The sequence below is a fragment of the Streptopelia decaocto genome (genome assembly GCF_964273445.1).
Source record: "Streptopelia decaocto genome assembly, chromosome: 2".
NCBI lineage: Eukaryota > Metazoa > Chordata > Aves > Columbiformes > Columbidae > Streptopelia > Streptopelia decaocto.
The window spans coordinates 134986165-135274522 of record NC_138655.1 but is presented as its reverse complement, the minus strand read 5'-3'; the positions used below and the strand labels follow the sequence as shown (position 1 = coordinate 135274522).

General features: G+C 36.2%; 2 protein-coding genes and 1 long non-coding RNA gene across 3 annotated transcripts; 2 read left to right on the top strand and 1 right to left on the bottom strand.

Moving 5' to 3' along the window:
* Positions 1-81793: 81793 nt before the first annotated feature.
* On the bottom strand, positions 81794-85234 carry NDUFA4 (NDUFA4 mitochondrial complex associated). Its single transcript, XM_082045252.1, has 4 exons — positions 85046-85234; positions 84314-84402; positions 83919-83979; positions 81794-82018 (listed from the first exon to the last, which is right to left on the bottom strand). Exons 1-4 carry the CDS (start codon positions 85085-85087, stop codon positions 81962-81964), a joined length of 249 nt encoding a protein of 82 aa, XP_081901378.1. The 5' UTR covers positions 85088-85234; the 3' UTR covers positions 81794-81961.
* Positions 85235-107937: 22703 nt separating this feature from the next.
* On the top strand, positions 107938-274345 carry PHF14 (PHD finger protein 14). Its single transcript, XM_082043954.1, is given in 18 exon segments — positions 107938-107976; positions 107979-108102; positions 118350-118999; positions 123364-123508; positions 135535-135694; positions 142909-143020; positions 145252-145389; positions 147258-147404; positions 150932-151202; positions 151767-151873; positions 153374-153469; positions 155070-155173; positions 156602-156733; positions 164615-164783; positions 179327-179377; positions 179533-179654; positions 221730-221847; positions 273502-274345. Coding segments are annotated over 18 exon segments (2745 nt in total). The 5' UTR covers positions 107938-107952; the 3' UTR covers positions 273577-274345.
* LOC309435571 lies at positions 108477-112617 on the top strand. Its single transcript, XR_014183185.1, has 3 exons — positions 108477-108796; positions 110437-110533; positions 111766-112617. It is a non-coding gene; the product is annotated as an uncharacterized lncRNA (long non-coding RNA).
* Positions 274346-288358: the final 14013 nt, after the last annotated feature.

Genomic DNA, 288358 nt, shown 5'->3' with positions numbered 1-288358 from the left:
AGAAGGAAGGAAAGAAGGAAAGAAGGAAAGAAAGAAGGAAAGAAAGAAGGAAAGAAGGAAAGAAGGAAAGAAGGAAAGAAGGAAAGAAGGAAGGAAAGAAAGAAGGAAAGAAGGAAAGAAGGAAAGAAGGAAAGAAGGAAAGAAGGAAAGAAGGAAAGAAGGAAGGAAAGAAGGAAAGAAGGAAGGAAAGAAGGAAGGAAAGAAGGAAGGAAAGAAGGAAGGAAAGAAGGAAGGAAAGAAGGAAAGAAGGAAAGAAGGAAAGAAGGAAAGAAGGAAAGAAGGAAAGAAAGAAGGAAAGAAAGAAGGAAAGAAAGAAGGAAAGAAAGAAGGAAAGAAAGAAAGAAAGAAGGAAAGAAAGAAGGAAAGAAAGAAGGAAAGAAGGAAAGAAGGAAAGAAAGAAGGAAAGAAAGAAAGAAAGAAGGAAAGAAAGAAGGAAAGAAAGAAGGAAAGAAAGAAGGAAAGAAAGAAGGAAAGAAAGAAGGAAAGAAGGAAAGAAGGAAAGAAGGAAAGAAGGAAAGAAAGAAAGAAAGAAAGAAAGAAAGAAAGAAAGAAAGAAAGAAAGAAAGAAAGAAAGAAAGAAAGAAAGAAAGAAAGAAAGAAAGAAAGAAAGAAAGAAAGAAAGAAAGAAAGAAAGAAAGAAAGAAAGAAAGAAAGAAAGAAAGAAAGAAAGAAAGAAAGAAAGAAAGAAAGAAAGAAAGAAAGAAAGAAAGAAAGAAAGAAAGAAAGAAAGAAAGAAAGAAAGAAAGAAAGAAAGAAAGAAAGAAAGAAAGAAAGAAAGAAAGAAAAAATACCCACAACACTACTTTTGATTAGAACAGTTTAATCCTAATCCCTTTTCTCTGATCTTGGCAGAGGATTTTTAGCAAGTAACTATATTTGAATAACTACCCAGAATTAATCCTTTTGGTTGCTCAAGGCTTGAAGAGAAAGTAGTCAGAAACAAAGAATTCAGAAACGTGTTACAGCTGTTTCATAGAATTCACTATTTATAATTGAAAAGACTCCTTTTTTCTTTTCTCTTTTTTTGTGTGGTGTGAGGGTAACCTTCAGCTGCCTTACTCGTCCTTTCTTTTTCACAATAGCAAACATAAAGAGAGAGAGAGTAGATATAAAACATTGTCAGCATGAAGTTAAGTGTTTCTGACAGTTTACAGTGTGCAGCATAATGCTGCATGTAGAAGATTCTTGATTCTTTCCTCTACATAACTTGGGCTGATTTAATAACATTGGAAAAAAAGCTTTTCCGATTTTTTGTCTCAGCAGTAATTGGTTGAAAGTGTCAAGCTCATTCCTAGTTTGCTAAAATAGGAATTGCATGTACTGAGCAGGAATTTTATGTGTAGCCTTAGTCCCCCTGATTCTACATTCCCCTCCTAACACTTGGTGCTTTCCAGATTCAAAAATTACCATGACCAATTTAATCTGAAGAACCCCATCCAAGATGTAAGTAAATCTTTAAGACTCATGTAACCAAAAACTACAGAATGCAGGTAAATGTTACTCTGAAATTCTGTTATCTTAAGTAACTCATCTTGAGCGCATGAGTGTCTATGCCTTTCTCAAAGACTGGATCCTTATAGTAGGTTTTGAACACCCAGCTAGGGAGATAGTATCTGTTCTCAACAACTCTCAATCTGCAGAATACATTTCCAAACATACAAAAATACAATTCAAAACATCCAAAGCAGAATGAGGACTGCTGGGAGGATGACTTCTGCTAATGGTAGTCTACGTAAGGACTTGTAGGCAGAAGACACAAGGCTTGTTTGTTTTTTTTTTAATATAGAGATTACTTTTCCAAGACTGTAAAACCAAAGCTGATCAAAGAGTGGAAAGAAAAAGAACACTGCATAAATTAGCTTTCAAATTTTATAAATACATAAATAGCATTTATCCACCCACAGAGTGAGCTCTATTGGCATGTGTATCCCATGATTACAGCATTTCAACAAATCACCCACCATATCACTAAGATAAGTATGTGCTTCTGTACACATTAGGAAGCAAAAGCTTAAAACCAGAAAAAAAGCAAATTGTTCAATATCACATAAGGAATTGGGAGTAAAGCTAGACTTTTTCTGGCTTAGATATGAAACCGTGCTTCTCGAACGAATATAATAGAAATTATTACCTAAGTTAAGAATTAATGAAATAGGAATGCTATTAAAAATATTATAAAAATTCAGTTTCCTTGTCTAAAAGGAATGCAAGTTTCAATAGCAACTTCCTATGTCATGGTCATTTATCAGACTTCACTTCAGTCATCCATTTCTACTGTGTTATCTTAATTTTCCTCAATGCTATGGATCAGATCCCTTTTCCTATTTATTGATGGCCTAGTCTAGATGCAATTTCTCACTTTCCTTTCCTTGCACACCTATGTTAATGTTTAAGGCAACAACACAAACCCTTTTATAAAAGATTCCATTATAATTATTTCATAATAACATTTTCATAGTCCTTGGGACATATTTCTTACATTTGAATTGTAAATTCATATCTATCTAAATGACAGGTTTTCCATTTTGTACGATTTGTCCTAATTTTATTAGCAGGACTCCAGATCCAATTGTAAAGCGTTTCTTTAATTCAGAAATAGGTAACGTTCTCAGATTTCCAAAGCAGTCTCTGTAAAAGCTTGGACAGAGAGTAAGACTGGAATTCTTTAATTATTCTGTGTTTTGGAGTAGGATCTTTGGCACACATGAGAGTAGGGTAATATCAGCTGGGAAAACAGTCACTCTGTTACTCCAGGGGCTAACAGTTTAGATGGAGCAGTTCATTCGAAGTAATAACAAAGAAACAGAAAAGAAAAAAATTATTGTGTGATATGCACAAAAGGCAAAGATTTCAAACACTTTCAGTGTTATCAGCATTTCTCCACTCTTCTGCTTACTATTTAGGTGAAGAAGCTAAAAGCTCCTCCATCCCTGATCATAAACTTTATTCACATGTCTTTTATGTCATTGATAAGACTTCTGGCAGGTGACTAAAAGAAGTCAAAGAAATATGGTCAACAAGTCCATGAAGAGGATGCACTAATCCAGGGTAAAAAAAACCTGCTCTTCCCAAGCCAAGCAATTACCAAGATCTTGCACTGGTAAATGTAAACATTCTGCCTGATCAGTTGCCACTACAGGGAAATAATATGATTTCTTTCACATATAATCTAATCTGTGGGTCCCAGAAACAGAGCAGAGGGACCAATGTTACTGGTAACAGATGAGTAAACTCATACCTAATGGAGGGGCTATGAAAAAATATTTTTAAAATTAATAATTGTGAATACAAAGCTGCTAGCTGCTTTGTGTGTCTGCATTATTCAAGTACATACCATGAGTTTCAATTATAATTAAAATAAAACATTGTCTCTCTGCAGTTAAAAACGATGCTCAGAAATATTCCTCCTCTTTTTTCTCCTTCTTCAACCATGCGACATTGTTAATGCAGGAGAAAAATAAATTCCAGAAACCAAAGTCAAGCTCTTTAGTCTATTAAAGCCCAGCTGTCGGACAGAGTTAAGGAAATGATTGTTCTGTTTGCACCATTTCTAATTAATAATAACTAAGGATTAATAAAGCAATTTGGAAAAAGAATGTACCAGGTAAGGATTTATAGACAGATGAAAGTCATTTTATTGTAAATAATCATGGATAAAATTAAATGGGAGCTAAGACATTTTATGGTGTAGGAAAAAAATTTTAACACATTTTTCAAGCTCTGCTTCTCTTGGAGCCATGTTAATGGAAGTGGAGGTACTGAAAAGTTGCACTTTCATCCCTGACAAATAGATCGTTAGCTCAGAGACACTGCAATGTTTAGCAGTTCTCCGCATTATTTCAAAAGCCTGAAAACTGATCTTATAGCAGGACATTTTTCTGTCTATTGGATATTAACATTTCACAGCACAATGGATGGTTTCTAACTACACTGCTGAGAAAGAAGTGGTTTGGGCCTTTCAGGAATCACCCTCAGGACCTACCCTCAGGAGCGCTTCTTGGCCTACTGCAGCATGTTTATTAGGTCTTGTAATAAAAAAAAAAAATGGTCCAGTTACACCGGTCATTAATTCTTCTACCCATAAATGAGGGAAAGAGCAATTCCTCATTCACCTCCTAAGGCAGCTAAACACACATATGGGGATGAAAACATTCAGGTCTCAGGTAGTCTGCCACAGTTGCCCTGACCAGAGCCCATCCTACTCCACAGATCTTCTGCAGGCTGCTGGTTTTTACATCCATACTCTAGGCATAGGTCCAAATCCACTGTTTAGTCCTGGCCTGCCTGTCCATGTGGCTGCCATGCGGCATCGGCTCAGCTTGGGTGCCTAGATTAAACTCACCTCACATACATCACCAGCAGAGACCCAGCAGCTTCTCTCTGGAGCGACCCACAGCTGGGCCTCCATAATCCAGTTCTGAACCCCCCAACGCAGGCTGGTGTCCCACACCATTGGGCATACTCATCAGGCTGTGGTAGCAGGGGGCTGTAGGGTTCCTCATGTAGGAGGAAGGTCATGAACTGCCCCGCTGGTTCTGACACCAGTGTTGGCAACACATTGCCTGCCAAAACCTCTGGTAGTTGAGGAGCACCTGGTGCCATTGCACACAGGTGGGAAATAGAGTCCGAGGGGACCCACAAGGGTCCACAAGGAAGGGTCCCACAAAGATGGCAACTGGGAAGAGACAGGCCGGTGCTTGCTCTGAGCCCCTGCCCCGGAGCAGCAGCAAGAAGCTGGAGGAGCTGCCTTGGCTTCATTGCAGCTGGACACAGCTGCCCAAGATGCTGGGGGAGCAGCCACTGGGCTGGGAGTGACCACCTTGGCAGGGGAAGCTGACCCCTTGGGTGCAGAAACGGAGGGCTTCAGGGTTATGCCACATAAATTAGGGGCCTATACTGATGATGTGTATCATACTTTGAGCCCAGCCATGGGCACAGTCTACACTACAAACAGAGAGTACATGGATAACATCTTAAGATTCAGCTGGACAAGGTGCTGGGCCATCTTGTCTAGACCATGATTTTGCTGGGAAAGTTTGAACTAGAGGATCCTTGTGGTCCCTTCTAACCTGGTATTCTGTGATTCTATGATCTTCAGACCACTTTCTTAACCTCTTTTCAATCTCAAACCACAGATAGAGTCCAAATCTGTGGTCATTAACTTCAGTGTTGGAGCCCAGTTTCTTCTGTCCCTCTTATGGATGGTCTCTTGCCCTCTGTAACAGCTATGGAACAGTTAAGGAGCCAGGACCTTCTTTGTAGTCACTCAAAAACCTGCAAATTTTCTTTGCAGCAATGTGCAGTGGTCAGGGCCAGTAAGGCCCAGGGGTACCCTCAGGACCCTGACAGCTATTTTGGAGACAGGAGTTCAGACTGGGTAAATCCCCCTGTTAGAACTCTTACACTAAGTATTTCATTAGATATTGTCTTCTTTCATGGCAAACACAGGTTTAATCATCTATTGCCCTACTGGAAAAATATCAGGTCTGTATTTGATGAGAAAAATGCAAAACCAGTACAGTTTATATAAGAGAGCACATGACATTACAGAGCTGTGTCTGCTCAAAATCTTGTTAGTCTGTCTGCATCAGGCCTATAATTTCCTTCTGGATGTCTAGGTCTATACCTTTCAGAGCATCGCTGGTACATAGAGCTTTTGCAGCAATGCCTGAGTGCCCAAAAACAGGCATTTCTCTGCCATATCTTGGAAATGGGATCATATTCTCCAGTCTGTGAAATTGTTTGTTTTTAAACATCTCATTTCTTTTTAAAAAATAATATTTTTTAAAAAGTATACAGAATCTGGTCTATCGACTGCCAAGTATTTTTGGAACATTTAGTCCTTGGAACAGTCAGTCACAGTTTCTTCTATGGTTTACTCGCGTTTTTATATACATAGACAAACATATACATATGCACAGAATAATAGAGTCTTGTAGCTAGAAGACTGCACAGTTCCAGTTTTAATAATGAAAACATGATGCTTCAGGGAGGATTAGCAGAAGAGTTCAGAATGGTTTATTGCTATCTGTTCCTATGCCCACTATGTAGAAGTCGGACACAGGTATTCGGGAATTACTTTCACCGGGAAAAGAAGTTTTTGTATAATTTAAAGATGAATTTTTATGTGTGATAAATCTTGACCACACACTGATAACAAAGAGCACTGATAAATCTGCCAGGCTGTAAATCTTTTTTTTTTTTTAACCTTGAAACCAATATTTAGGTTGCTCTATTTTGCAGGGGCAATGGTAATGGCGCTATGGTGATTTTTGCATTTTTCTTTTTCCTTGATTTCCATATTCACAAGGTAAATGCTTAGACTGTCAGTTGCTCAAGTTAATTCTTTGCAGGGCAATAGGATGAGAACCAAAGCAAACAATTTCTTTGATTAGCCATATACCAAACACAGCTGTAGTTCTACCTTCTGATTATGTCCCTGATTCAATTTCATTTGGAGGATAACTTGTGTTAATAACTGAATAAATCGCTTTGTCTACATGCTGCACAATATGGATTCATTTTTGTCTTTTAGAAATAGCTACTAATTCTTAGTATAAAACTACCCAAATTTCAAACATAGGATTGTAGGATAGGTTGGAAGGTAATAGTGTGGTCAGTTTAAATAAGACCAGTATTTGTCTTAGCAAATTTATTATCCTGTATACCATCTTATTTTAAAATGTAGGTCAAGAAAACAGTTTATTTATGTATCAGTTCACAGAATTTCAGAATTGCAGAACCACAGAATCGTTGAGGTTGGAAGGGACCTCTGGAGGTCATTTTATTTAACCTCACCGCTTAAGCAGTGGCACCTAGAGCATGTCTAGATTTTTTTTAATACCTCCAAGAATGGACATATTCAGTGCCTCAGGACAACCTGTTCTAGTGCTCACTGACCCTGACAGCACTTGGAGGAAGTTAACTTTGAATATTAACCACATTTCTTGGGCCTCTCTTCACTCCATCTACTCTTTTAACCTTACCCATAAGCTTTCAGATGGTTCATCATCAAACCTGAGGCAGAGCTCTGTGCATTCCAGCCATTCTCTCACATAAAGACCAGCTTCTGCTCATCTTCCTGGACTGTCCCTCCTGAAAAGCCTGGATCCCTCTGTTGGAAAGCTCCAGTTGTGTCAGCCATCTCACTAAGCCTCCATGATTCCAACAGGATTGTAGCCCTAAAACTAAGCACAGATCTCCTCATGTTTATTCCCCATCCTATGTGCATTAATGTACAGGCACTTCAGAGAGGCAGTCCAGCATGCTGATTTCCCAGAGAGGGTCTGATGGGTGCGGGGTACCCCCAAAAAGGTACTTCCTTGATTACCTGGAAATGCTGGAGGTCACCTGGCTTAAGCTCCATCCTCATTTGAGGTCCTTTGCTTCTCAGTCCAGTCCCTCATCCTGTCACAGGGCTGCTGTCAGCTCACTCTTGGTTATTGCACCCTGCCTATTTAGAGAAACAAATATGTAATAGTGCATACACAGATAGGTTAGAACTACCTGGAATTTTTGTGTTTGCTCATTTTGTTATTTGTTTGAAATTTAACTCATTCCAATGCAAAGTGTATCTGTACAGAGTAACTTTTTAAAGCAGTTACTATCATTATTTCAGTCTAACCTTGTTTCAAAAATCACCAAGAAAAATGGTAATAAAAGGAATAAAAGGACCATCATTAGCCAGTCACTTCTCTTACAAAACAAAATCATGGACCAGATGTTCAGTTGAGAACATTTATTTTATCTGAATAATTGTATTCATGGACAGCAGAACCATTCCATAAATTTACGCCAGACAAAGAATGGTCTGGTTTTCCTACCCCTTTCACCCTAAGACTCTCATTATTTTTCTCTCAGGGCATAGGCTATTCAGGCAAATTTTGTCCAGCTTTTTAAGAGTGAACAAAGTCAGCTGCTGATAACATAACGACTGGTTCAGGAAAATAAAGAGGGATGTATGCAGTTTGCTGTATTAGGAAAACTCACAGGCCAAGTTCCAGCTTTGGGATGATTCTCCATGTAGTAGCAGCAACAGGTAAGGTAGAAAGGGTCTCCCATTCAGTAGGAGCTCAGAATCACTTGAACTCAGGATACAGGCTAACAGAAAACAGAATTTAAAACAGAAAATACATAGGGGAGTTATCATTTTGCCATTCCTCTGTTGCTGTGAATGTAAATACATTAGCAATTACCAGTAGATTAATTCCACATACATTTATTGCTGACTTTTGTGATGAGAAAACATCACACTTGGAATAACAAAGCAAACTGAGAACATTATAAAAACCAGGATATTTGTTTTTCATACCTATTTCATTATTAAGTTGTCAGATCACTATCAATAATGTTTTAAATAGATATACTAGGCACTATAGAATTATAGCATTTCTGCAACAATGTCACCTGAATTGCAAATGATACCACAACTAGCTAATTGTTTTAGCAGAAAAGACTTTTTGATGAGTAAAGGAGGAAGCCCCATACAAAACACACTTTTATGTAAGGGAACTCGTTCGTACTAATACATAGGTAAATAAGGAGCACATAATAAACTCTCTTCATGTGGGATTTTTAAAGTGTCATTACAGTTGTTAATTGCTATGAACATGCACTTCAGTGTGCAGAAGGTAAAACACTGTTTGCTACAAGACATAGGGGAACTAGGAACAGAAATTAGGAATTTGAACCTTAACAGTCTGTGCTTGAAGAAAAATATAAAATAAAAATTAGGTCTTTATGATCTTTCCAATCTTGCCTACATTCAAAGTATCTGACTCATTTGAGTAACAACTCTGGGATTTGTTGAAATGTTTACTTGTAGAAGAAGATCATAGAATAGTATGGGCTGGAAGGGACTTTAAATATCATCTAGCTCCAACCCCCCTGCCACGGGCAGGCACACCTTCCACTAGACCAGGTTGCTCAAAGCTCCATCTAACCTGACCTTGAACAGGGGTCCCCAGCTTCTCTGGACAGCCTGTTCCAGTGTTTCACCACCTTCATGGTGAAGAATTTCTTTCTCATATTTAATCTAAGTCTACCCTTTTTCAGTTTAAAGCCATTGCCCCTTGTCCTGTCACTGTATGCCCTTGTAAAAAGTCCCTCTTCAGCTTTGCTATAGATTGGAAGGCTGCTATAAGGTCTCCCTGTGGTCTTCTTCAAGCTGAACAACCCCAATTCTCTCAGCCTCTTTTCATAGGAGAGATGCTCCAGACCTCTGACCACCTTCATGGCCCTCCTCTGGACTCACTGCTACACATGACCAAAGGAAGCAAAATCATCTTCATAATTTGCCAAACACATGAGGCCTTGGATAATTTTCTTTATAACTAAATATAATGTAACTTCATGAAGAGTATCATTTAAATCGTTAAACATGAATTATTTTAGAATCTAAATAAATTTCCCCAGAGCATCCTTTAACATCGTGCTGCTATACTAGAATTTTGTTACCAAAAAAATGAATCCTTACAGGTTTTGAGTGGCTTGTCTGTGGCACGCAGTATTCTTTGAATGTAAGCATTTTTCAGTCATAGCATTAGCACCAAACGTTACGCTAAATTTATGCTGTTAGCCTGATTTCCACAAAGGTTTATTTTACAAAAAATGGCACTCAGGTGCTGCTGTTCTACCATACTTTTATAACATTAATGTGGGTCACTGACATGATAACAGAAAACTACGATTTCATGTCAGCAGGGTTAAAATTTCAGGCTTGAATAAAATGTTCCAGTCAGAAGGGACAATACAGTCAAGGAACAAAAAGTCATTTCCATTTATCTTATCTGACGGTAGAAAATATAGAGTATAAGAAAGTACTAAAGGAGCACTTGTTAGCACCATTACAACCAAAGAGGACTCTAACACCAGGGAATGTTTTAAGTATTTTACTTCTAACATGGACTCATTTCCCTCGCAATTACCTTTAAGGTGTTCTGTCATTTTGGCTGCTTCCTATAGCTACTTCTAGAAATGTATGCCATCTATTCTCTTAGTCCACCTTGCAATTACATTAAAATGCATGTTTTGGTGGCATCAGAGACTCTACTTGATGTAGTTCGGGTACTTCCCTTTGTTCTATAAAAATGAGCATATAAATAAAAAATACTTGAACCAGTTTTCCATTCAGAAATATTAATACAAATAGTTAATAACATAACATATCTTTGCTGAAGATCCAAAATAGAAACAAATGAGATTTATAGGTATGAGATCTATATCTGGTAAAATGTGTCGAATTTTTAAACTTTACTTAGTGATATTACTCTCAACTCAATCTTTGTATATTCACCCTTAGAACCAAAGTGGACAATATTTTTTACTGGCTTATCGCTGTTCCAGACTGGTGGAGATTTTTGTAGATGACTTCATTGCTTCCAATTAAGAGCTGATATAAAGGTCAACTTTATATTATACTTTACTCCTCATTATTTGGACTCTCAGATTCACAATCACATGACAAAAAAAAAAAAAAAAAAACCACAGGGGAGAATGAGGTAGAAAAAAAATGCTGGTAAAAATTAAGAACACAATAAATTTAAATTTAAATACGAATGGAAAAGTTTCCCAGTGTCTATGTGTAGCATCCATATCTTTGTGTCCCTTCATACAGGTATTGTTGGCTGCTAATCGGCCCCCAAAAAATTTGCTTAGGTGCACTTTTACCCCTCATTTAGGGTACCATGGGCTGCTGAAAATATTAATACCATTGCTAACCCAAACCTTCACAAATCACTTAAGATTTGGCTTAAAATCGCTAGGTTTAAAAAGTATAATGTGTGGACTGATTTTTTTTTCATACATTATTGGGTTTTGATAATTAGTACAACTTTCCCTAAATCATTTATATGCTGTCAGTTTGTCTTTGCTGTGCTTACCATGCCCTCTCCCAGCAGAGAAAATGTTATTGGCTTGTATACAGCCCCTGAATCCACAAAAGGAGAGGCACAGCCTACTAAGGCTATCCAGGAGAGAGATTCTGTAATCCCAGGTTTTGTTGGACAGCTTGATCCAATTTTGCATTACTGATTTAGGAACAAACTTAGATTTGAACCTGACATTGAGAAAAACTACATTGATGATAACATTAATGTCAATATAAGTGATGGTGATAACAGAAGGCAGAAATTACTTTGCCTCTTTTTTGCAGAGAGACAACAGTGACAGGTATGTAAGTTATCTTGGCCAAATTGAAATCTGACATATGCAACCTTCCTGTGGCATTAATTATTGGTAGTAATCCACCACCAATGAAAGCAAAAGTTCTCAGATGTGGGAAAAGAAAAGCTATGAAAATATGCAAAAGACAAGTTTTCAGCAGGACAGAGTTTCTACTGGTAAATTCTTGATCCTGCCTTCATCTACATTCGGACAAATTTCTGTGGAGCTAACAGAGTATGATTGAAAGAGATTCACAATTCAGTACAATTTCATCATTTTTTATACATGGAGTAGGTTACAGGAAATGCTGGGAATGTCTTATTAACAGATCTGTCTGATAGTTGCCAGTGACACCATTAGATCTCTTGTGCAAATGAAAAAGTGCAGACTTAGTTGAAGCAAGCTCAGGTATGAATGGCAGTGAAACTATTCAAGCTTGGCTTTAAGCCATTGGCAATTTAGCAGTCAGCTGCAGGGTAAGTACAAGCAGCTTCTTGTGTCAAGTCTCTTGAAATTTCACTGGTGAAAGAAAAAAAGCTGTCAAGCAATGTCAAAACAACTCAAGAAAAATTAGAACATTTGCTTGTGAAAAGCTCTCAATTCAACTGTTCTTAACTTTGTATTAAATAAAATGCTATGCAACTGAAAAGAATTAAGTTCAAGACAAAGTTGTGGTTGACTTCAGATGACCAGGTCTTTTCCAAAGGTTTCTAAACCAAAACATAGTATTAACCAGTTAACAATTTGTAAAAAAATTCCACTTCTAAGGTGGAATTAGAGAATCACTTTAAGAAATACACTACCGTATTGGAGGAACACTTTAAGAAATTCACATTTTATCAAAAAACTCTTTAGCACATCCCATGGAGCAGGTAAGAGACATGCTCCAGTTGTTCTGACAAGGTTATGTATTCATGAATTGTTGAGTCACATTCAAAGATAAACCCCAATTCCCTGAAATCTGTAATTGAAGCACTAACATGAGATCTGTGGCAACCAAGAAAAGACAAGGCTGAACAACAAAGAGATAGACTGTAAACCTAATGCCATTATATGCAGCATAAATACTCAGATATTTTGAGACAGGTAAACCATCTCTTGTATATATTATAAAATATATACCTGAAGAAGCTCAAAGGAAACAGTGTGATTGTCAGTGCTAAACAACAATATAAATTGTGGAGAGCCTGCACCAGATAAACCATGGTTGTCCCATCTGTAACATCTTTATTTTCTTTATTTACTTCACATAACATCATCACATTTTAGATTAATTTTATATGACATTTTACTAACCATTTATATGTCTGATCATGCTGAATAGTTATAGTCAAGTTATCTGCCAAAGGCAAATAAACTGAAGACATTTGCCCATCTGCTCTGAAAGAAAACTGAAGGAAATAGTCATGGTAATTCCCTATTTGTTCTCGTAGAAATGCTACTAGTGAAAAATAAGAGAGTATTAAATACTGTACTCACCAACAGAAGAAAACAATTTACATTTTTCAAATTGTAGATTTTTCAGCAGAAACACAATGCAGATTGCAAACTTTCAGCCATTTCTATGACTTAACAACAAAAAAAATCAAGATTCTGGAAAAGGAGTACTTTTCAACTGCTTTATTCTCAGCATGGAAATGTCCTATGCCTTGGATTTCCAGTGACAGTTATAAGGTCTTGGGGCCCTGGCCACAGAATGTGCTTTCCAGTTACTTTGAACACACTCTGCATAGCACCACAGCCTCTGTCACCCTGTAGCTGCTTGTGCAAGACCCAGCTGTTCTGTTTGCCTTTAGCAGATGGAGGAAGTGAGGTGGAAACCGTGGGTGTGCAAGGTAGGAGTCTTGTCTGACTATTCTCACTGTATAAGACTTCTACATAGCTTGGGCAAGGCTGATTTTCTCACATAAACCTGCTTTCATATGGGGCCACTGACCACTGACAATGCAACTGTAGTTTACGTTTCATGAATATGAACAATTAAAGGATGGACAAATTAGAGACTACTCACTTATAACATGACCAATAAGGGGTTCAAAGCTAGCTGGTAGCACTAAATTGATTTTTGAAGGGCTAATATTGCATTTTTCAGAAGAGCAAACAAGCAGAGAAAGAACTCAAGAGCATATAATTACAAGTGTCATAAAGACAAAATACAAGAATAAACAAAAATTGAGATCAGATAGGTTTGCAATAAGTGTTGAACTAATCACAGCACAAAATAAAGGTACAAGAGGTTCAGAGTTGTTTATTCAATAGAATTTCTTCTCATGTACTCAAAACCACAAACACACAGATTAGTAGTAATGTGCTCCAGTGCACTTGTGGAGAACCACTTTTGTTTTGTCACAGCCACAGTACATATCACCAAGCCGCGTTGAACCCCAAAATTCTAATGAGCTTGTGAGGTTGCAGAATGACCCACCAGCACTGTTTGAAACTTTCTTCTCCCATGATCGTGCAAATTTGCACTGCTCAAGTCCTCCACTTGTGTTTCTCCCTTATATCTCTCCCCTCAGAACTATATTCCTATGTGGTTTATTCTTCACTTTTTCACATCTGTTCTGCTCCACTTTATTTTCTTCCAGCATACTCAGGTACTGCAGCCACTTGTCATTTTAAAGAACCAGACCTCCTCTCTTACCTTGCCTCTTAAATCTTCCAAATGATCCCAATAAAGGTGGTTTCCCTAAAGGTTGTGTCCAATAGCCTCCAATCTAATTAGTCCAACAGAAACCTTGTCTTTGGGATTTTGATTGGTCTGTTCTTTCAGATGTTAAGCTTTTCCTCAGCAACAGTCTTGCATTAGTCGTAGCATTAGTCTTCTAACAATTTCCTACAGAAATTGCTGAGGAGCTGTGCCGTCTCGTGGCTGCAGAAGGACTAGTCCAGACCTCGGTCTGACAGAACGGCACTAGTGTTTTCTTTCAACACTTCAATATGTAAGGACCAACTATTCTGAGATTTGAAGTGGCACAGCATATTTATTCCATGTACTTCTGTGTACAATGTAAAGAATTTGTATATTTAATCCTCCAGCCTTATAAAAATACTTTTATTCCTCCTTTAACTCTCAAGTGTTTCCATATTTCTACTTACTTCTATTTTGATATGACAATAAGAGACAATATATTGTAAGTTTCAACTCTCAGCAGGGCTAACCTTAAGTGCAGCTTAGTGGCTAAATCCTCACTTCTGAGAGGCAGAAGCATAAGCGCTGGTAACATACAGATGTTACTTCACTTTACACAGGTACAACTCAATGGCTTCTGCCAAGTGAAGGAAAAAATTTGGTCCATTTCATTTATTTTATACTTGCTGATTGAATCCAATTGTTAAACCTATATATGGTGGTAGATTTTCCAGTTTCGGGAGAAGTACATGCAGTACATGTGCTCTTCCTTTAGTAAAATAGATCATTAACAATTGATGCAAAGTGACATAATAGATATTACTATTGTTCTTTTGCATCTAGTGCTGAGTTCAACTAGGGATTAAATTGCCTCATGCTGCACACATTAATAATTACTAAGGCTGACATTTATGATGGTAGTATGAGTGATATTTCAGGCTTTCAGATGAATGTCATTTCAGAGATTATGTATTAGAAGTTTACATGCTTATATGGCTGCTAATAATTAAAATGAACTTCAATTATTTGATGTACAGATATCAAACCTTTCTGGACAAATATTAATAAGGTATATATAATACATATGTCGTATATGTGAGATGCATATAATATCAGTTTGTAGGTTTTCAGCAATAAACAAGACATTTCCATGCTCTCAAGTGCAAATTCATGTTAGGCAAAAATATTATCTTCTACTTAGTTTAATATTTTGAAAAAAAAGCAATCAATCCCAGTTTCTTCATGCAGAGAGGATACAGTTTTTCTGCTTTCATAATGAAATGGAAAGTAATGACGCATTCCAACAAAAGCATAGTTCTTTCTTTTGGTGTTTATTATCAACTTCCATAAATACAGCAAAGCACTAAGCTCAGAGTATAGTACATGAATCCTGTAGTAGCAGAGATGGAAGTGATTATGCCTGAAGAGATATCAGCAAGCAAAAATGAATTGCCTGTAAAACTATTTCTTCATGGTGTAAGGCTGTGTGTTACAATGATCAACTTGTGCAAATTTTCTGCTGACAGCCATAATGCTATATACCTATATTGCAGACTTTGGGTGAAGAATTGCCCTTTCTAACACTACCTCAGTGGATCAGAGTTTAAAGTTCAGTGTTAGTTTCATTTTCCTCTTTCTCTGCCCATCTAGCATTAGTCTGCTCCTTGTATTCATCAAGCAACTCCATGGCCTTGGTGCATTCACTTTTCCTTCCGGCATCTCTGGTTTAGTGACTCAGCAAAAGTAGTTTTTATTCCAGAATGGGTCAGCGTAAATCATTTAGCTCTAATTGCCTATGGATATGCTGGGATTGACACTGGACCTCCTGACTACTCAGTGTCCCAGTTCTGCATTGCAAAACTTGCAGTGAAGCTGAGCTGCCATGGATTAGTTTTCTATGCTTAAACATGCTAGATTAGAGCTGCCTCTGGTCTAACACTTCTGCTGATATTTCTTACAGACTGCCCACCTACTTGGTGGCAGCTAGGCAAAAAGCTGCCCTCATTAAATAGGAATTCCCTAGCTCATTGTAAATGATATCGTATTTTTTTCATTACTATTTGTTCTTCTTTTTCCTTCTGAGATTGTCTAACTCTGAAATTGTAATACAGCATTGAAACTGTCTAAGGACATTTCATATGAAGAGTTGCACTACATTACTGCAGTCATTTGATCTGGAAACAAACCTTGTCATTTCAATATATTAATATAAAGCAAAACCAGGAAAAAAAAATCAAATGCAGTCAGCAAGTTTTATGTGTATAGTGAGAAAAATACCAATCATGTCTCATGAAAGAAAGGAGGACACATGAGACTTTAAGAGTCTGTTTATAAAATACAACACGGCTAAACCGGTAGTTTCTTAAAAAAACTGACCAGATGTTTAAAAAATGGCAAGCAGAAACTGAAAAATGCCAGAGAGAAATAAGTTTCAAATTCCATGCTTACTACACCTAAAGTATACTCTCACTCTCTAACTTAATAGGTAACACCAAAATTCCTATCTATAGGGGAAGGAAACCTCACATAGACCTACTTTTGAACTTTTTTTTTAAAGTCTTGAAAAACTAACAGTGCCATCTTGAAATTGTTTTACTGTTAGAGGCAGCCAACTTAGAGAGGCTGCCAGGGATCATGGTATCAGAGCTGCTCAGACAAATAAATGAACACATTTCTGCATTTCACAAAGCTGCAGGGGACAGGGGACACAAAGGCTGCATAAGCTATTAGAGAACTACAGTAAACATGCCTTTTGATCACAAGGGCACATATTTCTACTGTAAGGTTAAGCACAACAGAAATAAAATCAAGGTTAGTTTTTTAAAACTGTCCAGTTGGGAAAAAATACTGGGTTTTCTACTAGAACTAATACATTGTTTTCCATGAAAGGAGTTTGTTTCTAAACAATACTGAGGGTTTTGGCGGTTTGGGGTTTTTTTCTCCCCCGAAAGAATGAATTGCTTTTTTTGCTAAGTCAGCCAAAAGGAAGAAATTACAAACATACTCAGGGCTTTCTCAATGACTCCAAGACTAAACTCGGTGGCTCCATGGCCACATCCAGTTTGGCATGGTGTACTTGCACTAACACATTTTCCCTGTGGCAGTTGTTCTCACAGGTGCCAAGGTTGGCATTGACCAGACTGTGTGTGGCACATTATGAACAGATAACGCTGTCATCAACTGTGAAGATTTCATTATGAGTGTAGTGGGTTTTATAGCCCTAATATATGAAGTTGTGTGAAAGTTCTAGATTTTATTTTCTTTGAGAAACAAATAATCTAAAATGACTTTTCCACTCGTGTCGATGAGGGAGAACTTCACAAGGTAAAGATTCAAAAAACACACCACAAATACTAACAAAAAAGTGTGGATTTTTATAATGATTTTTACCTATTCCTGTGGGGTTTTTTTAAAGCTTGGGATTTGCCTATGGTGTTAACATGTCAACACAGCAAAACCTGTGATTACTATCCAAAAAGTACAAATAGGAAACAGAAGTCCAGACAGTTCAATGGTCTTGTTCAGGTTTCTACAGAAAGACATAATATGACCCTAAAACTGAATCTCCTAAACCACAAAACAATCACTTATTCATGAGATTATCTTTACAATTTTGATAATGTTTACTTAAAAAGAAAACTACTAAGAATAATTGACTATTGAAACCAAAGCTTCTGGGGATATGTATTTTACATTAAAAATACTTACAGATACCTATGCAGTGAAATAGATTCAATAATAACGTGTTGATCTCCAAGCTTAACAAGGGAAATGAAGAAAAACTTATAGAAGAAGGCTCTGTAACATTTCCCAATATTTAATTTAATCTTAAAATCTGAACTATCTGTTCTCACTCATCCCAAAACTAAAACAAACTCTTTTTAATTTTGTGAAGTTCCTCTGTTACAGAAGGCAGAGAGAAAAGAAAAGCATCACATTAACAGAGAGTTTGAAATATTTTTAGATTAAAAATTTCAGTGAGCTTTGCACTGCCAACATCTACATTTGAAACATGTGAGGGCAATTCGGGGAAAATCGGTGTACAGATCATGACACTCAGATTTATTTTGTAATGCTACCTATGGAAACCAAAGTGAAGTGTAGCAGAAGGTGGAAAATCTTGCAGAGATTATGTAAAGGTGTTCAAAGACTCTATGTTAATGAATGTTTGCTAAGCCCTCTTTTATTGTTTTCTGTCTAAATATCTTCACAAGGAATTGTCTTTACCAATTACTACTACTACAGCTACTACTGTGGGTAAATTGTTGAAAGGTATATTACATACAGCACATATTGGAAGAGCTGAATTCAGGAATAAAAGTAGTTTTACATAGCACATACTTCAGGATTTATAGTACTATAGTCTGTTCAAGAAAGGATCACTATGCAATACAGTAGTTGTTTCATTTATCTTGTGCTGAGTTACAACAGAGAGTGGACTCAAAGTTGATTAAAAAATTAAAATGCGCTTTATTCAACATAATAGTAAAACAATGTTACATAAATTGAACTGACTTCGATTTCTCTCATCACAATCTGCTCTCTGGTTTCTTTTCACATGCTGATATTCTTAAACGCTGGACATTTTCTGAGAATTTTAATGTTAAGGATTTGAAGATCTAATTGCTCCCATGGCTAATGGCCACGATTACATGGAGCATGACTGGGACATTCTTCTGCTTCATTTGGTTCTCTGATATTCCCTTCTTGTAAAGTCAGGAGGTCATCTATTCTACTCATATGGTATAGAAATACAATGAAAGCATTTCTTCCTCCACGAATTTTGTAGAAATATAGGATAGAAATATATCTGTATTGCATAGAAATTTATCTATATTGCATAGAAATGTGTTGGATCTCAGCACATGAAAATTTCCAGACTTGGTCTTCACACAAATTCATCCTTCATGCTAGCAATAATTTTATTTACTACTAAAGAAGCCCCCATTTTTTTGTCCTCAGGTTAATTCTTAACATTTCAGAGTGTGTTCAAAGTTACACAAGGTACAGCAATTCAGAGATGAATAAGAATTACAATTAAGACACCTTCTCATGTAACCAGTGTGATTTCACAGATGTAAATTTCTCAAAAGTCTAGCTGTTTTTTTGCAGTCCTACCCTTACATGCAGGTTCTTTGCTAGTCATTTTCATTGTAGGTAAGCATTAGTTGGCGTTTTCACTCACAGCACATGTAAAGATCTAACTCCAGAGGCATCTTGTTCTACTACAAACTTCTCTTCTGGAAATTTCATTGCATTATCTTGAAATCTAGTGAGAAGTTTAATGTGCCTTTGAGTTTGGATCATGTGTGGTATCTACTTCTCTCCTTCAGAATTCTCTTACTAGACATAATTAACATTAAACCATTTCGAGTTTTCTACTTCACATTTTTACTATTTTTTTGTATATTCTATGGAAAATAAAGCTTTTACTTGATATTAATTTATCATTATTATATATTCCTATATGAAAAGATACTCTTAGGTGCTTTTATTGCTTTCCCATGAGGCTCCTTGTCCCTAGAAATCATGTCATGAAACACAGCAATGTCCAGACAGCAAAGGAACTACTTAAAGTAGATTACTTTAAAATACGCTAAGGTGCCAGGATATTCATGGTTAGCCCTCTTTCTGCTTCCTCTTTCCCAAGGCCTTGGATTTCAAGTCAGCTGTGCAACAGTTTTTAAGGTCAAAAAACTTGTTAGCTTATTAAATTAAACCAGTTTCAAAGTGGAAAGGCCTGATAATCACCCTTCTTCAGCATAGCCTCTGTTTAAAAAAAAAATGCCTTCTGAAGCCATAATAGAGAGGAGAAGAGAAAGAATTACATGTGATCCCAGTATCCTCACTTAACACACATGATAACACAGTTCTGAAAATCAGCAGCAACAACAAGTAGAGGTAAGCATAAATATCATAAATATAATAAAATAATAAAATTAAGCTTGAAACTAATTAGAGTCAGTGGGAAAATGTTACTGACAAAATAGCAGGTGAAAAAAAATAACACTGAACCCAACAGTATGGCTCCTTAAAGATGCCAGAATCTCTCACATCAACATTATTTTGTGGGATATATAGCTATATTATATAGCTACAAATTCAGTTTTGAAGCCTCTTTACTTTTCATGCTCTTTGCACTGAAGCTCATTTTCCATACATTGTTCTTACTTCCCCATGCAGCTTCCCATTGTATGTACAATGAATTAGGTTTTGGATCAAACTACCTTTGCCTTTCCTCTGGGATTCTCTTGGGTGGGTTTATTCTGCACTGTGCTTAGGCTTCTCAATCAATTTCACCTGTTCCTTTTACAGCTTAGTAGTCCATGCCATTTGGAAGTATTCCTCTCATTTATTTGGAGGTATTTGCATGGGAATAAGGTAGGGCATAGATAATGATTTATTATTAATTTTTGGTATATTTTCAAAATTTTGTCTGTGGGCCTTGTTTCTATTTATCTGCCAAATGCTTCATATAAGGAAGTATTTCAGTTTTATTGTCTTGTTTTGTATCACAGTATTCATGAAGTCTTTGGCACTTTTTATGGTGACTGTGCAGAACTTCTGCTGTTTGTTTCTTAGACATGCCACTGTTTTCCTCCTTCTGAACACTGAAGCCTTGGTTTCTTTTCCTACATCCCTTTTCCTCTCCCACCCTAATTTGTTCTGTATAACATTTGAGTTCTTAATTTCACCTTTTAAAACCAAACTGAATACCCAAATTTCTTAGTGTTCATGCTCTGTGACTGCTCTTGACTTAATTCCGAAGAGTGAGGAATGTATTTTGAAGTCATCAGATTCCTCATTAATGCTGCTGTATTACATGACATTTTCAAGGCCACACAGTCACTGAGCATCTGCCCCCATCAAATTCTGTTATTGTTGGGTAAGAGCTGCCTCACTGTATGTTCTGTCTCACAGAGGACTGTGGATTCAGACCTCTGTGGGTACAATGGCATGCAGACATTAGATAATACATAGCAACTCTGGCAATGGGAGGAGTGGTGATATACAAATACAGGCAGTGTTTACGTCAGGGAGCTGCCATTGGGAACAAATGCAGAGATCTGCCCAACAGGAGACCAGGGAACAGTAAAGAAAGAGACAGAGCAAGAAGGCAAAAATAAGGAGCAAAAATAAGATATGAGAAAAAGAAGGAAAAAAATATTGAAAAGAGTGAGGAGACCTATATGAGGCAAACTATCTTGTGTTTAATTCTCCAGAACAGGAGAATGGGTTTCCCTGAAATAGACTTCAGGTTGGAGCTTGTCAGTTCTGTTTATCTAATACTGATGGTTAACTAGTCTAGAACTATAATAAAGAAACTAAAATTAAAATAATATATTTTTAAGCTTTGCAAAACCACATTAGCTTCCCAAATTAATAAGCATATGTTCTCATTTGAAAGCTTCCAAAATATTTCTCAGCCTAGGATAATTTAAACTACAGCACTATAAAATGGAATTTGCAAAAAGATCTGTGAACAGAAATAACAGTGGAAGGCAGTGTATACTGCATAGAGTGCTGCCATCTTTTGGTTATTACAAATTAGGATTGTTAAAACAGAGCTTTGAATATGTTTAAGCAAGATTAATATAGTCTGAAAGCAGAATATGTAAGCTAAGTATCATTAAATACAATTACCATTATTACTAAAATGACTGACTTTTATATTAAAGACTCACTCTGAAATGTAAGATTGCTGCTTAAAATAACATCATTTCATTTAGCTTCTCATTTTCTTTATTTTTTAAACTTTTTCTCTTTTAAAGATCTGGAAAAGTAGAGCAATGAAGGATTTCTTCTCATCTTGTTGCAGAGAAAGTTAAAACAGCATTTAAAGCACATGGGAAATTACATTAGTTAATAATTTCTGCAAGTCCCTCTATTGAAACCAGCAGATTGAGAGACAATGTTGTAGTTTCCATATCATAAGTAGGACTCATTGTACTTACATAATGATTAGCAATTGTTTTCAAGATTCTAAGAACAAGAATTTCTCCTTAAAGATAACATGTGTTTTGTTGTTATGTTTTAGAGTTACTATACATTTCCATAGTCCCATAGCAGAACAGAATGCATCAATTTCCACCTGTTTTTATGGCAACCAATAGTGATTGTATTCGATAAAAATAATTAATAAAGAAAAAAAATCATTTTCAAGGAGATTTCCAGTCATTTGTTTTCACAATTTTCTTTCCATATAAGGATGCAAAATATTTTGCTTTCTGTTCATAGTTCATTAGAAATAATGGTATACCCAAGTTCCATCCTCACCAGAGACATGTCTGTGCAAATGACTATCATGTAGTTACTTTTATTTTATATAATTTCCAGAGATGAAAAAATGTATGCATAGAGCATATATTTAGCTTTAGTAGAGCTTAGAAGTGGAGGGGGTTGTTTTGTTTTGAAGGAAGTCAGCCATTGGCCTTTGAGCATTCTTATTATGATCTTTCTTTGAAATCTTTAATGTTTCTGTACAGTTAAGTTTATTTAAGTTTCTGGATTTACAGCTAATAGTAAAAACTTGAAAATTTGACGTGAAAGGCACATAAGCCAAAGAAGAGTTCAAGACAACTTTTTTTCTCTGGAGACTTTCGAATATTTAGGGGTGTAAATTTAAGGTTTTATTCAATCTGGAAATGTATATATTTGCCCTCAGATTTCTTTCCTTTTTCACTGTAGACTGGCAGCTATAACGGGGCTGGAAACAACTGCCTACTGTAGTGGCTTTTTGTGTTGTTTTCTGTGCAAAGCAGGTGTTTACTTTGCCTAATACAGATATCTCTCACTTATTCAAGGTGGTTTATTTACCTGTTAAGAAAACCAGTGCAACATCTTCTTGCCTCAGACTGTTTCTTTGATGTACTTTACAAGCTTCCAACTGATTTAGATTTCTTTTTCTTATATGAGTGTGTTTTCTTGGCACAAAGACATCGGCATTCACTCTTCCACATTGTGTATCTTTTGTCATTTTCTAGTTCTGCTGATGCAGTGATATGTTTTCTGTCAAAGGCGGTTTACAGGCATATTACCCTGCTTGACAGAAACAGCGAGCTACAAGAATTTCCTGAGGAGAAACTTCCAGAGGCAGTGTGTGAGATTCCTCATCTTCTAACTACATTAATTACATCATCTCCCCGAAACAACATTCTAAATGAAATCATTCACTGAAAGTCTTACTCACAATCCAGCTTCCTGGACTTCTCTAATGGTTCTGTCATCTATAAATAATTCACAGAAAGCCAACTGGGAGACTGCATACCCATTTTCTGTTCTCTTAATATCTGCCAGTCATGGGTGAGAAGAGATTTTCAACCTGGCAGCTGTGAGGAGATAGAAGTTTACCAATCTCAAGTCTTAAAAAAAATCTCAGTTCTGGTTTTAATAAAAAATAAGCTTGACTTTAAAAAAACATGTATTTTAAAATAGATTTTTAAAATCTTTTAGATCTTTTATGTATTTTGATGTTGACTCAGATCATGTATTCACAAGTTTCTTATAACCAAGAGGACAATAATTTTACTTTGAAAGTGAAAAAGATGCGATTTTTACATAGTCACACATCTCTGGAAGCTAGAGCTTTCAGGAAAAATAAAATGGAAAAAAAAAAAAAAATATATAAGGAAATTAACATGAGCTGGAATAAAATAATGAGAATTGGCAATAATGATAAAGAAAGATTCTTAACCTAAAAAGACAGAACAGTGTATTAGGACAGTGTATTAGAATAAAGCAATTCTTTCTGTAGGCAAAAGGATCATATATCTAGCTGCCCCCAATAGTTAAATAATATGGATGAAATTTGATTTATACAAAACCTGAAGCTATACCTAAAAGAACTGGTTATTTTATTTTATACATGTTTTCATTGCACATTAATGCTATGGGGAAAAAATAATTATGTCACTAATAATATAACTCCAGTCAAATACAAGGAGGTTAAAGTCAGACATGGTGTAACTGAATTTGTACTTACACCAGTTACAGATTTGGCTCATTATTTGCGTTTTCATTTTGTGTCAAGTGGCAAAAATACTTTTTGACCTTGTGATCAAAGGGAAAAACACTCGCAATTTCCCTTTGAAAGACATAAGGGACCTGCTGCTCTCTGAGTTATCATTTTTATAGTTACATCCTACAAACTTTTATTATAATAATGGAAATTTTGACTGAAGATTATAGTATTGCACCAGTCACAGACCTAATTTATTTCCGAATTGATACAACTTCATTGAAAACAATTGACTGCATCTATTTACACCAGAACAGATTTTGGATCAGTTCCTTTGAGAGACTATATTTCCCTTCAGCTACCAGAATCTTGTCTCCCAAAGGTAGAGACATTATCATATGATTTGCACAAAGGAACAACATCAAATGCTGCATACATAAAGATGGAAAATTAAGTTTTAAAAGAGCTGCATGCTTCTTTCTATAAGGACTTTGAGGAAGAAAGCATACAAGTGTGACCTTATATTCCAGTATCTATGGAATGCTCAGTGGAATGCAGTGTAACAGATTCCAGTTTGCACATTTTCACCCTGCTTATTGTGGTCAGCTAACATGTCTCCAGGAATTCTTATTTAAAACAGTTGAAAAGCAAAAGCTGGTAACACCTGCAATTACAGTAATACTTCAAAATGTTCTTAAAATTGCTGAAGAAAAAAATACGTCTTTGTGACTCTTTGAAAAAACACCATATTTGCTGTTACCATCATGTCATGGTAGGCATTATTCTGCATCTTGAGATTGTATTGTGATTTTTCTGTCTTCTTCATTGTCTTGTTGCAGGTATTGTTTTGCAGTTTCCTCTGGAGCTGAACTGAATAAAATGCACAAAAGAGTGATGGTTAATGGCAGTTAGAGTGAGAATGCGGCAATAACAGAAGTAATAAAAGGTGAATTTCAGTTCAGAGAAAACCTAAGTATCTCTTTGTAATATTCCTGAGGATGGAACTGAAGAAACAAGACTCATATTGAGGCTTGACAGGATTTACTCACTAACAAATAATGCCTTTTAATGCCTCAATACTTCTACAAGATAGTCTCAGAACCAGAACTTTTGGTGCTTGAATTGGTGATCAGTTTCTGCACATACAGCAGTATTATTATTCCTTCAGATTCTCACACGGGAAAGTCTCACAAACCATTTAAAGTTAAGATTCTAATTTCTTGAATTATCCTGAAACTTGCTTTTAGACACAAAATATGACCCCCAAATACTCTTTGATGGAGCTTTATACTCTGAGGTGCATCCCCTTTAGAATATAAGGTCAGATTTCTATATTTTCTCTCTCCAGAAAGCACAAGTTTCTACTTCAGAAGTAACATGCATGTTCATCAGATATTTGAAGAATGAAGGCCTGAGATTCTCTGTCAAATATTTTTAAAGGACATTTTCAAGTGTTTTATTAGGGTTTAAGAAGGGATGGGTTTTTTAGCAGAGGGGGAAAAGGAAGCTTATTAGTATAACTTTGTATAGATTTAATGTCCTACTTGAATTATAGTTGCATTTCATAGCAACTACATATATAGTTCTGTACAAAGAACATCTTGAGTAAAGACTATTTAAGTATTCTTTTGAACAATTCTTCCCTTACCCTTTTTAAAATGTGACTACACGGAAAAGTAATTTTTCTTAAGATAGAGGTCTCAAGATCTGTATACTGGGCTGGTCTTTCACATAGGGAAAATGATCTGCTCTTAAAAAAAAAAAAAAACAACTTTTTTTTTTCATCTCTTGAACACTTGGTTTTTAGAATATATCTACATTCACCATAGGCAGAGTTAAACACACCAAATGTAAGCTTTTCTACTTAAAAGCATCCTAAAATATGTATCTAAAAAAAGCCCAGAAGAATCACTTGTGATCATTCATCCACAAATAATTCCAAAATTTGCACTGTTTGGGTTGGAAGGGGCATTCAAAGCTCATCAAGTCCAAGCCCCCTGCAATGAGCAGGGACATGTTCAACTAGGTTAGGTTGCTCAGAGCCCCATCCAGCCTGGCCTTGAATGTCTCCAGCGATGGGGCATCTGCCACCCCTCTGGGCAACCTGGGCCATCCTCATTGTAAAAGTTTCTTCCTCATGTCTAGCCTGAATCTCGCGTCTTTTAGAGGGATAAGACAGATAATAATGGTACCACAAAATTTTATCTGTTTAGGTACCATAGGTATATTTCCATTATTTAAAGCAGTTGCAGAGATTTTGGCTTAAAAATAAGTTATATTTCCATCAATTATTCTGAATGACTCTGAATGGTTTCAGTCAAAAATCCACTTAAAGAATACCTATTCAAAACCACAAGATTATAAGCAATATCATGCCACTGCGCTAACAGATTCACTCAAACATGACTCTTGTCATAAAATCTCTTAAACAACAAGTTTTCAGAATGGACTGTTGAGCAGTTGCCAGAATGTCACAGGTTCTACATATAGGGTTGCCTCTAAGAATGTGTTTGGCTTGGAGAGGAATTATAGATTTCTCTACTAGGACTAAGAAATTAAAGCTAGCTTTTATGTTATATGATATGAATTGTGACATAATTTCATTTTCTGTCAATGTTTATGGATGTTTTCTTTCTTCTGTTGTCTCTGTTTTGGTTAAAATTCTCAAGATTATAATCAGTTTCTGAGAGGAGCTTTTTCCATTATTTTTCATATGTGTTGTGTATTTGGGCCAACTAGAACGAGATGCAAAGTGATCTCATGCAGAAAGAAAAAACAATAATAAAGATTTCAACAGAAACTATACCAAACAAATTTAGTATGGTTGTTATACATAAAACCCTACCTCATAGTTCTTCATTCTTCATTTCATCTTCTTGCTTAAATATCTGAAGTTGGACAACCAAGCGATGAGGTCCAAAGTATTAGAGAAGCTGCATGAAATTTTGGTAACTGATGAAATGACTGATCTGAAAAGAAGACTTTTACACTGAAAATAGTCATAAGGTGCACTTCTTGCACCATGTCCCAAAATTATGTTTCTAAAAGCTTTGTTAAACATGTTTCCAACTCAAAAAGTCCCCAAAACTCACTAAGTGACTCGTTAGGTTAAAAAGCTCTCTGGAGAGTGTGATTCTGCTTTTACACTTGCCTAAAATTGTTCTAGAGTGGACATGCTGATCCTTTCAAAAAGCCAAAGCTGGAAGCTGCACAGAATGACAGCAAAGTACTTACAGGTTTCAAGCCCGTGGAAATATTCAGGGGACACCTATCATAGAGTGGGTAAGACTGATGCCAAAATATAATAGTAGTTAAGCTTTTGGTTAAAATACACACACACAAGAAAAAAAAAAAAAAAGAGAGCAAGAATAAATGTACAGGTTTTATATTAGCAGGCATTATCAATGGAGTTAGGAAGGGCCCTGTGCTGTTCAGCAGTTTCATAAATTACTCAGAAAATGGTGAAGAAAACAAGGCTTTGATGAGGACATATAATAAACAAAAAAGCAAACAAATCCCTTCTAGCGAGGGCAGTGGCTGACAGCAGTGGTTGTCTCATACCCTTTTGCTTTCTGTGTATGATTTTTCCCTATGAAATCTGAAATATAAATTTATTTCAGGTTAACCCTCATGAATTGCATCAGGCTCAGTTTTTTCCTTCAAGACTTGGAAGTCTTAAAGAAACTAAATACTATTGTCTCCACTATTGCAGTATTCAACTCTTTATTTAATATTACATAATGTGAAGTAAAAACCTACCGTGTTATATTTCTCTTTTGAAATGTAAAATAAATAAAATAATTTATTTACGTCCTTAACTAAACAGAGATTAACAAATATTAGAGATAGTAGTGATAGTCTTAGAAATAGTTTAATAGTTTTTCTCTTTAGATTGTAAAATATTTTGTGTCTACTGAATCTCTTCCTCTCTGTGTTACTTGCTTCTCCCTTTATCCAAAAAATTTATACATGTATATCTGTATTTTTCTCCATTCTTCATCCCTGACCTATTGTATAGATCCTATTATATAGATCAGCGCCTTTTCTTCCCATGCTTCTTTTCTTTTGTTTCTGACTTTGGATGTTGTGAATGGCAATGTAATTTCCTTTGCTATATTAAAACTAGGCTTTTTTTTCCTAGTACAGCCAAACAAAGGACAGTACAAGGACATAGAAACCATCATGAAATGTCTTTTATTTCACAGCTCTTTTCATCTGCTCAACAAATAACAGAAACCATGGTTAATCATTGCGTACTTCTGGTTCCCTGGGCACTCATGGAGCTCTCCATATGGTCTGTTCAAAATGGAGGCACTTGCATATATCAGATCTAAATTATGCAAAGAAGTAAGATCATATAGTGGAACAGAGTAATAACAGAAAAGATACCTGCTCGACAAAACCAGAAACCTAGCTAATAATCACTTTACATTTCCAACTCCCAGGGTAGGATAACATTGTACTAAATACATAAATCTCCATTCTGACATTAATTTCATAATCTTTAAAACGTATTCGCTCTTTAGCTTTAAATATTGTTCCTTCATGCAAGAAACCCAAGAGCACAATGAATAGTTATTTTGTTTTCTTCATTCCTCTCTTGGTTTTGTATTTCACCTTGCTCTTGATACAACCAAGCTCCATGTCCTTTTGTTTTTCTTTACCATTTCTTTTGCTTCTCATTCCTCTTTTTATTTTCTGCTTCCTTTATTATTTTACCGTTTGTTGTAATGAACATCCCCCAAGATAAGCAACATTTCTAAGTGAATACAGTACATGATTATTTTTTACAGATAAAAGTTTGAAACAGTTTTGTTTGTATACTATAAGTATCATGTTGAACCACCTTTGGAGGAGGTTACAGGTACATGTCAGCAGTGAGCAAAAGTGGTTTTGATTAAACATTTTTGCTTCAGCAGGTTTTTGAGACACTACACTAGTATTATGAACCAGGGGTACTATTAAGCATGGAAGGCTGGACAGAGTAAATAAATTCCATTCCTAGTTGGCAGTTGTAGGCCAGGCTCTCAGCTGGTGTAAACTAGCATCAATACAATATCAGATCACTCACTATGCAAATACACACCAGGATACCAGGTGTTGTTGTCAAGGACAACTAACAGGTGCAATAGCTGCCACAGATTGGTCCATTCGGGTGAAAGGAAATTATTCAAGACATGTTAAATCTCTCCCTCTCAAAAAAAAAAAAAAAAAAAAAAAAAAAAAAAGCCAAATTAATTTTCCCTGGTAATTCAGCCTGCATGTGTTGTGGGCCTAAGCCTTAGCATGACTAGTGTCAGTGTCTACCTCAGCTGGTAGGCACTTAACAGGCTGAAAAGATATGCAGGAAAATTATATGTGCCTTAATTTGAAAAGTGGCATAGATGGTATTTTATATCTGACAGTAAATAAGGAAATTAATGATAAGCTTTCTTTCTCTTGATTGGGATCAGGTTTTGATTGTTGCATCTTGTAGCTGTCACATTAGTGACATTAGCACATTTAACAAAGTTCAGCAGATCAGACAAAAATTACTGGAAAGAAAGCTTAGTAGGGTGAGCTAATTAAAAACTTTGGGGAGCTATGGGAGTGATGTAAAAGGGAGGTGATGAAAAAATCTACACACAAAACATACTTTTTTTCTTGAAAAGCTTTTAAAGTGAAACTGTTCTTGATATTGTCAGATAAAATATTATCTAATTGTATGCATAAGTGTTTATCTGTGTGCTGATGGGGACTGATGATCTCCACAGAGCTGGAACCGGTTCTGAGACTTATGCTCACAGTATCCCCCCATCCACTAGGAAGTAGAAGCCAGACCTGTCCTTGTTCTACTTTGAAACATCCTGCAGTTCAGCCTCTTGCTGGAAAGCTGTAGAGCCTTGCAATGCAGATTCATACTTTCGTCAGCTGCATCCATATAATGTGTCCCTGATTTCAGGTATCCAAATAATTTTTGACGTGTTTACTTTTAAGCTTAATTGTGACTGACACTAAGAAGAGGTAAGACAATTTGGGCTAAGACTTTTACATAGCAACTCTAAATATGCAAGGGACTTAAACAGTCTTTTCATTTGGATTTGTTTCTCTGGCATTCAAATGAAGATTTGAATTCTGTTTCCTGTGCTTGGTCCTGTGCATCCTTTCCCCCCAGGGAAGTTGAGACTACCTCAATTAGACAAAAACTGTATTTTTATCTACATCAAAGCCACACTGTCACATTGTTCCAGTCTTAAGAGTGAAATATAAAGAAAAAACCTACCTACTAGTACTGCTGATTCTACCAGCTATGCTATTAGTAGTGTCTGCAGAAGGTAATTGTTTCTCTAGAACAAGGAAATTTTTGCCTTAAAAATATGTAATTCAACTGTATCCAGTGCTTTGTAAGGTTTTCTTCCCTTCCATTTCCCTTATGTACAACTATCACAGTCTGATCAGTGACCAGAGGGACAGTGTTCCCATGAGCATGTGCATGCGTGCACACACATACACAGACACATACACGCACAGACACGCGCCCTTCATAATACCAGCAGGAATGTAAGGAGACCGTGGTACTCCACAGTGCTTCTCACCTCCTTTTGCTGGCTGGAGCTGAAGCTCTCCTACAACACTATCTTTCCTCTTGTCTTCCTTCTTTCCTAGTTACAAATCTCTGTTTGAGAGGTTGGCTGTTTCTCAGCCATTTTAGGAAATTATTCTTTTTTTCTCTTTCTCTTTTTCAAAAACTTCCTACATGGAGTTAGTTTTTTATTCATTTTTAAAATGTTTCTCAGTCCCATCATGGTTAACAAGTGTGCATTGTGTTTTTTACCTGCTTTTAAGCCTGTGACTGTTTTAGGGCACCAGATGTTAACTCTGTGTGAAAACAGTCTCAGGAGGTCGCTGATTTCCTAGCTACTCTGTGCATTTTGTTTCAAAGTTCTGAACTGGACATGGCAATGCTTGAGAATCAGCATGGAACAGAATTTGTTAGAAATATGCTGATGTATACCGACTTAGACCGCCAATTGTTGCAAAATGACCAAGCATGTATTTTAAACGCAAATTGATTTAGAAGGTGGTCTGATGCAGACCATTAAAAAAAAAAAAAAAAAATTTATATATATATATTTAATAACACAAGGAAGAGAAGTCTAAGGTTCTCAGACATGAGTTTTAAGAAGGACTATGGCTAGGTGGGGAGAAAACACAAAGAACTAATTCAAGGTGAAAAAAACTCAGCCATATGGAGCCACCAGGAGGATGGCCTTGATAAGAACAAGAGAAAAATTCTAAGCAATTAGTTGTGAAGCTCTGGGAGAACAGCATGGATAAGAATTTATGAATGTCACTTGTCTCAATCTAGATTTGAATTCAATTTATCCCTTATCCCCTTCTCTTCTTACTTGCTTTAGTAGTGCAGAATAATAAAAAGAAATAAATCTTCCAACCCTTTTTCTATTTTGAATAGGAATTAATCAAATCGACGGGTTGTTCTGCATAATACATTTTGTTGTGACTATTTTAGCAAACACATGCAGATTTGATGCACTGTGTGATTACTGTTTCTGCAAATCTCAGACACATAATCATTTATTTTCTTAAATATAGTGAGAACAGATAAAATTCAACTAGACTTGCAAGAAAAGTATATGAACTTGCACACATTTGTTGTAATGCTTCAATATTATATAATACATACACGTTCATATACATATAGTGAGTTTCTTCACTGGAAAAGTAGTCTGAAAATTTTTGTACTGTTAAATTGACATCAGTGAAGGTTTTGGTTGAGCTGAATTTGAGACAGATGTCGAAACTTGCCTATGGTTTATCAAAATATTGTAGTTAAATGACTGCACATACTAAGTAGATTGCAACTTTTTATACAGGCTTAACAAACCCAATATTGATTATAAATAAGAAAATCTATACAGATTTCCATTAAAACAAAGAAATCAGTTTAAATTCACTATCTTGGAAATTTCAATCAAGCTTTAATTCCAACCATGAAAAAAAACAGGATGAAGGAAGTGGAATACTGACAAAAAGGGTTCAAGTTCATTTTCCGGCTATGTTTGAAATTGACTGTGAGGTCTCAAAAATATGCAGAACTATATGGTACTTCCTCAGTCAGTCCCCCGCTAACACAGTCAGCTGTGTCATTTAGTGCCTCTCACAGACGAGGTGATCATTTCTGCTTGTAATATTATCTGCCTAATAACCTGAATAACTACTTCTGCAACCATGTTAACAGATTTCAGTAATATTTGAAAATGTTTCAAGATCCACAGGTTACAGATACCAAGGAAGTCTAAAACATTTAGAAGTTGTAATAGTGTTGTATTTATCAGTGTTTTTCCCTTGTACTTTGATCTTCACAGTCACTTTCCATTTCAAAGTAATAAAATACTGAACAATTCCCTCAGATGTGATTTCTGCATAAGAATTCTCAGTTCTTTATGAGACACTCTGCACAACAGTACTGGGATAACAAATGGGCACATGGCTGAATTACAAAGAATCAGAATTGTGTTGATACAATTAAAAGTATGATATCTAAATTCTCCATTTTCTTTAGATAAAGTCACAGTTAATCAAACAGTTTGCATTTTGGTTACCCAAACTGTGATTTGACCAGAGTTGTAAAGATAAAGATATGCTTGATTGCTTGGCTAGTCAAGACTTTATGTACATATCACCATAAAAGACAGTAAAATTGTATGACAACATGTCTACATTTCCCTTTGTATTTATTAGCCATCATACAAGCTTACAGTTTATCGAAGACCCCACTGTTTTTGATTCCCAGACATTACTTTGAATGGACCCCCTTCCACGTGTAAAGTGAGAAGAATTTGGTCCATAAACTGCATACCCTCCATACTGTAACTCACTGACTTTCCAGGAGTGGCTCCTCAAACCCACAGAAAAAGGAGAGCTGTATTCAGATCTAATATTCACATAGTATGTAATATATTTGTATATGCTCATTTATAACTGCATAGATAGCAAAAATGAAGATGCATGTTGTCATAACACAGACAGTATTGGAACGCTTCTCCAGCCGTCTCCAATGCCTGTATTAAGATGCAGAGTAGAAATGTCATAAGTATACTTCTTGAAATAGAATAGCCCATCAGTAACTGTTTAAAGAGACTCTGTTCCAGAAATGAAATGTTCATTTCATTTGCACTGAACCTGAGGTTTGTTTGGTTTTTTTTGCAGGGGGAAGGAGGAGAGAAGAGGGAATGTTGCCAAATGAGCAAAGATGGGGACAGTTGCAAAGAAACATTTAGTCAGTAAAACACCATGCTTTCTCATAATGTCATGCATCTCCCTCACAATAATTCTTTCTTATTAACTGCTTGGGAACAATTTATTTTCCTCTCAGGCTATGAAGGCAAGTGCAAGTGTAGCAGACTCTGGTTGGAGCTGATAAGCCATCCAATAGAAGCAACACTGCTGGCATGATGAGATTTGTTAAAAGGACAATATCCCATTGGCTCAGACAAACCATGCTGTATATCAAACCTATCAACAATAATATCTGCAAAATAATGCCTTTATGTATCTGCCAATTGCCACAGAAAGCTCTGTGGTGTTCCTTTGGAAACATGGTTCGATTTTATTTTTTCTTACTTCTGGGGTTTTTTGTTTCGTTTTTCTGTGGGGGGTGGGGTGGTTACCATATACAGCAGTTGAAGGCTCACCTCATCTCACTTATTTTGCAGTATTTTTAAACCCGGCTTCTAAAAACACTAAGCAGAGTCACTGCTGTAAAAGAAAAATCAGCCTTTACTTTTCAACATAAACAAAATAAAAAGAACAATTAACACATTTGTATTGTTAAGTTATTGCTATATCACTGTTTAGAATGTTTTAGCTGAACTGTATGATCTTAAAAGAGCATAAATAAATTAAAAAACTTCTAATCTCATTATTAAATCTGTATCTCCATTTTTATCATTTTTGAAATACCATCTTTTTTCTTTTTATGTGATTCTGTTTACTATTTATAAAACTGTTTCAGATGTCATACAATCAAACCCCGTGGAACAAATCTTGCTTAGATTTTTTTGTATTTTAAAAAATACTCAACTGTTTATAATGAAAATGCGTGTTGCTCAAGGTCATCAGGATTTTATTTATTTGGTGAAAACTGTTATCAAAGACAATATAAGTTTGATCATAGGAAGTAAATTTGCATCTCAAAGAGTTAGAAAGACAAAAAATAAATGTGAAAGTTATTTAAAACTACAGGCTGAAGCTTACTTTTATGTACTTGATATTCACATGCTGTCAGGAAGAATGAAGATCTCATAAAATTTCCTGGAGAGTATTTCCTGTCAAATCTGTTGGTAAGTCTCAAGTTGAACAGTTCAATAATAGTTTGAGTGGCACTATCATGAACATTTCAGACAGAAAATTCTATTTCTCTCTCCACTCATTTCATTACAAATATTTCTGGGAAATCAGTACTTATTTGAATGGACTGCTCAGCTTAGATCATAAATGCTGGACTCCCTGCAGAGCTTAATTTGTTCAAAAATAAATTTCTTGCTGAAAATGTTGCAAGTATCTCACTTTTCACTGTAGAGCACAGCTTTCATATCTATAAAATGGGAACACAAGTATTTCTGCACTGGGGCGTAGGGAGGGTGGATGTAGGAAATCATGTATTGAATACAGGAAGCATTCCTCTTACCATTCACCAGAGCAAATACAAGAGCCATGTGTAGACAGATGGACAAGCAGACAGACACTTCCTATTGCAATGAAAAATAGTATTTCATTCTTCTTCAGAGACAGTTTTCCTGGGGTGGGCTGAAGGTGTCTGTCCTGCTCAGTAGCTCCTCTCTGTCTCTCCTGCTGTAATCTTGACTAAATCCTTATGACAGTGCTGCAGCTCTTCTCCAATCCTCAGAACCCGCCTGCGAAATCTAATCAGAGTGAAGCTGCAACCAGTTGGATCCTGTAGTCAGGAGATGGGGAGGTTGAGATTAACGAAGTAGGACTACTCAATTACTACACTGGTGCCCCCGGCCCCACCCCTCCGGGGTTTCAACATCGAACACAGCTCTGGCAGTCTCAGTGCCGCTCTGCGGGACTCGAACCCTGGGCTCAAGCGATCCGACAGACTCTGCCTCCCTGCACAGCTGGGACAACAGGCGCACCCCACAGCGCCCGGCGGAGTCTATTGGTGCGGAGTCTAGTTGGAGGCCAGTATCTAGTGGAGTGCCTCAGGGGTCAGTACTGGGGCCAATATTATTCAATATATTCATTAACAATTTAGACGAGGGAATAGAGTGTACTATCAGCAAGTTTGCTGATGACACTAAGCTGGGAGGAGTGACTGACACGCCAGAAGGCTGTGCTGCCATCCAGCGAGACCTGGACAAGCTGGAGAGTTGGGCGGGGAATAACCTAATGAAATTTAACAAGGGAAAGTGTAGAGTCCTGCATCTGGGCAGGAACAACCCCAGGTTCCAGTATAGGTTGGGAAATTACATATTAGAGAGCAGTGTAGGGGAAAGGGACCTGGGGATCCTGGTGGACAACAGGATGACCGTGAGCCAGCACTGTGCCCTTGTGGCCAGGAAGGCCAATGGCATCCTGGGGTGTATTAGAAGGGGGGTGGTTAGTAGATCGAGAGAGGTCCTCCTTCCCCTCTACTCCGCCCTGGTGAGACCACATCTGGAATATTGTGTCCAGTTCTGGGCCCCTCAGTTCAAGAAGGACAGGGAACTGCTGGAGAGGGTCCAGCATAGGGCAACAAAGATGATGAAGGGAGTGGAGCACCTCCCTTATGAAGAAAGGCTGAGGGAGCTGGGTCTCTTTAGTTTGGAGGAGACTGAGGGATGACCTTATTAATGTTTATAAATATATAAAGGGTGAGTGCCACGAGGATGTAGCCAGACTCTTCTCAGTGGCAAACAATGATAGGACAAGGGGTAATGGGATCAAGCTGGAACACAAGAGGTTCCACTTAAATTTGAGAAAAAACTTCTCAGTAAGGGTGACAGAACACTGGAACAGGCTGCCCAGGGAGGATGTGGAGTCTCCTTCTCTGGAGACATTCAAAACCCGCCTGGACATGTTCCTGTGCGACCTCACCTAGGTGTTCCTGCTCCAGCAGGGGGATTGGACTAGACAATCTTTTGAGGTCCCTTCCAATCCCAAACATACTGTGAAACATACTGTGACTATACCCACTCCCCAGCTGAAATCTCATGTTGCTGGCACAACTATATCATGTCACCATTTACATATGGAGCTGTCTCTGCTCCTGGACTTCATGACTGCACGTAGAAGTTGTCCATGCTGACAGTGGCTCAACTATACATGGGCTCACAGACTGTATATGAAAGCTGCTCCTGCACCCTGTATGGAGGATGCACACATGCACAGGGTTGAAAGGTGGATCAGCTCCAGCAGACTGATGTTGTCACTGCAGCAATTTTCCTAAAAGAGAAATCCTTTTTTAATTATTTTTTTCTTTCTTTTCTTCTTTTTTTCTTTTCTTTTCTTTTCTTTTCTTTTCTTTTCTTTTCTTTTCTTTTCTTTTCTTTTCTTTTCTTTTCTTTTCTAAATGGTGGGCACCTCCATGGTTACAGTTCACTGTCAGTCTTCTACCTTCAGCCTTTTGATGCAAACCCATTCAAACACCAGAAGCACCTCTGGTTCTTTCTCCTTACTTTACCTCCAACTCCACATAAGCAGTGCTAGTTCATGCATGGAAGAGCAGTGGACACATACAGTATTGTCCCAGCCTTGAAGAACACAACAATGCCTGCTTCCATAGATCTCACATGCCCATAGACTCAAGAGAAATAAAGTCTGTTCTTTTCAATTGTCCCAGAGAACAGGTTTTGGCTGTGGACTCAAATAGACATGATCCATTTAATCATGATCAACAAGCTATGAGGCTCTCAGCTACAGCTCTAGTGTGAAATACTACAGAAGAAACAATGTTCCATGAAGTTCAATGATTATGCCACTGGTTGAAAGCGTGATTTACCATGCTTCTTCACAGATATCCAACATGCAACACATCATGGAGCATTACATAGCTCCACCTCCTCCCAGTGAGATCTACCAGTTGGAAACATTTAATAAGGAGCTCTTAGCTCCCCTCAATATTTGGGCTGTGATCTGTCATCCTCTTTACAATGGGCCACACAGAGGGAAGAGGTTTTCTTATTTAACGTAATATATGAATGCAATCTTTTCCAAAATGAAGCTTATTTACTAATTAGCGCTTTTTGATTAATGCAAGCAAATTATGAAGATTACACTCACAGTGCTCAGTTCAACAAAGCTCTTAAGCTCATGCCAAACTTTAAATTCACCTTTAGTAAAACATGCCAAGAACACAATTTCCTTATACCAAGAAGCAAAAGAAAACTCTCTCTGTTAGACATTTCACACTACTGAAACACTATCCATAGCAAGCCAGTAGTTCATGAGTGTGTTGAAATTTATGTATATAAAGAGATAAAGAAAAAGCTGACTAGCAAAATATTTTTTTTTAATTGCAGCTTGATGCCACTCATTGCACTGCAGCTTAAGTTCCCAGCTGCACAAAATGTCTTTGATATCTGGTCTAGAATATTTGTAGATGGAACCATGTCCTAAATTCCTTTCACAGAAGTATATCCACTGCATTCATCTTCTGAAGAAAATATTCTGTATAATTCTGGACCTCAAAGCTTGTGTTTTACATTGCTTGCTGTCTAAAAGAATCTTTCACACTGTCCACATAATGCAAACTGTCCTTCTGACAGCCACTCCTCCCAAAGTCTTTCTTAGTTTTCCCTCCTTGTCTATCACGTTTTTTGCATTTATGTCAGTAAGTAAAAAAATCACAAGAAGAGGCAGGCGTTGTCATCTTCATACCATCATCCAAGCAGTGACTCCTGCAGAAGAGATTATATTGAGTGTTATATTCAAGCTGCCCACCTAAGCCTATTTCCAGTTTATCCCAAGACCTGAAAAACTGGCATATAGCACTGTTAACCGGCATATTGCCATACTGACAGATGGGCATGAATTCAAGCAGCCAAGAAACAGAATATGATATCTAATGTGCATTTCGGTTGTTGCATTCCCAGCCAGGAATGTCACATCTGCAGCTCGTTCTCAGTGCTTACGCCTATGGCTAGGGGAATACAGCATCACTAGTTCAGCTCTGAGGTATATTAATTTAGAAAACTGATGTCTGTTTTCCCTGGCATGAGACATGGCTTCAGAGATTTAGGATTAGCTGTCTGCAGAGGTGTCCCTTTGTCTTTGACTCTCTACCAATAGTTTCCATTGAACTGGCTGGTAAAACCCACAGTATGTCAACTGAAATGGTAAGGAATGTGTCTGCAAATATTAACAGGATAAAATTAAGTTTTGAAGTAACTGTTATTACTTATCCATAGCACAGAAGGAATGGTGCAATGTAAAATTCTTAATATGCCATCAAATTACAGAGAATCACACAGAACCATTTAGGTTGGAAGGGACCTCTTGAGATCACCTAGTCCAACAGCCCTGCTTAAGCAGAGTCAGCTAAAGAAAGTAGCCCAGGACTGTGTCCAGACAGCTTCTGACTATCTGCGTAGATGGATTATCCACAACCTCTCTGGGAAAGCTGTTCCAGTGTTTGATCACTCTCACAGTAAAAAGTTTTTCTTGTGTTTAGCTGGCATTTCATATTTCTTCATTTGTGTCCATTGCTTCTTGTCCTGTCACTGAGCACTACTGAGAAGAGTCTGGCTCCCTCTTCTTCATTATCTCACAGAAGTTATTTTGCACAATGATAAGATCCCTCTTGAGCCTTCTCTTCTCTAGGCTGAACAGTCCCAGATGTCTCAGCCTTTCCTCACAGAATAGATGCTCCAGTCCTTTCATTATCTTTGTGGTCCTTTGCTGTATTCGCTCCAGCATGTCCATGTCTCTCTTCTGGGGAGGCCAGAAGAGAAACCAGCACTCCAGGTCTGTCCTCACCAGTGCTAAGCAGAGGGGAGGGTTCACTTCCTTTGACCTACTGGCAACACTCCTGCTAATACAGCCTGGGATGCTGTTGATCTTCTTTGCTATGAGGGTGCACTGCTGGCTCATGGGTAGCTTGTTGTCGGCCACAATCCCAAGGTCCTTCTCTGCTGAGCTGCTTTCCAGCTGGGTGGCCCCAGCACACAGTGGAACACATTCCTCTCCAGATGCAGAAATTTGCATTTCTCTTTGTTGAACATGAAGAGGTTCCTGCTAGCCCAGTTCTCCAGCCTGCTTGGATCCCTCTGGATGGCAGCACAACCCTCTCCTGTATCAGTCACTCCACTCCATTTTGTATCATTTGCTACCTTGCTGAGGGTGCACTCTGTCCCATCCTACAGATCATTAATGAAGATGTGAAACAACACTGGTCCCAGTAACAATCCTTGTGGTGCACCACTAGTGACTGGCCACCCTGGGCCTGACCAAGTTTCTTGTCTGAAACTTGTGTATTTCCAATGAAGTTCTTCAGAAGCAGGTTTCTATACAATATCTGGAAATTTTTTTTTTTTTTTTCTGGCTGCAGTGTATGCGTCCCTAGCAGTTAAGCTTTACTACTGAGTCCAAGCAATGCAGAACAACATGATGGTGCCAAGATGCATCCTTCTAGAAATAATTCATTTCATTTTTAGTTGGTAGTTATGCTAATTCTGATCTTTCTGTTCATATACAATTGTGCCAAAGTAGGTGGTAACTGTGTGTGATTTAACATTTTATCCACACATGAGAGTAAACCAGAGCAACCAAACTCATCACATTTAATTTGGATTCAGCTGCCAAACACAAGCAGAAAATTGTGAAATGTGATTTGCTAAAATAATTTCAGCAGAAAAAGATTAATAATATGTAAAATGAAAGGTCTGATGGCTCCAACTAATTAAATCTCAGCCAAAGTGTTACTGTAGCTCTCATTAACTTGTCATCTTTCTCTTTCAAAGTTAAACTGAAGTAGATAATTTGTGTGAATTTTAATAAAATAATATTTTTTTACCAGGTAAATCATGGTTTAATTATAAGGATAATATGCTCTCAGTTATATTGCCATTCATATCACTAATTTTTAAGTGACCCATCAAAAGATAAAATTTAATGTTGCTATTCTATCCTTTGCCTCTGAGTATTTTTTTTTTCCTGAAGCTGAATTCATGAATGTTCTCTTAAACTGCACTGTTTGTTTTGGACTCTCTGTAACTCTGCATCACTGGTTTAATACTCTGCTCTGCTTTAAAAGGAATCCACACCAAAGTGGTAAGCTTCCTTCTGCTACACAAGACAACAGAGTTGCTAAAGGATAACAATGTCCCATGGGAAGGAAATAAAAACACATTCCTAAACTCTCATCAGTCAGACCAAATTTATAACAGGCAGAATAATGTCAAGAAAAACTATCAGAAAGAGATTTGTCAGATACCAAAGACAAAGTGCAAGTTATCAGGATCAGAAAAAGTTTTATTTCTATTTGTTACAATTTCAAAGTAAATAGCTCCACAGGGTTGAAAAAAAGCAGTGACTTTTAAGTGGGAGAAGAAGCCTATTTATCTGGCAAGTAAGTGGATTTCTTTTTTATAAATTATACTCTGTAATCCATTTGTATACACAGAGACATAAACATACCTATTTGTTCAATTGTATGTATTGAAGCAGTCAAAATAGTCCTCCACATAGGTTTATAAAATGATAGCACATCATAGAGTTATAATGTTTATTGAATATAGCAAAAGTGACTTTTGAGTGTTTTTTTTCTCTGCTATACTTTTTACAGAATTATCAGCTTTTAATATTAAGAGGAAAGCCTTGCAGAAGACAAAGCTGCAAGAGGAGTCATAGATTCCAATAACCCTTTGTCCATCTCTGAGCTTTCAACCCTGTACTTCTTTTATTACTCAGATAAAATGAAATGCATCAAACCCGTTCAGTTTCTGCCTTTTAAAGCACCAAAATAGGGAAGCTGTGGATAATGTGGTAAGCAAAAGAAAGAAAGAAAAGAAAAGAGACCTCTGTGAGAAGGGAATCTTTGTTCTGTATCAGCCATTGTCAGAAAAGTGGCTGTTCAGGAAAGAGAAATGAGACCCTGTGTTTTCTTTTTAAAATATAAGGGATAATAAGTTTTACAAAATATATGTGTGATATGTAGATCTTCACTGAAAAAGTATTGTAACAGACGTAGGGGATAAGGGTGATGATGGTTATGGTTATAGAACAAAGGCGGAAATATTGCACAAAGGCCCATGGGAGTGTCAGCTGATTAGGCAGTACCAAAAATACTTCCAAACAACATCTGAGGACAAAAAATTATGAGTATTCCACGAAGCAGCTAGGAAAATTTAAGTCAATGGCTTGATTTTTGTCTCTTCTGTGTTTGGATGATACATTTACATTTATTTACTGTCTCAAAAAATTATCCTTACCAGAGATGACTTCCCACATGCGTCAGGGTGTTTGGTGCAGCCCCCTCATCTGTCTGATCTTCAATTCCTGGTGTTGGAGGCACGCAGAGAGAATATTTACAGTTCCTGAGGCGTGCCAAAATTCACATCTCACTGGGGACCTGGATCTTTAGGCTGTCCATGACCTCTCTTACAGACTGCCCCTATCTTCTTCTGGAATATACTGGGACATTTTTCTTGTTGGTGGTCATTATTATTTGCTGATTTTAGATATTGCCCTACCCTCCATCCTTCTCTTCAATGGACACAGAATCAAATATCACCATAAGAATCTTCCTGAAGGCACTTATCTCTCTTCATTATTCCAGAACAGAACAGAGCTGAGTTCTGTTTTTTCAGCTATGTGTAGATTTGCAGAGACTGACTATCACTCCTTACTAGAACTTTGCCTCCCCATATTGCTTTAGTGGACACAAAAAAAAACAAGTTAATTTCTTTCCATGCACTTGTCTGTACCTTTCTTCCTTAGCAAAGTTACCAAGTTTGTGTTCATCTGAAACACCTGGCCTGGTACAACTGAAATAGAGGCTTTCTTGGTAGACAAATAGAGCCATAATGGATGGAGAGGAGAGGAGAGGAGAGGAGAGGAGAGGAGAGGAGAGGAGAGGAGAGGAGAGGAGAGGAGAGGAGAGGAGAGGAGAGGAGAGGAGAGGAGAGGAGAGGAGAGGAGAGGAGAGGAGAGGAGAGGAGAGGAGAGGAGAGGAGAGGAGAGGAGAGGAGAGGAGAGGAGAGGAGAGGATTTGATTTCTTTGTCTATGCCTAAACTTCAACTCTCACCAATTTTTATTAGTAATTAATGGTCCTAGACAGCAAATGATCTCATAACTGAAATTGATGTTATGTCTATTTAGGCTTGTCCACAATCTGACAAACAGCTGTCAAATGAAACAGAAATGCTATTCCTTGCTTTTGCAGCTTTTTGAGCCAAAAATACACAACCAAGGCAGTGTAATCACTTTATTAAGAGTTTCTAAATTATTTCACAAGTCTGTTTCTGAAAATGATATAAAAATGTGTATATTCTCGTTATATTTCTTATACTGCTCATAGTAGCTAAATTTGAATATCTTCTGTTGGAATTCACATTGATTCTACAATTATCTGACTTAACATTGCCTTTCAGGATGAGTCAGTCAATGAAAAAGGACCTCAGAAATAGGCTGTTATTGAGCATAAACAAGAACAGAATAACTTTACACTTTTTCCATTTTATCTTCCTTTTTCAAAACTGGGTATGTAGCTGCCCCTTTTTGAAAAGTCCGCTGGTTTATTTTCAAACCTTTAAAAAATTGAAATGAACACATAGAGAGTTTTTTTAACTTCTCCCTTTGTGTGTTTAATACTCTGGTGAAATTCAGCGTATTGCTACCAGAAGCTTTGTTGACTGAATATTCCTGATGCCTCTTGAAACTTGTCAAAATTTGGTTACTCAGCAATGAGCTCAACCAATGGCTGGTCACCTTTACTGAGCTCTTCATTAAAGCACTCATCAAAATATCTCACCATCTATCTATAATTGCATTATGTGTAAAGGTGTATTTGAGTCATATGAAATTTCCATTTTTGTGCTTTATCAAGCCTTGTTGTTGTTAATATTCTTGCCTCCATACAGTGACATCCTCATAGAATGACCTCACCTTATTAGTATTTCTGTTCTGTTCCATCTGCTTTACTAAGCTAGGCAAGTATTGTCATTTGCATTGTTTTATCAGTCTCTTGGCATTTGTTTCATTTTGATCATATTCCTCTGCAGGAGTCCGACTCCCGTTCTGAACACATGCTGTTCTTACACTGCTGGCAGACAGTGTAAATAATTAACCTTTTTACCATTCAGTTTCGCCAACAAAAACAACTTCAAGAGGCATTTACCTTCCTTTACACTTGCCCAGAGCACAGAAATCAGAGCCCAAGTCTCTCTGTTGACCTTATGGCACGGTGGTACCAACCACAATGGAATTAACCAGAGTTTCATCCATCAGCTCGATCACAATGTAGAAGTTACATGGGCTTAATGATGTGACCCAGAGTCCAGGGAATACTGAGTGTGAGTTTTATCCCTCGATTTCCACATTTTAAGCAGAGAATCAGCTGGCTTATTTTTGGCCAACTGTACCTTTCACAGGTACCCCTCTGTTTAACTGCAGTGCACTCTAGAGTACTAATTGCAGGCAATAAGCCCTTCATCTGCTCAGATAGAGACCTATTAAGTAACACATTTTCTGTTCTTCCCCAGCACTTCTAGGTAATTAGACTCTGGAATCAAAGATGCAATGTGGCTTTGTCTAAATGGAGTATGATCTTCACCTGAGATATCAAAGCAGCACAGCTCTGCTGACATCACTTTCTTTCAGCTGAGGATCTGGCCCATTGATTCTTTACTGAGACATGAATATAATCAGTACCATTAATATCTTGCCAGAAGGCACTAATCCTACTTTTACAGCTTATTGTTTTTTGTAATTTTTTCAATTGTCTTTGCTGCTGATTGAAAGAGGATGCTTGCATTACTGATTTCAATGAGGCTTAGAGGAATAAGAATGTAAAAAAAAAAAAACAGGCTTGCATGTGGAGGCACTTCTGAATTTATTGTTTATTTGTTGGTTCATCTGGACTACATTTGGGAGGGTGAATTGGTGCATAATTTGTGGCAATTCTATGAGCCTTTTGTGTCATACATAATTTTACCAGCAGATAAAATTGTTCTGTATTGAAGTAGAAAGCCTCACACTCTCCTCTACTCGTCTGATTTAACAAGCAAAACAGACAAACAGTGGAAAAAATGCAAGTTAGTTAATGTTTTTTGAAAAAACAGGGTATTATTCAATAAACAAGATAACAGATGAACATTGTCCAAGCATAAATATTGTATGGCAATAGAAAGATGCTGCTGAATAAGAAATAATTGTTTTACAGAGTGAGTTTGTTATCTGTGTTATTCTACACTTCCCTGTTCTTAATTTCCCCGCCTTTTTCCTCTGTACCTCTAATCTAACTTTCCCTCTGCATGGGGTGCATAAGCCCCTCATTGCCATTTCCTTTCTCTTCCCTTTTTTCCTTACTTTTCCCTTCGTCCAACTACAATTGGATTTATCTTTATTGCATGATCAGTTTTCAACTGTAAGCACATTTTCAAAAGCCTACTTTGTTTTCAGTATAGAGGCTGTTTCAGTCTCAAAGGAATGTGGTTCCAGTTGCACTACATGGCCATAGCGTGAAGTAGAAGGAAACTAAACATGACAAGTCCTAAGAGCAAGTTCAGAAACCCTGCAGTCTTTCACGGTCAGCCACGCTCAGAAGTGAAATAGCTGAATTTACTGAGTCAATCTGAAAACAAGGTTTCTGAACATGGAGATTTCCCTTCCTGCAACCTACAGCACACATGCTTAGAAAACACGGGACACATTTTTAATGCACTAATATGCATCGTTCCCACTAACACGACCAACAAGTTTCCACCAGTTTGAGCTCTGGATTTCCCAGATTGAGTCCATGACATGTGAACTGCCAACCAGGATCAGGAAATATTTTTCCCCTACTGAAGACTGGGGTGGAGTTTTCAGTCTTCCTCAGCTTGTGTTCAAGTGGCACATACTAATATCCATCAGTAAACAACTATTTGTTGCTGGGCACCTTGTTAGTGTTAAACTGATAGGGGAAGCAACAGCTTGCCTAGTCCACTCTCTTGGGGAATCCCATGAATTCTTGGGAAAGCCAGTGAGCTTCTCTACCGGTATTTCATTAAATTTCCCAATCTGGTGAAATGTGGCAAAAAACAGACAATTCAGCTGTAATACCTTTGATGGTTGCAAAGGATACTATTTTGGACACTTATATTATTACATTAATAGCTTTTTTCCCAGTCAGTGTGGTGCTGAGCATGTCCAGCTCTGAAACTACATAAAATGTACATCACCTTTGGGTACAGATGGGATTTATTCCCAGCAGTGTCCTGGCAGCAGGTTATTGTACAAGTTCTGTTGAAACATGTTTTCACAGAGATGCAGCGGGACTCAGCAGAAAGAAAGATGGTTGCATGTTATCCGTTGAGGGCCACTGGGAAAGCAGCTACATGGACATAGGCCAAAGCAAAAAATAAACACTATATAAAACGTCCAACCATTTTGATAGACTAGCTTCAAATGAGAAAAATTATGGAAAGCAGAGTTTAAGCTGCCACTGCATCTTCAATTTTTATTTCCATACCAGTCTGGGTGTCTTTTACTAGAGGTTCCCCTCTACAACAGTAGAGGAATGGAAACAAACTAACAACTGGGAATGCAAATAGAAAAGCATTTTCTTGAGAAAAAAGAAAAAAAACACTAACCAACCAACCAAAAACCTACATTTTAACAAAAGTAGGTAACCAAACCTGATGTGCACATTTTATTACTTCCTTTGTCAAGTATAACCAGGTAAATTAAGACAGTGTTTACTGACTTAAAGGTGTCTTAGTGAAGTATTGGGATTGCTGGACTATTTTACTTAAGGACTGAATAGTAGGATCTTTAATATATTTCCAATGTCATTATAAATTAAGTGGCAGAGCTATCTATTGATTTATCTCAGATGTTTACAATGTAAAATTGTGGAGAAGTTTTTTGAAATCATATACACAAATACGTGTGATTCAATAAATGACACCTGCCTAATACAGCTTTTAAGTGCTCCGCTAGGAACACTGTGCCTTTCTCCTTTGATTTAACAGAAAATTGTTATATTCAGTGTACAGTGAAGTGAAGACACCAGGTTCTTTCTTACATGGGGGAAAATATGAGCCCAGTTACCTTTACATTTTATGAGTTGCTTGCTCTTTAGTGTCTGGCAAGACAAATAGAATTACATACTGTGAGTGACTCAGAACAGAACTTCACTATCAATCACCTGCCTGACTCTGCACAAATTCTGTAGGGCATTCAGGACATTTTGCTGCCTATGAATATTTCAGGCAAGATGAATCCCTAAAAGCTTCCTGATGGATTAATACTGGAAAGTAGGACTTTTTCTTGTTTTATATCTGTTTGTCAAAGTACTGTTGCCACTACTGCTCTGCAGTAGAAGCATGTCTCTTTAAAGGAATGAACTAACCCAGGAGAATATTGCTGACTCCCTTTATCACCAGTCATTTTAAAGTAATGATATTTAATGTATTAATATTGTATGAACTACAACAGCAGAAAATTGAGAGTTGTATTAACTTCTAAGCCTTTAATATGACACTAATGATACCGAACTACAACGGATGCTTTAATAAAGCCATATCAACAGCCAGAGTCATCTAAAGGTGCGAATTATGATCCTGGGCCTATTGGAAATCTCCAAACGTTCCCCAGCAAGCACTACAGGAAGAGAGTCCCCTATATCATACAGGCAAACTTTCTAATCCCAATAAAACTGTGTGGCTGTTCACTGTCTTTTCATAGAGAAAAGCCACTTTTCCTGAAGAAACCACCAAGAACTCTGGAAAGGCACATCTCTATATACAGAAATGACTTTCATAACTCTAGCATACAGACTCAACACTTCCAAAGTGCATATGGTGGAGAATTGCTCTATGAACACATTTACTGGCCAAAGACCTCTACTCAGTCACCACTGTAAACAAGGCCTCCAAAATGTTTTAAGATACTCTATCAATAGCAATCTTATAATAGGAAATTACCTTATTTTGATTTTATATTGACATCTTATTATTTGAGAACTGACAGGTTTATTTTAAATAAATATTATTTCTGCTCCTCCAGGCATTCTCAAGAGACTGTTCCAAAACTAATAGAATACCTTTGCTTTATGATACTTTCCTCACATTGAGGAAATCAGAAGTACCATTTGGTCCATCATTTTTATCAGAATATAATTATGTTTGCATCTGATTAATTTAATTAATTATCTATCCATCTAAGTACATGGAACATACCCTTTAGTAAAGTGTCTATTTCTCTAATCAGTCTACAATAAACTGTAGTTATCATAAGCCAGGCATATGGAATCATGATACAGTCAACGGACCATTTGCCATAATATCCACCCTTCAATCAACCTTGGATGCTATACCTTTACTACCAAAATTTCCTCTTGTTTTTAGATCATCTCCAGCCTTAAGCTGTGCTTCTACCTCCTGCTAAACAGCTGCTACATGCCTGTCCAAGGACAGCTGCACTTCAGTTCATGTGAAAGAATTCCTTTATCTCCCATGACTACCTCTCCATATTGTTAAAAGTATTAATTAAATTTTGCAGCAGGCTTAGAGACATTTGGATGCCCGCAAAGCATTATTAATTACAACCTCATGCTAAAAGTAGACGTCTTTAGACTTACGCAAGTCCCAAAGTCATATGTGCCTAAGCATTCTTGAACTTTGAAGGAGTTTTCACAAAAAGACGTGAAATTTGGAGGTCATGTGTACTTTCAGTCAGAACTTTGCAGAACAGAAAGAAAATACGCCAACTTGTCAAATGACAGAATATTTTTCTTTATTAGCACAAATATTAAACATGATCTGACTGGTATCACCATGGTACATCTGTTGTAGTAATGGATATGAATTTGCCAAGCTATTCTCTCATTTTGTTGTAGTAAGAATAAAAAGCCCAGCCCATTAACAGGAACAGGGTAAATGATCTCACTTCATCATTTTCAAAGGGACTGATGGAATATGAAATCACTCTCATGGCAGTAAAGCATCATAGTATTACAGAAATTGTTTGAAATTACATAGATATATGAACAGATAGCTGCAAATCAGTGTTTTGCATATTTGTGTATATATATGTTTTTTATATAGGTATACATGTATTTATATGTATATATATATGCATTTATATATGGATTTTAATACAGACAAAGGCCAGTATTGTTTAAGTTTTATTATTTATACTTGTGACATTGTGTATGTCCTTACCAGTCACATATCCTGTGACAAATCAAGTTGCTATAGCCGCTGTTTCCAGATAAGGAACTGGCACTGCATGTGTGTATGTACATACGTATGAATATAAATATACGCATCTATATCGACATGTGCCAACATATATCACAAGGAAACTTGGAGTGAGAGCAGTTTAAGGGTTTCTTTTTTGATTATGAAATATTCTATGTCTTTTTACGTCATCTACCTTCTTTGAGATAACAGGCAAGAATCCAGAAAGCAGAGAGAAAATTAATGAAAAAAAAAAAAAAAAAGAAATGGCTTCGAAATTAAATTCATGTTTAGCTGAATATTTATTTATTTGTTTATTAAGCACGGTTAAAATCATGGTTTGTACCGCAGTATCTGGATTCCTTAAAGAAGTTTTATCTATCATCTCAACAAATGTTTCAGGATTGGAACAATAATGTGATATGGTATACCAGAGATGCCACAAACTGTTGGAGGTTGTACAATGTTTCTGGACACAAGCCTGGGCTTGTTATCCCTTCAGAAAAAAAAAATAATTTTATTTAGATTTAAAGTGATAAAAAGCACTTATTAAGGTTCTGGCTATCCTAACATATTTGTTACAAAACAGAGTGAAATACCAGAAATACCAATTTTCTCTTGGCATGTGGTTAAAATGCTGAAACTGAGCACGAAGGGGTCACAAGTTTAAAGCTCACAGCTAAATAAGAAAAAATGGGATTTTGGAGTTCTGTGAAATCTTTCCTTTAAGGAAACTAAGAAATATCACTGCAAGTTCTGTTGTAAACAATTGGGCGTTAGTTTTCAAAATTGCAGTTTCATGTTTAAGAAGTGCTAAATATGCGCTTTCTGATCCTTTACTTAAAAATCTTACGGTGGCTTAACTGATTATACACTATTTTTACATAATACATTGGCTTTCTTCAGCATACAACGTGCTCACACAGGGAAGGGGAATGAGGCTTACACAAGCAACTATGGATCCATCTTAGTTCATGCTAATATCCACTAATATGATTTTGCAACCTAATTAATATTTTTTTCCTTTTTTTTTTTTTCTTTTTTTTTTTCCTTCTTTCTTTAATGTACTCTTACATGTTCTGCAACATAAATGCCTCTCCCACCATGACTTGCTTCTGGCTCCCTGTCCCTTAGGGAGCAGCCGGCCCTTGCTGTGCCCTGACAGAGGGTATTGATAGCTCTAAGTCTGGGATGGCTGCCTCTGGCAAAAACCATGCTGGGTTATGAAGGTCATCAAAGAAGAATTATGTACAGACTCTCTTATTTGCTAATCAAGCAGGAATGCTTTGTATTTAAGCTATAAAAGTATTTTACAGTCAAATTTATTGTCTTTGTTCACTTAAGATTCCCAAAGATTTCAGAAAAAAAAATGATATGTTTGAGAAATATAGCCAAAAAATGTTATTAGTAGCAAATTATAATCAATATTTTAGTGTTAAAATACGTATGTAAGCAACTTAGTAAACAGCTTCAGATGGATAGAAAATAATATTTTAGACATGTGAGCACCAATTTTCAAGATGCAGACAATCATCTGCCAGGTGTGAATGTGAAATGATCCTCTATTTCTGAAGAACCCTAGCTAGTCATTGCAACACATTTCATGCCACATATTTCCTAATATTTTGTAAGTTAAATGTATGAATAGGCATTCCAAGTTTTAGTGCTGGAAGTGTGAAATTAGTTCTCCACTCACACGTGTTTTCGATTGTTGGGGATTTAGAACATCCAGAAGCTTAGCCAGGAAAAAATTGCTCCAGTTATATTATACTAAAGTTAAAGTAATCCATACAGAACAAAAATAAAATCAGAATAGATTTTTTACAGAATCTACCATGTAAAATTAAACAGTGATTTTTTAATACTCTTTTGGGGATTCAACGCATTTTAAAGAAAGCTTTGTTTTAGGCGCTAAACATGGTAGTGTGGCTCATTTCTCTTAGCCTCTGAGTCTCCTTCACATGGTATTTATCACCAATTCTCTATAATAACAAGATCATTTTGTTTACAAAACCATAATCTTGCAAAACATTTGCATCACTAATGTAATTAAGTACTTGTGCACATGCTAATGTGTTTTACCTAATCTTAGGTTAGCAAATTTTCAATTCTGTGTAAAGGATAGAATTATAATTTTTTCCTTTCAGTAAATGCTTCAGGGTTTAATGACAAAAATTAACAGGATAGCATTAGTATATTCCAAGAGACAATGAAATCCGGGCTGCAGGAAATTATCCTGCCACAAACAAACAAACAAACAAACAAAAATAATTCCATGTAAATTTTACATGACTAATATTAAGTATGTGCCAGGCTTTTTAGAAATTAAATTGCTGTGCCACGTTGAACGATCATTTCATGCTCCAAACTCAGACAAAGTGAATAACTGCTAATCAAATAGTCTTAATCCAAAACTCATTGGTGTCAGTACATGACACTGTACTTATTTGTCAGTCTGTTGAAGTGTAACTAGAACTTTAGACACATAAGCTAAACTGCAACTCTGTTTGAAATGTTCTTAATTGAGACGAGGTGCTGTATGTTAAAGCAAATTACTTTTAGGCATCTGTGCTATACCCTAAGGTAGAATGCCTGCTCATTGTTGTATTAAAAGCTCATGATTCCTAAATAGACCTTTCATTAATTACTGCCTAAGAAAACAATTGGCCCAACACAGAGAAAATGCAGAATAATTATCACTGTCAAAATGCTCAGTCTCTTGTAGGACTGGATCCTCAATATGGCCATATAGTACACTGCTAATGAGGCTTCATTAGAGAGCACCCTCTCAGTCTAAATGATTTCTGTATTCACATTTATTACAAAATCAAATACAGGTTTGCTTGGTTTTCTAAGTAAGCCCTTTCCATGTTTTTACTTACAAAAGTCCTAAATGCACTTACTTATTTCTCCATACTAGCTTACATGTAATACGTAAAATAGTTGAAATTTACCACACAAAGTCATTTAGAAGAAACTGGTAATTAGACCACATCATCTTTGTCTTAGAAGCAAGACTTTCTAGGGTAGGGAAATAAGTCATATAAATAAAACATTATAAATATATTGGCAAAGTAACAGAAAGAAAAAAGTCTCAGTTCTTCAAGTATGGTCAAGTTGTATTCCATGCAAGGAGTGAAGAAACAGGATTTGAAGGATGATAAACACAAATTTAGGCCATTTCAAGCATTTCCTATTAAATGACCTAATCAGAAATATGTCCCAGCCAGACTCCTTCCCTGGTGCTTAGCCCAGCTGTGCTGGACACCAAACAACTGGATTTATGTGCGCTTTTATCTCCTCAAGATGCTCAGAGTATTTGAGTGGCCAGAAGGTAGCTCAGAAATCCTATCTTCTTGTGTACTTAAGGTCTTTTATTCATGTAGTTACAGCTACAATTACTGCAGCATTTACTGTTTCTGAATAATTTTAGTGACAGGTCCTGAACAAGGGAGCTACTACTGGTTTAGTGTTTCTGAAGATGAAAAGGTTATCTACAGTCAGACTTAGAGACTAAATATTACAAAACCAATATTCATAATAATTTTTGAGGATTTTAAATGTCCTGAACATAACATTTATCTTTCATTAGTCACCAGTGGTGAACACTTCGTGAACAATTTCATCTCCCAGAGTGTTTACCTGTTCTTGGTACAAAGCCTCAGATCTACATTCAAATGTCATTTGTGAACTAGGATGGCATCTTAATTACTGAATTCTCATTACCTGAACCTGTTTTCTTTCTTCTCCTGTTTAAAATGGTACCTTATTCAGGCACAAAAGCACTGTCACGTTAGCTGAAGGATCAGCTAAACTTCAGGAATGAATATTAACAGTAGACATGGCTGAATTGTGTTGATTTCATTACTAGTTATTTTTATTTCCAGAGACTGCTCAAGCAATAGGTCGATGGCAAGTTGAACATGAGCCAACAGTGTGTCCTGGAAGCCAAGAAGGCCACCCATGTCCATTGCCAGCTGCTCGAGGGAGATGATTGTCCTGCTCTACTCTGCACTGGTGCAGCCTCACCTGGAGCACTGTGTGCAGTTCTGGGTGCCACAGGATAAAACGATATTAAGCTACAGGAGAGTGACCAGAGGAGAGCCACAAAGTTGGTGAAGGGTTTGGAGGGGAAGCCATATGAGGAGCAACTAAAGTCACTGGTTTTGTTCAGCCTGGAGGAGACTGATGATAGACCTCATCATGGTCTGCAATTTCCTCACATGGGGAGCATGAAGGGCAGGTGCCGAACTTTTAGTGACCAATGACAGAACCCAAGGAAGTGGCAGGAACATGTGCCGGGGAGGTTTAGGTTGGACATTAGGAAAAGGTTCTTCACCCAGAGGGTAGTGGAGCACTGGAACAGGCTCCCCAGGGAGGCAGTCACAGCTTCAAGCCTGACAGTGTTCAAGAAGCAGTTGGACAATGACCTCAGATACATAGTGTGAACTGTGGGGTTGTCATATGCAGGGACAGGAGTTGGACTTCATGAACCTTGTAGGTCCCCTCCAACTCAGGACATTCTACGATTCTATTAAAAAAAATACATATAATGTATAACTTAATAAAAGCTGTTTTAATAAAATATTTATCTGTATTTATGACCTTCATATTAATACATAAAATAAATAATATCATACAGTTATTTAATACTGAAACAGAAAAATAATCCTCCAAAAAGAAGAAAAAAATATACTAATATACCATGAGCATGAGCGTTTTACTGCTGTGAAAATTGTGGGTCCAGTTTCCCACATAGTGAAGTTAATAAAGACTAGATTTGTGCTCATACAGTGAAATTCATCATTTCTTTTTTTTCTCTGATGCATGCAGTTAACAATCAGTGCCAAATGAAGATGAGCTTCTCACAAATTTTCTCCATTGATTCCTGCAAGCCAAGTCTTACTGTTTTCTTTTACTGCTTTGCACTATTCACCATACTAGAAATTTTGCCAATGGTGTCTTCACAAAAACCATATGGAAAAAAAAAATAAATAAAAGTCATGGAAATGTATAATGTTTCCAAAATGAGATTCCAGTGTCTGAGTTCATGTTTGCTTTCCTCCCTTTGCTGTTCTCCTTTACGCTCTGTCACCAGAGACTTTGACAACCTGGCCAATGGTATCTCCCCTCTCTGTTTTTCTCTCACACCCCTTGGAAAAGCTTCTGTCCTCCTGCATAAAGGAAACAGCCTCTGACCACAATAGACAGAGCAAACCAGCTGGTTCATACTGGATCCTGGGCAAGGAGAGAGTAAGAAGAGTAAGGCTGCGTAACAAAGTACTCAGGCAGAAACAGCCCAGAAACGTGTACATAGGCTGAGCATGGCCTCCCTCCCTGATGCTGGATGCTGTGCTTGAATCAGGCACTAAACAACAGCACAATGGGTGGAAAAGAAAAATTACAAATCCCACAAATTAATGTAGTTTACTTGCATATTTTTGAGAGCAGACGTGTGTCAGAAACATTCCAATCTCCTCCTTTACACATCATTATGTACTGCAGATTGCAGTCCTCATGTCAATCCTTTCAGGATTGTCTCCTCCTTTTACAGAAAAGTAAAAGCAATGCAAGTTATAAAACCCTGGTTATTCAGACGTGCATGCAGAAACTGATTTATTTTTAATAGAACTGCAGTACTTTGGGTTTAAATCATATTAATGTAAAAGCATGTTTCCTAGCCCATTAAAGCTTAAATTGTGCAGATTAATATACTTCCTCTAGTGCTGCTCTATTTTGGAAAGCAACCAAATTGAAAATTCAGTTCAATCTGAAACAAACATATTTTTATTATTATCTTTGATATAACTGGTCTTGTTACTAACAGTATATATTGCCAGTGTAATTTGAGGAAATTGAAACAAATGAAGGTATAGTTATGCCAGATAAAATATAAGACCATTTCATTTCCTCTGTGAAATGTCAGAGTTTATGAATCTGATGTCTAGAATAGAATAGAGTTGAGATAACCACAACCCACACACCAGTTTCATTTGTGGATTGCAGACACTCCTTGATCTGTGCCAATAGATTACAGTAGTATGTTTTTAAAGAGCTCATTATTTATATAAGAAGACAAGAGTTGAAATGAAACCATGTAGAGAAAAAGAGCCCTCATAAAGTGAAAGAAACCCAAGATAGCTGTAAGGTGACATATCATCTATCAGCAAAATGAAACAGCTGTCTCAGGCAAGACAGATAAAAAGTAAATGACTTCAAAGCAGAGGAGGAAAGTCAGGACCAACCCTGGATTCCTCAGTCTTAGGGGAAGTCCGTAATGAAGAAAGGGGCTTGAATACTAAATGTAAAATTTTAAAAACTTCCCCACATCTGGCAACTGTTAGACAAGTCTTGGGGTAGATGGCGTGTTGCTGGAATCAGTATGGTAATTTGTGTCATTCTTTGTGTTCTTGGTATACATATGACAAATCAGACTTTTTAGAGATGATTTAGAAATTTTTGAAAGCATCACTCAGTACCATTTCAAAAATTTCTGAAAGTTCTTTTTTTCCACAAAAAAATCCCTCTGTTAAAGACACAACACTGATATTAAAAAAAAAAAAAAGTTACCTGTCTTAAACACAAAATGTCCTTATGAAAAGTTTAAAATTACTGTTGAAAGCTGAAATGTTAAAGTACTTCAGAGTTGAGAGTATTGACATTCTAATTACATGAGAATTAGTGCCTCTTTCCTTAAAGTTTCCCTTGAAATTAAGCAAGTGAACAAGAACTAATGTAGTCTAGCCTGGAAGGAAACATAATTTTTAATGCCCTGCAGCAGATCAAGCAAAATAATCCTATTTCAAACATTATGTCATTAGAGTTGATCGAGATGATTAGTTTTGATTGGGCAAAAAATAGCCTAACACCAAAGTAAATTATCTGTTCAGATGGAATAATGGAGGGGATTTAAAATTGGCGTTGGGTGTTGGGTATTATTTCCGTGCAAAGCGAAAATTGTGCACTTATAACCATGGTTTATGTTCCTCATTATCTGAAGTCTTGCTTTCCTACATTTGCATGTGAACTTAAATTTCTGGCATAGTTCTGAACACCTACCATTGAATAGGTCCGTCATAACATGTATAAATAGAAGTGAAGGTGATTGAACTCTTCATAAAGCTAAGAAAGATATAATTAGAATGGCTGATTAACACCCAGAGGTGTCTAACTGACTGTGAGGTAAGCACACAAGTATTTTTCCTGTCATCAGCCCACCAGATCACTGACAATTTTAATTAAAGGTGAAAGACTTTGTTTATTCTATTATTTATTGTATTTGTGCTGGAGGTCGTGTTTGCCAATTAAACTGGCCCACAAGCTATTCATAAACACAAATGTAATTTGCAATATTCAACCAGTGTGTCGTATTCATATAAAGGAAATTTGCTAAAATAATGCCAAATAAATATTTCTGTTGTCGGCTAATATAAAAATAATTATTAACTGCAGTAGTAGCACAGCTCATCTTTCTAAATATTGGGGAATAAAAAAAAAAATTTGAAGAAACAGCCTTGCATATGAAGAGATTATTATTTAAGATAAGACAACAGACATAGTAGAAAACTACGTCTACAAACCAAACAGGGCCAGAGCTTATAGACCAGCACATGTTAGTGCTGTCACGTTGCCGGTGAGATCCAAGGGGCAGCTTTGGTTTAGCACCCTCCCAGGCCATGTCTAGACTTGGTACTGGATTTAACTCAGGCTAGGGAACAGTCCCACCAAGTAGTGTAGATGCAGCCAGCCTATTCTGAAATGCTGGTTTAGCTATAAGGATGTGATCCATAACCTGATAGCTGGCCTGATGTCAGAGAGGTGTTGTTTCATTTACGGGCATGTTTTCCTATCTATCATGAATGTATTACCGCTTTGCTATCTCTCATGAAAAGTTTAATGGTTAGTGGCACAGTGACCTCCAAAGTAAACAAGTATCACTGTGAGAGTGTTGCCATGCATTTACCACTGAAGCACATCCGACTTGGAGAATGGAGAACGAGAGCATCAGGACTGTCAAACGGGGGAGATGCTGGCTTTTTAGAGGCTTTGAGGTGTGGGTCACTGCTCAGAAAGATCTCTGCTGCTTTGTCTGTGAGACTGGCAGCAGGCAACTACTGCTTTTTTTCCAGCCTCCACCCTTGATTGACTTGATTTGATCTTCAGTCATCTAAGGAAGGTGGTGATGGTGATGATGATGATAATTAAAATGCAACTGTTCAAAGAGAGGCAGTAAGAGAAGTCCCTGTAAAAGGTTTACTTTGGACAGTATGTTTCACAGACCAAGCAGCTGCTCCTCTCCACACAGCTTCCAAAAATCTCATTGACAATCCTGTTAATGCTCCTCCAGCCTTACCATCCTACATGAGGTATACTGTCCCCATCAGATAAAAGACTATATTTGCCATCATTTTATTTGCTAATGTCTTTGATATCCTGAAGGACTATTCATTGTTTTAATGCATGATGTAGTGCAATTCATCATTCAGTAAGAACAATACTAATCACCCTTCCTGTTTGCATCAGACATCACTCTTCAGCCCCTATTGTATCTGAATCAATCTGAGCTCGTTTATATTAATCATGACTTGTTTCTATAGAAAAAAAGCCCATTGCAAATTGTATGCATAGGTACCATACTGCAGAGAAATAGAGAGCTGAGTATTAGAGAAGATAAAAAGAGAAAATGAGGAGGACATTTTCTTTTCTTAGGTTTATAAAGCAAATAAATAGATCAAGTAGCATGTAAAAAAATTGTTAGAGAGAAAAAAATATTCAGGAAAACTAATGTGAAAATGAGATAAGCTCATTTAAAAGAAATTTTGAAATAACTTTCAAACTATCAGAAGACTTAAAAATTCCTTTCTCATTTGCATTCTTGAAGAACTGCAATATGAGCGCGATGAAATGTTGCATATACCTTTTCAATGGTACGGTCTCTAAGGTATAGCTCTGTACCAAGTTCAATGCATTTGCACTGAGATTTATCAACCTCTTCTCCTAAGCATGCAAGCTGGACATTTATTTATTTTCATTTCCATTATTAAGTGTTTCTTACATTATGCATCAACCACTGGGATTAATGCAGTATTCTATTGTTTATAAAAAAATATTAGCTTTGACTCTTCAGTTTAAAATTAAATGTAAATATAAATGTTTATTGCATTTATTTGTTACAAAATGCATATGCCTAATTTTAAATCAAGAAATAGTTTTACATCCAAAATAGTAACATTAAAAATAAGTGTGCCATCAGAAGTGAACTACGTACTTAAATAATTGTCTGACTCATGGCTATTACAGTTTTCCATTGACATAATATGTCATAAACTAGTGTATTTTAAGGTGACAGTACAAAATAACCCTACATAATATTTCATATGAATATTTCCCAAGGCACAATATAAAACTAGGGTGTAAAAGGTGTTATATAATTGAGAATTAACTGAGTCAAGAATTCTTATTTTTCTCTTTAGCTTTTAATATTTAACCTGTCAACTTGGATGCAAGCTAAAGCTGATTTCCATATTTTTACTAATGCCTAAGAAATTTTCTTTTCTCGTCTTAAACGTTGTAATGGAATAGCTCATAAAAAGCAGTTTCAGACAACAATAAGAGTAATTTAAAAGCACAGTTCAGCTATAACCATACTTTTTACACTGTTGATGCCATTCCAAAAGGTCCGTTCACCCAGAATATTCATAAAATCCCTTGTAAAGTTAATGTCGATTAGATATTAGGAAAACAAGGGGAGAGCATAAGCAATCTTGATATCAAGTCAATAGATATCAATGAGCTAGTTTAAAGTATAGCAGAATATTAGCATTAAAATAATTGCAGGGAAAAGAAGAAAGAAAATGCACTATTTTGACCAAGTCATTGGCTGAAATTTTGGTAACCAGATCTGGCAATGGTGCCATTTTAAGTGCCATGAAGATGTCCTGATTCTCTTCATTTTTTATTCATCTAATGCTCACAAGATACAGCTCCTTCCAAGATATTCAAATAATACATTTCTACCTGCTAATGTCCAAATAGGATAAGGACTCAGATGGGGGAAACAATCAGAACCTATTCACACTGAAAAAAATCCTAGTACTGCAAGGCTTGTGTTTCTGTGTAAACTATTTCATGAATTTTTCATGGGTTCTACTTGTTTGTTTTCAGTGTTTTGTAACACAGAAAGAAAATGCGAGGCTGTCCCATTACTGTGGTATGTGAGAAGCTGAAGAAACTACATAAGCAGTTGCTCTCACAATGAGGCAAACAAGGGTGGTACCACTCTAGCAGTGTGGTTACACTAGACTTGGATCTTAGGCTGAAAGTTTCAGGAAAGCAGTAATAAAGGTGTTTAAGGCATAGCAACAGTCTCACACACAAGTTTTCAGGCATGACTTGCAGTATGTATCAGACTGTTAAGAGCACTGGGGTATTTTTAGGAATAGTAAAAACAAAATTTCATAAAGGTTCAAGTGAAAAATGCTTTGCCTGAGAGGTATCACTATTGATAGGAATTATTGAACAGATAGGCAAACCATTAGATCACCACAAGATACTAAAGTGTCTTTAAAGGATTCATCAATCTGAAACAGGATTGGAAAATATTGCTGAAGACATTATTTTTGAGCTGGATACATGCTCTGCAATGTGATTTATGAAACAGGAATTCCATCATCCTCTTTATTGTTCTACTAGATAAAAAGAAGACTTTGAAATGGCAGTTTTCTTCTAAAATTAAGATTTATTGAAGAGATAATCAGAAAGATTAGACTTGTCAATGTCTGCTGGATGTATGGTCTGAGCAACTCATTTTTCATTTTGCCAAACAATTCCTTAAGCTCATAACAAATTTTCTAAAAAACACTCTTCTTTGTATGAAGCCTTATTTCAGTAACTTTTTAAAGATAGTAACAAGGTAACCACCAGATTTCTAAGATATCAAAGTTAATCAAAGATTCCTAACCATTCTTATATTGCTTGCAGGACTACAAGGTGAAAAATTTGTGACTTATTCAGTTTTATTTCTATTTATTTCTTTAGTCAATAGCTTTATATAACGATATATAGAAGCAGCCTTGATAAAAGCACATGCTGTATTTCTCAAGTAGAAGGAAATTCTATTAGTATCCCCACTATTTGATTCATTTTATTAATTAGTAAGTCTAGTCACATAGTAGCAGCCCTGAAACATGACAGGGAAGTAAATTGCTCTGTGTTGTAAGTGGTAGGATATTTACATATTTGTCCAATTTTTCCACTGATCTACAAACATACTAGTGCTTTACATGAATTTTTTACTTTGCAACTTGCACATAATGTTTCTGCCTGAACATCAGATAAAAGCTTAAAGGAAGGCTTGATGTTTTAAAGGAAAACTCTTTTCTCACTTAGCAACAATTCATCATCCAAGCCTAGGGCCTCCTGAAAGTAGCTACAAAGAAAAGAGTGGATGTTCTGTTTTTTTCACTCGCTTTCTGGCTGTCATTTATTTTATTAGCAACACTACAGGGGATCAATTATAACAAGAATAAACAAGATATCTATTTGGGTTTTTCATTATTTGACTGCTGCAGTTCCTTTTCCTCTGCTAGAGCTTTTCAGCTGAAAACACCCCATGGTTTTGCCTATAAACAGGATTTTGGAAGCATACTTAGGGTAATGGTATTCACTGGTGCAGAATAAAATCAATCATAATGTTAAAATGAAGTCTGTAGCTTTGTTTCTGCACAACTGCAAGCTTCAGTGTGACTTTCAGGCTGGCTGCACCTTACACTAGCTTTAAAAAAGTAATTGCAGTGCTGCCCTGCTTCAAAGACTGCCAAAAAAGAACAGCTTTCGCCACTGGTCCCCTGTAGAGCTTTCAGGAGATGTACTTGAATTCAATAATAGCTGTGCCCATGTGTCTGGGTCAATGCTGTCAGATTTACAACTTCTGTCAAAGACAAGGCCAAGTCTTGCCTTTGTTGGCCCATATGACTTACCTTATATACCCTTAAGGCTTACAGTATTTGCCCACCATAATAACCTTGGAGAAGAAGAAAAGTAAACATTACAAACAGAAAATTTTGACTGTGCTGCAGTAATTTACCATTGATTCACTGGCATATTTAAGACTTAAATCTGCTGGTTCTTTTGAGTCAGCATGGAAGATCTTTGGGGGTTTAAGTAAATGTAAATATATTGCACACAGCCTGCCAAAGAAAGGAGTTTATACTGCATCAAGTCACTGGCTAGTGGTTGAGCATGAATGTTTGGTGAAAGGACCATTAAAGTGAATTGCAGACATTTGCTCCTTTGATACTCCAAAGTCTTGATGCAACCCAGGATTTGCACCTACCAGAGCTATTTTTTATAATTATGATTCCACCCACAATTTTCTACTAAAGCCCAAATATTAAATACTACATGAACAAGAACTCAGAATAAGGGAAACTGTTCATACATCTTTTCACACTAATTAACACTTACAAGATCTGTGAGAATCTTTATGTAAAACTTTGCAGTCTTACCTTCATCTTTGTTTTTATTCTGCATTAAGTTTTCCTGCCCTTAAAGCTTATGTGCTTCCCAAGGTAATTTTTCTCACAGCTGCCACATTCCTCTAAGTCTTGAAATACCTTGCTTGCCACCATATATAATCTTATTTCTTCTGTAAGACCAAAAACCACCAGCCTATATATCATCTGAGTATCAAAAACCAATTTTGACACTCGTATTAACTATCAATAATCATATGAGAAACAGGATGAGTTACTGTCCTTGGTAAATGCCCTTTCCTATCACTCATATGTATTTTTGAATAGATCATAAGTCTTCTGGAACCCTGTCTGAAAAAGGAAGAATAGCCTTATACTACTGCTGTGGCTACATGGTTTGGATAAAAGTAGGGCGAGGATAACAGTGGGGATGGTGGTGTGGATGTGGCCTGCACACCACAGTTTTTGAGTATAACTTGATGGGTGCTGATTTTGTGATGGATTTGTGTTAGATCGGAGAACTCACGGACATGCTGGGTTGCCAACATAGGTTGCCAGTTTCTGTGCTGAACACTGTATATGGAAAGATGATGGTCTTCAGTTATTTCAACACACTTAGCTGCTGTTGAATTTCGCACTTGCTTGAAAATATCTGTTTCTTTCCAACTTACTATGGTCTCATAAAAAATACTGTTCATATAAGCTTCAATCCAAACAAGTGTTTCTATATTATTTATTTTTGTTAAGTAGACCTCATATTTATACTGCATAGGCTGTACCTCTATGCTTGATCAAAAGCATAAGAGAGTACAATGATTCTGGTTTGAGTTATCATTAATACAATTTTACAATTAGTACAATTAATACAATCTCCAGACAATGAAGTGCAAAGAAATTTATGAACTGTGTTCCAGGTTTAGGAAAACTAAAAGGAAGATTTTCACCTGGTGAATTTATTTGATCTATGATCATTAATTGTAGGTGAAGTTTTAGTTTACAATGTTAGAGCAGAAGGTAAGAAATATACTATTGGGATTTCAATTTGGCTTTGGATTTCATCTGATATCATTTATGAGTGTTCTTAGGGAGTCAAAAACAATGTGATTATGGTATCACGACACATGTTTGTGAAACACTGTCTTTCATGACTGAGTAAAACTAGTGGAGAAAAATTAGCTCCTTATTGATGAGATTGATACTAATGTTTCTCAACAAGATAAGCTGCCAGTCCCAGATAAACAAGCAGAATTTTTTCCTAAATAAGTCTTCCTCATATATTAACAATCTCACCAGCTGTTATTCCTTCTTGAACTTGGCAGGATCATACAAAGGCAGTCACAAGATCAGCCATCAGCTATATTTTTATTACACGTTTATGTTCTTTTTCTCAATCTAACTTTGTAACCTCATTAAAAACTCTAATGATTATAGATAGTTATTACAAATAATTTCTTATTAGTCACAAATAATTTCTTATTAATCACAAATAAAAGAGATCTATGAAAATATATGCAAGCTGTACTGTTGACCACAATCAATCCACTAAAAGCCATTACAGAAGTAAACAAAAGGACTCATTAGTGAGTTCATTCATCACTCTCCAAAAGGCCCCGAGGTTAATACTGTGGAACTGCCTTTCTTCACCTGGGTCTGTGTATGCTATACCCTGTATGAGTCCAACTTCTCATCTTCCTCCTTCAGTACAAACATGAATCCCATATATGGCTTTTAGAAACCTTTCTAAGTGCCTTCCAAAAAGAATAAGGTAGATTAAAATGGCTTAAGAGAATTTTAACAAAACACAGAAATACAAGTTAATACAAAAAATAGGTACTATACCCTGAGGATATCACAGCTGTAGTTCAAATCTATTAGAATCATAGAATCATTTAGATTGGAAAATAAAGATCATCAAGTCCAACTGTAAAGTCAGATTATGCATTTGGCTGTGCTTTTTAAAATCCTCAAGTTTCAATAAGGAATGCTTCTTACACTTTTTACTGTTTTCCTAAAGAACAGCAGAAAGCTTAACTTGGTATGGATGACATGTGGTGTTAATTTCTTCAAAAATTTTTAGCATTCCTCGGCTGACTTCAACTACTTCTTTGGCTGAGAGCTCCTACCTCTGAAAATGGACTTATCAGAAGCCTGTCAGACCTTTACACAGAGATTCTCAGGCTTGATGCAAAGTGTTTATTTCTTTAAACATGTAATGCTTTTGTTCCTGTAATTTCTCTATGTCTTATTACTTTCATACTCAACAACAATTGCTAGAGAAAAAGCATATAAATAGGGGCTGATTTGACCGAAAAACTGCAATACTTGAGGCTTACAATTTGCAACTCACAGCAACTCAGCCAACAAAAGCTGTTTCTTTTCAGACTATTTCCTGAAAACTTCCATATGGAGTCCTTACTCTCAGTGCAAGAGTTTGTCCACATAATAATAACACTGAAGAGAAAGTCTTCATTCTTTTTTTAGCTTGTCTTTGGACAGTTTTTGTCAATATTATTTTATGGAGACAAAGATCAGTTGTTCTAAGGATACGGAGACTAAAGACAGCAAAGTCTGCAATGCACTGGTGGAAAACTAGCAAAAATTAAAACTGCAATCTAGAGAACTAAAGACAGTGAATGCTAATCAAGTAATCTAGATTGATAAATTCATAAAGATCATAAACCTGACCTGATTTTACCAAGCTTCCCCTGTCTACATTATTTCCTTCTTACTCTGTGAACTGAATTTCCACTGCTCTATTTGGAATCTTAGCTGTAGTAGAAATACTGATAGAGGCATCCTTGGTTTATTTTATGCTAATTTAGTGGCTAGGAAGAAAGATTCACATGACCCATATAATAAATCCAAAATACTACAGATCTAAATTAAACTTTTTCCTGATATTTTTCAGTATCTCTTGAAAGAAGGAGACGGTTAGTAAGATTAAGAGTTCTGTGCTGCTATGTCATGAGATTTTGCAGTTCTTCCTCCTGCAGGATTCCACAATGGGTATTTTTAACACTGTACTGAAGGAGAACTTAGTCCAAAAAATTAATAAATAAACTCACTGAGTAACAACAAGAATCCCTATTTTTAGTTTGGGCACAGGCTAAACATTAATATTTTGGTAAAGGAATTAAAACAATTAAAAGAATAACAATCTCAGTACTACTTTGACATGGAATAGAGCACTCATTACTAATGAGCCATCAGAAACCAATAAAAAAGAATTTGCTCATGTATGAACTATTTTTCTCCTACATAACTCTTCCAAATTAATTGGTTTGATGCCTCATATATGGTAGCAATTAAAATCAGGGGTCACCAGGAAAATAGCTAATAGATTATGAGCAGTACAATGCTACACCTAATCCTGAAAGCTGAATGAGTGACATAAACAGTTCCAGGTAAAAGTTTATTGGGGCAGAGAACTCTGAAACATCAAGTTACCCTCCAGTAAAGCCAATTTCACACACCAATAGGCTCTTAATACTATTCCCACTTTATAATCCAAATCTACTAGTTTCTTGCCAATGCTGAGAAACATTTTGATATACTTACAATGCTTAAGGAGTACCAACATGATTGATTAAACTTAAATTGTGCCAAAATAAATAAAATATATTTGGTAATTGATTGTGCTTTCTTTTTTAATCAGCTTTTGAAAGGAAATTAAAGTTTCTTACACAAAACAAATTCAGACTTTGTTTCTATATCTGCCCATCTCTTATTCTCTATCAACATGTAAATCTGTTGGCCCACTTTTACAAAACAGAAGACAGTGGTTTAAGTTTCTACAATGATTATGTTACTAGAAGCTCCATGAGAATTCAAAACTGGAAGGAGGACACCCAAACATACATCCCTGATGTGAAGGGGGACAAAAATTCAGAAGTTATGGACTGTGGCTGGAATCAGCCAACTGGCCACGCAGCAGGTATCTGCACCCTGGCTAACCACAGCACACACTGCTGGTGGATGCCATGAGACGATGGAAAACTTCGGCTTACTTTTCTCGGAAAAGAGGGGGAAAACATCAAAATCTGCAAGCAGTGAGGCTTTAATAAGTCTGCTACTCACAGAATAACTTGCTTATTTGTGTACTTGATAGTTCAAAAATGTTAGGGAGCTTTCTATTTAAATGTGAATGTTTATTACTAATGTATAGTAAACAAACAGCTCTTAGAATAAGTGGACTTTAATGGGGTACATTCAGAACCATAGAAAAAGTCATTTTTAGTAGTAAGTAGGGAACTGTATTAGAGAAAGAAAGATGTTATTTTCCCAGAAACTAATTCTCCATCTCCTTACCTCACTGCAGAGTGTCTGACTGTAACCTTTCCCACACCTCCTTCTCCCTAGATCCTTGCAACAATCTTAACAGAGAGTCTGACTGATCCTATTGTTTAACATGTAAATCTTTTGAGAGAAACACTACATCTGAGAGAAAAAGAAGTCTTTTATGTAGCAAGTTTGTTTGGTTATTAATATTATTACCATTATTATTACTCTTATAGCTGCTGCATGTAATTTAAGAGCTAAAAAAATAGTGACATAATTTCTAAGGAGATGGAAGAGCTGGAGGAGGACTGAAAATACTCAGCATATTGTATATTAGATTTTTTTTTCAAATTATACCATTTATTATGTGGCTATAATTTCAATATATATGGAACTTCTATCTACTTACTTAGAATCCTGGAATTCATCTCTATGTTGCAATTCTGATTTATTGCCTTTCTTCCTTCCAAAATGCTGAGATTTTCTATGAAGTTACCACCATCTCCCTAATGTTGTTCCAGTGCAATCATCCTCATTAAAAAAAACTGAGGATTTCTGACATAACTGCTAAACTTCTAAGATGTTGCTTGGGGTAAAGAAACAATTCTCTCATTGACTGTAACAAGATTAGTGAGTCTCCACTGCATGCAAAGCTTTGAAAATTTAGGTGGAACTGTTAAGCATTAATGACTACAATAGTTAGACTCAAATAAATAAAAACAATTGAACTAATATTACCATAGTGCCTCACCAGAATTTTATTATAGTTTCTCATAAAATAAAGAATAATTCATCAAGAAATTTTATTTTGCCCTTCCTCCAAATATTCTTTTTTGATGTCTCCTGTCAAGCATGACAAATAATTCCTGCAGTAGTACTGTTTACTGTATTGGTACTTTAGAACTCAGTAAGCTCTTTTTTGTTTTCTGTAGTTTATAGATAATTACAAGTATTTTAGAGCTCTTATAAGTGATTGTTTAAGTATTTGCCATTGTGGTACTATAGTCAGTTCCAGAATATATATACTTTTATATAAAGATGCACACACACATACTTCTTGAACTTTGAGGAGACAGATAAAAAAATAACAAGGGAAAAATGAATATTGGTGAACTGGTTCTGAAAATACAATATTTGCCTTAATGTTACAATGCATTTTAGTGATGGAAATGGGAAAACTGGTTGAGAAAGAGGAGTAATTATCAGTGTGGTTTCAAAAAAAGAAATAATTTTTTTTTTGTAAGTATAAATCAGAGGTGAAAAGTCACAGTGTACAAAAATTAACAAATAAACTGCAGCCTTTACCATGATAACTGAGGGAAGAAAGGACCACAGCCACAAGGAAGCCTGGAATCAGAGATTTTGTGCACAGGGGAATGTGAATTCTGCAGCGAGGTGCACACAACCAACTGTATCATGGAAGCGGGTAACGTGGACCCCAACACACAGAGCTAGGAAGGGAAGCATAAAAGCAGCACAAGTGTCCATCTTCTGTTCTGCTCATCTCTGTCTGCTCTTGTCCTGAACATCGGTCTCTAATAGCCCATCTGCAGACACTTCCCTAGAAACCTGTAGCTATCTGCTAGAAGCCATCGGAAGTGGAAAACAGGAAGGTTGCTGTGATTTCTCAGTGGAAGAAGGATGTGTATTTAATTGAGGAAACCCCAACCATGGAAAGAGACCATGACTGCCATGCTGGTGTTTGCTTAGGTATCCACTCTCTGCTGAAAGTATCACAGGCTTCAAAGTGTTGCTCCTCCAGAAAGCTTTGCACGGAACAGAACTGACTCATCTGGGACACAGTTTTGTGTGCCTCTGAATGATGGGGCTGTGAATTTGATGTGTGAAGCAGCTGGGAGAGAGTGCAATCAAACAAATGTTCTTGGTCAACTCCCCAGACATCTGGAAGCAGAAGAAAACTGCACATTGTGTTATCATCCAAATACATTCCGTATCCTTTGTTTTCTGAGCTTTTCTAGGAAGGTACATTATTAACACTAGTTTTTAAAATACCTGTAGCACATGATACAAATAAAGTGCTTAAAGTCTGGAGGGCACAATGACAGGCAGTTAGAGAAGACAGTTTTGGGTGAGTAGCAAGAATGAATTTCACACCATTTCAGTGTTTCTATATTCAATAATCATGGTTCCTATCCTGTAATTCACCAAGAACCTCTACAAATACTTGGGGTGTTGATTATTTGCCTCTGAGATTTACAGAGTGAATGATTGGATTCATGGTTTACATTGTGCTTCATGGTAAAAAATTTTTGTCAAATAGTCGCATTAAATTTGTAGATGGAACTAGCTGCACATTAGACTTAAAGGTTGTGACCCTGTGAAAACATACCAAAGCAAACAACTTGCCTATTGATATAAGGGTGCACGTTTTGGTTTCAGAGAGGTTAGTCATATAAGCAAAGTTGTGCATGCTTTTTTACATACATTAAGTTGGTTCATATTGTTACCTCAGTTATCTCTCTCTTCATGCAATGTATTTGTAATTCTTAAATAATCCTCCTGGTTATACAAGCAGAAAAAGAAGTCACTTTAGACAATAAAGCTCTCCACATATATTTTTGTAATTCACCTAATTTTGAAGTAGCTGACTTCCTTCCTTCTCTTCTGGATTTGTCATTTAAATAAATAAACTAACAAACAGAAAGTATTGCTTCTGGACTTAAATTTTCTGTCATTTTTCATCTTGAGACAAATTTTTACAAATGAGTTAAAAGCTCCTCAAAGGTCTTCTAACAAAAGTGCTGATGTAGTCGGGTAAGAGCTTTGGTAGGAGGATGCTCTAATTGGTGCAGATAGATAGCTACAAAACTGGCAGGTTAGCTCCACAGCAGTCACTAAAGAAAGGAATTTATATATAACCTATAGTGTTTCCTCCTGAGTTAGTTTTATTCTGACATTTATTTACATTTGCACTCATTTTGTTTCTCACTGACTATATTATTCCCCAAATAACCTTGTCATCATTCCTTATAGTTAAGCACTACTACCAAATTGCATTTGCTCAGCTTACATATTAAATGCAGTAGAATGTGTTACCACAGAAGAAGTACATGCCTCAGAATGTGACAACCTGAAAACATACCATTTTCTATGTTAAAGTGCATTCAAAATCTGTGAAATGTTTCATTTTTTTCTTGCTAGGCAGCTAAATTTGCTCTATTTCTAGTCTGCCCTGGTCAGTTCTTGAGGTAATTTCTAAGCATTTAGCTCACAGTAAGATAAATGCTTTATTCTATGAAAAATAAGTCAATATTTTTAAGTTCAAAGTAGGTCACCTTGTCCTAATTAGGTGGTTATTCAAAATATTCTGAGGAAAAGTCAAACCTACACTAATAACACTTGTGAAATTGCACTGAAGACAAAACAACTATGCTTTCATTTGGTCAAAAACGTATGTGGAAACAGTAGCTTCACTCTAGATTTTAATGCAAGCTCTGATCTCTAAGCATTACAAAAATTCCCAGTGTTTCAGTGCAAGGTAGCTGAGTGAATCAAATCCATTTTAAATGAATAAAAATTACACTCCTTTCAATAGTATAAGTGCACCAAAGTTGCTGGACACCACTGGGCTCCTTAGGTCACTCATCACCCCACTTTTAGGCTGCTCATTCTCAGTCGTTCTCTACTGTGCTTCATGCCAGAAGGATGTGCCTACTCCTGTCTGGTTATAAACTGTGATGCAGGAGCCTTTTAGGGCTTTATGGCATCTCTCAACCTTTTATGCTGACCCTCAGCAGCACACTGATTCCTCTGGATCTGGGTTAGGCTCACCAAAGGAAGCTCTGAGTGTCTCTGGGCAGTGCAAGCATTTGCTGCCACTGGCAGGGAAAAGAAGCTGTACTGAGACAGAACCAAGATGCAGAACCATGAGGCGTTGTGTTAATCCATGTACCTGTGTTACAAAAGGAAAACAACATTTCATATTAAATAGATACTAACGTGTTTAATTTAAGGATGTGCTCTCCTTTTAGACAACACACTACTAGCTGTACCTATTTCTAGAACAGAGGCTCACCTGAACCTCAGCCACCTGCACTTATCCAGTATCCCAAATGTTGTATATACACTATACTCACTAATAACAACATATCCATATACATTTTTATCATGATAGAGTTCTAAACTGAAAGTTAACAGAATACATTTGCCATTTTCAAAAATGTTGTTCCTAATATCAGAATGGAAATTAATAAAGATAACTCCTTTCACTGATTCCACTGACCTTGGAGGTCTTTAGCGGATCAACAAGTTTTACTCTTTTAAGTCAATTAGTATGTTATTGAGCCACACAGAACTTCATAAGCACATAGTGAACTGAGCTGTGCTAATGTATATCAATAGAAACTGACCCAGGCAGATACTGATCACAGAATACACATATAGTCAAGTAATAAATATCAGTAAGTCCTGGAAACCAAACAGAACCAAAATCACTGAATTTCTTAATAATTTTACTTATAATCTTCAATTATAATGCAACTACTATTAAAAAAGCCCCAATTATTTTAATATATAACTGGTTTGTGTTGAATCAGATTTAAAACAACGCCCTTCAGACAATTTGGTAAGCTTGTGTGCTAAGATGATCTTAGGGATATGGTTCCTGGTTTGCCTTATGTATGGTATAAAAAGGAGTGCTTCTGAAAAGTTTAAGTTTCATATTTACTTAAATTAATTTTTTAAAAAGTTTATCAGGAACAAGCGTACCTAAAAGCATTGCTTAATTAAAATTTATAATATGATTCCTTGAGGTTTCACTTAAAGGAGTGAAAAATCACCAAGCAGCTTTCAGTTTTTGCATTTCCCTCACAAATGGGGGGAAAAAAAAAAAAAAAAAAAGAAAAATCACAGTTTTTACTTCTCCACCTTGGCAGCCACAGGAGACGGAAACCAAGCCCTTGGGCCTGGTCAGGTATCCAACAGTACTTCTTATCCTGCAGTTTTTTTCTTAGTCCCCCTTCTAGTAGTAGATAAGGGCAAAGACTATCTGTATGCAATTATGAAGTTTGAGGATTTCTTACAATGACTTTGGTTTTATGCACCTTAGTTAAGGTACATGAGGCTAATGCAAAGATAATCGACTTCTTCTTTCTGTTGGAGCCTTGACAAATGACCCTCAGCTTTTCCTGCAGTTTATTAGCAACTCCAGTTCATACCTAGCAGATGCTACAAGAAATGTTTTAAATCTTTTTCTTAGCCAGAAGACTTGTTCTTTATTTTTTCTGCAATAGTTACTGTATTGCACTGCTCAGAAGGAGAAAAAGTTCCTGTTACTGCTTGAACATTTTATGCTGAACTACACACAATAGTTTTCAGTTTACTCACAGAAGGACTTCCTCAGGGTAGGAACTAATACAACACAGGTGAAATGAGTCTATAAGGATTCGGGGTGTACATATTCATGTAGTCCTTGATATGGGATGTATGGTCAGATATCTCTGGCTAACAAAACGTTTGCTCTCATTTGACCTTCCATTTTATTAGGTCCATTTTCTTGGATTCCCTCATTGATACCACTGCTAGTAGTTAATTCCACTTAATGAGACAGGGAAACAAGAATTTTAGCTACATGCAAACCTTTCTCTTGAATTATGTGGCTGAATTATGTGGTTGGGCTTCAGTTTGAGAGAGAGTGACATCTTCACAACTATGTCCACATTTTCTGAAACTGCTTAAAACCAAGTATTAAATAATAAAATATTTACTAGTTTCTTCCTTTTTTTTTTTTTTTCCCTTCTCCACAGTGCTCCATATAAAAATTGACTGAATGTATCTTTCCTACTCTTTTCATTCCCAGTGTGACCACATTGCTCAGTTTAGGGTTAAGGTAATTTTACAAATGTTTATCAGTTCCAGTGTAAAAATAAATTGGACCAACTTGGTGTTTTCAGCTTTCAAAGTTCAAAAGTAAGAATTATAACCGGCTATGCTGGGAACCAGAGATTCAGTGAACTCTAAGCTTTTCTTCAGGCGAAGGAAGCTACACTCATGCTTGTCAAGGAGATTAACGAGAAATCTGATTGAGTCTGGAAGACTATTGCTGCAGTGGATTACAAGTTTGATCTTCTCTTTTTTCAGGGATAAACAACCTCAAGGGCTAGGACACTGGCACAGAAAATCAGATACCATCACTGGCTGTGAAGAAAAAGTGTGGCCATATGGCAGGCCCAATAAATGAAAGTAAATGGAAGTGAAGCAATCCATTCAATAAAAGTATGGTTACATACTGTTGTACACAATCGTTACTTTTATTTTTTTTATTTATAGATTAACATGTAACCTTTCTCCATCTCCTTTCTATCTTATTTATTCAGACTGCATATTATTTGGGAAAGGCAAATCTGGTATTAGGAGCATGCATTGGGTCCTAGAGCTATCATAGTGCAAATGTTTAAAATTGAGTCCTTGAATAATCAGATTAGAATAAACACAGGGAGAAAGATTTATAGCTGCTGGTAGAGTGTGGAATTTAAAACTGCATAGTACACTACATAATAAGGAGGGAAATTCAGGAGAATTTAGCAGCTGACAAAAGAGTTGTATCCTCTAGCTCTTTGACTCAAGGACCACAAGAGTATATAGAGAATACTTATCAAATAAAAACCTTACATAAAGAAATAGAGATTCTTATAACCGGTCATTTCCCTCTAGACTGCATATGTTACGAGTTTGTAAGCAGGCCATATCCCGCAATAAAAAACCAAAAACCAACCAATGATCAAAAAAAACCCAAACCACCACACACACACACACAAAAGGGCAATAATTATAAGCAAGATTTCAAAAGCTGTCAAAAAACAAATAACCTATATATATTGTATATATACTTACTAGCTAAAATAGGGCTACTTACCTAACCTAGAATAGCACCCAAAAAGTAAATTACAGTAATACTGAAAAGCATAAATTTCAGTGATAGCACTTCTGCATTAAACATGGGTTTCTCACTTCTCAGTGAATGCTTCCTGGGTAAGTTCAAGAAAAGGATTCTGATGGTTTTAACTCTATCCTAAAGCAAGATGATCACTGAATCAGATAAACTATTAATCTGTTTAAAGCTTGTTACTCTTGTTCTGCCAAGACTGAGAAGATTCACAGCAAAAAGCAGCCAGGATGCTTCCTGCCAAGAACCAGATATCTCATGCATGTTTCATAAATACGTTTCTCTACTGAAAACACAAGGATTAAGCAAATACTAGTTCAGTTTCCAAAAGCTTCCACTAATGATTTTTAAATAACTCCAAAAGAAATCTTGGCTCTATTTAAATCAACGGTAAATTCTCACTGCATTCAGCATGCCCAAGAATTTACCTCTAATTTTTAGTCACAATACAAACCCTTTTGGTGAAGGTAACAGTAAGTCATGCAAGTCCACTGAATATGATGATACCCATTTTTATTAAACTTGTCAAAGTTCTAAAAACACAAATAGATGACTTTATACTATTAAGTACAGTCTCCTTAAAATCTGGATAGATTAAGCTGAGTGTATACCTGCATTAAGTGTTCATAGTAAATATTAACTGAAAAAGCCAAGATTCCATTATAAACCTCTGCCATTTATAACATCGCCACACACTACAGTTTTATGTGAAATAGATCAGTTCTCAGGGAAACACCTTTTAAAGCAAGAAGACATTTCAACAAAATAGCAATGCTATATCTAAAAGAGTGTTGATATAGAGTCCTCCTTTACTTAGGAAATCATCAGCAGAGTTGGAGAAGTAAATGCAAACACCAGCAAGGTTTGCTTTTCAAGCACGCTGGGATACCAACATGGAATATTAAAACATGCTAAGAAGTAGGCTTATTGCCTGATGTGCATTGCGAGCTTAATCACTGTTGTAGCACCTCACACACCTGGGAACCCGGTGGAGAGAAGATAATGAGAAATTTTCCTTTCCAGGCAGTAAAATGGTAAGAGAGCATTTCACAAACAACTCCTGGGTGACTGCAGAAGCCTCCGCTGCACTGTTGCTGCACAGATGTAAGCACAGCTGGAAGGGATGGAGGGCTGGCACAGGGCACCATTTGGTGGCCTGTTTCCAGCCCCGGTGACACGGAGCTCAGCCCTAGAAATCCTGCCTGCTGCCTGCCCAGCATGCCTGTCTCCCTTTTTAGAACTGACATCCCCATATAGATTCAGCTGCAAAAGGACACGATGCTCATGAGGGAGAGAAGAGCATATGCCATTTAAATGCTACAGGAGATAAGCGCTCTGTGGTGGCTACATGCATGTCACCAGATTAATATGTAATATAGCACCTGAACTGCAACTATTAAAAAAATATTTAATGTGTGTATACTGTATCTATATATAAGACTTGTATTATGCATACATATGTGTAAATACTTCAGCAGAAAGTATTTTATACTCACAGCTGTACAAAAATCACTTCTTTATACTGTACATTCTTCCTCCTGTTGGTATTTTTTAGTGCACACACACAAACCACCATGGCTTTTTTTTTTTTCCACTCAAGAAAAAAAATCATAGAAACAGCCTAAATCCTTTAGTTTTGCCCTTTAAAATCATTAAGTATGTTGTAGTCTGCATACATTCACAAGGCAGAGGGCAGTGCTGCACAGCAATAACTGAGGTAGCTCTTAACAAGCTGCCCTGGAGCCCAGCAGCCGTGTCCTCCTGGTAGCGTTAGGTACCTCTGCTGGCCTGAGCAGACGCAGTGTGCTGTGCTCATGGGGCTAGACAGCTACTAGTGTGAAAAATAGGCTTGTTTGCCCGAAGTCATACTGCTGCACAGTACAGCATTTTGTTGAATAGGTTTCCTTAAGGCTTAGGGCATACTTGAAAGCAAACCGTATGGTCCTTTAACTGACGGCATTAGCCAGAACAGCCAAGCACACCTCTCACCAGAAATCAGAAGTCAATTTTTTTTCTCTGTTGGAAGTTGCATGAGCTAATTAGTCCAAAGAAAATTAATATATTCAATATTGCTTAAAAAGAGCAAAGGTTATTTGGCTTAGGAAATAGCTATAAAATCCAAAATAGTATGCATTCAACAGAATTAATGGAGTTGAGTTAAAAGATTATGCAAAAACCATCTTGATAAAGTTAAATCTATTTGTATGCAGGTAAAAATAGTAAATATATAGACCAGCTCTAAAAGTCATTTTGGACACCTCAGAGTGGTAAAGTGGCTTTTGTGAACCATCTCTACCCAACTGAAAATTCATTTCTGAAGGGCAATGTTGATCTCATGCAAGGCAATCACAAAACTCCATTTGAATACAGTGACATGAAAATTTCACCACAGAAGTTTCTGTGCTTCTTTCTTCCTCCCTGACCCTAAAATAGTCAATAGGCTCTTAATGCAAAGCCTGCTATAGATCGTGGAGAACTCTCTTTTAACTTCAACAGATCTTGTATCAGTCCTTGTACACCATTACACAGAACTGGTTAGAAGCAAGTAACATTGTATGCCTCACAAATCTGCAAAGATGATACCACTTCTTTTTCAGAAAGCTCAGGCTTCCATCAATGATCCTCAGTTTGTTGGTAGATATTTTTTGTATCAAGGCAGTTTTCTATTGCAAATTCTACAAAGTTTTACTCAAATCACTTAACTTTCCTGCTTACTCAGAAAGCAGGTGTCACAACTGTAATGAGACATTGATGGGAAAAAGTGTGATTTCTTTTTAACACAAAAGTAGCCAATGATTCTGGCATGTCACGAAACAGCATAGCCTAGCAGAAGGAAAGCTCCTGACAAGCAGAAGATATATGAGTGAAGAGGATTTCTCAGGCTAGTAAGCAGAAAGCCTGACTAGCTGAGGAAAGAAAGGATGAGAGAATAAAGATGAAGACAAGAAAAATGGAGACCATAGGCAACATATCTATACACATTTATATGTTGCTGTCATTGAGCTTTTTTTCATTTTCAATAAATGCAACATACAAACAAACAAAAAATCCATCCAATTTTCTATGTCAAAATTCATGTACAAAAACATTTCCCTGTGACAATAATTTGTAATGGAGGAATTCATTACGCTTCCACTGCACATTTTACATCCTCTGCTTTCCTACGCCTGAATGAGTAGGCCACTTGTTTCTGTCTCTCCATTCTACTTGCTTTGGATGTGACGTATCTCTTTTTCTGGCATCTCAAAAAGCTCACTCTTCTTTCCCATAAAAGCTCTCTGCAATGTCTGAGAAACAGCAAAATACACCCAAGTAGAATTTCAAATACACTACTGGACTGTTTATTTTGTGTTTGATGTGCACACAGGTAGATAATGGAAAATTAAGCTTCATCCTGAAGAGCTGTGCTGTTCCTGAAGCACACTGTTTATGCTCCATGTGAGCCAATGAATGCAGCTGCGTGACTCATTTGACTGCTGGGGCAAGCACCCAGGCTTCAGGATTAGGAGGTTTATTGTTATTATATGTACAATATAAATCATATCTACCTGCCTAACCACCACATGCTGTGCTCCGTGGTGAAACATTTCTTTAGCAAGATACTCTAAATCTGAGGATCCCGTTTTAACTTTTTCCATTGTCCTCTAGTCATTATTAGTTAAAGCACAGGTTATTAAATTGTAGAATTTGTAAAAACTCGACTAATCTTTACTCCAGCTACCAGGTCAGCTGTGAAAGTTTTTATTTGATATGGGAAACAGATAAGGTTTGAGTCATCTTTTTTATCCTCACCATATAAATAGTGTGTGGCAGTCTGGATCACCTTTAAACACGTAGCTGTTGTAGCCTGGGCCATTAGTCAACTCCTGACCTTATTCTCCTCTGCCGGAGATTGATAAAAGCAAGACATTGCCAGGGCAATGGATAAAGAGCAGGTCAGGTGGTGGTTCTTCACTACCTGTCCATCCATCCATGCAAAAGAGTTCTTTCATATTTAGATGTTGTGCCACCAGCATAAAACAGCTCCTGGAAATTTTGTTTCTCCTTATTTTGAGGCGAGATATATTCAACTGCGTCCTTTGTTACTTTGCATTAGAGAAAAAGGGACAAGGCCCCGTCTCTGGTGCCGAATAACAATTTGCTGAACAACTCTGCCCAGTGATGCAAAGTTCCATTTACTTACATAAAAATAAAATTAGATTTAAGATGGAAGTTCTTCTGAAAACCTTTTCCTATATGAAGGTATAAGATAAGTTTTGTGCAGGTACAGTAATGAAGGGTGAGATATAAAATACTATGATCTTAAACTAATATAATCAATTACTCACACTGAAATCATTAAGAGAAAGCATACACAATTAAAATGCATACAGTTCAGACATGATTCAGATATACATTTTACATTATTTGAATGTTTTAGAAAACTCCTGTACTAAAACCAAGAACTGTCTGTAATTGATGCAAAAACAGATTTGGCTTCATCTGCATATTCTGTGACATGTATATTACTCTATTTTTTTTTTTCTGGAATAATTCCTGAACTTACTTGGGTTTTATAAAGGGAGGGGAAAGATATGATTTTCATATGCAGAAAACTGCTTCAGTGATCCCTGGTAATTTTAAGCACATTGTCTGTAAGGCAGGGTTGAATTTTCCTCCCCTAAGCTTCCAAAACAGTAGGAAGTTAAATCTGTTTGCCACATCATGAAGAACAACATCTGAAGCAAATTATCCCCTTAATACTCTATCAAAATCCCATAGACTATCATGAGATGTGAGTGGTACTAGAGTCGGAAGTTTGAAATTGGGATGAAATTCCATTTTCTTCCTGTTGATAACGAGTTCTGCTATTTTCCTGCTCTCAGTTTAGGAAAAAAAAAAATCAAGACAAAAAAGAAAATAAGTTATCAGTACTGAGTAAATTTTATTAGATTCAGCACCATTTTTAAACAGCTAGGACCAAAATCTTCATTGAGACGCACTTGTGCCACCCCATTAAATTCCAGCAGTGGCACCACTGGTAGAGAAAGAATGGCACTCGGATTTTTCACCATTAAGTAATCTGTTTTCATTACCTTCTCAGCAGTTTGTTTCATTTGCCTGCAGTAAGGAAACTAAAATTAGAAAACATTTCATGTTCATAGTTAGTTTGCTTCCAATGTGAAAAAACAAGTCCATAAATTTGTCTATTGTGTTATGCCTTGTGCAGTTCTACTAAAAAAGTCGCCTTTACATTTTAGTGATGAACTGTAAATGGCATAGTGCATTATTTTGTCCAAAGTAATTCAAACTAATGACCCTAGAAATACTGTTTGAGGTGTCTAAGTTATAAAGCATTGCCAATAGTCATAAATATTAGCACCAGAATTTCTATTCTCCTTTATAATGTATGCATTGCCATGTGTTAATAAACTATTTTCTGACCATCTTCAGAACTTGCTGTCTCTTCAAGGAGTTCCACATGCCAGTCTTGTATCAGTTCTAGTAGCAAATGAATGTCAGGTAAATGCTGATAGCAAACTATTAAAAGATTCAATGCATTGTTCTTGCCTTGACTTGCATACTTAAGCTCTCACTTCACATTACATAAAGTGATACTGATTCTGACTGAAATGAAAATAGAAAAAAAAATGAGCAAGTCAAAGTGTGGTGATCTTACAGGCTCTTCAGCTGGTAGCTCTGAGAATAATATTAGCTTAGAAAGCCTAAAAATTACTTTTTAGTTTCATTTACACAAAACTTTGAAAAAGAAGAAAAAATGTAAAATATTTTTCTGGTTTAGATAAATGTTACTCTGGATGCTAAAAATACATTTGCTTCTCAAGAATGGCAGAAGTGTCTATTTTCTTGCATCGTACTTGCTCATGTCATTCTTACTATTATAGGAAAGTGTTAAGACTTAACAACCATATTTTGAAATTATTGAAAAAATAAATAAATAAAGTTTATCCAAGCTGTCTGGCACCAGAATTAATACACATTTGGGAAACCTGCCATCATAGTGGCATCCAGAGACACTCTTAAGAAGCTTAGAGATCAGAGGAGGAGATGAAAAGATTTGAGCTTCATGGGAGCTTCTCATGATTAAACACTGATGCCAAGACCACTTCTAAGGAAAAGCGGATGGATCATGAAGTCATGAAAGCATGAAGTCAAACAACTTCTGGATTTCAAAAGAGAGGACAGAAGAGTTAGATTTTCCATGAAGTAATATAAAAAAATTACTGTGCCAATGACACAAGTGAAGACCTTGTTTTTGGAGTTCTCATAGACCTGCCGTGCTTCCTTTATCCTGCAGAAAGGATTTTCTAGCTCATACAGTTGCTTTCACATGAAGGCTTGCGAATGAGTAGAAACAATAACTTAGTGTGCACTTGTATATATCTAATTTTTTTCAATAACTCATTTTCTGTTCTAAATACCTTTTTAAAATTGCTGTAATGACTTTTCAATCTTTCTTTCTAACAAAGTATTACAGTCCAGTCAGCATTAAACATACATTTCCTTAGTTTTAAAGGTCATTCAATATTCACAAACCAAAATATCCTTAAAGGCAAAGCAGGGCTTGAAAATAAATCTCAAAGATATTTCCTCAGATGACACTTGGCTAGAAATTCTATGCAAAATTTAAATCATTTTTTTAGTATCAGACACATCCTTCTAATTTCTTAGAGGCAGTTAGATATTCTATACTCAGGAGAAGCTTTCCTTACTGCAGGCAAATAACATAAATCCTACTTACTATCTATACTAAAAATACAACCAAATGAAATACATTACAACATGCTGCAAGGAGTTTGTGTTCACGTGCAAAAACTAGAGAAGCCAGTAATTCTTTCCACCCTAGGTGGGCAGAATTAATTTCAGATTTGATCACCCTGCTGCGTATCAGGATCACTGATAAGGAGGTGCAGAATAACTGCATTAACAGAAATCTGACAGTGGCAAGCACAATGCTGTATTGTAAAAATTACAGGCAAATCTTCTGTACGTGGCTCATTAACAAGACATGCAGGCCAGGCCTACAATGATCGTTCCAGAAAAATCTGGCACGAACTGGAATGCAGCAGCTGTATCCATCTTAGTCAAAACATAAGACAGCAGAATGTAAGTCTCTTTCCAATAACATGGCACTTGCTGAAGCAAAATTACATGCTACAGTGTTAATGAAGGACCTCAGTTTTCCTATAAATGATGAGATATAGTTATTTCATAAAAGTTAATAGCCAAAGACGAACATTGCAAGCTAGAATCCTAAAAATCCAAACTGCAATCATTTCTTCATGTTGTATTCAGAGAATACCATCTTTTGCCTTCATGAAGAAGAAAAAGGTAGAAGATGGCTTTAAATAAACAGCTTTAAAGAAGAAGATTGAAAGAAGATTGTTGAATATTTTAATACATATTTAACTGCCAAGCTGGAAATGGTTCTCTTTCAGAAACAGAACACTACAAAAATGCTAAGAAATGTACTGGGTACTGATATACCACTACTAACCAGTTATAAACTAGGGCCAAGCATGTGCTTTGGTTTTACATGGAATAAATGGTTCCTCTGTCCCCTGAGGAAAATTCACAGTAGAAAAAGGTAAGCAGGAATTTTACGTCTTGCAGGACTGGAATTTTAAGAATAAAAACAATATATGAAATAACAAAAAAAAAAAAAAAGGAACCAGGGACTAAATGCATTTGTATGTTTACAAAGAAACAAACCCAACAACAACAAAACCACACATACACACACACACAAAAGGACACATGAAAAACCACAGACCACTGAGGAAATAGTAACAGATCACAGAACTGAATTACTAGGACAGATCTATCAACCAATAAGTTATAAAATATCAAAAATTATGGAACTTTTCTCTCAGGCATTTGAGGAACACACATTGTAATACTACCAATGAAATTGGTAAATTTTAATGCTTTTATGTCCCAAAGCTGAAGATTTAAGCAAGTGCTTAATTTCTGCCCACTGAATAATTTAAGACAGACTTAGAGTAGGTAGTGTGGCTTTAAGTCTCTCTAGATGTGAGGGTTCAACCATAAGAAAAACATCACACTGTACAGAGCCAAAAAATAGCATATTATGCTTGTATGAAGAGAATGTGTTATTGGTTGAAGAGGTACTCCACAGAAAATACACAGCATTCTTCATTTGACTCAGTTTCTTTTTGGAAATAATGTAATAGTTTTCAATTACTGAGTATTTTGAACATCAAAGGTTAATGAAGAAACGGTAACTTATTGTCTGTTACCATTTAAAACAGCACAGAAGCATACCCCCAAAAAGAAAAAGAAGCAAGTGTCCGTTCAGGATAATGGTCTCTGGAACAAAATGTTACCATCTCAACTTAAAAGACTTTCAACTTTCTCTATTTTTAGTAGCAAGTATGCTGCTACAGGTAAAGTAGCACTGAACGCCTTTCTTTTTTGTTTTCTAGTCAATCCATATTTAAAGATTCAAATAGCTTAAGTACTTGTTAAATATATTTTAAAATATGTCAGGGGCAGACTATTTACTTTATCTTAAGTGCCCTTATTAAGAAAAACATGCGTCTATACCCTCTTCAGCTGTGACCAAAGGGAATACCCTTGTCTCACCTTGCTAAGAATCAGGTTTACTTCCTAGGTATTGGTCGTTACGTCCAGAAAAAGTGATCTGCGTTTAGAGACCACAGTAACATCAGTAAAATCCAAAAGTACTACCAACCAGTAAGTTATTGGAACACTTCTGCTTTTTACACAACATACTTTTTAAACTGAAGAACGAAAAGTGTTGCAATAGAATGTTCTACTTCCTAAAAATATTTGGATTCCGATAGCAACCAGAGTCCCTAAGGATGCTTATAGACTTTGCTCACCACTGTAAACATCTCTCTCATAACATTCGTTTTCTTCTTCAGGCTCTTTAAGAGCCTCTCAAACACACAAGTGAAAACTGCAAATAAATCCACCATTTTGGTATGTAATGAAGATAATCTGAACTGCTACCAAACCCAATTGACCTCTAAGATTATTCCGTATAAAATGTGAAGTCCTTGCAAATATTTTTTTGAAGTCAATTACTACAGCATAGTTTTTCTTCTCTAGTAAAAGTTCTTGCCACTCAGGTTATTTGAATCTATATTTATTATTTGTAACAGCAGCTCTGGTTCTGTACATTCTGAGAGTCCACTTTAAGTGAAGTGAAATGTATAAGGATGGGAACAGCTGTGCTCAGTCAGATAGTCCAGAATTATATGCCTTATCCAGGGAAATACCAGATGTTCACAAAAAAGAACAAAGAACCCACCGTAAGTTACAGACTTGGAAAAATATTTTGGTTTTGTATTCCCATAGCAAGACTCAGCCAAGTACTGAAGTATGAGAATTTGCCCTTGGTGAAAGATATTTTTCCTTTTACATGAAAATCTACTTATTTTTTGAATCCTGTACCCTGTTATGCTGTGTGTTTCCCTTCCTTAAAAGTGTGATCCACAGGAAAACTTAAATATGTCCCTAGAATTTTTTATTTTTTAAATTTAAATTTTATTTTTTAAATACTTAAGATTTTCTTCTTGTTTACTAACTGTTTATGACTAAAAAAAAAAATACAGAAACCTTTTGCAGAGAGCTTGGTCCTTTTTTTTCCTTCCCTCCAGCAACATATGGAAACATCTGTTGCTTCCTTGTTGGATGATGATTTGCTAGCATTGACTTGTCTGTTACCAAAATTTCTTAAAGTAGCCAAACAGAAATATTCATGTGCAATTAAAAAAACCAACCACAAACATAAAAACGTAAATGCGTGCTTTCAAGTTCTTGTAGTTTGATATATTGCATGAACATGCAATTATTTCTCTAGAGTCAAGAGGCTGAGTATAAAGCCCATCAAGACAACTTTTATTTCTTGTTGAGGAAACACGAATTGGCTTTCGCTTACTATTTGACTTATCATACAACAAACCGTTAGAGAAGGATATTCTCATTTCGCAAAATTAAAGAGTAGACACTTCAAGTTTCAGGCATTTATTAAGCCTCTTCAGAACGCTCAGAACTCAGAACGTGACCAAGTGCAGCATGAGGCAAGTTTGATTATTTCCTGGATGCTTATGTGTGACAACTGTGCGGACGGCTTCCGGAAGACCTTTCTGTACAGCTTACAGAGATGAGCGTGTTGTTTAGAAGTCAGGACGGTCCTTTTTCAGTTTACTGTAGTCTACGTTAACCGAGTAGAACTAGGGGAGAAAAAAACGAGTAAGAATCTTGACTGTCCATTTTCCATGGTGTTTACTAAAACACACACATTATTTAAACTCAGGAAACTGAAATCATAGTTTGAGTCTGTACACTAGACAATAATAAATAGAGTCTGAAGAGCAACAACTTTATGTTATCTTCATTCTGCATAAACTATTAGAACCTCTGCATTTAAAATGAGGCAGTGCTCATGTCTACAACCAAAGAAAACCCACAGTGTTTCTTCTTTGATCCATAGAATTAGGAGTCCATTCACACGAAGCTCTTACAGTACTGCTGAATTTATCCTTTTTGCCCCAAATCCATGTGCTCCTGTACACAGAGGGCAACACCTAGCTTACCAAGTGGCACAAAAGCATGGTGTATGTGAAGAGTGTCACAAAGGAACATTCAGAACAGTGCTGCAAAAGCTAAGTTCGGTTTAAGTAGCTGTGTCTATAAGTGCAAGGTATGACAAAGAGGAAGGTGCGTAAGAATAGATCCTTTCGCACTCTCAGTTTACATTAATAAAGTTGGATCGTATTACAAGCAATTCAAAACAGCCTAAATAGTCCCTGAGAACAATGAACTTAGACTAAAAGCATATTTTGGTATCCCAGCCTGACTTGACATAAAGCAAATATTTATCTATTAGCTTGATTACGTTTAGTTATGCCCATTTTTTTAACTTTCTCAGAGAAAAGAAAACAGCCTACAGCACATTCCAATTACAACAAATTGCAACTCCTACAGTAATGATCACAGGTCTTTGACTTTTTTCTTTGGGAAGACTGAGGAAATTGACATGACAAAGCAGTATACAAAAAAAAAAAAAAAAAAAAAAAAATTTGTCAAAAGCTAAGATTTTTTTATAGAAGAGCTTTTTACTAAACAGAGTAGAGTATCTGCCTTTCCATTTCCCACAGTGCAGATCTGGAAAAACAGTCCCAGTGATACACACACCCAAATATGGTAAAGCCTGAGGTTGTGATTGCATGCTAAGACAGAAGGGGAATGCTACACAAGGCATGCACTCTTTTAAAGAATTTGTGCTGCACGGTGTGTTGAATTTTCCTCTTTTAGATATTTAAGAAAGGGCAACATTCCAGAAGCAGCAATGAAAACAAAGTATTATGTTCTTCCTGGACCTTTAAGGGAACTACAACATATTTTATTTTTGGAGTGTGGTTTTTTTGCTTATTTCAATTATTAGAATAGTAAGACATGGTACTAAACAGACACTAGTTTTGAAAAACACAGCGGGTTTGCTTTTTTAGTAGTTTGAGGATAATCTTAAAATATTCTTAACTGGAATCTACTGAAATACTGTTTTAATAAAACTTGATATTTTTGTAAATTACCAAATGTTTTACACATTTTTGCATGCTTCCTCATTAGTTCAATGAAATAACTTGAATACTACTTAAAGAGTATTTCAATTGCTTCCAGTTACTTACAGACAATTGTTTTGCTTTCAAACAACCACCAGTAAAACTGAATTAGTGTTTATGTTAAACACTAACATTTTCCTGCTTTGCTTGTCCTAAGTCCAATAGTTCAGAGGTTAGAAAGCTTTAGTGGAGAACTTATACATTTATGTCCTTCTCCCTGTAGTTTATTTCCAAGTATTATGAGCTCATATATTCCTTCTCTCACACATAATTCCTCTTTTTCCTACAGTGCAATACATATGACTGCTTCTGTATAGATTCCTTTCACCTCATTATCAACCAGGAAAGCCTGAAATACCAAACTCAGCTCTCTCTACTCTGAGTTAAGAGAGAATGGCAGAGAAAATACACCACTCATTCAGCTACTTTCCAATATCCTAAACATTCTAAAGCAACAGGCAATACCTTTGACACTATGATTCCTAAACATTTGTAATTTTTATTTTACCTTGTACTGGTCAGTGGGAGACAGTTTGTTCCAAGGTTCTGGATTATTTTTCTTGTCCCAGCTGTTGAGAGAAATGCAAGACGTAAGAAGGTATTAAGAGAATCAAACTACCTCCAAAATAAATAAAATGTATATGCGTGCTGTGGTTATTAGGCCATGGAGAGTCACCCATTCAGGCAAGTTTCCACAGAAAGAGGCACAGTCATTTGTCAGCACTCTGTAAGTATCAAACAGTAAACAAACAATGTCCCAGTCAAGGAAATCTCCACGCACTTAGTGATAGTGATATTGCAACAAGACATTAAGGTCTCCAGAAGCATAAAAACCAAGGCAGTAAGATTTACTTCAATATATGTAGCAAGACAACTGTGTGCTGTAAATTATTCTATACATACCAGACATCAGGGTTAACTGTTGCCAAACGCAAGAGATACAGGCCTGCGCCAACACCTCCAGATCCAATGATCAAAAACAGAGGGATCAACTAGAACAAAAACAATGAAATTAAATGATATACCACAACATAACAAAATAGTATTATTACATCGCATTCCTAACTACAGTAACAACAAACCAAATAACAAGCTCACACACTTTGAGCCATGACGCATGGCCCTCTAAAACCCTGACATCAGCTCCCTGTGCTGACATCCCTGGGGTCAGAGATGAACTAGTGGCTATGAAGATGCAGACATGAAAAAAAAATACTGTCAGAGCAGAACAACCCAACGTCCCACACCAGCATGTTTCTGAGAAACAAACATCAGTCACTCTAATGCCCAGAACAGCCCCTACTATCTGTATCCCCATGATAAAGCAGGAAAATGGGGGTGGGAGGTGTAGGGAAGGAGATGAGCACGACGATGGGAAGAGCCGCTTCCAGCCTCGCTGCTGCAGCACAAAAGGTCCGCACATCCTAAAGGAAAAGCGGATCTGGCCGTGCCTCAACGATGTGCCCTGACCTGCTCGCAGGCCGCCAGCCCGGCCCACCCGAGAAGGAAAGGACACGGAAGAGCGAGGCGGGGGCGGCCGGCGGGGCGGGGGGCACCAACGGCCATCAACGGAGGGCGCAGGGCGGGGGCCCGCCGGGCCCAGGCTCCGCAGCCCCCGCGCCGGTGGGTACTCACGCTGGGGTGCTTCTTGGCGTGGGTGACGATGAGGCGGAACATGGCGGCAGCGGGCGCAGGCGAAGGTCTCAGGCAAAGGTCTCAGGTTCCCCCAGGCTCCGGTCCCGTCCTGCAGCCGCCGAGGCCCAATGTCACCCGAGGCCCCCGGCGCGGCAGGTGCCCAACGCCGCAGCCCGGATGTAGCAGCTCCGGCGTTTGCCTGTTCGCTCTCCGCCGCGCCTCGCCGTTGGCCGGCGTCCCGTGCCGACAGCGCCGAGCGCCCCAGCCCTCGTAGCTCCAGAGTTAGCGCGGCCCCCAGCCGGCCGGGCCGTGAGCGACGCTCGGGGAGCAGGCACCTGCCCGGGCACCCCGAGCCCGCTCCGCAGGGGCGCGCCTGGCAGGCGCCAACGCCGCTTGGCCCCGCCCCGCCCCGCCTGGTGCTGGAGCGGAGCGGGCAGCGCCTGCGCTCGGGGCAGCGGGGACGGCGGGGCCTGGGGAGCCGCTGCCGGGGGTTTCTTGTCAGCGCCTCGCAGCTGCTCCCGCGCAGACGGGGCCAGGAGCCGCCGCAGGCCCCCCCGGTGAGCACCTGCCACGTACCGGGGCTGCCCTGGATGTGTGGGGCGGCGTGCGGGTGCACAGACGGACTCCCGCGTTCATCTTGTTTTCTGCGAGGGGAACCTTACGTTACCCGGGTTAAAGGTTCGAGGAGTTAGGGTTTCGTTTTCTTGAAAAAATAACGAGTGAAACTCACAATGAAACTGCCAAGCTAATTGTGCTGCTAGAATAAAGGTAGCGCAAGTTAGGTGTATACACAGCGTTGAGAGAAACCTGGAATATTGTGTCCAGTTCTGGGCCCCTCAGTTCCAGAAGGACAGGGAACTGCTGGAGAGAGTCCAGCGCAGAGCCACAAAGATGATGAAGAGAGTGGAGCATCTACCTTATGAGGAAAGGCCGAGGGAGCTGGGTCTCTTTAGTTTGGAGAAGAGGAGACTGAGGGGTGACCTTATTAATGTTTACAAATATATAAAGGGTGAGTGTCATGAGGATGGAGCCAGGCTCTTCTCAGTGACAACCAACGGTAGGACAAGGGGTAATGGGTTCAAACTGGTACACAAGAGGTTCCACTTAAATTTGAGAAGAAACTTCTTCTCACTAAGGGTATCAGAACATTGGAACAGGCTGCCCAGGGGGATTGTGGAGTCTCCTACTCTGGAGACATTCAAATCCCACCTGGACGCGTTCCTGTGTAACCTCATCTGGGTGTTCCTGCTCTGGCAGGGGGACTGGACTAGGTGATCTTTTGAGGTCCCTTCTAATCCCTAACATTCTGTGATTCTGTGATTTTTACGTGTAACATACACATGATTCACAATGAAAAATTATTTTTGGCCCAGGGTGTGAAATGTTACATATTTTTGCCAAGGTTGGGTTGGATTTCATTATTTTCTCTGTTAGGTAATTATAAATGAGCAGTGGAGCTCCTTAATGTATAATGCTAAGTCCTTTCCTAGTGCAGTCTCCATTGCCTTATATCTTACTTTATACAGAATTGGGAACCTAGTGCCTCTTTTTGGGTAGGATCACCAGCCACTTTGATGTATGACTTCTTATACAAAAAAGCGATGCGAAAGGTAATTTTATTTGCACTCAGTCATTAAGAAACTCAACTTTAGGTAGAGGGAATATCAGCACGCTGCGAACCTAAGACAAAAAGAACCCTGTTCCTAGGTTACGAGCAGAGTAACTTTACATGAATGCTTATATTTTGTGTGGATACATATCAAAGTAAATTTTTGAAGTAAAATATAATTAAATGGCAGAGAATATATGTTTTAAGCAAACTGACGTCTTTTATTTCACGTTCTAGTTCCATAGGCTGTCTTCTCATCTCCCTCATTTGCTTCAGAGTTGACAAACAGGAGCATAGTTGGGTGTATTCCAAGATCCTGTTAATTGTTTCATTATACATTGTGTCATAGGGACAGCATTTTTCCATTTTTTTCCAAATGAAGAGAGCAATTTGTCCATGCAGTTAAAAGTATAGAAAATAATAGTATCATTGCTATTTCCTTTATAAGAGAGAAACACCTGAAACCTCCAAGAGTAACTTGGAAGGTTACACTGCTCACCCTCTAGTAGAGCAGTTGAACTTTTACCATATATTTGGATCACAGGAAACACCAGTTGCTGCAGCAGCTGCAGGATGACCAGGGGGAGGCCACAGGGTGGATGGATAAAAGGTAACCAGGTGTGGCTGTTCAGCAAAATTCACCTCAGATTGGAACACTCTGCTTTCTTCTGCACAGCAGATATAAGTGGCTGAAATTCACAGACTCTGAGTAGCCTATTTCTACATTACTAAGGGAAGACTGTCAGGACACATTGTTTCTACTAGGCAAATCATGGGCACCTATTTTTAAGAAATACATTATGGATTTTTTATGCTTTTCAGTATGTATTCATTTTCAATGATTTATACTTTTGTTGGTTTCTTGGACTTTTATGAATTTAAACAGAGGCATAGGACCTGATTTGCAAAACTTTTCAAGCATCTTATAAGCTTTCATAAATTTTTATAAATTTTTTTTCATAAATTTAACATCAGCTTTTATTGCCTGTATGGCTCAGCTGGTTCATTGTTCATATACATGTCTTATTATTTATGTTACTTGGACTTTTGTGTATGTTAATGAATTTCACAGACAAAAAAAGAGTGAAAACAAACAGAAAACAGATTTTTTTTTTTTGTTATAATTTTAGAAATTGTGAGTTAATGTTCTTAAAGTGCACCTAGTACTAAAAATGCAATCTCTCAGTTGCTTGGCTTGGTGAAATTCTGAGTAAACTCAAGCCACCTCACGGTGTTTTGATGGTGGATCTGTGTGTCCTAGAAATACCTACTTGGCTGCCATGTGTGTGTGCTTGAACTACACTGTAGTTATTTCAATTGTATATGTTAATTTGTAGTAATGCTTTCAGTATGTTGGCCATACTTCAAGACTAACAATTTTCTATTACTCATCCAGAATCCATCCATTCCCTTAAAAAGGGTGAACACCAGATAAAGGTAGAGAATTTTATCACTATTCTACCTGTCGCTTAGCTACTCAAGCTGAAAGTAAACACATTTATTTCCTCTTAAAATTTGGTGTCTTTGTGTTCACACCTGACAATTTATGATGCTTTAGTTAGACTGGTCACTTAGTTTATTCTGATAAAGTTATTTTTGTGCAGGTTTCTGCTTTTTAAATAAGTGAATCCATAAATCCTTCAGTTATTTTGGCAAGGTTTTGTGATAAACTGGTCCATTAAGAACTAAGGGGCTAGATTTGCAGTAGTGCTAAGCACTGCTGAAAATCAAGTCCTCAGGTTATTCTGGTGCTTTATCATTTTTTTTCCTCTTTTCTTTTGTTCTCCTGTACAGCCTCACCTCATGCCTTCTGTCTCTCACTTGTCCTTCTTTGATTGCTGTAATATCCTGTTTCTATCCTTAGGCTTATTTGGGCTTTTGGTTTCAGAAACTTTCTTTTATTCCAAATGCTTTGTTTCATATTTGGTGACCTTCCTGTTTCTAAAGCCTTCCTTCCCTAAACCTTCCCTGTTATTATTAATCACAAAGCCACATATTTCTACTCTGTTTAACAGTTATGGTGCGCTTCTGTTGTTGTTGTTTTTTTAATATTAGAAGCAATTGATTTTAGCCACAGATAAAATCATGTCTCATCTCCAGAAGAACAGGAATATGAAGACATAATAAAATCAGAGGTTATTTGAAGAATCGCACTCCTAAGGTTGACAGAATCAGTTGTTTTTTAAAAAATCAACAGAGACATAGTCACTTTGAAGTTACATATTTTAATTGGAGGAAAATAGGAAAGACTACTAGATTCTTGAGATGTTCCAGTTGGTCATAGACCAAGAAACTAAACTCATAGTGAATTGTCATATTTCATCAAGGACATTTCTCTATTAATCAGAACTATGTATAAACAGAGGATTTCCTTTAGGACATACAGTTTCAGTTAAAAGGCATAGACTTTTAAAAGTAGTTCTTAGCAGACAAAAGGAATTCTAGGAGAGCAAAAATTTATTTTAAAAGTAAAAATTTAAATGTAAACCCTGAATTACATGCAACAAATACACAGGGACCTTTGTGATGATTTTTCATGTGTGTGGTTTGTTGTTTGGGTTTGTGGTTTGTTGGTTTTTTTTTTTTTTTGGTCTGTTTTTTTTGTTTTGTTGTCATTGTTTGGTGTTTGGTTTTTGTTTGTGATTTTTTTGTGTGTTCTTTTTCCCATTTGTGTGTCAGGTTCCTCTGTTTTAAGTCCTTCTATTCCTTTCTCTGCTGTTAGTGGGGAGCAAGAGCAGAACAGGGTGTATGTACGCACACTCAGCCAAACCCATTTGGAGGAGTCTGTTTACATCTTTCTGAAAATCTGACTTTTGTTTGGTTTTAACACTGTAAAATGGAGTGGCAGCATATTCTATTCTTGCATCCCTGGTCTAAGGGCAGTAAGGGATCTTGGGGGACTGAGGTGGATGTGTAGGGGCAGTAACATAGCACCTTGTGATAAAATCTTCCTGTGAGTGTAAACATCATCAATATTATAACAGATCTGAAAAAAAAAAAAAAAGTCTAAGCATTTCAGTGTGTTGCAGTTGGTTAAGTCAAATGTTATGTTTGCAAACAAAAAAATTTGAAAGAAAAAATTACAGATATAGAGCAGATTTTTTTTTTTAAACTGCAACAAAAATATGTGTAGCATTTAAGAGAACTATTATGAAAGGAGAACAGCTTCTGGAAATCTTGGATACTAACAAAACACAAAGGCAATAACAGAAGAAATGAGTAACAGTTGGTATTGAAATGGTACAGAATATGGTACAGAAATATTCTACATCTCTCACTTTGTCCATCAAAAGTACAGTTTGAGAAAGCTTGTCTCCATACATCTAACTAAAAATGCACAATAATCTTAGCATTATAAATAGATTATTATTTTATTTTTAAAAATGCCCAATTTCAGTTTAAACCAGTTTATATAACGACATGTTAAGTAGCGTAACTGCATAGCAACCGTATAAGCAAAATTTCTCTTAAGTAGGGGTGCTAGAGATCTGGAAAAGAAAAAAACTTGGTGACTGTATTTGTATATTCTATTACTAAGGGAAGAATAGTTTCCTAGAGTTTGTAATCTGCTCGGCAAGTCAAGGGTAATACTCTATTCATATTAAGACAGAAAAACTTTTTTTTAGTTGACTTGGATTTATGGACATAACTTATGATTATTCGTTTATATTACAAATTGTGTCCTGTATTTTTACAGTGCAATTTGTAAACCTAAAGATATTAGCCCTAATGTACAGAACTCCTGTTGCATTACATTTTTATTAAGTGTAGAGCTATATAAACTGCTGTAGTAGTTATAATTACTTTAAAGCAAGTAAATCCTTACTTTTAAGAACTTGCTTCAAAATAAAGGCTTTTATTTTAAATGAAAATAAATACACTCTTTATACAAAGAGAGTGAATATGTGCAATTTAGCAAAAGTGAGATTACCAGTAATAAAATGAAGCAAGGATTTCCTTAATCTTTCTTTCCTGAATTTCAGCATCTTCTGGCAAAATGTGGATATATTTACAAGAATTTAAAATGTTGTCCTTGAACACAATTTTTATAAAATCCTAGTTCCTCAGCTGTCATAAATGGTTATTAGTGAAACTGCATAAAAAATCTAGAGGCAAGTTCTTTGTTTGTCCATACAGAGTACAAAAAGAAGAACTGGGCAGGACATTGGAAACATTCAAATCCAGGCTGGATGAGACTCTGAGCAACCTGATCTGGGTGAAGATGTCCCTGTTCATGGCAGGGGGGTTGGACTAGATGACCTTTGAAAGTCCCTTCCAAACCAAACCGTTCTATGATTCTATTTCTTAGCATAAAAATGCTCTTATTCATTCCTTCCATAGAAGACCTACTAAGGTGTATATTTCGTGGAGAACCAGGTGGCTACAGGGGTTGTTCATAATGGAATATTGACTATTTTTACCTGTCAGTTAACAGTCTGAAATCTGGCTCAATTCAATTTCTTTAGAGATTTTGGAGCAGCATGGGCTGACAGTGGGAAGCACCTCAGGTAACAGATCCTGCAGGAGCAAACAGGCTATCACATCTGTCACCAGCAAGAGTTCTTAGCCTGCTGAAAATAAAACATTTCAGCTGAAAGACTTCAGTAGTTATGGCAGAAAAACAGAAATAGAGATGTGTAAGAGTAATAAGACATTCCAGAATACATGAAAATATTCAGGTTTTAAATACCAGCATTTATAAAATGCATTTTTTTTTAAATGTAATATCATTCCATAACTATTAGGAACAGAAAGCAAGAAAGAGAATGACATGGCAAAGGGAGAAGAGCTGAGAATCAAATACGTAAAAGAAACTCAGTTGTGGTCCCTGCTTACTCTATAGGTTCAAGAGAGTAAATGAAACAGCTGGTCTTTGTGTTCAAAATATATTTTGTTTTAAATTATATAATTTGCCAAATGTTAGGATGCAGAAGTACAGGCCCCACAAAGCTTGCACCCACCTGAAAGGCTTGAACTTGACCAGAAGGACCACAAGAAGTTATTGGAACGATTCCCCTGAAAACTATGCTGATTCAGCACCCTTTTGCAGGTAATATCTTTCCTGTGATTGCATCCATAGATGCTATTTCCCTGTAAGAGGCTCTTGTGTTTAATTTGAAAAACTATCTGGACTCTATAAATAAAATATAAATTTAATGGCTCAATAGAAAGTCAAAATTTCACTAAAGATATAAACAGGACTGGTACCTGGAACTGTTTATAACTAGGTGTTGCTTCAAATATAACAACTTGTGAGAGACAAAAGTCCTCCTGTTTCTGATGCCTCTAATTGTCTTAAGGCTTTTGATCTTTCGTCTTGAGACAGGTGGTTAAAGGATGCTTTTGAGTTTCAGCTATGGAGAAGGGAGAAGCGCACTTGAAATATGCTTCCAGGAGCATTCTATGCTGTTTCTTTTACGTATGCTGGTGAAGATACAGAAATCCGTACATGTTCTCTGCTCTGATGTACAAAATTTAACTGAGCCTTTGATTAATCTTTTGTTTGCTGATAGTTTTACCCAAGTTTACTGAAATCTCAGCTGCATTTTTTTTATTCCTGGAATCTACACTGACTGAGACCAGTAATGGATTTCCAGGGCTGGCATGACAGACAGGCTCATGCTACCAAAACCTATTATATTTCAACAGCTCTTGGCTAATTATTTCTAAAAAATATGATAGAAGTTTGCCCTATGAATAAAGTTTTTCTCTTTTACCAGAAAAGAATAAATTGGTATTGACAGCACTTTCCAGGACATATTGCTCCTTAGCAGAGACTGATGCAGCTGTCACAGGAGTGACTCAAGCAGACAGTCTGGGAACAGAGCAAGCTGCATATAGGCAGCTTCTGAAATGTAAAAAAAAAAAAGTACAATTGACTGTGCAACAGCTGTAGGGAATAATATATGAGGCCTCATGTTCACTGTGTATTCCAAACATTAAAGAGAACAATATAATATTAACAAAGAAACACGAAAACAGCATGTGTTTACAAAGGATAGTCTTAGTGCTGTGGTATTATCTGCACAAGCTGTGTCAACAAAGGATTACACAGTTAAAAAAACATAAATAGATTTTGTATTCTAATTTAGTTTTCTGATTTTTTTTCTTTAATGGAGAATGTCAATATTTTAATGGAAACAATCTATGGAAAGAATAAGGCTTCCAAATCTAACAGTTTCAATAAGCCAAAACTTGTTCTCATTTAAGACGGTGATAGAGCCTTTAGAGGACAGGATTAGACATAATTCTGATCAAGCTATTTTCCAGAAACCTAGGCTAGAGAAAATCTCATTTGTCTTCCACTAACATGAGTCATTCTTTTGGTTTCTTTATGGAAAGGGTAAAGAGGGATTCTTACGATTTATGAACAAGAGGCAGATACTGCTATTTTGGAAGTAAGAATGTTATTCATGTAGTTTCCAGAGAGAACATCATTTGCCTCTCTGCTGTAGTTTTAAGAGGAAGGTTAATGTTTGCAAAGTAGAAAGGTCTACTGAATAGAAATTGCAAAAGAATGTTTTGCAGGAGGTTTAGAAATCCACAATGTTTTATGCATTGCAGCAAGAAGAGACACATCAATCCAGTTGCTAATACTAGGTGACAGAACTATTATTGATTACTTTAGGAGTCTTTGAATTATATTGCAGATCCTGACACTGTTGGGTAACACACCACCATCTGAAAAGCATGAATGTGGAATGTGTTTTGCTTTTACCTCAGTGAATGACAGTGCTGGTGGCGAGGGCGATACATTTCACAAACCTTGAGAACTGCAAAAGTTGGGGGATTAGTTTAAGCAAGTCTACCTTCTGAAATCAGTAGGAAGATAGAGGTGGCTCGCAGGGGCAACCTAAAGTAGAGCTAGAAAAAATCACTCAGGGTGTCATCCTTGGCCCCTGCCAAAATCACTGGAGATACAGGCTGGTGCACGGGTGGATTTCAGTTGCATTTCAGAAGATGTTACTGGATAAACCTCACGCTTTTATCACCCTGCAGAGCAAAACCAAGATACCTGCAGTATCCTGGTATGAACCTGGTAAGACGTGGACACTTTGTGCTGAACACCTACAATATCTGTTTCTTTATATTCTCCCATGGTTCATTCTGTGAAAAAACGTTAGTCTTGGGGTTCCTTCTGCGAGGGCTGTGATGTCAGACACTGTGAGGGCTGATCAGTTTTGTAAGCAGCCTGATTTTGCAGACAGTGGCATTTATAACTGAGGATAAACTATCGCTATCTTGGCAGTTGTTTAAACCTTTTCCTGGCTTTGCCACTGTGGCGGATGCGCTCAACCCCCTCCAGAATCCTAAATCACTCCCCCACAACAGCCAACTGAAGTGCAATTTAGACATCAACAAAATCTGCACAGAAGGGCATAGTGTCAGGTTCTGGTAAGGAAGCAAGTAGTGGATCTCCAAGCAATCACCCTTTTACAATCACAATATCTCAAACTACCACATTCACATGAATCATTAGTACTGTATGCAGATAATTTCCAGTGGAGGAGAATATGAAATCCAGTCCCAGCTTGCCTCCTTTCTGGGTATTAGCCACTAAATAAATATACTGTACTCTTCTTAGGAGAAAGGAGATAGACCATGTTTCATCCTGTATGCAGATCCAAGTGCTGCATTGTACTCTAACTTATCTGCCACAAATTTTGAGAAACTATATTTTTCACAGAATGACTGTGAACTCTTTGTTACCCCTGAGAAAAGTGGGAACTTGAATCACCCCGAGTCCTTTGAGCAGCTTCTCATTTCCACTTGGTATCAATATAGGCATTTATCTAAATCAGTACCAAACTCAGGGTTCTTTTTCTAAGAATACAAAGTATCCCATGATCTCTCTTTAATAAATCAAAAAGCTTTATCAAAGGTGTATGAAAGTAACTGTTTTGGCTACTCTTGACTTGTGTTTTCTTGAAAACTTCTGGTCTGTTAAAAATTGTGTGATGTACTATGTATAAAGAAGTAATATTCCCATATTATCTTTTCTTTAAATACATTTTCACTTAAATATAGGGAATTGTGTTATTTTATTTATGGGAGAGGGATGATAACATGTTTTGATGTGTGACTGAGCCCATCTTTCTCCTTTGAAGAATATATATAGTATATCTGTCAGATTCACATTGTGTGATTGTATGAAGTATATATATATATGTAATAAGACTTATGAGCAGGAATTCCTTATTTTATTTGAAGAGCAGAGTCTAGACTGAAGTGAAAATGACATGAAGGGGAAGACTACAGCATATCTTGATTTTTTTTTTTCTTATATATTCTAAGCCATCAAAATACTCTTTGAGAACAGACAGAACATAGGAGTTAGGAAATTTAATTAAAAAGGAGTTTCATAAAGTACTTTCATATTTTTTTTTCCTGTGAAATGCTGTTTTCATCTTACATCACACGAGAAATCAGATTAAAGACAACAGAATGTTCTGTTTGTTTACTTGCTTGTTCCAGAACATCCTTGGTTCAAAAAAGTTGATTCCTGTCTTTCACTAACCTCTTTGCCTGACTAACTTACAAGCTTGTGCACTTTGAGCTGTTACTCTATCGATGCTGTCTTTGCCCATCTGTTTTTCCTCCTTGGGACTTGCCCTTAAGAAACAGCTCCTTCAGGCTGCCATCCCTGTTTACGAAGACATAAGCAGAACACTAACACTTGTGTGAAAGAGCTGTCTTAACAAACACATGTAGTAATACTAAAGTGTTCAGGCACCCAATACTCTTGTCTTTTCTCTTTGGAGTGCAGAACAGATGTGGATGAAACGAACAGATTTTAAAATTGATATCTTTTGCAAGCATAATGTAAAATGCTGGAGCTCTGAAAAGCAATACCCATGACAAAAATATGTCTCATAAGAGATAAATTTTACACAACCTCTCCATAGCAGAATCATTGCTAATTAAAAAAAAAAAAAAAACAAAACATGTAAGGAGGCAGTCTAGAGATGAATTAATTATTTTTCTGAGTAAAATAAATGTCTTCAAAAGAACAATCTGCCTTATCAAACTTGGATTCAGTATATTTGTTTGTAGGGTAAAATGAGCTTTGATTGAAACTTGGTCAAACTGAAAAGATTCGTGTGATTTAAAATCAGAAAATTCCAGTGCAATGAGTTTTAAAAGAAATAATCCACACAGCATCTTCTAAAGAAACAAATCAGGACAGTGGGAATTTTTGTTCCCCATCTGTCCCTCTCTGCTCTCCCATTTGATCTGGGAGGGGAAGAAGTGTGATTTTCAAGGTCATAGTTCTTTTAAATCAGCTTGCTGGTATGCTGTTTCATGACCGCGGAATCTGGAAGAGAGAGAAAAGTCATTTGAGGGCAACAGAAAAGACTCTGTACTGTGGATTCCATAAATCTTTCCTTCTTGAGAGCCATCTTGAATCACAGAATACAAATAAATAGTAGTGAGAACACAGGCAGGTATGGTTTTATTACATGGAACAGTAAAGGATGTAGTGAATCACTAAGGCCAAGGTTACCCAGTCATTTTAATTCACAGAAAGTCCAAAGTGCTACTCAGAGAGACAGTTTCATCCATCCTTTGCCCTTGGCTACTCCTGTGCCAGCACCAGTTTGCATAAGGCTGTGCAGAAGAGACAAAACAAAGAGTTTTAATCTCTCTGGATCAATTCCAGCTAGTTGCTATGTATAAAGGATGTGATTGCAAAAAAGCATCCAGGAGAAGCAAACGCGAGAGGGGCAATGGGATTGTACCCTCTTACTACAGGCCTGACTTATTGGATCGTGCAGCCACCGCCAGCTGTGTGTGTCACACCTGGTCTAACGTGGGCTGCTGGTGGGCCAGGCAGTTGTGTCTGCTTTCCCCTCTCCCCATGTGTTCCTCTCCCTGTGACCCTGCCCCTGGCTTGCACTTGGTCTTGGAGCCACCGGGCTTCCTGGTAGGGTAGATTTCTGTCAGATCAAAAAGCTAATCTAGCTCACTGTATGGTTGAATAATTGCAACATTTGGTACAGGTATTGAGACTGGAAGATGGCAGATTTCATATGCAACTGCACCCTGCCATCATTGTGATTAGGGAGATGTCATTGTGGTTGGACATTCTCATTAAGCAAAACTAAAAGCAAAGGTTATGATCATGTCAGTGCACTTGAAAAAAAATTGTATATTTTAATTTTTAGAGCATTTCCTGAGTTTGACAAATATTTAAAGTGATCTGGTAATTTATCCCATTCTGTACATGATGAGAAAAATCCCAAGAGACTCATTAGTTTATTTGTGTTTACTTTTCCTTTCCAGTAGAACCATTGAAGGGACAGAGTTTAATCCAGGGTCTCTAATTTCTCCCCTTCTGCTCATCTGGGAATGGGAAGAGGAGGGGAATGAGGAAGGAGGAGAAGATAGCAGTCCTTTTACAATTAAGATAAAAATCATGAAACATTCAAGAGGACAAAGAAAGGTACATCTTCAACATCAGAACGTTGTACCTGCTGAATTTCAGAGACTGTAACAAACGAGCTTCTCAAATCTCTACTATTTCCTAAAATTAGTCTATTTTCTGTTAAATTATTTAAATACAGGGTTTCTGCTATTTCCCGCTATAATTGTTACAGTGTAATATGCATACGTAATCTGTGTAAGCATAAAAATGCTCACCGATATAGGATGATATTTCGCATACAAAATATCTCCATGGAAGATGGAGTAGAATCTTCTAGCTAGAAGTCTTGCCCATGTTTGGGACTGGAGGTGTTCAAGTTTCTTGAGGATCTCCGGTTTATGAACCATCACAATTACAGTAGATTCCCTCTCCACTCACTACCACTAAACCCTCCACAACTGAGCACTGCCAGGACAGGTTTCAAATAATGTAGAAATAAAAAAATAATTTTAAAAGTCAGTGTTTCTCTTTTTCCCATGGAACAGGTCATCACTTGGAATGTCTGGCTCAGCAACAGGACAGCATGGAAGAAAATCTGTTGCTTTTTCAGCATTCTTGCAGCTGCAGGATTTCATCCCAGTTCTCAGGCAATACTTGAAATTGAGATTGACCTGTAAAATATTAAATTAGCACTATAATTTCATAAACATTTATACCTTGAAATTTTTATTTCACAGTAGCATATAAAACACAATTACACAGAGACTTCGGAAGGTCCAGCTCTAACAGGGACTCTTCTGGGGGCTCTACCATCACTTAAGAAGGTAAAATCTCTTTCCCTGACTTGCAAAATGAGTTCACCATCCCACTTCTGTTTTCAGGAACTTGCACTTCTTGCCAAGCAATTGATGGTCGTGGGCCATGAGACTGGCCTCTGCTGTGCTCTGTTTTCTCTCCAGCCATAGACTGAGATTAGATCAGATCTATCAGTTCTCACTGCACTTTCCAGACAAGGTATTTTTGTCATATGCTGCCAGCATTGTACCTGAACAGAGACATGTCTTAGTGATTTCTTTTTTAAAAAGCAATGAAAACTGTGTATATATGTCTTGATATGTCTTGGGCAATAAACTGGATCTTAAATTTGATCAAATTCTTAAAATGCAATTTTTCAAGAAAAAACCTGCATAATTTGGCAAAACCAGATTAAAAACAGATTAATTTCTTTAAAATCTGTGATAATAAAATGTCTTCCGTGTCTTTGCTACACATTGTGCTAATCAGTGACATAAGGAATATTAGAAAAATAAAATTGATTCCTAAATGTCACAATTACATTTAACAGAGAACATTAAAAGCAGTTATTTCCTTTCTTTATTGCTTGTTTGTTTGTTTTGTTTTGTTTTTTTCATTATAGTTTTCCATACAAATCCAAAGCAGGCCAGCTCCGCTTCTTTTGTTTACAGATAATAACAAAATAGAATTTAAATGTAAGCCGTAGAAACCCCTTCAGTAGAATTTATTTTATAGCAATTCACAAATATTTTTGTCAGTATAGATAAAGCATCTTTTGTCCTCTGTGAGACCAAAACAAGATTTTATTGGAAAAGCTTTATGTGAGAAGGATCATTGACACTCACATTCGAAGTAATTATTCTTGTAAAATTAATTAACTTTTTTTTTTTTTTTTTTTTTTTTAATCCAAGCCCTTAGAATACTTCCCAGTAGTAACAGCAGGTCTGTGCTTTTTATGTTCATTGTGGCAGATGTTCTTTACATCCCAGATTTTTTCAGAACAACAGAATGGCTTGATGGGTGAAAGGCTGCATCTGGAAAAAGTGTATCAGTCAGTGTCATTAAAAGCCTGAGCCAGAGCCCACTGAAATCAGTGGGAATCACTGGCTTATGTTCACATTTTTCATACCTTGTTAAGAGGGAATGAGGCTTGATTATTAAAAAAGAATGGAATGACATTCTTTGCGTGTATTGCACATCCTTTCTTTCTCCAACAGCGAGGAAGAGAAAGGCTGCGCTGGTGGAAGAATCTGCTGTTGCACTGATAGATGGCTGGGTTTGTGACCCCAAGAGGCTTGCAGGCTTGCACAGCAACTACCAGGTGGCAAACCCCCTTGGGGAGCCTGGATAGACTCCTAAGGAGCCCTGGTGGGTGTAACTGATTGTGGTGCACCAGTGCTATTGACAAAGGTAAAAGCATTTAAGCAAACAAGAAGGAAACTTAATACTAAGGTTTCTATGGTAGTATTCTGTGAAATGCTTCCTGCTCCCCTTGGGAGCATGGGAAGACGTGGAAAGACAGATTTGTAATACCTTGATTGGATAGTGTAAGAATGCAATTTCAGAATAAAGGGAGTACTCTATCTGAAATTCATCTGAACGAGGTGTCAGGGAGCTGCGAGAGGGAGCTGCTGCATAAGGGAGGGTGGAGGAGCTGGTGCTGGCAGCAAGGCAGGGAGGGCACAGTGCCAAGGCCCAAAGAAGAAGAGCAGAGCAGGTCTGGTGTTGGTAACCAGCCAGGTAGAAAATGATGAGGTAAGTCTACGCTTAAGCCAGGACCAGGCAAGATCCTGGTAAGATCAGGCAGGGCAATAATACAGCGTTGTTCTGGCAGGCACCACAGGTAAGACCTGAGTCTAAATGCAGCTCCAGAGCTGCAGAGCCCCCCCAGCAAGGCCTCTCCTAGCTCTTTCTCACACTGCTCTTTCTCCAGAGTCTTATCCAAGGTTGCAGGGCTGCATCACATCACTGCTGGTCTTGAGCACTGACAGCCACACTGCCCTAGGGAGGTGAAGAGCCCATTGGTGCAGGTCCCTAACAAAGAATGACCCTATGTGATTTTAAATTTGACAGTTAAAGTCTATGATGTCATAACTGAGCATTTAAACTGGAGACTTTAAAAGAGCTCACAAATGCACAAGAATGCATGGTTATGAAATGGTGATGCTGCTGAAAAGAAAAGCTCGGAAGTTCTGTAGGACTGGCCAAAGGATGTAAATACTCAGGTAGGAAACAGGAAACCGAGTGTTATTTAAATGAGTTCCCAAGATGGGAACAAAACAGAGGTACAGATGCTTATAGACAAATGCTAGCAGTTTAAGAAATAAGATGGAGGAACAAGAACTTCCTCCCTTACTTAAAAAAAAAATGACATGGCTGACATTGGATACTTGGTGGGAAGAAGACAATCAGTGGCATACTGTAATATCAAAACAGAAAATATACATGAGATGACAAAATAAACTGTGCTCAGGGGAAAGATGTAGTATACATTCAAGAAATCAGAATAAAATCAACAAACTAACCACCTCACTGAAATGGATTGAAATTGCAGGCCTGAATTGGATGGAGATAATAATATTGGGTCTCTCCTAATAACCACCCAGAAAGGATGGCAACACAGACTGCAATATTCTGAGAAAAATCAGGAAGATAGTAGTTGTACTGAGGGACTTCTGTTACTTCCCTTCAGACAGGATGAACATGTCACTGAGATATAAGCAGAGATTAAAATGTTAAGACATCATGAACGACTCTTTCATGGAATTCATGGTTCATGAGCCCACATCCAGAAATACAAACCTTGACTTTGTACTGAATAACTAGCAGGATCTAATAAAAACTTTACTGCTTGATTGCTCTTCTCTAACAGTGACCATGTACTTATTCAGCATTCCTACAAAGGCAGCAAATCTCAAAAAATCCACACTTCTAGTGCCCTACTTCAAAAGGGACATACAGAAAATGAGGAAGCTTCTTAACAAGGTATCTGAAAGGCATAGTCCAAGGAATTAAATTCTCATAGGCATGTGAGCTACTGGAGAACACTACACTGGAATCACAACGTTAGTGCTTGTCACCTGTGGAAATGGCAAAGGAAGCCAAAATCACTTTCCAACGAAGTCAAGAAGGCTACTGTAAACAGGAAGGAATCCTTCAAATTGTATTTGTCCTGGTTTTGTTAAAAACAAGTTTCTCTTTTAGTGAATTTGCCTGTCAGCTAAAGCCTTCTTACCAACTGCACTTTCCTGAAAGCTAGATGCATGTTTTGGTAGACATAGCAATGGTATGCAAGTTTGCTGGACTGATAAGGATGGATGTACATCTTGCGAGAGTGGCAATGAGAAACAGGTGACCAGAAACAGACCAGCTGAAGTATTCCATTCCATTCACGTCGTACTTCATATAAAAGTGAGAGATCATGAAGATCTCATCTTTTTTCCTTGTGGCTGACATTAGGAGAGGACCTTGCTAGTCGTCCCTGCGAACTGAGGTCTAGTGACAGGCTGAATCCAGTTCCGGTTGGCTACAGAGTCTAGTCCAGGACTTCGGGTGCTGGCCCTGCAGTTGCTGGGATTTTCAAGATTGGTTTTGTATATTTTCTGTTATTTTTCTCTATTTTATCAGTAGCATTAGTAAAACATTTTTAATTTTTCCAACTCTCTTCTCTCTGTCCTTCTTTCCCTCCCAATCACCTGTCCTTAGTGGGAAAGGGGGAGGGGAGGGGCTGAAGGAGAAAGTGGGGGGAGAAGGGGTTAACAATACATCTGCCACAGTTTTATTGTCACCCTGCAATCAAAACCTCGACAGTATTTAAAACAAAATAAAAAGTATCATAAGCTCTAATAGATTAAATATAAAAATATGATCAATTAGGCAGAATGGAAAAAGAATTTGAGAATCAACATGAGAAAATAATAAAAATTGGTACTAAATCATATTTCAAACACAGCAAAAAACATGCCAGCATTCATTGAGCCAGCAAATGATTTGTATGAAATGTGTACTGAGGAAGATTAATTCTTTCCCTCAGTATTTTCTGTGGAGAAGAAATGAAGATAATCCCAAGCTAGAGTGCTGTTCTTGGAGGGAAATGGGCTCAGCAGACAATCTGTCTGAATTTGAAGTTATTGTGGAAGCAGCTACCGATAAAATAATAATAAAAAAAAAAAATTAAAATGCTCTGATAATATACTAGGAAACCACCACTGTCACAAAAACTCTTTAAGAAGTCAAGTATGAAACAGTTCAACTACTAATGATGTAACCTCTTATTCAACTGGGCAAAAAATAAAATTGCAGATTAATATCAATATAGATAAATGCAAAGGAAGTGTAGATATATGTAATATAGTGTAGATAAATGTAAAGAAATGGATGCTTCTGAGGAAAAGCAATCCTAGCTTCATGCATAAAATGATGGACTCTGAGTTGACTATTTCCACTTAGCAACAAGACCTTGGGATTCTGAAAGCTTTATGCAAGTGTCAGTTCAGTGCAGTCAATGCTCACTGCATGTCCCAAGAAAAAAGAAATCTTAAAAATTACTAGGAAAGGTATAGAGAAAAAACAGAAAACATTATTATTCAACTGAATATATGCACTATTTGCCTGCATTCCAGTGCTGTCCTCTCATTACAGAAAGGTGACATATAAAGATTGGAAAACATTCATGGAAGAAAAAAACAAAGGGTCATTGGAGAAATGGAAGTCTATCTCAGTCACACTATCAGAAGTGACTGTGTCAGCTGGCATCTTCAGCCCAGAAAAGAGCTGACTTGGGAGGTATTGCAGAAGATGAGAAAAGCCAAGTTCAAAACCAACAAAAGAAGGTTGTTTTCATATGTACAGTAGTAGATCTGTGAAATTCTGTGCTAAATAATGTTGTGTTAATACATAACTCTACAAGGGTTACAAGGGAGAATGTATAAGCTCTTAAAAGAAAAATTCTTAGAAGAAAGACTCATTACAGACCACTAAATGGACAAACCACATCAGGATCAAGACATTCCTAAAGTTGAATATAATTGGAAGCTGGGAAATCAGTAGATAGTATCATATATACTTTTCTCTGATTGTCCACTTAGGCTAGATAAAACCCTTAATTTGAACCAATACAATACCTCTGTAGTCTAATACTTTCATTACTGTTATTATTAATTATTCTTATTTCTTTATACAGTGGCCCAAATTATATGTACTTTACAAACAAAAAGAATATGGCTTACTCGATGACCTCACTATCTGAAAGTCACATGATAAACACTATTAATATTCCTTCTTTTCTATAGCTTTTATGTTTAGGAGCTTTAATCATGACTCAGAATTCTGCTACCCCTGAAATAAATCATAGACAGAAAACCACTACAAAAATGGAAATCCTAAGTCTGCCCCAAATGGATTAAAAATACAAGCACAGAATGAGTAACAGAAAGCTATAGCAGGGAAGCAGAAGTAACCTGTGAGACAGTATCTGTTGGACCTTATAGCATTTTTGGGAGCATGGTGGTAGAGGGGTATTTTGAGAGGAAAAATTAACTGATTTTTCAGGTATTTATTAATCCATGGAACACATTTTAGGTGTGAAGTATCCTTGGGTAAAAAAAATAAAGAACAAACCACACACGCACAAATTTGTTTGAAAATTTAACAGAGAACAGGAGGCCAATACATTGTGTTAAACAAATTTGTAAGGCAAATGCCACCTGCTGTAAAGAAATGGCAGGCGAAATAAAGAGTAATCTGTGAAGTGTACTGAAATCAAACCCAAAAAAATGTATGACTGATGCAGCAGAGGAGAATTCACTGGAGTGTTAAAAAAGGAAAAGGAACATTGTAGAAGCTGAGGAAAACCATTACAATAGATATGGCAACATCAGAACTGCATTTTTGAAAACCAGAGAAGGGAATATTGATGTGAAACAGGAGGGAGATGAGCCTAGACAAGAATTTTAGCTGAATGGCCAGATAGGAAATCTGCATGTGAGGAATGTTTTGCATTGAAATCTTTCAGACATAACTTCAGCAGTAGGATCTGCAGCAAGGTCTGAGTGAGGATGGTGTTCTTTATATGGACATGAGTGACAGCGAGTAGTCTCAGTGGCTGAAAAGGACGTAGGTATATAGAGCCTGGGTAAAGGTGTGAAGATCCCTGTTTTAGCTCTGTGAAGCTTGAGCTGACAAAAATCTGCAAAATGACATTTTTTTCTGAAGTTAAAATAGCTGTTTGATTAAGGGGTTGCAGGACTGGAACTTGACACAGAATGGGAAGAGAGGGTATGGAAGGCAGGAGTCTGCCACCTGTGGGAATCTGTATAAGCACAGGTACCTTACGTGGGACCAGACTGCAACAGAAATACATAAATCTATCTTTCCTAATCCTTGGGTTTAACAACTGTATTCTGTAGCAAAAAGTAGAAGTGGGAGTAGGGCCCATCTCTACTTAATCCTAAAAAAAGACCCACCTTACTTAGCATGACAATTCACACAGAACTAAAGAAATAGGTAGCCCTAATTCTAATATTCGTAACCTTTGCAATCTTAACACTCCTTGGCAGCATTTGACTGCAGCAGACCTTGTAGCAGTCTGCAGATTATTATTTCAAAGCCCTATTGTTCAGAGACTATTGATAATGAATTTCCTCCTTTTGTAATTTAAAACAGCAAGGACATCTGATTTAGTCTTTTTCTCTTTCTATTTCACCATATAATACTAGACAAAGGAGCAGAGATCACTGAGGGAGGTGCTTGCTGTAATGGCACAGTTAAAGAGTGAAAGCTGGAACAATCCTCTTTAGAAAGATATTTGAAGAGGTCGGTCTGCCTACTACAGATGGTGATGTTTTGATGGACAAAAAAAGAGTTTGCTGTTTGGATTCAGACAGGTAGGTCATGGCTTTAACTGTTTGCTCACTGACAGGAACAAAAATAGATCCAGGATTTCATACTATTACTTCTTCATTCACAGTTGGTGGATGAGTTAAAAATATACTTTTGAGTTTATTCACTAGGTAAAGAAATGTTGTATTATTGTATTTCTTTCCATGAAAAGTCAACACTTTCATTAAAATAAGAATGATATTTTACAGTAATTTATGTTTGACTGTATTCTCTACTGACTTGCTATTGTTTTAACTCCTTCTAAAATGCTCTTTACAGAACCACAACAAAGATTCCTTTTTTGCTTAGGGCAAAAGTACAGTCAGAAGCTACTATTTTGTCTCTTTCTCCAGCACTTGAAGAGCAGCACTGAGACGGAGATTCAGGCACCTACTCTTGCAACAGGCTGTGCACCGAAGGCTCATCCTGAAGAGAACTGCTGGAATGCTGAGATGATTGAAAGACCTGACGTGCCTGACATGACCCAACATACCGAAATATTTCTAGGCATTTTTTTTAGCTATTATGTTAGTGATGGGGCTACCATGACATTTTCATACTAGATGTATGATACTATTTCAGCTTTACACAATTTTGCTCTAAAAATAACCTTTTAAGATAATTTTTTGTATGTGTCTGAGGGTAGTATTAAAGGTGCTTAACTGACAACACTTACAATCTATTTAATCGATATAACAATGTCACTACTGTTGCCCAGCTCCCAGCAGTGCGCCAGTAATACCTAATTTCTTCAACTAAAATGGCAACTAAACTTTTCAACATCCTTGATTATCTGCTGAAATTAGCAAAGGCCTTGCGAAGATAAGGGATCATACATTCTCTCTGAGGGCTTCTTTTCATTTTGAGCATGAATTCTTCCTTCTTTTCCCCTTATTTGAAATAGTCTGACTCTACTAAAGAAGGTTAATATTTACTAAGGGGGACTTATCTTTTAACAGATGTTTTAATAGCCAGAAACCTTGAAAGAATGATGATCAAAACATGCACTGGTAGTTCTAGTTAATTTCTATGTTGTACGTTTTATTTACTACTAATTACTAAATCTGGAGGATTTGTTGGTAATCCTTGTTTGTAGTGCCCTGAAGTTCAGGGAAACAGTGAATACATTTTAGGTACTTCCAAGTTATTTTGATTTTATTGATTTTTTTTTTTTTCTGTTGAGGTATGAAGTATCCAGGCTGACTACAGAAGATAACAAAGAATGTGTGCATGCTATTTTCAGAAATAAAAGTGTGAACATTCAGAGGGGGAAAAACGAGAGAAAGAATAAAAAGAAAGATTTGAGACAAGGAAGACAGAAGGGCTAAGAGGCACAGAGTACAAACAACAAAGGAGGAAGGAGTGGTTGGGCAATGTGAGGTGCTGATGAGCAAGGGCGGGCGGGCAGCCATTAATTAACTTCTGCTTGATCACCTATTCTTGCCAGAACTGTGTAGGTAGAAACTGGGATAATTCTAACATCGCAGGCTGCCCCAGAAAGTTGAACTGAAAGCCAGACAGTCCACACACCTGCTTTGACTTTCATGTTTAAAGGAATCCTAAATTCCACCACTGCTCTACAGGGCATTGCCTTCCCCTTGTCAAAGCTGCCTGTCCTGCTCAGTCTGCTCTTCTACACAAAGCCGAATTTGGGATCAATTCTGTTTAATTTTCCTTTCGCTTACATACAATTTGAGTTGTCCTGCCAATCACTGTATATGGGACAGGATCAGGGACATATCCTTTGACAGGCAGGAGGTTCTGTAGAAGTTGTTGCACATGTCAGCATGGATTTGCAGAGTCTAAACAACAGGATCTGAGCCCTGCTACTGGTCCTGTTAAGACTTCAGTTGTGTGTCAAGAGAAAGTAGGATAGGGATGCCAGTTAAAGGGAAAAATACTCTTAAGGAGTGAAAAGCTAAGACATGTGCAACTTCTACTGAACTGGGAAGCTGATGAGAGTTTTGAAGGAAAGACCAGACTGCCTGGGCCCATAGCATATTTGGGTAGGGCTGGCAAATCCAGACTCAGAACAGGAGTTCATTGTGCAGTCAGGCTACCTACATGGCCAAAGAATTGCTGGAGGTAATAGGAGGTGTGTCTGCAAACACATCAACTACTGTTGTGATAATGCACTATAAAAACCCAGGAAATTCAAGCACAAAGTGAACATTGGATTCACATTTTTTCTTTGGAATTTTTTCTTCGTACTTTTTTTTTTTTTTTTCCCAAATGCAACAGCTTTCTGTTCCTCAGGAGCGCAAGAGCGAGTCTGGCAATGCAACGAAGCCCACCAGGCACTCAGCTCTTAGAACACGGGCAGAATAAAAACAGTTTTATAGAGCTTCTTATACACACAGGGGAACTGAGGAGGTGCCAGACTGGTTTTTAAGCCGTTTTTCCTAATAAATGCAAATCTGAACAGACACCCCCTTGAGCATGAACCGGTCTGTACTAACACTTTGTGCTGGGCGCTCCCGTGTCCCTGCACACCCGCACCGACCGGCACCGCCGGGCACAGGGCGGGCACTGTCCCCGCCTCGGCTTCACCTGCCTGCGCGCAGGCGCGCTCTCAGGGCGCATGCGCCGCAGGGCCGGCGACGGGCAGGTGCGCAGGCGCAGCAGCGGGAGCGGCCGCCGCGGGCGGGCGGGCGCGGGTCTGCATCCGGGTCGCCGCCGTGCCCATTGTCTGGGGAAGGGGCCCGGCGGCACCGCATCCCAGGGCCCCTGCCCGCCCGCTGCTCCCCTGCGCAGGCTTTAGTAAGTGATCCGCAGCGGCTCTGACCGCCCCCGCCCCGCGGAGATGCCGGAGTGCCCACTGAGCGCTCCCGCCCACTTCCTCGGGCGGACGCATCGCCGTCCCCCCGCCGGCCCCGGCTGCCCTCCCCGCGCTGGCGCTGATGGGTCACGCCAAGGCGCTGCGTCCGGAGCTGCTGGTGGCCCCAGGCGACCCCAGTGTCTGCCCAGCCCTGCTCGGGGGTCCTGCTGGTGCTCGGGGCTGCGGGCAGCCCGGGAGTCGCGGTCGCTGTGGTGCCGCGTTGTTTACCGGCGCCCAGGGGAGCAGCGCTGCTCCGCCGGGCGGGCTGTCCGGTTGCGGGTGAACCTTCCCGGCACGGTGCCGCCGCTGCCGCCTCACCTGTGGGAACCAGCGGCTCCGGGACCCCGGTGCCGCCGCCGTGTGCCGGCTGGAAACTGTCCCGCCTGTCACGGCCATTCAGCCGTTCTCTTTAATTTAAGTAACGGTGCAGAGTTCTCGTTATGCCACCTAGTAACGGTACTATTTTTTTTTTCCTGCAGTGGACCGCAGTTCGAAGAGGAGACAAGTGAAGCCTTTGGCAGCTTCGCTGCTAGAAGCTTTAGATTATGATAGCTCTGATGACAGTGATTTTAAAGTTGGAGATGCTTCAGGTAAATATGCTTCCTCATCTCCTCTGTTCAGAATGACCTCATTTTTGTTTTATGGTTGCTCATTTGATACCATATGGGAGACAGAATGGTATTAGTGAACTGTTGGGACTTGGAGCCACTGGAAGTTCAGTAACTTGATTGGATAACTGTAAATTCTTATGCTGTGGATAAGAAACAACTGATTAAACAGAGCATCCATACAACAGTTCAATTGCAATTTTTTCTCAACAGAAAGCTCATGATATAAAACAAGTTTTGGCAGAAGCATTTGAGCAGCTTCTGTGCTGACTGCTTCAGCTATATCTATTTTTATTTCTTCAATGTAGAGATAATTTTTGAAATATTCACTGCATGTAGTATTGAAATAAGAATGTTCTAAAGTCATTTTGTTTTGAATTAGTCTTAATAATAGTTTGTTTTGGACTTAAGATCTTGCCTGTTTCTCAAGGTTAATCCCATTCTGTGAGTGAAAACCTTAAGCAGAAGGATAATCCATTCACCATTTTTTTTTTTTTTTTTTTTTACAGTAGACAAGGTGTCCATTCAGATAGCTATGCAGAAAGGTGTATGCATTTCATACCACAAGGAACACAAGGAAGTCCTTGCCTCAGAGTGTTTTTGTTTTGCAGCCTTTTCAATGTGTGCAGATTCCTATATCTGCAGGGAATGTCCACGGATGTTGAAAGTAAACAAGGTGCCCAAATAAAATGAATAAATTCAAGTATATTAGAGGGAAGGGAAAGAAGGGGCAGGACCATGTTTGTGAATAAATTGTGCATTGGATGTTCTGTGGCATGTGCTCAGGGAAATAAGCAAACAGACAGTGGGACTTCACTTTGTTATTTCTGCAGTGGGGATGCTGATCTGTTTTCATGTGAGTGTATCTTGCAAAAATATTCCCATCTCCATTTAAAGGCTTATTTTTTAACATCTGGCAAGTTCCTCCCTATTAAGTAACTTAAATATTTTCAATAATCATTTCTCTAGTGCCAGTTTTAAGATATGCTCTAATGTTCCTTGTTTGTTTTTTGGTTTTTTTTTTTTTCTTAAGCTTAGACATGTTTCCCTAGGTTGGTCTGGCAGAAGCAGGCTGCAATGACTTAAGAGAGTAAAACTGATGTTGTGTTACCAATTTCATGCAAAGATTTTTGAGGGCTTCTTCCATTTGCATTTTAATATTGTTTTGGGGATTTTTTTGATCCTTTTGAATAAGGACATTGCCTTTTGTAAAGACCATTTGCCATAAAAGGAAATTATTATTAGTTCCCAAAGAAAATCTCCCTATTTTGGAAAAGTGTAGGCAGGATTTAAGGAAAAAGGAGAATTGGAAATGGAGTATGGGAGATGGACATGTAATTCAGAGCAATATAGTGTTTGATTAAAAGATAATCATTAATTAATTAAAAAAAATGAATAAAACTTCCTGACTCAACTATGTCTAAATGCAGAGGATTCACTTGTAATTGATAGCCTATTTGACTTTTAGAATATTGCATGTACACATGGGGGTGGGCAGTCAGTGTCTAGCCTTGAGGGTACTATTTCAATCTCACTTTCATTTTGAGGAGGTTTGAAGGGGTTTTCCCTTAAAAAAGCAACACTGAATTGGAACAAGCATATGAGAATAACCCAAGTTTTACTTATGTTTTTCTAATTATGTCTTTGTGTTCATGTATCTCATATAGCTTTAACATCTCAGGACCTGTGTCTATGACCTGTAGTAGAAATTAATGTTCTGTTTAATAACATTTAAAATCTAAGGAAAACACTCTGAAGCATCATCAGTGTTTGACATTTCACACTTTATTCAAATATTTTCAGTGTAAAGGAGAAAGTTGTGATGATTTGGAGAAGCAGAGGAACGGAAAGTTATTAAATATATAACCTGTCGAGTTGGAATTAAAAATAAACCTTTCTTATGTGTAATACAAGTTAAATGAATAGTTGCAGGATGTTTGAAACAGAACATCTGTGTTGATTTAAAATGAAGCTGGTATAACATAGCCTTAAATTTGGGTCTACCTAGTCCGTTTAGATTTGGATGGAAGAAGTGCACAAATCTATAAGTACAGTTGATAACTTCGAAGTTATATATGTATATATATACAATGTATGTACACACACAAGCAGCCCTACCAAATTCTGGATTGTTGCTAATAGAAAACAAATTTTCCTGTTTTTTCACTGTGAATTCAGCCTTCAAAGCATAAAGTACAGTACAGTCAGGGCTGTTGTTCTTTTTCTTTTTTTCAATGACCATAGAAGTCTCTCCATATGTAGCCTGTTGCAAATCAGTGTTTAGTACCTATTTGAATTCATAATTTCATTGCATAGTTTGCTTACGAAGGGAAATAAATGTGACAGAAGGAAGAAACAGTCTTTCTACACTGAAAATGACCATAAATTCTACTCATGCACTTGGAAAAATCCTGTAAGTATGGTAATTCTACAGGTCTGCAATGTATATTTATTTGATTCACAAATGCACATAAGTGTTTTTTTTTAAAAAAAAAAAAGGAAGTTAAAAGTTAAAGGACTGTTCAAATATTGAATTAAAAGAAGTTTTCTCCCTGTTGATTATGTTGCATCCATATTTATGAGCTTCAAAATGTTAAGTGATATGTGCTAGTAGATGATCTTGTGCAAGTCTAGGAGGACTGAGCTCTGAGCATTTAAGCTTTTACACATTCTCATTGTTCTATCAGATTTCTGGGAATATGAGATGCAGTAAAGATTTGAGAAGTTGGTATTAAGCACTTTTAGGAAGGAATTTGCTTTTCTGAATTTTTGTATTCAGAGTCCTGATGCCTGGGTAATTTTTTTCGTTACTTAAATTATTTCTAATCACCTAATCTCCATTTCCACCAAAAAAAGAAATCCATAGAAGATATGGCCTTTACTTACAGTGTAGTTTATTTATTTTCCTTTGGATATAGGACACAACAACAGGCAATTACTGCTTTTTCCATTGTAAAGATCTCATCATTCTGACATCTCTTCAGGGAAACTGATTTTAGAACTGTTATGTTCTTATAAATTTATTTAATGTAGACAGTTTTCAGGCCTGTGGGCTTTTCATTATGTTAATATTGAATGAAGTAATTTTTAACGGCTTTTCTGTTTCTACTTAATAGAAAGTAGGAATGCCATATTTTAAAGTACTGCGTTTTTTTGTTTTTTATAAACATCTTGAAAAATTTGTTCCTTAAATAAAAATGTCATGTAATCTCAATGTGGGATCAGTCAAAAAACCTGTCCCTTCAGAGGCAGAGTGTACAAATATGTGACTTGAAATGATGGTAATGTAATATACTCAACTGAAATTTTTTAATACTATGTTTCACACTAGAGATCACTTATTTGAAGTTTTGCTTTTAAGTTAACTAGAACATACGTTGGTTGTGGGTGGTTTTTTTTTCTTTTTTTTTTTCTTGCTCTCATTGAACTGAGATATATTGATGTCAGAAATCAGTGTGTAGTTGTAGAGTAATTCCCAGCAGAATTCCAAAGCAAGGATTTACCACTTTTCTTCTTTCTCATTGTTGAAGTTGGTCAGTTCTGGCAGCTTATGTACTGAAACTGAAATGATGCATATAAATGTAGTGTGGTCCCTGAATAAGAATGATATGTGGACTTAAGGACTGGCTCTGTGTCTCATTGTAGCTAAGAAGAGTGTAGCTGAATGCTGCCTTGAAGAACTGGATTCTGTCACTACTTCTGCTACAAGTCTCCTGGACTCAAATTTTTAGAGACATTTGTAAACATTTATTTTTATTTTTAATTTTTTGGTCTTGAGCGTGAAGCCTGACTTGCATAAATATTATGTACTATTATTGCAATTGAGGTCAGTAAGAGCTCTACTTATAAATGTGTACTGATCTATATAAATGCATATATTAGGTACTCTGAAAAACCTGTGACCTGATTTAGAAATTAAAAATTGCAAATATTTTCTTTTTGTAATTTTTTTTCCTCTTACCACAGTGGAGATTCCACTTTTGCTTTGCTGTACAGGATATTGTAATATAAAGACATGTTTGTGAAGCACCAAAATACTGTAGTGATAAACACTACTGAAATATTGATGAAGAAACTAACACATTTGTTTTCGAGAATAAACTTTTAATGATATGCAGCAGAAGACTTGCAGGGTGTTTCAGTAGAGAGTGAAGGTAAGAGAAAGTATTGAATAGCTAATCATTAGTAAATTATCACGTAATTGCACAAGCTTAATTTTTGCAATCATTTGAAGGTTTGACTTTGCAACTGTTAACATGTAGTCCCTCAGAGTGGAATTCCCAAGTGTTTTTTCCCATTGAGAAAATGGAAGATACAGGCATTATGTTCTCTTAGGTTACCTTCATCCCAAGTGAGTTCTTTTATCCATGCAGACCTCTGTCACTTGAAGTAGTGCTTTGGAGTAACTGACTGGCATTTTGAACTTGCATTTTCTTTGGAAACACTGAGATTTCTGTTCTTCCATGTTTTTACTGGCAACAGCGCAATAAGATAACAGAAATCTAGGCTTTCACTCCAATGTCTGGGCAGGGTGGATGTAGTGATAGAGTGACATTATTTTCCTTTGTTTTCCTTCTACTGTGAGTCTTTGTGCCTTGTCTTTCCAGTCTGTCTGTCCCTTACAGAACCCTTGGTCACCAATACAGTGTCGTCCTGCTTGTTCAGTTGGTCTTGAACAGGATTTTCATGGTCTCCTACTTTACTGCTCCTACATTGTTTTACATCTCCTCTTTTTTGTGCATGTATCCATCTCTTGTGTTTTTCCTGCCATGTGGAGAAGGTTCTGTGCTTTATTAACTCCACCTTGGTGGGATGGTCTGTTTGCAGCCTGGCCACCTCTGAGGGTCTTAAAGATGCTCATTAAGGACAGGATGTTTCAAGCATTTCTTAAGCGTATGCTTGTTATAGTGCCTGAGAGACTTTGAATTAGCATGTCCCAGATACATGTTCAATTGTCTCCCAGATGTTATTTCCCTCTGGGAAAAATGTCTATTCTCGCTCACTGTTCAATAACTTGTATTGGAATCCAGTTTCAAGGATTATTTAGTACTGCAGGTTTGCTGAGGGAAGTCATGGGGCATGCAGCCCTTTATCCCAAGCAAGTGAAGTATGATAACATTAAAAACAGTTGAGGACAGTATCAGAAACTGGGAATGTTAAGCAAATTCAGGAGGTAGGGGAATCAGTTCCATGTGTGTTATAATGTTGTAAATAAGGCAGTTCCCAGTGACTCAAGTCAAAGTTGGAAACTTTCAGTTTTGAGTGCTTTTACGACTTGAATACACATCTGCTGAAGGCCGTGATAGGGTTACTGCTAGTGTAGAAGTGAGGAAACTGCGTACTAAGCAACTTTCATTTATGTTCCTCTTCCATCCTTTTTTCTATTTAGTTAAACACTTCTGAAACAAGTGTAATCACGGATCAGTGATCAGTTTTATTTCCTACCCTGCCCAATCTACATACGCAGTTAATACAGAATTTAGATACATTTTTTCCCAAACATTACTTGGGAAGTGAGTTTCTCTCCTTAGAGCAGTAGTATCTTAACCTACATTGGTTTTGTTCTGTATATTCTTAATTTTGTTACTTTGGCCAGTTCCATTTTTTTGTCTGCCAGCTTTACCAATGTTGAATTGTCAGTAGCCTACCAATGTTTATTTGTCATACTCAGGAAAATAGCGTAGAAAGCCAGTGGCATATATCCAACTGATGCTAAGTTCTCTTTTTTGAAGTTATGTTGAAAGTGAAGTAGTAAGCCTTTTCAGTTCTTACTTTCAGTATAGTTGTATCAGTCTTAGTATAATGGACCGCTGTGGCTTTAGTGTAGTTGACAAATGTGATCAGGAATTTACCAGTTACACAGCTCTGCCTGTGGGAATTTAAAAGTTTGTATTTTCCTTATACGATCTAGGTTTTCCTGCCTTACTTTTACATCAGTTATTAATGTTAGAACTTTCTAGTTAGTTTAAGCATTTTCTTAAGGTATTTTGGAGTCTTTAAAATTATGGTGTTTTAGCAGAGATACCTGGGTAATTTCACATCATCGTGTCAATGACTAGTCTGCCTTGTGATTGGGACAAAGAGGCTAAGGGACCACTGGGCAGGCTGATGGTGATGCAGTGGCTTTAACCCCCAAAAGAATTAACCTCACCTGTAGCCGTTTTTTTGTTACCACCCTTGAAAAGAGGGTATTCTGAAGCACACTTTGGGCTGGATGACTATAGATTATTATTAAACAATATTATTTAGTAGGAATAACTTCAGACATGGTGGTTGTTTTCTGTATTACGTGCTCAGTTTTTCAGGTTTTTCACTCCTTTTCAGTGTTCCAGGGTTGTATTCATGGTGTGTAGATTTGAGCACCTGGGTAAGACTCAACCAGACAGGACTCAGTGCAAATAAGAAAAAAAAACAAAAACCAAAAAACAAAAAATAAAAAAAACAACAAAAAAACTTTCCAAAATGATGTCAGGTGCTTCACTTTTGCTATCTGGAGTTGTTTAGGCTTTGTTAGTGGAAGAGGCAAGCCCGAAATTGAGTCTCTGATTCCCTTTAACTAACTCATCTTTCAGACTTCACTTAAAACCAAACAATCAAGCTGCTTTTTACAGAGCTAAATACTGCACTGAAGAATCAGCCTGTCTTGTGTGAGCAGTTACTCTCTGTATACATGGATTTTCACAGAATATTGAAAGAAAAAAATATCATGGAGTGCCATGTTTAACTTTGCCTGTAAAATGGTCCTGCAAAACTGTGGGAGGATTTTTTAAAACTGCTATCCTGATTTCAGCAGCTTTCTCCTGGAGTCTTTTGAATAGTACATATTTATAAAAGACCCTAAAGCTGAAGTGGGTATTAGTAGTCACTTTTGTTTATCTTTATTACTTTTTTTCTTGTGTTAATCCTGGATCATAATGTCTGTCCCTAAGAACTACCCTCTTTAGATTTGACTGCCACCTGCTGTTGTCCTCAGTAAAGCTAAAGATACAAGGTGTACAGAAATAAATGATGCTTTTCTTGTAACTGTTATCTCTCATATTTGTTCTCAGTGGAACTCTATATTCTTCACTATTTGACAGTGTATCTGGCTGCATCTTTCACTGAAAGTAACTTGACTTTTCTCCCATAGGGAATGACATGATATGGTTGCCGATTTGAAAGAGCCATTCTTTAACAATTTATTTCAAGGAGAAAATAGCATACTACAGCCTCTTCCTAACTGAAAGTCCATCTGACAGAAGAACACCTGCAAAAATAGCTGTTATCACAGGACAGCTCTTTTTAGAAAAGTGCCTATCACAGTGGATTCATTCAAACAGAAGAGGGATATTCCTTACTATAGGTTTCTCTGGTGTGTACGTGCATGCAGAAAGGCGAGCACAAAGCATCATGTGCAGGCAGAAGGCAAAGAGAATTTAAAGGAGAGATGTGAATAAAACTAATGTGTATTTGCTCTCTGCTTTATATTGTTTGCATCACATAAAGCAACTAGAGCAGGGGTGTCAGACTCATTTTCACCAGGATCTGCATCAGCCTCATGGTTGCCTTCAAAGGACTGAATGTAATTTTGGGTGTACATTTAGCTGTATTTACAGTATAACTACTCCTACATGTATACAGTCCTAAAATTACATTCAGCGCTTTGAAGGCAATCGTGAGGCTGGTGTGGCCCCCGGTGAAAATGAGTTTGACACCTCTGAGCTAGAGAGTATCCACAGTGTGATATTGATGTACAAGAATCACTGTTGGTAGAGTGCTGTTGAAGATCAAACTATACTCAGACTAAGATCTCCCCCAAAATTGAATAGAAACTTAAATTCACAAGAAGTGTAAGCGTATTTAGAAATGGAACAGCACAATGAAAGCATCTGAAGAAATGACTGTCATGGAGTTATGGTGAGGAAGTAAATAAAAAGAAAATAATATAAATTACCTTAAAGATCCAGTTAAATGAATTTTAATATGGCAAAACCCTGTGCTGCCTATTTACAGTGAGACAAGTGGTGCATATTTGCACTCATTTTAACACACGTGGCATTTAATCTGTACTATAAATGTATAGTGTGAGAGTCTCACTTTAAGAGCTACTTGTAAAGTGTTTGTGAGAGCTGGCAAATATCACAGAATGGTTTGGGTTGGAAGGGACCTTTAAAGATCATCTAGGTCAACTGGTCTCCCATGGGCAGGGACATCTTTCACTAGAGCAGGTTGCTCAGAGTCCCATCCAACGTGACGTTGAACACTTCCAGGAATGGGGTATTTACAGCTTCTCCAGGGCAACCTGTTCCAGTGCCTCACCACCCTCACTGTAAAAAATGTCTTCCTTATGTCCAGTGTAAACCTTACCCCCTTGCAGTTAAGACCAGTCCCACTTTTCCTGTTGCTTCAGGCCTTGGTAAAAAGTCTCTCTTTCTTATAAACTGCTTTTGTATATCAAAAGGCCACAATAAGGTTACAAGGTCTCCCCAGAGCCTCCTCCAGGCTGAACAACCTCAACTCTCCCAGCCTGTCTTCACAGGAAGTATTGCAGCCTTCTTGCCATTTTTGTGGCCCTTCTCTGGACCCACTCTAATAGTTCCATGAACAGGTATCTGAACAAAGCTACTGTAATTTAATTTTATTTTTTTTTTAGATTGCATATTAGTTCATACTGCTTTTTATTTCTTGGACATGCCTGAAGGGTGTTCTGCTATTTCGAAACTTCAGTTAATTATGTTGTACTTCCATTACTATCAATAGTGCTGGTGGGCATAGGGAAATGACTGAATTTTCTCAAAAGACTGCACAATAACTTTTGTTTAGTAACAGTCTCTTTTTTTTTTTTTCTGGTTCTCTAAAGGGTAGAACATTTGCAGGAAAGTGTTACTTTCTATTAGCTTCTAAGGGGGCTGATAACACTGATGTCCACATCACTAGTAGTAGCACTGATGGATTTTTTTCTTGATAGTTATATATTCCCCGCATCAAATATTTTCACATAAGTAGAAGACGGCAAACCTTGAAGTAACTGCTGAGTTACTGAGTCATAGGCAGTGTCCTGTGGGGTGGAAATAAATGCCATGTGGTGGCACACTGACCCCACTGTTTGTTATTTGGCTTTATGCAGAGATGGATGTGCACAGGTATTCTCTGTGTAAGGTGATATTGAGGTTTGGTGGTGTGTTTTTTTTCTTTTTTTTTTTTGTAACTAAAGTGATTAAGGATTTTATTTTTTTTTTAATTTGCAAGCATCAACATTTTTCTCCTTTGCATCTATGTGACAATGCATCAAGAACTTGGTAATGATTGTAAACAAACTGAAAACTGTAGCTATTGCCTATTTAATCCCTGTGTTGGATCAAGCAACTTCATATTTTCTTGATAATTAAAAAAAAAAAACTGAGATTTTTCTTCATTAAAACTGAATACTGTAAATGAAAAGTATTAAGTGAATATAAGAGACAGTCAAGGTGGATGATGTTTATCAAGTTTAACAACTTGTCATCTTTTTCAGTATTTTTTACATGAACTTGATAGTACATTTTTGTGATTTTTTTTTTTTTTTTTTTTACAAATCCTTTTCTATTGGATAGTTTAGTTTGTGTCCAGTAATGGAAATAGTACACACAGAACAATACCGTATCAGTGGTATAAGGTTAGGATTTATTAATTGTTGTGCAGCTGCAACACTGAATGCGGTATATCTTATGTGGGATTAATAAGTGAAAGGAAATTTTTGAAGAGTCCCCGAAACCAAAATACTAAACTTCTACTAAAAATGGATGTGTGTGTGGGATTATCCATACTAGTGTTAATACTTGTTACATAAACTCTTCATTTTGTAATTTTAAATCTCTTCTATTGGATAGCTATTTTATTTTGAAGATTTAGAAAACACTTCCAGAAATTAAAATCTGAAATGCTCTTTCTTTAAGATATGACTTCACATTGAGATTATTCTCTGCTACTGCTTATTGTTAATGTGAACTACAGTTCAAAGGAGCATTTAACATTCATTTAATCAATTCTGCCATCTTTTTTTTCCATCTTGAAATGCACTCATGTTTAACAGATTCTCAACATACCACTCGAAATAGCAGTATTTGGACACCAGCTGAAAAAATAGGTGGAATACCTTATGAGGGAGGAACATGCATCATCCTTTTGTTTATCAGCTTACTTCAACAGATTTTATTTTTTGGGGGTACATTTGTTTCGGAACCTTTTTTAAATTTTCATGTGCTCAACAGATTCTGAAGGAAGTGGTCATGGGAGTGAAGATGCATCAAAGGACAGTGGTGAAGGTTCCTGTACTGAATCAGAAGAAAATATCTTGGAGGAGGAAGCGGCAGAAGAGAAAGTAGAAGAACAACAGCCAAAAAGCTCCACTGAAGAAGAAGTGCCAACAGCAGACAAAGAGGTAATTAAAACTGAAAAGAAAGAGCAAGAAGATGAAGAAGAAAAGCCAAAAAAGAAGAAAGAGAAAGAGAAGGCAGCTGAAATTGATGCCGTGGCTGATGAGCAAACAAATGAACCAAAAAAATGGAATTTGCGCAGGAACCGACCTTTGCTGGATTTTGTATCAATGGAAGAACTAAATGATATGGATGACTATGATAGTGAAGATGACAACGACTGGCGACCCACTGCTGAGAAAAAAAAAGGAAAAAATGCATTGCGAAAAGAGGGGAGTGATGGAGATAACGAGGATGATGAAGATGATGGGAGCGGGAGTGATGAGGATGACAATGATGAGGAAGGTAATGAAGAAGATAATAGCAGCACAGCTAGTGATGGAGGATCCAAGAAGAAGAAGAGTAAAGTTCTTAACAGGAATAATGCAGATGATGAGGAATTGACAAATGATAGCCTGGCTCTTTCACAAAGCAAGAGTAATGAGGTAGTGCAACCAACTTTCTATAATATATCTGTTGACAAATGGAAACTACTCCCCAGTAGCTATTCTGTTAATTTGAAAAGTTAAACTGATTGGTTGAAATTGTGTTTACAACAAAATTGTGCTAAATGGGCACTGCAAATTAAATAACCTTGTTTGCACCATTTGGCCAATCTAATGCCACTGAAGTGATTTCTCTTGGCTTTAGTGGGGGTCAGATTAATTCTAAAGCAAATCGGAGGTCCAGTATGCAAATCAACATGTATTAGTGAGACTTTTAGTTTAGTTCTGTTCTAGCATAAATGTTACGTGTCTGTAATATTCTAAAACATGAAAAGGCATCTGTGACATATTAATAGCTAAATGATAGGTTATTCTTGATCCTAGGTCTTTTTGACAAACATCGAAGTCTGAACACTAAGTTCATCAATAGAAGAATTCTAAATAAAGAAATGTGCACAATGGTTTTAAAATGGAGTAGGATAAGCAAATGCAACATAAATTATCATGATTATAATGCTCACAACATGAGTGAAGTAGTTTCTCACAGTACTAAAAAGTATTTGGGAACTATGATATTAAATATCTTATGATTGCTGAATGTGATAATTGTATTGTTTGAAAATGCAACTCTTTTTTTCCCTATGCACAATTACTGTTTCCTTAAATGTTGTGCCTGTGGAAAAACTAAGATATTAGGTTGTCAGGATGGTTGACTTCATGTCCTGCGGTAGCAAAGTTCTGAACAAAGTAAGAAGAGTTGCTTATAAATCTGCATTCAGTTTTCAGGAAATAATGTCAAAGTCAATGTAAGATTTGATAGACGATCGAGGTATGACACTAAAGTTCTGCTGTTTTGTTTAATATTTATTTTAATGTGTAGAATGACAGGAACTTGAACAGAGTATTTGGAAGAATCAGTTGTCTTTGTTTCAGATACTTTGTTATGTATATTTTATATATATATGAGTGTAAAGGAGCTGTGCTGGTTTTATTGCTAGTAACAGTTGTGATTGGAAAACAAAAAAGCATAATTCTGGAGTATTTTTACTTTTTGTATAGGCATCTTTCATTGTCTAGCTCTCTAATTCTGGTATTGTTACCCATATTCTCTTGGTTCAGGAGCTGAAAGTGCTGATGATCAGAACCAATACTGATGACCAGAATATCAAATAGAAATAGGCAATTTTCTGTCAGTTGTTTCCCATACCAGAATGGTATGTTTTCTTAGGGATATATTCTTGAATATGTCCATAATTTCCGTTGACTGGAAAATCAAGAGAGCTGTCTCTGATATACCTTTTTCGAAGCTTAATATATGTGGAGCTCAGAGTCTGTTCTTGCCACGGATTTAGAACACTGATGAAAAGATAAAATCAAAATTTGAAAATTTTGAAGTTCAAATTATAATTTTGTAACTGATAGTTTACTGCATGGAGAGCAGAGTACTGTGTATGAATAGAACTTTAACAAGTCTTGCAACAGTGAGTATCTACACTAGATTATAGACTGTAATTTTTAGTTTGATACTCAACTGTATTTTAACAATATAGTCTCAAGTACTACAATATTTTAAAATAATAAAAAAAACAGCCCTGTCTAGCAGACAAGTCTAGCTAAATCTCATTACACTGCATGCAGAAGCTAATTTCTTAGAAAAACAGATGTCCAAATGCATAATTTATGAAGAATGTTCAGGTAATTAACTGTGAACATGTAGTGGTGTCCTTAATATGCATTCTTCCTTTACGTACTTGTTAGGTGTGAGTTGTCTGGTTTTTGTTTCTGTGTGATTTTTATTTTATTTTTCTACATTTTACAAAAATATGTTGAGGTCTGCACATACAGTATTTTAACCTATGCTATAATGAAATACTATGTACTTTTCTACTGTGTTAAACACAGAAAACAAACTTAGCTTTCTTTTCTAGGGTAAAGCATCATTAGTAGATAAATGGGGCTTTTCCATTTTTTATAGTTTTTACCACTTTGAGTGAAATGGTTACTTTTTTATTATTATTCTTCTTCCTTTACAGTTAGAAGTATATAGGCATATAGCTTGAAATGCACACTTTTCTTAGTTAACACTACGGAAATGGGAATTATATAGTGAGTTAACTGAAACGCTTTCTCTCACTTGGGTGGGAACAGGACTTGTTCAGGAGTTGGCAGCAGTTCCCGTCTGTACATACAAGTTCCCATGCTTTAGACACGTAGGGTCAGCTTCTGGGACAGGGTCTTTCAGGTGCCTACATGGTCAAAGCAGAGGGGAGCAGCATACGTGCCACATTGCTCCCTCTCTGTGTCTGCAGAGAAAATTAAGTTATTGTACTGCTCTGTTTGGCCTGTTGGCTGTCTTCGTGTAAGGTAAACCATAACGGATGGGCATCCTGACATTTAATCCAATTCCATCATTGCTTTCTATTTTTTTTTTTCCCGTATGTTCTCACTGCCTAAACAGCTATTGTTATTTCATTGTTGTTTTTACAGTGCAATTCTGTTTATTTAAATTAAAGTAATAGCTTTTTTTTTTCTTTCTTTTTTTTAATTACCAGACCTTGGGCTTCTTTAGCAGTAGAGATCGCAGGTTGCTTTTAAACTTCTGTTCTTGAAGCAAAATAACAGTTTAAGTCAAAGGTACTGTCAGAAAAAGCTGATCTCTGTAGATTTGAAAGATGCATCTAAGAAGCTTGTGCCATTGCATGATGAATCTGCCAAAGTTAGGGAGTGTCTGCTGCCATTTTCATATCTGTAATGTGAATGGTAAGCTAAATGCAGGTATTTTGAGTAATGATGGGCCACAGAATTTTTGAAAAAGAAATGCAAGTTTTCTTGCTTTCTTCAAAATGCTTTGCAACTTTGTCCTAAAAGGAGGATGCTGGAAGAAATACCCCATAAGTCTGAACCCTGTAGGGGAGAATCTTGTGTTTTTCACTGTTAGTGGCCTTCCTGTAAGCAAGCATGACCGTGTGACTGGTTATATAATCTTTTATTTTTACCTCTAGATGAGCTTTCTTTTTATTAGGTCATGTTTCCTAACGTTGTTTAGAGAAAATGGATGAGAGATCCAGAAGCCTTTTCTAACTGCTAGAAGTATGTGTTCGACCTTTCCTGGGTCAAAAACATTATAACAAGCCACCTCTGTTGCTTGAGGTAAACTATTTGTGCCCGGCTTTGGGAGGTGATGTTATTTTACCCGTTTATCTTGCTTTAAAATCAAGGAAAGATTCCCAGTCTTACCACCGCAAATAACTACCCAAATAAACTTAAATAACAAAGAGACGTCATTAGAGATTCATTGAAGATTTTATGTGGAGACTTACTGTATCGGATTGAGAGGCTATCATGAAGTAATTGCATAGATCAGTGTGAGAATTTAAGAATCCTGAGGAAGAATACCTACTTCAGGTAACATTCAAGATAATTTTATGTGCTTAGGCTACACAGATGCAGTATTGATGCTACATTTTATGTCAGAAATTAGGAATTGGAATGAGAAAACTTATTTTTTTATTTTTAATATAAAAATAAAAGGAAAATCTATGGAAGCAGTGAAATTTTGCAGAAGAGACAGTGTCTTTACCTCACAATAAAAAGAAAAAGGCTAGATGGTGTTTATGAAAATATTAAAGTTTACATACAGCTTCGTTTGGTTTGTGAAAAACTTCTCTATGTGTCCTTAGAGAAATTCCTTATTAAAAGCTACATTCTTTTTAAGTGGTGTAGTTCATGTTGAAAGTTGCCGAAACAGAGCCATGTACTTGTTCTACAAATCTTATCTCCTGTATGGAATCAGAAGAAAATAAGTTGTGATAGCTTTAATAATTCATATGGGTTTGCATAGAGGCATATAAATTTGCATTACAACAAAATAGAACTGAGATAATATATTTTATATTTTATTTATATAGTTTGTTATATTTTAGGTACATGAAGACTTGGCAGGCTGTTTTCAGATTGGCACATTTGAAGGTCATCTTTGGCCTTGGTGTGTTTTTTTTTAATTATTTTTGCTTCTAATTGATTTCTTAGGTGTATGTATTTGTTCCTTTTTGTGGAACATAAATGATTTAAAGACATATATTTCTGTCTGAGGAAATAAGCCCCTTCTCTGACCTTTGGATCTTAAGAGATCTCTAGGTTTATTGAGATCAGATTGTATCCATCCTTTCTCCCAGCTATTGTATTTGTGAATGAAGTGTTCAAATGTTTTGACAACAAAGAAGCTTTTATTCTTGTGAAAATAATTTTCCATATTTTTTCCTGTGTTTGTTGTTCAAAATTGAGCAAATAACAGATCTTTTATTTGTCTTAAATAAAATGGAAGTTCCTAGCATAATCCATGTGTCTTCATTTTTCAATACTAGGACTCTTTGATCCTTGAGAAGTCTCAAAATTGGAGTTCCCAGAAAATGGACCATATTTTGATTTGTTGCGTTTGTCTTGGAGATAACAGTGAAGATGCTGATGAAATAATCCAGTGTGACAACTGTGGAATAACAGTTCATGAAGGTAATGCAACCCTTCATTCTCAATGTGGGAGGAAAGCACATGCTTTGCTTTCATTAAAATGTTGACTTGCTTTCTTCAAAAAAAATGAAGCTTTTGAACTCTGTCAGGTAACTTTTTGTAATATGGTTCCTTTTTAGTGGTGAAATAACCATCTTCTTTCTACTTCAGTGAAGCGAATGTAAGCAACTACAGGGCAGGACGTGGTCTATAGATACCTATTTAATCAATCAAAGTGTGCAAGTACTGGAGCCATAAATTGTATTATCAGAGCCTTAGGACATTATATTAAATGTATTTTTGTCTTACCTGTGCCGGTATACGAATTTGATGCATAGCTGCAATATAAGGTCATGAGAATGGGAAAGAGTTTCGTACACATGTTTTTGCTGTACAAAAAAGGCAAAGGGATAGGGAGGAGGAGAGGAAGGAATTGGCTATGGGATTTAGTTATAAGTGAGAACAGCTAGCTTTGAATTTTCTCATAATTTTCACTGGCAATTTGAAATAGGGAAATTTTAAAGTTAAAACATACTGAAATTGTCACGTAGGTAATTGCTTTGAAATCTGGTCTGTGCGTATATTACAAATGTAGGAGGTTTGGTTTTAAATAAACACTTCAGAATAATTCTGAGGTGAGCGTATGGAATTTTAACAGGTTTACATGGAAGGTGAGGCTGTATTGTGTGTTGTTGCTTTTGCTCTGAGACAGAAGGTAGGGTAGATACTAACACAGAGAGGCATACCTGTTTTGTTGAAAAACAAAACCTGTATTTTCCTTCATTAATAAGTGTGTGTTTTGTTTTGTTTGGGGTTTTTTTGGGGTTTTTTTGTTTAAGTATTTCTGGTATCCTGTTCCTTTTTAGGGCTTCACGTTTTTTTATATGTTTCCGAGGAAAATGAGATAGGCTACTTCAATCCTTGAAATTAAAAGAAGGTAGATGTTAATTATTGAAAAGCATCAAAGGCATTTATGCGAGTTATGTAATGCTCACAATTTTAAAATTCTTTTCAGCTTTTTAGCATGCCGTTTCAGGTAAGAAGGGGTTTTCTTAAGCCCCCTACTCCTCTTTATTTTTCCTCATACTGGATTGAAAGTTGTTTCGAAACAATATTTTTCATGCATTGAGCTGTAATTCAATTATTTGCTTAACTACAGTTAGGAAACTGAGGATGGAATTTCTGTCCTCAGGTTCAGGTGCCTTGTTTTAAGTGTCAACATGTACTCCAGCTCCTGAACTCCTGTTACAGTCCTTTGAAGAGCTAATCAGTGCTGTCGATGGAGCTTAGAGAGCAATTTAATTGACCTAATTTATGATGAGCTGAATCACACTCTAGGTGCCTTAGAGGGCATTAGTGAGGATTTCATTGACTATAACAAGTGTTAGACTCCTCAATTTAGGTGTCTTGGTATGCTTGCAGAGTTCCTTCCTCTGTCCATGAATTTTTTGGAATATGATGTGCAGAAAATATTCAGTTAGAGATGCAGTAAGCTACTAGAAGTTAGTTTTATAGAATCTTGATAGACTGTCCCCTGCCTCCCCTCCACCCTGAGTGCAGTCTTATGTTAACTCATGAGAAAAGAAAAAATGAAAGTGTCTTTTGATGATAGTTATGAATGCCTATTTGAGAATCCCCCAAACATTATATATAAAGTCAGTGCTTCTAAACCCCAAAGCCTTGGAGCTCCCAGAAAATTCTTCTGTAAGATTTATTTAATGATTGTACAGTTAGTCATGTTAAAGTGCAGAATGATTGGAATAGAAAAATGATCTCCTGACTTTATAGAATAAAATGATGGCAAATTTGTTTTTTGTTCCAGAGGGCTGCCTTAAAAATCCTAAAAGATCACTTCCTCATGTTGTTTAGTTTACTAAACCTTTGTCCCTACAAAAGGGAAGATTGTAGCTGGATTTCCTCCACAGGAAAATAGTTTCATAGTTCAAAAGTCACTTGAATTTTATTAGTTCAAAATCTGTCTAAAAGTAATTGCTGCCATTCTTTTTAAAGTGTTATAGGCAAAGATTTCCTGCAGTCCCACTGAGACAAAGAGTACAATGTAAATGCTTCTTTTGTTATTGCAACAAAGTAGATTAATTCAGAAGATTTAAATTGGTAGTTCATTCTGAGAAGTCCTACAGTCTGTACAAGCTAATTGACTAAGGATGTTGGTTAATTTTTCACACTTATGGTTAAAAGTTTTGCTGTTTACAATTTATTTTAACAAGTGAGGTCTTGGGGGGAGAAAAACAAAACAAAACACAAGGCAAGCTGAGTAGATGATAGTAATTGCTGACTGTAATAAATGTGTAAATTTCCCCAGCAATAAGCTGAACTTCAAATCTATGGTAAATGCCATTTGGAAGTTTACTTGACATTTTATGTGTATGTTTGATTGCTAGATATGTATATCAAGTTGTAAATATAGTAATATAATTGTAATTATAAATGAACATTTATTTTGATGTATTTTTTCTGTACTTCAATATTTTATAACAATAAGAGCAGGTACTATTACAAATCAGAGCTTTTTTTCAGTAATTTGCCTAAGTAATTGCTTGCAGCAAATCAAAATTTTATTAAAAATTTGGAACCTTTGAAGCTTTAGTTTGTTTCTGTGATCATATATATACATCTGTTCAATAACTTGGAGTTTTCTCTACTCCTGCTCAGTGATCGTTGGCTCATTGTATTACTTCTGAATTCATGAGTAATAAATTGTCGAGGGTTAAGATTGCGGGGTGACAATAAAACCCTGGCAGATGTATTGTTAACCCCCTCTCCCCCCCCTCCCTTTCCCTTTTTGCCCCTCCCTCTCCCCCCTTCCCACTCAGGACAGGCGATCGGGAGGGAAAGAAGGACAGAGAGAAGAGAGTTGGAAAAATTAACAATGTTTTACTAATGCTACTAATAAGAATAGAGAAAATAATACAAAATATACAAAACCAATCTTGAAAGTCTCAGCAACTGTAGAGCCAGCACCCAAAGTCCTGGATTAGACTCTGCAGCCAACCGGAGCTGGATTCAGTCTGTCACTAGGCCTCAGTTCGCAGGGACGACTCGCAAGGTCCTCTCCTAGTGTCGGCCATAAGTAGAAGGGAAGAAGCAAAGGCAAAAGGCAAAGGGACGAGATCCTCGTGATCTCCCACTTTTATATGAAGTATTCACGTGAATGGAATGTTATACACAGTCGGTCAGTTTCTTGGTCACTTGTTTCTCGTCGCCCCTCTCTCGAGATGTCCATCCATGCTTATCAATAAGTTTGCATTCCATTGCTAGGTTTACCAAAACATGTGTCTAGTTCTCCAGGAAAATGCAGTTAATATGAAGGCTTTAGCTGACAGGCAAAATTCACTAAAAGAGAAACTTGTTTTTAACAAAACCAGGACATAAATAAAGACACAGGCTCTCATAAAGAAGTTGCAGTCAATACCAAAATGCAAAGCAACAATTACTTTTTGTTCCTGTTGGCTTAATCATTCATCTCAGCTGATTTCCAAATATAAATTGATAAATAGTTGAAGACATAATTACTACCAAATCATAAACATTGCTTGCAACCTTGAGAATTATTTTATAAATGTTAATAGAGGCAAACTTTACTCTTCATAACATTGGCTTTAATCTGTACTTCTTAACTCTGTGCCCATTTCATGCACATAGTCTGTATTATAAGTCCTTTGTACTCCTGTACACAGCTGTGTTGTAGTTTGAAAAATGTGTTCCATTAATGAGTGAGTCCATTTTGTAAACACATTGTTCTTTTGCAGGTTTTCTTTAGTAGGTAGATTGCTGTGGCTGCAGACACCATGCTGTGTCCTGAAACTTGTTCTGATATTTTAGCTTTTGAGTTTTTCTGAAAACGCAGTTTCTAGCACAGTATTGAATGAAGAGGCTCCTATTTATGAACTGGATAGAAATCGATGCAGTGATGTTTACCCATGTTTGCCTGCCATTGTGAAGAATAATATGCCCATTTCCTTTGAACTGATTTTGATACTTAGTCTTTTCCCAGAATCTCAAACCCGAGGTGCCTGCTATCCTGAAATGCTCAAACAAAGCTGCTGGAATGCCCCACGGTTTTTCTTCATAGTTTTTATATACAATTTCAAATTATATTACAAATGTCTATGTTTTCTCTGCTTTTCTGTAGCACTGTAGTTATTTATTTGGAAGGAAGTGCATTCCTTTCACACCCAACGGGTGTCCCACGCAGGGACCCACGTAATGATGGTATTGGTGATTTGATTCTTTGCCTGGAGACCTTGATTTCTCTCTCCTTGTTGACCGTTACAGAAACTTTTACTTCACAGGGAAGGGTCTTATACCCTTGTCTTGTGCCTTTGTGCTCTGCTGAAGTCGAAGCTTCTGTCTCCCACAGAACCTTTTAGGTGACTGAAAAGCTTTTTCTATGGTGGCCACCTCTGTATTTAATATGAAGTTATTCACTAGCCATGAAAATACTGCCCTTGAGTCAAGCCTGCTTCTTCTGCATGCCAGGGCTCCCTTCCTCCCTGAGGGAGGATTTTGCTCTACTTGTAGCTACTGGTCAAAGGGCAGGTCACACGTGATAGTGTGTCCCCTTCACATGAAGCTGACCCTTTCAGCTGTGACCCCTCAGGGGCTGCATGCCAGCATCGTTGTTGGCAAGAATCTGTTACCCTCTTTCAGAGGGAAAACTAATGCTGCTTTCTGTTTTAAATCAGGCAGCGTCTAGATCTCCATTCTCACTTGCTCTGGTAAGTTTTGGCTTTCCTATCACTGCGCATGCTGCTTCAATCCTTGTACACCTGGGCACTCGGTACTAGTGGCTTTTCCTTTTTCAGTACCTGGTGCAGCAGCTGCCTATTCTGTTATGATTTGTGTCCCTTTTGGTTCGTTTGCGTTGATCAACTATTACATGAGGTCTTCCATGGGAAAAGTGGGATGATAAGTCATTTGGGAGCAACTCTCTGCCAGTGCTCATGTGGAACAGAGCAGCATGGCCATGAGTTAGAGGGGGATTCTGTTCAGACCAGGGGTCATAGAATCATTTCAGTTGGAAGAGACTTTCAGGTTCATCGAGTCGAACCAGAACCTAACCTAACTCTAGCACTAAACCATGTCCCTAAGAACCTCGTCTAAATGCCTTTTAAACACCTCCAGGGATGGTGACTCCACCACTTCCCTGGGCAGCCTGTTCCATTGCCTGAAAACCCCTAGTAAAGTAATGGACCCTTAGTAAACTTTTATTTGCCTTACTAACAAGTTTTGGGATTGCTAGAAATTCAGTTTCCTTTCCAGTGCAACTATGTGCTGGGTGATGTTCATATCACCTGCATGGCCTGCATCACTTGTCCAAAAGCTGTCTTTGCTCTGCAAACACATGTCCAGAAATCTATAAACTTTGTGGAGCAGACAAGTGATTCCAAATGACAGAAATCTGTAACTGCCTTTGAAACTGCATAAGTAGCATACAGTAATGCTAATATAGTACCCACTAATTTAGTACCCACTCTTATACTTTGCGTTCATCTTTTATGTCTAAACAGCCTGTAATTAATTAATTAAGTCCATCAATAGAAAATTTGCTCTCATTTCACATATCAACCTTTTTTTTTATTAAAAAAAAAAAAAGGAAAAATGTTTACATTGCTGGGGAAAAATCTTTCATACTGAATTTGCAGTAGCACTGTTGCTTTTCAGAGTGTTTACTTCTGTGTGGAGATAATTCTGATTTCTTTTTATAAAAATGTTCTTTAGGCACTAATCTGTCGTTTTGGATAAACGCTTTTGTGGTAAGATCTTGTAATAGCAGGACACCTCCCACTGTGGTGTCAGTGTTTTTAACTTATGAACTGCAGCGTGTCTGAAGGAAATGCCTGGTGCATATCACAGCATGTTTCATAACTGCAGGTACTACACTTGCCAGATACTGCCCTTGGGTTAGTTGCTGTGAATTAAGTGCGAGAAGTTCTACATTTTTCCTGCTGTTTCTTCTCCATCCCTTCTATTTGTTTCTTGCTTTGTTGTCATGTGTATGGCAGGGAATAAAATTTCTCTTGCTAAATGCAATAGTGTAGTCACTATATGATTTACAGTGTAGAAAATAGTTTTGTATTATAATTTTGCTGCTTACCCTGGTTTGCTGCTATCTGGTATAAAAATTCATTTTTCGAGATCATGTACTTTAGTACTTTCTGTTTACTAAATAAAATACTGTTCTGAATTTATGGTATGTGAATTGATTAATGTCTTTATTCTGAACTGGTGGTCCGATTAAGGACTGAATGTAGCATATTTTAAATGCTGTGATCTCACAGCATTTATTTTTGCAAACCTACAGTTTACCTTAAAGTTCATGTTTTCTTGATTTTTATGTGAATATCATGTTTCAGAATATCTGTAGGTGTAGCTAAGGTATGTGGATGTTCTGTTTGGCAAAAAATGACCCTCCCAGAGAGACAGAGGAACAGTTGCAGCCAAGGCAAGCATTAGGTTTCTCTTCCCATTTCCCTTAGTGGTATAAATTTCAGACCAATTGTTTTAATGTTATCATTTTAAAGTGTTTGCAAATTCATTTTAATGACAATCACATAAAAAATAAGCTATTGACGGAGTATGGTGACTTTAAAATCAGGGAATTAAAAAGTTCATTTTCTGTATAAAATTACACGTATTTGATAGACAATTTGGCTGTAATCACAATATATAGATGCAGTTTTTGGAACAGTACGTGTTGTGAGAGTTTTAACTTCTTGCCTTTCATATGTTTAAATTCATAGGTTATTATTGCATTAAAGCAGTTTTATCACTCAATGTAAGAAGTATTCAAGGAGGTGGCAGACATGGAGTTGCAATGCAGTAATATGAGAATATACAGACATGAAGATGTAATGATCTTTAGTTGAAAAGGGGCTCTCACGTGCGTTCTAAAGATCCAAAGTTCAGAATTCTTGTGAACGTTGAGGACAGGCAGCATGCATTTTAAGCAAAGTGTTTAAAAGTTGTTTTGTTTCATTCAACATATTTTCCAGGCAAAGGGCCTGTGGTTGACTTAATGCTGAATAGGTCACAGGTGCAGTTGTAATAACTGAAAACAAACATGAATGAAGTGATTTATTGAGCAGCAGCAGCTTTATATCTGCATAGCTATGCATTTTAGAGAGTCATAAAAATAATGCTTTTAAAAATTTTTGTTAATAGGACCAAAATATTTTTTCAGCATAGGAAAAGAGGGCAGACAGTAGTAAGCTGAACTTTTGTTGTAGTCAGAAGTTTTAAGGATACTAAAATGGTATATTTAAAGAGATAATAGTCACAGATAAAAGAATAATACTGTGGTAAAAATATAGGTGTTTTTAAAAACTCTGAACTCTTCATCTGTATATTGTAACTTGTCAGACAAATTTGAACAAAAATGCATTTAGGATTTTTGTCAAGTGCCTTTTGTACTGTAGATCTGATTTAATACACAAAAATTCAATTATAGCCATGCAGCAGAAACACTTTTTCCCCCAGTTTCAACTTAGCATGTCTATCATAAAGTTACTTGAAATTGGAAAGTGGAAGCTGCTGAAAGTGTGGTCTAGAACTGCAAGTTCATCTTTTTCATTAGAGTTAATTTATTGCATCTGCTTGCTTTAATGTATTTGGTAATCTGTTTATCCACAATCCGAAATTTTGACAAAGTGTATATAGCATTCTGTTCTTTAAAAATGTGATGTTAATCTAATCAAATGAGTTTTTCTGTTGACAGCTGGTATTGCAACTGGTGATAACAAGAGAAAAAATGAAGTCAGTAAGTTGAGACATTTTGAAAAATTAATTTTTATTTTTGAGCCTACAGACACCAATTGAGCAGCTTTACTCAGCTTTGCCAGGGTTCTCATTATGGTTTCTTGTTAATAACCAAAGAGTAGGTTTGCATTGCTTGAAAAACTGTAAGGTATTGATGTTTTTTCATTTTACAATATGTTGGAACAATTTTGGCCTGCTGCTGTTAGGCTGAAGAATTAGTAAACATGTAGTACAATAAATACTGTAATGTTTACATAGAGAAGCAGAGAAACTCACAGAAGAGTCTGAGTATTTATTCCAGAATAACTTCCGTGTGCGATCAGAGTGCTGGTTATGGGAGACTAGATTAATATCCTTGCTCTGGTTTGGACTGGCAGAGATTTCAGACTTTCACGTCCCAGGGGGACGCTACAGTGATCTTAGCTTTTCATTGTTCCAGGTACACTTTATTTGGACTGAAATGTAAAGATTTAGCAAAACTAATGTATTTCTACAATGGGGTTTTGTTCTGAAGCTGCTTTTTGCCTTAATATCTCAACTGAAGAGAAATAAATCGGGTCTTTTTGTTCCTTGTACATTTCAAAACCAGATATTACATCTGCTTCTGAATACATCTGGCATCTTAATGTCAAATGACATCATCATTGTGTTATCTTTTATTCTTTAAATCAGGCTAAACATATTATGTCATTGGTTATTTTTTTGTTCCAAGATATTTTGCTGGTTTTGAATCATGAAAGTTATATTATTTAAAAATAGATACTTGTGATTTTTTGATTCACTATATATTTTTTGCCTTCAAGGAACTTTGCCTGCTAGTTTTTAAAGTAATTTAGTTCTCTTCATATACATACTGATTTTTGGTGCCAAAACCACATGCAAGATTTGTCATCTTTCTTACGGATTGTAGCTTTACAGACATTTCATGAATACAGCTATTCAACAGATGTGTGTTACCCATATGGACATTACATTGACAAAATTTGACCTCTCCTTTGATTTTTGTTATCACTTAACAATCACTTAACAAAGCAGGAAATTACTTTTTGTAGCAAACATGAGAAAAATTCTGGGTTAAAATAGTTGCATATCCTTAGCAAAAAATACAGCTTAATAAGTGGTTGCTAATTAATTTGGGGACTCAGCTCTTCATCTTGTTAAGTCTTAGTAGATCGAATTTAAACTTCATCTGTTGGGTCCCAAGGCTTGAACAGAAATTCTTTATGATGCATTACCTAATTACCTGTTCAGAAATATTGTTCATAAAGCTGCGTTTTGTTTCACTACTTACATACGTTAGTCCTGGCTCCTCATAGCAAGTAAACTCTCCAGACATATTATGTAGAGTTCAGACTTATTTTGGAGCATAGTGACATTGTAGTTGTTCTTGACTGAGTAGTAGAATGAACCAAAGGACCCTCTCTGAAACCTTGCACTGAAGTTTTTTTTCCTTGTGGTTAAAGGTAACAATCCAACGTGTAGGGGTATAAAAGCTACCCCTGTGTGCAACCTCTTTAATGCTTATCTGACTTCATGGGGAACAAGGTTTTGTACTGCAGCTTTGGTTCTGTAACTTTATTTGGCAGTATACATCAAGTTGACAGCAGGGTGATGGGCTGGATTTGCTCTTCTTTATCACTGTTGCAGACAAGATTGTTTCGATGTATTTATCAGCAATGATTAATGGTAATCTAGTCTATTTTCTCTAGCCAATGACCACTGCTTTTGCTTGTTGTAACAATATGGTGTTTAGCTTTTCCTAAATGATAGTTAAGGAAAACAGCAAATGCCTCCTTGTCTGTTAGAGATCTTAAACTCTTCAAAGCTACAAATTGTGACCATCCATTTGCGTTAAAAATCCAGACTTTTTTTACCTGCTTGAAAAAAGGACCTAGATTTGTATTGTTATAGAAACAATATTTGATGTGAACACATATGATAAGGATGGAAATATATACGGCACATGTGTGTCATTTTTTAGGAAGAAAGAAAAAAACAATCAGGTATAAGTGACAGATAAGTATAATTAAGCAAATATTTCAAAATGAAGGTAAGACAGTTTGGGTAAGTCACCATTTTAATTTTAGCAGACTGATGACACTCAGGTTAGAAAAGCAAATCTAATTATATTCAGTTGGTGGAGAAGCATCAGTGTTTGAATGAACTGATTTTATTTTGCCAGGTGGATTGATGACAGTATTACTGTTCCTATAGCGTTAGGTAATTTTGAATAAGTACATTTAAGAAAATGCTAATATGTTAAGAAGTCTGTAGGAATTATAAAAAGCTTAATTATGCATCAGCCCTTTGATATCAATGGGCTGTGTGTTGGTACGTTAATGTAATTGTTTAAAAGTAGCTTTACTGGCATGTGTTCAAGATTGTATTATTAGAAAATGGCTTTCTGGAATGCTACTGTAAGCTTGTACCACACTATAAAGAAAATGGAGTTACCGTCTGTGGAACCTATACGATATTTTATGTACCTAATGAAACTTGTCTGTGAATGCATTTCTGCACATTACTTGTCTTTTGATTCTGGAATACTTTTATAATGAGAAGCAGCATTCTGGCTTCTTATTTTAATTCTTATTGATGGACCCCGTTCTGTAATGGAAGACTGTTTTTAAATGGTTCCTACAGTGTTATTGCTTGTTTCCTGAATGTAGTTTTAGTGTATAATGCAGACCTCTGTTTCTGTCACAAGGGGAGTTAGAGCACTGTTGCTATTTTATTACAGTCAGTGGGTAATGAACCAAAGTAACAAATCATGTTGCTGTTTAATTGCAAAATTTAATAATTTAACTGCTCTGCAAGCACAAATGTTGACTTGATCACTGTATTTGATAAACAGTTGAATTTAATCTTTTAGTGAAATCTCTATTTTAAGTGTTGATAATGAAATAAAATTTTTCTCTTATTGAATAACAGGAAATGTTCAAAATGTGGCATATGCAGACATACAGTTCTGTACTGATAAGCTTTTTTTCTTTTTTCTCATTTGCAGTAGCGATAATGCTATTATTCTTGTGCCAAAATTAAATAACAAGCTTCTAAAAGACCTTAAAAATACTGTTTTCATGAATTTGTGGTGATTGAGCATGTATAGACACCTTAACAATCATAAAGAGTATAACGAAGAATGAAGAAAATGAACGATTGAGTTTAGCCCTAATCTAAAACCATGTAAAATGAGAATGATGATTGATGAAGCATACTAACTTTTTTTGAAGCAATATAATGTCTCAAAACTGTCAGTCTGTGCTCTGCCAACTATACCTTGGTTTTGAAGTATTAAGCTCAGTCCTACAACCCCTGAAGTGTGCAAGTAACGTTTTTTATTTCTTGTGTATATTCCCTTTTAGTTGATTCAGATGCTAAATGCAAAGTGGAAAAGTGGAGTGCATATTTGTTGACTAGATCTTGATGGCATAGTCAACTCCTAAAATAAAACCCAAAAAAAGCCTCCAAAATAATGCTCATTTTCAGAGTAGGGAGAAGGAGAAAGATAGAAATATTCAGGAGAAGCCTGCAGATGCTCACAAATCTACCATCTGACCCATGATACATATGGATTCTTCACTTAGTGCTAGTATTCCAGAAACCGTATTATAATGTGGATTAGACCGTTGATCCAACTCAAAGCAGACTTCAGTTGGTTGCATGGGAAGAAAGGGAGTTCTAACATAAACACTAGGCCTGCCACACTGAAGGAGATGAGCGGGATATGGTATGTAGGATCTTATAGTAAAATAATAAAGAAATGAAGAACCATTCTTCTAAATATAATCACAAAATAGTGTAGCTGAACAGTGTTTTATTGGGATTTTTAAAGTTTTCCTTAGCACTCCTTGTTGCATTTAAATGGAAATATATTTATTTGAAAAAATACTTTGAGTTTTTCTCAGCCTTTGTTGGTTGCTTCAAGTCTTGTTTTCTTACTTCTTAATGTATAGTCTGGAGGAACACCAAGCATTGCTAAAAGAACAAAGTAAAACAGTCTTTTTATTCTTGTTTTTGAGTTGTAATCTAAACCAGTCACATAAAATAGATAACTTCTTAGAATTAGGGTCTCTTTAAAATGTAAATTTTGCCGTAAAGCTAATATTTGCAAAAATATTGTAAGTTTTCTTAGGCCTTTCAGTGTCATTTCTCTGGAAGTATTTGTGTGTGCTGAAATCAAAATTGACAACTGTCTGCTTTTACAGTTGTCTTTTCTTATACTGGTCTTCCATTTTTTCTGTGTGTAGGTTGCTATGGTGTTGATGGAGAGAGTGACTCAATCATGAGCTCAGCTTCAGAAAATTCCACGGAGCCTTGGTTTTGTGATGCATGCAAATGTGGTGTCACACCTAGTTGTGAACTGTGTCCTAACCAGGATGGGATCTTCAAGGAGACTGATGCAGGCAGGTAAGGCTGAAGGATGTGATATTTTGAATTTGATGTCATTCTAGATTTCGAAGACTGGGTTTTTCCCTGGTCCATTCCTATAGGAGAGAGTGTCGTAAATTAGACTGTTGTTGATATCCTCTCTCTCTTACCTCACATTTGAGTTGGGTGTTCTCTGGATAGTCGATCACATCATTTTTTGTGTGTTCCTAGTATTCTTCATGCCCACTGCAATATTAGAAAGATGTTGTGTTTGGGTGAAGATTTATGGACTTATGGGCAAAAGATGTACCTAGGTGAAACAAAGATCACCCTTCCTGGACTGATAAATCCTATTATTCAGTATGAAGTCACCATGTATTGTTATATGTATATGTATGCCTTACTGGATATACTAGAAGACCCTTCTTTGTTCTCTTGAACCACTTGTGTGATTGATCTTTTTTAGCAAAAAAAACATACTAGTGGAGGTGATGGGAGTCTTGCAAAAGGAACTTATTTGTTTGTTTGCATCAGGAATTCAGTTTACATTTAAACAAAAGAGTTTCCTGTGTAGAGGAAGTTGATGTCCTGTAAACTCTTATTCCATATTCAGACATCTGCAAGGATATTGGTGTGAAAGACTTCTCTCACTTAACCAATGGCTTGAACTATTGACAGCAGAGTCTGGGGATCAGGAATCTAATAAAAATTGTGTAGCTGTTTTAAGTTTGCTCAAGCTTGGAGGTTGCAGTGAGAAAAGCAGGGTTTCAGTCCCTTGAGCCTCACTGCTCAATAGCAGTATTATGTTCTGGCAAGGACAGCTGGTGGGGCTGGTCACAGTAGTTCTCTTATGGTGACTGAGCTCATGGTGGTTGGTATCTGCTGTCAGTCTCTTTAGAATTTGACCATGTGTTCTGCTAGTTCAATTTAATCAGCCGCCAGAAAGTTGCATTTATGTGTTGCTACTATTGTGTTTCTTTCATGGTTAATCCCGAAGAGTAGCAAAACACTGAAATGCTCTTCTGTAGTAAATAATGCCGCGAAAAAGAATGATAAAGTCTGCAGGGGAGGGGGAAAACACCTTCCAGACTTCTTGTCGTATTTGATGGGGAGAAGTATGTGACCACTGGGAAAATCAAAGCATATGCTCCATCCGAAGGAAGGAAAAGTAGACTTTATCCTTTCTGTAGTGTTCTGCTTCATGGAAGGTAGAGCCACTGCAGCCTTCTGCAGATGAGTTCAAGTCTGTGTCTTTCAAGTACGACAGAAGTGGGAAGAAGCTCTTTGCTGCTTTGTTGCAGTGCTAAGGACTGGGTGTTGCTGGTGTCAGGCAAAGGAAGAAAGTAACAAAATTATATTGAAGTTGTGCTAAAGGTATTCAGAGTATATTATGATTATTTTGAATGCTGAAAATTATATTTTTTATTTTTGAGAGTATTCTTTACTTCTGATAATTTCCAGCCAGAGATGGACATTTTAGGAAGAAGTTAAGGTCTAATTTGAGAATAAGGGGAATAATTATCAAGTGATGTCTTCCATTCCTGTCACATTTGGAAAATAAATTAAGATACAGATATTAACAGTAACAAATTTTCTATGATAAAGGAGAGAGCAGGATTAACAGTGATGTCTGATTTATGGCTATCGTTACTGCTTTTGGTGGGTGCTTGGATGTTTTGTGGTGGTGGTGACATGACAACTAAGTTGTTTTATCATGCATTTTGCAGTTATATACAGAGTGTTTCCAAAATATGCAAGCAAGTTCAAAGATACAGTGATTGCAAATTGGGTCCATCTTTTTGAAACACCCTGTACACATTGCAGGTGTGTGGTAACATACAAACCTTTCAGATGCTGGACCTGTCATAAGCTTTTCGTTGATCGTGTTGACATGGGTAGGCAATAGTTAGTTGGTAGGCTGTTCAGAGGAAGGAGAAACTTTCCTAATTCTGTTTGAATGTATCTGAGATACAGGAATATTGAAGTCTGCAGGCATATCTTACTGATGTGATGGATGAGTTGGAACTAATCCATCTAAATATTCAGTATTAGTACAGGTACTTTAAGTACTCTAAAATTCAGAAATGTCAACATGTGTTATTGTAAAATCTTTTGTGTTTTTTAGTATGAATTGATAGTCGCATTAATATTTACACTTAAATATATATTGTTCCCTAATCAGACATGCACAAATGCTAGGATTTGAGTTAAAATTAAGTAAAAGTTTAATCTTGTCATCTGTGTTAGTAAGCTTTTGTATATGCTATCACTTAAATAATGTGTGCATAAGCATATCCATGTCTGTTGTATTTTCCTTTTTTCCCCTCCCCTGTTCTTTGCTGTTTATTTATTTGTCTTCTTAAAAAACGTATTGTTTATTCATTTCTGGTCTTCCACAGACTTTACTGTTGCTTGTACTCTAATGATCTGGTCCTGCCATCATCAAAAACAGAGCAGAGCTCAGGATGACGTTTTGTTAAGCTTTTTTTTTTTAAAAAAAAAATTTTTTTTACATACTGTGTTGTCTGTCTTCAGAAAAGTAAATGTGGTATTGGAATGTCATAAGTTGATTCAGGTTTTGTGAATTTAATAGTACATGCCCTTGTATTTCTCCCTTAGTTTGTATTTTTTCCTGACAGCAAAACCAATTTGAGTTCGTGTTGGGAGTAAAGAGATAACGAGGTTGTTCATAACACTGAACTTTGACCATTGGATGCAGATGCTAGCAGTACCCTTTGGAGGCATCTGCCTTTCTCCACTGAAACCCACTGAGCTCCACTTCTCCATTTGTAGCTGAGATGTGTTCTAAAGATATACATACAGCATGTAAAAGAAATCTTTTTTTCCCTTCCTGTCTTCTACATGCATCTTATAAAGTGAAAACAATGAAAGCAGAATAAAATACTGCACTATTTAAACAAAAATGATATGTGAGTCGTAAAATGTTAGCATGCTTTTGGTTAATGTGCAAGTGTTTTCTCTGTGACACTGGTTCTCTGTGAAAAATCATGTGCCTACTTGGGTGATTGTGGGCATTAAGACAATAATATCATTATTACTGTATTTTTACCTGCTAGATAATGTGATATGGCTGTAATGAATAAGTATAGTTTAGAGCCTGTGTACTAGAAAAAACTAACTACCATGTGAAAATTCCTGTGCTCTCTTTCTTTCTATCATTTATTTACAAATTTGAATTTTTAAGGGTAATGGGGCACTACAGGCTAAGGGTAGAGTCTTGGGACCGGCAGTGTTCATTATGATTTAATTATACTCAGTAAACTGCAACCCAATTCAGTTCTTTTCTTGAAATACTAGCACAGAGAGACTACTGAATTAGAGAGTCCTTTAACTCGCCATTGCTCTCCATCCCCTTACCGCCTTTTTAAAATAAATTCTTCATACACATCGGTGCTGGAAATTGCACAGAGGTGAGATGAAATCTTTTCGGTTTCTCTTCATAATCAAGTTGGAATAATTTCTCTGTTCCTACGTGAAAGGTGAATCATTAGAATAATGAGGTGCTTAGTTTCTCAGCAGAAGCCTTTTCACATTAACCTCTCAGTTTCACAAGCATAAATGTGAATTTATGAAATTTTCTTTCTCAAAATGCTATTATCCAAGAATATGAATTCTGTCCTTGTTTCAGTGTGGAGTTTTTCTTCTTCCGTAATCAACATCTGTCATCATTGCTCCAAGCTAAATGGATGGTAGGGTAACAAGGAAGATTATTCTTCTTTGATTACCCAATTTGTCTTAATTACAAGCTTCTAAAACATTTGCAGCTAAACAAATGAGCAGGAAAATATTTAGAGCTGGTATTAGAAGCAGCTGAAATTGCTTCAGCTGTGAACTTGACTGACTTGTATATATTTTTTAATAAAGATTCAGGTCTGAGTTCGCCTATAGGTGGTTAAAGAAATGAGGCACTTGTGTGCCAATCACACTGAAATAGCAATTTAAATCTGTAATACTGTAATACTTGGGTGACATGTACTAAACCATTTTGAGAAGGTCAGTATGAAGCAAGCAGCCAGCTGTTGGGTTTATCATAGATAAACTCCTATGGAGTGCAGCGGCATTTAATACACCAGTGGAGCATGAAAAAACTGTGCAAATTAAATTGAGAAGCAGCTGCTTGTAGAAGATGTGTATCTTTATATTGAACTTCGGAGGGTACATTTAGGAGGCTGTATTAAAACTTACTATCAAAAAACTCCAACCAGAACCTTGGATTTTTGTTACGAATAGTAATTGTGGAGATACATAACGTCAGTTTATATGAACTTGTACTATGTAACACATCTTAAATAAATGGAAGATTATAGAAAAGAAGGCCTACAGAATTCAGATGGTTTTTATTTACAAACAAGCAATCTCATTATCTCAAGGTTACAGGTCTCATTCCGCATGTGGTATTTTGCTTTTTTTGAAAAAGGTATTTTGATTTCTTTTGAAAATAAGTAGAATATGCTCATTTGAATGAGATATTTATTTTAGTAAATGCATAATATTTACCAAAATACGCATTTACGCACACACGTATGCTTTTTTGTAGAATATGTCATAAAGTTATGGTAGGGATTTGGGCCAAACTATTGCGAGTTCTGGATACAGTGTGGAAGGGCAGAGGTGGTCCCAGGTGCTCCATTGCTACCCTGCAGGAATGTCTTTTGCCTCCATTGCATTTGTGGGAAGGCAGACAGAAGATGCACTTTCATATACTAATGAGAAGAATCTTATTTTTTGCCTGTAATATTGCACTAAGTTAGAGGGTTGTACTGGCATGCTGGAGTGTTTATACTGTAATAAAACCAGGGATGAGCTTTGCTCCCTGTCTGAGCACCGAGAAGTTTGGCAGAAGACTTGAGTATTTCAGCTTGTTTTCTGGCAGCCAGCATGGTTTCATATTTGTACCATTTTATTTAAATACAAGGTTATAGCTCATCTTTAAATTTTCTTTGAGTCTTCCAGTAGTTACAGTGCTGTGACCAAACCATTGTGGATGTGGAGAATCCTGGTGAAATCTGTAAAACTAAAGCAATGCAGTTGTTGCATGTAAATATATATTTGGGATACACGTTATTCTCACTGTTTGAATTTTTCATGCTTTAAAGGGAATTTACCACTTAGCATCTCAAACTTGAGTGGTTTAGCAATAGGGCAAAAACTTGGTTTTAGATATAGAGTTGTAAAGAGTCTTGTCAGATACGACGCTATGGATCAGTCAGTACTGTGACTTAGATTTACTGAGAAGTTTCTTAGAGAGTGAAGTGAGTTAATGGCTTCTAAGTAGTTTCTTAATGTTACTGGGATTTTTCTGTTATCCAGTTATCATCGACTATGTTTGGGGAAAATGCTGAATAGACACTCTGTCCACTAATTTTGTACATTGCACATTGCAAGTTCATTCTTTTATTTTGTAAAGACTTAAATGTGTATGTATTTTTGAGCTTGCTACTCAACCTTTCATATCTTGCTTTTTTGAATTTCTGTTTGGACATATGAGTCATATATAATTAACATGGATCTTAATAATTCTGAATGTGTTAAGTTTCAGCTGATGAGAAACATGGTGATTTGGGAAACATGGGAACTTGGGGTTACATGTAGCTCCTGATTAGTATAACCATCAGCTTCAGTATTTCTCTCATCTGTAGACAGTCAGTTAATAACAGGTTGATAAACATGCTGTTTAAGTGCAGCTAAAACCAGGATCTTACTGCTCTGATCCCAGTTGAATTTTTTTAATTGACACACAAAAGAAAGAGAAGGGAGAAAAGGCTAAACAGTGTTAGAACACTAGAAAAGAAGAGCACATTTAGGGAGATTGGAAAATTGCAGTTTGTGGGTGATGAAAGAGCCAAGGGAATAAGTGTTTCTGGCATGGTCGAGTCTTGAATACAAGGAGTAGATTCTATTATTCTATTAGAAGTTTTAGTCTTCACTAGTGATATATTTACTGTCAAACATTAATGACTGGGAAGATCATAAAGTGCTGAATTAACCTGCATGCTAAGGGTCAAACACAGGATATTTCAGCTCACTTACATCCAAAGTCGCTAGTTGTGTTGCGTGTCATCTGGTAGCTTGTAGGTTCAAAGTGGTAGCTACACACCTTTGCAATTGTAAGGCTGTTTTGCTGAGTATTTTAAGATAACAGAAGGTGGCATTATTGACCTTCTGTCTATGACAGTTTACTCCCACCTAGTGACTTAGCAAGGGGTAGCAAATAGTTCCTGGAATTTTGATGAAGCAGAAAGATTATTTTCGGGAGGAATACTTTCTGTAGTAGTTTGTCTCAGTTGATTTGAGTCACGCATGCTGTGTAGAACAGATTTTGAGTTAGTGACTAACTGATGGTTTGTGACAATGCAAGTTGGATCTTTTAAGAAGTGTTCATTACGGAAGAAGAAATTGTTTCTTCTGCTGCAAGGCCGTCTTTTGGTAACTGGGAGTTTCAGTAGACTATGAAGATGTCTGTCAAAGGCAGACTTGGGGCTGATGCCTTTACCATTGTGTTGTATTTAATTACTAGACACCGAGGTCCAAATTCATGCTGTCTAATTTTATGCCCCTCAAGGCTGAAGACTTAGGCCTAATACTCTCTCCAGTTTGTTTATGGCCAGTGAAGAAAAGTACAATGAAGTAATAGTCTGTTCATGTGAGTTTTGGGTAGGCATTTCTGTAATACAGCACAGGTATGCTTATAACTGAATGCAGTTCCTATCTGTGTTGCTTAAAACTAGTTAGTTTTGGTGATACTAACAGGTGTAGTCTGACAGATGAAGTGTTGTAGGTAGTTCATAGTTACGTGCTCAGAGCTCAGGGCTGCGATGACTACCTATGCAATTTTGTTCCTCCCTTCCCACCTTCTGCCTCATCATGGAAGTATTTGTCTGCCTTAGCCTTAGAAGTAATATCAAAATCTTTATATGCATTTCATGTTGCATAAAAAGAGGTGCGGAGCCCCACGTGAGAGCCATGAGACCCAAAAGGTGATGGTAGCCCAGCCTTTGATCCAGACAGGCAGAGCAATCCCAAGGGCTTTGAAAAGCTGAGCTCTGTGGTTCAGTGTGTGAGCTGCTGAATTCCAAATATGCGTTCTCTCCCTGCTTCTAGTGTGCTTTCCTTCAAGCACATTTCTGCTAGCATCTGTAACATTTACAAGGCACTTTGAAATCTGCAGATGGTGAGTATAATACAGGAGCAAAATGTTGATAACAGTAACCTAGTTTTATCTGCTGTTTTAGGTGGGTACATATTGTTTGTGCCCTCTATGTTCCAGGAGTGGCATTTGGAGATATTGACAAACTGCGTCCAGTAACACTTACAGAAATGAATTATTCAAAGTATGGTGCCAAGGTAAGTTTAGAAGAGACGTACTGCCAACGTGTAGCTTTATTTTACATTTTTACGTATAATAGAAGCATATACATCTTCCCAGCTTTATTTTTCTTGTTTATAGCAGTTGGAATGAGGTTCAGGACTTAAAATCAGATGAAGTATGTTCACATTTGCTTTATCATTGCTTTTCCCTCCCTTTTTTCTTTCTATTTTCCTTACCACTCTTCTCCATAATTTCTGTCACTGTTTTCCCCCTTTTTTTCCTTACTTTTTATGCAAGTGCTAATTACTTTCTTTTAAAGTCAGTTAGTGGCAGATTGCCAGAATGTGAATGGAAAATGAAGAGGATTTATGGGATGTGAAATAGAGAAATGGAAGGTTTCGTTGATTAAGAAAGCGACAGATTCAGTAAAGAATTGCTTTTAAGGCCCATATAATTGTAAGCTAGAATGCATACAAAAACATTACTGCAAAGCAGTATTAAAAAAAAAAATCACAACTTCATGTGGCGCTCAACTTGGAACAGAAAAGTAGCTCATGGTTTTACATGTAAATGTTTTTGATCCAGATCAGAAGGCATCATGCACAAACCATACAGAAAACCATTGCAATGGTCAGAGGATAGCAGTCAGTAATTTGCTAACTACTGTTTCTGTAGCTAATGGGGACATTGTGGAGAAACTGTATCTATCAGGTTAATGTGAAGGAAGGTGATTGTATTCCTGCTGCTCTAATGCTTCATTTGCACACAGGCAGTTTCATGTTCTGAAATGTCAATTTGTCAAGTTGAATGTGAAATGAAAATAGGTAGTATGTTTTTAAAAAAACATATATTAAATACATGAAAACATTTTGAATTGCCCTTGTACAACATACTTGTATCAGGAGCATGTTCAGCATGGACCCCCTGAGACATTTAGGGTTGTTTAGAAATGTTTGTATAAGAAAAAGTCCAAGCAAGCTCCCAAAACTCCCAAACTGTTGTTGCAATGAATCATGCATTTAATCTTTTTTTTTATTATGATATATAGGAGTAGGGCTAAGAATTTGGGTGTATTTTCTTACTGTGAGTAAGGTGAAAGTGAACTGCACAGATGAGGACTCATTACTCTGATAGAGCTTTAAACAAACCCTGTTTGCTGTATCAAGTGTGGAAGTTACAGCTTACTTAGCTAAATTGCCCCCTGCAAAACCAGCTTAATTTAATTTTCTTTTTCACTTCATTTCTTACCTGTTACATGTTGCTGTTACACTACACTAGAAGGGCACTCTTTAGCTGCGTATGTGGTGTTCCGAGATTTTTCCATCACTGAGTTTCTTTGCCATTCCTTTCTGCTGTTTACCTTTGTGCATGGAGATACTTTCTCGAGGTGATACACAGCTTTGCTCTGTATTGAGCATGTGAGAAATTAAGAGTTGTACACCCCAGTATACTTTTAGGTCATGTTTATGCACTGGATAGCAGCACCCCATGCTCCCATTTACTGCCTATGTGCTCATCACTATTTTTCTGGCACAGCTGCTTGATATGAATTTGTGGTGAAACAGACTGAGGAATTAATCTGGTTGAAAAATAAGTTGTTTTTTTAAATTCCAGGTCACATTAGGGGATGCCAATTTGCTGTGTTGCAAGTGCCTGTGCCTAGAATGCGAGTAGCTGAAGCCATAGTGCCCTAATTAAGCGAATCACAACCTTCTTTACTGATATTTACAATTCTTGAGTATTTTTTTTTTTCTGTGTTGTCACACATTCACTCCTCAGCCATTGCTTATCAGAGGACATCTATGTGGTTATCTATAGTTTTCAGTGATGCAGATCTTTTTTTTTTTGTTTGTCCTCTGCACTTGTTGAATAGTTGAATATTTGCTGACCGGTAATGTTGTTTTATAATACCATACTTCTCTAATGAATTGTGCATTAATTGCTCTGCTGATATTTAGCTTTTGCTCTGAAATACAAGACATGGAAGTTCATATGAAAATTCATCCAACATGCTGTTTAGGTTGTTTAAGCACTTTTCCATTTCTTGTTGAAAATGAAGTCAATCGTGAGGGTTGGGAAGGGGTGAAGTTTTAAGTAGTGTCAGCTGTCAGCAGCATACTTGGTTTCTGTACTACACAGGAGTATCTGTACTACACAAGAGTAAATCTACGTGTTTAGTTTTTATATGTAAAAAGTAAATTAACATAAATTCGGCAAAACACACCTGAAATATTTACTGTGACGTTTTCCACTCTTCTTTATAAAGGAATGCAGTTTTTGCGAAGATCCCCGTTTTGCCAGAACTGGTGTATGCATTAGCTGTGATGCTGGGATGTGCAGAGCCTATTTCCATGTGACTTGCGCTCAGAAGGAAGGCCTCCTCTCAGAAGCAGCAGCAGAAGAGGTAGCTATGGAAAGGATAGAAAAAGACAATTGTATCAAAAGCTTGTGAAGACAACCTGAAATTGTGCCTGTTTTGCTTGCTAACCCTGAGCAAGGTTTTTGTAAATCAGTAGCAAGTCTTAGGCCGAGTAAAGAGACTGTCCGGAGAGGGCTCTTGTCCAACTTTGAGCATTTTTTAAAATGGCCTGGAAAAAGGGCCAGAGAAGATTAACACAAAAGTAAGCTTAACAGACTCTCAGTCAATACAGACATGAATTCTAACTCTAATTCTTGAAGTTTGCCTGCTAAAACTACTTACATAGTTTATGTAGTATAGTGATCCCTGTTTCATACCAAATAGGAGTGTCTTGAGAAATTAACTGCATTTGTAATGTCATTTTTTATGCATGTTTTCCAGTATTTTCTTCAAATTGCAGTACAGGTATATGACTTGTGTTATGGTAAAGTTGATCATAGGAATCTGAATGAAAATCAAACATTTATAACCCGCTAATAACTTTTTAAAATATCTGTTCTTACCAGTTTTCCCCCTTACTATGATTAAAGCAAAATAGATTTGAAGCTCCTACTTCCAAATTCATTTTTATGGTATAAGTATTTTAGGTTGCAAAATTTCATCCTGATATGCATCAGTTGAATTAAGCCTGTCATGTTCATAGCTGAACAAATTAAATTCTTATTGCTTTAGCAAGTACCACAGGTAACACACAAACAAGCATTACTTGCACTGACACTGTTGTTTTTGAAAACAGCAGACCACTAGGTGATTCTTAAATTAATCAGAAAATACTTTCTTCTGTGAGACTGATAAATAGCACAATTACCTCATTGTTGTTGTCCTTAATAAATTATGTGTAACGTTGATTCTTCAAATACTCTATGTGAATTTCTTCTAGGCATACACATTTACTTGCCTTTGCACCTTAAAATTTTGTTGCATGTTTTTTTCTGTAACTAAAATATTTTTAATGAAGTCCTCACACAATCTTATTTTAGGATGCTGCTTAGTTTTGGAAGTAAGTTGCCACACACTCTAAAAATCTAAATCATAATTATGTTGCTGAAGAAAGCCTGTGTAGATGTCTGTGTTTTATAGGCAGAATAAAGGAAAATTTGATAGGCAAATTCTTTATTAATATTTTTATTACTTTATGAAGGAAGACTGTTTTAAGTTTTTCTTCTTAGTCTTTACATTTGTGATGATTTTTCTACTTGCAAATATACTGGCAATGTAATACACTTCTCAAACCGTTTCTCCTCATGACTCGGATATTTGTAGTCTGCTTTCAAGGTTTCCAAGTGCTTGAAGTTGCTATAAACTTACAACCATCATGTGCAGATCTGATGGAGCAAAGAATGACAAATGGAAAAAAAAAAAAAATCATCTGAGAGATGATAAATCCTGTAGGGGGTATAGCCACCAAAAGTATTAGGAAAATCATTTGAGAAGACCGAATATATTGCCTTTGGTATTATTCAGTATTGTAAATCCCTTGTATAATGGAAAAGACACAGTGAAGCAACGGGAAGTTAACAATACATGTTATATGTTAAAGGGAGTTGTACTTAGGCTTTTTGCTGCTGTTTTTTCAGGGAATGAGGAAATAGTACAGTGATTGAACAGTAGAGAGTTAAACTGTTAATACATTTAAAAATATTTCGGGTCATGCAATGAAAACAGTGGAAAAGCACTTTATATGGTAAATTACATAAACATGACAAAATTGATTTAGAAACATAGATATTAGTTGTTTTTAAAAGCATGTCTATTTGAACTCATTGCCAGAATGTTTGTGCTGTTCAGAGGCTTTTGGCCTTGTATGTCTTACTTTATTTTTGTTCCCTTCCCCTTTGTTTTCTCTGAAACAGGATATAGCTGACCCTTTTTTTGCTTATTGTAAACAGCATGCGGACAGGTTAGACAGAAAATGGAAGCGGAAGAATTACTTGGCATTACAATCTTACTGTAAAATGTCCTTGCAGGAAAGAGAAAAACAGCTCTCACCAGAAGCTCAGGTATTGTATTCATGACACAAAGGTGTCTGTATTAATCATCCATGTTAAACAAGAAAGAAATGAAGAGGTTGGGAAATTGTGATTGTAGTAGGAAATGAAAGGTAAAATATATTGATAGTGTGTGGTCACTTGACAAAGCAGTGAATTATTTATAGGTTTTGGTCTCTAAGAACAATTTTCAAAAAGCAAATTATGAAAGAGGGATGTCCTTGCTTGTCTGAATTCAAAAATCTTATTTTGTTTGGTTTTGAGGCATGAAGTTGGTAATTAAATTTGCATTGTAATTCACAGATTTTGCTTAACATTTTCTTCAATATTCTTACCAAGAAAAGACAACCAGACAAGAAATTAGGCATATTTCTAAACCTAGGTTCAGTAAAAATCTACTTTTTTTTCCCTTAGTAATATCTTGAACTTGGCAGAAGAGTTTAGCTTGCCTAAAATTTTTTTCTTGTTAGATCCTTTTTCACTTTTTGTATGCCTAAGTAGAATTCTATGTGGTGGGTTTTTTCATAGTAAAGATTTTGTAGAAGAAAAAATATATTCTGTTCTGCTGAGTGGGAGTTGTCTGAAAATCTCAGGCAACATCTTTATCCATGTCTCTTGGTGGACCCATGTAAAACTGTTACTGCATAAGCTCAGTTGATAAATGTCCTGTTGATATAAAGGTTTCAGTCCTTCTGAGGGAATCTGTACTTCAATATGTTTTAATGTGTGTGCTTTATCAGTTTTTTCTGATTCTGAGGAATTTATGGCATACTTTCCTTTCACTGCTTAGACTGAACCTGCATTCTGTGGAAAAATCACACCTGGGTAGGAAAGCAGCTTGGTATCTGAATTAATCCTGCCTAATTTGTTGTAGAAAGTAGCAAATGCTGTAAATATTAGAGGGCAGTTATGGGAAAGAAATAACTGGTTTTGTTTGTTTGTTTGTTTCTGAAGGCAGAACTGCAGTCTAATGATCAGAAAATAAATCTTCATATCATCAAACTTCTTATTTAAAAAAAAATGATACCTTTCTAGTTCTTCAAAGGTCTTTGAATAAGAGAATATTAATTTCACCTGTGCAGTTGAGAATGATTATGAGCAAACTCTATAATATAATTTTGCATAAAATATTTGTTTCTTCATATTGCTTGATTTAAAACTGTTTACATAATTCTTACTGAATACACTCAACTCTCAATTATGTGAGATGCACCTGTGTAGTGGAGAAATCACGGTAATATGAATACTACCCAGCATAATGGTAAGCGCTGGCTGTGCGGAATCAGTTTGGGTCCATCAGAGCTTATTAGCTCTGTTTTCAGGTGTTTGTTGTGCACCTTTCCTCCTCCTCTTTCCCCCAAACCAAGACCCTGCAGATTTTTTAATCTAAATTATTTGGATTGTATGTTAGTTTTCAGCATTCGTTCTTTCTGTTTCCTACATTTGGACTTACCTGACATGGTGTCGTAGACAACTTGATACAAATGTGATAACTTTCATACATTTTGTAAAACCACTTGATTTCACTATTGATGGCTCTGGCGTTGTATGAGTTTGCATTAGCATTGTGTGTGTGCCTTAGTTCACACAGATGGAAACAGATTGGATGCTTGAAAATGTATTTCCATGTCCAGTTGTATATACTGATATTTTAGGAAGTAATTGTTTGTCTTTGAGTGGCTTCTGTGCCTTTTTAGAAATGCAGAACTGTAAGGGGTACTTAATACATAATAGAAATGTCTGACTCGGGAGATGGCACAAAGTATGTTTGAATTCACCCCTTATCTTACTGTATGTTGTGTGCACAAGGAAGTTAAAATCCCACCAGTAAATTCAACCATCTTTGTTTAAGTTTGTCTGAGAAATAGGAATCTTGAGACAGCTTAGTCTGGGGAAAAAAAAAAATAAAATTAAGAAGTAAATAAAAATTTCCAGGGGAGTTTGTAGGCTTAAGTAAGATTTACAGACATTGAGCTAACATAACATAAATAAGTATGCAATTGTACAAATAATTTATCTGGTATTGTGAAAGTGGATTTTTGAGGCACACTTTTGAACAAGGAAAAAAAATTGCTATTTGTGCTTTGTAGCCCAGGCAGGAAAATAACTGAGCTGATGATCTGGCAAGTCATGTGGCCGAAGAAAGTGAATCCCTCTAAAAAGTGTAATATCCAAAGCTGTTATTGATTGTTCTACATTGGAGTACTTTTTTATATCAATAAGAAAATAAACATTCCTTGAGTAAAGTGTATACTTGAAAATTGCTTAAATCCAAGTAACTTGAGTTTGGGATTCCATTTAGACATTAGTCATTTTAATCTGTGATCTATTTCTGGAATAAGGCTTTAGGTATACAGTTCTGTGACATCTTCAATGACCCCAAGGGTTTCAGAACTGAGCATGTAAAGAAGCATCTTAGCTGAGGAAGCTATAAACCATCTTTAGTCATTCCAGTGGAGAATAAAATGAGGTGGTGGCTATAGATGTATCTGTTGCTGCTGGGGGTCCAAGAAAAAAGCCCTTGGGCTGAGATCTAGCCTGCAAGCCACACTTGACATTTTTCTTGGTCATTAATGTTCAAGACCTAGTAAGGTAACATGTGTTAAACTGTCTGTAATACTACCTTCAACAATTCTATTTGTAATCAGAGATGTTCCTTAAGCATAGCATGTGTGTATATATATACATATATATGCACACTGTTTTGCTTTTGTCTCAGGAGAATCTCATGCCATATGGTGAGGCAGTTCTTCCTGCAGGCAAGTAAACAACTTCTGATAGTCAGCTGGAGTTTTTGCCTTTGAAGGTTTGTATGTTGATGTCATTTTCTGCCAGAAGTGCCACTATGCAGAGTTTCCACAAGACAGTGTTTTCCAGCTTTCAGTAGCAACTTGGTCTTCTGGGTTTGATCTCCCAGATGGTCACAAATATACATATGTCATCAACAATATATGTTGTGAGCTTATCTTGGCTATTTTACTTCTGTTTGGGTCGAGGTCATGGCACACTATAATCAGCTAGTTTAACATTTATAAAGAGATGTGGCACTGAGAAAGGAGTTCGTGTGAAATTATGTCAAATATGGAAAAAATGTTCTTCATCAACTTTTATTGCTTATATAGATACCAGTTTAAAGGATCTAAATGTATTGTTGATAGTTCAGCTGAGGCTTTTCTCAGTAGTGAGTTCTCACAGTGCCAGCTGTGAAATAATTATCATTATTAGAAGGGATTGTCTGAAAGCCAGCGATCGCTTGTGTTACTTTCGTTGGTGGGGAAATGTCATCAAGAAACCTGTGCATAGCTCCAAAACCTTGTGAAAGGATAATGTTATTTGTGTATGCGTTTTGAAGTAAAATCAAATGTCTGTATCAGTGGCTGTTTCTTCAGTCGTAGAGTTCTGGAATGAAAATTATGTTGATTAGATCATGCGGCTTTTAAAATGAAAATAAAATGAGAATGTGTTCCAAAAGGATATAACTCAAACCCAATTTTGCATTGTTCCCATATGGCTTTAATTTATGGAATTCTTTATTTCAGGCTCGAATCAACGCCAGGCTGCAGCAGTATCGTGCCAAGGCAGAGCTGGCCCGCACCACCAGGCCTCAGGCCTGGGTTCCCAGGGAGAAGCTGCCACGACCACTTACTAGCAGTGCTTCAGCCATACGCAAGCTTATGCGCAAAGCTGAATTAATGGGAATTAGTACAGACATTTTTCCAGTGGACACTTCAGATACTAGTTCCAGTGTTGATGGAAGAAGAAAACATAAACAACCAGCTCTCACAGCTGATTTTGTGAATTATTACCTTGGTAAGGATGAAAATTGCGTATTTTCCTCAATGAAAATTTATCACTGTGCTGTATTTGTACTGTGCTAATTCATTAGCTTTTTTATTTCACTTGTATTTCATTGATGTTAATAGATAAATATTAGGACATCATATTATGTCAAGTATATTATTGCTTAGTGCATCTGTTTACACGGAAAGTTATTTTTCTTAAAAAGACATTTCAGAAAAGAAGATCTTTCAAATATAAACTGGAGGCTAAACTGTCTTTGCTAAGAGGAGAGTGAAAACTTAGGTACCTTTTAGTATCATTTTCCTTTCTTATGTTTTTCTCCATATCTGTGTGGAATAGCGTGACTTCAGACTGTTCACTAGATGGTTGATCAAAGCTTACTGTTTAAATAACTATACTATTTACGCAGCAAAACTTAGATGTTATGACTTCATTGTACTCAGTAAATGTAATAAACCTATGGGCTATAGTTTTGTGTTATGGTTTTATGCTTTTCATTGCTTCACCTTTTCAATGCATAAAACCTGGAAGTATATTCAAGAATGGGCAATAATGCCATTATCTTTTAAACAGAGAGAAATATGCGCATGATTCAGATCCAGGAGAATATGGCTGAACAGAAGAATATCAAGGATAAACTAGAAAATGAGCAAGAAAAGCTTCATGTCGAGTATAATAAGGTGAAGAAAAAGGGATACTAAACTGTTGTACTGTTGTAGTATTGCTGTCGTTAACTTTGATAGAGTTTTGCTTTCCAAACAAAATGGCTCAGAAAGAAAGATATGAACTATTGTTCCTTTGAAAGTAATATTTAAAAATGTATTTCAAATAATCTGTGGTCCACCCCCCATACAGGTAGATTCAACTTCTAAAATGTCATATGTTGACTGGGCACAAGGTTTCTAATCAAGCCCACTGAGAGCTCCAGTAACAAATTGGACATAGACAGACAGGTCCCTCTCATAAGTGGACTGGTTCTGAAGGTCCTTCTTTTTTTTCATTCTTGATCTACATTTCATTTGAGACTTTGAGACAACAGAGATTCACTACTCTTCTCTCTCTGTTTTTTTGTTTTGTTTTGTTTTGCTTGTGTGTAGTTCTAGGTTCTTCTTGAACCTGCTTGGTTCTCTGCTTGGAACCCTACCTAATAAGTGGGAACCTAGGAGTGTCTGAGTACCATTTATTTATTTATTTATTTATAGTGACTCCAACTCCAGTTGTGCTCATCCTAGATTTAATGACTTGGGTCATTTTCAGGCTGAAATAATCAGTATTTACACATCCATAGTGTTTTGTTTCAGTAAAGGAAATTTGGGGCCTGTACATGATGGCATTGCTCCTCCGAAATATTGCTAATATAATTTTTTATGATTTCATCATCATGGTTAAAAAAGTATTTCGTTTTTTCATTGCATTTTTAGTGAATAATTATTTCTTTATTTCAACCTTAACATATTTTGAAATGGAACATGAATATACTGTATCTTTTGTGACAAATGACATGCTGTAATTCTTGCTGAATTCAGCAAACTATTATTAGTGATGACAAAAAATAGTGTTGCTGTTGTCAAACTGTTGGGTGTGTGTTTTAAATGAGAACATATGGAAATGAAGCAGCAGGTCCTTGTGAAGTGCCCAAAGATGATAAAGGGGAAGGAGATTGTGTTACAGGGCATTTAACAAAATTAATAGCTGGTATATGCTGGGTGGTAACTTACAGTTACTTCCAGAAGGAAAACAAAAGAAATTCTGTGTGCATCTTGTAATGAATTATATTTCTTTCTATGAGACTGAGTGTTATTTTGTGTGGTAATATAGAGCTTTAATTCATTTATATGGTTACTTGTCATAATCTTGCTGCTTAAGTAGTATGGACAGCATATAAAAAATGTTCCTGTATTTTAGTTTTGCTTTCTAATTGACTTTATGAAACCTTATTTTCATGCTGAAATGCTTTAGATCTTCTTTACAAAACAGGTGGCTGCCCAGGTTTTCATCTTAGTTCTATTAAATTGCTGACTGATTGTACTGGTCTCAGCTATATTGACATGAGTTCCATTGTTTTTTTTAATCCCACAGTAAAGTAATGAATCCTAGATACGTAAGAGGTTGAATAAATTTTATTTAATAACTCTTAATGTTTTTTTCATTCCTGTTGATTTTTTTCTTTAAATTTTCAGCTATGTGAATCTTTGGAAGAGCTACAAAATATGAATGGAAAACTGCGAAATGAAGGGCAAGGCATTTGGGCTCTGCTGGGCAGAATCATTGGACAGGTTGGTTGTTCACATCACCTCCCCCGCCCCCCAGCCCCAGACCTTATAGTTCATAGACCTGCTTTTCCAAGAATAGGTATTTTGTTTTCTGTCTGTCACTTCTATGGCCGAATACATTGATTTGATCAGACCCAGGCTTTACTCTGGGGATAATGTTTACTGATTGAAATACCTAGACTTCTAGAAATCACCTATTGGGAACCTGTAGCTTAATTTTGTTTTTGTAATAGTGATCTTGTTTGCAAAATTCTTTCATTTGGTATAACTGATAGACCTGTCATTTGTGATGAACCTTGAAGTGAAGCATGAGTTAATCCTACCATTTTTGTCTCCACATTTTCTTTAGTTATGGCTGGTTTCAAATGATAACTCTTTGTGGCTTTTATAAGATATAAATCTGTAAAAGTACAGTATGTATGTGATGATTTTTAACTGGACAGAGTAGAATATTTTGGTCAAATGAATATAAATATTGAGGAGAAGATTTGGATTACTTATTGTTGCTAGAAGCTATCTTTGTTCTCATTGATACACACAGGGAACAGAGAGAAGTGTAGATTCTTGCAGTTTTTTGATAGATGTTTTATGTCAAAGTTATTAAATGGCAATTAATACTTTAGATGTCACAGAGAGAATGAAATGATTTCCAGTTATGATTTTAAGGAAGATTGAATAAACTGTTCATTGTGAAAATGCAGGCCTACTATTAGGTCACAATTTTGTTATGCCCTTTGGTACTCCTTAGTCTGGGCTGCTGTTTAGAAAATGAAGCTTACCCTTTCTTTATCCAGTAGTAGTTCTTAAGGTATGCTAGCTTTTTCTAGTTCTGTTTCTCTGCCTGTCTTTTCTACTTGTAAAGAAGGATTTTCATATACTATATATATTGAATCAAGATTATTTTTCCCTCCTTTTTAACATGGGTTTAAGTATTCACAAATATATTTCCCAGTGCAAATGTTAGTAGTTAAAAAAAAAAAAAAAAAGTTGAGTAGAATTCATTTACACAGCTTGCATGACATTTTTTTTCCAGTTGGTTGAACAGATGCAGACCCATGGGGCTGCTGAGAAATGACTTTGATAGATGGTTGCTGTCTGAGAAGCTAGCATACTGCAGATTAGTAGAAACCCGAAGAGAATCTCATCTGCTTTGTTGAGGGCTTGGTCCAATAAGATAATTTTTCTAATTAACCTATTGAGCACCAATGTAGCAGGGATGTTGGGGAAAATAAACTGCCTCAGTATTCTTCTGTGAATTTTGTTTAATTTGCCTTCGCTTTTTTCAGCTGCCTACACAAATGCATCTTTGTCCATCCCTCTATTTGAAGCTTGAAGAAAAATTTTAAAAGCTAGTATTTCAATATGGTTTTTATTTATTGAATTTGAAAAAAAAAGAGTATAAAATTACTTCATATTACAAAATCATTCTGTGATTCTGTGATCATTCTGGGCTAAACATCTGTAGTTGCCCTTGTCTGTAAGAAAGTTAGATAACCAATTTCCTACTAATAATTTGAGTCTTGTTTTTCATGCACTGAGATTTCAATGGTATTCTCTAAAAGTCTCAACACTCATGTGTACTGCATTTGTTCAAATCCAATAGAAGTTGAACATACCAGCAATTTTACGTGCTCCTAAGGAAAGGAAACCAAGTAAAAAGGAAGGAGGAACACAAAAGACATCTACACTTCCGGCAGTACTTTACAGGCAAGTCTTAACAGAATAGATACAATATCTAATAAGTTACAGTTTCACAAAAGGGTTAAGAGAAAATTGTTTGCTCAAGTTTTAAGAAACAGAATGCTTCAGAGTTGTCTATACGTTTTACTTAGTTCTGAAGGCTAAGCTGAATAGTAGTCAATTCTTCACCTTAGTGCACATCAGTAAGGTTTGGATTTTTTTGCTACTTTGACAGCAGTGCTTTAAGGACAAAGGTAAATCTTTACAACTGAAATAGAAGAGTCCTTTGTCTCCGTGATGTGAAAATTTTTAACTTGTCATCTTGTCTTTTGAATGCAGTCATCTGTGTTGATGATTTTGCAAACAGTGCTGTTGCTGTTTAGTCACAGTGGCTGGGTGTGTTAGAACACTTGCCATATAAGAATTTTTACTTTTTGCTCATGGGTTCTCAAATGCTGTGGGATATCTTATGTTTTCAATTTCCATACTTCTATTTCTACTCATTCCCAAGAAAATAAAATTTATTCAGTTTCTCTGTCATTGTTCCACTTTTTCCCTGCTTCTGTAAGTTGCAAAGATACCAACTGGATTTTAACTAAGCCTAATGGTGGAACACATACTAGTATCCCAGAGCACAACTGTGCAGCATATACGTATCATCTTAGATCTCCTTCTCTTGCCATCAGCTGAGAAGTGGTACAGTATATCGCTTATCTAGAGGGCAGCAGCCAGGCCTTGCCCAGCTGGCAGGCTAAGAGAAGAAGATGGATTACATCAGCAAAAGTTGATTCTAATGCTGCGAGTCGTGGTCATCTTGAGAACGTGGCAATTTAGACATATACATAAACAGTCATATAATATGTTATATAATAGGAATCCTGCTTTACTTGTTCTGGTTCACTTAAACCCAGTCCTTTAGTTCCTCCCATTTTATAATGGAATCAATGAACACCTGATCTTTTTGAAATAACTAAAATTTCAGTTCCAGTAAAAAAAAAAATAAAAAGGAAAAGTAATTTCTTATGAATTGATACATTGCCCAGTATAATAGCAGCACTGACATATTTCAGAGTGCTTGTTTTATTAAAATAAGGATATGATTGTTAAAACTGATAATAGCATAATTTTCTATTAAAGCCTTTGGATAGCACCAGGTAGTATTTTTTCCATTTGCCACTGGTACATTTTGTTGAAATATCAAGTGATTATTTACTTGTTATAAGTCCTCAAAAAATTGGATTGAAAGCCATTTTATTGTTAACTAAATGAGGTGCCTTTTATGGTTTACTTTGTATATGTAAAACGCCTTAAAAAGTAATTATGCACTTAAATGATGCATTGAAATTGGGGTTGCCACATGTTTGTATTGAAACTGGGGGATGTACTCTGATGTATGACTTACTCTTTATGAGCTCAAATGTAATTATAATGCTTTTCTGCTACCTACATTAAAAGTTGTGGAATTTGCAAGAAGAACCATGATCAACACCTACTGCTACTGTGCGATACTTGTAAACTCCATTATCATCTTGGTTGCCTGGATCCACCTCTTACAAGGATGCCAAGGAAGACCAAGAACAGTTACTGGTAAGAATGCAGTTGATGTGTCATCTTGTGCTGTCTCTGTACTTGAAGTAGGTCATAAATGTGAATAGACTTGCAAATTCTTAGTGGTTTAGATAATGCCAAAGTACAGTCTGAACTGAGTTATTTGCCACCACATAGGAATAGATTATAGCTTTAGTTTTCTTAGCATTTGAGATAATTTATGATTATTAATGTTGCTGTATAATACTGGTAGGAAACTACAGGCTGCCTTTAGGAAATGAAAGACTTGGTCTTCTTCTTACCTTAGGACCCAGATATGCAACTCTCTGTGCAGCTCTTTAGGAAAATACTTGTAAATACTTAAAATAAACCTCCAAGAAGTAGATTGGTTTTGCAATATAGCAAATCAGCTGGATTTACTTCTGTCTTACAACTCAAATCCGCAATGGCAGTAGCATATGCATAACTGTACTTAATGTGGCTAGATTTCCATGAATTAAAATTACTTTTTGTGCCAGTAGATCAGACCAGAAGCTAAGTGGTACAATGGAGAACTGATAACGTGGTAAAGGTGCTGATTTTCAAACTGTCATAAAACTAGTGTTCTGCTATGTTGTGTTGGTGTTCTGCATGTTTCTAAACTGCTCTGAAATGTGTTAGAAGCAGTTACTCAGAAGCAGTTTTTATCTGGCAAGAAGGTAGTGTACAACGTCTCCTGGAATAATCATCACCTTGTCTGAACGTTAAAGTACCAAATCAGAATAGTGTAAGAATTTCTCCTAAAAATACAGTAAAACTATTTTAATTGAGAAAACTTGGTGTCTGTTTTTCTTCATATGTCTCTTAGTTTTATTTTTTTAATTGTTTATAAACTTCCATAAAACACTTACTTTAAGTCATCTTTTGGGGTAGTTTTGATGGTTGTGTGCAGAGCAAGATGGTTGGTAAATGAAATGGGAAGTCTCTTTTTTTTTTTAATGTCTTAGCATGACAAAACCTGAATTTACCGCTGTAAATTTAGTTAGTAAATTAATAGATATTTCCTTTAAGGGCTGAAATTTTCAGAAGGATTTTCACCATCACTAACATTTTTCTGAACTTAATTTTCCTTTCATTATTTAATATAGTCTGTGATTTTGGAGTTTTCATTATTTCAAGGGTATTCTGAGCTCTCTGGTCAAATTTACCAAGTAGTTATGTCACACAGAAGCATTTTTAAAATTTTTTTGGTAGCTTCTGCATTTGCACAGGAGGTTCTTGATTTTTGTTCTGCTTTGTAGCTAAGTTGAAAAGGCTTACTAAAAGCCATCAGTCCAAAAGATGTAAGACTACAATTCTCAGCAGGTGTTAAAGGCAGAATAGGTAGTAAAATGCTTTTATTTCAAAGCTGTAACTTATCTTTGCTGTGAATTTCATGCTTCAGTTATACCTCGGATCACAAACTTAGTTTTTACTTCTAATTAGCTGAGGTGTATTTTGGAGTGTGAGATTATAGCAGACAAATTGAGCTGTATTGATTGCACTCTTTTCATCATTGGACATGCTTTCATGTATTCTTTTCAGGATCAGTAGAGAGCATATAGAACAGACACTTAATCTAAGTTTGAGTTCAGTAGTTCTTTTTCCCTCCTGCTGTTTTAAATACAATTTAAATCTTTTGATTAAGCTATGAACAAAAGTGCAGTTTTTTTCTATGAGGGCCATGTCCTTTTCATATATTTGTATAGGATATAATGGGTACTTGTGCAAAAAGATAAAGTAAGGAAGTGAGTATAGCAGGAAATTCCTAGAAACATTAGGCAGATTGAAAGACTGCATTTAAAGGGTTAAAATGTTTAGTTCTCTTTTAAAATACTGAGCAGGAAACAGTTAAAAATAATTGTTTCTTAGTTTTTACTTTCTATTCCATTATCACTTCTAATGATTTGCTTGTCATTGCTAGCCTGAGTCTTTGCAAAAGATTTTATTATTACACCCATATACTTCATCAATACATCTTTATTTAAACATTGGGTAGTTTAGCATGAGTTTATTCCTTAGGCTTCATATTTTATGCTGCGTTTCAGGATGCCAAATGATTTGTGATGTTACGTAGATTAGTCAATTGTTATTCTTTTTGTCCTTTTCATGCTCAGCATTCAATAGAAATTTGAATTACAGTATACTGAAATTATTTTGAAATTGTTTAGCTACATCCACTTTTGCATGTAATGGTAAGGAAAAATATTTCTATATTTAAAAGTTAATTTGTTAAAGAAAGCACAAATTATAATTAATTATCTCAGTTTTTCTACAAGGAGGAAATTATTTTAGTCTTAGTGAAACTGTAGTAAGAGTTTAGACCTGGTGAACATCAGTGTCTCACAGCTTATTAGAAACTAGTTTCAAGCACTTAGAATTAAGAATTTTCCCTGTTCAGATGCCTGACAGTTTTCTCCAGGGTAACATTTATACAGCTTGAATATCTTAAAAAGAAATTGTTGCTAACGTAGTAACTTCAAAGCCTGTCCCCATTTCAAATGGATTTGAGAGGAAAAGCATAACTATTTTAAGTAATAAAACATGAAAGCATTAATTTGTATTTGTTTTGATGTGCTGCTTTCAAAGTAGGCTAGCAGTTCTGATCATAGAGTAAAATGCCGTGTCCTACTTTTATATAAAAATCTGGAAAATTTTAGTTTCTAGAAATCCTGTTGATTAAATGCTAGAATATTCTTTTGATTCACGTGTTATCATAAAATTAAATCTTGTCATTCTCTGTGACAACTTGTGTGCTTTTATGTTCCTGCCTGTTCTGAATGGACTGGGAACTGAGTGTTTTTCTGGTAGAGAATAATTTGCAAAAGCAATGCACAAGTGTTGACAGACAACACAATGAATCAAAATCTGATTGTAAAATATTGACATTTCCATTAAGAAAATACTCGGCAGCTACCAACAGGGACTAGTGCTTTCTATTGAAATGAGATGGCTGAAAGACAGTGATAACTTTTGGTAGCATATGAAGTGCTGGGGACTGAGATTAACCGAACAAGGACTAATGATCACATTAAGCTTCATAGGTTTTATTTTTACTCTGGAAGGCCAAGTTGTTTTGGTGGTAACTCTGGTGTGTGGAGTATTGGCCACAGAACAGAATGATTGTGGAGTCCTTGACCAGCCTCCCTTGAACACTCCTGCAGTGTCTCGACTTTGATTTGTGTTCCTGACCCCATTCATTTAGTACTGATCCAGCATGCCTTGTTAGTTTTTTTTGTCCTGAATCACTGGATAATCATATAAAATTATTAAGTTATGTAAGTATGAGTACAATATAATATTACATATAACATAAATTTTTTCTGTATTTGTCAGTTGTGCTAATTGAAGTATGTTTGGGTCATTGCAAATGGGAGATTTTCAGACTAAGTCTTTTGAATTTTCATCACGCAAGCCACATGAAACCATGAACCATAATACCGTTAAGCCAGTCTAATTAATCTAAAACATGATAATTGAACAAAACCTCTTTTTTTTTTTTTCCTAGTTTTTGTAGTGTTACTGTTTCAATAAAATATTTTCATACATTTTTATCTGGGTTTGTGTCTCATATAGCGAAGATGTTGTTTGCTTTGTTATTAAAATTTCAAAAATAAAACCAAATTTTTTGATGTTGTTTGCCGATATGTTGACTTTGAAAAATCTTCAGCTTTGTGACCTTTCATTTATACGGAAATAGTGCTCAGTTTCCATGTGTCAGGCTCATCAAGTTGAAGTGCATTTAGGGTTTTTTTGATGTGTAAAGCTGCGGCATAAGGAAGCATCATAAAGCCATTGTTTGCTCTAATTTTTGGGAGGAAGTAACAGGGTTTTTTGCTTTACGGTTTTAATTTCTACTTCACCAAAACAGAAAACAAACCAGCAACCCATCTCCAAACTGTCCCTACCCTCCTTGTTTTCTCCATGATGTAGATGTTCATTTTTTCACTTTATAATAAAAATTTATTGGTTAATGGCCTCATACTCTCATTTTCTACATATGCAGGAAGCATTGTTTTGTCTTTGTGTGCTTACTGAAGCCCTGAAGTAAAGCCCTGTTACATGTTCACACTTTTCTTGAAGCTGCCTATGCTCAAAAATATATTCACCACCAGACAATTGAGAAACGTTTGCATCACGTAGTTACACAAGAGCAGTGTTTCAGTGTCAGCTTAGACCTTTGATAATTTCTGAAAATGAATGGTGTGTGTTGCTCTTCACTTGCTGTTCTTGTCTTTTTGCTCGTGAGTTGAGAAGATCCATTTGCCTCGTGAGTTGGGAAGGTATCTCTGGTCCTCTTGGTTCTTGTACCAAGTCAGATTAAAAACAACAAAACTGTTCAGCTTTTTATTTAGAGCTTAATCAAAGGCGTTCTGTATGATTAAAAGGTCTCAGATCACCACTGAGATTTCTTGATGGATCAAACATTTCCAGAAATTTTAGTAGTAGGCACACTACTACTGATCCTACTACTGATTTTCTCTGTGAGTGTAGGTTAGGCAAGTCCAGACTAAAAGCAAAAAAAACCCTGTGTACGGAAGTTGAATCTTTGACACCATTTCTCCTGTTCATTTGGTTGTGCTGCATGGCAACGCTTACTAATTTAGAGGTAGTCAAAGGTTGTTGGAACAGTTGGGAAGGTGACCTGTTGTGGTAGGTTCTCTATTCATCAGTTGTCCTTGAAGAAGTTAAATTAAATGAGCGTGACTCCAGCATAGCCAGGACAACAGGGAGTTGTATGTCTGCTTTCTATGAGTGTATTGAGATTAAATGTGAAAAGAGTTCTTTAAATTCAAGAACTTGTTGAAATAAACCATAATGGAAGCTGAAAGTTAGGTGATTGTTTCCAAGTCAGAGGAGTGTGTGTCTGTAATAGCTTTTCTGTGGGCCCTAAGGGAGCTAACAACCAAACTATAGTTGAAGCTTGACTGTTTTATAATAGGGTTGATCAGATGTGGTTGCCTGTGATTGTAGAGGCTATTCCAGTAAATCAAGAGGTTGCTTGTAAATTCTTGTTTATAACTTTCCTTTTTTTTGTCACCTTCAAAGTATTTGTGAAATTTTGTTCTTTGATTCACCCAACTCCCTCATCATACTGTCATTTTGCAGCTTTGTTTTTCTAGGTCTAGCTTTTTTTCTAATTTTGATTGCTGTGACATTTGCATCACCTGTTTCAGAGCAAGCTCAATCATAAAAAAGGAATTTCAGAAACTTGCACTCAGTACCTTGTCTGTTTCAGAGATGTTGATTGTCTTCCTCACTAACATCAAAGTTACATTACCTTACTTATTTGTTTTTAAATAGGGCTGTAATGAAACTGAATTACTTTACTGGTCTGCATAGTTATATTTTCTATGCTACTGCCTGAGCTTATGTAGCAGAAAAACTGTCCCTTTTAATAGTACAGAACTAACGAACAGGAATGCTTGAATTATAAGTGCAGGATGGTAGGTTCAAGAGACTGGGTTCCCAACCCCAAACATTTGCTGTAAAATCATACCACTATTTTTTTGTATTATAAAACTTCAGATTTTTAATGCAGTTCTTTAGTTGTAGAATGCTTATTGTTAAATGTATACGTAGCACATATTTCTACCATATTAATAGGGAACTTTTTTTGTGAGAATTACTCATCACAGTATTTTAGAAACACTTTCATAGCTGTTGCTTACATCTGCATAAGCAGATCATAGTAAGTACTTTCACTTGTGCTTTCCATTACATAAATCAATGACATGACTGATGCTGCAGTATTATACAAGACTGTGCTCTCTGATGGTTACCAAACAGAAAATCTTCTTAGAGTTTTGAGTTGGACAGCTTGAAGACAATGTATCATATAAAAGTAAAGAACACAAAATAACCTTTAGCTAAGCAGACAAACACAATTCCGAGGGAATGCTGTTATCTGTAAAGCTTCTTTCTCATTACATCATTGGAGAGCCTTTCTCCATAAAATCTTACAATAATAGTAGTTTGGTCTGTGCATATGTATATGTATTTGTGTCTGTTTATGCACACAAATTTATCTAAATATATACATGTAAAAAGTAGCGTTTTGTGAAAGTTCTTATACTTTATATTTTTTTCATTGGTTTATATTTTAACGTCTTGAAGAGGCCTAGAAATGTTAACAGGTACTGTCTGTAGTGAACTGAGGTTCGTAAAAAGGAGGAAAAAGAGAGTATTACACACTTGTACAATGGCCAAAGCCTGTTTGCAAAGTATAAAAACGGCATAAACTGACTTCTTGTGTTTTTGCTACTAATAAAGTCTCCTTACTTATATGAGGAATGCGGGGAGACTCTTTCCCACTATCCACCCTGTAGCACTTCTAGCACTGGCATGCAGCCTATTTCCAGTGGCCTCAAGTGCTTCAGAAATAAGAAGTGGTTAATCTTCATAACATTATAATGTAGCTACAATTGTCTTAATTTTACATATGGAAAAGATGAAGGAGGAAGGTGTTGACTTAGCCAAGGTTACACTGATAACAGTTACCCAATCCACGACTAGATTCTCTCTATTTTGACTTGGTAGCCATAGGTCTGTCTAGCGGACCATGATTGCTGTTGTCTTCTGGTATAGCCACAGGAGATGTGAGATTATACTGCTTGTGTTAGTTTGAAAGAATTAGAAAACATGGCAAGTTGATGGAGTTGATATTGTTTTGGCCCTTACTGAAGTTCATAGGAGTAAAGCTGTTCCTGTTGAACATGTACACACAAAGAAATCATCTCAGACACAGCATACATACCTGACTTTGTCTTTTTGTTTAGGTATGGGATGAGTATGCTTTCTTGTCACAAATGTGTATTAACATTTAACTTCAAATAATGAAATACATGGTTTTTGTTTGTTTCCTTCCAAAGCAAATTTGCTCCCTCATTTAGATAATTTTAATGTGTATGTCCCTGATAATGCTAACTAATAGCAGAACATAATGGGGGTATTTTTGGTTTTGTTTTTGTAGTTTGTATTATAAAAATAACATTTTAATATGAGAACAGTGATGAATTTGAATTTGTTTGAAAGGATTAATAGTTTTTTAAATTGAAAGTGTTAATGTGAAAAGGAATTAAAAAAAAGGCTCTGGTCAGTGTGTATAATTTTAATATTTTCTTTAACATTTTTAGTTAACGTCCACGTTTATGACTTTGCAGAAGATAAGTATTTTCTGCAAGTGAGAACACATCTCGATGACTTCTCATCTTGTTAATTCTGTTGTGGAGCCTGTTAATAGCATTACCTTAGCATCTATTCACTTTTGAAATTCTGATTGTGATTTTGTACTTCTTCCAAAACACAATAGGCTTTTTTTCAACTCAGTGCTCAAAGTTTGTTAGTAAACATTTCAAGCCTCTCTTTTTGTAATTGTCTCCTAACTACTTTTTTTCCGATTTAAAACCCACTCCCTTAGAAAATACATATTAAAATTGGTTTTCAGAGCAGACGTTTCTTCTAAATCCCTGCCAGTAGTGCCCTCATCAGAATGAATTCAGCAGTGTGTCACTGTAAAGATTAAGGTGCAGCAGCAACAATAATGAATAGATTATAGATCAGTGGGCACCATTAAAAATGGGGATATGGTAGAATAGGGTGCATTGTTCTTGAAGATTAGATCCTACTTTCATAATCTTGGTTTTCAAAGTTTAAATACTGTCAGAAGAAAAGCAAACAAACCAACCCCAAACAGACTAAAAACAACAACCAAACAAACAAAACACAGTCAAAAAACAAGAATAAGAAAGCCTTACTTGTTTTTTGTTTAGTTGCTTAAAATATCATTTGAGTGTCCATTCACTTCCTTGACTTTTGATTGTATTTTAAACCCAAACAGTTCAATATGTTCTTTTTCTGCTTTTGTGACCAATATTAAATAGAAAATCATCTGCTTTGCAGGCAGTGCTCAGAGTGTGACCAGGCAGGTAGCAGTGACATGGAGGCTGATATCGCCATGGAAACCTTACCAGATGGGACCAAAAGATCACGGAGGCAGATTAAGGAACCAGTGAAATTTGTTCCTCAGGATGTGCCACCAGAACCGAAGAAAATTCCAATCAGAAACACGGTAAATACTGGTTGAGTCATTATGCAGCTCATATTCATAATAATTTTGTTTGAGATTACTTATGTTTTAGACCTTTTTGAATTGTTCAATTTCAATTTGATTGTTGTTCTGTTTTTGTTAAAAATTCCCTTCTGTTTAATGCTTTATTATTTTTGTTAAATATGTAGTTTTGCTAAAGTAAAAGGCTGGGAACCACAATACTGAACTGGAGAACTGTATGAGCTTTTCTTTTTACCTGGGTCACAAATTTCTCTGTTAATTGCAGAAAAGGGGACAATGCAGTTTGCAGTTAAACTCAGCCTTTACAGCTGTTCTTCACCTTAGTAAGGACACTTTGTTTTTATATGCTAAGAGTTAAATGTATGGAATTGCTAATTGCAGCTGTAAAATAATTAGTAATTTCCTTATGTACAGACAACCTACTGACTGACTGCACATTTTATGACTATAACAAGACCCTGTTATATCAGTTTGTTTAGCTTCCTAGTCTTAGAAGTCATTCTGTGTTTCCTCAGACCTTCCTGGTGGGAAGTGTTTAGAGAAGAGAAGCAAATGCTCTTGCTTCCCATACTGATGAAATGTTTAGCATCTTTATTTCATTTGAAAGTAGAACTTTTTTATTAGTCAATGTCCTCTAATCCTTAAAATTTTGCTCTCCTACTTGCTCATAAAATGAAGTTTTTCATGTGTGATGTGTCACATCACCTCTAAAATGTACATAATATTAATCAAAGGGTTTTTTAGGTTCAGTTTAGGCAATGTGTTGTCTTCCGATGACCCTTTGGACATGAGTAGTAATTATATGTGAAGCTGATGGTTCATATTCCAGTATACTTCTTAGTACTAGGAAATACTTAAAGCCTCTCATGTTAGGGTTAAACACACGTCATCTCTCATGCAGCACAACTTTATTTTCCTCACAGACGTTTCCAGACTTTTAACGCTTGTACTAGCAGATACCATACTTAACTCTTTGGAGTATACACTGATGGGATTAAGCAAGTGTTTTCTTGACCTACCCTAAATGTTTACTTTAATTACATTTCCATATATTTGGACTGTCTGGGCCACTGCTTTGATTTATTATTTGCTTCCTTTTCCTGGTCTGTGACTAAGAACAACTTTAAGAATGACTTAAGCCAAACTGATTAATTTAGCTCAAAGTATTAGGAGTGTGAGTAAGTAAGAATTAAATTTTGTGAATAATTGAGAACTTCTCGGTAGCGGAGAAACTTTCTTCTTTCTTTTTCTTATTGAGGGGAAGTTCCTTTCTTCCCTGTATTTAAAAACACATAGGTTCTTACAGCTGTCTGGGTTGAACCGACTGTTGTCATGCTGTTGTGCACAATGAAAGGAATTATGTGGTGTTCCTGCTAACTGAACTCTTTGCATCTCCTCTCCCCTTTCTCTTCTTTCTCTCTCTTCCCTGTTTTTATAGCTAATGTGGTGGTAATTTGGGGGGCGGAGGGGGGCGGTTCATGATCATGGGACTAAAGAAAACTAAAATATTGCAGGAAGAATATTAATAGTAGTATTAGACTGGAGTGATATAAGGCATTGTACAGAAATCCATATGAAGACAAGATTGGTCTGTGCTAATAACTGCCAAGCTTTTTCTGTGCTATCTGGAGAGGAGTCTGATTGATTGCTCTGAAGTGTTGCCTTCATGTTGTGACACTGTGATGGGTGGCACTGGTGATTTGGCACCTCACGTGTTGGAGAGTATATCTACACACATTGCAGTATGTGATATTGAGATTAAATTTACATTGAGTGGACAATTATCTTGTCATGGTACAGCATTGCATTGTGGAAAATTACTGCTAAAAAAGACTTTGTTCCTCTGACGGAATTTTTGAGCCATCCTTCAGTGCTCTCCAGTTCACTACTTTTCTACAACATACAGATTTGCAAGATAACATCTTTGCTGCCCTGTGGGCAGGGCTTCTCTGTCAAAGCTATCCGCACACTTACAGCTTTCCAGTAGCTGACAGGTTATTGGCTTTTTGTTTGTTTGTTTTTATTTCCTACTGTCTTCTACTTAACTATGGAAGAGAAGGTTCGTTCCCTTGACACCTGTTGGATTTCTTTCTCTGAACTAGGCTGAATTCCTTTGTTTCAACTCTTTCATGATCGTGGTGCACTTAGGCTGTATATCAAAATGAAAATACTCTTTCTTCTTTAGGAAGAGTATACTTCTAAATTCATTATATCTGGGGCTGTCTGTACATTTGAGGGGAAAAAAAAAACCTGACTTGTGAACAACCACTCCTGTGAAGTTGAGGCTGACTACACCGAGAAGATCAGTGTGCTACATTTCAACAAGGATGACCAGATACTTGTTCTGTCCTTTAATCCTTTAAAATAGTTTAAAATAAAGAAATAAAAGAAAATAAAGAAAAAAAAAAAAGTTTGAAAATATACTTACTTCACAGGCTTCTCTTCTCAGTGTACTTTCTATCTCTGGACAATCTAGTTTTATTTTGAAAGGAATTGGCAAGCCTACTTAGCTGACCATGTGTAATCAGCCTTGCTTACAGTTATAATCAACAAGTGCAATTATAAGATTGTTGAATTGTGTATCTGTTGCTTTTAAGGGAATTTCTATTTGTTTTGCATCAATTTAGCCTGAATTGATTTAATTGAAAGGAGGTTTTTGCCACATATCTAAGAGAACAGAATGCATCTTACATGTTTGGATTTCATTGTAGTGGTTTATCATGGTTAACTCTTCATTACTTTATTGACAGGTATTGTGGGTAAGCCTTAATATTTTGTTTGATAAAGTTGTGTTAGGTGTTACTCATGACAGTAATAGCTGTTATCTGTAAGACATTTCATAAAAAAGCATATGATTAACTAAAGCTATATACTAACTATATGAAAAAAAAATTCCTGTTGAGTTGTACTTTCAGAATTGATATTTTGCCATCAGCTTATCCTTCGGCTCCAATTTGGTAACAGTGATTTCAGAGATGATAAAGAATACCCCTTTTCATGAAAAATTGCTTTTTTCCTTATTCATAGTATTTTTTTTTTCTAATTTCTGTCTGCTTGGAGTGTACTATGGAGAGTAAAAGACCTTTTTAGAAGTATTAATAATTTTACCATTGTTTGTCATGCAGTCTAATTATAGAAGTATACTTAGGTCATGCAATGGTTTTTATTTCTTTGTGTTATCCTTCAAAGTACCTGAATTCATTGATGTTGTGGATTTTCTTTTCGAGGAGTAAATTGTTTTTTAAAGAAAATATTAGTATTTTTGTTTTTCTGCTTTAAATGTAACCTTACAACTTCTTTTGTTTTGCATTATTGCAAGAAATAATAAGAACATCTAATTTTAACTACTGCAACCCATACTATTTCTCCTCCTTTTCCTTTATGAACTTAACAGTTCTATTCAGGTTTTTCTCAAGTCTCTGAAATACTCAGCCTTACATCTGTCAGGATACTCTTAGCAGAGGTTCAGTGTGGTGTGTTCTGCATTATTTTGAATGAGGTGCCTTTTCTTCATATCTTCAGTCTGCTTGTGCAAAGGGTTGGCTCATAACTGATTACTGGCTGGGAAGAGCTGTGAGGAATATTCATTTTCCAACTCCTTGAGAGGAAGGCGAAAGTGTTTTATGAAAACGCAGGTTTTCTTCTATGATCTACATTGTTCAAATCTTAATCTAATCTTACATGAGAACAACGATGGCCAGAGACCTCTGTCCATGCGAATAGACTTGTGTTCACAGCTTCTGTGTGGTACTGGAGACTCAGTTTCTTCTATAATTTGAAAGTGTGACAACTGAAGCAGGTTATTCAGATTCAGGACAGTGCTCTTCAGGTCTATACTTGAGTTATGCATCAGGTCAGTATTTTGCATCCTAATGCTGTATAAGCTTTTTAAAACAACCCTACGAGTGCTCTCTGGTGTTTACATCTCTTAGCTTTCAAATACTTCAGAACATTATTTCTATCAAGAAGAGCAGCTGTTTCAAAGAAAATGGGAGGACAGAAAGAAAATGGGAGGTCCAGCCATTCAGACTGCATTGTTTTGAAGAGAGTGCCTATCATATTGTACATTGAAATGTAACTAAATTTTACAAGAAGACCATTCTAATTTTAAACTTGCTAAGAAAGATCATATAAGAGAATATACCTAAATGCACAAGGGTAAATTTAAATATATGAGAATTCTACTCTTAGTCAGCATTTATACAAATTATAAATGAATGTAAATAGACAAGACATTAGGCCTTTATACTTTAATCTGTTGTATAAGGCCTGTATTTGTGGTCAGAATTTAATTCATTGTTTATGTTTATACATTTCAAGCCATATTTAGTGATCTTTTAAACAATTTTCTGAATTTCCATGAATAACTTTTTAACTGGCTTTATTTAAAATCCGTAATCTTTATAAATCAAATTTCATACTTGTATAAGCTTCACAAATCATTATTTCTGCTGCTAGTTAATTTCAGATAAAATAATAGCTAATGATTAGCTAAGAGTTAACAGAAATCAATAGCTAATCTGTGTAAACCAGCTGTCTATAGATGGTTTTTCTAATATGTGTTAAAAAGCTGACGATGTTTTTTAACCTCAGTTTTTTAGAACTGTACAATTTTTTCATATTGGATAATTTTTATTATGAAGATTAAAAGCATACATTTGTTTATTTGGAAAAATCTTTAAGGAGATATGGATAATGCTTTACATCAGTAAGTTGAGAGATAAATGCTTTTTGTCTGCTCAGCTATATTTGTTCAGCTTTTTATAGCCTTTATGAGATGATCCATATTTACAAAAAACAGCTTTTAACAAATGGCCAACTTCATTTGCTATGCTCAAATGAAAAAGAAAACACACGTTATTGTTTATCTGAGATGTCATTGCTAAGATAATTTTGTTAGTCCGGTGTCATATTTTTGCACAGTGTTCTCCTTCTGTCCCTTGAAAAAAATTCCTTGAAGTATATTTCAGCGAATTTCTTTACTTTAAAATTTCATGAAGTATACCTGCTCTATGTGCTGTCACGTGGAAGTGTAATGGAGTGTCTGTAAGAAATGTCACATACATGCACATCTTCTAAAGCAATATTATACAGCTGGGGCTGGCTGTGTGCTCTAAGAGGTGGTAGGGGATGCTTTTTCCTGTAATTCTGATGTATCCTTTGAAGTTAAGTAGTGTCTGTGGTGTTCAATATTCCATTCTCCAACAAATGCTGTCAGATCCTTGTACTCCTAATGAGTATATAAGAATGTGGTATATATTTTGTGTGGAAATTCAATTTTTGGTTCCTTTATAGTGAAAAGGACATATCTACCCAGCATTATAAAGGTGAAAAAGACTTTTTATAAAGGCATTTTGGAACCTGGATAGTTTGTTGAGGGATTTAAATAAAACCTTCTGATACCAAACTTATTTCCATTATCTAAAACCCGAAAATCTGATAGCTTTTTTCTGTAATTACATTGTATAAAATCCAAATGAACAGACAGTAGTTTTTCTGTTTAGCAGTAAAAAGCCTGTGTTTTGGGGAAAGAATTATTAACCAACACTATGCTGTTCATTTTTCCAAATGTGGAAGAAAACAAATCTGTGCCTGAGGGGCTGTAGTTTAAGTAGGTTAGTTTTAAAAAATAAAAGAAGAATACAAAAGGATACTGACAAAGCACCTACAAACTCTTTTTAGCACAGGCAGTTGTCTTGTATACTGCTTTTGTTTTACAAATAAATACTGTTCTTTAGAGTAGGTTATTATTTCTTGCTTTTGTTTCAAATAGGAAAATATAGCAGACGAGTGATTATTCTTTTTCTTATGAGGTATATTAAAAGATAAGACTGTTATCTTGTATTTGATTGAAGCATTTCCACTGAAGTGGTTTCCAAACCGCTGTTGTGTAACTTAATTATGTGATGTTTTGTTTAAAAGATGGCTACAAGAGGAAACCAGAACATCAGTTCCAATTTGAGTGTATGTATTAGTGCTTCATAAAATGAGCAGATAATTTTAAAACACGTACCTATAATTATAAATCATCATTTTAATAATTATTGTCAGTGATTGGTCAACTCATTTAAATAAGACTTCTAAATAAATACCTGGAAGACCTTTTAAAGCAACTATTAAATAGTAGTGTTCTTGACATGTTCGACTTAAAATAAGTTGTTGTCAATTGAACATTAAAGCTCTACAAAACAATAATCAGGAGTTACTCGACTTTCTGAAACTTCGGAAAACATAATAAATCAATCATATTTCCAAATACATGGATACATGATAGTATCTTTCTTTTCCCTAGAAACGAGGGAAGTAAGATAAATTGATGCAGCTCTTCTGCAAAGCTTGAAACAAATGCGCTATATCAAGAGTTTTGCATTTTGTGTTTTTTTGTTCAAGGTTTGAGGATTATTTTGTTTTTTTAAGAAAATGGGGGGGAAAAAAGCCAAACAAACACAGAGATGAAAGATCTCTTCTTGATATAGCAAAGGCATAAAGAGATGGGCATATTCCAGTGGTGTAAATACCGATATCTTTGTAAGTAAAGGTAACTAGCATATCTATCACTTCTGCAAGTAATTGCATTGAAGTTCAGTTTTCCAAAAGACAATCACTTGTGCTAGGAACAACTGCAAACTGACTTTTTCTGGCCTTTTTCCCTCTGTCCTGCTTCTGTTTCAGTTCTCTAAATGTATGTGCTTTGGAGAAAAAGTGTGAAAACTAATAGAATGCAGTCCTGCTAGTTCTCAAATTATTTTACATGTTCTAAGTCGCAGAAACAGTAGTTTCAAGTTAATTAACAGATTCAGTGATATCATAACTTGACAGCAAGAACGTTGCAAAATTTTTGCTCTTCTAGAAAATAGAACTTCTCAAGAAAATGGAAACTAAATAAAAAGGTAAAATTATTAGTCTGTGTAATTAAGCTTCATGGTTGACTTGTTTCTCTTTATAATCATATTTTGATTTACTACTGCTTCTTTCTGTCTGGCAGTTCCCTTTTTTTACTGCCAGCTTTCCAGAAAATTAAATAATTATCTCAGAGATATATTTTGAACAGTGGTGATATGTACCATTTAAGGTATTCACTTTGATCTGTATTGAGCGAGTGTGCCATCTGGTGTCTATAGAACTGTCCTTACCTTAATTTAACATAATTTTGTGCCTCTGTGGTGCCATTAATAGAATATTTTTTTGCCTTTCAACAAGCAAAGGAAGTCAAAGCCATTTTTCTGCAACTGGCTTGACTGTAACTTTTTGATGGGTAAAGAATGTTTATAACATTGAACTCTTAATAAGGATTGGCTGACATCATGGACTGAAAATTGCTCTCTTAGCAAAATGATAATGGTTTGTATTTGACATGAGAGAGATCACGTTGTCTGTACAGTTTCAACCTGTGTGGCCTTTTTTTTCCTCAGGCTTTTGAAAATCTATGATTTGCATTTATGCATACCTTGCTAGTTAGTGCAGTTTTTTCATTAGGTTACTTTTTTGGTAGTAGTGGAAATTTTCCTATTCTGTTTTCTGAGAATGTTCTGCTCTACTGATGTTTCCTATCAGCATCATCTTCTGTTTTGTAGTAATTTAATTGCTCCTTGCTATGACCTCTTAGTTTGGAATTCCATAGCATTCTAGTATTTACTGTTTTGGTGTGGTGTTTTGTTGTTGTTTTATCTTTAGATTCTCATTAACAAGCATATGCTAAAGGCTGCGTTTGGGGTTAGAAAGTTTAGATATGTGTGTTATGTATCAATGAACCATAGTTTGATAAAAGGTAAAATTGTGGAAGTTTATCCTGAATTTCAGTGTGTCAGCTCTAAGGTGATGTAAGATAAAAATGAAAATTCCTTAAGAATTTAGACAGGAAACAGAATTAAAACATGGTTGCAATCTTATAGTGGCCTTCTTAGCTGTATTTCATGTATCTGCCTGTCTTTCCAGAGCAGTCAATGTAGATGCAGGTCTGTCAGGGAAACAAAACCAAAGTATGTGCTATTTCAGAGAAGAAATGAGAGATTTACAAATCTACAAAAATCAAAGCATCTCAAGTTCTTCACATTTGTTCTTCTGATAATCACAACACAAACCATGTATTCTCAAATGAAAATGCATACCTTCCTAATGACATAATGTGCCCCCAAACTCCAGGAGCACTTGGAGTACTGACTGAATTTCCTGTGCTCACCTTTACAAAGAGGAGTAATGCTTACTTCTCAGTGCCAGCCCTTCTAGCGGTATCAGAAGCTCAGTGCCGAAAAGAGGAGCCCTGTTTATATGGCAGTATTGTTTCTGTGACATGAAAGAGGTATAGAAGCACCAGCATAAGGATTATGTATCCTCTTAGGAGAAGCGGGACAAATTAACGTAGTGAAACCTCTGAATTTACACAGAATGGCATAAGCAGGTGTTCTGGGCCTCTGCTGCCTTTGTGTGCATTGGCAAACAGATTCTAACCAGTTAACATATTAAGCAAAGGAGAAATTGGGAGAAGTGCTTTCTACTGTGATATTTGAAATAGTTGACAGAATTCATATGGCTTTTTCAAGTGACTGGGACTCTCTTAAGTTCTGTTAAATAGCATTGTGCTTTGACACCTCTTGGGTTTAAATTCATTTTCTCAAATAACTTTTTGAAATTGCCATGCAGAAATCACCATAGATTTTCTGAGAAACAGTGACTAGCAGATTAAGTCCAAAACCACACCGGTTCACCTTATGTGGAGTGGAATTGAACCATTGCCACTGATGACATATGCTTTCAGTATTTCATATTCTTTTCCATTTCTTTGTGATAATGATAACTCCTGTATATCATCTTGTATAGAAGCAACAAAATAGGCAACAGTATAAATTTTTCTCTTCCAGGAGCACTTCAGTAAATGTTTAATATTTAACAGGATAATATTCTTAAGACTCTTGGGAATTGCCTCTCCCCTTTTGGTCTGTTGATGGGTTCTGGATCGCGTTGCTTTTCCTTTTCTTCCAGCTGACAAAACAAAACTTCTCCAAGAGAATGTTCAGCCTTCTGTTGCTGTCTTTGGATGAAGTGGTTTAAAGCACATGTCTTCCAGAGGCATAGCAGTGTGGCTTGGTGGCAGCTGTGGTGGTTTGGGGTTACTTGAGCACTCATGGTGCTGCTTTCACACTTGGAAACCCACATATCAACTTCTTGCATCTGTGAGTGATGGTGAACAGATTGTTTCCTTTGCGGCTTTGCTGCTTTGTTTCCTTTGCCGTTTTGCAAACAGTCTGTTCCTTTCAGAGAGTGTCGGATTCATCCTAGGCTTTATTTATCCCTTGCACTTCTTTCATTTGTTTCATGTATGGAATTTATTTTTCTGAGAATATTCAAAATCTTACAGTCAATGCATTATCCTTTTTCGTTTTACATGTGTTTCTTATTGTTGTCCAGTTGTTACCGGAACATATAAACAACTTGAATATGAAATGTGAGCATTCACTTTTAGCTTTTCCAAGTCTAAAATGGAGACTCCCACTTCAGACTTTCTTCATCTTCTTTTGGCTTGACAGTTTGATCACATTGTTGGTCACATTTTCCCTCAACATTTTTAACATTTCCCTCAACATTTCAGACATTTTTTTTAACTGTAGAATGCCACACAGCACAGATGGATACTTTTGTGACACAAAACAAGATGGCTGAAAGAGACCCATTTTTTATTTATCTTTTCCTTGGCTATAGAAGTGTATGCATGTATGCCATAGTTCTCTTTTTTTTTTTTTGAGGCATTCTCTCATTCACTCTTAACTGTGTTATATTACTTACATTATATGTTATAAAATACCATATATTTTAAGGATATTTTAGTCACTGTCAGTTTCATAGAATCACAGAATGTCCTGAGTTGGAAGGGACCCATACAGATTGAGTCCAACTCCTGTCCCTGCATATGACAACCCCACCGTTCACACCATGTGTCTGAGGTCGTTGTCCAGTCTCTTCTTGAACACTGTCAGGCTTGGGGCTGTGACACCTCCCTGGGGAGCCTGTTCCAGTGCTCCACCACCCTCTGCATGAAGAACCTTTTCCTAATGTCCAACCTAAACCTCCCCTGGCACACCTTCCTGCCATTCCCTCAGGTTCTATCATTGGTCACCAGAGAGAAGAGATCAGCACCTACCCTTCCTACATAATTACAAACTAGATTAGATAGGGGCAAACAAATGTTGAGGTTTTTTCTACTTCCCTATCTTTTCAGGTTTGATAGCTGTTTGCATGTTGTGTCCATCACTGTTTCTCGGTAGAGTCTTGTAATGTTTTGTGTGAGTTTTAAAAATGTTGGAGAGGCAAGAGGCAGGGCGTTTTTTTCCCTATTATGAATGTGAAGTCACAAGTTAATGAAATAACTCAGAAGAATGTCGCATGGTTCTCCACTTTCCACAGATGATAAGGTAGTTAAGGTTATATAGGATCACTACTTAATTAGTCCTTAGGTGTATAATTTATTTGCCAACAGAAAAGTTGCCTTTGTAGTAACCAGAATGTAGGTTCCTGCATGGTGATTCCATTGAAGCTGTGGGATGTAAATCTCAGTGGCTGGAATCCTCCTGTTAGTAGCAGGGAAGTATCTGAGTGCGTAGCACAATTTTTTCTTATTTGAGTGCGCATTCTGGAGTTGTGTGCATGTAGACTTACGATGCCACACAACCAAAGACTTGCCAATCAGCTGTCATTAAATAACAACATTTGAAATACTTTTTTACAAAAACCTTTTACTCTACGCTTAGAAAATTATATAGAATTATATAGTTATCTATTTTGAACCATGTTGCTTTGTTAAGTACTTTTTTCTTTATTCCTGTCCTAATGTGTCATCTTGCGGCAGTTGCCATTTATGGGTTGCATCTGTCTAATCCACATCTGGCTGTGTTTTGTTCTGGGTGGGGTTGTCCGTTCAAATGGTAGATATTTTAGAGGATATCTACTTTTTGTGGTGAAACAAAAAACCACTGGGATAGCACTGGCATTAATGGGGATTTTGCTTGGGTGCTGGTTACATGATGTTCTGCTTTCTTGATTTACTGTTTGAGCACTTTGGAAGTGCAGGGGCAAATTTCACAAAACTGGCCTGCTCTGTTTTGTGATATAAAGAAGTCCTAAACTGAAGGTATCTCTATAGTATTGAAATGCTAAGTGTTTGGATTAAAAATCACTGCCTTTGTATGCATCTTATACTGGCTTAACATCTTTGTTTCCAAATGACTTCTGAATAAGAACAAATTTATCTCTGTTCTAGTACTTATTATTTGACATATATAATAATACCGTTCCTTTAAGCTTTTCTGTGTAAAGAAATCTTAAATTTTAAATAGTTTATGACAAGTACGTGCAGCTCTAATATTTGATGCTTATAATCTCTAATGTTCTGATTTTGAGCCCACTAATGAGAGAAATTATTCAAAGCATTTTAAAATGCAAATACCATACTTTGAGGCAAACAGCAACAAAAAATACTGGGAAAAGTAGTCCAGGTTTATCTGATTTTTTTCTGTGAACCTGTAAGGTAACTGTAGTGAAGGCATATATAAAATAACAAATGCCTGCTTAGTGGAAGGTTATTGTTGAGAATCACAGAATATTCTGCTTTAAATTGTGAAACTGATGTTATTTTCCATTGTGAATGCTGGCAATAGTATGATATTTCTGAACATGAGTTATCATTGCAAATATGTTTCAGTGCAGAAATCAGTTTGGAAAAACATTTATGTAAAATTATGTTACTTTAAAAGCATATCAATTGTCCTACAAATGTGTATGTCAAAGGTTTTGATTTTAATGTCCATTTTCTAGTGATCGTGAAACAGATTCAAGTATGCTTGAAGGTTTAGAAATTTAATAGAACCATAACATGAGTATAATTTAATGTGAGAGTCTTTGTCATATGCAACACACATTATATAGCAGACAGATGAAAACCAGTATTTTCTTGACAAAGGTGAATAAGTTATTTATAATCTTGTCTGCCCATTTTACTGAAGTTTAAATATTATTCCTTACTTCTTAGAATGTAACTATTAACTTGTAATGTTTTCCACTTAGGGTAAAAAAAAAAACTTCATTGTTATCAATTTTTCCAAATTATCAGTTTTCACTATGACATTACTGTGACTTTACAAAACGTGCATTGTTGTCTCTTGCTGCTTGAAAATGGAGAATGAGAACCAAACACTGCATATATTGACATGCACTTTTACGCCTACTTCTTTTTAATCTTTACACAGCTGCATTCAACGGGGTCTACATGACTGAAAATTGCCAAATTTTACAAGTGTTCCTAGGACTAATGCCAGAGGTTGAAAGTAGTAAAATTGGTAGTTAATGTGCTGATGTCTGATTAGACTTTTTTTCAACTAGAGTTAATGTACAGTGACCTTGGGTTGTGTAACATGTAGGTGACATGTAGCCCATGTTATATTAATACTTCTAATATTATATTGATAAATTCAATTACTTGTAATAAATAGTTTCTCCCAGATATGGACCCTTAGGTATCTACTGTATGGCTTGTGGAAGGTAGAACACCACAGTTATGACTGTATTATTAAATGTATAGTTAATACGAAATATGGAAGAGAATCTCAGCTGTAATTAAAGTATTCTAAAGAGGCACAAAATAGACTAGTGTTCTCCATTCTACTACCTTCCTTTCTACCACAGAGTTAAGTCTGCACAGGTGGAAAGGTATAGATGTGTTGAAGTGGCAGGTTTATTTACAGTATAACTAAATTTAAATAAAATAGTTTAAAATAGTGAACAGGCTTGAAACTAGTATAAATCCCCTTCAAAGAGGACCCTGAACAGGAGAAACATATTACTAACTTCTTTGGAATTGGATTTATGGCAGCTTGTGATCTCAGCTGGCTTAAGATTTTGATCGGTTGTTTTCACTTCATCTGGGATGAACACTAGCCTCTTCAAAAGAAGTTTTAAGAAATCATAAAGTAGGCACTATTTTCTTCTCATATGACAAATGACTTCCTAAGATGATTATTTCCTCCCAGAAAAAACAAAACAAAACAAAACAAAACTTTTACATGTTTATTTTATTGGTGTCAAAGTATGAGACATTGTGAGTTAGTGGAATACTCTCTGATGTTTTCAATTTTCTTCTCCATCCCTTCTAATTTTCTTTCCATGTTAAACAAGGAGGAGAGAGTGTGATATTGTCAGCTTGTGGAAGTTATTTAACACATGCAGGTTATAGAGTTGCCATTTCAGAGATGAAAACGTGGTGACTGAAACCAGACTCATGTGTGTTGCATGTAGTTACTTAGAGCTGCTTGTAAACCTTTGGTGTTTGTTGTTACAGTTCATAGAAACCTCTTTTCCTTGACACTGTTGGTATTTAGATTTTTTTAGCTAACAGCACTGAAATAATTTCCATTTTTGTATTACCCATTCCATCTGTGTGCCAGTCGTATGTTGATATATGCTACAGCTTTATGAGCATCTGCCATATATCCATTATATTAAGCTTCAGTTTGAAAGCTTTATTTTTTTCTTACTCCTCTGTCCTGGTTTCAGCTGGGATAGAGTTAATTCTCTTCCTAGTGGCTGATGTAGTGCTGCATTTTGGATTTAGGATGATAATAATGTTGATAACACAGGGATGTTTTAGTTACTGCTGAGCAGTGCTCACACAGCTTTTCTGCTCCTCACACCAGCCCCACCAGTGAGAAGGCTGGGGGGTGCATAAGAAGTTGGGAGGGGACACAGCTGGGACAGCTGACCCCAACTGACCGAAGGAATGCTCCATACCATGTGATGTCATGCTCACTATAAACTAGAGAGGAAACTGTCCAGGGCACAACTGCAAGCTGGGCATGGGTCAGAGGGTATTGAGCAATTGCATTGTGCATCACCCATTTTGTATATTCTTTTATCATTATTACTATTATTTTGCCTTTATTTTTTGCCCTATTAAACTGTCTATCTCAATCCATGAGTTTTACCTTTTTTTCCCTTATTGTCTCCCCCATCCCACTGGGCAGGGGAGAGTGAGCACATGGCTGTGTGGTGTTCAGCTGCCTGCTGGGTTAAACCACAGCATCCTCAAAACCTATAAGAATTATCTTCTGTTTCTGTTTTGATTAAGTTTTTTAATTTTGATTTTTTTTTTTTTTAATGTGATCACTTGGTTTATAAATAAAGCACTTCTATGTGCTTAAGGAATTCACTGTAATATACTGTTCATACAAATTCTCAAATTCTGCATTTTAGTATTGGGAAGTTTCTGCAAAGTCTGTAAGACATTTCTAATTCTGGCAGTGGTCTTTCTTAGAGTAAGGCTTCACATACTCAGGTCAACACATATATTTATATTTGCTTTTTAGCTAGTTCTGTAAAATTATATTCAGGATCTGAAGCTGTTGTTCTGACATTTGTTACTGTAGTTGTCTTGCAGTGGTTCTGTAGTTAATGCTTTAAATTATTTCCTGTGTTATGTTTTTGTTGTTGTTATGAATAATAGATAAATAGCAAAACCATTTTCTTATCTAATATTGAATTTTGAACATATTTTCTTTTAGAGAACTAGAGGACGAAAACGAAGCTTTGTGCCTGAAGAAGAGAAACCTGAGGTTGGAATATAGTGTTTTGTTTGTTTATTTTTTTGTGAAACTGTTTAAAAACGAACTTTAGTCTGAAGTGTTACTTTCAGTGCTATAATTGAAAATATTTGCTTTCCTTCCCTTCTTTCCCCACCATTCCTTTCTTTTGCCTTCTGCTGTCACAGGAACGGATTCCCAGAGAAAGAAGACAACGGCAGTCTGTTCTACAAAAGAAGCCCAAGTCAGAGGACTTAAGGACTGAATGTGCTACGTGCAAAGGGACTGGAGACAATGAAAATTTAGTCAGGTAGGTTTGATGCTCTGACCTTACAAGAAATAACCTTACAGGTTTCATCTTCATCAGTTTGTTATCATGCTTATAATGAAGAAAATGTGCTTTTGGAAAAAAAAAACAAAAACAAATCACCAAACAAAACAAAACAGAAAAACTTATTTAGGGGAAACAATACATCAGAAATATTGACTTAATTCATTTATTGATCTGCCAAACACATATACACTGTGGATTAAGATGTAAATAACTGAGACAATCTGTTTTTCTAACACAAGAGACTTAATTTTCTCGTCAGAGTGAATTATCAATGTTTTAGAGCAGGTCAGAAAGATAAACGAGCAATTTAATGATATTAAAGCTACAGGAGCATCCTAAACATAATTAAATTAGCATCATTAACAATTTTATGAGCTGAAATCTGGATTATGAGGAATTTTTGTTTTTAAAAATGCATTAATGCTGCATCCAGTAATGGAGATCATAAAGGGGTTTGATAATCATGTTTCTTACCTGAAACAGAAGAGGGGAAAAAAAAAAAATCTTTTGAATGGTTTTTTTAGTAGGTGCAGAAATCTAATTAAAGTGTAGAATAGCTGCCATTAAATAGCCACTGTTGACTACAGCTTCTGCTGATTTCAACTTTATAGCTGTCATTGTGGCCTATTTGCGAAGCTGTAGAAACTGCTCACAATTCTTGTAAGAAGAATAATGGCGCTTAGTTACCAGAAAGCAGATTTTAATTGAATCTACTGAGCTTTCATTAAAATGATCCTGTAGTAAGTTCAGATAAAAAATGGTGAGGTATATAGGTCCTGTAGGCTTCAACTAGATTTTTTTCTTGACAAGATCTCATCTTTAGCTTAGATATAATTATTGTTTTTAACTGGAAGGATTATTGCAAAATACATCCTTTAATTTATTTCAAAGAATCAGAGTTATGAGAAAAGTCAGAATCAGTTATATAGAAGTAATACACAGGTTTAGAATGAGGGGTATTTCCCAGGTACAGACGTCTTGTATTCAGAGTAGCTGATTTCGCTGTCAATTGCAGCATATGTTTTACTGTGGAAGTTGATACAGAAGTTGTGCCAGTTTGTATTTTTATTTCCGAATTGGAGGCAGAGTGCCTGTATGAGCTCATCAGTAACTGTGTGACTCCCTTACATAGACAAGCCACTGCTGCTGGGTGCTCCTGGGTCCTGCTCAGTTCCAGACTGCGAAATAGTGGTGGGAGGTCACAGCGATTGCTGATACAGCCAAACTGCTGAGAGCTGGTGGCAAGAGGTTTTAACTGCCCTCAACAAGATAAAGGGCTTTCTTCAGGCCTGTTGTTTGCAAGAAATAAAAGATGCAGGAAGACCATTTTGTTATGGGAAGGAATCCTGGGAATAACATGTACTGTGTTTTACTGCAAAAAAGGCAGTGGATTAGTTTTCTTCTTCAGAGTTTTTCTAGAAGTGTTAAATACCACATTTGAGGACATTAAAGGTAAGGTGAGGAAATGTCCTTAAGATCTGTATATTTAAGCTACAGTTAAAAATATGGTAGAAAATTAGTGGTATATCTTGTTAACTACATGAAAAGATTTTGTTAGTAATTTAGATGGGCCAAAAATAAGCATACTATATGCCAAAACTCAATATCATCTCTCATAAACCATCCTCTTAATTAGGCTTGGAAACAGAATAGTAAACCTGCATAGGAGAAAAAGAGATTCTTATGTTCTAATCCTTTGTTCATAGTACTCTGAAAAATATTTTCTTAAATATTCTGCCTTCTGTATTTAAAACTTGCTTTTCTTCAGATAATTCCTATAAATAGCTGCAATTTTATCCAAGTTAGGTGATCACTACTTCTAAAGTTCTATGGTAGCTAATTTTTTATAATTACTAAATAAGGGTAAAGTAGTTAGTAAATTTGATATTTTTTAGGTTTGTTTTTCTTAAAACTGTATTTCTTTCATTAGAGTAAATTCAGGGACTGTAATAAGGTACTAGCTACCAGACAGCCAAAGCTGTGTAGGGGTGTGATCCACAGAGCATTACTATGTCAGAGAAAGTTTTCAGGATCCTTTTTTTCCTCTTACATTATCACAAAGAGAAGCAGCCTTCTGCCTGCACTGCTTTTTTCTCCTGCCTGTACCATCAGGCAGGACTCCTTTGTGGTAGCAGAGGGAAAACAGAAGTGGTTTTTCTTAATATCCATTTTGTTTGTCGCTGTCTGTTATTGAAGACAAAACCGTATCAGAAAACTAGTGATCTTGGTCATCATCTTTGCTCTTCACTCACCAAATGTGTTGTAATTACTGGATTTTATTTTCACCCTTTCCTACCCATCTGCAACTAAGGAAAGGGAAGTTTGTGGAGAGCTTATAGAAGAGATTTTTCTGGATGTGAAAGTTGATTGCCAAGTAAAATGGAAATATGCAACTGTTGAAACTGCAGATTTAAGGAGTAATCTTGATAAGCCTTCTAACTTTTCCTGCTGTTTGTTACCTCAAACAGGGCTGGTAGGTTTTTCTAAAAATTTATGTCTCTCACTTTGAAATTTTTAACTGAGTAAGTGTTAGAGGAAGATAAGCAACTATTTCTTACTTCAAAGAATGCAGCAGAGTATTTAATAATGAGTCTGGAACAACAGCGTTAAATAATTTAACTAGTTATTACTGTTTGACTAGTGGAGATTCAGGCTTTTTAATCTCCATATTAGTTGCTTGTGTGCAGCACTGGATCACAGATGGATTATTTGTGATATATGCAGTGTCTTTACTTAACCTGTCGTTCATATAGTTTAAAACCTTTAAATATAATAATTGCCTGTGAAAGGTTTTAAAATCGTTCCTAAAAAAGCACGTTTAATTCTGATAAATTATAATGTTTCATTAATTGGCTGAAGTTTACCTTAGTGACTAGAGTTTTGTATCAAAAAAAAGTGATTCAAGTTAGAATATCTAATTATTCACTTTTGTCTGAAAGATATTGACATGTTCCATGCTTTTATATGTGGTAATACTTGCCATATGTATGTATTACAGACCTGCCAAGTCAGTGCTTTTTTAACCACTGATGTCAGATTCTATAGGTAGACCACTTCAGTAGAGTAGCTATACTACTAGACACGAGAACTGAAAGTTTAGATTTTGAGGTTATGTCTATAAAAAATAATCAGTCTTGTGATCCTTTTGTGGTATACTTTTTTTTTTTTAGAATTTACAATTAATTTATTTTTTAAAATTCCTTTATATGCATCTATGTAAGTTTTATTGACCAAAATACTTCTGCAATTTTAACTTTTTACAAGATCAGTGAGTGACAGTTAAAAGTTAATTGAAAACATTTACTCAAGTGAGTCGAAGTCTGATCTGTAACCTTGATAAATGACAATAAGGAAGCTATATCTATAATTAGAACAAAGTGTGGATTTTAAATGTCTTTTTGCTTGAACTGTAATTTGAATTTTGAGAGGAATAATAGTAAAGATGGAGAGGGTTTAATATTTTATATTTGATGCAGATAGTTTTGATGTAAGCCATGGAGACACAACACTTTTTCGAAGAGGTAAGAGTTCAGTGAAAGGAGTTACAATGTGCACTTGAAAATAAAGTGTAGCAAGAGCAGGGGGTACCTATAGAACAGTATCCTATTTAAGGAGGTATCAAATATTGAAAATATTTGCTTGAAATTGAAAACATCTTTTGAAATATGGGAGTTCCTGAAAACTGATGTGAAAGATATATTTTCTAACAAACTCAGAAAAGAATTTTAAAATATATTTGTTTTTAGAAGTGACCACTACTGTTTGGTTTAGAAAAGATTTATGTAATGATGCTTTGCATTTGTTTCACTTTGTGAGTCTTTTAAAGTTGTAGATAGTTTATATATTCAATAGGTTTCCTCAGTGCTTTATTAGAGTCTTGCATGAATCACTTAGAATGAATAGATCTTTCAAAGGATCAAAGCATTTGCTTGATACATAAGTATCTCCTAAAACTCATTAGTATGCAAATCTTTAAAAATAGCTCCCTAATAGCAACCTTTAGAACTTAAACATAGGTAGTGGAAGCATGGATAAGCAAGCGTGTTTCAGGTGGCTCAATATGCAATGAGTAAAGCTTGCCCTCACACAAAAGCGCTTCTAGCACAGTATGTACGTCTATTCTGTTTTGGTAAAAGAAATAAAAAAGATTGTGTACTTCATTTTAATATGTACAAGAGTTTTTAAAGAAGAATGCACAAGCTAAACTAAGTTAAAATCTTCCAAGGGAAGACTTCTAAATGGCTTCACTTCTAAAGAAGTGGCCTCTGCTCAAAAAATCCAGTTCTCAACTGCCGCTATTACTAAAAAAAAAAAAAAAAAGAATTCAGTTCTGGGCTTCAATATGTGCTTGGGTAATATTTAGGAATATAGTGCATTAGATAAAATGGATGTCTCAATGCTAGATTGGAGATAAACAGAGCAAAATTGGAATATCATTTATGTATGGGGCAAAATAATGTTTGTCCAAATTAAAGTAATCTCTGAAAAAGCATTATATTTCTTCATTCCACAATATAGAGCAAGCATATATTAATATATTCTTTTATAGGTTTGCGTATTGGATTTTTATGCTTTCTTGTCAGTTAAGTTAGAATTTTCCATTTTGTTTGATTTGCAGCAACTGAGGCAAAATTATTACTTCAGCATTACAGAGAAGGTAAAACAGAGTAAGGTCATGTATTTGAAAGAATATAGAATAGAATTTTTTGAAAACATAGATTTGAATGCTGATTATGAAGTGTTCAAAAAGCATAAACCTGCAAAACAAGTTACCAAGCATGTATGTAAGTAGTATTTCTTTTTAATGCAGATGATTACTAGGAAATATGCAACTGTAAAAGTATTTGTTTTTCCAAATATGCTAAGTCTCACATTTCAGGCAAGTGTAATGTTCTGCATGTGCAGTCACTGTATGAAGGCAGGAGTGAAAGGGGAAGGTTGAGAGCAGGAAGGGAGAAAGAAGAAAACATATGCAATGTCATATTTACTAAATAAAAAAACCTCTTGAGTAAAATTGACTATAAGGTTTGTCATAACTTTGAGTCATCAAATCATACTATAACTGAAAATCTTTATAATATATGCAACACCTGTAATTCTGGTGCTACAAATGTATTTATCAAATTTAAGATAATTTATACTGCATAAATGATTGAGCCTTTAGCTGCATGAAGTGATCTACTTTAATACTGGTTTTGACAGAAAGTATATTCTAGACAGGCTTTTCTGAATCCTGGAAATTTTCTCTCTGAACTGTTGCTCATTTTATTTTCTTTATTGGATTTGTCTTGGATAGGTTCATCTTTGTGTTTTTATTTCTCATATTTCCATACAGATTCATGTTAAGGATTTCTTCCTTAGCTACTTGTTTTGAAGCTCTACATGAGCTGAGCTGAAGTTTATTCCAGAACAAGCATGGTGATTATTAATTACTTTAAATGCACTGTAACAAAATTAACAATCCATGATAGTAATTGAAAGGCTGTGATTTACAGTACTTTTAGAAGTTTTAGGGTGCTAATGTAGAGATTAATCACAAGGAAAATGTTAGTTGATTCAGCCACGATTTGCAGCATTCCTATGTTTTACAGAGGATTACAAATGCATTATTTTATTGTAATTAACTACTTGAATGAAAGGAAACTTAACATTCAGTTGTGTAGCTTATTTCTGCTATATAATTTACGGGGATTAATTCTGCATATTAATTTTTCTAATTGTTTAAGTTACCTGTTAGATCATTTTTTTTCTGTCATTTACCTCATTTTGTTGCCTTCTAAAAAGTGTTTGTTTTTATGCGAGATAGCAGGATATACATACAGTGACAAATGCACATTTTTATTCGCCGGGGACTTCATTCAAACTGAATTACCTATTTTGCATTGCATTTTACTGTAAAATACTACCTATTTTTCATTTTCAGTAAACTCATGTGCTAAGGCAGACATTAAAAAAAGCTGTAGGCATTGTTTAGCTCTTGTGAAGGACCTAAAGGTCGGACATAGGGCTGGTGGCAAGACTCACACTGCTGGCATTTGGGGTTTCTCTGGAAGCAAAGTGTAAGTCACCTTTGTATTTGGGCTACCCTGCTGCCTGAACATTTGAAGTTGTACTGTGAAAAGTCCATGGCAGACTGTTGAATTTTCTTTTAATCAGGCACCAGTTCATTCACCTGCTACCTAAAAGATTTCTTCAGTGCTTTTGTCTGTTATTTTCCTGAAATGAGACAGCAGAATCTGAATTGAAGACTAAAATATTTCCCCCCCCGACTGTTTTGCTGGTAAACTCTTAGGGAAATTTAAGCCATTGGAAGAATAGAAGCTCAGGTCTTTGGGTACTAATTTTGTGTTCCAGCTCTGGTTTGGTTCTTGATAATGTGTGATCTTGAAGGAACTATCTTAGAGGTAGTCTGTGTAGGAGTGACCCAAAACTGAAATAATGGAGGTATTGCAATGATTAAATGACACTTATTTCCATTCAATTATGCATTATCAGACTTGGGGGAATCAGGCTGGGAAATAAGCACAGGACCATCTGGTTTTTTTGTGTAAAGCTTAGCATTGAGTCTTCAATTTGAAAAAAAGAGCAAAACTGCATCAAAGGTTATTCTGTCTACTGGTGCTTTCTAATGAAGTGCAGATATAAGAATGATTATGGGTTTTTTTGGGTCCCCCAGAGAAAAAGGTAGAATTTCTGTGAATTAACTTTTTTTTTTTTTTTTTAATATATACATTTAATGGCATTTGCTGTTAAAACATTGTGAAGAACTGGAATTTAAGTATCTAGAATAGAGGAAGAAATGCATGTTTGTGGGGTTAAGTGGCCTGTGCACCCCTTAAATGTTTTTCTTTACATTGACTGTGTAGTGATCTGTCAGTCAAACCTCCTTGAAGTTCATCATTAGATCTTTTTACAGTTGCAGACCAATGACTCTCAGGTTCTTGTATACTAGGCTTTAGTCTGCAGAATGTTTGTGAGCAGCGGAAGTTTATTAACTCTTCAGGTACAAGTTTGGTTCAGGTGTTTAACTGTCAGAAGTTCTGAGTTTAAAGTCTGCTGATTGAGAAGCTTGTGTACCAGTGACATCAAGTTTAGAAGTATTGTAACAAGATAACCTCTTGTAACTAAATTTTTCAGGTAATCGTTTCTACAGGATTACTTGTTTTCAACTAACAAGTAGTATTTTAGCTTTTGATCAGTGAATTTTAAAAAATATAGTTATTCCTTTCTCTCCTTCAGTTACAGCTGCTCAATCAAGTTTGTGTTGCAGTCATGGATTTGTACATTACAGCAGTTGTCATTTGTTCCCAAAACAGCTATGTATTTCGGGATTTATATATTATTTTTCTGACTGCCTTTGGAAGTGCATCAGAGACCTTCATACCTTTGAGTCTTCTATAACTCCTAGGATTCAGAAGAATTTATAAAATTAAAATAATGATGACAAGGATGTCCTAATTATCTTTCCTATAAGTAATGAGTGAGTTCTTTAGAGTGGTCATTGAGTGGGGTACCTTTTCAGAAGATTAAAATTACTTTAATGAAACATAATCCAGAGAATATGAAAACAGATCACCTGTGATGGAAGAGAGGAGGCTAATGATGTGTCAAATGATTTCCCAGTCTGGTTACCAGCAACAGGTTAAGGCTGCAAAAATATCTATCTTGATGTGGTCAGTAGATTCTTATTTTTGTGGGCATTCTTAAGAATCTTTTTCTTACAACGTCAAAATTGCATCAAATAATACAATTCAGTTGGTGTTTGAATATGTCAGATACTCCATCATTCTGGCCAAACTACTTCAGTCACTTCCAGTGCAGCAATGGTATCACATCAGATGATTTCATAGAATAGGGTGCTCAGAAAAGAAATGTCAAATTCTTTAGCAGTTCAGTGTTTTGCATCGTTAAGCTGAGCCATTGCTACAGAAGCCACGAAACTGAAATTTATACTTTGAAATTTATAACCTGAGAATGTTCATGTTCAGGTGTTAAAATAGTGTGGTAGAAGACCACAGCAGGAGACAATAACCATTTAAATGCTGTGTTGCAGCATCAGTTTTGATTTGTCACAATTAGTGTCAAGTGAGCATCTGTGCAGTCAGTTTTCTGAATTAAATGTCTGTCCACAGAACCATAATGTCAATTATGGACTGTTTGAGTAACAGAAATGTTGCACACTTTTGTTTTTGGTCACTTTTGTTACTGCTTTTACAAGTCTTTGATCCATAGTTAGTTAATCTGTGTGGGATATTGATAGTAGGAGGCCTGAAGTTTGGATGCAAAACTTTATCTACACAGTCCTAAAAATACATTTATACAGTCCTAAAATAACATTTGTCTCTTTGAAGGCAACCACAAAGCTGATATGACCCCCAATAAAAATGTGTTTGACACCCCGATCTGCACTATTCAGAACAAATTTTATCTTGGAGTAATGTGAGAGTATATTTTATATTACCAAAGAAGTCCTTACTTGAAAAGTAGTTAGAGGTACAGTGAGCTTAAGGATTTTGAGTTACTTTTGTTAACACTGACCAGAGTTTTCTTCACATGATTAAAACAGCATATCGCACAAGTTTTCGTTAGTAAATCAATGGAGCAAATTTGTATGCAATTGGTTGGTAATTTGGGTCTAAATCAATAATTTTACATATGTTATTAGTACTTGAGAGGCTGTACATAATCTACGTGCATATGGGATATTATTGTTCTATTTAGCTTAATAGTTCTATAGCCCAAGATACTTCAGAGCTATTTACAGGAGAACCTACTTTTAAAAACATAAAAAGCAACAAATTATTGAAAAGCTCTTGTCATAATGCCTCTTCGGCATTATGATACATACATTGGGGAAAGATCGCTTTTTTGAGGTGTATGTTACAGGAGAAAGTTTTGTTATTAAACTTTATTTTGAGGTCACTGAAATATTAGCATATAACAATATCTAAATTGATAATTTGAGAATGGTGAAGTTTAATATTAATCTTTTTGTAGAACGTGTGTTTTTTTGGGGAAAAGGAATAGAGTTGTAGTCTTTATTTGTTGTTCCTGTACTTCAGTGTAATTTTGACGTTCACTAGAGTTTTTCATTTTATCTATATCACTTGTCTTTGGCTTCCTGTTGATGTGGCCATTGAAATAACAGATTGAATTATCTATACTAAAGTTTTTGGTTTGTTTTTTTTTTTCTTCAGCAAATCTTAGGAATTTGTAAAGCAGAATGATATGTTTTTCATTTACTTTTCTGCCTTATTATTAATTTTGTTATTTTCTTTTATATGATTTTTAGTTTTTTGCTTGTTGTTATTTCATTTTTTTGGATGTTTGTCATCTGTACTATATCTACGGCTAGATTTGGATTTTGCTTTGCCTTACAGTTAATAAAACTGGGTCCTCCTTTGCAACAGTTGAGACTGTTATTATTACTGATACTTTATGTCATTCTTTTACATTCTCATCACACTGAAATTAAACTTTTGCCTCCGTTTGGCTTCAGGCCATTTAAAATGCCGAAGGCATGATTCCATATTAAGGCAGGAATTCAGTATCACTGGAAGTTTCAGATAGCACTTTATTACCTCATTATTCAGATTTTTTTTTTCTAAACATTCACCCTTGAATGAACTTATTAAAGTACTTGCTCTTTGGCTTAAAGTGGTGGGGTTTGTTTGTTTGTTTTTTGTCTGGTTTTGTGTGTGTGTGTCCTGTGGAGATGAGTAACATGCCATTTAAGAATTTTGCCATGCTGTCTTGAATAAGGTTACAGCTAAATTTTTAAGCTTATCTCTGACTTAATCTTGAGGAAGGCCTAGTAACTTCACTTAGTTTTGAGAAGAAAGGCTGTGGAAAGGAAATGCAAGAAAAAAAAAGCCCATTTTCTTCAAGCATATCTAAAACCTTTTAGCAGAGACAAATATGGGTCTGTTCCATTTTTCGTATCAGTGGTTGTAACAATGCAAAGGTCAAGTGTAAATTAATTTGCAGTTCTTTGATTAACTGGCAGAACTGATTTTACCTTCCACCCACCCCACACTGTCAGTTAAACTAAGTATAGTAATGCTATTGTATTACATGTGTACTTACTGATGAGGAACAGGAAAAATAAATTCCTCTAATTCTGACTTTGAGATCTTATGTGATGCCATATTAGGGAAATACGCAGTAAAGTACAAGCTGACATTGGAATATAGCATAGTAACTGACTTTTACCATTGCACATAAACAGAGTAATTATTCTAAATCATAGCATCACTTTCAGCTGGATAACCACTAAAATCACTGCACTGTGGTTTCGTGAAAATGCCACAATCCTTCAACTGCCAAATTAAGCCCAGGGAGAACAACCATCAGTAGTGACTGCACAGTTATATAGAGGGATGAGCCCTGAACCAAGTGAAAAGATGTTCTGGAAGAACAGTAACCTTTCCCATGATGTGCACATTTTCCATTACATTTCTGACACAAAATGCTGTGAAATGATTTAATGGTGACATTTTGTTTTGCTGACTTTCCTTTTTCTTATTAAAAAGAAACAAAAGTGAGGTTAGGAAAGCATAGGAAGGGTGGCCAAGCATTTGAATTCTAATGCAAAAATTTCTATTCTCTTTTAAAACCAAAAGCCATTCTGGATATACATTGTTTCTGACTTTGGATTTTGCTGGTTTTAGGAAATGTAAAAGTGTCCAGCATCAATACTGAAAACCTTTTTATGTAGGGTTAATTTTTGTTGTTGCTTTGCAGTAATTGCATACCAAGTATGGTAATTCAGTAAAGCATCCTTTCTAACTGGCAATCACAGAGACCATACACATAAGCTATACAGCACATGCAGTACACTTATTTCTGCTTCTCATTTTTGATGTATATTACAAGAAACAATTGTAGAAGGGAGCAAAGCATGAGCAGACATAGTAGGCTGAAAGGTCAGCACTTGTCATTTGGAAAAGGATAAATTTTTTACGGAGTGCGAAAAGAGAAAGCTGCTACCCATTGATGTCATACAGGAGCTTGTCTGAATCTAAAGTAATACATGTAAGAGTCCCTGGACAGAAAAATTACTTATCTAAGGTGTGGTTCATGCATACTTTGGCAGCTTTTGATTTCCTGTTTCAGAACTGATGAAAAGACTTGCATGTTTCTAGCACAGTGTACAATTTTATCTTTGAAAAACACAGCTTTTACTTTTGTCCTCTTAAGGATATATGAAGTTTTCTTGGCACTTCATTTGTTTTATCATTCTCTCATCCAGTTTTAATGTGTTGGATGACAGTTGCTGTCATTAGAAGTCATTCTGTTTACCTCAGGAGCATCTAAATAAGAGTAAAATATTTTAGTTTGTAATCACTAGAAATTAAAATAGAGTTTCAGTTGTACAGTAACTTACTTGAGAGAAAATATATGTGTGTTGGAACATGTTTGCTGTGACATTATTTATTGTTTAGCCAAGAAGTCATGCTGGCTTTGACATATTCAAAATAATCTTCTGGTCAGAGAACCTTAGTTTGTTCAACTGAAATCTAAAATCAAAATCACATATGTAATTTAAATATTTGTAGCTAAAAGTGAACACAGACAACTAACTCCCTACTTTTCCTGAAAGCTAATGTGTACAAATGGGTTTTAAAGTGTAGGATGTGTCTTATGGAAATTGTGTGGCATCTGATAGCACCTTCAGAACTTTATGAAAACTTCAGCATCCCACATATGCTAAGACAGTTTTGATGAGGTGTTTGTGTTTTTGAGAGGAAGCTGAAATGGTTGTGGTAGCCAAAGGTGAATACAGTACTGATACTTAAAAGTTGAAGTATCTCTTGGTTTTAGCTTGAGTAGATAGAGGTAAATACAAGTATAATTCAGTGACAGTAGTGGACTGATAGCTAACTTAGTAAATTCTAAAAAATAATGTTCAAATAAAGCCTAAAATAATTGTAAAAATCCTAACAGCAGTAACCTATATGATACAATTTGTTGACATTTATTTGACTATAATATGTAAACAGTCTTTTCGTAGCTGTTTCTTAAAAAAGCTATTAAAAATCAAATAGATGTGAGGAAATTGTTTTGGCAGCCTTTAGTTGTTTGCAAACAATTTAATACAGCAATAAAAGCTAGCAATAGCAGCACCAAAATTGCATAGCAGAAACTTGATTATAATTTGGTAAGAAAATATTGTATGAATAAAAGTGCACACTTCAGTGTAAACTGCAGCCAAGGTTTATCCTTGGGTTTAAAAATCTCATAAATTTGAAGAGCTTTTTAAAGTGTTCTGTTACTAAAAGTCAGAGACAAATTATGCCTGGTGCTGATGTTGCTACCTAGGGAAATAGAGGAGAGGAGTTAAATCTCCTATTCTATAAGCATGCCTGTATTAAGCCTTCCTAGGCCTCAAAACACAAGTCCCTTTGGACCTTGCGATATGGACTGCTCGTTTAAGTATTCCCGTCTGCTCAGCGATCCAGGTGAATAAAACATTAAAGAGAATGGATGAGGCTGCTGCCTGCATTTTTGCGTCTAAGGGGAAGCATGCCGATTAGCACAGCTAACAACTTGTGGTTTGTGCCTGGTGAAAGGCAATTTAAAAAAAAAAAAAAAGATAATTTTAAACTCTGTCTGTATGAAGTTTTGAAGTCCATTGAAACTGAATTTGACTGTCGTTTACTTTGTAGGGCTGTTTTTTGAGGTAATGCTGTCTACCTGAATTTGCTGTCCTTTAACCTTTGTATAGAAACTCGGGCTACATGAGGAGCTATGTGGAGGAGTTTTCTGGAAGTGAAGTGTGGTTTATTATGAATACTTATTGAACTAGACATTAAGTCAGTGCAGCTGAATACATAACTGGTATAGTCGACAAGAATCTCTGCAAGTCCAAAGCAATTTTTTTTTTATAGCATCAGCTGGTTTTGAGACATTTAGGATATTTAAATTATATTTATATTTAAATTAATTATATTTTTAAAGTATTTTGAGGAAAAATCAGCAAATATGGAGACGCTGCTCAAGAGGGAGCTTCTGGGGAACTAAGAAATGAAACAGAAGAAGGGGTAGATAGGCAGAAAGGAATGTAAATTTGTAGTGAATAGAGGAGAAATCAGCTTTCAAATTGTGTAAACCTCAAAGTAGTGAGCAAAGATCTGAAGTTATACATGGAGGCAAGAAGAAATCCAGTCTAGAATCTGTTTGGGACATAACTTGATTATGTAGGAATTGAGAAGAGGAAAGATGAAGCTATTTGCAGATGGTACAAAGCGTGACCAAAAATTCAGCCCTGAAAAGGAATAGTTGATTTGGAAGATGTTCAGAAAGAATAACAAATGGGATTGAATAACAGCATGAGAAGTTGTGGCAGGGATAATCTTATTTGCAAAGCTGTTTGCTTCAGTACTGAAGACGGCTTTGTAATAAATGACAGGAAAAGAGAGCAACTTTTAGATTTTTCTGACTTGATTAAGACTATCTGTAACTGTCAATGTGTGAGTCTGTGGAGGGATGTTAAGAAAAGCACTTGAGGAAAAAAATGTCCTTTTTTGAAAGCAAATATAATATCTGTTAAGATTTTACGTTTGCATGAGCAAAATCAATGATGCTAGTTTTGGTCCAATTATGTGATGTGACTCAGTCCAGTAATATTTAGATGAAGTTTTTCTAATTCTGAAGAGGTTGTGCAAGTACTGTTATATAAAAAGTGGGAAAACAGCAGATTAATATCTTAAAATATAGAACAGATGAAAATTTTAAAAGTAGCATTACTTTGTAACCAGTCTTAGTAAAAATTGTTTAAATTTACATAAAAACAGCCTGTCGTCTGCTGGTACCTACTGACAGTTCTTTTAATAACACTTGCTGTGAAAAAGAGATAAGAAAACCAGCGGGCTTTTGAAACTCCAGTGGCAATCTTAGTTTTTCACATTAGAGAACAATAAGTAAACTGCAGGACTTCAATTTTCTTTAATTCTGAAAGAGTTGTCTAAGCCATTTCTGCTTTTACTAAAAGCAGAGTCACAGAATAGTTGAGATTGGAAGAGGTCTCGCAAGCTGCTCAAGTCCCCACCCCCTTACTCAAAACAAGGTCAGATATATCAGAGCAGTATCTGTTTGGCTTTTGACTGTCTCCAAGGATGGAAATCTCTGCATCCTCTCTGGGCAGCTTGTTCTGTTCTTTGTCCCTCCTCACAGTAAAAAAGACTCTTCTTATGTTTTAAAAAACTTCCTTTGTTTCGACTTTTGCTTATTGCCTCTAGTCCTTTCACTGGACAGCACTAAGAAGTCTGGCTCTGTTTTCTTTCCCCATCAGGTATTTATACACATTAAGAAGATTCCCACTAAGCCTTCTCTTTTCCAGACCAAATAATCCCAGCCATCTCAGGCTCCCCCTATATGACAGATGCTTCAGTCCCTGAATCATCTTCATTGTCCCTTTGCTGGACTCACTCCAGTAACTCTGTTTTTGTACTGGAGAGCACAGAATTGGATGCAGTGCTACAGATGTGGTTTCACCAGGGCTGAGTGGAGGGAAGAAGCATATTTATTGTCCATAAAAGTAAACCATTTAAAAAAAAAGAATCTTATATATAACAGGCAAAGTTTGGTTTGTTATAAAAGATACATGTTCCTGTAGTCAATATAGTGAGTCATTAAGGACACTACTTAAGGATGAGAAGGTACTTCAGTTATTTTGCTTATTAAATAGTGTCTTGGGAAAACCATGTCATAATTGTAACTGTAGTTTAAAAGGTCACTTCATTGAGCAACATACTGGAGACCTACCAGTGCTAATGCTTACAGTTTTCTGTTAAAAGTTGTATCTCTTAGTGGAGGGCTCCACTATGTAAGTTAAGACGTCCACAGTTCCAACCCCTTCCTGTGCTCTCTTTGACAAGTGCCTCTTCCAAATGCATTTCCAAATTCAGTGCATTAGAGTATCATCCCATCTAATGACAGCTTTCAGTAGGCATCTGTAAAATTGCATTAAGAGCTGTATCATCTAACCTAGTAGTGGACTGAGGACACGAAAATTCCCAAAACTCAACTGTGAAGGGATGTTTGCTAATTCCGTTCAACCCCAGAAAATAATAAATAACAATGTCAGAGCTAAAATACCACACTTTTCCTTAGCTATTAAGGAATTAGAAGTGCTGGGGGAGAGGTCTAGTGGCATTACACTAGATGGGCAAGGTCCCTTTCCTGAGGGACAGAGAACATGAGGGCAGGAGGATTGTTATCCTTTGTGTCCCCTCTGGTGCGTAGTGGGGTACCCCACAAAGTGGTGTAGTGGGTGCAGTTTTTGCAGATGCAAGAGTTAAGTTCCTCCATTTCATTCCAATCAAAGTGGGAACACATGAGCTGGCTTTCTGTGGAGTGACAGAAAAGTACTAACAGTAAGGCTTTTTTCTGATACAGGTCCTAGTTCCTTGATGACTTGATCTGAACAGTTTGTGCAAAATAGCCATTAATTTCTAGCCTATACCAAAACCACTGTGGCCTTTTTTTCATCTTGTAGGTAGCAGCTCATATTTGGAGTGGTCAACATCAGTGATAGCAAACAGTGTTTGGCATGTCCTGTGTTCCTGTTTGCTGTAATTTCCTTCAGATTCTTCTCTGAAAGAAAATAACACATTAAAAAAAAAATAATCATGAGCCTGGCCTGGCCAATTTGATTGCTGAGGAATATTGATAACAATAATGTTTTGCTTCTCGTGGGAAAGGAAAGGGATTAAGGTTACAGTATATGATACTTGGTACCTAAATATTTTTCCTTTTTTCGGTTGATCCTGCTTGCCATAGAAAACATATAAGATAATATTTTTAAAAGACCTCGGACTTTTATTTTGAAACTTCAGTTAATAGTTCTTAGTTCTACTTAAATATCTTATTGTCTCATTCAAATTATGAAAATACCTTAGTATTTCATTCAAAACTACTTTCACTGTTCCATGAGATGCTTCAGAAAAATTCCCATGCTCCCTTCATTTTTGCATTTAAATTTTATATTAAGCCATTTGTATGAGATGATAATTAACTGCTTTTCAGTAATGAAGACTGATAAAATTCTGAAATTAAGCAGCATGGTATTTTCAGTATAGATTAATCCGTATTATAAATTTTTGAAGTACATTTTCTCTGACAAATCTATGTAGAAATGTTTATGTGAAGCTGGTGGGTTTTATAAGTTAAAGTGATAAGGTTCAAAATGTAACTCTTGTCACCTGAAGCAAAATTTACCAACTGGCAATGAGCTTAATGCATATAGTTAGCAAGTTACTTGAAGAAAAGGAAAAACTATGTTTCTGATTAAACATTGTGGCAGTTGCCTTTTTCAGTAGCTTGAGTGTTCTCTGCCATCCCCAGAAATGGGAATGTTTTTAGAGTGTTATTTTTCATTTTGCTGTTTTGTAAGATGTACGTAACGTTTTCATTGTTCAAACATACAAAAGAATTCCTTCTGCCTTGGGCACAGAGCTTTGGGAAAAATAGTGTTTCAGCATCTCTTGGTCATCACATTTGAGTCTTTCTGTGTCTCTGTTATTGTCAACAACAGAAAAGAAGTCTGGAATTTGTTAGAGAAGTCATTGCTGACTTAGTCAATATTTGATTACATTTTTTCCAGAAGTATTTTATTTTGAAAGTTTGGTTCTTCTTTTTGAATGTGAGTTTCTTTTCATTTATTTCAAATTCATACTATTATTTTTGTTTCTGAAATAGTGAAATCTAACCACTGCATTTCATCCAGAAGCATGAATGATGCATATTGTATGCAATTATTATATTATGAAATACTGATTTAAAGGCAGCGAAATAAGAAATTGTGAAATGATCAAACAAAATGCCCATGACTGAAACTTAGCAAAACTTAACCTCTGGAGGTTTTTAGCTGGCATTGGTACAGCTGAAAGTTAGATATGGGCAGTGGTAATAATTGCAGTACCAGACCCATTTTCAGTTTCTTGTAAAACTTGAATCACTGGCAGACAAAATTCTCCATATCTCTTGTTTATCTTTATTAGGCTGGATGTTTTCAGGCAAAATTCTTAATCTGAGTTTTGGGCAAGTGTATTGTCTTGCCCAGATGCCCCCCAAACACATACACACGTAAGAAAAGTCTTTGATCAGTAAATTGAATTTTGAGGAAAACCTCCCTTTCTTTCTTAAGGACAGGGAAGAAATATATCCATATCAATTTGATGAAATCTGGAAAATGGGAAGCCTTCAAGAATATTGTGAGAGGAGTAGTTTCCTCATAACTACCAGACTTGTGGTACAGCAGTTTTTAGATCTTTTGTCATCTGTGCTTTGAGTGTGCTGTGGGCCAGCTGAGCATGCTTATCCTGGCAGTTGCAGCACTAAGTTGCCATAGAACTTTCAAAGAAAAGAAATATAGACTGAGAGCATGATGCCTGTGACTGGTAATTTAAAATATCTTCACTTTATATGCAGAGTGGAGAAGTGCTGCGCTGATTTCAGCTCGAGTGGAGTTAATTTTCTTCCTAGTAGCTGCTATAATGCCGTGGTTTGGATTTAGTATGAGAATAATGTTGATAACACACTGATGTTTTAGTTGTTGCTAAGTAGTGCTTATACTAAGTCAAGGATTTTTTAGCTTCCTATGCTCTGCCAGCAAGGGGGTGCAGAAGAATCTGGGAAGCGGCACAGCCAGGGCAGCTGACCCAAACTGCCCAAATGGATATTCCATACCATATGATATCAGCTTAGTATAGAAACTGGGGGGAACTGTCCGGGGGCAGGATCACTGCTCCGAGCCAGGCTGGGCATCAGTCAATGGCTGGTGAGCGATTTATATGTATATAGCTTGTTGATGATGATGATGATGATTATTATTATTAAACTGTCTATCTCAACCCACAAGTTTTACCACAGAGAGGAGGAGTGAGTGAGCAGCTGCGTGGTGCTTAGTTGCTGGCTGGGGTTCAACCATGACAGACAGTGAATGTGGGCAGGTGTGTAACTCCTTCCGGGTCACTGTCATCTTTTGTCATTCACAGAGAGATGCGAGCAGGATATCTATAACTCAAGAATACACAACAATTACTTACTCAATTAGGGTGAGGACTGGCATGTTGCTAGGCTAAGCTTTGGTATGAGTATCATGCCCAATGCAGATGTCTGATGAATCTTTGCTGGTCAGGCAGTCATTGGTAAGGTGAAGATGTCTCAGTCTCTCTTGTTCCTTGGACCAGGCTGCTCCTGATCTTGCTGAATTGCCATCTTCAGATTCTCCACTGTGTTCTCAGGGTATTTAGTGTTCCTGGTTGGTTGGTTGGTTGGTTTGGTGTGGGAGGGTTTTTTCTTCAGTCACAGCTGTATACCATTTCAAATCAACAGACAATGAAATTGTTTACTTATCTAGTATCTAGTAGAGTTTGGCATTTGTACTATATTACATCTGAACTTGTTTCTTCAGTAAAGCTACGCCATGCAGATGTGCTGTATGAAACAAGGTCTTGGGTTACAGACAGACAAACCCGTGAGCTGTGGTTGTCTGGGCAAAAAGACTGGTAGTCACAGCCAAGTACAGAGAACATGTTGGGACTGAGACTGGTGGGCTGTAGAAGGACTCGAGTTTGGGTGGTAAATGTGTAGATGTGCAGAAATAGAATTGAGAGTCTGTGGTAAACTTGTGTGGAGAGGCAGCAAAGTCCAGACTTAGCAAGTCCCAGGACTTGGAAGAAGGAAGTTGGGTTGGTTAGAGAAAGCACTGGAACATGAAAACCATGTGGATGGTAGTCAGAGGAAGTGAAATAGTGGAACTGTTTTAAGAGCCAGGAGAGGGAGTCAAGAGTAGGAAGCCTGTGTGGAAAGGAGACATTGCTATGTTCGAGGCAAGTCAGTGAAGCAAAGATGGGGGGGATGACTGGAAAATGAAATCTTAATAATTTTTCAGCCATTTTATTGGTATGGGTGGCAGAGGATATTTGTTTTGTTATGATCACGAAATTTCTCTTTGATACCGGTGTGTTGTTTTGAAAATACTGAAGGTGCACAGATAGAAGACCTTTGTCATCTCCACTCCTTCTGCAAGGTGGCTTTTTTATTTTTTTCCCTTCCTGTGAGCTTCCTGATGTTACATTTGAGCATCAATAAATGCAGTGTCACAGAATATACTGTTCTTCAAAACAGCTTCTGTTGGAATTACTTACAAGTTGAGAGGCAGAGAATACAAGCAAGACAAAAGGTCCTCTAAGCTGTTTGTTTATGTTCATATGCATCATTCTATGATACACGAATATCTCTAAGACTGATTCTGCTAAATTGTTTTTACTGATTAATCAAAATATTAATAAAGCTCTTAACTGAACAAGAAAGTATTTTTTTCTAAAAATTATGACAGCGAACATTAATGAAAAAAGTGTAAAACCATAATAGCATTGCCTGTATAATTACAGTTACAATGTGTTTATTTTGCATGCTTACAGACTCTTTATTCTAAATGCAGAAAGACATTGAGTATATGGCTTAACTAATCAAATATATATTGAGCAGTATTCCTCTGTAAACAAGGTTTTTTTCCTGAAATTCTGTGTTGTAAGTTTTTATATATTTCCTTTGATGTTACTTGCTATATTTCCTCTATCTTGACCAATTAATTAAAAAAATAGATAAAATAGTCTTAGCCTCATTTGGAATATTTTAATTTTCCTCTGTTCTCCAAAAATAAGTGCGAAAAGAGAGACTTCAGGAATCAGTTAATCACAGTCACAGATTCAAGCACTTCGCAATTTTCTTGAAATCAAATTCTTTAACTTCCTTCTGTCCTTCATTTTTGCCTTTTCTATGTCCATCATTCCACTGGGTTGATACATTCGCATTTGGTGTTTTCTTCTTGAGGGGAAAAATTTATGGAAAGGAACAGAGAAGGTGGAAGAGCATTTCAGAATGACCATGACTATTAATAAGGCAAAAGGCCGAACGTACTCTGCAGTTCTGAAGTTATGCAGAATTACATACAGTCTTCTTTTATTTCGTATTTTTCTCCCCAAATTCCTTTTCTGAAGACAGAAAATTATAGAGGTGCATTACTTGAAATGCGTTTAAGCCTGTTACTAATTGCTTTTAAAAGCAGTTTCATTTCTGCCTGGACTAAATGCTGAGTTTGTTCTCATGTTGTAAAGTGAACTGTACTGTGGAACGGATCTGGCTGGCCAAATGTGCCCAGAGGCATCAATTCACCCTGCTGGTTTGATTTACTTTAGGTTTGTTTCATATAGATTTTATTGCCAAGATGTAATATGATGACAATATGTAGTACAAATAAAATATGATTTTTCTGTCTAAAAAAGTTACTACATCTTTTGATTCAGTTGAAACAAACCCCACTTCATGTTTCATCTACACTGTGTTGTTGATGTTGCTGCTGAAAGTAATATTCAAGAATGCACTTATGTGGTAATGACATTGCAACAAGTCTGCAAAAACTCTCTTCCTTGAGTTCCATTTTTGTCATAATGAAATTATTTTGTTGAGAGCCTTTTTTTATATTGTTTGAGAAAAATCTTAAATAATCATTTTACTGGTCATTTTACTGATCATTTTACTGATTTTTTTTTTATTTTACTGATTATTTTTTTAAATTCTTTTGGAAATAATTTATGTTACGTAGCACAGAGGGCATCTTCTTAATACACTTTTTATCAAACTTCTGACATTGTCATAAGTGCTACTAATTAACAGATTTTTGTATACAATATAAAGAGTAGTCATTGCTTTTAAGATTTATGTATGATATCTGAATTTTATTTGCGTGCATGCTCTCAGCCATGGCATCGAACAACCATGTTCTAACAACTGTAGTTGTAAATACTTTGTCTAAATAATTTTTAGAGTGCTAGATGATGATTTTTGTATGTAACTTGATTATGATATAAATGTAAATATATCTGTTGTTCATACATACTGGTTAACTTCTGACTTAACTTGAAAAAATTTTACTAAAAATGCATGTTCTAGAACTAGTTTGAAAGAAAACTGTAATTCCTGTTTTTGTGTATGTATTTCAGATTTATACTGTTCTAATTCCTTTTCCACTTAGAGACCTGTCACTTCTGTTTTAGAAAGTTTTAAAAATTAAGGCTAGACATGACCAGAGAAATTAGAATGGAATATATAAAATGTTTTCCTTGTAAGTTAAGCAAATACATCTTGAAACAGAGCTTTCCAGCTCTTCTGTAGCTATCAATCAGTTTGAAAAACTTCCTGGCCTCTCAAAAAACTAGTCCAGTATTAAGATGTGTATTTTAAAATACAGGGATGTGTATGTACTGTGCAAGTGAATGCATTACATTTTCCATACTTTTCTGACTTTATATTTTGTTTGTAAATGCATCTGTGAACTTTTTACTTAGGCCATTTCATGTCAAAAGTCTTCTATTTTGGAATTGTACATATACATGAATAATACTAGTTTTCTGGAGGATTTTATTTTGATGGCTACGGATATGCTTTAGATGTGCTCACAGTTAAAAAAACACATAACTTTTCTTGGCTTTTACTTGGTGAGAAGTTTATGTTATCTAGGTTTCAGCAGAATATAAAAGCACCTTTTAATCAAAGAAAAGGGCCTTTATTGTGACAGCTACCATTGAATTTTAGGGTGGCATCAGGGTACAACATTTTACTACTTGTATACAACTAGACTGATTATAAATCAGTCTTGGACACCTCTTAGAGATCCTGTATTGGTGTGTGGACGGTCAAATGCTGTCCATAAGAGGGCTGGCAAGCAAATTTCTTATTATTCCTTGTAACTGACAGAAGTTCCCCACTGACCCAGACACTGAGCATCACAGGGTTTTTTTCAATGTAGCTACTTCCCATCCTGATCATAGGAATCAGCAATACTTAAAAATAATGGCTGATGTAGGAATTACTCTTGTAATACCTGAAATGAAGGCTTTTAGAATATCAAGAACAAATTATCATGATTTCTTGCTTGACTGTTACCATACCCAGGAGTCCTGAATACCCTCAGAACTTGCTGCGCTGCTCCTCACAATGGAAAAACTGCTGCTGATATTCCCTCTGAGCCTCCCAAGCTGCAGGTTGTTGCTGTGAACCCACATGATGTCATTGGTCATGAATGAGGAGAATTTGGCAGCACTGTCTGTGTAACTGCTCTTCAGGTGTTTGTGGGTTGCGGCTCGATCCCCCCACTTTGCCCCTTAGCGTCCTCTTTCCCCATCTAAATGAGGCCAGCTCCCTCAGCCTCTCCTCGCAGGCTGGATGCTACAGGCCCTGTCATCTAGGTAGCTCTTAATTGGACTGTGTTTTCTCATCTCTCTTGAAGTGAGTGGCCTGAAACTGGTATGGCATTTTAAGCACAGTCTCATTAGTTCTGAGTAGAAGATCTCCTTGATTTTTCTGGTCCCATGTTCATTTAATCATACTGAGGCTGACACTCATTTTAACCTCCAGGTCCTTTTAGCAGGGTGAGAGCAGCTCAGTTGCTTCTTGATCTGCACTGATGCCTGGAGTTATCCCCCCTCCATGCAAAATTTCATTCTGTTTCTTGATGAGCTTCACAATTATCTGTTGTTCTAGTCTTCAAGCTTCTCAAGCAAATTTTGGATTGGGGCTTTACTGTTCAATTTGCCAGTCCACCCTTCATAACTTAGTGTCATTCTTAAAATTGCATAGGGTGAATTTTGTCTCATATGATGATTTTTTAATGAACTATATTAGCCCCAAAATCACCCCTTGTGGTACTTCGTCTGCTATTGGACATCATCATGATCTCAAGCTGTTGTCTGCTGCTCTTTGAGCCCAGCAGTCCAGCTGGCATTCAACCCATTCATCTAGCCTTGTACTTAGTAATGAAATGCAGTAGGAGACTGTGTGAAAAGCCTTGCGCTGAATATGCTCGGCTATGTTAGCATGACTACTCTTCCCTCATTCATGTAGCCAATCATTTCATCTTAGAAGGCAGTAAGGTTATTCAAATATAAGCAACCCCTTCACCCAGGATAAATCTTTTTTGAGTGCTCTGGGTTATTTTCATCCCTTCACATGTTTGAAAATGGATCCCAAGAGGACCTGCTTCTTGATCTTTCCTGGGGCAGAGGTGAGTCTGACCAGCCTGTGATATCCTAGGACCTACTTAATACCTTTTATTAAAGGGCATGTCTTAGTTTCAGTTGTCAGAGACTTGCCTTGGTTGTAATGATATTTCTTAGATCTTACACAGGAGCTCAGCAGAGGCAACAAGCATCCCTTTCAGAACCATTGAATAATCCCTGTGGATTTGAATACATTCAGACAGAATAGACCCTGACTCATTACTTTCCTGCTGCTGGCTGTCCTCCTTTTTCCCAGATCATGCTGGCTGGCATGGAAGTCTGAGAGCAGAGTTTCACTGTGCAGACCAAGGCATTGAGCACAAAGGCATCAAGTACATCAGCCCCTTCTGTGCTACCAGTTCAAATACGATCTGTGTGTTCTCTGGACTTCATTTAACTGCTAACCTTCTTGTAGAACATCTTTCTGTTTCTTATTGGATTCATCTGGGGCGTTGCTTTCTGAATTTTGTCCCTAAGTGCTCAAGCAACCTTTAATACTGCTCCTGTGTAACTTCTATGTGTTTCCATATCCTGTGTGTTACCACCACTCATTTTGCTAATCTAGTTGAATAAGAAGTCTCTTGCTTAAGCAAACAGACCTGCTACTGTATTTCCTTGTCTCCTGCATAATGGGATGATGTGTTTCTCGGAGCTCTGAGTAACTTTTCTATTAAAAATCATCCATTTCTCACTTGATAACCTTCCCTTTTGTGACAGCCACCTGCAGGATTTTGCCTAGCAGTTTCTTTGACAAGTCAAGGTTTCCTCTTCCAAAGCTATGATACAGCTTTTTGTAGCATTTGTGATGAAGAAGTAGTAAATTCTTCTGTAATTTTTAAACCGTAACAGTGATAAGAGACTGCACTTAGACCTCCCTTTGTTCTCTAGACACAATGTTCCAATAAGCAATAAAGTTTCAGTAGTGCCATTAATCTTCTCAATCTAAACTATAAATAAAACCTGATCTTAATTGATTTCCGCGTATCTCAGCCGTAGCAGCAAGTGCATCACAGATTTTAACCTGGGCTATGATATACAGCAGTTTGGTAAAGAGGCTCTGTGTGATGCATTAGAGATTTGAGTGGCTCACAATAGAACTGTTATAGTTTTGTTTCTAGGAGTGGGAGTTTTGTCAGGAAAAAACCCTATAAATGTATTGAAGAAGAAATTACTTTAAAAAGTTAGAAAAAATACCTGTTAGCCCTGAATCTGTGTTTTAGACTGATCAGACTAATATAATTACATGAAGCCTGTTACCTGCAGTGGGACAGCTCAACCTTATTATTAGACACGTGCTTTAAAGAGCAGCTGAGCGGGAAACCAGGATTCCTACTTTGGCTTGTTTTGTGGTGCTCTGATAGTCATGCTTAGATTTTAACATATTGAAGTCACAAGGGAGGTTCTACGTGCTTCACCGTTGTCAATACACCATTAATAGCTGATGGCTAACTCAGCGGCTTAGCCATGCATTTTCATTAACAGCATCATGAAAACCATGCGGTCCAGTGGCTTTGCAGTTGGCTCACCTGGTGGTGACTGTCGAGTGTTAAAATTTAGACATTACAATGAAATTCAGATTATCTTTTCAGAAGTCATCTCACCCCAGTGATAAAAAGCCAACCCACTGAAAATTCCTTCATCTCATTTTCTTTAAAGAAACAAACAAAATAATAAAATCTAAAGTATCATCAGAAAGATTAATGGTGTGTTAGTATATTTGTGTAGTAGTTAAGAAAGAACACACTGTTCTTACAGTGAATGACAATACTTACAATAAAAAAGAGTTTGTGTAATATATAAAATATAAACATTTTTATTGAGTTTATGCAGTTGACTTACTTTAGTGATAGATCAAGTGTTAATTACACACAGTTTATGCAAGAGATAATTTTACTGGAAAGATACTCTGTGACTATTATAATCAACAGAACCTGAAGCCTTTTCAGCCTGCTTGGGGATCAGGCAGGTGAAGTGGTGGTTGATGCTGACAATTGGATTCTATGGGCAAGTCTGGGACAAAACGCTGCTTCAGAGCAGCCCAAATGTTCCAGGCACTGTAAGACCCTCAAAAGTCTTAAAACTTAAGAAAAATTTGCTATCTAATCGGGGGAAAGCTCACTGTTTTGTCTTAAGGCCAGCTAGTCATGTTTAGTTGGTCAAGCATGTTTTGTGTGTGCAGTCAGCCTAAGAGTAGGGCTGGGTGAGTAAAGGCCAACTTAGTTCTGCAGCGAAAATTTTTCCTAATTTTTTTTGTTTCACTTCATTCCACTTTCATGAAATAAACAAGGGGGAAATAAACCCCTGTCTGTGTGAGGAAATACCAAATGGCTTTCTTATAAAGCAAAGTTTTACTTTTCAAATTGTATATATACTTATTTAGGGGATCAGAAGTATTTTGAAAATTATGTTTCAGTTGTTTAAGAAGTACCAAGTTTATATTTAAATGATCAGCTTTCACATAATTCAAAATTATAAAATTCTGTCTTTAAATTGGTGTATGCTTCTGTAGATAAAATAGCTTTTTAAATTTCTGTGCTTACATTGCCTTTCCCTTTTTCTTTTGTTGCTTTGACATTTTTGCATGTTACATCCATCTTGTTGGGTGAAATAATTGAATATAATGTGTAACTTCGCTGTCAGGGTAGATATGCATTTAATAAGACTTCCCATCTGTTCACTTTCACAACCAAGACAGCATACAAACTGAGAAAAAGTGTGCTTGTGGTAAAAGCATTATGTTGGAGATGGTGCATTAAGCTACTGTGCTCCACTATTTCAGGTCAATTTCAGTTGCATTTTATCTTACTGACTTTATGACACAGTTACTGTTGGCTTATTTGTACTAATATTCCATTGATAAATTTGCCATGCATCGCAGTGTATTGAGGAAGATGACTCAGTCATTTAAACAGGAGAGTATAAATCAGTTTAGTATGTTAAAATATTTTTGTAAATATAAATTCTGTTTTATATTAAAACCGAGGCCTCGATTTCTTTTTAAATCTCTGCAAAAGGCTTATTTTTGAAGCAACATCTTTTTACAGGCAGCAGTTAGACCTAACATTTAGAATTTATATTCCAGTTACTAGTAATTCAATTAATTAGTAATTAAACTGAGACACCTTCATGAAATTCTGTTTTGTAATCTTAAAAAAGCTGACCTGCCAGCTACATGTTGGTGACAACATCTGTTGCCACATACTGATTCAGTTATAGTTCATGATCATATAATGATGATTACATTATTCATCAATATTCAGTTATCCAAGTATCTGAATAAGATGGCTTCCTGAATGAGAGACAAAATGACTCAAGTTGTAATAGCTGTACTGAATTTTGGAGAAAATATCTTTGTTAAAGAATACACCGATGCATGTAGATCACTTGTGGTCTGAGGTGCGCATCAGTGCCCGCCTTAGTTCTCCTTAATTCTGATGTAATCTAAACAAGGTGTCTGATATTTAGCAGAGCAGCAACCTACGTGAACAGCATCTGGGGACAGTGGCCCGCTCATTTCCCTTAAAGGCTTTTTAAACTTCCCATCTATACCACAATTTCTTTAAGATTTATGCTGTTTAAACTTAACTTCAATTGTGATGTTCATACTGGTACACTTTTGTTAAAACTGCTGTAAACCAAACTTGGATGGGAAGATATGATTTCATACATGTCATAGCCCAGTTTTAAGTTATTATGCTAATTTTTTTTCTTTTGAATGAATCTGAGTACAAAACTGAAAATACGTACAGTCTGTTAAAGTGTAGATTACATGATATTGTGCAGTTGGGGTTGAGAATTAGTTTTGTGCTGTCGTTTGACCTTGTGTTATACAAGCCCTAACTCAGTATTTAGGATGATAATAATAATAATGAAGTATGTTCTATGATTTGTTTTTCTAACTATGTAATGAATATGCTAGCAACCACAAGATTCAGTTGAATTCATGGGTTGGCATTCAATTGAGTATATTTTTCCTTACAGTCAGTACAGAGATTAAACTTGAAAATGCTCTCCTCATGTGTTCATTCAGAATAATAGCAGGAGGAAGGAAGAGTTTTGCTTGAAGTGGAAAGGGATAGTCAGTCACTCCTTGCACTTGCACGCAGAATCAGATAGGAACAGCTGCAGAGCGGAGATATGCATTGCAAAAGCCAGATCAATTGGATTCAGTCACATCCAAATGAAATTACATCAGTCAATAACCTTCCTTTTAAGTTACCGAAATCTTCCTGGACCAAATTTCTCTTGTCAGGTTACTGAGTTTTGCCAATGATTAAAGTATCTTGAAATTGCTTCGATAACATCAAGGACCTTGTTGTGGCAAGGTCTGTAAATGCAGTCTCTTAAAAGAGAAAGCTGGGTTTCATGTAGAGTATTGAGTGTATTGAGAGAAATGTTTTTCATGGGTTCTCAGAAGCTTGTATTCATAAAGACAGTGCAGAGTGATGGAAAATGACACTTTTATTACCAAATGAAACCATTTCACATATGTGATACCAATATTCTATTTAATCTTTTGTATAGGATATATTATTTCTTCTAGGCTTTGAAATGGTTTGAAAATGTGTTCTTGTTTCAAAGTGAGCATAGTGGTACTTGGAAAACAGAATTCTGTAAATCGAGACTACTGATTAGTCTGATTTGTTTACCTCATGTATGCAGTGACCAGCTCTAAGTGTCACTAGTTACACTCCAGTGTGCCAGTTATTAGAAGGAAGCAGAGCTTTTCTATTCCAGTGGTACCTTAGGTTCTGTGATCTTTTGTCCTGCAGATAACTTATTTACAGACTAATCAGTGTGTATATTAGCAAATAGAAATCTGTAACTACTCAGGAAGCATTTATTAATATTTTTTACTTGATCAGTACTGAGAAAAATTGAAGTAATTAACAGTGTCTAGAAGACACATTGCTCATCATTGTTTTGGGGGTCTGCTTTTTTATTTTTTTCCACTAAAGAGCTCTGCAGCTCTCATCCACTTAATGGAGTTGTGAGTACACATTAATTCCTAGGATGAGGGGCCGTACCTTGAGCAGCTTGAATTTTAAAAATGCATATAACTTGTATCACTTACAGATGGTTTGATGTTTACTGCAGATATGCTTCCTTGCTTTGTAAAACTGGTTTTTGTCAGCACTTCTTCTATAATTAAATAGCTATAATTAAATAGCTCTGTTTTCCCTCTCTTTCATTACCATCTTACTTCATTCAAGTTTCCAAATACCTCTTTAGGCTTGACAGACTTGCTAGGTGAGGGGGTCCTCATGTTTCAGAATTGGTAAGGTATGCTGAAGCAGTTTCCTGCCTTCAGATCTTTGAAGATAAACTGAGCTTACATTATGGTTGCAAATGTATTTTACTTGTTCCCAGGTAGCAGCCAAAAACATTGTTCTCACAATGGGTATTTATCTGATGAAAGCAAGTATTAAAATGGCTAAAAAAGAACAAGGATCAAAACTACTAACATAAGCATTACATTTGTCTGCGATTTGCACTTTCCAGTAATGGTTACAAAAACGAAGAGGGCCTTTAGCAATTCCAGTAGCAAGTATTGAAATAATTTGGGGGGGTTCTTGTGCTGTAGATTCCTTTGAAAAGGAAATTTACACATATTCGTAGACCCACGTCCCCCATTACATAATATTTACTTAACTGAAGAGCAGATTACAGGGAAGAGAAGTGAAAAGGGTGATGTGTTTCTCTCTTTTTGTACCAAAACTTGAAGGAAGGGCTTTCGTAGTTATATTTGTCCTGGAATGAAGGAGATGCTTTTTCTATCTGCTATTTGTTCTATCTACTGGTGAGAAATGAAAGCTGTTCAGTTCTGCTCACTGTCCTTCTTTCAGATGTTTGTGTTCAGTGAACTCCTTTCCCAGCTAAGACCAAAAATGCAAGACACCGCAGGCAGCTCTGGATACTGCAGTCAGTAGAAATTCAAGTGGATGTGTAGGAAAGGGAGCAGTTCTTTGGATGAGGGAGAGTTGGGAAATGGTACATAAGGGTGGGAGAAAAGCAAAAGCAAAGAATGAAACAGGAGAAATGTCATCAGTGTGGGAGAAATTTTAATAAGTATTTTTCCGGAATCGGTAGTCAGTTACCAGATGAGTTTGTGGGTTACAAGCTTAATAAAGTATTGTATTTATCCACTTATATTCCTTCTAACAATCTGTTGCTGGTTAGAGTTGTGTTTAAACAAAGTCAGTTTAACTTAATAATACTTAACTAAATAATATTTAAGTTTGAGAGGGGTGAAGATAATGTTAAATCATGTAAATTAAATAATCTCAAGTCAAATTTAAAAAAGAGCAGAAATGGAAAAATTGTCCAACCATTTAAAAAGTATATTAATGTTAATGTATCAGTAAATACTATAATATTCTTTAAAATTTCTTTATATGGTATCAATAAAAATGCAATGCACAGAACTATTATTGGAATCACTAGTGCAGGTGTAGGTTACTTTCACTTCCCACTTGATGCTTGTGTTCTTACAGCCTTACCTAAAGTACTACAAAAAATTAGGATCTTAGCTTTGCTCTGTAGTTACAGTTTTCCTCTGTGAGCCTTGTTTGTCTTTTGTTACTTCAATTTCTGAGCCTATTGTTAAATTTTAATTTAGTATTGTATTAGTTTAGCTATGAAGTTTGTTTCATATATAAAGACATGTTTTCATAAATGTAGGTTTTACATAAAATAATTTCTAAATATAAACTTATTTATATGAGTACAATTATATGTACATTTACATATATGTGAGTGCATATACATACATATATGTGTGTGTAAATATATGTACACACTCATTTTGAGAAACAGAAATAAAAACTTGTATTAAAAATATAGATCACTGTATTCATGTCCAAACCTTGCAAGCCCAGATGGGGCACAGGCTGTCACATTCTGATGAGCTGCCTCTGATGGTGCAGTTGCAGTTACTCATAATGTTGCTGAGAGGACAGAGGTGGCACAAAGACCTTGAGCTTGTCTCAGATTGTTTGCTGATGCCACCCTTCATGTTTCTGTTCTTGAATGTGCACTAATGTCAACTTTACTCGCTCTGAGCTGATCAGAACAAAACCAGTTGCACTCACTAAAGGAAGCGGATTGTAATAAGATGACTATTAGAAGTGGTTCTATTTTACAGCTCAGCTTTTCTTCATTTTTCTTAAAAAGTTACAAAGTGGACTCTAGTATTGCAGTTCAGGACACCTGATTTAAAATTCTAATCGTGTCCTGAGTAAGAGATGAAGTGAGAATTGTAATGGATTTACATGTGCTACTTCCTTGCTGTCCCTCTAATTCTTAGACTCAAAATCCTTACACTCAAAATTAAATTTAATTTGCAAAGAACTGTGGTTGGAACATGTGGCAACACTATTGCTCCTGTTCATCAGATTATTTTTTGTTTTATGAGAACAGGACAGCAGTTTAGAATTCCTTTTTATTTACAATTCTACTTTAATACATTTCAAAGTAGAAAACAAAACAATTGCAGTGGAGACTTTATATAGGTCAGTCTTTGGAAACTGATGTGTATTTGCTATGCCAGCACAGCTTAAAGACAACATGGATTTTTTCTACTTAAAAGATCTCACAATGCTATGAATTACATTAATTTGCTGTATTGCAAGTAATTTTTTACAGTGTTTAGAGAATCAGCACTTTAAAATTGTGGAGTCTGAAAAAGCATCCTTGAAAAGTAGATATGTCATGAGAGTGTCAAAAGACAGGAAGTACAAGTAGGAAAAAAAAAAGCTGTGAAGACTTTTGAATTACTGCCTCAAAGACATAAAGACATTGTTTCAAAAGTGACTAAAGCTTCCTGTGTACTAAATTATTTAATTGCATTATGAAAGAAACCCTCCCTTACTTAATGCTGATCCTAAGACAGATTTTTCTCTCAAATGCTGTTCTACGAAACACGCATTTTTTAAGGTTTTAACACAATACCCACGTTGTTTGCGCTTGTCATGTAGTCAGTCCCATACCTGCATATGTGTGGATTTCAAATCCGAGGAAAATGCTAGCTTCACGTTCAAGCCTACCGGTATTAAATTGTTACTTTTATGATTTTTTTTAAAAAAAAGGGAAAAAAAGTCTTCTCTGTCTTCTGGTGGACTGCATTTGTTCTTTGAGCTATATTGAGAAAAAGTTTGAAGGATGCTAGACTTAATTTAATGTTTTAATACTTAGAGACTCTTGGAAGTTTGGTATGAGGGTCTTAAAGTATTTGGATCCGAGCATACACATTGCTTGAATTTAGTGTGATGTTAAAATGTTTCATAAGACAGAGCAGAGCTGCTATGATCTTTCAATGTTAATATTTTTTTCTTATCACTTTACTGTGTAGATTCCCTTCATGAGACACAACTCTGCCACAACTCATCCTCGGAGGCAATCGTGGAAGCCTTTTATAATATGATTTTTAGATGTGGATAAAGCTCTCAATAGAGTACCTAAAGTAAAGGAGAACAGCTACCTTGTCTCTACTATAAGCTTATTATGACAAAAAGTTGAGTTTGCTTGTCAGGCTTGGATAGACTGTAATTGATTGGTTTGTTATTTGGACTGACAAGGTAGTTAATTTGCCTGCAATTTTTTGCACTAATCAGGAACATTTCGTATGTGCATTGTTGAAAAATCCTGGATAAATGTCTTGTCAGAATTGTCCTATTAAGTAATGTCTTTTTCCCCTGTGCTTCGTTGGCAAATGATGTTATACAATGCTTGGATTCACTGAAGAGTGACAGAAGCCTGTGGGACTTAAATATTGTGCGTTCCTCTGTGGTGATACTGAAAGAAATGAGCAACGGTTTGCAATTCACCTGCCGCTCTACTTATATGCGGTTTAATAAGAACATTTCTATATAGAACACCGTGTTGTACATAGACCTTACTGTAAAAAGGATTGTTTCCTTAAAAAAAAGAAATGTTCACTAATAATGAGACCTGTAAAACACTTGACACTTACTATCCTGAAGGAATAGATTTGCCACGGAAAAATTGATTTTATGCTTATTAGTATGAACTAATTGTTTCTGACTTCAGACATTCAAGTGAATAGAACTATACCTATATTGCTTTCTGAAATATTTTTAAGAAAAAGAAAAGTTTGAGTATATGCAGACTCTTGTTTTATTTGGCTTACTTCTCTGGCAGTGTTCAGGACAAGCTTATCTCCTCACAATACAAGTATGAAATTGTTATGTATAATAAGTTGGGGAAGGAATGAAGAACTGATCACACAGCATGACAGCTGAGATCTTCATCTTCGTCCACATATATCCCGGTAGATGCAGACATATTATGTTGATCTACAAAATGGTACTGATCCAGTTCTTAAATCTACAGTAGCAGTGTGGTGGCATCTTCATCGTTTTCATCTTGAACTTGCTCGGAAAAATTCTGCTTAAATTCAATCACACTTGTAACTTTATGACATATAATCTTTGGATTTCCTGAGATATGGTGGTTTTTGTCATCTATCAAGGCGCATTTTTATTTGAAAATATTTTTTAAATATAAGAAAGAAATTAAATGCTGTAATAAGTAATAGGAGAAATATACAAATTTGTGTATCCTTATCTGCAAGTCATATCTTACCAGGGCATTTCGTGTTTGGATATTATATTAAATAAAATTAACCTGATGTCTAACACGTCGTTTTGTTTTAAAAAGGGGATGGGATGATAACAGAGTAAGATTTTTGTCTGAATAATCGGAAATGCTTACCACTCTGTGTTGGCAAGGCACACAAAGACACCTTAAAAATAAAGCAATTTGCTACTAGGAAATAGGTGTTAGTGCAGGATTCTATTATTTAAGAATCCATTAATCTGTTTTAGGAAGAAAGGACAAATCTTGGTGACCACTTGTCCAGAATTCTGGAAGTAAAAAGTTGTATCCAAATGCTGTGCTAAAAAAGGTGTTTGTCCATATGTCATGCTGACTTTAGGGAGTGGGGGTGGAAAAAGTAAGTAATGTTTACTGTGATTTATGATCAGTAACACAGTCTAGGTATTGTAAGTAGAAGAGAATGGTAAATGTAGCATATCTTGCCTTTATTAAGACTTTAAAAATACTTTTGTGTGTGGCATTCTGCTAAAGAAGCTAGAGAAGTAGTTTGTTAATTAAGCTGCAATAAAATATGTAGCTGATTAGAAAAATACACTAATTACCGTGGACACACTGTCAAACTGGAATGGTATTCCACTCATTGGGTTCCACTCAGAACTCTCCTGGATTCAGTATTATATTTTCTGTTATTTTTTGCCTTAGTGTATTAGGTGCTGGGGTAAAGTGTTGTGTTACATTTGCAGGTGATGCCAGAATGATGTGATGCACTACAGCGTTAGAATTAAAAATGAAATTTTAGGAAAGCATTCAGAAAGAGCATGCAGTACAGTAAAGGAAAAGGCAAATCCCTGTTTACTACGTGATTAAGATACAAAGAGTAGCTAGTTAGGAGATACATCTTCAAAAAAGAAGGTATGTGGGACTCTGAATCACAAACCGATCATGAATCAAACTGATCATACCCGAGATGTCCAAAGACAGGTGTGAGGTGTTACATTTAGCACATGAAAGTACTCCTCCTGAATATTCAGAAGACTACTGTCTCACCCCTGGAAAAGCCTCAGCATATGCTGGCCGCTTTGGCAAGAAATACATAGAGACAGTCCAAAGGTAACTGAATTACATGGTAAGAAGACTACAGGAGACATAAATGACTAGAAAAGCTTATAACGGTTGGATTTCTTACATTAGAGAAGACTGGGGAATCTCTCTTCAAACAACCTAAATTAGTACAAAAATGAGAGAAGTTGCTGCAAAGAATGGAAAAAATGAGTTCTTCAAATCTCATCAGACCAAAAATAAGTTAAATTGTAGCAAGATGATTTGGGTTAGGCAATAGAAATTTTTTTTCTAACAATGAGAATAATTGCACTACAGAAATTTGTTAGGGAACTTGAGCAATCTCTGCTGTTGGAGGATTTTAAGGACAGATTAATGTGTGTTAAAAATTGTTTGAGTATTGATACTCCCATGATTATGCTTAATATTCCAAAGAGGTTTCCTGCTGTATTTCCTATGGTTGTTCCCCAGTACAACTTCTTTGTAGGATTTTGTTCCTTCTTTGGCACTTTCTTTTTACATTAGGTTTTAGTTTAGTTTTGAATCTCTCTCTCTCATTCCTATGAATTACTATGTCATTTGCCTCTTTTCTGGAAAGCCAGATGTTAACACTTGATATTTCACCTTTTGAAAGAAGTTTTATGGCAATATTCAAAACGATAATGGACTTCTCTAGTAGTTCACAAACAGTACACCATTCAGTATAGTTACTAGGCTGAATACCTGAGAATGGCACTATAGATGCAGTCATGTATTACGACTAGAATGTACTTCAGAAAAACTAACGCAGCTTTTGCTAATACATTTCTTAAATTTTATACTCTTCAGTTTGTTAGGGGGGTTATCCTTGTTCTTTCAGGAAAGAAAGAAAATATTTTGGACTTTTTTGAGAATTCTAATTTGTGTAGCAGTATCTTAATACATGTCTTGGAGGCATTGTCTTCACAGAAGTACTTAATTTAAACTTAAAAATACTGTAACTATAAGTTCTATACTGCAACTGTATGATAACAAAAGCAAACACACTTGACATACTGTTTACATGTTGATGTAAACACTCCCCTTGTATATGTGGGCCCTTAATTTAGCAAGATAATTTATGAAACTTGTGTGGTTTATAGTTTTTAATTACTTTCTTGCTGAAAGGAAGCTTTTCACTTGCAGGTATAGTAAATAAAGTTTCTTTATAGTGTTGTTATAATTCATTGTGTACACGCAAATTGTGTACAGTTCATGAAACAGGTGACTTGTTGACCATTCAGAAAAAATCTGGGTTACACAGGAATGTCACATAACAATAGCCAGTTTGGATTCTTCCTTGCCCATAAATAATCAGTGTTAGGTTTTTGGATTTTTGGGATTATTTGTTTGTTTTAATAGTGATGAATTAAGCATGAATTAAGTAGGAGGGGTGGCGGTTTGGGGTTTAGCATAATAAATTTAGCTACACAAATGTCTGCCAGACTAATGTTTATTTTCTTTTGCTCATTTGGGCTTTAATTGACACTATTTCTCAGTTCTGTTAAAATGAAGTATTTGATGTTTAGTTTATGTCATGATAAACATCTGTGGAGGTGTGGGGAGTAGAAGCTAGATAAAATGTTTTTTTTTTCTTTTGAATATGCAAGTAGAATGTTTTCTTTACCTTTTTTACTTAAAAGCAGAACAGCTTAGAGGTCAAAGCCATAGAAGTTCATGCTGTTATGTGTTGTAACTAGTGCTAAATACAGGATTTCTTTAAAAATTAGTTGATGTAGCAGATGCTGAAAAACGTAGCACAGATCTTCTGAGTGAATGAAGGCTTTTCCACCAGACTATTTTACACTGAAGAGAAAAAACAATACTTTTATTAATGTCCTTGAGTTTGGACAGAATGTTGAGTAAGTTAGAGATTATACAGTTTCCCACATCCAGAACTGTGTAAGTAGTTCATCGTGAAACTACTGTTAGCTGAAGATCAGTAAAGTCATCCTGCTCTGTCGGGCCGTATGTCCTTCTTGCCCATACACTGTCTTCATCAGTAGTAGGTGGATATAAAAAACAGAATGTAATAATCATCCTGAGCCTGGTATATTCTCTCACCTTTCCCCAATATCCATGCCATTCTCTTCCAGGCATAACAGAATGAAGTAATATCTACTTTCTCATATAACATTATAAACCATGGAAGTCAAGGACTTCCTTTTTGTATGATTGCATTGTTCAAAATAGAAATTTGAGTGTGGCTTTTAATTACTTTTACAATACCATAAACATTATTCTTCCCAGAAAGAGTATTTCATTTACTTAAATGAAAATTATGAAAAGATTATAATAAAGAAAGAAGTAGGTTGGAAAAAACCTGTAGAGGACGTCTGTTCAAGCCCCCACTCAAAGCAGGACTGACTGCAAAGTTAGATCTAACTTTGAAATTAGATCAAGTTCCATAGCATTACATACAGTTGAATTTTGAGCATCTTTGGAGACAGCCTTTCAGGATAACCAGTGCCTGTATTTGAAGAGGCTATATAATTAGGCTATATCCTGGTTTATATTCAGTATTGCATGCAAGTGCAGTCATGGAAGAATTTTAGTGCTGGAATCTGTCACACTCCTGGTGCTCATGTCCCATAAAGCTTGACTGGCCTATGTGAGAAGACTATTAAATTATCCTGGTGCTGAAGGTTTCTTAAAACTGTTCTCTAGAACAGAAACAGCAAGGTGACTTGACCATTTTGAGTTGTTATGCTCCTTGTAGGCAAGGAAAAATGTGTAAAAAAATCGGGAAGAGGAAAAACAGCTTTTTCCATTCCATACTTTAGTATGTTTTTCTCTTCTGGCAATATTCTGCCTAAAAACAAAAGAGCTTCTAAGGATCTAGACCTTATGTTTTAAATTAGAGTCTAAATACAGCACTGCATCACTTGTGGTCTGTGCTTGGCCTATGACATGTCACAGCAAAACAAGCAATTTCTGTTGGAATCTGTGGGGCTGAATTGAAGAGTTTTGGTGTAGAATGGCAGGGTGATATACGAAATGTATTTTCACTTCACTTTGTTTCAAGAGTTGTCAGAAAAAAAAGCTAAAAAGAAGAATGTTTTCCGCATATTCCATAAAGAAATAGCACTATTGTTTTGGGCTCCTCCCTCAGTAAGTGCAATAAATTTACTGTTTGGACAGCATTAATAACAGTGCACTAAATATAAGATTATTCAGTTATGTCACCATTAGATCTTTAATTTTATTCTTTACATAAAGGTACAGGAACGTGTACATTACATGTAAGAGCTGCTGATAGAACCCCTGCCATAGTATTCATTCCTGTCACCCAGAACTTATCAGTTCTGTGGGCTGGTTGCAATTAAGGTGTGACAGGAGCGCTCCTCACCTGCCCCAGTCCAGTCAGTCACCTTGGTTCTGGGGTTTGAATTCACTTGAGCTACATCAGCTTACTCTGGTTTTTGTGCCGTTTGATCTATCATACAGACACTAACAAGAATCAAAATTATGACAGTGCCTTCAACTGTCATAGCTGGGTTTTAAGTTGTTCATCCGAACCCCAAAATGTGCTGGAATTTAAAATGAACCCCCATGCGCGTCTCTAGCTGTTCGCAGTTTCAGAGGGGCCCAGCACTTGGGATCAAGGGGTTAAAGGGAGAGAGACCAGTGCCTGAGAAGCAGCATCTGTTCCAGAGGTTTTAAGAGCCTTTACTCAGAAATGAGGTCCAGAACAAGCCAAGGAAAGGTGCGTTTAAATGGTTAAATCCTCACAGGTGATGGAATAGCCATCATGTTGTATCCCTCCAGGTAATGGGTGAGCCAATGCACACCTACGCAGTTCTCTGAGAGTTTAAAAATTCTGGATTGATTACTTCTCATTTTGTTCTAGTTAGTTCTAAATTTGCCAGAGTAAGTCTTATATGACAAATTCTCTAATTTTAATGGTGATGATGGTTTCTCAATAGTGTATCAAAGTTTTACGTATTTTTTTTCCATTATAGTAAATCTTTCTAAGCTGTTGCGATGAATGAGGAGTAGCACATATATTTTGCAATTTTGTTCAGCGTGGTACCTTTTGACATGACACTGCAGACGATGGGCAATGGTGTGTACATAAGAGAGATTTTCTGTAGTCTCTGAAGCATATTTGGAAAGTTGTATTTAAAGATTAGCTTATTAATGTTGTGTTTCAGGGACATGTAGGTAATTACTTTTACAGCTAGAGATGGGTGATGCTGTCTTGTGAATGCAAAATAGGTTTTTTCACTCTGGCTGAATCAGCTCTTTGTGGTTTTCGATGGTATTAACCAGTGACTTACAAATGTGCCAGCAATGGGCAGGTTTTGCATTCACTGCTCCTCTGTAAAAGCTCAAGTCCTTTTCCCCTGTGCTTGCAGGAAGACTTCTGCAGGCCAACTGATAAGACTCCCTCCTATGCAGGTAGATGCAATGTAATGAAATTGGATGTGTGTGCTGGGCTTTGTAAATAAAATGAGATTGACCCCAGCCATTATCTCATTTATCTCATTTACATTGTAAAATCAGTATCTACAGTATTGATTAGAGCATAATTAGTTAATTATGAACAGGAAAATGCAGAGTTATGTAGGGCTTGAGCACAGCCAGCTGTACTGCTAAAAAACTAATAAAAACAATCCAAGGGCATGAGCAGATGGAGATCACTTTATTAAAGAACAAATCAGACGTATTTTAGGTATGAAAATGCTTAATCAAGCTTTCTTGCTGTGAAGATGTAGCTGACCTGCATTTTATACTTTTTTTAAAGTAAAAAACGTTTTCTTATTTTTTAATTCGTTAACCTCACTCCTTCAGAATTCACCTTTCTTCTTCACACTCCATTTTCTCAGTATATAGTGGACATATATCTATCCTCATTAATTGTTGGAATGAGGACCACAGTGATTTCTAATTTTGATGCATAAAGTAATTTCAGGCTTGTTAAAACATTGATAGTAAGCAATTACCTGTCAGTTAGAGGTAATTTATGAGGTTAGGTTAGCTTGTCTTTGTGTGGAGCTCTGGTTTTATTTTCACAAAGTTTTCAGTACAACTGCTAGCCAGGCCACTGAAGATGGCTGTGCGTTTAATTACATTTGTAAATCATGTGCTTAACCACAAAAAAGTTATCCACAAATAATAGCAAGATAAAATATTTGCTGGATTGCAGACTGTTTTGAAGATGTGACCTTGAATTCACAAGGGTAAAAATTTTAACTGAACCTGTAAAATGGACGAAGTGATTTCCTTTCTCCGCCCAGCCTGATAGTTTAACTTGTGTTATTAAGCCATCTTCAGGTTGGAAGTGGATGATATTTGTAAATGAAAGCGCCGTGCGACTCCTTTGCTCTCTAAATGTCTGTATTGTGATTGATCTCTGAGTGCATTTACTGAAAGGCTGTGAGACTGTCAGCATGACACCTTTTGTGACCCAGCAATTTCATTCTTTAATTAAGTTGAAAGTACTGCTTATTTTGTGTCGCTTTCTTATTTTCTGCTTCTGACAGTGGATTTTCTATGTAGCTAAACAAAAGAAAACAAGTGATAGTATGCACTTGAGGGCTTAATCTCACTTTACTAGTGCAATTTTAACCTAGGTGTAAGGTTTCCTAGCAGAATTAGGAATTAAGAATGCCAATGTGATGTGTGCAAGCTTCTCATTTGGTCCCAGTTCAGTCTCAGCAGACAGAGAGCTGCTGGACAGCTAGGGCATCATCTATAACCACAGTACAGTGTGTATTCAGCCATTTTCCCCACATCATGCTCTGGGAACTTCAGAATCAGTGGATTTGTGCCACAATACAGAAGTTGTATTCCAATAAAAAGCAGTATGATGTGTTTAAAAATAGCTTTTATCACCATGCAGCTTTTTATGTTTTGATACATGAAAATAAGCTTTTGTTATTTGCATTTTCTCAGCTGCGCAGATGCAGATAGAAGCTATTAGTATCTGAAAACGTTCATACAGATATTTTTAACTCATTCTAGGAAAATGCAATATTTCTTCTGCCAAACTAGACAACTTTGAAGTGATAAAAGTTAATGACAATAAATATTAAAGACATTCAGCTTTAGAAAGGTGCCTTCAGAACTGTATTTGATTTCATAATGTTCTGGTTATTTCAACCCAGCCTTGCAAACTCCCTCATTTTACTTCTGAAAGGTGGCTGAAGGTGCAGTCAGGAAATACCACATTCTAGATACAAAGTGGAAAAGATATCAGAAGAGATAGCAAAGTGCAATTTTAAAGAAGAAACATTTTCTTTTGAAGATATGAACACTTGTGTTTATAGGCAATCACTTCAGAAAAAAAATCTAAGTACTGTTTGAAGTCAGTTGTAGATTTTTTGATTAAGCGCTAAAAATACACAAAGTGAGTCAGAATTAGTGTGACGCTTTATTTTGTGTTAGGGGGTCCCAAACAGTTTACAAGAAGGGAGTTCTGATAAGGACTGCTCAAATGCAAGCATTTACATAAGTAAGGTTCTAGATACATATATAGGTTAGTAAAAATACATTCATTTACAGATGATAACACTGAGGCTCAAAAGAGGCTTAATCTTTTGCTGAAGGTCAAATAGGCTGTTGGGATGTAGGAGTGTGACCTGTCTCATCTCCCGCTCTCAACCTTTTTATTATTTTAATACGTCTTTCACAAGAAATAAAAATACATATATTCCTGATTGTAAATAATATATTTCTACATTAGAACTCTTACGTCTTTAAAAGCTGAGAATGGCTTCCTTTTTTTTAAATGTTTTCTTTGTCCTGGATTTAGTTATTACTAAACAATCCTAGGGATCTAGATTATAATCTGGTAGGTCCTACTTTGTAAAAATACAAAAACCATGTCCGTCCAATGTTGCATACTGATGATAGGTAGATTATTGCTTTTAATAGCTGCTTAGTGGAAAACAGAACACGCAACACCTTTAGCAATGATTGTGTCTTACATATAACTGCTAAAAACAGGTGGCTTCCCTGGCAAGCTCAGCCCAGAGAACAAGGACAGAAGTATTGATTTAGATTAAACGATCATAATCAGAAAACAGTTACTTCTTTTTATTTGGAGACTTGTCCTTGGAGAAACGTCACGTGAATATTTTCTTCTGTTAATACAGCAGTGTGTTCTGTTATTTAAATCCTCCTGTGATGCACCGTGTGTTCTGTTGATAAATTATATCCCTCTGATCTGATGAAGCCTGTGCCATGCTGCTACTGCAAATTTTTTTATATATTTTTGTGTTTGCATGTTTTGTAGAGGAGAAAATGAGTGGCCAGGGAAGCAGAGAAAGAAAGTGTAGGGAACTTCTTAGAAAATATCTGTTTTAATCAGTCTGTTTCCTATTTTTGAATAATTCATATTTTTATATCACTTTAATTCGGAGTTTAATGGCATTTAATTAAGAGAATATTGCAAAGTAAATTTGAAAAAAGCTTGCTTTTTCATACAAAAGAATACAGGAGGTATGCAAATAAAGTGAAGTTCATCAGGATATAGGAAAATCTCTTATTTACTTTTAGAAATAGCTTTCTGTTCTTCAGCATATTGTTGTACTGATTTAAAAATCCTCTCATGAAGCACTTGTTACACTGTAGCATTTCTTCAATGCTGGTAGATTGAGAATAGGTGAACAACAGCTATACTATTAGTATATGTTCTGAGCTTTTTATGTTGACCATACATAGTACAAAATACGAAGGAAAGGCTTAACTAAAAAAATAACATAAAAGTGTTTTCTGTACATAGGGCACTTTTAAACCTGAAAGATCCCGGTGAAATTAGCACCCCTTTCCAGAAAATTCAAAGCAAATAAGAAAATATTTTGTGCATTTATTTTTCAACCACACTGTTCTAGTGTAAAAAATATAATTTGTAGTTGTAAATTAAACTTGAATTGTTGGATATGTGAGGGAACATTGCTGGGTTTGCCTTGAAAAATGAGATGTGTAAAATGGTGTCTTAAAACTATGAACAATCAATATAGTCACCATCTAAAAACCCCCAAAAAATCTGAAAATGACCTTGAATTATATTGAAATATCTAAAAAACTGAGCTGGTTTGTTTTACTTTTTTTTTTTTTCTTTAATTTGCAAGTCTCTTAAATAATCTCTTATATATGTGACTATGACAAAGTTGATATATGGGTGTCTACATCAGATATTCCAAATTCAGCAGAACCTACTTGAAGTGTTTGTGTTTGAAAATACCACTTAGAGAAAATGGATTTTCTGTGTTGTGACAGTGGATTGGGAAGACTTGTGCTGAGAATGTCAGTGAAGCTCAATCTAAAATATTATAGAAATGCAATCAATATGTAAATAGATATTTTGATTTTTTTTCTGTTGCAGGTGTGACGAATGCAGACTTTGCTACCATTTTGGCTGCCTCGACCCTCCCTTGAAAAAGTCTCCTAAGCAGACTGGCTATGGATGGATTTGTCAGGAATGTGACTCTACATCCTCCAAAGTAAGTTAACTCATCCTGTGAAATAGCTGAAGTATTCTGGTTTTAGCAGTCTTATTTAGCATCTGAAATTGTTGTTGAAATGCTATACATAGTTCTGCTCTGAAAAAAAAATAGAAGGTCATAAAATAATTATTTCAGATTCTCTGTAAAACAGGTTAAAAAAAGAATGTATGCAAAATGGAAATAATAAAGAGAATTTTATTATCCCAGTTAAATTATTTCTTTTCACATTATGTTCTCTCTGACAAAGGAGTGTGGATGCTGTATCAGGATTGGTAACTTTATTGACAAGTGATAATATGTCAGGAGTAGTAAAGAATACAAACCTCTAAGGACAGTGATAAAAAATATATGGTTTTTTAAAGAAATGAAGATAATTTGAATTACTAAACCTGGTTTTTTTACTGGAAAATCATATGAAGGTTGTTAATACTGTATATTGATTGGTATGCCTTGATCAAATACAACATTATAAAACTAGAACAAATTTTTTGACATGGGTTAACTGTCTTTAATAATATTGACAGTAGTAGTATGCTTCTGTAGTACTGACTTTTCAAAAATAAAGATTTTGATTTTTTGCACAGAAGCTTCTTTAGTACTGGCATTCTTTTCTATCATCGCCATAATCTCTGAAGAGACACTTCCCAAATGATTTTCAAAATTGGATTTATAAACGCACCTGATACCTCAGTGTTAAAATAATAGAGTATTCGAAAAGTCTTTGATATTTTACAGGCTACTCCACCACTTTCTATTTCACAGAATTTTTTAACTAGTAAGGCAGTGATTCAGTATTTGGATACACGGGGACACAGCTTTGCAGGGATGCTGTCTTAGGTTGTGTGTGGGCATATTGGACACTTAAACTCTTTCATCATGTTTTGGCTTGCTAGTGTCCATTTCCAACTGGAAAAACATGATACTCAGTTTCATGTTGTGAGGTTAATCAAATTGTTTTTCTGTAAGGACATATGAAGACAGACATCGGAAATTAGCTGTCCACTACGGTTTGGACATCAAGCAATCTTTCTTGAATACCGCTTACATGCAATGGACGTTCCAAGAGTGAATTAAAATTGTTATTGAATTTCTGTCACCTGCTTAAACTAAAAGGGGTTCCTGATAACGTTAGTTAAAATCTTCCATCTCCTGTATTCTTGGCTGCTTCTGAGTAAACAAACAGAACAGGGTTTATAATTTCTAAATATGTTTCCGGGAGATTAACACACTGTGTACCAGATAAAATTTTTTAAATACTTTATTCTGTATATTAAGTTTAATTGGCTTCACTTAGTACAAGGTGTGTATTAGTTTTGAGGTGCATGTTGAAAAATATGATGTTCTGAAGAGTAAACAATTTATGGTTAGAATGACGGTATATTTTGTGTTACCTTAGTGATTATTATAAATTTTAAAAATGCTTGTTATTTTGTCTCATTTTCCTTCATGAAGATTTTTAATGAGTAAATTTAAATAAAGTCTTTTGCACTTTCAAAAACAGGCAATTTGAATTGTATTTGAGTGAATATGTAATGAATATGAATGATACTGAAAAATTGTCTTATGGGGACTCCTTGTGGTTCTGTTTAGTCACTTTCCCAAAGCTTTTCCACAGAGCTATGCAGAGAAATTTCTCTCAAAAAGCTCTATTGCTCTCCGTGTTTTAAAAAGTCTCTTTTTGGTAGCTTTATTTTATTCTATACTGTGTAACAAATTCCAACAATATGGTGTTGAGTTAAACTCCTTGCAACCTCAAAGTAAATGTATTTTTAAAAGGATTAGGACTTTGTTTATCTACTTGGTTGTTTGCAGAGTGAATGTAGTGTATGGAATGCATATTATATATCCACGATTTTGCACAGCATGTCACAGCCAGAAGGAGCTGGTACGATAAAGGTTTTTTTCTACCCCTCAGTAGAGGGGATAGTCTCTCAAATGTGTACTTAGAGCTCAGAAGAGGAAAACCCTAGAGAAGGTTGTGTTGTTTGCTGCACTCTGCTTGACCTGTGGATGAATCGCAAGCCTGAGCTACCAGCAATTTCAACCTCTCAGTCTAAATCCAATTTTTGATGTGTCGTGGTAAAGTTTATTGTATGTATTATAGCAGCAAAATGGGATTGAATTTCCACCTTTGGCCAAGGAGACTATTTAGTTTCCATTCCTCCAATTTCGTTCATCTTTTTTGATCCAATTTGAATCACTCTTGCAGTATACATTTTAAAATTCCCCAACAGTAGCTTCTATAGCAGTATTGGGCCTCGAAAACAATTGGTAGGTAAATTACACCTGAGGGGAGCGATTATAACACGTAGGATATAATGGTTCAGTTAGTTTCTAATTCTAATTAGAAATTTCAATTTTAGATGTTCAGGAAAAGTTGCATACTGCTGACGATGAATAATATGATTTTATTTTCAGATTTTGCTAAGCACTTGCAGATGTCAGCAGTACAAGGGATGTAATTTAGCAGTAATAAACATATGCTTTAAATTGCTATCTATCACAAATGTTGGACATTACTTCCATTTTGCTCATACTAGTCACAGGACTCTCCAGCAATTGTGTCAGTTTTTCCACCAGCGTAACATATTCCCATATTACCCTGCCTGTCAAATAATAGACAGACAGTGACTTTGCTGTAGGGCATGAGGGCAACAGCTTCTCTGCTGGTAATACTCGCTGTCACTTTTATGGAATGGGTGATGCTCACTACTAAGGTCTGACAAGCTCTCTCATCTCAAAAACATTGTGCGTTTTGTTACATCACATGAAAGCTGAAGTAAACCTATAAGCTCTCAATTTCTGTAACATTATCCATCTACCCTGGAAAGGATTACAGTGCGCTTTCAGGATTTCCAAACAGCGCTCTAAATCATAAATTGCTAATAATTTCAAATAGTTATATTCAGAATGAGTATGTAATAAAACCTTATTTTAGTTGAATTTAAGAAAAATGAAATAAAATATAAATCAAATTATTCAGTATTATGATGTGGTAATATTTAGTAGTAATAAATGTGGCCTGTCCATTGTTCATTATGTGCAATAAGGGTCTCATTATGAGGTCTCATTATAATGTTAGATGTGGATTCCTTTCTGTTGCCTTCTATTTAAAAGGTATTGTTTAAAGTATCTCCACCAATGTTAAAATACTGCAAAGGACCTAGGCAGCAAAGAGTCTAAGCATCTATCATGGTGGTTAGAATGACAGTGCTAGTTAGGTTTCTGTCTGCTTATCTTTGTGTACAATCTATTTTGCAAAACACTGCGGAGTATACATGTCAGGTCATTATTTGAGTGCTGCAAGATCAGCTGCCTTGTCTCTAGACTTCTGTTTAGTTGGCTTTTATTTCATCTTTTTTACTGTATTGCATTTTTCCAGTGGGAATAAATTGTCAGTATATATGCATAGAATTCTCATCTAAACCCCTCAGGAAATATTTGCTGGAACTACAAATACATGACACACCAGCCCTGGCAAGTAATATATTTTTTTACACCTTTTGTGTTAGAAGGCAAATATGGATGATATTGCTTATTAGCCAAGTAGAAGTATTTCTTTGGGTGGATCTAGCTTTGACATAGTGAATAAGCAAATGTAATTGGACACTGTAATAATAAAATATTTCATATAATATTTGAACTTTTTTTTATGTACTGTTTATTTCGCATCTCTTAATTTGGTCAGATAAAACTGAGCAATTCAATTCCTGCAGTCCATGTAATTTTATTCTAGTAAAGAATAAAGTAAGTGGTTAAGAAGGCCTGTGAGGAGCGTAGAAGTTCCTGATCTACTCATGATTTGTGCAGGTGGCAATCTCATTATGGTTTGTCTAATTTAGTTTTTTTAATTACGTCTTTTTTTCAAACTCAGGAAGCATTTCTTCAAAGCATTTCCTCACACACATAGTTTCACACAAGTGTGTTAAAAAATAAATAGTGAAACAAAAAAGTCCTGATGCCAAGCTCTCGGAATTTAGGCAACATCAAAATTAAGGTGACCCGCAACACTTCAAATCCTTTTGTGGTCGTGCATGAATTTGCAGCCTTTGATCATTTCATGCTGTGAATTTATTTTTTTTTGGTGTAGGAACACTGCCTTCTCTGATTTTGCTGTCAGGAGTCACTAAAAGGGATTAATTTGGATTGAGTATTGGGAGAAAATACTGTCCTTAGCTTTTGCAAGGCCTTAAAACTGAACCGATGATTTTGAGAACAGAAAAAAAAAAGAAAAGGAAGCTTGACCTTATGTTTGAAGTATTTGAGTTATGACCAGAAATTTGAATTTTACCTTTGTCTCACCCTATGAAAGCTAGACAAATTAACATTTTCAAATGTTTTGTGTTTTTTTGTTCCTTGTTTGCTATTGCGTGGCTTGAATACCTTGGCCCAACATGCAAAAATGCGGAATTCTCAAAACTGCAGTGGATGATACTGTAAGCTGAGTTCTGAAAGTATTATACTATGTCTCCATAATTATGTGATCTGGACTACTGCAAATTCAGCAACTAATTTAATAGAAATTATAATTCTTACTCTTCCTTTGGTTTTGCAAAATGTCAATACTGCTCCCTTACTTTAGACATTTTTGTTAGCTTTGGATGCGTTGTTCTCTGGAGTTGCCTTTTCCTGCCCACTGGCTATAAGAGGGAGCCAAGCCAGCCACTTTAGATTAGCGAGGGTTATAGTTTAGGTGGGATTCTCCTTGCCTGAGTACACACAGAAGATGATTGAATCAGTGTTGCATGGACAGACTTTATCTGGGTATTTACTAAGCATTCGGAACAAAACATTTTCAATATAGCTAATATCTTTAACATTTTATGTATACAAGGGAACCTTATTTAAATACAATAGATGAGGTTGGCACATGGTCGTAGTATATATGCATGCTTAATCACATCTTAAATATGTTTCATATATGATACATCTTATCATTCAATACAATGTGATTTTAAGTAGTTACATTTAAAATATGTCTTTCAATAAACACTTCAAAGTTTTTTTGTATTAATTCAAACTTGTTTCAGATGCATATTCTGACAAAGGGTTACTGCAACAGTAAAGAAACTATGACCCTGATTTAATCAGCTTACATCAGAGAGACTGTTGCATCTGAGCACCTTCATTTGAGGACACAACATACAAGCAAATGTAGTGCCACCGTGGCAAACAGCATTGCAGCTGAAAAATGATAAAAGAATACTGCTAATAAATCTGCTGGCTGATAAAAGCAGAGCGTAATACAATAGAAAAAGTTCAATTTTTATGCAACATTTTTCAGCCAGAAGGTAAGAGTATTTCAAAGTGGTTTGCAGAATAACAGATTGCATAGTGTAACTCTCTGACTGCATTTGTAAAGGTTTTACTTCAGTTTTACTAAGTGTGAGTATTGCGATCTACTTTATTATGTGGTCATCCAGAACGATAGAGTTAAACATTTTTGTGTGTGTTCATGTATTTTAAAATTGGTTGAGTTACGCTATGTAGACTCGGATGTTGCTGTTTTCTGTGATGTGTGACAGAAGATTTTTATATATATATATATAAATATATATATATATATGTATTTATAAAAATATAAAACATCTGGAAAATATGTGGTTGTTCTGAAATCACTGTTTTCTTCCTAAGTTTATGAGAAGCAGACAAATGTTGGCACTGGAATGATTTCCTTAAAATTGAACAAGAGAAAATTATTCAAATCTGTAAGGCTGTGTGAACACAAGTCCTAACACTACTTATGCTCTGTTTTAAGGACTTCAGTAATGCCAAACCTTGGCACAGAAATTAATTTTACTGTCAAGATAGTTTTAAAAAAATTTTTTTTAAAGTGAAATTGCAGTATATAGTAATTCTTATCAGTTGGCTGAAATATCGCCAATTGCATTTTAATATTTGCTCCCCAGGTGTCATTTAAAACAATTAGTTGGCACAGCATCTGTTTTTTTTCTGGCAAACAGGTATGATAGATCTATGTAATGAATAATTTATACCACAACATGCTCCAAAAATAATCAGCCTTGAAATTAACTTAAGCTGGGACTTGATTTATGAATAGCAGATAAACTCGGCATAAAGTTAGTTGGTATTGAATCCCCAAATTAATCCAAATGATCAGATACACTTAGCTGGCAGAAGAACATTCTCATAGTGTAAGCAGGAAGGTAAGGTTTTAATGAAAAAGAAGGTTAAGCACTGTGAAATATTTCTGGAACAGATGCTTATTTTAAATATTTTAATTGTTCTTCACATCAAAATCAATTCTACCAATTCCAGTACTCCATATTACTGACTGCCAGATCCTCATCATGGACTTCTAGTGCTTGTTCTTCTGCTTAAGTGCAGCTTAGCTGTAATCAAAAAAGTATAGTTAAAAATGGACAATACAGTACAGCATTGTCTTTCCCATAACCTTGTCTGAACCAGTCTCTTTTTTACTGTTTGCGCAGATGATAGTACATTTAATACCACCCAGAATTTTAAAGAAACTGGAATACAGGGATCTTTCTCTTGATGAGGAATTGTTGTTCCAAATGCAAAAACGGATTTCTGACTTTAAAGCATAACACTGGAATAGATCAAAGAGTATTAATAAAAAAGATTAAAAACTGAATTCCCAATTAATACCAAGTGAGATGCCTAGTTTTTGCTTGCATTCAACTTTGTCAAAAACCAGCAGTTATAATAAACCTGATAAGAGCCTGTTTGGTCAGTGGTATATTCTTAGAAAATTAAGATTTAAACTATTCACAGCAGTTTTAAGTGAGTATTTTTGTCAGAAAAAAAAAAAAAAAAAAGAGCATTTTAATGGTAGTTGGTCCAAAAATTGTTTGGTTTCCAAGATTCATTTTCTTCTTCTCCATATTTTTTCTTATCCAGGAGACTGAAGAAATTACTTGCTGCTTAACTTCATTCACCATTTTTCATAAACAACAACGCAGGATTTTTCCAAAGCTGAAACTTTGCACTTTGTTACAAGATCTTTCCTTAATGGGAGAGCAGTAGTATCATTTAATGCCTTTCATAATGCTGAATATTTTATGACAAAAGCAGTAGGAAAAAAATGTTTTGAATACTAATGAAAAGTGTGATTCATTCTGATGGCATTATACACGCACACCTTATACTTCCTTTAAATTGAAGCAAATTATTTTTTCAAGGGGCTTTGTGAATGTCTCATGAATCCAATTATTACTGAGGTAGTTCTGCTTTTCATAAGTTATCTTGACAGTTTTGCTTTTTTGCAACTAAAAATATGTTACGGAAGTAAAAACAAAGATGCCTGAAATTAGAAACAAGCCTGGTCATTAATTATCACTTTGTATAAAATAGACACCCATGTCTGATTTCCATTGCAACATTTAAGAGGTACCTGATTAGTAAAGTACTAGACTTACAAAAATGAAATCACAAACACAGTGTAGTGATGATACATTTTTAATGCATCTAATCTGAATATAGGCAATCTAGTCTTTAAATTACTGAACATCTAGTTTAGATGTGGTTTAATTTAGATAGAATAACTGTTACCTACTCTAAGGCAATGGTTTAGGAAGCAAAATCCCTCTGTAGGCAGCTGTTACTACAGAAATGCCACTGCCACTCCTTACCTTCCTTAGGTTATGCTTCTAACAAAATCTGCTCACAATTACGATTTATCTGGGAAATAGCTTTTCCGCTGAATTATGACTTACGCTTCCTAAGCCGTGACAAAATGAATTTACAGCCTATATTGCCTGCTATTGTTGTGCTGAGTGGCAAGGAATCTCTGCTGGGACCTGTCTGCAATTGAGAAAAATCCGAAAAGCAGCTAGCATCGTGTTTGAAGTAAAACTACTAAACCTGGTTTTAGGCTGACGCAGTGTAAGAGGATAAGAAATGGGAGCACTTTTTCAGCCCTGAGCAGCACTCCATGACAGGAAGATTTTGTACCTCCTCCTTGGTTGGCAGCTGCGCGTACTCTCCAAGGTGTGAGAAGGCTGGTAGAGGGCTGGTGTCTGGGCGGGACAGAGGGAATACTTGCTCCTTACTGAACAGCAGGCTTTCTCTTTCTTGCTTTTGAAAAACAATTTCTAGATATTCATTAATACAATCCTGAGCAGCATCGTGACAGTAAATGTAACATATTGAAGATGCTATACTGAAATGTAAAATACATGGGGATAGTAGTTTTAACCCAGGTTTTCTCTGTGTTATATTCCTTTTTAAGTGAGGTCGCAAAAGGAAGATACACTCACGTGAAAGTCACCAAATTGTAGCTGACAAAGCATCATAGCTTCACCACTAATACGCATTCAGATCTACTTCATCAATCCACTTGTCTTCCTACTTCTAGAGTTCCTAGAATAATGAGTATTGATAATTAGGGTCTTCATGCTGACAGTGGAGTCATAAATTTATCAATAAATTATAATTGACCATTACTACTGTCTATTAAAAACCCTATTGGAAATTTGGATTGTTATTTACTTAATTAGTAGAGCACGCATTGATTCTGAAAGCGTCTGAAAAGACTGTGAATGAAAAGCTTGTAGCTGACTTATGAATTTTTTAACCTCTTGAGCTTTGCTTAACTTTTTGATTTAGATGACACAAGCTCTGGGAGGGCAGTATTAAAAACACATATCCATTGTGCATAATCTTTTCTAATTTGAATATTCGCGAAGAATTGAAGACTCAACAGAAATTAGTAAAAGCTGTGTACAGTGCAATAGCATAAACAAAGGGAGTCCTGAGAGGTGCAAACGTCTATCTGGAGTCTGGTGGCATCCCATTCCACTCTTATTTTGCAAGGTAGTATTCTGTTGCTACTGAATTCCTGAGATAGATTTCTTTACCTAGAAATATATTTCTTACCTTATGTTTTATATAAAACTAGAAGGCATGTAATTAAAGAAGAATTATATCTCTTAATTCCTCACTAGTCCAGCTTTATTACCCTGCAAATTATCTTAGCACATCACCTGTAATCATACTCCATCTGACACAGGAAGAATTAGATTTTTAGTTGTTAGCCTCTGGATAGGATCTGAACACATTATCATAGTTGCCTAATTACCTGCTCATGTTTACTCTCAAGGTTGATTTTATTTTAAAGGCTTCCAAAGAAATGCAACCATATATGTCACTTCAAGTAGTGTGTCACTCATCAGTATAAATTACTAATGCTGCCTTGGCAAAATCTGATCATATTGAACCAGGAGAAAGAAGGGAGAGGGGGAACAAAAAAAGTACCATTTTATGAAGTGCTAAGCAAGTAATGAATTTTAGCAGAATATAGATTTGCTTTTTGTCGTAGTGTTAGATAGTGGTAGTGAGGTTTAGTAGCCGTTCTCAAATAGAGATTCTCTTGGTGCCAGGCACATTTAATCACATTTTGCAGAAGACAGCTGGGCATTGCTGATTTGTGCTGTGTCAGCCACTTTCGGTGCAAAGGAGTGTCTCATCACTTGGGTTTTAGCATTCGGTAGCAGAAAAGTTCCTTCTCCTTAAAATTGGCTCAGCAAATAGCTTGTGTGGGAATATAACTGAAAGAGCATTACAATCAGCTCTACCAAAAAAACCCCACAAATATTACATGGAATTTTAAGGTGGCTTTTGAAAAGAATTTTACAAAACCTTTAAAATCTATAGTGCATTGTTAAATTCCGGTAGCAATTAAATTTATCTTAGATTTTTTTAGTGAATGTGTCTTTGGTAATGGTTGAAAATTATTATCTGCTTCAGTGGTTTGAAACACCTTTGGGCATGTTTGAAAAGTCTTAAGTGTATTTCAGCTGTGTCAAACAGTACAAAAAAATTTCATACATGGAAAGCCTTGGAATCTGTAGATATCAAGATTTCTTCTAGCTACTAATCTTATGAAGACTGAAGGGCAGATAGTATCCTTTTAGATGTGGTATAAATAGCCAAAGAAAAGAGAGTGTCAAAAAAGGAAATAGCAAGATAACTCAGTATTTATGGAAGGTACACACAAGTGTACTTAGAGTGGGTTAATCACATCACGTATTTATTTTTGGAAATAGAAGGGTGTCAGCAGATTGATACAGTCATTGACATAATGAATATTAAATGTATAACCCATCCCGTGCAGTAAATAAGGATTGGGGATTGGACTAGATGATCTTTTGAGGTCCCTTCCAATCCCAAACATACTGTGATACTGTGATACGTATCAGGTACTAATATTTGCAAGTATGTTGTGTATTAAAGAAATATGCAGCTTGTCCTACCATTTTCTTCTAGTGCCTGATATCTCCACTGCTTGTTTCGATTGAAAATATTGCAGAATGCAGAGGAACTTCAGAGCAAATAGATATCTTGGTTTTGATTTTTAATTGCTGGTGCTAAGGAACTTCTTGAAGGTTATTTTAAGCTGTCTCTATTAATGTAAGGATAGGTTCAGGAATCTTACATTTAAAAGGTAACTATGATAAAATAAAAAAAAGCTTGAGATTTGAGAGCTATGATTTATTAATATATTACTAATTATCTCACTGGAATGACCTACAGACCTTGCTGTTTATATGCTTTCTAGGTACAGCATAGGCAGGGGCCATTGATACACAAAGAATTATTTTATCCAATGACTCGTTCTTCCATGGAAAGCTACCTCCTTCAGCTAAAAAATAGTAAGATGGCTTAAGCAATCCCTTGGGAAATATGATTTTGAACCCTCTTAGGAAGAGGGAAGTGAATCAGGATCTTCCCTGTGATGGCTGAATGTGTTCATCAAGTAATTTAGGGCAGCAGTCAAACCATCAACTAAAAGTAAGGAACTGGGAACTGGGTGTGTCTGTCTCTCCTTTTTTTTTTTTTTTTTTGTTTAATTGGGGGACAGGGGAGAATAAAAAAAAAAAAAAAAGAGGGAGGAGGAATTGTAATACCCCCAAAGAGCTTTCAGAGTAGTGAATCTCAGAGGAGGAAGGGAACTGTTCGTAATCCAGGGTAACCCTACTGAATTCTGAATGAAGCTGGTGTTTAAAATACCCTGTTAGTTTGAACGTTTCCTATGGATTACCTGAAATGGTTCTTATGCTCGGATATGCTCATTTTCATGGACCTCAATCTCAGGTATCTCAATGTGTATTTATCTCAGCATTTTGGTTAAGATTGGGAATGCATTTTTGAAAGGAATCACTCAATTTGCATTACGGAGAGGGCTCAAGAGTGCACAGACGGGGTTCCTGTAAAGGGACATGAAAGCTGAGGCTGCATTCTGGCTGCTCGTGGGCAGTCGGTCTCTGTGACCAACATATTCATCTCTTTGAATCCTACAGCAACGTCTGGCTGATCCTCAGCACCAGCTGCTTCGCTCCACAGTGCTGTTCTGTCACATCACTGTAGTTACTGGTATGAAGTGACTATTAAAACCACTCTTATATTTGCTGTATCAAAGCTAGATTTGTAGTTTAGTTTGACTGACTACAGGTTATTTCATTCCAATTTTGATCAGACAATTTGTGGAATTCACGCATCAGTAGTCTCAAGCTTGAAAGCCTAAAAACTGATGCGCAGATATGTACTGTTAGGGTATTAAATTTTATCATTTGTATGTTTGTATAAGCACTGTATGCATATGCTTTTAACTGAAAGAATCTGATGTGCAATGTTATTAAGCAACTATATTTAAGAGTAAGAGACTTGGTGTGTGTTTTGTACTATGAGATGATAACCATATAAAGGAATTTTGTCTGGTAGATGTGATCGTTAAAAAAAACCCAACAAAAACAACACAGGAAAAATATTCATGCCTTCTAAAAATACAGTAATGTTAACATTTCATCATTCCATATATCATTTTCAGCATTGTTAATTAGGGAAGAATGAGGAATTTCCAGGCCTTTTTAAGGATGCTTTAAAACAACGGCACTAATTGTGACCTTTCGGTTCCTGTGGGCTCAGCAAAAGATGGCTGATTAATGTCACATCTTAAACTGTGTCAACTGGGCTGTTCATTCCTTTTTTAGTAAACAGCCCATTGTCAATTTAGCTCAGTTTGACAGCATAAAATATCCTTGTTTTAGCTGGCTATTTTATATTATTGATAGTATGTATCCCTATTTAGTAGTGCAAAGTTATATGGAAATTTTCTTTAGTTACTCTGTTGACTAGCATGAATGCGTAAGTCAGGACCATCCACAAAATGGAGTTCCTAACATTTGCTTGCAGCTTCTGAAAGGATGTCTTAGAGATTTTTTTAATTTGGCATATTCAGATATTGGAGATCTGAAAAGAAACAGATAACAAACGTTTATAGAAAGCTTTTCTATAGATAGATTCATTCTTTTAAAATATTTTTACTGCCTCAAGTTAATGTATTATTTTTCTGCTTTACCATTTGAAAATAACCAATGGTACTTTTGAAGAAGAGAGGGAAAGGAAGAGAAAGAGAGAGAGAAAAGCCGTATGGGAAAAAATAATGGGACTGAAAGAAGCACCCTTGGCATAGAAGGGGAAATGTGAGCACACACACATTCATAAGAATGTGTGAATTCAACTTGCAGAAATACACAGAATCCCTTACAGAGAAGAATGGTATGAATTAAGAAAAAGGACCATGGCAAAGTGGAGAGAAGAATGTGGAGGGCACACAGTCTTCCCCCAAAGCAGGATAGAGCGTTTATAGAAAATGTCTGAAGCATAGGCAGATAAGTGGGTGCCATATAAGTAAAGTTTAGGGAGCTATAAAACCTGCATAATAAACTTAGACTGCAAAATACGGTGTGCTGTGAAATGCCTTTCTTTATTTCATCTTCTTACTGGAAAAAAAATCCTGGAAGTGGGGAGAGATGAAAACCAGTCTTGATTTAATAAGTAGCCTTTGACAATTTTGTGATGCTTTTGTTGATCACACATTTTAATATCACTTTGTTTTGCATTTTATTGGGAAAATCTGGACTTCAAGGAGCTGAAAAGCAAGAATCAGTGCTGATGAAAATGTAAGGAGCTAAATAAATATTACTTAAAGGACTTCTCAAAGGGGGGAAAAAAACCCAGCCCTATGAATGTGCTGACCCCATCTTGAGAATTAAGTGAGATGGTACAATTTAACGCTTTGTTCCAACATCTGACAGACACACTATGAATGCTGATGCATAATATCTGAAGATTGTGTGCTTGAAAGAAAGCTTTTTTCTGAGCTGCGTTCTATTTTTGTTAGAATAAAGCAGCTGCTTTTTGGAGCAGAGATCTTCTCAAGTGCTCAGTCTTCTAATTCAAGTTAAGTATCAGCCAAGTATTCTGAGTGAATTTTGTGTATGCTTTCTCCCAAGCTGCTGAAGTGGAGTAAAGGAAACTACTTCGATCATAAATTGTGTGGATGTGCAGCTTAACGCTGAGAGGTGGAAGTAAGTTTGCTGTTGTATTTTACTCCCAAGTTGTCAATGCCTCAGCAATCTAAGGGCATGGAATGAATGGGGCAATTTAAAAATGATTTGAAAAAGAAATGCAGAGAGAGTAAAACTGTATTTTTGAGACTATATGAATAGATGGCTGTGGTCTGCCTCTGATCATTTCTGAAGGAAAAGAACCCGTTGTTTAAGGAAACAGACAACTGCAAATCCAAATGTAGACTTCATAATGGAGCAACTGTAGCTGCAGCACTGCTTTCTACAAGTAATAGCAGGTGTTTTGTACATTCATAGTTTAGAAAAGCTTGTTTTAAAATCTTAGGTGTAAAGTTCTGGTATCATTGTGTAAATATATTGAAGTCAACAACTGCAAGTTATATGCAACATGAGTACAGCAACACAGTAAGCACTACACTTCCTGTGGCTGTATATGCACATGATATGTTTGACAATTGTTTTGCAACTTTTGATCTTTTTTTCCTACAGAGGGGGGATGAAAAGGATCAGAGAAATCAGAGCTGTTGTACAAACTGGGCACAGGGAATATGAAATATCCTGATCCAGCAGTAATAAAGTATGTGTGTATTGTCTTAAAGAGCTTTTAGAACTCCATAAAATATAAAATCAGGACAAAAATTACTTTCTAGGCTATAATATATATCTGTAGCCTGATTCATAATAACAAAAAATAGCAGAACAAAATACGGAAGAATGTGGTGTGGACAAAAAAGGAAAAATTATTAAGTTACTCTAATGTGCAGTGGTAATGGCTTAGTACAGCACTCTTGCCAGTATATTAATATCCTGGTATTCATATAAAATATGTTGCTCTGGTGCACCAGATAATTACCAAATTATGCAAGACATAGGAGATTTAGCACAAAAGGATAGATATCGGCATTTTCCGTTTGTTGATGAAATTCTAAAAATTTCTGGTGATTAAAAGAGAAGTTCATGTTTGTGCAGAAATTTTTGCCAATAGTTTAAGACATACTGTAATCCATGACAGTAACAGGAAGAGTGTATTCCTTTGCATTATATGAGATGAGATTAGTGTGGCGAATCTGTATTTTGAAGTTTAATTCCAGGATTTGCATTCTAATGAGGTTTAATTAATAACAGTGTTTTAAGAGTAGATTTTTTAATATACTTCAGAGACTTGGGGTCAGAAAAAGCCATTGAAAGACAAGGTGGAATTATAAAAGGTTTTTCTTTTGTATCAGTCTTTAAAAGAAGGCAGAGGTTTTAGAGCTAGCTTAAGGTTTATTACCTCAACTGAGGTAGTTTCAGAGTCAGCTGAGAATGAGACCCTGTTGTGTTAACAGTGTATAAACATGGAAGTCATCGTCCCCTTCTCAAGAGAGAGAAAAATAGCCAAGGACAGAACAATGGCATTGCCTCTGTGACTGACAGTGTAGGAGGTCAGTACATGTACCTTAAAGGCTGCATTTGTAATTCCCTGTCTTTGGAGAGGGCAGGGGAAGAGAGGAGATTGTCAGAAGTTAAATAAAATCGGCATGTGAAGAGTGACAAAGGCAGAATAGAAAGAGGAAGAGAAATTTTAGAGCTACAGAGCACAGCTTCAAAGTGTAAAGCCCGTATTCTCCCCACATTGACTAGCGCAGGATAAAATCCTGGAAACGGCAAACTGATTGATCTCACAGGTGTAAGTAGATTGAGATAAACTCTGCGTTTCTCCTGGGTATTTAATTTGGCCTCCTGTGAACTGTGGAGAACTTACAGATGTCTCTTCTTCACTAGATTTTAGCAAATTCTGGCTAAGATGTTGTGAATACTTTCCTAGTGTGGCCCTGGGGTGGAAGAGAGACTAAGGGTGGGTGGGAGCGGGTGGTCGGCTGATGGAGGGATGTCCTGTGGTCCGGGCTGGAGAGGCACCTTCTGTCTGGCCCAGGAACACTTTTCCTGTGCAGCGCTGAAAATGGGGCTCTGTGAGGCTTCAAGCACTTTAGCACTTCTGTAGAAATGTGCCAATTTCTTCCCATAGTGCTTCAGCCTTAAGAAGCTGACTTCATGGTTCAGAAAGGGCTTTTTTTTTTTCTCCTTTTGTAAGTCTAAAGGGGTACAAATATTGCTACTTCGTTGCTGTTAGAAGTCTGTGTTAGTAACTTTAGCTTTCAATTCATTACTGCAGTCATGTTTTCGGAGCCTGGTGTGAGAGATAAACCCTTTGCAAATGAAGACAGCATCCATTTTCTTTCTACCTCAGGCCACACAGAATTGATTGGGGTAATAAAATGACAGTACCATGTAATATACTGACAGCTCTTTAATTTGAAAACTAGTTCCAGGCTGATTCAAAACTTGTTTAAAGCTAATTTATTACTTGTGTAATTCTCAACTGGACCAGGGTAAAGGATGATATATGAAAACTGTTGCAGAGTTAACATAATATATTCAAACCTGGCAGCTTGAAATCATGTATAAAGGGTTTGTGGTTTTGTGGCTTGATTGTTTTGATTCTATTTTAGTTTAGTTTTGGTTTAAAGTAGCAATGGCAGAAAAAATAGCAGATGCTTGGCTGGTATAAATACCAGTGTGAGACATTGTTTTTCCATCATCTTGTTTCAAATGCAACTTCTTCTGCTTTCTAGCAAAATATTTTATGCATACTTTTTTTTTTTTTTTTTTTGCATACATCATTTCTCCATTTTCTTCAAAATCAGAAGCTGTGTAGAGTTTCTATTTCATATGAGTCAACATCTGTGCCGACAGTAACATGGATTAGTAAACAGTTACAGTATTTTGTTACCATAGCATTCTCTCTGGGTATACATGTCTGTATGTACATATCTGTGTCGTATTTACGTGAACAATGCACATTTGTATATGTGTATTGATGTTGTTTTTAATGGTCTGGTTTTTAAAAAACAGAGTAAAAATAGTCAAGTCCTTAAATTAAGCCACAACATCAGCATAGCATAAAATGTAAATATTTTTCCCCAAACCCAAAAACTTTTATGTAGCTCACAAATGAAATCCACATCTGTTCTATATGCACTATTGATTTTTCAACGTACTGTGTCAGTGATACTTCTGCACAGAAAATGAAAAAAGTAAAAGCACAATGTTTTCCTTCTATTACAGTAGATGCAAATAGGCAAATATGCCTAATGGTATGAAGGGGAGACAAGAACTGAATGCTTTAAGGAGGTGCTATAGTTGGATGCACCTTTGATTTCTTACCTCCTGCCCGTCATTGTCACCTTTGATCTCTACTGATCTGAATTTAAACAAAACAAAACCAGCAAAAAGCTAATTCAAGACTCAGAATTTAACCAGCTTCAGTTCCATCCTAGGACTTGAATATCCAATTTGTTATGTATTTGTGTCAACATGTAATTCAAATACTACTTTTTCTGCAGAACTGTGATTTACTCAAGCCAATGCTGTTGTGGTATCTTAAACTGCGTGAACATGTAGGTTGTACAGAAAGACACAGTTGAAAGCAGAGCTGTCTTTCTTGCATAAACATAGTGGAATATCTACACGTTTCATGTTTCTTCTGCAAGATTTAATAAGTCCCAAGAAGAATCATGTTCTGATAAGCTTTGATCAAAATCAGCAGTGTGCAGGAGAAATGTAATTACTGAGCATTCTAAATTTATTTGTTTGTGATGCATTTACATTTTGAGAAAGGATTTCTGTATTTTCAGGAGTCTGGAAGTACCACTTAATAGTGGTTTTTGCTGTAATTTATTGATATAATTAAATATTTTGATCCATTAGAAAGCTACATCTTGATCAGTCCAACTTGGAAATGCAGATACCTGAGCTTTCATGTGTAGGTTGGAAAATATAGTAATATTTTAATTAAATGGGAAGGACTTAGTCACTAGAAAAGATGTGTACCGAATTACTTACTGTGTAGGTTACCTGTCCATGAACAGTCATGTCCATCACTGGTAGAGTTGAGGCTTACAAATCAATGAGAAGTGCCATCGATATGGCTTTCAAGATACAAGGCCTTGAAAAAAAAGAAGAAAGTGACTTTTGCAAAGACACTCCGATATATTATGGTGTAAATAATAATTAGGAAGGACAAGAAAATAATTGTAATTATTTTTGAAAGACATTTTTTAACATTTCTTGAATAAAAATGTAGTTTTAGGTTAGAGAGACAGATCTTTTGCCTTTTTTTTTTGCAAAAGTAAACAATATTAATACTTTTTCAGGTTGTTTTATTTGCCTGAGTACAAGCCAAGGTACCAGGATTTGTTACCAGAACTGTTGCTCTCTTGGCCGTGTACTCATAAAACACAGGAAAGCCTTATGAAAGTTCTCACTTGTCCCTGGCAGCATTTTTATTGTTGTAACTTACATGAAAGGATTTCATTCCAATTACCAAATATGTTTCTTTCTGAAAGCTGTACTTCACATGTTGCTGAACTAGTTCAGTTACGTATGTTGATGCTATATACAGGTTTCCTGAGAAGTGGCAGCAGTGTGAAAAGAGATAATAAAACCAGTGTAACTGGAAAGGGAGACACATTTTCTCAGCTTGGTTTCTGAATAATAAAGTAAATTTTATTTCCATCCATCTCCTTAAAAATTGAAGTATTATATTAGCTAGCTAGTTCTTAAGAAAACTATTAAGAAGGGTGAGCAATCTGCTTGGTAAGAAGGTATTTGAGACATGAGGGGGGAAGAGAAACCATGATGTGTTTGTCCTCTTGAGGCAAGAGGAATGGAAAAGGATGTACGTTTACCAAAATGCAGTTTTTCAGACTGTTTTTGAAAAACATCATTTATTAATTTAAGAAATCATAAGTAAAAAAAAAAAGTGTTGCTAAGATTATCTGTCCACAGGTAATAGAAAAATAACAAAAGTTTGTTCAGACACAAAAGACGGGCAGAATTCAAGGAGAGAAATCACTGAACCAGAGAATTTAGACAAGCACATCGTTTTCTTCCAGCATATGTGGTTGTTATTTTTTGGTTTTGTAAGTAGCGCAGAAGAGCTTCTAGAACCGTATTGAGCTGATAACTTGCATGGTGATGATTTAACTTCCCAGTTCTCAATGAGAAAACAAAATAGTACTGTTCTGTACTCACAGTCAGTTCATGAGTAATTGGGTCAGCAAAAAGGATAGTGTCATTGTCATGGCTTACCAGGACCAAACTGAGGACATTTGCTTGTGCCAGTCCAGATCTGCTAGGGAAAAGAGTGAGATATCAAGATGAACACGATGCAGAGTTTATTTTGGTGGCATATAGCGCATCAGACTTATATTATTGCAATGCTAGAGATGTTTCTTCTTGTAGTTCACTGTGTTTAACCATGCTGTTGATACTCTTTCGAGGAAATGAGAAGGCTGAAAAATAGTGTGTTGTTATTCCTGTCATGGAATTATTTCGGATGGTAGCTCTACCAGGATATCTCATTTTAACTTTTGTTCCAAAGATCCAGTGCTTATGCCAGTTTTATGAAACAGTTCAGTGAAATGGCAGTTGGACTTATTGCTAGCATTTTAATCAATGATATTCTTTAGTCATCACTGAAAGCTGACTTTTCCTAAAATGTCTTGCTCATACTGAATCTTAACTTTAAGGTGGTAGGCCATGGAATGGACCAGAATATCCTTTTTCTAAGTCACAGAGAAGTGGTGCAATGAGAAGGGCATAAAAAGCTTTATTTTAAATATTTGAGCTCAGAAGCTCTTTTAAAGGAATTCAACTGAAAACGTCTATGAGATAGAGTTATTAGAGTATTCCATCCCCAGGCCCAAGGAGATTTTCCAACTTGCTAGTATTCAACAACCCCTCCCATTTTTTAGTTCTTTAACAATACTTGATCTTACTGGTGATTTTCGATGTGATTCAGTAATGGTTGTTGGACCACTTTGTTCACTTTTTCCCTTCCAACAGTCAAACATACATTGAGCTAAACTGCATATGCTGAATATTATCTTAATGAAATTCCAGTTTACTTTTTAGAGGTTGTTATGTTGGAAAACTTAATAATGAGCTTTGCAGCTTGGAGTTTCTAAAAGTGTAATCTTGATTTCCTTGCAATTAATGACTGCAGAGGAAAATTGATGTATCAAAAGCACATATTCTGTTTGCTAAGCGATGACATCTAAAATATCTCCTGTAATGAGTATTACAACAAGCACAGTAGAGATAGTACCAATTAATGGATTGTTTTTTTCTTGGTAGTAAAATATCTCAGTCTATGCAGTTATCAAAACCACTGTGTGAAGCATTGAAGGTATTAAGGTGGTTTTTGTTTTGACTGAGTTAGTCATGTCACATTGCAAAGTCAAAGTAATTTGGAAAGTAGAATCTAAACTACTTAAGAATTTTTATTCATTTTACTGTAGTGTTAAAGTTACTAATAGACAGCCAACTCTGCTAACTTTTCTGACTTTACCAGGTTGTGTGCTATGCTGATTTGCAGCAGTTGATAAAATACATTTGTGTGGGGTTGTGCTAGCATCGGCCCAGCTGTTTTGCAGAAACCTCCATCTTGCATAAGAGGATGCAGTGTGATATTCCCTTCCTTGCAGTTCAGGAGCAGGGGTAGATATGGGCAAAACAAACATGCTCATTCAGAACTTTGCAATTCTGAAATGCTATGTAGCTATTTAATAAGTCTTATAATGCTCTTGTGAAGAAAGTATTACCATTTTAAGAGAAAATACGTGATGGATGTTTTTGCTTCCACGGTAAAAGAAGTTCCCTAGGGTAAAAAGAGTAGAGTTTTAGACCTCAAGTATTTTTCATTTCTCTGTCTGTGCTTAGAGCACAGTTCCTCTAAAAAGTCTCATTTTCTTGGCGTGCCACGTCAACACGCTGCTGAGGGGTCTATTTGTCTCTGTTGCCCTCAGGACTCCGAGCCGTCAAATGAGGTGGTCTCAGAGGCCCCAGGTAATGTGGTACCCTCTACCTCAAGAAGTAGCTCTGAAGAGCTGGTATCGGTGGCACAGAAACATCCAGAAGAGGTAGGACATTCTGTGTCTATTATTTTCCAAGATTAACTGTTGGGGGATACACATTTGCCTCTGTTTTTTGTGACTAGTGTTGTTTTACTCAGAGCAGAGACTTATAAAGCTAAAGCTCAATCTTAACCTCCCACACCAACTACATGCAAGGCTGAGGTAAATCTTAGGACCTTGATTAACAGTACCTATAAGCCAAGTATATTCTGTCTACTACTTTTTAATACTGTTTCCTATTATCAGTTATTGGGAAAATATTTTTTCTTGTTCCTGGCTTTCATGGCATGACAGTAACAGGAGTCCCATTAGATTCTGGCAAATTAAACTTTATGACACTGAAGAGTCAGAAGTAAAATCTGTACATAAGCATATAGGTAGATGTAAAGCTCTTGTCTTCCTTCACTAAATTTAAATACAGCTAATTAATGGGTTGTGCAAAGGAAAGAAGGTCACTAATACTGTGCCTTTTTTTGTGCCCTTGTTTTCAACAAAATGATACTATGTCCTAATGATGTACTGTGATCCTAAGTCCATACTCCCTGTTGTTATAAGAAAAGGTGCTGGCTAGTAGGGTAGTTCCACAAAGTAGCCAATGACTTGGGTTTTTTCTGTCCCTGGAATGTGTACCTGTCACAGTACACCAGAGCTAGAGGAGGGATTGTCTGCAGAATTCAGATTCACAACTTCAGTTTATGGTGACAATCATCCTTTAAGAGAACCATTATTATCCTTCAATTAACCCTTCCTGTGAGAAGGAAGTCCTTTATTTGGAGTAACCTTAACACTATTAATTGTGGCTTCCTCAAACAGTTTAGTAGTAGTAGTAGTAGTTGTTATTATTGTTGTTATTATTAATAATAATAATAATAATAATAATAATAATAATAATAATAATAATAATAATAATAATAATAATAATAATATTCCCAGTACCAGATAATATAAAGACTAGTCATTCCTGTTTTTTTCTCAGGTTTCTTTTGACTATAGTCTTTCCAGTAAAGGACAGTGTGACATACTAGCCATAGAAAATACAGTGACATTTATTAGTTTTTAGTGCAGCTTTAGATAATTATCAAATACCTTCTTGAATTTCTCCTTTCCTCTGATAGTCCTGTCACTTTGTCTGAAGAAGAGGGAAGTCTGCAGTACAGGGCCAGGAGAATTCTAAAGAGTGTCTTCTGGATTAAGACCAAATAGGTACTTCACTTATTTTGGAGTATCACCACATATTCTAAGATAGAAAGTCAGGTTATCACATCTAAACAGTTCTGAGGATGGATTAATATAAGCTTTTAGTAATACTTTTGTATATATTCTTGGGTAATAAAGAGACCTCTAATCTGTGGAGAGCCATGGGTTCTGCTTCTTAAGTCTCAGCTTTGCCAACTTGTCTCAGTCCACTGGAGAAATTACAAGTGAGAGCACAGATGATATTTAAAAATAAAAAGAGGAAAAATACTACTGAAGGAGGAATGAAACATGGTTAGTAAAAGGCAACCGAGAGGAAGATGGGTATACAGTTTTTGCCTTTGTAGAATAAAAACTAGCTAAACTGAGGGCAGGGCGGGGAAAAATCAAGAGATGGAAATATACTTTTTGAATTTTACTAAATAGTTTATGTTGAAGCTGTTTTACTGAATGTGGGGTCATGAAGTATTATATGTGTTTTATAAAGGAATGAGACTTTATCCAATTTACTGCAATTTGCATAAAAACAGAGAGAGGTGAGTCAGAAAGAGTTTTGTGGTTGGATTTGCAGGGAACCTTGAGAGGGGAGCACCAGTTTGCTGAATTTCCAAATTCAGAACACACCATGAAACAACCCATCTAAGTTACATATGGGTAAGTCAGCACAGTAAAGAAACATTTGTGAATTATATCCTAAGAAACAGGTCAAAAAGTGTTTGCAGAGCTTTACTTCAACTAATGCTTTTTTTATTTCTCATTTGATTTGAAGTCTCCTGGTACATGACTCCCTTATAATCTTTCAGGATCTGCTTAATGTATTCATATTTGGAATTAACTACAGCTGCTAGCTGATGCATTATTTGTGTAATAATTTATGAATTTATGAATTCGACTCATCAGTATTGGTGAGAAGGCTGTTGTTAAGGAAAAGCTCAAATGCAGCCATGGAAAAGAGAAACAGGAGAAAAATTTAAAGGCAGTGAAATGGCTGCCAGCTAAAGATTTCAGGAAGGGGGAGGAGAATTGAGAAGGATGTGGAAAGTGATGTTCGAAAAGAGCCTTGGACTTGCAAATGTGAGGAGAGACAATTTATAGCAGGAGAAGATAAGGAAATACCCATGAGTTGCCACATAAATTTGTATAAAGCATAGTTTTTTTCCTGCTTACAGTTTGTTTTCCTCTTAGGCTAGTCTGAATCTAACACTCAGTTACTTGTGTCATGAGTTTTAACTTTGTGGGGTGTCATTTGATCACTCAGATGAGGCTTGGCTTTGCTTGTCCAGTCATTCCTCCTGGTAGAAACGATCGTTGAATTTTGAGTTCTACTCAACAGGAGGGCGGGATGCCATCCACTCATCTTACTGCCTCCCTTCTTGCCAGCCTCTTTTCATGCTCTAAAATCAGATTTAACTCTGTGTGGGATAGGGACAGTGTCCAGCTATGTGGAATACGACAAAAGCCACAGCAGGGATAATTATTGTTGCTGTTCAGATTTAGATACCCCTAAATTTTTGCACCTGTGAAGGATTCAGGAAAGTGTGCATATTCATCAGTGTACTTCAGATGCAGAAACATTTAGGGTTATAAAATAACTGAACTGTTTAAAGTTAGAAAGATACCTTATTCTGTGTTTCCAAAAGCTGTGCAATCCTCAGTAAAATTTAAGTTGTATGGATTTGAATGCTTGAATGATTTTAATTAGTATCCATACTAAAATAAGGAAGTTTCCTGTGTGATTGGCAAGTTAATACCGTATATATCTGTTGTCTTTTTTTAAGAATTGGATTTGAAAAGTGGAATTGAAAGAAATTCTTGATGCATTTGAAAAGGGACAGATGTGTGCCATCCTAATTTCAGTCTCATTTCATTAGACGTTCTTAATTTCTTAGGAAACTGTAGAATAACACTGCTTTTCTTAGACTCTCATGCTAAATCATATAGTTTTGGTGGTCTCCCTCCAACAGTAGTGCTTAAAATAGGAATTTTGTCCCCACAACTATTTCAAAATTCAGAACTGCACCATTGTTAGTATGACCTGAGTCACTACATTAAATTATATCTCTAGTGTCACACATTCTTTACTATGAACTGATGAAAAATATTCTCAGGACATATTGATTACTTAAGAATCAGAGCTTTTAAAATGTTTTAAATGTACGAATACACTTGCTTGAATAACACTGTCGTGGTTTGATGAAGTTGAAAGGCTGATGAATTAGGTTTCGTCACCCTTACTCTGTTTTCTGTGGTCACTTTGTGCATCTGGCAGTTGCAGTATGTTTAGTAAATATATTTGTACAGATTTTTAGATGAATGTACAGTGACACTGAAGAAAGTGAAGCATAGTTTTTAGAGGAATTTTGCTTTCCCTTTTTTTATATAGTGGCTAAAGAGCAAGACAAGTGGACTGTATCTTGATACCATTTCTCATAAGCAGCACTTTAATCCATGGGGAATGGTGGTGTCAGTGGTTGGTTGTCTAAGGAAGAAGAGGCTGGTTTTGATAGTTCCCTTGAACCTGAGTCTCATAAGAGGCATATCCTCTTCTTTAATGAGAAGTAAAATAGAAATACATAAGTTATGTGTGTTAATTTCCTTTGCCAATCCTGTGGCAAATCAATTAATTATGTTTTAATAGTGTAAGCCTAGAGGGTAGCAGAGATGTTCTTTGTAAATGGCTGCATTGCCAGAACTGTGGAGATAACAGATGAAATGCTGTACCATTCTCCCTCTTGGAAAAAATAAAAAAATAAAAAAATAAAAATTAAACAACCAGCCAAAACCCTCCCCACGACAACCCCAGGAAAAGAAAAATATGCATATATGTTCTGGAACATTTTAAGGTAAAATAAATGATGTGATGGTAACGTATGAACAAGAATAACTTCTGTATCTGTGGTGTTTTCTGAGTGTTGTATTAAAACTACAAAAGCTGCGCAGTATTGTGAATCTCAGCTAAAGAAAGATTAAGATAGGTACCAATTAATCTGTTTCTGAACTATTAGACATTCAATGCATACAGTTTATCTGGATAGAGGACAGACTTTTTTCCATTAGTAATGCACAGCCTCACGGCCTAGGTATAGTGTCTTGTTTTATAGGAGAAGATCTGTCCCACACATAAGTCACCTGCCATTAGTCACAAATATGGTACAAGCAGCTTTAAATGATTATAGAATTCAGAGTTAAAATCATTATATTATTCTTGGAAAATTTTGGGGAACAGTCTGCATTTTGCATTTGTGAGCAAAGGGAATTTTTCTTAATTTTTATGAAAACAATTGGCAGCTGATACTGCCTTTTGTTTCCTGAATTAGCTTCCTTCCTGGATCTCTGGATAAAACCTTTCCCAACAAGTCCCATTGCCTCTTCAAGTTGAGAGTATGCAAAAAGATTTTTTTAAAATCTGAAGCTATAACTTCATCCACAGAGCTTGCAGTCCATCCTTATGCTATCTTATTACACTGAGGTTTTTGTCTTTAAAGCAAAGTATTATGTCATATGTTCTGAAACAATTAAATAAAAAGTAATTGCATGGCCAAGCTTGTAATAACGCTCATGTGGTATTTTCTCCATCTGCTGTTCTTAGAAGACTATTGAATGACTGGATTTCCATAACTGACATGTTTCATGTAGAATAAGCACTGGCAAGAAGCAAAAACATTATTTCCACTCTTAAAGAACATAAGAAAATATTAGAGAAAATGTACATTTGTATATCTGTCCATATGTATAAATGCAAAGCTTTTATGCATGTGGTTGTGAAAAGACTGTTCATTCTGTTCTGAATTTCATAGGCAAATAAGATTTTCCCTCTGTTCTGCATAGCTGTTCGCTTGAACTCAACAGAAGAATTGTGTCAGACTGTTGTTGCTATAAATATGTTAGTGTTCCTCGTATACTGTAAACTGGGAAAAAAAATGCAGTTACCCACATAAGGTGTGCTGGACTGCATATTTACTCTTCAATGCTAATTTTTTATTTCAACTTCTAAAGAACTTTCCTACTTAGGAAAGTCAACAGAGATTTCCATGCTATATGGACCTAACAGGCTGTTTCCTGATGTAAAATTATAAGCAATAATTTACTAGTTATTCTATATCATGGATAAATAATCCCCCGTTATATCAGAAGTTGTAGGCCTGTGATTTTGTAACAGAAGCTGATCTGTACTCTGAACCAGCTAGTCCGCTGAGATTGGGGTGTTTGTTCTGTGCAACATCACACATACTATATGTCATACTTTAACAAAGAGAAGAAAACATATTAGACCAGCTGTGTTATTCATCTCCCAGAAGGCATAGGGTTGATCTCTCAGGTGCATTTGTTAGTACTTTATTCTGGTTTTAAAACTTCTGAACAATGGCAGTTTTCACAATTTCGGAGCTTTTTCCTTTACACTCCTGTTCAAAGCAGCTTACCTTTATTGCGTCCCTCTTCTTTTTGTTTTGTTTTGTTTGGGTTTTTTTTGTATTGCAACTCTTTGTTGCAACAGATTACAGATCTGGAATTGCTGTGCATTTAGAATATTTCCTGGACCCAAGTCAGATTCTTTCTAGAGAAGACAGAATTTGGTTACTTGGCTGAAATGTGGTGATTTGGCCCATAAACTCCTTGTGTCAGAATGTGTGTTCCAACTATCAGACTTGTTTATCAAAACAGAAGAGTCAAGTCACTTATTTATATCATTTGTCACTTAGGAGATTCGTTTGATTTTACTTCTTATGCGTCTACAAGTAATTATTGTGAATACTGTAGTTCCCATTAGTATTTTATAACAAAAGTGCTAAGCCACGTGCCTAAAAAGCATTAGAGTCTGTGTTAAAAGTGAATTAATAATGAACAGAGAAGAGAACATAATACCTTTGACTACTGAAGTGATTCCTCTGTAAAATAAACTGGGAAATACCATAAGCATGCAAATGCTCTGAAGTTAGGAATTCATATTTTCTGTCTAATCTCTTCACATGACTGTTTTATGTAATCTTCTTAATAACAAAACATAAAGGTCGCAAGATGGCTGGAAAGCGCTGTCATGTGGTTCTGCTTTTGGAGTCAAAATTTATTCATGTATATTTAAGCTGTAAATGGCCTTATGGAATGAGGGTTTCTCTTAGAAGAATGTTATTAATTTTAAAAATGAATTAGGTCTGTTTAAAATTTCCACAAATCCAAGACATTTTTCTTTATTTAACCTTTTCACAGTCTCTGCCCTTCTTTAAAGTACATTCAGTCCTATATCATCTGTTACTCAGGAATGTATTTAATACATGACTTGGCATCATTTGCATTATACAAGAAGATTAACTTTACAAGCTCTGCTATTAATCTGAGTAGCTCTACATATTGACCTATGAAAGAACATAATTAAGTTAGCTTAATTAAGTTAATTAATTGTTACACTCTGATGAACTTACTATTCAGAGGAAATTAAAGGCAAATAGAAAATGGCATTCATCGGTTTGAAATCATATTTTAAAATATTTTACAAAGATACATTATATTTAGAAGTTGAAAGTATCTATTGTGTAATAACCAAAGCAGAGGCAATTAAAAATGTCAAAAGCTGAGAATTCCTGCAGTATTCTCTCTTATTGCCTGACATTCAGCGATATTTCTAAAAGCAATAGAAAAGCATGTTAGAAATTTAGAAAATAACTGTTGTGGGTTGGTTTTTTTTTCCAGTGCCCAAATAATTGAATTCAGAGACGGACACCACTGCCTACACAGGGACTACAGAGAATAGCACACTATCAAAGTTAGATAAGTGTTATAATCTGTTATGACACTCTTCTTTGTGGGAGAGGAAAAGGGGAAGGTTTGAAAGCACAGGGTACCAGGCAGTACCCTGTCTAAAACATGTACTTGCATGTCAGCATAAGAAAGTCTTTCTTGGGCAGTGATGGAGGAGAAAGGAGAAACAGTTCTGGAATTTCCTCTGTCAGCTGCATTTCTTTGTCAGGAATGCCTGCAGGTCCACTGCAGGAAAACATTCAGGGTTACAGCACAGATCCTGGGCATGGACAGACACCTCCACCTGACTCCAGCATCTGGGGAGCGTTCATCAACCTTGATATGCACTGATTTGTACCCTGGAGATCATCAATTCCAAGTAGCCATAATTAATACAAAGTAAGAGAAAAATGACCAAACATGCAAAAAATGTGCCACAATAAATGCTGCCAAATGAGGAGTTTATAAATCTGTGAGATTCATTGATTTTACTATGGCTTTAGTTTGAAATTTGTGTGAACAATTACTAGTTCTCTACTATATTTTTTTCTTTTTCCCCAGGAATATAGATTTTTCTGGATGGCATCCATAGCAATTTTAGGATTTTGTGGTGTCTTTCAGTTGTAAAAATGAAACATTTTTAAAATGGGTAGGATCAGAAGAAACAATTAAATTACAGCTAGAGGAACAGAGTGGAAAATGGAATGACCAATTAGAATTAAGCAAGCTTTAGGAAGGAAAAGAGCAGCAAGTTGTGTAAGTTGAAGGCTGTTTCCCACCTGCTGTATATTTTGATAGCTGTACTGAGGTCAGTGGACTTCTGTGTACTATCTGGTCAGCTATGACCAGCTATGACTGGATTGTTGTGGGGTATTCATGGCGTGGTACATTATCGTGTAAGCTACTGTTGTAATTTGTTGTATGGCATGTGTGATGCACAATGGAAATTCTTTCTTAGAGGAAAGTAAACCTAACTCCCTTCTTCAATACACTAGGTACACACTCTTAGTGTTCTTTTCTCTTTCTTTTCTGAGGGACTGCTTATCTTCTCTCTTATTTGTAGTATTTGAATGAAAAATTAAGCAAATATGTTCTGTGGTCATTGCATGCAGTGTAAATATTGGACTTCACATTGCACTATGTGAACAAAGCAATGATCCTTTTTCTAGGTGGTATATAATGTCAGAAATTTTCCATTTTATTTTAATATGACAGGTTGAAAATATCATCAGAACCCTTTTAAGTTATTGTTGTCTAGATTTCGGATAATGAAGCTTGAGCAGAGTTGAAAATTTCAATGTCATCTTTGAGGTAGTGAAGGTAAGCAGAGGTCAGTCAGTAGTCATTAATAACGTAGGTTATATAGATTTTTTCCTACCCAGTTGTTTCAGGGTTATCGCTGAACTGCAGTGCAATCCCAATAGTGTTGCAATGCTGCTTCATCAAAGTATTGTTTCTGTAAAGTTCTCTCACTGTTAAGCAGAATATTTAGACATATAAGTTTTTGTATTACCTAACTATTCTAGCATGGTAGGATCACTGCTGTGTTATATATTAGAACAGCTTTTTTTTTGCTATTAATGTGATAGTCGTATGTACATTAATCTACCCTAAAGGATATTAAATTAAAACTAAATTTATGTTAACACCATGTATAAATTTTCTGAAGACTGTGAAGTAGACTAACATACACCATTATCCTTCATAGCACTCACTGACCTGCTAAATCCTTTTTAAGTGAACAGTTTTTCTATAATTAATTCATTGTTTTTTAATAGTGGCTAATCAGATATCTTAATCTCCCAAAGCCCCTAGATTACCTGGGATACATACAAGTACATATTCTGTGCTCTAGTTATGGGCTTTGTTTTATTTAGAAACTGTGAAAATGTCACTGAAAATACAGTTAAATTCGGAGAGGCTTGGACTATGATGAGGAGTAGTATCTTTGGCTAAGTTGGTTATCCATTATCCAGTCCTGATGTGTTTTATTCTGGTAAGATTGTTGTTTAAATTGGTTGATATCAGCAGAGGAAATTTGCACACGCCTTGTGTCCTCTCATAAGGGACTGCTTTCATATTATTCTGTATTCTCCATGTACACAAAAGAGGTGGAGAAATGCCTACTGCGTAACTTATCTGGCTAACATTATTTGTCTAAACCTCCATAGATTGTGCCAGCGTTCACTGCGGAAGATGCTTCCACAGGGCTTTTCAGGGCATCCACATTAGGCTTTAACCTAAGGGAATGTGTTTCACTGCTGGCTAAGACAGGGGTCTGGAGATGGTCTGCAGAGCAAGTCCTCAGTCAGCTTGCACCAGTCCAGGGCCAAGCTGCTGCTGAAAGGGTGATCTGCTCCCACAGGCAGCCTCCTGGTCTTGTTGGACCTGAAGATGACTGAGCTGGGTGGGTGGGCTGATTTGGCCAACCATGGGCCACGGCGGGTGGAAGGAATGCGTAGCTGTGGACCACAACTTCTCTCTTCAGTGGCAGCCTGCAATTCAGCGGTCCAGGACTGACAGTGAGACTACATTGCAATTTCAGTGCTCTAGAAAAATTAAATAAAAATAACCTTCAAAATACCCATTAGTGTTTCTGTCTTTAGTGTATTGGCCAGTTCTTCTGTATTTATCCATTCAAAAGGAGCACTTTTTCCTCATTTTACACTCCACTCACTTTACCCCACAAGAGTAGGCTTGTCATATTTGGGTTGTTCAGGAGATTGACTAAAATTAAGACCTACTGCTTAATGTTGAAACTAATGAAAATCTTGTTTCTCTTTCTGCAAATCAAGATCAATTACTACTTGTAAAATTTTCAGGCAGGTGATTAGTTACACAAAATTTAGACAGTGATTTGGAAAGAAGAACCACTGGTGTTGGAATGCACACAAAGTGGTATGCGGCGTGTGCTTATATCCTTGTGACTTTTTTTTTTTAATCTTTATTGAATAAATTTTTCAAAATATTAGTGCACAGAGGTGTATCCACACCTTGCTTGTTGGGAAACCGTCACTGTTGGTTTGGATTCAACAAAGTACAGGGAAATGTGCTCAAATCTAGGACTCTAACATGAGCATCCTCTCTCCAAAAACAGAGAAAATTTAAGTAGTAGGTTCTAATTTGGGATAGATTTACAACTGAAATTCAAAGTTGCCTTAAAACGGTGCAATTGAATGACAATAGAATTGTTCCCTATATGTTTTCTAAACCTTTGATTGCACTTGACTCCAGTTTTCTCCAGATTTTCAGTAGACTTTTTGCATGTAAGCACTCACTATAAGTAAATTCAGTTAATCCAATGCTGGTCACACAGGTTGGGTATTATGAATATAAATATCCATAGTTAGGAGAATAAAGACAGGCCTTTAGAAAATACCTTCTTAGAGAAGTGTGGAAAATTAAATACAAAGTCAAGAATAAGGGCATATTTATTTTAATGTAGCTCTGAATCTGGGAGGTATACTCAGAATGGAAGATGATATGAAAAAGTAGGAAGCACAAAGAAAGAGAACACAAATAAAGGAGCAGATAATTTTTTCTGTGTTTTAGATGCTTTTAGTCTCATTTTCTGACAGTCTTATTTATATAGTTAGCTCTGGGAAAAAGATCTCAGTCAGCATTTAAAAATGGAGTCACTCAGAATATAATTTGGGTGTGTGCATGCTGTGCAAAATTTTCGATGTTTGTTTCTGCAAAATGTTGCTTGTTTTAACAGCCTCTTTATAGATTCAAGGGTGACATTTGAAATGAAGATAGAGGCAGAAATGATGCAGTGTCATTCAGAGCCTGTAGCTAATCCAAAATTCACCATTGTTCATATTTTAGCCTGATTAGCAGCAGAGTAAAAATAACCTGATTTTGAAGTCGTGTTGTAACTTGAGAAAGCTTTCAGTGGCTGCAGGGGCACCTAGTTATACAAAAAGAGGAAGCACATAAAAACATAGGAAAAAACAAACCCAACCCCAGTTCCTGTAAGAAAGATCAAGTAGAGGAAACTTCTTTCTTTGCTGCGTGACACCCTGCCAAATCTCTCCATATGCTGTGGGGTGAAATACATTTTATCCCTCCATCCTGTCTTCAAAATCTCATGTAGAAACATTTAGAAAAAACTTAGAAATAACCTTTTATTTGAATTATTTTATCTGAGATTGAAAGGTGGAAGAATTTGTAGTGTTCTTTAATATCACACTGCTATTCCTGAAGTCTTAAGTTTTCTGAATTTCTCCTATGATACTAAGTATATCAGGTGAAATTTCTTTATTTCAAAGGTTACTGTATTTAGTAATAACATTTAATTTAGGAAACTAATAGGATAAATTTGACTTGTTCTTGCCTTCATCTTGCAGTCTTCCCAATGGCCTGTGGCAATTGAAGGCAATAAGAAACCGGGCTAGATAAACATCTGATGTTACCTACTGCATCTCCTTGTTTCTTTATGCCAAATTTTAACCTGCTAGTGTCTGGGTGGAGTGCTGAAACCAAGAAATAGTGTCAAAAATTAAAACTTTTCAGATGCAATATTGCATATGTGGTGTGGTGTCTTCTTTATTTTTTCCTGAATTTATGTTTATATTTCACTGTTTAATATGAATGCAGCATGTTTAAAAGATGGCTTAGCCAATTTTTCCACAGTATTAGAACTTCAGAACCTCCCAATTTTTATTTACTGAATTAATGCTACTTTATTTTAATTTAAATAAATATGCATTTTAATTTTAATTTGATAAGCAAAGGGTCTTTATGTTGCAGTTTGTGAAGCTCCCATAACACAAATTAGCAAATAGTTCTGTTTGATTATATATTATACTTTTCTCATGGCAATCTTACTCCAAGAGCTTGTAGTTTTGAGTGTTTATTTTTAACTCCATAACTGGTACTATGAATACATTCCAATTTTGCATTCAGGGCTATATGGTTAAAAGCAATGAATCAGAAAATATCCTTACCTCAAAAAGGTTGCATTTCTAATGTAAAACCAGATGTTGTGGATAATTCTTTTCTTAATAAATCAAGTTGTATTAGTTCTGTTCATTGCATTTTGGCTAAGGTTTGCACTTAATAGGAAGAGTTTGTTTTTTTTTTAAAAAAGAAAGATTGATAAGACATAATATTGTTTCAAATATTTGGACATTTCACTGTTGGTTTTGGTTTTTTTTCCCTACAGAATGCGTTAGTCAGCAGTTTATAATATCGTCTACTTCTCTGCATAATATAGAAACTTTAGTTAGTAATAGAAAAAAGATTAAAGATAGTGAACAGTTCACTTAATGGAACAAATAGATTCTTAGTCTTATTAATTGGTAAACTTAAACTAGAGAAGTGTTGCACATGTAAACTGGGAAAATGGAAGTCTGTTTGCATAAATATTTTTCCACTGTTAAAGCACGTCATTAATAGACTTTATCAAGCCAGACCAAGGGTCTGTATCAAGTAGCTTCATCATGCATGTAGACATGAAGTGAATGTCATCAGAAATCACCGGGCTTAAATACTTATCAGCTCAATGTGATAAAATGGCTGCATTTTTATTTACACAATAACCTCAAATCCTCATATTAAAAGTGGCAAATTTTTTTGCCCTTTACTGTTCTAAGTGTGACACATGTAACAATTATTCATCATTCCATAATGGATCATTTTTATCAGAGTCCTGTGTCTCTTCTGTATATATAGAATAAATATTTATGTTTTCTCATTTTTCTGAACTAGAAGATAGTGATAGAATAGGTTTGAAGTGTCAACTATAATTCATTGCCTGCAAAGAAATGCTTTATACTGATACAGTGTGAAAGGAAAAGAATATCTAAATCATTTCAGCAGCAAGCTTATAACCAAGATAATATCAGCATTTTCCTTCTTGAAAATATATCTGCCATAAATTAAAGGAGGTCTTCAGTATTTTATTAAAATGTTTCTGACAAGTTTAACCCCATCTTCAACAAGAATGTATGTATGAATATGAAAACCCTTTTTTTAAAAAAAAAGGGAAGGTCAAGTGAAAGTTAAAACAAGCTTGCAGTAAACTTGATAATAATTCTGCAAATATTTTCTTTATAACACAATATCAAATTATGATGCTTATTTAGTATCAGTCTCAAGGTACACATTTTGTTGTTAGAGAAGCTCTTTGCTATTTTGTGCAATAGTAATATGGTTTGCAAAATACCCACAAAATACTGATATATTTGAATGAACTCTTAAATTAGTTAAAATAGCCTTAGCAGTAAATGTAATAGGAGAGAGGTGCATAACACAGTATATAATTGTAATTAAATATGCATATATAACAAAGTAATTGGGATAGTAACAATATAATTAGAATTCAAAACATATTTGTAATTAAGCATTTGATACACAAATACTATGGTTTGGTATCTTAACACATTTTAATCTGTGCTTCCAATTTCTTTAATAAGAAAATGCAGGAAACCCTGCACTTGTTTTGCAGAATTCATAGCTGTCCCTTTATTATTTTTAAAACCGTTTGGTTTGAAGTACTTTGAAGGGTCATATGCCACCTTTCTCTAACAAGAAACGGACCAGCTTCCCAGTCAAGGGCAAGTGGTTGAGTTTCACACTTTCTTTGCGAGGGCTCCTTCCCCCCTCAACACTGCAGCAGCTGCAGCAGCAGCACCTCCCACCTTTGCAGCCATTTGCTCCCTAATTCCAGCTGCAGCTGGAGAGCATGACTCTTCTGAGGTGCTCTCCCAGGCACTGGCTCAGAAGAGACATTTCTTTTCTGAAGCCGGTCCCATCCACAAAAGACCCAAAGCATCCGTCACAGTCTGGAACAGCTTTCTGCAAATAAGTAGAAAGCTGAAATGAAGTCTTAGTGTTTTGATGTATATGAGAATTTTAATTTGAACTCCCCGTATTTTTTCCTGCAATAAAATTAGCTTTTGTCACTCATTAATAGTAGTAGATTTTGTATTTATATAATTAATAGATATTTAATAGGAAACTTATGAAAATATAATTTTATGGGGTATACCAAACATTTCAGTTTAGAACTGCTCCCTAGAAACTTGATAACTCTTTTATTTACAAAATCAGATATTAAAAGACAATGTGAGGATAAATCCTTCTTTTCTATAACAAAAACACAGAAGCAGTCCTTCATTTTGGAAGCAATTAGAATGTTGGGAAAGTCATTATTGTAAAACTATGCATTTGTCCCTGCTAGTGACATGAATAAGCTAAGTGATCTTATGGTGTTCGCTGTTGTCAAATTGCATTAGCTTCTTAGGCATGATAAGAATGTCATTAATGCGAAACAAAAATTAATTACTGTGATAAGGCAATAAAACTTTTTTATAACTGCATGATCAGTAGCTTGAAAGAAACTTGCAATTTCAATTTTAATTCCCTCTGTAAGCATTTCCAGTTCCTACAGACTCTGAATCTTTACCTTTTGTGTTTACAGAGTGCAATTTACTCTTGGATGGGCACTCTGTAGTAGCACAGTGTTAAGGGTAACTCTATTTGCTTGCAATCTGTCCTTGCCGTAATGTTTTTAGCATATGTATTAGGGAATTGTTGCACTATCCCATCCTAAAAACAATGTGAAGATAGGGGTGATGAGTTATGTTCTGGGCATTCCTTCTCCTGTCTACCAAGTGCATCTTGTGTAAGCAAACTGTCTAACTTTCAGAGAGCTCAAATGCAGGAAAGATGAATCTGAGTCATGGTTGTTGAAGTTACCAATGGTTCTGTATCAAAGCACATAGTAACGAATTGATTAGATCTGTTCACATTTCATTCAGGTTTTTAGACAAATTTTTCAAGATTATGCTCTTTATGTATTCTGAGTTTTGGTTAGTCACCTCAAGAGGCCTTGAAATAACACAGTACTTCAAACATGCAGGATGAGAACCTCTTTTAACTGGTAGGTTCCGCTGCTTATTAGAGAGAAGCAATGACATTGATCGCATTTGTATCTATAAATTCTGCACGTGTGATTTACAAGGAGCATAATACTGGAAAGAGTGACATTTTCTGGACAGCAGACAGCCGTTTATGTTTGGTCTTGTCCTGCAGATTCACTGGGTCGTCTTTGCCTTATGAAGAATGTCAGTAACTTAATAGTAATAAAGGCAGGAAATAATTTGAATGGTTCCATTTTGCACTGACTACTCCAAGTAAAATTGTAAATTTCTTTTTTTTTTAGGTTAAAACTTTTCTTTAGATGTTGTTCTACTCAAAATGAAGACATTTGAGCAGGCACACTGACTGCTACTTCTTTTATACTTTTCAAACATAACATGATGCTTCTGAGGCAAGCAAACTGCAGGATCTTATAGTCTGGTAGACTTCTAGTGACTGGTGGTGACCTCTGAATTACAGCATCAGAATTCACATCTTCCCGATGCTCACTGAGGAGGTTGCTCCACATCTTCCAGCACCAAAAAACTTTATTTAGGAAGCCTACCATTGGTCAGAAGTAAACTCATATTGCTCTTTTCCTAATAGCGTTCCAGCTAGCTGTGAAAGTGTGTGGCTTCGAAATTTCAGCAAGTCAGCCTATCTTGTGTTTGGAAGTGGTATTTCAGAGGAGACAGTCGGAATATCCCTAGGGCTTTCTGGAGTGCTGATTTCTTAGACCACATTTGTTTGAGTGTGCCTCTCGGAGAGTATGAAAAAAAAGTATTGACTGCTGAGTATCTACTGCTTGATTTTGCAGGCCTTAATAAATCACTGCTTATTAAACGTTAATGTAGAAAGCAGGAGAATGATGCAGAAGCCAAGCTATTGAGATTTGCATTTCGTTTGTCTGGACAGGCACGACATTTTGTTGTCAATTTACTCTTCTTATCCTTTCTTGCTATGGGTTATGGAATCATATGCCCTGAGAAAACTAAATGAAATTATGCATTTAACATTTTTGGATTAGTGGGGAATATGCATCTGGCATGGTGAAAGCAGGATGGTGTTGTCTATAAAAGTTAGAAAAATTATCTCAATTACTATAAATATGATCACAACATGCTGCATTCCTCAGAAAATCTGTAACACTTGAGACAAAGGCTGCTATAATCACTGTTAGAATCTAAATATTTTTTTTCAGAGTGATGAAACATTCATGTAATAGGAGTTCTAAAATATTAAAAAGTTTGGCTTATGAAAGTGATGACAGAAATCTATCACTAAGCCCAAAACAATTCAGGGGTAACAGCTGGTATAGCAGTTTACCATCAAAAAGACCAGTACAATGCAACTTGAGTTCTCCACTCCACCCCATCCCAAACCCACTTAAATTTTTCAGTTTTTGACAATTCCTTTTGCATGAAAAGACTGGAAGATTAGTTTTCCAGGTACAGAAGAAAATTAAATAAAATACTGGAACAAGTAATGACTGGATGCTGCTAAGCTAGGATTATTGATTTAGTCATGGACTAATTCTCTTCCCTAAGGAGAAGTAAGGACTGAAGTCTGGCTAGTGCTGTTATTGGCTGTGGAATAGACAGGTGGACTGTCATTTAAAACAAACAAACAAAAAGATGAACACGTAGTTGGAAAATTAATTTCTGTGTTATATATTTTCATCTGAAAATCTTTAATTTTTAAGACTCCCAGTCATTCCTGATGAGAAGGATAAAGTATGTTGCTCAACAGAATAAACCTGAGGTTAAATATTGCTTCATCTATTCCCTATTATAAAGCAGGACTCCTGGCTTAAAAGGTCTTTATGACAGATGAATTAGTTGAAAATTACATTTATCAGTGAAATATTCAGTGCCTATGTCAAACAGCACAAAATGGACACCATAGGTGGTGTTTTTCTGGTTGGAACATATTGCCACAGTCCACAAATATGTTTCTAATTTTTTAGAGAGAGAAACTGGCACCTTTTTCTGGTTTTCTTCTTGGATTCCCATAAATGTCAAATTAGAGGGGAAAAAATGTAATTCAGAATTAAAAAAAAAAAAAACGGCAAAACAACTGCCAGATATTTTATTTCTAGGAAAATCTCCTCAATTCCTGTACCTGGTACACATCTATAAGTGGTAAGCTGTTATTTCTACCTTATCCTTGTGACAAAACAAGATGTTCTCTTAAGGAAGTAGGCAGAGAACAGCAACACTGGAAGAACAGCTTGTGTCTAAAGGAAAGGATACCAAAACGATCTTAAGTGTTATCCTAAGGATCTTCAGGAAATTTCCTGGTTAAAAAAGATGAGAAATGTAGTGTGAAAGCTTGAAGAAACCAAGCCTATAGATGGTGAAACATCCACTAAAGAGTGAAGTTCTACACATGTTGAGAAGGCAGCTAAAGGAAATAGTTTGTGGGAGGAAGGCGATATGTTCTTTTCACCTGCTTTTGTCTCAAGCTATCAGCTCAAAAACAAACAACCAAATGGGCATGGAGAAATTTTCCTTTTATTCTTTATATCAATGGATAAGACCTTGAAAATGAAAAAATATATTTGGGACTTTATCCAAGGAATAGCAGAGCGCTGTGTTGCATTTAATGAAATTATTCAGACAAAATAAAAATCTTAGCTCTCACCTCAGTCACTCAGAAAAAACAACAGGAAAAAGAGGATCACAGATACAGCCTGTGTTTTTACATAGGACAGGAATGGAAATCCTTTTCATCAAGCAAGAATACTAGCTTATTGCTGAGAGCCAGTGCAGGCAAAGTGCAGTTCAAATCTCCTTGGAAAGAATGCTGACGGGAAATGTATTTTTCATTTTCTTGGGTCTTCTGCCTTCTTCCTGCACACTTTTATACTTCTACCAGTTTAACTTTGAAATACCCTGTATAAACAAAATCCTTATATCTTGTCAGAAATTGTAGAAATTATTAAGGAACAATTTGCCTTTCTGTGGAGAAGTGTGCAAAACTGTCAAGCTTGGCTATGCAAAAGAAACTACATTAAGAAAATGTTCTCTTCACAAAGGGTAGAAAATATCATTTCCTTTTTGCCAGCAGTAGCCAGTCGAGAACTTAGTATGCATCCCCAGGCTACAGAATTAACTTGAGTTACCTGCCCTTGGCTTATATTTGATGTGTTTTCCCACTGTGAAGGGAAGTGGGAGACCTACAGTTGGGTTCTGGAGGTCATCAGAGTGAGCTGCCAGTGAGCTCTGGCTCCTGACGCCCTTGCACTGTGCTTTCTGCAGATTCTGAGTTATAGGACTGTAATCCATTAGTTTACTGAAATCTGCTTTTAATTTGAGTAGGCACTGTTTTCTTTCTCCTGCTTCTGCTCAAGGCATGAATTAAATAGAGAGACCTCTATGAATAGATAGTAGTTTGGCTAGGATAAAAAGGGTTGTGGCACCAAATATTGTGATAGGAAACTCTTGTTTGTATGCTTTCATCATGTTAAGTTGTTGAATTTTTGGCTTTGATTTTAGTAGCTGAGTCTCACTGTGTCTGACATCACATCCACAAGCAATGAGCAGCAATGTTGTGTTGCCTTTGATTTATCAATAGACCCAAAGCTTCTGCAAGGGAGACACGGTGATGCTGGTTTTCTGGCCATTTTTGCCAGGACACATAGGTATCAAGCTGTCGGTATCCACAACTACCTGTCATTTTCCGGATGTTGTCTGACCTGTCATCTGTGGTTAATAAGTCTAAGAAAGAAATAGCAACAGTAGCAGTGTTCATTGACTAGGAAATTATTGTTTTCCATGGCAGTAAATTATGAATAAGCATTTTCTGAATAGGCTGCTGTCTGCTGTGGGATGGGTGTTCAAGGTACATATCAGTGCTTAGGCCTATAGAAAAGAGGAAGATAAGACCTGCTAATGGGGACGCTCTTGCTGAATAAGGTAGCTTATACACTTATGGGCTGCACCAGCAAAGTACCTTATGCCATAATAACCTACAAATCCCAGCTACTAAAGTTGGGATAAGGCTTACAATCAATTATTGTGGCTTTCCTTTACTTTTGGCAGACTTAGCCTCTTACCTGCCTTGTTGAGTCATATTTTGATGTGTCAGATTTATATCCAGTAATAGCCAATGCTGAATGCTGGTTTGTATGAAACTATCTGTGGGTTAAATTTCTCAGTTAATGAGGAGCTGACTGTGTGGGACTGGATTACCACCTGGATTACATGTCTAATGCAGTTTATTTCCAAGCATTGTCTTTCAGTATTTTCTCTACACTTTAGTCTATATTAAGGTGGAAATTGGATTAAAAGGGCAAAGCGTGAAGTCATTTGCTGAAGCAAACAGAGTGTTAGTGCCAAATTTTGTATAAAAGGATGCTGCTGAAAGGACTGCGAGTGTCTCTTCTAATCCATGGAGAATCCCTCCGCCTCTGAGTTTAAGGACTTCATTTCCAAATACAATACACAGGGGGTGCATAAAACCCTGTTAAACAGTTCATTTTGTGTATTCATCTCTTGTTTGTTTATGGTATTAAAAATGTTGTTTTCAGCCTGGAACAATCCCATTCATGCAAAAATCACTTTGTAAATGTAAATACTGTATTAGTGACAGCTCTGTTTAGAGCAAGTCTCTTAACCTGTTAGGCAGTACCAATAGGTCTCCTCCTGTAATTAAAGTTTTATATATGTGAAAGGAAATTCTGCCTTTTATTTTTCCACATGAAATAAAGATTTTAAAGAGGAAAAAATGTTTATATGTAGAGGCAACACTCACTATACATGAAAATGTGGTGTTGCTAAGGCAAGTGAATTATTGCTGTTCTTGAAGTGTTTGATTTCAAAGCATCTTTCCAATTAAATAATTTCCTGATGAAAAACAAATTTACATGAAGTAGAACCATTTTTCATATGCTTTATAGCTTGCCACATATTATACCTTATCGAGTGTCATAAAATTCCTCCTATTAACAGTTGTTTACTTTTTCCAGAGACAAAAAATGTGCATCAGAATTTAGAACTAGACAGTTTCTTGCTATAACTGCACTCATTTTGTGTCTTTTTTGCTGGTTTCAGAAAGAACAGGTGATGTTCTGAACTAGAAAAGTTAATGCTTTTAAAATCCTCTGTGCTTTCTGAATGTAATAACAATGACAGCATTTAGCACTTATATGTCTTTTCATGTGTAGAACTCCATCCCGACATTGAAAGTATTATTATTCACATTTTACAGATAAGTTCTTTAATGTAGCAGTAAGTCCAATTTCCACGCCCTCCAGACTGAATATGTATTATAGCGCGGGGACAAACATCAGATATTTTAGTTGAGAAATTCCTCATCTGAGTCTCAGACCTTGCTTTACTATGGACTTACTATGCATTAACTTTGTCCTGGTTTCTGTTAGTGACCCTCCTCTAGATTAAAAATCCCACTACATACCACTCCTCCATTTCTTCCTCTCCTCCAATGACATTTTCCAGCTCACTATACAGAAGTTTTCTCAGCTTTTTCCACACACCATGCTTCATATGGGGAGTTCTCACCTTGACCTCAATTCCATTACCCCCCCCAAAGCAGACCTCTACAGTCTGACTCCTCAGGACTCAGTACTGTTTTGATAAAATATCTGCAATAACTGTCTGATTTTTAATGTCTGTCCTGTACAGTCAGTATTTTTGATTTATAAAGAAATGTAGAGTATTTATACATGAAATAGTTTTATACACATTTTGATGATAATCAGTTTTTAATCATTCTTCATTTATTAACCCTACTTGGCACAAAAGTGTGATTGAGATACATGCCCAGCATGCTGACCCTCTTAGCTTTTATGATGTTTTAATTCTTGTCCTTCTTTCATTTTTTTCATAACTAATTTTAGACTCTTCAAGATAAGATCAGACTCTCCGTATGTATTTGTACAGGACGTGGCATGACATAGCTTGGCAAAAATTTTGATAATATTATAGTTAAATATTATATCAATATATAACCATTTATCAAATTGAACAGCAAAATCTTGAAAGGAGCTAGAAGCCTTTCTGTATCCAGGTCTTAAAAGGCATCAATTGGGGAGGTTTGAATGGACAGGAGAAGCAACAGCTAGCAAAATTTTTCAGGTTTTCCTTTATTTTGACCTTACATCCTGAAAGGTTTGCTTGAATTTAAATGGATTGAAAATACTTCAGTCCACTTGAAGTCTGGATGTGCAGAAGGAAAAAATCCAGCAAATAAAACCAGACAAATAGATTATAACAAAGTTAAATGAATGAATATGTAAGCATGTGATAGGCATTGTTAGTTAACACTGGGAGTTAGAGCAGGTGTAGTATGAGAGCAGCGAGCAGCAACTACCGAAAGTCTCTGCGGGGCATCACTGACCCTGTGTAAGGTTTGGGGCACGAACTCTTTGAAGGCAGCTGACTGGCAGCACTAGGATTTCAGGAAAAAATAGCCATCTGAAAATAGCCTCAACTTCCTCTTAAATACCCATAATTTAAATGTCGTGCTTGATCTGGGGGCTGTTTAAATTCAGTATTCGATTCCAGAGAAGCCTTTTTCTACAGTATATTTCATACATAACCCCACTAAATAGTACTGTTTAGTTCAGTGATCCGATGAGTTGAGTGTAATGATGCATGCATATGTGTTTGCAAGTTGTGGCCCTTAATCGTTGTGAAGAGTATTATGTCTTGGAAGCACTGTGATATAACGAAATGGGAGACAAAAAAACCTTCTGAGTGAGTAGTCTTCTGAGGAATGGAGTTTAGCAAGCTTCAAAAGGGGTTTCGATAAATGATATTAAGTGGCTTCAGTATTTTAAGGAAAAAATAGATAAGTAATGATTTATAATGTGAGCTCTGTAATGAGCTCTTCTACCATAAATATGCAAAACGCTAATTAGTTATAGCCAATTTTCCCTAGCTTTGGGAATCTTTTAGAATATAGCTTTTCAGTAATTGAATCACATCAAAGTATTTTTTTTCTCCCGCTCTTCCAACAAAGTTATGTGTGATTTGTTGGAGGGTAGGGAGAGATGGGAAGCAAGCTGTTGACAAACCTTAGGATGGCTTTGATGTAGTACAGTGAAACAGTAACTTCTGGATTTATCAGAAAGAAATGCACCACAAACCTGTAAGGAACCCTGGCTGTGGTGACTACCTGCACTGAGGTGAGGTTTGTCAATTAATTTGATTCTAAATTTCTGAAAGGCAGCTTATATGTATATTTTTTTAGTGTATAAATGTTGTTAGAGAAGAAATTTTGGAAAAGTATCAGTGTGTGTTTGAAGGCAGATGCTGCTTTTACAGGGCAGATTTTTGCAAAGTTCATTTTGATGATAGTGTTACTTTAAATGGTTGGACATTGTAATATTTCCAGTTGAAAGAGTTTCATCAGATTCTGACTTAAAAAAAATTACAGTGAAGCAAAATCGCTATCATGACACATTACTAAAACATCCCTCAGTATACCCACTGAATTAAATAACATTTGGCTATAGAACCTCACTTGGAAATGCAAAGACAAGTGGGGATTGAAAATAATTCATTCTAATGTTAAAGCTAATATATTCATATTTTTAGTTTTGAAGCTGATCAGCTTGAAACTAATGAAACCTTGGTATATTAAATTTTACAATTTTGACTCAGCATTGACTATGTGTTTGTTACCAATACAACCTTGATGTTTCAAATATAGCTGAATTGATCTACTGTATGAAATGGAACAGTTCAGGCATTGTTACAAGATCGGAACAGTAAATTCTACCTTCAAACACAAAAATAAATTAAAAATATGAACCCAAATGAATCTGCAAGCTTTCCTTTGCCATCAAACCAACTGAATTTTAGCTTTTAAGCCATAGATTTCTTGTCTTGTTTGGTATCAGGTCCATAGCCAAATGTTTCGGTTATATTGTTGAATTAAAAGTATGTTTATATAACTTGTAAAGGAATGATTTTGACTTCTGGGTAGGTCCACGGTGGTAGTGTTAATTGAGATTAAATGGATGATAACATCAGGGAAGGTCTTCCCTAAGGGATTGTACCTGGGTTGTTAGCGTGAAGATGTTGATCTGGTCCTAGCCTAGAATACTCTTTTGGGGATTTTATTTAATGCATGTTGAAATCATTGAAACAAGTGTCTTCCGTCTCTGATTTCTTCAGCAGCAGCACAGGTTCTGTTTGCTGTCATAGCCTGTCCTCCATCTACTTCTACAGCTTTGTCCATTTTTATGAAATTTGTCTGCAACTTCGTGCACTGTAACTAAATATAGACATTCGATATTACCACAGATGTAAAGCCATATTTACAGCATTTAGCTATATCACATTTTGGAAAACAGATGACTAAAATAAAGGCCTTTGCTATATTGTTCAGACTCTTATGTCATCACATTAATGCCATTGAAAGATCCATCTTTTATGCCTTGAGCCTCAATGGAATTTCATGGCTGTACTCAGGTGTAATGTTCTGATGAAATGTAAAAGAAAGCGAAAAAAAAAGCTTTCTGAATTGTTAGCTGTCACATTATACCAATATTTTCATGAATTCCCAAGTTATCAAATTTATAATACTCCAGTAAACCTTTTCTCATTAAATGTGCATTTTCTTTTGTCATAAGGAAAGAAAAAACTTTGGTTATGCTTTTTACAGTAATTTAATTAAGCATTTCCTGTAAGTTCATTTCAGTATCTATCATGGCTCACTAAAGTTGGAATTCAGTACAGAATGGTAGATTAATTGCCTTTTGTCTTAGATGAAATAAGAATCCTAAATATGCAGAGTCATGAAATGTAATTGTGTTCCTCAATTGCTTATTCAATGCTTTGGAAACGTGAATCAAGAAATATTGAAGAAGAGGGCCAAAGGTTGTTAAATGTAGCGACTAACACAGATTTTGAACTTTACTTAATGAACCGAGTGTTTATTACTATGAAATAAATGCACCATTTAGAGAATTATGGTGGAAATGTAAAACATTAAAACTCTAATTAATTTTGGTCAGAAGCATGCAACGCACTCATTTTTCCTAAAACATTTCCTAGATTTTCTCTTATTGAGATAAATTCATTCCTTTCACGTGGTAGTGCTATCTTTTTTTGTTAAAAATGTGTGCTTCAGTGATGTTTAGAGTGATGTCTTTCATCTGCCAATGACTATAAGCAGCACTTCTTGACTGTAGCTTACAGAAGCATTTTTGTATAACTCAGTTGTTCCTGCTTTTCTATTTGATGTTGTTAATCATTTTGGATGCAACGTTCAGACCTCTTCATAAAAGGCTATCAATAGCTAAACTTATTTGTGAAAACAGTTAAAATATGACAAAAAATCTTCAGCCGTCACTTAATAACTACCAATATACATATATAGCCTAACAATTAGGCAGTTAAAAAGTAACCAGTTGTTTTGTTGTGTGTATGTTTTTTTGTTTGGTTGGTTGGTTTGGTTTTAATTAAACAGTGCTTAGGAATGAGATTGTTTAAAGGAGGCATTAATTCCTTATTGTTGGTCTGAGCACCTTTTGTTCTTGTAGCTATTTTAAGCAGAAGCCATTTATTTCCTTGTATCAAGAATACAAACATGAAGTTTTGCTGCTTAGAAATTAGTAAATATGTAGTGTAAATAAGGTGGGAGTATAACCATGAATCTTTAAAATAGTCTTGATTTTATTACAATATGCATTTCTAGGCTATGCAATATTATTCTGTAGTAGTATTATGAGTATAAATAAAGTGAAACTTTCTGTTTTAATTTATAATTCATAAAAATAATGATTACATTTTCACATAAGTAGAAAATGCTGTTGTGGTTTCCGTATATATATATACATATATATATATACACACATATATGTATATATATGTAAATGTTTATATATGCACAGAGGTAAGTATTATAATTAACTTATGTTAATCAGGACAGTGTCAGACTTGAAGGCTTAACCCAAGTGTGCAGTCTCAGACCAGTGTGGAGTTAAGGAGGCCGGTCCCCTACAGATGTATTAGATCTCATGAAAGTTGCTTTTCATCTCTTTCTTAGTTGATGTTTCAACTTTGTGATATCTAAGCATTTATAGATACAGTCTAAAGTTTATAAACCTAAAACTTAAGCACTCAAATTGTTAAAAAGGAAACATTTTCCTCTACTTTCTTCAAGGAGAATCAGCTGAATTTGTAAAACAATGGTTGGGTTTCAAGCACCACCTGCCCTGAAGAGCATCCCAACTGTAGTGGCAGTCAGCCAAAAGGGCCACTCAGTGGAATGGTTGCCTCCTAAAAACGAGAGAAACAGATGGAGGATTAGAAATCTGGCATGATATTCCACTTCTGTACTAAGCGTTAAATGAAATTTGACTGTAAGGGCTCTTGCGATGGTACATTTATCTGTATAATCAGAATTAGAAACCAGGAAATAGAAAATACAGAACACTGACAAACATTTCAAAAAGACTTAAAGTTCTTGTATGAGTGCAAGTTGAAGGAAAGAACTTGTGATAAACATGCAGCTGCTTGTTACTTCTTAAGAGGAGCTTTAGTGTAAAACTGTAGCAGTTCTCCTGGCCTTGCATTGCCACCTAGAGCACGATGCCACGTACTGCATCGCTGGAGGAAACCTCCAACAGTTAAACGTCGCTCTTTTTACTGAACAAAATGGGGCGGAGAGCTGCTTCCAGTTAATTGGTGTCATGTTTACTTACATTATAACGGTTAGTTCATTCATTTTTTAATGTACCAGCTCAGCAGATATTTTTGTTGAAGGAATTTGGTGGCCTTTGACAGTAAGAACTAATGGAGATGCGCATTAAAAGGTACGGCTGTCAGCCTGCCAGTGGTCCCGGAGGGGACATTTTCTTGATGGCTGCTTCAGAATACTTCATGAAGCAAATGTCAAACTTGTCAAGGCTGTCACTATGAAAATGATCCATGTAGCAAGGGTCTCCTTTTCTTGGGAAACAAACAGCTGCCTTATCAGTGCAGAGCTGTGGTGACAGAAAACTGTCATCTATCGCAAGAAATTTATATTTGCTTCTAATATCCATTGGTAAAGAACTGTTCCAATAGTACTCTGTATTTTTGCATCTCTCTTCATTATAAAGGTTGTCAGTGATACGTTTGAAGAAGATTGCATAGGCTTTGGAAGAAAAATAACTTTTACATTTTAGTGTGCGATGCTTACCTTTTGCCGATGTAACAGAAACTGATTGAATTCCCCATTTTTAGCCCTGTAACTCCTTTTGCTCCAAATTTGGACTGTGAAATTGGAAAACTAGACTTTAACATACAAAAAGTAAAGTTCTTGTAGTTTCTAAAGTACTTTCTCCTGATACGTTTTTGAAAACTATTAAAAGTATTTTTACCTACTTTCTACTGGTATGTTGCTAGCTAGAATCTTTGAGGCAGGAGAGGAAATACCAGCTATACGCCCTCACTGGAGCTTAGTAGATTGGTCATATTACAGCTCTTTTGGGGTAAGATACTATGAAAATTGAAAGTATAATATCAGGATTTGGTGTTACGTATTTTTCAGGTGGTATTTCTACACTATGTGATAGTGTAGAGATCTCGTCATTCCTCATTATAGTAGGATATTTACATATTTCTTATTATTCTGCTGTTTATTTACATCATACTGTAATATACGGCTCTTTATTAAGTTTAGAATAGGGGGTACAATTTGCCAAGGACACAATGGAAAGTTTATTTTGTTAAGTATACCTTTGTAATGCAACTTGAGAAATTGCAGGTGTGGTGTAATGCAGAAATCTATGAACTGGTGCATTTTCTAGCACAGCTGTGATCTGTCCTACATACAGAGTAGTGTCAGATTCCCTGCAGAGTTAAGAATTGTCTAATTCACTGTCATCTTCCAGTTTCATATCATTAACTAATGGAAGAAAAAGAAATTCTCCTCATTTTGAATGAAATTGTTTGGAGAGGGGAAAAAAGAGAAAGGGACACCAAAACCCCTGTTTCTAGGCCTTTTTTTTTTTAATGCCAGAATTTGTCTACAGGGGTATATTCTGGAATAATTATTACAAAATTAACTTTCCACACGGGACCTGTTATTCTCTGCTTGGAATGCCATTTGTAGTTGACCTTAAACATGCTTTCAAAGAGGATGAAGTTATATGACAGTCTCTCTCAACTGTCAGATCAAAATTTTCAGAAATAGGATCTTAAAAGTCAGCTTCTTACCTTTAGTTTTTGGCACTTAGACGTCTACATATCAAAATATTCCTATTAACTTCAGCAAAGTAATTGAATGCTCAATACTTTATTAATAATTCACAGCACTTATTTAGGTGACAGATTATAGGGTCTCAGTTTTAAATTCTTGGCCCTGTTCTGTTACTTGACCCATAAATGCACATCTACCAAGTGTAGACCCAGTAGTTCGAAGGAAAAGATATCCATAGGACACTTGAAGACATCTGTAGATCATACAGTGGACCATTTAATCCAATATCTGGTTTCCATCAGGGAAAAGAGGGATACCTGAGGAGAGGATGTAGCAGAAAAGATGATGTGGAAGGTCCATCAGTGTCATCAGGATGCTGATGAAATGTCCAGTAATCAGTTGCTTAAGCAGCTTCTGAGCTGATATTTCAATTCAAGATCAGGGGTTTAACAGCACTTTATAAAGCCCTTTGTCCTTTTCCTTATCACTGTTGATTTTGTATTATAAATATGAAAGAATGACAATTTCAGAGTAGTAAACATCATTCATTTCAATATGAAAATAATCTTTGGGCTGTTAAATGCACGTTTTCAGTATGAGTAGTAATACAGTCCTGAGGGATTCACTTCCCTTTGCTCCTCTTAGAAGATCTGTGCTCAGGCATCTTTTAGGAGAGTGTTCAAAACTCACTGTATAATATTCAAGGCTATAGTTGTCTGTAGTCAGAAAAGATATGGAGAGAAGTTTGATTTCTGACATCTGCTAACAAAAACTACTTTGATCATTGAACATTTAAACATCGAAATGACTGTTCTATCTTTCAGAAATTTTAGGTCAGAAAGCACTAGACAGTAGTGTCATAGGGAGCTGAGAGCAAAATAAATAGTAACACAAAATAGAGATGCGAGGCATTAATATAAATAGTGTGAACTGAATTTCTGTGAAACAAACTGGAATTCAGTATTTCATCTGCCGTGTAGCCACTGGTAATAACAACTTTACACACTGCCATCATGGACTGGTTTTTAACAGATAACATAAAAATAAAAGGTTTTCCTTTGCTATCCATCAGAATTAAAAGCATTATAATGATGATAATGATAGGTGGTAATTAGTAAAACAAATATATTAAATGTGTTTAATCTGCAGTCTGTTTGGCATAATTTCTTGATAATTAGGCTCTATAGGCTATTTAGCTGAAAATTCAAACATTATTAATGATATTAGAAACTCCAACCAATTCAGTATTCTGTGTGCAATCATTGGGGTGCCTCTTGGGCTATTAAAAAAAAAAAAAAATCATATAAATTTTGCAATGTCAGCAAACTGGAATAATCATGAGCCTTCTCATCTTGGAGTATAATTAATGTGTGCTCTAAATTGCCAGTTCAAATCTTTCCCAAGTATACTGGCAGTGATATTGCACTTCATATAGTATATAGGAGTTCACGTCTCAAAATTTTCTGCTAATTTTTAGTCATTAGTAAGTTTGCCATTCTGAGGCCACTGCTGTCACTTCTTTTTCTGGCAGAAAGCTGCATGGGTGCCAGAACTGGTGGTTCATATTTTCCAGTGTCCCCATCAATCATTTCTGCCATCTCTTTCATTCTAGCACTGTTGTTCATGTAGTAGCACACAGGTCTGGGAACTGATCTGGCTGAAGACATATCTGACAAAGCAAAAGTTTTATCCCCTTGATAATTCATACTATGAGAAAGACGAATCATCATTACTCTTAGTTTTGCACGGTAGTCACCCATGTTCACAGATACTCAAATTTCTGTTTCAATATGTGAGTTTCTGTTCTTGGAAATAGGGATAGGGCAGAAGCACCTCTACAAAATTAAGATATGTTACATGGAGCATGTTTTAATACAATACTATTCAGAAATATATCAATATCAAGATATGCGTAACATATCAAAATAGCAAAAAGAGACCCGAATTACTTGTGTGTGGGAACCTGCCCACATAAATAAAATCATACTCTGCTGTTAGATTTTACTTGTTCAAATATGTTTTACCTGTTTGAAGCAACAGCAGATGAACAAAGGAAAGAGCTTGGCACTGCAATGCTTCCCTCTTGTGAGTACTGACAAAGAGCAGATCCTGCACTTGCCATAGCCACTCAGCCATCAAGTTTACACAAAGCCAGAAGATTTTGTTACAAAACCTCTTTCATTGAATAAAACCTTTTTGTCCACAAAAAATACTCAGAAAGCAGATGTTCAGTATTTAGCCTAATATCCCTTCACCCTCATATAGTGCTCAGTGAAGGTACGACCACATCTTTTTCTTGTAGCATCTGAAATCTCAGGATGCTCACTCTGTTAGAAGAGGGAGCCCTAAGCAGTATGTCAAGTGTGCTGGGGAAAGAATGACTGTGTAGGGTTTATATTCCCTGTATGAGGGAACACACCTCAAGATGTTGGAATAATGGCAGGTTGTGTGTGAAGAAGGTGGATTAGTTGGCATTGAGGTCAGTAGGGATACAACTTCTGTAGTTAAGGGCTTTCAGGAACATGCAGATTTGCTGTTCTTTTATTAACAAATCCTTCATGAAAGGACCTGGCAATTTTTCTATAGCAGCCAAAAGCTTCTGTGAGTGTTTTTTTTTATTCAAAGATATTCTTGTCACCTGTAAGCCGTACACCAAGCTTAGTTACGTGCTGCTCCATTGTTGTTTTTCATTCTGCCTTGCCTTTATTTTCTTTAGAAGCTTGACCTTTCTATGTGTACTATACATTACACTCTGTTGAATATATGCTACAGTTGTAATTTCAATGAGTCAACAATCTTTGGTTTCACACACTTGCACAGACATGTTTCCTCACCATAACTAAAAGAAACACAGGGCTCACTACATGTGAAGAGATGGCATTCCAGAAAGATAAGAAAAAAGTGCATTTAGCCTTTGGTGGTCAGTCATGTAAATATATCTCAGTGCTTAGCCTATCCCCAAAAGAGGGAGAATTTAGAAGCAGAATGGTTTGGAGTTTATGTTTCTTTAATAGAACAACTAGCTTTTCAATTTTATTTTACTGTTGTGTAACATAATACAAGACCACATTTTTTAAAATGAGATTTTCCATTGCTGTTCTATTTTGTGCTGCCCACGTGATCTTCCTGTGTATTTTGTACCTCTAAATCTTTATTATAGTTATCCTTACAAAACACTCCTTGATGGTGAAAGGAGGACTGAGAAACAAAAGTTAAAGTTATTTTCATAGAAAAATAAAGGTGCTGTTTTAAAGCATGAAACTGCACTCTGGTTTCCTGGGTCCCACCTAATGTCCCTAACATTTCCTTTCTCTCAAGTGTTACCCTGTGATGTGTTACAGCAGCCAGGACATTTCTTCGCTCCCAAATGTCTGTTCATTTGCTCTCCTTTCTGGTTTTGGAACAAGGAAGATTCTCTGTATATTGAATTGGAATGCAGGCAGGAAAACTGGCTGTACTTTGAATGTGTGATAAGGACTGTACATGATGTGATGGGTTGCAAGTTACCTTATAAAACAGTTTTCTCAGCCTTCTGTAGTTTATAGTTTGGAGGTCACAATTTTGTACTGGACACAAAATAGCATCCATTCCTATGGAAAAGGGCATTATGATGTCGCTTCATTTTTCCAGTGAGATCCAGAGGAACCTGTAGTGAATTATGAGCCCAACTCTTGGAGCTGAAGCTGTAGAATATTGTAAGCATGCTGCTGCCTGACATGCTCGTGTTTCCTATTTTAGACCTGACTGATCTTCAGATAACATATGGTGGTACAAGTAATTGGAAAATTGGCAGACCTGTCAAGAAAATATGCTAGATGGGACAAAAATATGATGCTGCAGCACATAAAGTGTCTCTGGAGTTGAATTTATTGTCTTTTATCAAATGGTGAAGTAAACGTATCTGGTCTCAAAAAAATGAAACATTTTTCAATGGCAGATGCTTTTCAAAAGTAATTTTTAGAACAATGATGAAAGTTCTTGCATTTGAAAGTAATTTAGTGGAAACCTCTGGTCAAGAACAAAGGAAAGGTGTGCAATGCAGTCTACTGCAGACGTTTTAATATCCCGTCATCCGTGTATGGTTTTGTAATTTCTTCATGTAACCATCCAGTAAATGGGTCAGTGAAATATTTACTCATCAAATTATTCTTCTACTACAAATGTAGGTGATTAGACTAATATAAAATTTTATTGTTATTATGATTTTTTTTCAATTCTTAAGCAAAATCAAATGCTAGAATTAATGACATTTTTTGCTTATTTTTATGCTTATTGATCAGGCAAAAGATGACAGAAGTCTGTACAGAATTCTATACCAATGCATAAATAGGAAAAGTGTACTTCTTCAATAAGTTGATGAATACTCAGGTTTTTGTTTTCTTTTACAGGAAGATGAAAATGAAGCTGAGGTAGAAAATCCATCTCAGGAGCTGAATTTGGAACAGAAAAAATCAAAAAAATAGTAGATTGCTGTCTTGTTTGAAATATTTGCAAGTTGTGTAACAGTGATTATAGTTTCTCATTGTAAAATTAACAAAAAAGTTCTCAATAAAGTCATTGAAAATTAAATTCATGCTGCCCTGGGGAATTAATTAAGTAGCTCCTGGTGTTATTCTTGATTGCATTAAAAGCTGAATTATCAGAACCATACCAATAAAATTCTAAAAGCTTTTTGAACAGGGTATAGAAAACTATTCATCACTAATACCATTTGCTAAGCAAACAGGTCAATTCTTTTTTTACTCTACAAAGCAGTGTTATCCCTAAAGGATAGTTATAACTCAGACATATTTTGGTATTTCTGAGCAAGAGCTTTGATTCTTAAATGTTAGAAAAGTGTATTCTACTAAATGAGTTCTGAAATTTCTTCTGATCAGTGGTTAAAGTAAATGTTGCCAAGGACTGAGTGGAGGTAAGAATTTTTTGGTGTGCACAATATGTTTTCGTAAGTAATTAGTTTTACATGTTTGTATCTCATGTGATTTTTTTAATTGGCTTCATGTTGCATTATCATTTTCTTCCATGTAAAACTTTTCCATCTTCATGTGATGATTTAATGAATGTCAAGCTTTTGTCTTGGTTAGGCCATCCTTCACAGGTCAAATTCCTTCACACTAGTCTTTCCGTTCTAACAGAATAAGATAACTTCTTGCTGTGTCATTAGACCTGTAAGTGAGTAGTGAAAATCTAAAATAAAAAGCCTTTCTTCCTGTACTCATCATTTTGGTTTCTGATTTACTTCTGCTTTGTAGCCTGTTCAGATCAGTAAATGGGAAGGTTAGTACCAGAAACTCAGATATAAGTTTATAGCCTGATAGTTTCACGGGTTGCAAGAAGCCAAAAATCTTACTGATTCTGTTTTAAGATTAGAGCAATGCTCACTGAAGTGTCGTGAGTGAAGCTTATCTTGCTCTAGGAGAAATGAATTGTCCTCGACTGAAAAAGTTCACTTTTTTCCCACTCTTCTATATTCTTACTCTTATTCTATATATTGAGTGTTAAATCAGATTGTAAATAGTATTCATCCTCAATTTTATCCTGTCTGTATAAGTTATAGTTTCAGATATTTTAAAAACAACATGCCTGTGCTTAAGCAATATCTTTTATAAATTCTTTTCTGGTTCATGAGGTTCAAATGTGTGTAGCTCGTGGACGAATTTCAATCACAATTACTCTACAGGAGTTTAATAACACTAGATCTCATTTTAACGAATGCAGCTATCATGTAAATTAGCATATAAAATAAATTCAGCATTGGTCCATTTGGTGCCAATCAACCACTGTAGCCACCTCAGAAAGGAGGCGGAATATGATTTTGTCTTTACTGCAGTAGAAGAGACATTTAGGAAGGAGAGAAGCACAGATTTACCATGCAGGACCTTATGGACCATTCTCTGTGCAGTGGTGTGTAGGATCACAGGACAGACTAGAACAAAGTGAATGTTTTTCTTTTTTCTCTGGCTAACCCAGAAAACCAAGGTCAGTTCTCAGAGCTTAGGACTCGTCAAGATCTGAAGGACAAGGAGGCTTGCCATTGGAAAGGGCTGAAAGGCCTCTCAATTTTGAAGGACAGAACGAGCAACTTGTGAGAAAAGGTGAGAGAATGAGGTTTTACACAGGGCTTACACAAAGATAGGGCAATGGCAGGGGGAGTTACTGGCTGGGATGGATTACGGCCACGCCTTGGCCTCTCTGCCCACTCCTACCCCCAGTGCACTTGGTGTTTGGGTTTGTCCATCCCAATTATCCTGTCTGAAATTAGGAGATAAGGTCTCATTTGTGCAAAATAATCTGTTTCCATTCAGTTCATGGCAGCAGGTTTGTCCTTTTGCTGTGAGTCTAAGCTCTGTGATAGCCTGGAACTTTATGGGTGCATAACATGAGAAAAGCGGTTATTTGGTGTTCAGGTTTTCTATGAAAATACATGGCCCTCAAACACCTGAGTGAGAAAAACAGTTCAGATATTGAAAGATACAGAAGCCTCCATTTAATACATAAAGCTGATGAGCTTAAAAGGAATATTTCTGTATCTTTCAAAAATTCTTAAAATTAAATGTGAAAGTACAATCATATCATACTATATACAAAGTATAATCATATCATATGATATACAAAATGTATCATAAATCATACTTTTAGGTAACTTCTTTTTCAGAAAACCAACATAGGTCACCAGAAGTCTACAGTCAGGGTTGATAATTAGAAACCTGTGCCTTGGTTATTTAACTCAAAATTCAAACACCAGAATTGAGAGATTTTCACTGCAAAATATTAATAACCAGTACTGTTATAATAATCAGCTGGGTTTAAGGTGACAAATGTGACTGAATCAAAATGCAATCCCCTCCAGAAAAATGTGGAAGACCTATGTAATGACTTGTGTTGACATTTTTTACTAAATAGAGGGTTATTTTAATGGATTAAGATCAAATAAAGACTATACAAAATAGGTGACTTTACTTCCTTTGTGTTGATTGTAATTAAATTAAAATTTGCAGATTAATTGATTTTTTTTGTGTGTATTCTTGAGTTTTCAGACTACCAGCATGAATTTCATTTTCACCATATATTTTTATCTCAGTGTCTAGAGGTTTTTTTGGATACAATGCACTGGGTTAAGCAGATGGCTGCAACAGTCCTACATTACATTACATGATGCTTTTGAGTGCTAACTCTTCATCAGAACTAAGTCAAAAAACTGATGCAGAATATTGTGGCTTTTATTAAAGATATGTCCATGCTGCAGTCAAACACAATCCAGCTTGGATGCTGGAAGCATCCCAGCTCCTGTAGGATGAGGCTCAAAGCTTGTCTGAATATGCTGAAAGACTAATTTAGAGATGGGATGAGCAAGATTTTACACAGCTTTAATTCAACTATTACAGCCATTTTTGTGGAGAAATATATAAATAAATATAAATATACACAGACACTCCCATGAATATGTACCCGAGCAGCCAGTTATAATATCCTTTGTGTTTTATTCTCTCTCTCTCTATGCCATTATTTAATGATAAAAATCACGTGCTGCTCTGAAAATCTAGATGGAAAACTATTTGTTTCCCACTCCATCCCTCTCATGTGTGACAATGGCGATGCTCCCCAGTTGGGAATTGCAGTTTTCTGTTTTGCACCAGTGATAGCTATTTCAGGGTGGCTTAGAGGATAATTATATTTTCCATGCTTTTGGAAAAACTCTGATTTTCCTCAGATTAAAGAAAATTTACTGCTTTTGTGCAGTCTAGGATAGATTACCATGTGTTTTTGGTCAGTCCTCCATGTTTGCTCTTTCTCTCTGTGGAACAGTGGGCTATTGAGAATTTTGTGGACTCCAACACTAATTACCTAATTGTTTTCATGCAGATATTCTTATTCTGAATGCTACATTCTCACATTGAAGATAGGACTCGAAATGATTGGCATGGGCTGAAAAAGTGAAGCTACTTTTGACACAGGTGCCCTTAATCTCCCATTTGTAGCTCCATAGACATTGAAATAGTTGTTTCTAAAATGTGCAATCATAAGGATCCTGCACAGAAGGAAATATATCTTGGTATTTTAATACTAGTATATGTGTAACTTCTCACTGGTTAAATGAAAATCCACAGTATTTTGTTAATGATGCATTGAAATATATTGCTACACTGGACATATTCTAGTACATTGAAATATATTGCTACACTGATGCTCATTTATGGTTTTTATCCTGAACAGCACTAGTTGTAGAACATTATATGCATGAAATGTGACATACAACAGCTAATCCTAACACAACATTCATTTTCTGCTCATTAGAAAGCATTTGTATACCTTTAAGAAAATTATTTAAACATGGTTGTTCCTTTCAAGTGCTTCAGTATTTGCACAGTCAGAATTTTTAAAGTGGAAAAAAAATGCTGGTAGAGAAGTATATCACTTCAGTGCTTCTTGTTATTGCATTCCCATAAGCCGTCTGCCTCTTGGTTGGTTGCTCCGCATCACACAACAGAAACTAACTCTCCCTGACATTAGGCTGGATAGGCTTTAGTCTGTGAAAAGTGAAGGTTGATTAGAAACTGACTCTATTTCACATGACCTAAAGAAAACAATTTTTACATAGCAATGAGTAAACTACTTCTATCACCTATCTAAGGCTATAGTGTGAAATCATAGCAGGTAATAAATGTTTCCCCACGGTGAATTCAATGTGGATTCTGCAGTGATGTTATCTGGAGAAGGAAGTAGAATGCTGAAGGCAACAGCATGAAAATGCATGCAGCTATGGCATAATTCTGATTTGTTTTGGAATAACTATTAATTTCCTTGTTACAAAGCCAAGTAAGAGCAACCCTTTAAAACTGTTGAACCATGAAAGCCATTTCCTTAAGGGTTTTAAATTTGGGAACAGACTCATGAAATTTATAGCTTTGATGAGATACTCTTTGCCTGCAGTCAGAATGAGAGCCAGATCATTGGTTTCCCAGCATGACACCTATGTATTCTTGTGTGCACTAGATATCATTAGGCTCATAATAACACAGCTATCATCACATTAACGTCTGAAAGGTTCAGTTTTGATGCTTGGTTTAAGTCTCTCATTTATACCTACAGCATATTAAGCAGCTGAATAAAAACAAAAGCTATACCATACCTATATTGTGCTATTGTTCTGCACTTTAACCAAAAATACAGTCATTTTCTGCCTGATCAAATTTTTATTATTTTTTTTTTTTTCTTGCCAAGTCATGTTGTTTTGAAAGAGCTGCAATGATGAACTAATAGCATATCATGAATGCCGTAGCAGATAATGGTACAGTGAGACCATTTTTTTTCTGGTTCATGCAAGTAAGGACAGTAGTGAACATTGTATACATATTGCTCCAATAATTGTGTAGTATATTATTGAAAGTTTATGTACTATGGCTGCCATCTTATGGTAGAAGAGTAGTATATCAGAACAAGCCAAGAGCACCTCATTGCCTGTGTTAATTCAAGTAAAGCAGTGCAGGCTGTAGCATTCTAGCAAGCAATTAGAAGTCCCACAAAGAAGGAAATACAACTGAACGCAGTTAATGTCACTACTCTGAGACATACTTCTGCTGCCAGTTTCTATTGGAAGAATAAAGTATATTCCTTTACAGGATAAAGTTGCCAACAGGTTTTACAGCGAATATGTTATCATTTGTACCAAGTGAAATTTGCAGAGGGAGATACTAAGACAAATGAATTTTTATTCTGCCATGTGACTGAACAGGTGGATAGAGTTTGAGAGAAACATCCTAATTTTTCCTAGATCAGTGGCAGAGCTTTCTTTTCTACATATGAGAGGTGATACCTGTAGGCGTTCTGGCTAGAGGTAGTCAGAAAGTTGGGGCTGTGACATAAATTGAGTCAAAACCAACCCATTACAATGATGTGGAAAGAAAAAAAGACACAGAGACAACTTCAGTCATCAGTAAGTTGTGAAGGTTTTAAATGCTACCTGAGAAAATGTTGAGCAAGTGCTAAAACCTTTGTGGAATAAGAAAGACTAATTAGCTGCTCAGATGAGATTTATAAAAGCTAGCACGTAACAGTAGTGTAACCCACAAGAAAGACTTTGGGATGTTTTTGTTTTAATTGTTGGAATACAATTTTTTAGGATCGTTTTTTCAGTCACTAATATCTGAATTTTTTTTACTCAACCTTAAACATTATTTTTCAGGTCTTGCTATGAAAGATATGTTATGAAATAACCTTTTTTTCTTAAGTATTATAATAATTAGTTGCATTTTTTAATGTCTTTATATCTTCAGACATCAACCGCTCTTTCAAATGTTAGCTGCAGTATTATGAGATGTTTTTTCTCTAAAAGTAATGCAATATTCCTTCTTAATAACAAACATCAAGCCAAGCACTTAGGTGGAAAATGCCTCTTTTGGCCCTCTTTTGTTCCCTTAAAGTTTCCTGCTGCAATTCCAGGTACAGTGCAGACAGTACATGACATTACTAAGTCCACTGTTTAACCTGCGTTGTTTGTGTTATGGAATTGTCTTTAATTGTTAAACACTTGCTTATCTAAATCTCGGTATGTATTTTAAAAATATTCTTTCACTGTGAAGTCATATTGTTGATTCACATCTCTAGCGTTTGGAGTCAAAACAAAACTGAGACTACCTTTTCTTCCTTGTGGATAAAAACTTTAGACTATCCGGGAGAACTGTCACCTTTCAGAGATGTCAGCGTGATGGGACCCAATAGGGTGAGGCTCCTGCCAGCAGTTGGACAGGGGGACAGAGAAAAAAATCCAAAATATACCCTAGAGATTTGTTTCCATTACAGATGCCAACAGCCTGGAAAACCAGACTGAAGAAGAGGTATAGTTTGGATCATGGTTTTTAGCACATTCCTAGATAGTCTTCTACAACTGCTACCTCCCTGTCATTTATTCTGTGTTGAGCAGATCTGTAGTGTTTGAATGTTTATCTTTGGAGTCATCTGGGACTATGAAGGAAAACAAATGAATGTATCTCAGGCACAATGTTTTAGAAGTGGAAAAATGCACCAATTTTCTAATGTTTATAGTTAATTTAGAAAAAGTAGACTCTTGTTTCTACCATATATGGCAAAAAATAGAAGAATAATGGTTGACATGCATCAAGGTTCTGCCTGTAGTTTCAACAGGAAAATCAGATACACCATTAACAAGTTGCATGTACAAGTATTTCAGTATATCTGTTAAACTCTAGGCATTCAGTTCAGTGAATAGAAGAAGAGTGTTTTTCAAATTTAAAGTACATACCATTCATTAAGTACATGTAATCAGAGAAGTATGGATCTCTAACACCACTGCAACTTTGTTATTTTTGAAATCTCACAGGAACAAATCAGAAAGACCAAACATTCATTATACTGGTAGAAATAACATGCATCTCCAGTATAAGTTGGGGAATGACCTATTAGAGAGCAGCGTAGGGGAAAGGGAGCTGGGCGTCCTGGTGGACAGCAGGATGACAATGAGCCAGCACTGTGCCCTTGTGTCCAGGAAGGCCAATGGCATCCTAAGGTGTAGTAGAAACAGAGTGGTTAGTAGGTCGAGAGAGGTTCTCCTTCCTCTCTACTCTGCCCTGGTGAGACCACATCTGGAATATTGTGTCCAGTTCTGGGCCCCTCAGTTCAAGAAGGACAGGGAACTGCTGGAGAGAGTCCAGTGCAGGGCAACAAAGATGATGAAGGGAGTGGAGCATCTCCCTTATGAGGAAAGGCTGAGGGAGCTGGGTCTCTTTAGCTTGGAGGAGACTGAGGGGTGACCTCATTAATGTTTACAAATATATAAAGGGTGAGTGTCACGAGGATGGAACCAGGCTCTTCTTGGTGACAACCAATGATATGACAAGGGGTAATGGGTTCAAACTGGAACACAAGAGGTTCCACTTAAATTTGAGAAGAATCTTCTTCTCCGTAAGGGTAACAGAGCACTGGAACAGGCGGCCAAGGAGGGTTGTGGAGTCTCCTACTCTGGAGACATTCAAAACCCACCTGGACACATTCCTGTGTAACCTCATCTAGGTGTTCCTGCTCCAGCAGGGGGATTGGACTAGGTGATCTTTCGATGTCCCTTCCAATCCCTAACATTCTGTGACTCTGTGATGGTCACGGCCCCTAAAAATGGAACAGTCATTTTGCCATATTTGTCCAAGCTGGCAGTGAAGAGTTAGAGAAATGCAGCAATTAAGCAGCAGGTTTGGGATCAGTGTCTTTGAGCTTGTACCATTACATTTCAAAGATGTTGATTTTTAAGTAAACTTATTTTCTCATCAGGAACATAGTTCCATCAGAAGTCGAATTAATATAACATTTGTGAATTATATTTCACTTATGAATTTTATTTCAGTTGCTTTTAAGAGAACCGTTTCATCTATGGTACCAGGAAACAAATCTGACCTTTACTTTCCTCTTTTACAATGAATTCTAATTTTAGATTACAGCCCTGTCTCATGTATATCCCCTAATACGTGACATACGAACCTTTTGAAGATGATCAGCTGCTTTTCTAACTCTAGATATCATTTAAATATAGTATTATATGTATGTACACATATATAAAAGTCTGGTTTATATTTCTTTTTATTATATAGATATATAGGTTATTTAGTCTCCATCCGTAGAAGATAAAGCCTGAGCAACCTGGTCTGATTTCAAGCTGGCTTGATTGAGACCTCCCGAGCTGCTTTCCCATCTGAATTCTATGATTCTGTGATAATTATTTCATGTTTATATACTTACCAGCTTGTATGTGCAAATAGAAAGGGTAATAAACCACTTAGCTTATAAACTCCAGGTGTGTCTGTTTTCCCTCGGAGAGTGTGAGGGAAATGTCACTTTCTAGTGCTTTACTCTGCAGCCAGATTCCCTGCTTGGAGCAGAATCCAGACATTGCCTGGGGCTCTGGGGGTCCAGGTGAGCTCCTGGTGCTCAGACCAGCGCTGCCTTGTAAAATAAGAATCATAGTGCAACTGTTTGGCCTCTAAAAATTAATAGCAGGTCTTAGTACTCCCTCTCAGAGTGCATCAATAATTTGAGCATATTGATTTATTGTTTATCCCTTCAGAAATATGTGATAATGGAAATAGAACTGAGGTGTTTGTTTGGAAGGTTTTTAAAATAGTTTTTTTTTTCCTCTCCTTAAATTTTCAACAATTCAAAGATATACATACTTAGGTGATGCTTGTGGAGCTCATGCTGGTGCAGTTAAAAGACACTAAGCTGTGGCAGTGACAAGGAGCTTCAGGAACTTTTTCCATTCCTTTGTGCACAAGTCCTGCTCTACTGACCACCAGTTCTGTATCTTTGGAAAGTGACTGACATCTGAACTTTATCACAAACCACACAAGCTTAAACTTGCAAGATGATGTGGTACATGATATTTCTAAAAATAGTGGCAGTCTCCTAGATATACCTTGGAAGGGTTCAATATTTTTGAGCTTATAACCAGTTTGCAAGAGAACACTGATATATTGATATTTTTCTTTTATTCTTGTTGTTTGACTTTTATCAATATAATTATTTTTTGCATATCTTTATTTTATATCTCACCATAGATGAAAAGTTTGATAAATACGAGGGGAAAAAAAAAGGGTTACAGGTAGAAAGTAATTTTTAAGTCGATGTTTTAATCTGTTACGTAGCATTGACTATAACATTTCCCTTGCCTACTCTTTCTTCAGAAAGGTGGATGTAAGCTATTTTTCTGGAAGGACCTGCCTGACTCACCCTGCTGACAGAAATTCTGTGCACAGGCCCAGTAGAAACTGCCAGTTACAGAGCTGGTTTAGTAGCTGTCACTGTTCAGTGTTTCTGTAGAAATTCCTGGTCAGTGTTTCTTTACATCTATGTAAGCCAAAAGTTTCTGTTAGGAATGCAGTCATCCCAAAGTGTAATGTACAGTGTTGCTGCCTTAAGGTATGTCTTGCGTAGTCTCCTTTTAAACAAAGGTGTGTTCATCTTTTGATGATCATTCATTAGAGAGTTCATCTTAATAAAGCTTAAGGGTTTAGTGTTTATAAAAGAAAAGAAGTGTGGTATAAGGTGGTGATTCTTCAGTGAATCAGTAACCTCAGGAGCTCCAATTCAGCAGAGGTTTCTTGACATCTTTCCCTTATGTCAAGTCAATTGAGACTAAAAACATTGCAAATGTCACATATGGAGGGCTGTTCAAGCCAGAAGTGATGCTTATTTACAAGCCTTTGCTGGCTGGCTTATCTTTGAAGCACTATTGATTACCTCATGAGGAGGCGGCTGTATATTCTTTCCCGTCTGCCAACACAAGGTAAGTTATGTGGGCACAGGTAATGGAAGCAATGAACTTGGGGAAAAGAGATCTATGGGTGAAGTAAAGTACAATGGACATTTTGATGTCAGGAAAGGTGCTGTGATAAAAGCGAAGGGAGCAATCAAAACCACAAAGAACTCATTTGAGTTAACCTGTGATAGTATGGCAAGAAGCAGAGCCATTCATATGACAGATTATTACACAAGCTGTCTTATTTTGTCCTACTAAATTATTCTACACCCATGTCTTGTGAAAAAAGCTGATTTTCTATGATATTGCAAGTACATCACCATGGCAGAAGGGTTCTAAGGAACTGTGGGTTGTATGTCTTCTTGCAGGCTTTGCCTAGCAAACCACTGCTTTATCACAACCTACAGGGCAACAACATCATTAGGAAACCCAGGCATCCTGGCCCCTCCTCCCGTTCACCTCTCTTAGCATGAAAATATCATGTTAGTGGGTAATTTTCCCTACCCTAACAACCATAACCATGTAGACCCTCTTCCATGGTACAGCTTTCAACCCTGGTTCATCAACCATGACTGAAACCACACACTGGCTCCTGCTATACAGTTAGCAGTAAAATGTTCATGCTGTAGGGTTGCATTAAGCATGCTAAAGCAAGTGGGGAGAAGGCAGGGCATCGCTGGAGTCCCCTCAGCCCTCTCTGCTTCCTCTTGCTGCTCCAGATGGGTCTGTTCCTGACAGGGCCCACTGGTTCTTCTGAAGGCAAATATTGGTTTCACCATCACTCTGGAGAACAGTGAGGTGACAGTTGTGGACAACACTTTTCAGCCCGTTAATTTATTATTTTTAAGTAACAGTGTTCAGATTAACCACATTGGTTCTGTTTCAGCAGAGGCAGCATTCTTTCCCTAAATACTTTACATATTTGAGGAAATCAATTGTATCTATAGATCTAGTCAAAAAGCCATGTATAGTCATAAATTCTTTATTCAATGACAGCCTTTCCTTTAGATCAGTGCAGTGTTAGTGACACTGTTCTGCTCGTGCTTCTGAACCTAAATCTGCAAAGCCTTTTCTGAGGTGGACTCCTCTGAAGCAGAAACAAACCTTGCTTTCATTTCTGCCAGATTGGAAGTGGTTTGCTCACAAGCGTCTTACAAAGGATTAAGATGGAATGATGAATCATTTCCTCTGATTCACCATAACGTATGTGCACACATAGAAAAACACACAAATATGTGTGTACGTGACCATTTGCTTGATTTTTACTTGACCGTGTGCCACAAGAAATACTGTTTTGTGTTAAAGTATATTACAGAGTGATTTCTTTTATAGTATGAGCTGGAATTTAAATTTCCACTTAAAAACTTAAAAACAGTTTATTATGATAGTTTTCATCATGGGGAAACAGGATCTTGAGGAAAAGTCTAACCATTCCGCTTTTGTAGAGATGCTAATATAGTTTTCTCATAGCTATAAAAACTAGCATAGTTCGTGATGTTCTATCCAACAAGTATTCCCATTAAAAATATTTTAGAATGTGGTCAAATTACATTTATGTCATAAAATGAAGTTGTACTATGATAGAACTCTAATCAAATTACAATTATTTCCATTTGGCATAAAAAGAATTACAAACTCTTACTGTTTATCAACTTAACATTGCTAATTGAAGGAAATGGTTTGTATGCAAAGCAAATTTGTATTATGAAATCAACTTTTTCAAGATTGTTGCAAGGTAGAGGGTAATGGCAGCTGAAGGGCTGCAGAATGATTCTTCTGCATTTAAAGACTAATGCTTTCATTTCTTGTGTAAAACATAATTCAACCTGTTGATTCAACTTATATTTATAGCAAAGCAAGTGAATAAGAAACCTGACAAAAATTTCATTTTGCATGCTAATTATACAGAGTAAGCAGAGAGATGCATATGACTAAGGGCAGAACATACTGGCTTTCTGGCAAATGTACATGTTTTTATTACACCTGTCTGTAGGCACTCTGTAGAATAGTAGGACCACAGTAATAAGAAATTACATGAAGTTTTTTGCCTCATATTACAAATATCCAGTTTATTTAGAACATTATTTCACAGTGTGAAATACAAAAATGTGAGAATTTTGTTTGCTTACAATGCTGGGAAAACAGTGTGTGTTTCTTAATGCCTTTCTGATTTTTTTTTTTAAGTTCTCATCTAAAAAAATCACTTGAAGCTTCTATTTTGGCATTAGACAGTTCTTCATTTTGCCAGTCACTACACAAAAGAATTTTCATTCCCATGTGAAAGAATTCAGCAGAGACTGATTTTAATAGCATTAAGTGTTATAACAAAATATTTTGATTTCCATACGGCCACTATTTATCCCAGCAGGAAAGCTCTTATTTCTGAATTCTCCATGGAACTAACTCTTGTGCTTGCTAATTACTGTACCACTTCCCTGAAGCTTTTCTACAATAAGGTCTAAGTTTCTGGTAGAGAGCTTGACTGTAAAGGAAAGCTCAAATAAAGGACATTTTCCACTAAAAACTGGTAAATTATAGTCCACATTCTCATAACACCTCTTATCCTGTAAATATGTACACATGTACACAACTGTAATTATACCTGAAATTGCAATAGTAGTGACACATTTTAGTGATGCCCATTTACTTACTTACTGCTTGGATGTTTTTTTAATGATGTAGCATGAAGAGCCACAGTAGTGGCATATACAAAGTGTGTAGCTAGATCTTGAATATGAAATGATGGCAACATCTGTTTGGATTCAAATACCTGCCAGGGCAATATACTTGTATATCAGTAACATATAACAAATCCAAACAAGTTTCTCACATTCATAAATGTAAACTGTGAAGATGATTAATGATTAATTTCTGAAGGCTTTTACATAAGATCCTGTGTTTAATATATAATATTAAATTATTTGCATAATGGAGATATTGTATTGTGCCTTATACCCCAAGTTCCTTTATACTGGATACTACAAAAATCACAGATTTTTTTTTATTATTATTATTAATGTGGTAAGTATAAGAGAAGATTATGTAAGGTAAGAAGAGACCAAACATGTTAGAAAAATACTGTATAGCACATGAAGTTTAACAATGTGTCCTGGTTTCAGACTGGAGGCACTCTTTAAGTCAACATGTCTAGAGTCAAGACAAGACATGACTGCTTTAATTGACAGTTTAAATTACTACTATGGTAAGTAAAAAAGACTTTGATTATGAATATAAATTTTTACTAAGAGGAAAATAGGGTACACGTTCCTATTACAGCAAAAATAAGATTTTAATTCCATGCTGAATGGACTAGTAAGTCTGTACATAAAATGAAAGACTTAATAAACATGGTTTCATAATCTATGCGTCATTTAAGAACTCTCTTTTAAATACAGAAATACTACATGTAAGTGGTGTGTTGTTACAATTGCCGAAGAATGTTATTGTCATGATACTACACTGCACAGTCCCATTGGCTGTTCATCTTTATGTAACCTTCAGGTATATATTTTGTCATATTCAGTAAATAATAAAAAGTGTTATTACATCAGCTTTCAGATCCATCTACAAAATTTTGTCTATATTATTATGTGTGTTTTACATAAAATATAAATGTTTGGAGTTTTTTTCCTGTATCTTCTCAAAGGTTGGAAAGACCAGTTTGATCTGCCCTTAATGATTCATAGTAGGAGAAATCTGATGAGCTTTGCATCTGGAATGCTACCATATTAAATAACAATATATCATGTTTGAGCGATTATGAAAATTGTACTGGTAGGTAAAAAATAAATATTCTCTCCATCGTTTAATCTTGGCAATAAATTATTCTTTATTGAAAAGTAAATAGAATTTTACTACTTAATTCCTCCTGTGACGAGAACATTGCCATCGACTTTTTGCATGTTTCACTGATCTTTAAATGATACACGATATTAATGAGTTTAAGGGTTATTTTCAAGGAGAGTTTTTTGTATGTACTGCCTATCTGTTGCTTAACAAGTAAGCATTTTCTACTTTGAAGGCTGGATTTACTGTACCTTTTTTCCTTTGGCTCCTCCACTGCTAATGTGGTCAAAAAGGTGGTAATGTATAATTTCAGGAACAACCAAAGAAATATTTTTCAAGTAGGCTTCGTTCTTGGGCTCTGGCCATCATGCATACAAACTGCTGAATTGTGAAGTTACTTTTTGATGTGTGTTGACATGGACATCTTTCAGGGTAGTCATATCAAGTCTCTCCTTTGCTTCTGACATTGCACTGACCCATGGCGATTTTTTTCATCCAGCCTTTGTAATTTTGAATTGGTTTGTTTGCTACTGTTTAAGCTGGCTTAGATCCTGGTTGCTACAGTGTTTCAGACTGGCTTAGAGGAAGTGATGCTTATGTATCAAATAGATAAATGCTTTAATAAAAGCCTAAAATAGGCTGTGCTTTCATCCTCAGTTATTTCCAGGACTCCCCAGAGTTCCTGGTTTTGGCTTTAATTCACTTTACTCTTAGGAGCCTTCATTGGATAACATCTAATTCACGATGCAATACATTGTACCATATGCTGACAGTTATTTATAGGTATAGATTGGTTCCTTTTCTTCCCTCAGGGAATAAGTTGTAAGACATTCACTCATAGATATTTTGAGGCACACTGTTAACACAATTTGTTTCACTTGGTATCTTTTTTATCCAGCTCCTGGGTATGATTGTAGGTACAGATAAATTAAATTCCTCCCCTCAAATATACAACAAATTGTTATTTTTCCATAGACACTATGTGTGTTTAAGCATGTGGCTCATCTTACTTACATTAATTTAAAATATTAGGCTTTGTTTGATAATGAAACCCCCAAAGTGGCTCCTGGTGCCTGAGGACATGACTAGCACCCAGAAGAAATGTATTTAGGTGATGTTTAGAGTGTTTTACCATTTGCAGGCTCCAAGACCTTGGGGGATTTAAATGCTAAGGTTAAATAGGCAGCTAGTTAACTTAA

Coding starts and splice junctions, on each gene's coding strand:
- NDUFA4 (XM_082045252.1), bottom strand. CDS start 85,087: ATGTTCCGCCTCATCGTCACCCACGCCAAGAAGCACCCCAGC. Junction 83,980..84,313: donor ACAGTTAACCCTGATGTCTG/GTATGTATAGAA, acceptor TTCTCTCAACAG/CTGGGACAAGAAAAATAATC. Junction 82,019..83,918: donor CTCCCACTGACCAGTACAAG/GTAAAATAAAAA, acceptor TTTCTCCCCTAG/TTCTACTCGGTTAACGTAGA.